This window comes from Triticum urartu, chromosome 7A (assembly GCF_056163025.1).
Source record: "Triticum urartu cultivar PI428250 chromosome 7A, HENAU_Tu73, whole genome shotgun sequence".
Classification (NCBI taxonomy): domain Eukaryota; kingdom Viridiplantae; phylum Streptophyta; class Magnoliopsida; order Poales; family Poaceae; genus Triticum; species Triticum urartu.
This window is the reverse complement of record NC_141879.1, coordinates 122498399-122786756: the sequence shown is the minus strand read 5'-3', so window position 1 is coordinate 122786756 and position 288358 is coordinate 122498399. Positions and strand designations below refer to the sequence as shown.

General features: G+C 46.0%; 2 protein-coding genes and 1 pseudogene across 2 annotated transcripts; all 3 read right to left on the bottom strand.

Moving 5' to 3' along the window:
- Positions 1-46320: 46320 nt before the first annotated feature.
- LOC125522248 (NADPH-dependent aldehyde reductase-like protein, chloroplastic) lies at positions 46321-50256 on the bottom strand. Its single transcript, XM_087536140.1, has one exon. It carries the CDS (start codon positions 47340-47342, stop codon positions 46515-46517), a length of 828 nt encoding a protein of 275 aa, XP_087392266.1. The 5' UTR covers positions 47343-50256; the 3' UTR covers positions 46321-46514.
- A 1127-nt stretch (positions 50257-51383) lies between these two features.
- LOC125521897 (putrescine hydroxycinnamoyltransferase 1-like) lies at positions 51384-53118 on the bottom strand. Its single transcript, XM_048686958.2, has one exon. It carries the CDS (start codon positions 52962-52964, stop codon positions 51672-51674), a length of 1293 nt encoding a protein of 430 aa, XP_048542915.1. The 5' UTR covers positions 52965-53118; the 3' UTR covers positions 51384-51671.
- A 50167-nt stretch (positions 53119-103285) lies between these two features.
- LOC147958443 (uncharacterized) lies at positions 103286-248774 on the bottom strand (annotated as a pseudogene).
- Between the last annotated feature and the right edge of the window lie 39584 nt (positions 248775-288358).

Sequence of the window (288358 nt, the reverse complement as noted above, 5' to 3'; positions counted from 1 at the left end):
CCCTGCCTCGTGGGCACCTCGTGTGCTCTCCGGACTCCGTTTTCTTGCACGATGCTTCTTTCGGTCGATAAAAATTCACTATATAATCTCTTGAAGGTTTTGACCACCGTACCACGCAATTATCATCTATTTTTGTTTTGAGTTGTTTCTGCCGCAGATTTAGAGCAAGATGCCCCCTCAAGACTCCGACGAAGAGAGCTATGTATCACATCTCATTGCTGACCCAAAGACCTATGGGGACCTATCTCCTTGTGGTCGAACTACGGATGATGAGGAGGATCCTCACTTGAGGATGATCAATGATTCAAGTTCGGAGGAGGAAGATGTTCCTCTACCTCAACCTGGGGATATGCACGTGAAGTTCAAGAAGTCTAGTCTCCCCAAGAGGGCTAAACTGTCTAACAACCAATTTCCTTCTCGTTTTCGGCAGAAAAGCAAAGGAGATTTATGTGACAAGATCTTGAAGCTGGAATCAGAGGTCGATGATTTAAAGGAGGAGATTGCTCTTCTCAATTACAACATGAAAAAGCTGAAGGCACAATTGTCATCATCATCACCATCTCCTCCACCTCCGAAGAAAGAGGGATAAACGCACGGGCATGGGAACCCCCCTTGGCAACTACCAAGTTTGGGGGAGTGCCCCGGTATCATATCATCATCACACCTTTTTATCTTTACCGTTTTTCTTAGTTCGATCCTTTTGATAATATATTGATCTAGTAGAATAAAATTTTAGTATGATCTAGTTTTGAGTTTTGCTTTATGATCCTTCTTTGTAATCGAGTCCGTGAGCTATATATAATAAAGATTAGTGTTGAATCAAGGGCTTTGCCATCTTGCTATGATCTTGAGGGAATAAAAATAAAAGAGAAGACAAAGAACAAAAAGAAATAAAGAGATCATATGGATCTTATGTAGAGTAATGACTTCACATATAAAGAGTATGATGAATAAAAGATGTTGAGAGATGACAAACATAGTTTTGGTCACTGTTGCAATTAATAGGAAGTAATACAGAAAGAGAGGTTTTCACATATACATATACTATCTTGGACATCTTTTATGATTGTGAGCACTCATTAAAATATGACATGCTAAAGAGTTGATGTTGGGCAAGGAAGACAACGTAATGGGTTATGTTTTCTTACATCCTAAGTAAATTATATTGTCATGGATCATACAACATGTTGAGCTTGCCTTTCCCTCTCATGCTAGCCAAATTCTTCGCACCAAGTAGAGATACTACCTGTGCTTCCAAATATCCTTAAACCCAGTTTTGCCATGAGAGTCCACCATATCTACGTATGGATTGAGTAACATCCTTCAAGTAAGTTGTCATTGTTGCAAGCAATAAAATTGCTCTCTAAATATGTATGATTTATTAGTGCGGAGAAAATAAGCTTTATACGATCTTGTGATGTGGAAGAAATAAAAGCGACGGACTGCATAATAAAGGTCCATATCACAAGTGGCGATATAAAGTTACGTTCTTTTGCATTAAGATTTCGTGCATCCAACCATAAAAGCACATGACAACCTCTGCTTCCCTCTGCGAAGGGCCTATCTTTTATTCTTGTCATATACTTCATACAAGAGTCATGGTGATCTTCACCTTTCCTTTTTTACATTTTATCCTTTGGCAAGCACAATGTGTTGGAAAGATCCTGATATATATAGCTAATTGGATGTGATTTTTCATGAGCTATTATTGTTCACATTACCAGTGAGGTAAAAGGTTGGGAGGCAAAACTATAAGCCCCTATCTTTCTCTGTGTCCGATTAAAACTTCATACCCATAAGTATTGCGTGAGTGTTAGCAATTGTGAAATACTAAATGATAGTTGAGTATGTGGACTTGCAGAAAAGCTCTTATATTGACTCTTTCTGATGTTATGATAAATTGCAATTGCTTCAATGACTGAGATTATACTTTGTTAGTTTTCAATGAAGTTTCTGATTCATACTTGAAATTGTGAATGAATTGTTACTTTTGTTGGGGATCATAGCAGAAATTTAAAATTTTCTACGCATCACCAAGATCAATCTATGGAGTAACCTAGCAACGAGGGGAAGGAGAGTGCATCTACATACCCTTGTAGATCGCTAAGCAGAAGCGTTCAAGTGAACGGGGTTGATGGAGTCGTACTCATCGTGATCCAAATCACCGATGATCCTAGCGCCGAACGGACGGCACCTCCGCGTTCAACACACGTATGGTTGGGAGACGTCTCCTCCTTCTTGATCCAGCAAGGTGAGAGGAGAAGTTGAGGGAAAACTCCGACAGCACGACGGCGTGGTGGTGATGGAGCTCGTGGTTCTCCGGCAGGGCTTCGCCAAGCACTACGGAGGAGGATGAGGTGTTAGAGGAGGAAGAGGGCTGCGCCAGGGGAAGGGTGTGGCTGCCCTCTCTCTCCCTCATTATATATAGGGGGGAGGGAGGAGGGGGAGGCGCCCTAGGGTTCCCTAGGGGAGGGGCGGCGGCCACAGGGGAAACCCTAGATGGGTTTGGGCGCCCCCACCCCCTAGGAAACTTGCCCCCCAAGCCGGGAGGGGCGGCTGCCCTAGGGGTGGCGCCCCCACCTCTCCTGGTTACGTGAGATGGGGTGGGAATGGCGCTCAGCCCCTTAGTGGACTGATGTGCCCTCTCCCCTTGGCCCATAAGGCCCCCAACGCTTGTTGGGGCCTCCGAAACCCCTTTCGGACACGCTGGTCATCACCTGGTACCCCTGGAACAATTCTGGACTCCAATACCCTTCGTCCAATATATCGATCTTCACCTCCGGACCATTCCGGAGCTCCTCGTCATGTCAGGGATCTCATCCGGGACTCCGAACAACCTTCGGTAACCACATACTATTTCCCATAACAACTCTAGCGTCACCGAACCTTAAGTGTGTAGACCCTACGGGTTCGGGAACCATGCAGACATGACCGAGACAACTCTCTGGCCAATAACCAATAGCGGGATTTGGATACCCATGTTGGCTCCCACATGTTCCACGATGATCTCATCAGATGAACCACGATGTCGAGGATTCAATCAATCCCGTATACAATTCCCTTTGTCCAGCGGTATTGTACTTGCCCGAGATTCGATCGTCGGTATCCGATACCTTGTTCAATCTCGTTACCGGCAAGTCTCTTTACTCGTTCCGTAACACATCATCCCATGATCAACTCCTTGGTCACATTGTGCACATTATGATGATGTCCTACCGAGTGGCCCCAGAGATACCTCTCTGTTTACACGGAGTGACAAATCCCAGTCTCGATTCGTGCCAACCCAACAGACACTTTCGGAGATACCTGTAGTGTACCTTTATAGCCACCCAGTTACGTTGTGACGTTTGGCACACCCAAAGCACTCCTACGGTATCCGGGAGCTGCACAATCTCATGGTCTAAGGAAATGATACTTGACATTAGAAAAGCTTTAGCAAACGAACTACATGATCTTGTGCTAGGCTTAGGATTGGGTCTTGTCCATCACATCATTCTCCTAATGATGTGATCCCGTTATCAACGACATACAATGTCCATGGTCAGGAAACCATAACCATCTATTGATCAACGAGCTAGTCAACTAGAGGCTTACTAGGGACATGGTGTTGTCTATTTATCCACACATGTATCTGAGTTTCCTATCAATACAATTCTAGCATGGATAATAAACGATTATCATGAACAATGAAATATAATAATAATAACTAATTTATTATTGCCTCTAGGGCATATTTCCAACAGTCTCCCACTTGCACTAGAGTCAATAATCTAGTTCACATCGCCATGTGATTAACACTCACAGGTCACATCACCATGTGACCAACATCCAAAGAGTTTACTAGACTCAATAATCTAGTTCACATCACTATGTGGTTAACACTCAATGAGTTCTGGGTTTGATCATGTTATGCTTGTGAGAGAGGTTGTAGTCAACGGGTCTTGCCATATTCAGATCCCTATGTATTTCGCAAAACTTTATGTCATATCGTAGATGCTGCTACCACGTTCCACTTGGAGCTATTCCAAATTGTTGCTCCATTATACGTATCTGGTATCTCTACTCAGAGCTATCCGGATAGGTGTTAAGCTTGCATCGACGTAACTCTTTACGTCGAACTCTTTATCACCTCCATAACCGAGAAACATTTCCTTATTCCTCTGAGGACAATTTTGACCGCTATCTGGTGATCCAGTCCTAGATCACCTTTGTACCCTCTTGCCAGACATGTGGCAAGGCACACATCAGGTGCGGTACTCAGCATGGCATACCGTATAGAGCCTATGACAAGAGCATAGGGGACGACCTTCGTCCTTCCTCTTTCTTCTACCGTGGTCAAGCTTTGAGTCTTACTCAACTTCACACCTTACAACTCAGGTAAGAACCCCTTCTTTGACTGATCTATTTTGAACTCCTTCAAAAACATGTCAGGGTGTGCATTCTTTGAAAGTATCATCAGGCGTCTTGATCTATTTCTATAGATCTTGATGCCCAATATGTAAGCAGCTTTATACAGGTCTTCCTTTGAAAAACACTCTTCAAACAACCGTTTATGCTGTCCAGAAATTCTACATTATTTCGGATCTACAATATGTCATCCACATATACTTATCAGAAATGTTGTAGTGCTCCCACTCACTTTCTTGTAAATACAAGTTTCTAACAAACATTGTATAAACCTAAAAGCTTTGATCACTCCATCAAAATATATATTCCGATTCCGAGATGCTTGCTCTAGTCCATAGAAGGATTGCTGGAGCCAGCATACTTTTTAGCATCCTTAGGATCGTCAAAACCTTTTATTGTATCACATACAACTTTTCTTACGAAAACTGGTCAGAAAACTTGTTTTGACATCCATCTGTAAGATTTCATAATCGAAAAATACAGCTAATGCTAACATGATTCCGACAGACTTTAAGCATCGCTACGGGCGAGAAATTCTCATCGTAGTCAACCCCTTGAACTTGTGAAAAGACTCTTTCCCACAAGTCGAGCTTCATAGACGGTAACATTACCGCCCACATCCGTCTTCTTCTTAAAGATCCATTTATATCAATGGCTTTGCCGATCAACGGGCAAGTCCACCAAAGTCCATACTTTGTTCTGATATATGGATCCTATCTCGGATTTCATGGCTTCTAACCATTTGTCGGAATACAGGCCCACCATTGCTTCTCCATAGCTCGTAGGTTCATTGTTGTCTAACAACATGATATCTAAGACAGGATTACCGTACCACTCAGGAGAAGTATATATCCTTGTCGACCTACGAGGTTCGATAGCAACTTGATCCGAAGCTTCATGATCACTATCATTAACTTCCTATTCAACAGACGTAGGCGCCACAGAAAACATCTTTCTGTGTTGCATCATTCTCTGGTTGAAGTAAAGGTTCGACAACCTCATCAAGTTCTATCTTCCTCCCACTCAATTCTTTCGAGAGAAACTCCTTCTCGAGAAAGGACCCGTTCTTAGCAACAAACAATTTGCCCTCGGATCTGAGATAGAAGGTATACCCAACTGTCACCTTTGGGTATTCTATGAAGATGTGTTTGTCCGCTTTTGGGTTCGAGCTTATCCGGCTGAAGCCTTAAGCATCGCAGCCCCAAACATTAAGAAACGACAACTTTGGTTTCTTGCCAAACCAATGTTCACACGACGTCGTTTCAACGGACTTAGATGGTGCCCTATCTAAAGTGAATGCAGCTGTCTCTAACGCATAACGTCAAAATGAAAACGGTAGATTGGTAACAGACATCATAGATCGCACCATATCTCATAGGGTTCGATTACAATGTCCGGACACACCATTACCTTGTGGTGTTCCAGGTGTCTTCAACTGTGAAACAATTCCACAATGTCTTAAGTGATTGCCAAACTCATAACTCAGAAAATCCCATTTTGATCAGATCGTAGGAACATGATCTTATTGTTATGATGATTCTTAACTTCACTCTAAAAACGCTTGAACTTTTCAAACGTTTCAGACTTGTGCTTCATTAAGTAGATATACCTATATCTACCCAAATCGTCAGTGAAGATGAGAAAATAGAGATATCCACCGCACGCTTCAATTCTCATTGGATCACACGCATCAGCATGCATGATTTCCAACAAGTCACTTGCCCGTTTCATTGTACCTGAAAACGGGGTCTTACTCATCCTGCCCATGAGGCATGGCTCGCATGTGTCAAGCGATTCAAAATCAAGTGACTCCAAACATCCATCGACATGGAGTTTCTTCATGCATCTTACGCCAATATGACCTAAGCGGCAGTGCCACAAGAAAGTGGTACTATCATTATTAACTCTACATCCTTTGGCGTGAACATGTGTATCACCACGACCGAGATTCATTGAACCATTCACATAGGGTGCATGACCATGAAAGGTATCATTCATGTAAACAGAATAACCATTATTCTCTAACTTAAATGAATGACCGTATTGCAATGAACATGATCAAATCATATTCATGCTCAACATAGACACCTGATAACATTTATCTAGGTTCAATACTAATCCCGAAGGCAGATGGAGCGTGCGATGGTGATCTCATCAACTTTGGAAACACTTCCAACACACATCGTCACCTCGTCCTCAGCCAGTCTCCGTTTAGTCGTAGCTTTTGCTTCAAGTCACCAATAATAGTAACTGAACCGGTATCCAATACCCAGGTGCTACCAGGAGTACTAGTGAGGTACACATTAACAACACGTATAAATTTTGTTGAAGTTGCCAGCCTTCTTATCTACCATGCATTTGGGGTAATTCCGCTACCAGTGACCGTTCCCTTTACAATAGAAGCACTTAGTCTCGGGTTTAGGCTCAACCTTGGGTTCCTTCACTGGAGCGGCAACTGGTTTGCCATCCATGAAGTTTCCCTTCTAGCCCTTGCCCTTCTTGAAACCAGTGGTCTTGTTAAACCATCAACACTTGATGCTCCTTCTTGATTTCTACCTTTTGTGGTCTTAAGCACCGCGAACAGCTCTGGGATCAACTCCATCCCTTGCATGTCATACTTCATCACGAAGATCTAGTAGCTTAGTGATAGTGGCTAGAGAACTCTATCAATCACTATCTTATCTGGAAGTTTAACTCCCACTTTATTTAAGTGATTGTAGCACCCAGACATTCTGAGCACATGCTCACTAGCTGAGCTATTCTCCTCCATCTTGTTGGCAAAAGAACTTGTCAGAGGTCTCACACCTCTCAACACGGGCATGAGCCTGAAATCCCAATTTCAGCTCTTGGAACATCTCATATGTTCTATGGCATTCAAAACGTCATTGGAATCCCGATTCTAAGCCGTAAAGTATGGTGCACTAAACTATCAAGTAGTCATCAGGATGTGTCTGTCAGGTGTTCACAACATCCACACACGACGTTGTAGGGGTTTGCACATCGAGCGGTGCATCAAAGACGTAAGCCTTCTGTGTAGCAGTGAGGACACTCCTCGGACTACGTACCTAGTCCGCATCATTGCTTACAATATCTTTCAACTTAATCTTTCTCTAGGAACGTATTGAAACAGGGATCTACAACGTGAGCTATTTATCTACAACATATTTGCAAAGACAATTTAGACTATGTTCATGATAATTGAGTTCATCTAATCAAATTATTTAATGAACTCCCACTCAGATAGACATCCCTCTAGTCATCTAAGTGAAACATGATCCGAGTTAACTAGGCCGTGTCTGATCATCACGTGAGATGGACTAGCCAACATCGGTGAACATCTTCATGTTGATCGTATCTTCTATACGACTCATGCTCGACCTTTCGGTCTTCCGTGTTCCGAGGCCATGTCTGTACATGCTAGGCTCGTCAAGTCAACCTAAGTGTATTGCGTGTGTAAATCTGGCTTACACCCGTTGTATTCGAACGTTAGAATCTATCACACCCGATCATCACGTCGTGCTTCGAAACAACGAACCTTCGCAACGGTGCACAGTTAGGGGGAACACTTTTCTTGAAATTTTAGTGAGGGATCATCTTATTTAAGCTACCGTTGTTCTAAGAAAATAAGATGTAAAACATGATAAACATCACATGCAATCAAATAGTGACATGATATGGCCAATATCATTTTGCTCCTTTTGATCTCCATCTTCGGGCCTCCATGATCATCGATGTCACCGGCATGACACCATGATCTCCAAACCATGATCTCCATCATCGTGTCTTCTTGAAGTTGTCTCGTCATCTGTTACTTCTACTACTATGGCTAACGCTTTAGCAATAAAGTAAACTAATTACATGACGTTTATGTTGACACGCAGGTCATAAATAAATTAAGACAACTCCTATGGCTCCTGCCGGTTGTCATACTCATCGACATGCAAGTCGTGATTCCTATTACAAGAACATGATCAATCTCATACATCACATATATCATTCATCACATCCTTTTGGCCATATCACATCACAAGGCATATGCTGCAAAAACAAGTTAGACGTCCTCTAATTGTTGTTGCAAGTTTTTATGTGGCTTCTATAGGTTTCTAGCAAGAACGTTTCTTACCTACGCGAAAACCACAACGTGATATGCCAATTTCTATTTACCCTTCATAAGGACCCTTTTCATTGAATCCGATCCGACTAAAGTGGGAGAGACAGACACCCGCTAGCCACCTTATGCAACTAGTGCATGTCAGTCGGTGGAACCAGTCTCACGTAAGCGTACGTGTAAGGTCGGTCCGGGCCGCTTCATCCCACGATGCCGCCGAATCAAGATAAGACTAGTAACGGCCAGTAAATTGACAATATCGATGCCCACAACTGCTTTGTGTTCTACTCGTGCATAGAAACTACGCATAGACCTAGCTCTGATTCCACTGTTGGGGATCGTAGCAGAAATTTAAAATTTTCTACGCATCACCAAGATCAATCTATGGAGTAACCTAGCAACGAGGGGAAGGAGAGTGCATCTACATACCCTTGTAGATCGCTAAGCGGAAGCGTTCAAGTGAACGGGGTTGATGGAGTCGTACTCGTCGTGATCCAAATCATCGATGATCCTAGCGCCGAACGGACGGCACCTCCATGTTCAACACACGTACGGTTGGGAGAAGTCTCCTCCTTCTTGATCCAGCAAGGTGAGAGGAGAAGTTGAGGGAAAACTCCGACAGCACGACGGCGTGGTGGTGATGGAGCTCATGGTTCTCCGGCAGGGCTTCGCCAAGCACTATGGAGGAGGATGAGGTGTTGGAGGAGGAAGAGGGCTGCGCCAGGGGAAGGGTGCGGCTGCCCTCTCTCTCCCTCACTATATATAGGGGGAGGGAGGAGCGGAGTCGCCCTAGGGTTCCCTAGGGGAGGGCGGCGGCCACAGGGGAAACCCTAGATGGGTTTGGGCGCCCCCACCCCCTAGGAAACTTGCCCCCCAAGCCGGGAGGGGCGGCTGCCCTAGGGGTGGCGCCCCCACCTCTCCTGGTTACGTGAGATGGGGTGGGAGGGGCGCTCTGCCCCTTCATGGGCTGATGTGCCCTCTCCCGTTGGCCCATAAGGCCTCCCAACGCTTGTCGGGGCCTCCAAAACCCCTTTCGGACACGCTGGTCATCACCTGGTACCCCTGGAACAATTCCGGACTCCAATACCCTTCGTCCAATATACAGATCTTCACCTCCGAACCATTCCGGAGCTCCTTGTCATGTCCGGGATCTCATCCGGGACTCCGAACAACCTTCGGTAACCACATACTATTTCCCATAACAACTCTAGCGTCACCAAACCTTAAGTGTGTAGACCCTACGGGTTCGGGAACCATGCAGACATGACCGAGACAACTCTCCGGCCAATAACCAACAGCGGGATCTGGATACCCATGTTGGCTCCCACATGTTCCACGATGATCTCATCGGATGAACCACGATGTCGAGGATTCAATCAATCTCGTATACAATTCGCTTTGTCCAGCAGTATTGTACTTGCCCGAGATTCGATCGTCGGTATCCGATACCTTGTTCAATCTTGTTACCGGCAAGTCTCTTTACTCGTTCCGTAACACATCATCCCGTGATCAACTCGTTGGTCACATTGTGCACATTATGATGATGTCCTACCGAGTGGGCCTAGAGATACCTCTCCGTTTACACGGAGTGACAAATCTTAGTCTCGATTCGTGCCAACCCAACAGGCACTTTTGGAGATACCTGTAGTGTACCTTTATAGCCACCCAGTTACGTTGTGACGTTTGGCACACCCAAAGCACTCCTACGGTATCCGGGAGTTGCACAATCTCATGGTCTAAGGAAATGATACATGACATTAGAAAAGCTTTAGCAAACGAACTACACGATCTTGTGCTAGGCTTAGGATTGGGTCTTGTCCATCACATCATTCTCCTAATGATGTGATCCCGTTATCAACGACATCCAATGTCCATGGTCAGGAAACCGTAACCATCTATTGATCAACGAGCTAGTCCACTAGAGGCTTACTAGGGACATGGTGTTGTCTATTTATCCACACATGTATCTGAGTTTCCTATCAATACAATTCTAGCATGGATAATAAACGATTATCATGAACAATGAAATATAATAATAATAACTAATTTATTATTGCCTCTAGGGCATATTTCCAACAACTTTAGCATAAGAAATCATATGACAATATATATATATATGTGTGTGTGTGTGTTGCTGATATAAGAATGATCATGTCCGTATTTTATTTTATCGACACCTCTATCTCTAAACATGTGGTCATATTTTTCGATATAGGCTTCCGCTTGAGGACAAGCGAGGTCTAAGCTTGGGGGAGTTGATACGTCCATTTTGCATCATGCTTTTATATCGATATTTATTGAATTATGGACTGTTATTTCACTTTATGTCACAATACTTATGGCTATTCTCTCTTATTTTACAAAGTTTACATGAAGAGGGAGAATGCCGGCAGCTGGAATTCTGGGCTAGAAAAGGAGAAAATATTAGAGATCTATTCTGCACAACTCCAAAAGTCCTAAAACTTCACGGGAGCATGTTTCAGAATATATAAAAAATATTGGGGGAAGGAAGCACCAGAGGGGGCCACCCACCATCCACGAGGGTGGGGGCGCGCCCTACCCCCCCTGGGCGCGCCCCCTGCCTCGTGGACCCCTGGCAGGCCTCCGGTGCCCATCTTCTGCTATATGAGGTCTTATGTCCGAGAAAAAATCATAAGAAAGCTTACGGGACGAAACTCCGCCGCCACGAGGCGGAACCTTGGCGGAACCAATCTAGGGCTCCGGCGGAGTTGTTCTGTCGGGGAAACTTCCCTCCGGGAGGGGGGAATCATCACCACCGTCATCATCATCGATCCTCTCATCGGGAGGGGGTCAATCGCCATCAACATCTTCACCAGCAGCATCTCATCTCAAACCCTAGTTCATCTCTTGTATCGAATCTTTGTCCCAAAACCTCATATCGGTACCTGTGGGTTGCTAATAGTGTTGATTACTCCTTGTAGTTGATGCTAGTTGGTTTATTCGGTGGAAGATCATATGTTCAGATCTTTTATGCATATTAATGCCCCTCTGATTATGAACATGAATATGATTTGTGAATAGTTACATTTGTTCCTGAGGACACGGGAGAAGTCTTGCTATAAGTAGTCATGTGAATTTAGTATTCGTTAGATATTTTGATGAGATGTATGTTGTCTCTCCTCTAGTGGTGGCATGTGAACGTCGACTACATGACACTTTACCATTATTTGGGCCTAGAGGAAGGCATTGGGAAGAAATAAGTATATGATGGGTTGCTAGAGTGACAAAAGCTTAAACCCTAGTTTATGTGTTGCTTCGTAAGGGGCTGATTTGGATCCATATGTTTCATGCTATGGTTAGGTTTACCTTAATACTTCTTTTATAGTTGTGGATGCTTGCAAGAGGGGTTAATCATAAGTGGGATGCTTGTCCAAGGAAGGGCAGTACCCAAGCACCGGTCCACCCACATATCAAATTATCAAAGTACCAAACGCGAATCATATGAGCGTGATGAAAACTAGCTTGACGATAATTCCCATGTGTCCTCGGGAGCGCCTTCCTTTATATAAGAATTTGACCAGGCTTGTCCTTTGCTACAAAAAGGATTGAGCCATCTTGCCGCACCTTATTTACTTTTATTACTTGTTACCCGTTACAAATTACCTTATCATAAAACTATCTGTTACCGATAATTTCAGTGCTTGCAGAGAATACCTAACTGAAAACTGCTTATCATTTCCTTCTGCTCCTCGTTGGGTTCGACACTCTTACTTATCGAAATGACTACGATAGATCCCCTATACTTGTGGGTCATCAACCATCCTGGAAGACCTTAGGGATGATAACTCGGTGTGCTCCATTGATACCATTACTACTACCCAACAGCTCCCGAGTTGTGGACATGTGAATGCAGCTCCAAGATGTAGTCCTTGACAGCAAAACTCTCGATTGCATCGTGTGAACTGTGTCGTTTTAAGCCTCCTACTCAGTTTCATCTGCATACGGTCTCCAGTTTGACAGTGCCATGGTCCCTTTCTTGGATAATAAAATTTGGAGCACCAAGGTTGGGCGCAAGTGTAAGATTTTCATGTGGCTTCTCCTCCATCGAAAAGCTCTTATGTAAGACAGCCTTGGCATCCATAGGTGGGCACATGACAAGTTTTGTGAGCTTTGCCTAACCAGGTACAAATCTAATGTGCACCTCTTGCACTCGAATGCATATTGTCCCGTGGGGTTTGGGTATTGTCTCAAATTGGCTTTCTATCACCCGTGGGATTTGGGTATTGTCTCAAATTGTTGTAACAACAATATTCCTAGCCATTATCTATGTGTTGTGGAATGTTTGGGAATAGCATAATAGGTGCACCTTCAACAACACTTCTCTGGTATTGCATACTTTGTCATGGTGTGGACATTAGCCAACTCCAATTGGCCTTTACTCTGGAGATGTAATAACTTTAGTTCCAGTCTCTTGGTTTCTATTTTCATCTTGTAAATAACTCTTGTACTCTTTTTGGTTCTCTACCTTAATGCAATGGGCAATGCTCCTGCCTTTCATGTAAAAAATAGGTAACATCAACAAATAGTTATGATCTTATGTGTGAAAAGTACATCACCAACATGCATAGTGGTAACCTGACAATGCGCGCCATACACTACACGCCCGGCGGGCCGTGGTTCGAGCGGTACAAGGACTGCGAGTTCGCCGACCTCTGGGTCCAGGAGCGCGACGCGTACGAGTCCGACGAGAAAGAAGATCACGAAGTGGAAGGCACAAGAGTGCCATCATTGTCTGCGCTTGCGGTGGACGCATGATGCACCACGACCACGTGTTCTGTTCGTCTTTGTTGTTTTCCGTTGTCAAGTTAGTTCCTACTATGAGCGTGACGACTATCATGTAAAAATAAGGCCCTGGAAGGCGTTCCTTGAGGGCCAAAGTGTAGTATCGAATAGGGAGTATAATATATCCTATGTTGAAGTTTTTCCCAGAAAATGAAATTAATAAGGACTATGAACACTTAAAATAAACTCGACAAGCTGACTTTAAATTAACAAAGCCATCAACCAACAAGAATTACAACATAGCCACTTACAATAAAAAGAAAGAAAAATAAACGGCTAAAAATGTAGAGTGATTGCACAGCTTAAAACCAAATTAGAAGAAACAAACAAAACAAAAGCTACGAAAACCGGCCTGAGACCCCAAGGCTGGAATGCCATGAATAGCAGCCGCCACCAGCGGGAATGTGAAGATCAAGGAAGGGGTCGCCAACACTGGAAGAACGCATCCTCTCTCACTCCATACAAGCCAAAACTAGGTCACCCGTGCGATCCATCATTGCCTCCGAAGAGGGCCACTACCCTCTCGCCTTGGCTCGAAGGACGCCGCAACGCTGGCAGACAAAATGCTCCCACTACAGCTCTCATGAACAACGCCTAACTAGCTGCCCAGGAATAAACCAAAAAGAAATCATCATAACATAGCCTTCCACGACCACACCGACATCCGCGGCTCACCACACAACAAGATGCAAGCTAAAGAATCACACTACACAACGAAACGAGCGAAGATGAGCCAACGTCACCATAGTGATCCCCACACAACGCCTCTAGGAAGGGGAGCGACGACGGCACGCCGCGGCTGTCCACAAGGCGAACTGGGTTTTCACCCGAAGCTACAGATGCAAGTCGGTTTGGGATGGGAGCTTGGCGATGCCTTAGAGGAGGGATCTCGTGTGAGTCTAGGGTGGACTTGCAACTGGAGACAAAAAATGATTTGACTTAGTTGCAAGTTAATAGTGAACTTGTAATTGGGGCAAAAAAAATGGTTCTTCCCGGTTGCCGGGTGAGGGTGGAGTTGCAATTGGGGCAAAATTAAAAAGGGCCGCACAGAAAAAGGCATCGACTATAATGGAAGACAAAAGGAAAAATGGAGAGAGAGTGGAGGAATGGGGAGAGGCAAAGCAGCCGCATAATGAGGGTGATAAAAAATGGTAGCGCAAAGAGCACCCTATCTCTTCTGCTTCTACAAAGCAGGCCAATAACAAGCGACAAAGAAAGCTCATGAAAATGGCTAGGAGAAAACAAAACCAAGGACAAAATAAAAATGGGCCTAACAAAAACCGGCTGACAACTAGACATCACAACGACACATGATGCACGCGACAAAAAAGCTCATGAAAATGGCTAGGAGAAAACAAAACCAAGGACAAAATAGAAAATGGGCCTAACAAAACTGTCTGACAACTAGACATCCCAACGACGCATGACGCACGCGACAAAAACGAAGCGAGTTCAAGTTTGCATCAGGATTACAACAAATAGACTGGACGAACAACTTAATTAGATGAGACATTGTTAAAATCTTATCTAGATGAGATTTGGCAAATCCAATTTGATTTTTTAAAATATTTTTTAAATGTTCCTGAATTAAAAATCAAAAATTCAAAAAGTGTTCACAAATTTAAAAATTATTAATTTTAATAAGTGTTCGCACAATTCAAAAAATATTTCACGTACTACAAATATCATGAATTGTAAAATGAGTAAAATGAAAGGAGAAGAACAACATAAAAAGCAAAAAAAATACAAAATTCTCCCTGAAAAGAGAAAAGAAAATGGGAGTCTAAAACACGACGTGACCACGGGCACACAAACATAAAAACAAGTGGACGCACCATCACACAACAATACGTACATGGTCAGCTAAGAAAAATCAACAAGTCAAAAAAAAGCGTGGCAACGGTCCAGTCCAGGTAAAAAAGATGAAAATAAAAATAAAGCAAGCCCACTCCTCCATCATAAAAAGAAAACATGAAAACTCACAAAAATTGAAAACTCAAAACTGAAACAAACCAAGTTACATGTCATTGTTATTCTTTCTTAGATTTTTTTTGTAGATGAACTAGGGATTTTATTCAAGGTTCAAAACAGCCGGAATACAAGTAATGTCAGGGGGATCCCTCGCCACAAATGGCGACCTACCGGAAGCAACGAAGCTGCCTTTGCCAAAGCATGCCCTGCATAATTCGCTTCCCTATTTTCAAAACGAAAAGTTACTATTCTTTCTTAGATATGACGGTTACTAGTCCCATTCTCTCATATTTATGCATTTTGGGGGCATTTGTCCAAGCCCACTTAATCAGGTGAATGCGAAAGAGAAAGAAGCAAACTAAGAAGAACACGTCGTGTGAAGCCCAGATGAAACAAAAGAAAGGCCCATATCCATGCAGCAGACACGAGAATATAATAGGCCCAGCACGGTGCGAAAATAACTCGACTAGGGGGAGATGAGCGACGTTCAACTCAAAAAATAAAGGAGATCGACGACGTGGGACACAGCGACAACAACGATCAACAGTTTTCACAAAATGTTTTCAGTGTCTTGATCATGTGGTGGATAACTTAGATGTTACATAACTAACTCTCATCTAGAAGTGAGCTAGCAAACCCCCAAAACCTAACACATCTAGTACTAGCTCTTAGGCTGAACTAGATTGCCAAAATTAACCGATTGCGCTACCCCCTCCGCGCTTACACTTAGAAATGGTGAGAAATAGAAGACCATGCTTTTGTTATTTTATCAAACTCAACTAACACACCCTTTTACAATTTCAACTCGATTGACATTACTTTCTTTGACTTTTAAATGGGGATGTTTTTGTGTCGTTGTCTTGTTGAAGTCATTGCTCGAACATGTTCGGACCGGTTAATCAGGGTGAAAACCTAGATTCTGATCTTGTGCGGTTGAATCCAGTGACGAAATCGTTTGAGTGCCGCTCCCTTATGAATGCGTTGCTCCTGAAGAATCCCGTCACTCCTGTAGCGTCATGAGATGGTTCGCGCAGATATGACCACTGTCGTAATTTATCAATTGTGGATTTGATGTCCTTTTTCTTTTATTCTCGTCTATGCATAGTTTTGGTCTTATATGACTTTGCTATTTGTTAGCGTGTATTTTGCTTGGTTCCATTGCATCGAAGGTGTGTGTTTTGTGTGTGTGTGTTGATGTTGAATTGTTGATTGTGTGCATCCTCACTATGCAGCGGTCGGAGGTGTGTTTATTGTGTTTATATAAAAGATTGTATTCTGCTATTTAAGAAAATGCTTGTTCATTGAACATATAAAGGTCGCTAGAGTACCCGCCGTTTTAGAGGCATTGCAGGCGCTAGCGCTCGTGGACCGCTCAATTTTTTTCACCGTACGATAATTCTTACGCTGGCACCTGGTCAACCGTTCGTTGTTTTGCACGTTAGCTGCAGTTAGATGAGTCAATGGTGGGTGGACCTTGGTAGGCGTGGGGCCAGGTAATTTGGTGCTGCTTCTACATTAATGCGTAAGAGAGAGTTTTACAGCGACCACATCTAGCGATAGGAACGTGGGCTGTGTACCCGGGGTGGGTAAAACCTAGCCGCCACTCATATCCCTCCCCCGATCCCCCTGCCCTTCCTTGGCGCCGCCAGCTCCGCCCACTTCTTTGCGCGGCGGCGGCGGCTGAACCTCTCCGGCCCTACCATTCTCCATCGGCCGGGGGCCGGGGCCATTGGGTGGGATGTCGCTGTTCCCCACCACCGGCTGGGAGCGTTGACGGTGGCGACAAGTAGGAGCTTGCCGGCGCATTGAGGAGGTCGACGCATCGCTTCTGCCTCTTTGCCACTGGCCCACTACCACGACGCCTCCTCGCCGACCACGCATCTGCCACCGGTGGAGACTGGAGAGTGCCCTCCGGTTGAAGGTTTGCCGCCCCAGCAGAGCCGTGCACTGTCGCTGTCGCCGCCACCACAGTCCTTGTCTTTCTTGCAGCCTTCTCTCATGCCACCTCTCTTGTGACCCCTGGCGTCGTGGATTCCTTGATTATATGTTGTTGTCTGCTCGTTGTTTTTGTTTGGCATAAGAGAAAAAAAATCGACGCATCTTACATACCGTTGTTGGATTTAAATGGGCAACTGTCCATCCAAATTTGTTTGGTTGATCAGATATTTGTCCATTTGGTTGTGTAAATGTAATCACATGTTCATAACTTTTGCAATCATCAGCGAAGATTTGGGTGGCTGGGATTGATTGCCGTAGGGAAAACTAAGCAAGAACAAGGAGCTCAAGATTTTTCTACTACTTTGCTAATAGCTCTGTGAGGTAATTCAGCTACCTATATGTTTGTTTGTTTCCTGTGGTAGCAAGGTTATTATTTTAATTTACAGAATATAAACATGATGTATAATTTAAGCGCCTAATAGTAGATGTTGCTAGCATGAACATAATGTGTACTGTACTAATCCTGACGAACAGGTTCAGCAACCGCCATTCCAGGGGCATTCGCGGCGCGCATGCGATCTGGCCGCATGATCTGCCTTGCTGTCCTGATTTTACAGTACTGTCAAAAATCCCGCGGTTAGTTTCTTTGGACATTGATCTTTCATGCTACAACAGATGACGTGTGGGTTTCCTTTCCTCACGGGCCCGTTTTGCAGTTACATTGAGAAGAAACCTCAGGGTCCCGTATGCTCTGTGCGCGGTGGATTCGGGTAAAAACCTAGCTGCCAATCCCCTCTCATCCTCGATCCCAGACCCAATGCCTCATCTCTCCTCTCTTGCCGCCGCCACCATGTCCATTCTCCTCCTTCTCCTCTGCCCAGGGCTGCCTCTCCCCCTTTTCCTCGACCAGATCCTGCCGGATCCTCCCGCGTGCCGGCTTATCCTCGAAGAGAAGGGTCATATCTGCAGGGGAAGAGGGGTGGGGCAGCAAAGTTGAGGAGTAGCATCGCAGCTGGGTCTTCATAGTTTGGGTGGAGGAGCAGGGGAGGTGGGTGATGGGGGGAAGGTATCTTTTGATTGCATTTTAGAAGCAAAATAATAATAGTTTTGCAATCTCCCAAATACTTTGTCCATGAGAATCAATGATATTTATTTACCTTATTGTTTCACAGGATTGATTTTATGGGAGAGATAAAGAATAAAGATATGCATCATGTAGTGCTTACTGTTGGGAACGTAGTAATTTCAAAAAAAATCCTACGCACACGCAAGATCATGGTGATGCATAGCAACGAGAGGGGAGAGTGTTGTCTACGTACCCTCGTAGACCGGAAGCGGAAGCGTTAGCACAACGCGGTTGATGTAGTCGTACGTCTTCACGGCCCGACCGATCAAGCACCGAAACTATGACACCTCCGAGTTCTAGCACACGTTCAGCTCGATGACGATCCCCGGACTCCGATCCAGCAAAGTGTCGGGGATGAGTTCCGTCAGCACGACGGCGTGGTGACGATCTTGATGTTCTACCGTCGCAGGGCTTCGCCTAAGCACCGCTACAATATTATCGAGGATTATGGTGGAGGGGGGCACCGCACACGACTAAGAGATCAATGATCAATTGTTGTGTCTCTGGGGTGCCCCCTGTTGGGGAACGTAGTAATTTCAAAAAAATTCCTACGCACACGCAAGATCATGGTGATGCATAGCAACGAGAGGGGAGAGTGTGATCTACGTACCCTTGTAGATCGACAACGGAAGCGTTAGCAGAACGTGGTTGATGTAGTCGTACGTCTTCACGGCCCGACCGATCAAGCACCGAAACTACGGCACCTCCGAGTTCTAGCACACGTTCAGCTCGATGACGATCCCCGGACTCCGATCCAACAAAGTGTCGGGGAAGAGTTCCATCAGCACGACGGCGTGGTGACGATCTTGATGTACTATCGTCGCAGGGCTTCGCCTAAGCACCGCTACAATATTATTGAGGACTATGGTGGAAGGGGGCACCACACACGGCTAAGAATATGATCACGTGGATCAACTTGTGTGTCTATGGGGTTCCCCTGCCCCCGTATATAAAGGATCAAGGGGGGGTGCGGCCGACCAGGAGAGGGCGCGCCAGGAGGAGTCCTACTCCCTCTGGGAGTAGGATTCCCCCCCTTTCCTAGTTCGAATAGGATTCGGGAGGGGGAAAAGAGGAGAGAGAGAAGGAAGGGGGGCGCCGGCCCCCTCTCCTTGTCCTATTCGGACTAGGGGGGAGGGGCGCGCGGCCCAGCCCTGGCCACCTCTCCTCTCTTCCACTAAAGCCCACTAAGGCCCATATACCTCCCGGGGGGTTCTCGTAACCTCCCGGTACTCCGGTAAAATCCCGATTTCACCCGGAACACTTCTGATATCCAAATATAGGCTTCCAATATATCAATCTTTATGTCTCGACCATTTCGAGACTCCTCGTCATGTCCGTGATCACATCCGGGACTCCGAACAAACTTCGGTACATCAAAATGCATAAACTCATAAAATAACTGTCATCAAAACCTTAAGCGTGCGGACCCTACGGGTTCGAGAACAATGTAGACATGACCGAGACACGTCTCCGGTCAATAACCAATAGCGGAACCTGGATGCTCATATTGGCTCCTACATATTCTACGAAGATCTTTTATCGGTCAGACCGCATAACAACATATGTTGTTCCCTTTGTCATCGGTATGTTACTTGCCCGAGATTCGATCGTCGGTATCTCAATACCTAGTTCAATCTCGTTACCGGCAAGTCTCTTTACTCGTTCCGTAATACATCATCTCACAACTAACTCATTAGTTGCAATGCTTGCAAGGCTTATGTGATGTGCATTACCGAGAGGGCCCAGAGATACCTCTCCGACAATCGGAGTGACAAATCCTAATCTCAAAATACGCCAACCCAACATGTACCTTTGGAGACACCTGTAGAGCTCCTTTATAATCACCCAGTTACGTTGTGATGTTTGGTAGCACACAAAGTGGTCCTCCGGTAAACAGGAGTTGCATAATCTCATAGTCATAGGAACATGTATAAGTCATGAAGAAAGCAATAGCAACATACTAAACGATCAGGTGCTAAGCTAATGGAATGGGTCATGTCAATCAGATCATTCACCTAATGATGTGATCCTGTTAATCAAATAAAAACTCTTTTTCCATGGTTAGGAAACATAACCATCTTTGATTTACGAGCTAGTCAAGTAGAGGCATACTAGTGACACTCTATTTGTCTATGTATTCACACATGTATTATGTTTCCGGTTAATACAATTCTAGCATGAATAATAAACATTTATCATGATATAAGGAAATAAATAATAACTTTATTATTGCCTCTAGGGCATATTTCCTTCAGTCTCCCACTTGCACTAGAGTCAATAATCTAGATTACACAGTAATGATTCTAACACCCATGGAGTTTTGGTGCTGATCATGTTTTGCTCGTGGAAGAGGCTTAGTCAACGGGTCTGCTACATTCAGATCCGTATGTATCTTGCAAATCTCTATGTCTCCCACCTGGACTAGATCCCGGATGGAATTGAAGCGTCTCTTGATGTGCTTGGTTCTCTTGTGAAATCTGGATTCCTTTGCCAAGGCAATTGCACCAGTATTGTCACAAAAGATTTTCATTGGAACCGATGCACTAGGTATGACACCTAGATCGGATATGAACTCCTTCATCCAGACTCCTTCATTTGCTGCTTCCGAAGTAGCTATGTATTCCGCTTCACACGTAGATCCCGCCACGATGCTTTGTTTAAAACTGCACCAACTGACAGCTCCACCGTTTAATGTAAACACGTATCCGGTTTGCGATTTAGAATCGTCCGGATCAGTGTCAAAGCTCGCATCAACGTAACCATTTACGATTAGCTCTTTGTCACCTCCATAAACGAGAAACATATCCTTAGTCCTTTTCAGGTATTTCAGGATGTTCTTGACCGTTGTCCAGTCATCCACTCCTGGATTACTTTGGTACCTCCCTGCTAGACTTATAGCAAGGCACACATCAGGTCTGGTACACAGCATTGCATACATGATAGAGCCTATGGCTGAAGCATAGGGAACATCTTTCATTTTCTCTCTATCTTCTACAGTGGTCGGGCATTGAGTCTGACTGAACTTCACACCTTGTAACACAGGCAAGAACCCTTTCTTTGCTTGATCCATTTTGAACTTCTCCAAAACTTTGTCAAGGTATGTGCTTTGTGAAAGTCCAATTAAGCGTCTTGATCTATCTCTATAGATCTTAATGCCTAATATGTAAGCAGCTTCACCGAGGTCTTTCATTGAAAAACTCTTATTCAAGTATCCCTTTATGCTATCCAGAAATTCTATATCATTTCCAATTAGTAATATGTCATCCACATATAATATCAGAAATGCTACAGAGCTCCCACTCACTTTCTTGTAAATACAGGCTTCTCCAAAAGTCTGTATAAAACCAAATGCTTTGATCACACTATCAAAGCGTTTATTCCAACTCCGAGAGGCTTGCACCAGTCCATAAATGGATCGCTGGAGCTTGCACACTTTGTTAGCTCCCTTTGGATCGACAAAACCTTCTGGTTGCATCATATACAACTCTTCTTCCAGAAATCCATTCAGGAATGCAGTTTTGACATCCATCTGCCAAATTTCATAATCATAAAATGCGGCAATTGCTAACATGATTCGGACAGACTTAAGCATCGCTACGGGTGAGAAGGTCTCATCGTAGTCAATACCTTGAACTTGCCGAAAACCTTTTGCGACAAGTCGAGCTTTGTAGACAGTAATATTACCGTCAGCGTCAGTCTTCTTCTTGAAGATCCATTTATTCTCAATTGCTTGCCGATCATTGGGCAAGTCAACCAAAGTCCATACTTTGTTCTCATACATGGATCCCATCTCAGATTTCATGGCTTCAAGCCATTTTGCGGAATCTGGGCTCACCATCGCTTCTTCATAGTTCGTAGGTTCATCATGATCTAATAGCATGACTTCCAGAACAGGATTACCGTACCACTCTGGCGCGGATCTCATTCTGGTTGATCTACGAGGTTCAGTAGTATCTTGTTCTGAAGTTTCATGATCATTATCATTAGCTTCCTCACTAATTGGTGTAGGTGTCACAGAAACAGGATTCTGTGATGTATTACTTTCCAATAAGGGAGTAGGTACAATTACCTCATCAAGTTCTACTTTCCTTCCACTCACTTCTTTCGAGAGAAACTCCTTCTCTAGAAAGTTTCCGAATTTAGCAACAGAAGTCTTGCCTTCGGATCTGTGATAGAAGGTGTATCCAATAGTTTCCTTTGGATATCCTATGAAGACACATTTTTCTGATTTGGGTTCGAGCTTATCAGGTTGAAGTTTTTACACATAAGCATCGCAGCCCCAAACTTTCAGAAACGACAACTTTGGTTTCTTGCCAAACCACAGTTCATAAGGCATCGTCTCAACGGATTTTGATGGTGCCCTATTTAACGTGAATGCGGCCGTATCTAGAGCATATCCCCAAAACGATAGCGGTAAATCAGTAAGAGACATCATAGATCGCACCATATCTAGTAAAGTACAATTACGACGTTCGGACACACCATTACGCTGTGGTGTTCCGGGTGGCGTGAGTTGCGAAACTATTCCACATTGTTTCAAATGTACACCAAACTCATAACTCAAATATTCTCCTCCACGATCAGATCGTAGGAATTTTATTTTCTTGTTACGATGATTTTCAACTTCACTCTGAAATTCTTTGAACTTTTCAAATGTCTCAGACTTGTGTTTCATTAAGTAGATATACCCATATCTGCTTAAGTTATCTGTGAAGGTGAGAAAATAACGATATCCGCCATGAGCCTCAACATTGATCGGACCACATACATCTGTGTGTATGATTTCCAACAAATCTGTTGCTCTCTCCATGGTACCGGAGAACGGTGTTTTTGTCATCTTACCCATAAGGCACGGTTCGCAAGTACCAAGTGATTCATAATCAAGTGGTTCCAAAAGCCCATCAGTATGGAGTTTCTTCATGCGCTTTATACCGATATGACCTAAACGGCAGTGCCACAAATAAGTTGCACTATCATTATCAACTCTGCATCTTTTGGTTTCAACACTATGAATATGTGTGTCACTACTATCGAGATTTCATAAGAATAGACCACTCTTGCATGACCATAAAAGATATTACTCATGTAAATAGAACAACCATTATTCTCTGATTTAAATGAATAACCGTCTCGCATCAAACAAGATCCAGATATAATGTTCATGCTTAACGCTGGCACCAAATAACAATTATTTAGGTCTAATATTAATCTCGAAGGTAGCTGTAGAGGTAGCGTGCCGACTGCGATCACATCGATTTTGGAACCATTTCCCACGCGCATCATCACCTCGTCCTTAGCCAATCTTCGCTTAATCCGTAGTCCCTGTTTCGAGTTGCAAATATTAGCAACAGAACCAGTATCAAATACCCAGGTGCTACTGCGAGCATTAGTAAGGTACACATCAATAACATGTATATCACATATACCTTTGTTCACCTTGCCATCCTTCTTATCCGCCAAATACTTGAGGCAGTTCCGCTTCCAGTGACTAGTCTGCTTGCAGTAGAAGCACTCAGTTTCAGGCTTAGGTCCAGGTTTGGGTTTCTTCTCTTAAGCAGCAACTTGCTTTTTGTTCTTTTTGAAGTTCCCCTTCTTCTTCCCTTTGCCCTTTTTCTTGAAACTAGTGGTCTTGTTGACCATCAACACTTGATGCTCCTTCTTGATTTCTACCTCCGTAGCTTTCAGCATTGCGAAGAGCTCGGGAATAGTCTTATTCATCCCTTTCATATTATAGTTCATCATGAAGTTCTTGTAGCTTGGTGGCAGTGATTGGAGAATTCTGTCAATGACGCAATCATCTGGAAGATTAACTCCCAATTGAATCAAGTGATTATTATACCCAGACATTTTGAGTATATGCTCACTGACAGAACTGTTCTCCTCCATCTTGCAGCTATAGAACTTATTAGAGACTTCATATCTCTCAATCCGGGCATTTTCTTGAAATATTAACTTCAACTCCTGGAACATCTCATATGCTCCATGACGTTCAAAACGTCCTTGAAGTCCCGATTCTAAGCCGTAAAGCATGGCACACTGAACTATCGAGTAGTCATCAGCTTTGCTCTGCCAGACGTTCATAACATCTGATGTTGCTCCAGCAGCAGGCCTGGCACCCAGCGGTGCTTCCAGGACGTAATTCTTCTGTGCAGCAATGAGGATAATCCTCAAGTTACGGACCCAGTCCGTGTAATTGCTACCATCATCTTTCAACTTAGCTTTCTCAAGGAACACATTAAAATTCAACGGAACAACAGCACGGGCCATCTATCTACAATCAAACATAAATAAGCAAGATACTATCAGGTACTAAGTTTATGATAAATTTAGGTTCAATTAATCATATTACTTAAAGAACTCCCACTTAGATAGACATCCCTCTAATCCTCTAAGTGATTACGTGATCCAAATCAACTAAACCATGTTCGATCATCACGTGAGATGGAGTAGTTTCATTGGTGAACATCACTATGTTGATCATATCTACTATATGATTCACGCTCGACCTTTCGGTCTCCGTGTTCCGAGGCCATATCTGTATATGCTTGGCTCATCAAGTATAATCTGTTTTGCACCCGTTGTATTTGAACGTAGAGCCTATCACACCCGATCATCACGTGGTGTCTCAGCACGAAGAACTTTCGCAACGGTGCATACTCAGGGAGAACACTTATACTTTGATAATTTAGTGAGGGATCATCTTATAATGCTACCGTCAATCAAAGCAAGATAAGATGCATAAAAGATAAACATCACATGCAATCAATATAAGTGATATGATATGGCCATCATCATCTTGTGCTTGTGATCTCCATCTTCGAAGCACCGTCGTGATCACCATCGTCACCGGCGCGACACCTTGATCTCCATCGTAGCATCGTTGTCGTCTCGCCAATCTTATGCTTCCACGACTATCGCTACCGCTTAGTGATAAAGTAAAGCATTACAGCACGATTGCATTGCATACAATAAAGCGACAACCATATGGCTCCTGCCGGTTGCCGATAACTCGGTTACAAAACATGATCATCTCATACAATAAAATTTAGCATCATGTCTTGACCATATCACATCACAACATGCCCTGCAAAAACAAGTTAGACGTCCTCTACTTTGTTGTTGCAAGTTTTACGTGGCTGCTACGGGCTTAAGCAAGAACCAATCTTACCTACGCATCAAAACCACAACGATAGTTTGTCAAGTTGGTGCTGTTTTAACCTTCGCAAGGACCGGGCATAGCCACACTCGGTTCAACTAAAGTTGGAGAAACTGTCACCCGCTAGCCACCTTTGTGCAAAGCACGTCGGGAGAACCGGTCTCGCGTAAGCGTACGCGTAATGTCGGTCCGGGCCGCTTCGTCCAACAATACCGCCGAACCAAAGTATGACATGCTAGTAAGCAGTATGACTTATATCGCCCACAACTCACTAGTGATCTACTCGTGCATATAACATCAACATAGAAAACCTAGGCTCGGATACCACTGTTGGGGAATGTAGTGATTTCAAAAAAATTCCTACGCACACGCAAGATCATGGTGATGAATAGCAACGAGAGGGGAGAGTGTGATCTACATACCCTTGTAGATCGACAATGGAAGCGTTAGCACAACGTGGTTGATGTAGTCGTGCGTCTTCACGGCCCGACCGATCAAGCACCGAAACTACGGCACCTCCGAGTTCTAGCACACGTTCAGCTCGATGACGATCCCCGGACTCCGATCCAGCAAAGTGTCGGGGAAGAGTTCCGTCAGCACGACGGCGTGGTGACGATCTTGATGTACTATCGTCGCAGGGCTTCGCCTAAGCACCGCTACAATATTATCGAGGACTATGGTGGAAGGGGGCACCGCACACAGCTAAGAATATGATCACGTGGATCAGCTTGTGTGTCTATGGGGTTCCCCTGCCCCCGTATATAAAGGATCAAGGGGGGGTGCGGCCGGCCAGGAGAGGGAGCGCCAGGAGGAGTTCTACTCCCTCCGGGAGTAGGATCCCCCCCTTTCCAAGTTGGAATAGGATTCGGGAGGGGGAAAAGAGGAGAGAGAGAAGGAAGTGGGCACCGGCCCCCTCTCCTTGTCCTATTCGGACTAGGGGGGAGGGGCGTGCGGCCCAGCCCTGGCCACCTCTCCTCTCTTCCACTAAAGCCCACTAAGGCCCATTTACCTCCCGGGGGGTTCCGGTAACCTCCCGGTACTCCGGTAAAATCCCGATTTCACCCGGAACACTTCCGATATCCAAATATAGGCTTCCAATATATCAATCTTTATGTCTCGACCATTTCGAGACTCCTCGTCATGTCCGTGATCACATCCGAGACTCCGAACAAACTTCGGTACATCAAAATGCATAAACTTATAAAATAACTATCATCAAAACCTTAAGCGTGCGGACCCTACGGGTTCGAGAACAATGTAGACATGACCGAGACACGTCTCCGGTCAATAACCAATAGCGGAACCTGGATGCTCATATTGGCTCCTACATATTCTATGAAGATCTTTTATCGGTCAGACCGCATAACAACATACATTGTTCCCTTTGTCATCGGTATGTTACCTTCCCGAGATTCGATCGTAGGTATCTCAATACCTAGTTCAATCTCGTTACCGGCAAGTCTCTTTACTCGTTCCGTAATACATCATCTCACAACTAACTCATTAGTTGCAATGCTTGCGAGGCTTATGTGATGTGCATTACCGAGAGGGCCCAGAGATACCTCTCCGACAATCGGAGTGACAAATCCTAATCTTGAAATACGCCAACCCAACATGTACCTTTGGAGACACCTGTAGAGCTCCTTTATAATCACCCAGTTACGTTGTGACGTTTGGTAGCACACAAAGTGTTCCTCCGGTAAACGGGAGTTGCATAATCTCATAGTCATAGGAACATGTATAAGTCATGAAGAAAGCAATAGCAACATACTAAACGATCGGGTGCTAAGCTAATGGAATGGGTCATGTCAATCAGATCATTCACCTAATGATGTGATCCTGTTAATCAAATAACAACTCTTTGTCCATGGTTAGGAAACATAACCATCTTTGATTAACGAGCTAGTCAAGTAGAGGCATACTAGTGACACTCTGTTTGTCTATGTATTCACACATGTATTATGTTTCTGGTTAATACAATTCTAGCATGAATAATAAACATTTATCATGATATAAGGAAATAAATAATAACTTTATTATTGCCTCTAGGGCATATTTCCTTCACCCCCCTGCCCCCGTATATAAAGGAGTGGAGGAGGGGGCCGGCCAAGGAGGGTGGCGCGCCCAAGGGGGGGAGTCCAACTCCCACCGGGAGTAGGACTCCCCTTTTTCCTATTAGGAGTAGGAGAGGGAAGGAAGAGGAAGGAGGGAGGAAGGAAAGGGGGCCGGCCCCCTCCCAATTCGGATTGGGCTTGGGGGGGCTCCCTTGCTCCTTTCCCCTCCTTTCCACTAAGGCCCAATAAGGCCCATATACCTCCCGGGGGGTTCCGATAACCTCCCGGTGATCCGGTATTGTCCCAATCTTACCCGGAACCTTTCCGGTGTCCAAATATAGTCGTCCAATATATCGATGTTTATGTCTCGACCATTTCGAAACTCCTTGTCAAGTCCGTGATCACATCCGGGACTCCGAACAACCTTCGGTACATCAAAATATATAAACTCATAATGAAACTGTCATCGTAACGTTAAGCGTGCGGACCCTACGGGTTCGAGAACAATGTAGACATGATCGAGACACGTCTCCGGTCAATAACCAATAGCGAAACCTGGATCCTCATATTGGCTCCTACATATTCTACGAAGATTGTCGGTGTCAAAACCGGCGGATCTCGGGTAGGGGGTCCCGAACTGTGCGTCTAGGCCGGATGGTAACAGGAGATGAGGGACACAATGTTTTACCCAGGTTCGGGCCCTCTTGATGGAGTTAAAACCCTACGTCCTGCTTGATTAATATTGATTATATGGGTAGTACAAGAGTAGATCTACCACGAGATCAAGGAGGCTAAACCCTAGAAGCTAGCCTATGGTATGATTGTTGTATGATGAAGTTATTCTACGGACTAAAACCCTCCGGTTTATATAGACACCGGAGAGGGTTAGGGTTACACAAAGTTGGTTACAATGGTAGGAGATCTTGAATATCCACATCGCCAAGCTTGCCTTCCACGCCAAGGAAAGTCCCATCCGGACACAGGACGGAGTCTTCAATCTTGTATCTTCATAGTCCTGGAGTCCGGCTGAAGGTATAGTCCGGCTACCCGAACACCCCCTAATCCAGGACTCCCTCAGTAGCCCCTGAACCAGGCTTCAATGACGATGAGTCTAGCGCGCAGATCATCTTCGGCATTGCAAGGCGGGTTCCTCCTCCAAATTCTTCATAAAAGTTTGTAAACACTAAGAGTAGTGTCCGACTCTGCAAAATAAGCTTCCACGTATTGCCATAGAGAGAATAATATTAACACAAATCTAATCTGCTGACGTATTCCGCAGCGTGACATCACACTACGTTCAAGCCTTTATTCAAATCGTTTTCACTTCTACACCTCAGCGTGTTTTGCGAGGCGGTTTCCTTGGCACGTCTTGTCAAAGCAGAGATTGTGTCCCCTTTATTTACGGGATTCTCATCAATACGGACGTGGGTAACCCAATCGTGCCCTTTAGCATGTTTTCTCGATTAAAGGCGAGTCCCAAACAGTTACGGGGAGGGCTCCTGGTATTCAACCTCTTATAAAGAGACCAAGGCCTTACTCCTTTTCTCCAATCTCAAAACAAGTTCGCCTGTCACCTCGAGTTCCAACACCCTAGGCTCCAGATTCCAGGCACTTCGGACCATTGACAATGTCCGGTTCTGACCTTCAAGGTCGATGGATGCCCTCCTCCGTCACGGAGGAGGACGTGCTAAGGTTGAGAGAGGCTAAGTTTTTGACCGCCGAAATTTCGCATAGGTTGCCTGCTCAAAGGCAGGCTATTCCCAGTCCCCAGCCTGGTGAGAGCGTAGTGTTCATGTCTCACTTCCTTCGGGGTTTAGGCTTCCCGATGGATCCCTTCGTGAGGGGGCTGATGTTCTATTATGGGCTGGAATTTCATGACCTAGCTCCGGAGTCCATCCTCCACGTTTCCTCATTCATCGTTGTGTGCGAAGCGTTCCTCCGTGTTACTCCTCACTTTGGATTATGGCTCAAGACTTTTGGAGTGGAGCCGAAGATGATCGAGGGACGGCACGCAGAGTGCGGAGGTGCTGTCATAAGTAAGAATGCCGATGCTCCATGGCCCGAGGGCTCCTTTCAAGAGGAGCTCGGCTTGTGGCAACGAGAGTGGTTCTATATCACCGCTCCTAGGAGCGCCAAGTGAGTGGCGCCTCCTGCCTTTCGCTCGGGTCCCCCACCACGGCTAGCGTCATGGGTCAACAAAGGATTAGATTGGGGGTTATCCAAAGACGTGCCCCTGTTGCAGGGCCGCATTAGGGATCTCTTAGAAGGAGACCTCAACCTGGTCAAGGTGACGCAGGTCATGCTGATTCGCCGAACATTGCCCGGCAAACATCGCTCCCTTCGTCTGTGGGAGTTTAATCTGGAGGGACCACGAGCTCTCCAGCATTTTATGGGCGCAACGCCCGTGGAGATGTATAAAATGTTCTTCGGATCACAAGCAATGTGTCCGGATTTGACCGAGGACGCAGGTTTAAGCTGCAATCGCCTGGATACTCAAGTAAGTAACCTTGTGCCCGGACTCGCTATCCGTAAAATTGTCATAGACTCGCCCCTAAAAGAGTTGTCCTTTTAAACAGGAGTGGGTAGCGAAGGCGAAGCTGATCAGGTGTCCAGCTCCCCTTCCTGAGACCAGGCCGGATCCCGTGCTAGTTAGGATGTTGAAGATCGTGCCTTTGGAGGGAAGTGAGGGGGAGGACAAGGAAACTATGGCCTCCTCGAAGGAGGCCGCTCCGAAGGGAGGAACCGACAATTCCTCTCCTAGGGGGAAGAAGAGGGCCGCCTCTGACGAGCCGGAGACCATGGCCTCAAAGCGGGGGAAGAAGTTCTCGTCAGAGGGTCCGGCGCCGGGGAGATCCTCGGCCGAACTACGCCCCCAAAGGGATCAGCCCTCCAGCGAGCCGTAAGTAGAGAAAGATTTTCCTTTAGAGGGATGAGAGAAATCCTCACTTTTTATCTGAGAAGATTAACCGAAATTTTACCTTGTAGCTCGAACCTCAGCCCTTCTCAGCAGAGCTTGTCTTCGGGGGATCTTCTTCCGGAGATGATGGAGAGTGGAACGCCTCCCCCTGCCGTACCGCCTAGTGAGGCGGGCGACCCTGAGGTGTCGTCGCGGAGGGTTTCTCCGAATCCGGCAGGGGTGGAAGGTATCCATGTGGCCCCCCAAGGTTCTCCGCGTCCTGCCTTCGATGGAGGTCGTAGGACGAGTCCGGCACCGTCTGGTGCGCGGTCGGAGGAGCTGATGATTCTGCTGGGGCGAGCTTCTATCTCAGAGGAGCACGGTGCATTGATGGGTACAGTGATTGGAAGGATTTCGTCCGCGGAAAGCGGATTGCACGAGGCCGTCAGAAGTTTGCTGACGGGTTTTGAGGTACGTTTGATAATGTACTTCTTTGTCAGTTGCGCATAAACAAGATGTGCCATGTGTAGATAGTAGCCCCTGAGACTCCGTGCGTTGTCAAAATTGACGGCGCGCAGAGGATCATAATCCCAGGTCTAATTTTCGCCTTTGTATATAGGTGGCGAAGTGTCCGGAATCGAGCCGAACTGATGATTTTGCCGAACTAAAGCGGCAACTTGACGTGGCAGATGCCGACATCGCGCTCGTCAACGAGCGACTTGATGATGCTCAAGGTATGCAATTCCTCGGGCGGCATCTGGTAAGAGGAGCTTTTATGCCAGTATCTTACAATGTGTGTGCTTGACGCAGATGGTGCGGCCGCCGTGGAGAGTCTCCGAGCGGAACTTGCCCGATCTAAGGAACAAACCAGGACAAGTGATGCGGCTGCCGAGAAGGCACTTGAAGAGCTGAGAGCCGAACAGGCTGCTCACTGCCGAAGCAAGAAGGAGATGGCCGAGATGGCCGTGAAGTTAAAAAGCGCTGCTGACCGTTGCAAGTCTCTTGAGAAAGAAGACCGGGCGAGACAAACGGACTTAGAGAAGGTCGTTGTTGATGCCAAGGACGCTCGCTCTGCGATGAGAGCTGCGAAGGAGGAGCTGCGTCAGGCCGGACAGATTGCGGCTGGAAAGCCCTTTATGCTGCGGAGGAAGTTTGGCGATCCGAAGTTTGCTCCGTTGGACCGGATGTGGAGTGCGAAGGACACCTATCTGGATTTGGCAGCGAGTGCTGCTGATGCGACCGAACACTTTCGAGATCAAGAAGATCACGAGGTGGAAAGGCTTTTCTGGTCGCAGTTCCACAATCTAGAGCGTCCACTGGCAGTGGACAATCGTCTTGATCAATGGGCCGAACTGAATAGATTGTCCGGACTCGCCATGAAGTACGTCATGGGTCATCTGTGGCCGGGGAGATCGGAGCCGAAGAGTTATTTCGGCTTGGTGCAGCAATTCCTTGGCGCGGTGCCACGTATCGATGCGATGAAGAGGTCAGCATGCATAGAGGGCGCACGTATGGCTCTTGCCCGTGTCAAGACATACTGGGCAGAGATGGAGACCACCGTTGTTGCATCCCGAGATTCGGACCAAAGCCGAGTACCCTCCGAGCACTATTTTCAGGAAGTCCTTGAAGGCGCTCGTGTAATAGAGACGCAGTGCTTGAAGGATGCTATGTTCTGATAGCATATGTAATTATGAAGCAATATTTTGATGAATTGCAGTAGCCTTTTATACTTGTGCCTGCAAGTATGTGGAACACCTCCTGTGTGGCCATTTTAAGATATACATAGAAAATCTGAAAGATGGCAGTCGTTGGCTTCAGCCCCCACGCACATAGTGCGGGGGTGCTCATAGAAGGCACATTTTCACACTTAATCCAACGTCTTGGTCCTACAAAGGAGGTGATAGCGCAGCGAGCTAGGCAACCGGACTATAATGCTTTAACACTTTCACTTAGCCATAGGAGCTTGACAATGGGACTATTTAGGTAGCCCCCGGTGGCGACTGCGCTCGCCCGAATTCGGGGCGCATATGTGCCTGGCCGGGAAACGGCCCTTCGTTAATGCGGGGGAATCCTATAGATTCCAGAGAGTCATCGAGTGGTTGACCAGTCTCACGCCATATCATGACAGTCGGTTTTCAGCTTTCTCTACTGAGGTGCTCGCCTGGCCGAACCAGGGCACAATCGCAGTTGTTCTCCTGGTGCCGCCTTAGCCGATGGAGCGGAACGTAAGGCGGCCGAACACAGGAGCCGGGCAACCCAACATTTGACCAAAATCATGACTCGGAGCTGATGCATATAAGGCCAAACTCGCGACGCCGAACACTCCCTAACGTATTCGGTCTTTATGAGAGCGGGCTAAGTGACGCTCTAAGGTATAAGCCCCTAGTGTCCAGGTACGCAAGAATTCTGACGTAGCCACATGCCAAGACGCCAGCCTCCTCCTTGGTCATAGAACCAGGGGATGTGTATCAACAAGAGACAGTAAAAAAGGTTTACGCAGGGTCTTAATCTGAAAAGAATCCTTGGAACGGGTCCCTACTGCACGTCTGTGCCTGTGTCTCCGTTGTGCCGTATCCTGGACGGGCGCAGCACGACGTTCATCTGTAAAAAAGAGAGCAACTAAGTTGAAAAAGGGGCGTGCCGAACAAAAGTTATATGAAATAAACAAAGTGTAAAGTAAAATATGGAAAATTGAGCTTTATTGTCTCTTATTTTATACGTGTGAAGCCCCTAGTATAGGGGTATATGGCCACTAAGCCTTTATCAACGATACTTTTGTGCCGGACTCGTCTATCCGTGTCCGTGGTCTTAATGACCTGTTCCGATGTTCTGGCTGGTGAAGCCATTGTATTGTGGGGCTGTTAAAGCGGCCGCACAATCCTCCACTTGGGGGAGGCGCCCTTACTGCTTCCCCGTTAAGGAGATGATGCCGCGTGGACCAGGCATCTTAAGCGTAAGAGATGCATAATGCGGTATTGCGTTAAAGCGGGCGAAAGCTTCGCGTCCCAGCAGTGCTTGATAGCGACTTGAGAATGGGACGATGTGGAAAGTCAGCTTTTCGCGACGGAAGTTATCGTCAGAGCCGAAAATAACCTCGAGCCGGAGAAAACCCATGCAATGGGTGTCCGGACCTGGCGTTACTCCTTGAAAGGAGGTTTTGTTGTGGCGAATTCTTTTTGGGTCGATCCCCATGTGGCAGATTGAGTCCCGATATATCAGGTTGAGTCCGCTGCCACCGTCCATAAGGACATTTGAAAACTGGAGTCCGCCAATTATTGGATCGAGTACCAGGGCAGTCCAGCCTAGGTTCCTGATACTTCTAGAATAATCCAGATGATCGAAGATGATTGGTTTTGACAACCAGTGGCGGGATTCCTTTGGGATAGACCATGGGGCGCGTACCTTTATGGGCGCCGCACATTTTTTTATGTGGAGTAAGTTTACTTTTTTTACTTTTTGTGGAAAATTCTTTTGTTTCCCGGTACTCTGCTTTTGGGGTTCGTCCTCGTCTTCGCTTGGTGTACCAAGCCCCTTGTGTTCGGCGTTGAGTCTGCCGGATTGTTTGAAAACCCAAAAATCTCTGTGGGTATGGTTAGCAGGATTTCCGGGAATACTGTGTATTTGACATATCCTATCTAGGATTTTGTTTAGGTTGGATAGGTCGTCCCTGTTATCTTGGAGGGGCGGCTTTTTCTGATTCTGTCGTGAGCTTTTGAATCCGGCGTTAACTGCCGTGCTCTTCGGACTTTTTTCCTTAGTCCGGCGATGGTCCTTATTGCGTCACGGTTTTCCGTTTCCATCCCTAGTTTCGGATGTACTTGGGTCGCTAGTGCTGCATCTTGCCAACCAGCTATCTTCTCCTGCGCAAAAGCGGGTCATGATGCTTGTTAGTGCGGCCATTGTTCTTGGCTTTTCTTGGCCGAGGTGTCTGGCGAGCCATTCGTCTCGGACATTATGCCTGAAAGCTGCTAAGGCTTCAACGTCCGGACAGTCGACTATATGATTCTTTTTAGTAAGAAATCTATTCCACAATTGCCGAGCTGACTCTCCGGGCTATTGAGTTATGTGACTAAGATCGTCTGCGTCCGAAGGGTGGACATAGGTCCCTTGAAAATTTGCTCGGAAAGCATCCTCGAGCTCTTCCCAACTTCCGATTGTGTTTTCAGGAAGGCTTTTAAGCCATTGCCGGGCTGGCCCTTTAAGCTTGAGGGGTAAGTATTTTATGGCGTGGAGGTCATCTCCTCGAGCCATGTGTATGTGGAGGATATAATCCTCGATCCAGACTCCAAGGTCTGTTGTTCCATCATATGCATCTATGTTTACGGGTTTGAATCCCGCTGGAAATTCATAATCCAGGACCTCATCGGTGAAACATAGGGGGTGTGCGGCACCCCTGTATTTGGGTGTGCCGTATTCTGATAATGGCTTTATTGCATTGCTTACGAGAGCTTGCTTTCTTGGCCCGTAAATGGACCTGGCTGGGCCATGATGCGAATCCTTAAGTGGGTCGCATACCGGCTTAAGTGCGGCGTTGCTTGCCGCTTTAAGCTGGCCCTGGGGTCGTCTATCCGACCGTGTGGCTTCTTACTTTTTGAATGCGAGGGCTCTAAGGCCTCCTCGTCGAATTCAGGCAGTAGTTTTCTCCTCGGATAGATTTTAGTGCAGCGACTGCCGCCGTATTTGTCTGCGGTATTGATTACTTTACTCCATCTGATCCTGAGTGCATCTTCCGCAGTCTTTAGCTTCCACTTTTGCTTTTTCAGGCTGCGTGCGGTTGCAACGAGCCGTTTGTGGAGGTTCTTCTGCTTCGTGGGCTTGTCCGGCGTAGGGTCGTCCGGAATGCCATTTTCGCCGGGGGAGGAATGTTCGGTTTCTCTATCCGGGTTGTCTTGTTGGGACGGTTTCTCTAAGGCATGCTCGTCGTCTACCGGCTCATCCTGCTCTATGGCTGGGTCTTTATCGAGGCGGGGCTTAGGTCGACGTTTACACCGACGCTTTGATTGTTTTTCGAGAGGTCGATCCCCCTCCCCGTTTTCCTCGTTGTTGCTTCCTTTAGGGGTATCCACCATGTACACATCGTGAGATGAGGTGGTTGTCCAATGCCCTATAGGCGTTGGTTCTTGGTTGTCTCCTGCATCGTCGTCCATACCGTCGATGTCTTCGGAGTCAAAGTCGAGCATGTCGGTTAAGTCATCGACAGTGGCTACGAAGTGGGTGGTGGGTGGGTTTTGAATTTCTTCATCGTCCGTATCCCAACCTTGCTGACCGTAGTCTGGCCAGGGCTCTCCTGATAAAGAGAGATTTTAGAGAATTCAGGATGTCGCCGAAGGGCGAGTGCTGAAAGATGTCCGCGGCGGTGTACTCCATTATCGGCGCCCAATCAGATTCGATCGGCGGGGGCGCGGGGGGCACGGAGTTCGGGGAGGAATCCGGCTCTTCGGAGTCACGGGCCATGCGGAGTGCGGGGCTGGAGTTCGGCTCGATCGCCTTTGAGATTGCAGCCCCTTAGGCAGCGTCTAACCGCTGATCCTCGATCGGCGCAGTAGGCTCCGAATCAATGGTCGGAACCGGTGCGTGTGCGGCCTCCCAAGCGCTGCTCGGCGGCAGAGCTATATCATGCCCATCGAGACAGTGCGGCACGCTTGGCTATGGCTTGAATCCGTCGAAGATCAAGTCCCCGCGGATGTCAGCCGTGTAGTTTAGGCTTCTAAACCTGACCTGATGGCCAGGAGCGTAGCTTTCGATCTGCTCAAGGTGGCCAAGCGAGTTGGCCCACGGTGCGAAGCCGCCGAAGACGAAGATCTGTCCGAGGAGAAAAGTCTCACCCTGGACTGCATCGTTGTTGATGATCGAAGGAGCCATCGGGCCTAAAAGCGACGACACAGAGGAACTCTCAATGAAAGCACCAATGTCGGTGTCAAAACCAGCGGATCTCGGGTAGGGGGTCCCGAACTGCGCGTCTAGACCGGATGGTAACAGGAGACGAGGGACACAATGTTTTATCCAGGTTCGGGCCCTCTTGATGGAGGTAAAACCCTACGTCCTGCTTGATTAATATTGATGATATGGGTAGTACAAGAGTAGATCTACCACGAGATCAAGGAGGCTAAACCCTAGAAGCTAGCCTATGGTATGATTGTAGTATGATGAAGTTGTTCTACGGACTAAAACCCTCCGGTTTATATAGACACCGGAGAGGGTTAGGGTTACACAAAGTCGGTTACAATAGTAGGAGATCTTGAATATCCACATCGCCAAGCTTGCCTTCCACGCCAAGGAAAGTCCCATCCGGACACGGGATGGAGTCTTCAATCTTGTATCTTCATAGTCCTGGAGTCCGGCTGAAGGTATAGTCCGGCTACCCGAACACCCCCTAATCCAGGACTCCCTCAAAGATCTTTATCGGTCAGACCGCATAACAACATACGTTGTTCCCTTTGTCATCGGTATGTTATTTGCCTGAGATTCGATTGTCGGTATCTCAATACCTAGTTCAATCTCGCTACCGGCAAGTCTCTTTACTCGTTCAGTAATACATCATCTCGCAACTAAATCATTAGTTGCAATGCTTGCAAGGCTTAGGTGATGTGCATTACTGAGAGGGCCCAGAGATACCTCTCCGACAATCGGAGTGACAAATCCTAATCTCGAAATACGCCAACCCAACAAGTACCTTCGGAGACACCTGTAGAGCACCTTCATAATCACCCAGTTACGTTGTGACGTTTGGTAGCACACAAAGTGTTCCTTCGGTAAACAGGAGTTGCATAATCTCATAGTCATAGGAACATGTATAAGTCATGAAGAAAGCAATAGCAACAAACTAAACGATCAAGTGCTAAGCTAACGGAATGGGTCAAGTCAATCACATCACTCTCCTAATGATGTGATCCCGTTAATCAAATGACAACTCATGTCTATGGTTAGGAAACATAACCATCTTTGATCAACGAGCTAGTCAAGTAGAGGCATACTAGTGACACTCTGTTTGTCTATGTATTCACACATGTATTATGTTTCCGGTTAATACAATTCTAGCATGAATAATGAACATTTATCATGATATAAGGAAATAAATAATAACTTTATTATTGCCTCTAGGGCATATTTCCTTCAGTCTCCCACTTGCACTAGAGTCAATAATCTAGTTCACATCACCATGTGATTTAATACCAATAGTTCACATCACCATGTGATTTACACGCATAGTTCATATCGACATGTGACCAACACCCAAAGGGTTTACTAGAGTCAATAATCTAGTTCACATCGCTATGTGATTAACACCCAAAGAGTACTAAGGTGTGATCATGTTTTGCTTGTGAGAGAAGTTTAGTCAACGGGTCTGGCACATTCAGATCCATAAGTATTATGCAAATTTCTATGTCAACAATGCTCTGCAAGGAGCTACTCTAGCAAATTGCTCTCACTTTCAATATGTATCCAGATTGAGATTTAGGGTCATCTGGATCAGTGTCAAAATTTGCATCGACGTAACCCTTTACGACGAACCTTTTTGTCACCTCCATAATCGAGAAACATATCCTTATTCCACTAAGGATAACTTTGACCAATGTCCAGTGATCTACTCCTAGATCACTATTGTACTCCCTTGCCAAACTCAAGGCAGGGTATACAATAGGTCTGGTACACAGCATGGCATACTTTATAGAACCTATGGCTGAGGCATAGGGAATGACTTTCATTCTCTGTCTATCTTCTGCCGTGGTCGGGTTTTGAGTCTTACTCAACTTCACACCTTGTAACACACGCAAGAACTCCTTTTTGACTGTTCCATTTTGAACTACTTCAAAATCTTGTCAAGGTATGTACTCATTGAAAAACTTATCAAGTGTCTTGCTCTATCTCGATAGATCTTGATGCTCAATATGTAAGCAGCTTCACCGAGGTCTTTCTTTAAAAAAAACTCCTTTCAAACACTCCTTTATGCTTTGCAGAATAATTCTACATTATCTCCGATCAACAATATGTTATTCACATATACTTATCAGAAATGATGTAGTGCTCCCACTCACTTTCTTGTAAATACAGGCTTCACTGCAAGTATGTATAAAACTATATGCTTTGATCAACTTATCAAAGCGTATATTCCAACTCTGAGATGCTTGCACCAGTCCAAAGATGGATCGCTGGAGCTTGCATATTTTGTTAGCACCTTTAGGATTGACAAAACTTTCTTGTTGCATCATATACAACTCTTCTTTAATAAATCTATTAAGGAATGCAGTTTTATTTATCCACTTGCCAGATTTCATAAAATGCGGCAATTGCTAACATGATTCGGACAGACTTAAGCATAGATACGAGTGAGAAACTCTCATCGTAGTCAACACCTTGAACTTGTCGAAAACCTTTTTGTGACAATTCTAGATTTTATAGATAGTGACACTACTATCAGCGCCCGTCTTCCTCTTGAAGATCCATTTAATATCAATGGCTCGCCGATCAATGGGCAAGTCAATCAAAGTCCATACTTTGTTCTCATACATGGATCTCATCTCAGATTTCATGGCCTCAAGCCATTTCGCGGAATCTGGGCTCATCATCGCTTCCTCATAGTTCATAGGCTCGTCATGGTCAAGTAACATGACCCCCAGAACAGGATTACCGTACCACTCTAGTGTGGATCTCACTCTGGTTTACCTATGAGGTTCGGTAGTAACTTGATCTGAAGTTACATGATCATCATCATTAGCTTCCTCACTAATTGGTGTAGTAATCACAGGAACAGATTTTTGTGATGAACTACTTTCCAATAAGGGAGTAGGTACAGTTACCTCATCAAGTTCTACTTTCCTCCCACTCACTTCTTTCGAGAGAAACTCCTTCTCTAGAAAGGATCCATTCTCAGCAATGAATAACTTGCCTCCGGATCTGTGATAGAAGGTGTACACAACAGTTTCTTTTGGGTATCCTATGAAGATTTACTTCTCCGATTTGGGTTCGAGCTTATCATGTTGAAACTTTTTCACATAAGCATTGCAGTCCCAAACTTTAAGAAACGACAGCTTGGGTTTCTCGCCAAACCATAGTTCATACGGTGTCATCTCCACGGATTTAGATGGTGCCCTATTTAACGTGAATGTAGCTGTCTCTAATGCATAACCCCAAAACGATAGTGGTAGATCGGTAAGAGACATCATAGATCGTACTATATCTAATAAAGTACGGTTATGACGTTCGGACACACCATTACACTGTGGTGTTCCAGGTGGCGTGAGTAGTGAAACTATTTCACATTGTTTTAACTGAAGGCCAAACTCGTAACTCAAATATTTTACTTCTGCGATCATATCGTAGAAACTTTTATTTTTGTTACGATGATTCTCCACTTCACTCTGAAATTCTTTGAACTTTTCAAATGTTTCAGACTTTTGTTTCATCAAGTAGATATACTCATATCTGCTCAAATCATCTGTGAAGATCAGAAAATAATGATACCTGCCGCGAGCCTCAATATTCATTGGACCACATACATCAGTATGTATGATTTCCAACAAATCTTTTGCTCACTCCATTGTTCCGGAGAACAGAGTCTTAGTCATCTTGCCCATGAGGCATGGTTCGCAAGCATCAACTGATTCATAATCAAGTGATTCCAAAAGCCCATCAGCATGGATTTTCTTCATGCGCTTTACACCAATATGACCTAGACGGCAGTGTCATAAATAAGTTGCACTATCATTATTAACTTTGCATCTTTTGGTTTCAATATTATGAATATGTGTATCACTACGATCGAGATCCAACGAACCATTTTCATTGGGTGTGTGACCATATATGTAAACAGAATAACAATTTATTCTCTTACTTAAATGAATAACCGTATTGCAATAAACATGATTAAATCATATTCATGCTCAATGCAAACACCAAATAACACTTATTTAGGTTTAACACTAATCCCGAAAGTATAGGGAGTGTGAGATGATGATCATATCAATCTTGGAACCACTTCCAACACACATCGTCACTTCACCCTTAACTAGTCTCTGTTCATTCTACAACTCCCATTTCGAGTTACTGCTCTTAGCAACTGAACCAGTATCAAATACCGAGGGGTTGCTACGAACACTAGTAAAATACATATCAATAATATGTATATCAAATATATCTTTGTTCACTTTGCCATCCTTCTTATCCGCCAAATACTTGGGGCAGTTCTGCTTCCAGTGACCAGTCCCTTTGCAGTAGAAGCACTTAGTCTCAGGCTTAGGATCAGACTTGGGCTTCTTCACTTGAGCTGCAACTTGCTTGTCATTCTTCTTGAAGTTCCCCTTCTTCCCTTTGCCCTTTTCTTGAAACTAGTGGCCTTGTCTACCATCAACACTTGATATTTTTCTTGATTTCTACCTTCGTCGATTTCAGCATTACGAAGAGCTTGGGAATCGTTTCCGTTATCCCTTGCATATCATAGTTCATCACGAAGTTCTACTAACTTGGTGATGGTGACTAGAGAATTCTGTCAATCACTATTTTATCTGGAAGATTAACTCCCACTTGATTTAAGAGATTGCAGTACCCAGACAATCTGAGCACATGCTCACTGCTTGAGCTATTCTCCTCCATCTTTTAGCTATAGAACTTGTTGGAGACTTCATATCTCTCAACTCGGCTATTTACTTGAAATATTAACTTCAACTCCTGGAACATCTCATATGGTCCATGATGTTCAAAACGTCTTTGAAATCCTGATACTAAGCTGTTAAGCATGGTGCACTAAACTATCAAGTAGTCATCATATTGAGCTAGCCAAACATTCATAATGTCTGCATCTGCTCTTGCAATAGGTCAGTCACCTAGCGATGCATCAAGGACATAATTCTTCTGTGCAGCAATGAGGATAAACCTCAGATCACGGATCCAATCCGCATCATTGCTACTAACATTTTTCAACTTAGTTTTCTCTAGGAACATATAAAAATTAAACGGGGAGCAACATCGCGAGCTATTGATCTACAACATAGATATGCTAATACTACCAGGACTAAGTTCATGATAAATTAAAGTTCAATTAATCATATTAATTAAGAACTCCCACTTAGATAGACATCTCTCTAATCATCTAAGTGATCACGTGGTCCAAATCAACTAAACCATAACCGATCATCACGTGAAATGGAGTAGCTTTCAATGGTGAACATCATTATCTTGATCATATCTACTATATGATTCACGCTCGACCTTTCGGTCTCAGTGTTCCGAGGCCATATCTGCATATGCTAGGCTCGTCAAGTTTAACCTGAGTATTCTGCGTGTGCAAAACTGGCTTGCACCCGTTGTAGATGGACGTAGAGCTTATCACATCCGATCATCACGTGGTGTCTGGGCACGACGAACTTTGGCAACGGTGCATACTCAGGGAGAACACTTATACCTTGAAATTTTAGTAAGGGGTCATCTTATAAAGCTACCGTCGAACTAAGAAAAATAAGATGCATAAAAGATAAAAATCATATGCAATCATAATATGTGACATGATATGGCCATGATCATCTTGCGCCTTTGATCTCCATCTCCAAAGTATTGTCATGATCTCCATCGTCACCAGCATGACACCATGATCTCCATCATATTGATCTATATCAATGTGTCGTAACATGGTCGTCTCGCCAACTATTGCTCTTGCAACTATTGCTATCGCATAGCGATAAATTAAAGCAATTATTTGGCGCTTGCATCTTATGCAATAAAGAGACAACCATAAGGCTTCTGCCAGTTGTCGATAACTTCAACAGAACATGATCATCTTATACAACAACTTATATCTCATCATGTCTTGACCATATCACATCACAACATGCCCTGCAAAAACAAGTTAGACGTCCTCTACTTTGTTGTTGCAAGTTTTATGTGGCTCCTACGGGCTTAGCAAGAACCGTTCTTACCTACGCATCAAAACCACAATGATAGTTTGTCAAGTTGGTGCTGTTTTAACCTTCGCAAGGACCGGGCGTAGCCACACTCGGTTCAACTAAAGTTGGAGAAACTGACACCCGCCAGCCACCTGTGTGCAAAGCACATCGGTAGAACCAGTCTCGCGTAAGCGTACGCGTAATGTCGGTCCGGGCCGCTTCATCCAACAATACCGCCGAACCGAAGTGTGACATGCTGGTAAGCAGTATGACTTATATCGCCCACAACTCACTTGTGTTCTACTCGTGCACAACATCAACACATAAAACCTAGGCTCGGATGCCACTATTGGGGAACGTAGTAATTTCAAAAAATTTCCTACGCACACGCAAGATCATGGTGATGCATACCAACGAGAGGGGAGAGTGTTGTCTACGTACCCTCGTAGACCGGAAGCGGAAGCGTTAGCACAACGCGGTTGATGTAGTCGTACGTCTTCACGGCCCGACCGATCAAGCACCGAAACTACGGCACCTCCGAGTTCTAGCACACGTTCAGCTCGATGACGATCCCCGGACTCTGATCCAGCAAAGTGTCGGGGATGAGTTCCGTCAGCACGACGGCGTGGTGACGATCTTGATGTTCTACCATCGCAGGGCTTCGCCTAAGCACCGCTACAATATTATCAAGGATTATGGTGGAGGGGGGCACCGCACATGGCTAAGAGATCAATGATCAATTGTTGTGTCTCTGGGGTGCCCCCTGCCCCCGTATATAAAGGAGTGGAGGAGGGGGCCGGCCAAGGAGGGTGGCGCTCCCAAGGGGGGGAGTCCAACTCCCACCGAGAGTAGGACTCCCCTTTTTCCTATTAGGAGTAGGAGAGGGAAGGAAGAGGAAGGAGGGAGGGAGGAAAGGGGGGGCCGGCCCCCCTCCCAATTCGGATTGGGCTTGGGGGGGCGCCCCCTCCCTTGCTCCTTTCCCCTCGTTTCCACTAAGGCCCAATAAGGCCCATATACCTCCCGGGGGGTTCCGATAACCTCCCGGTGATCCGGTATTGTCCCAATCTTACCCGGAACCTTTCCGGTGTCCAAATATAGTCGTCCAATATATCGATCTTTATGTCTCGACCATTTCGAAACTCCTCGTCAAGTCCGTGATCACATCCGGGACTCTGAACAACTTCGGTACATCAAAATATATAAACTCATAATGAAATTGTCATCGTAACGTTAAGCATGCGGACCCTACGGGTTCGAGAACAATGTAGACATGACCGAGACACGTCTCCGGTCAATAACCAATAGCGGAACCTGGATGCTCATATTGGCTCCTACATATTCTACGAAGATCTTTATCGGTCAGACCGCATAACAACATACGTTGTTCCCTTTGTCATCAGTATGTTACTTGCCCGAGATTCGATTGTCGGTATCTCAATACCTAGTTCAATCTCGTTACCGGCAAGTCTCTTTACTCGTTCCGTAATACATCATCTCGCAACTAACTCATTAGTTGCAATGCTTGCAAGGCTTAGGTGATGTGCATTACTGAGAGGGCCCAGAGATACCTCTCCGACAATCGGAGTGACAAATCCTAATCTCGAAATACGCCAACCCAACAAGTACCTTCGGAGACACCTGTAGAGCACCTTTATAATCACCCAGTTACGTTGTGACGTTTGGTAGCACACAAAGTGTTCCTCCGGTAAACGGGAGTTGCATAATCTCATAGTCATAGGAACATGTATAAGTCATGAAGAAAGCAATAGCAACAAACTAAACGATCAAGTGCTAAGCTAACGGAATGGGTCAAGTCAATCACATCACTCTCCTAATGATGTGATCCCGTTAATCAAATGACAACTCATGTCTATGGTTAGGAAACATAACCATCTTTGATCAACGAGCTAGTCAAGTAGAGGCATACTAGTGACACTCTTGTTTGTCTATGTATTCACGCATGTATTATGTTTCCGGTTAATACAATTCTAGCATGAATAATAAACATTTATCATGATATAAGGAAATAAGGAAATAAATAATAACTTTATTATTGCCTCTAGGGCATATTTCCTTCACTTACGCCAAAAATGTCAGGAAGATTTTACTTCATCTTTGGGAGCCTATTGAAACAAAAGGTAACTAACTGCACTAGCAAATAGTAATCTGAAAAGATATCTACATGTTCTCATGGCAAGTCAACATACGCTGCCCTGCTATCCTTTTTAATAATCGAAAAAATGAGTCAGAATGCATGCAGGCGTATTTCGGAGAGCCCATGTCTGATTAGGTTTGCTTCTTGTGTGTTGGATTGGTTTACTTGTTTGCATAGGGAGGGAGAAGGAGTTAAGAGATAAAGAGAAGGCCCAGCACCTCTATTTGCATGTCAAATCTGAAGTGGAGAGCTGTATCAAGTATCTGAAGAGGAGAGAGGAGGATCCCTACAGGAGTACACTGTCCAGTCTTCTATATCAGGCAGCTCATGGTTCTGATGCAGAAATACCCACATTTGAACCCTGAATCTGAGATGATCACTTTTGTCATTAGCTAGGATCCAAACCAATTGTTTATATTGTTCATGTTAATCTTTTATATACATAGTTTTTTAAATTTACCTCAAATTAATTGCAGTTCATTCCAATTAGAAGGGTTGATAAATATTTAAAACTAAGTTCAGAACTGTAAACTTCTATGTGAAGTACATTAGTGGATTTACTAAGCTAGGCAGGGGCTCTCATTCCACTAAATGTTCGTTTGTTAATTTCTACCAGTATATTTGTGCTAAAGGTCAATCAAAGAAACTAAGCACACATTTTCTGTCAACTTTCAGTATGTGAGGATTGATTTTTGAAGGCATGTTATATTCAGACCTAACTTAAATCTTTTGATTACATCTTTACATTCACTATTTTTAGTGAATGCGTGTTGTTGAAACTTTTCAAAAAAATAATCTGATTTTTCTAATTAATGTGAAATGTAGCCCAACTAATATTTGAGAGGTAAATTAATATTTGGTCGTAGAAATTGATATGTACTGCTATTTTTTCTTACTATGTGTTCATGCCTTCCAGTCCAAATAGACAACTTCATAACAATTGTTCTTGCTCTTTAGATCTAAATATGTAGTTTCCTTTACAAATACGATGGAAGTTAAATTGCAAAGATTGCATGAACAAAGACATGTGGTGCTCATCGACGGCGACGAAAACATGGTCACCAGCTTCAGCAAAATCGAATCCCAAGCAGGACAAACTTCACATCCATCCGTACTCTGCTGCCCGTCAATTGTTTAATGCTACACTTCTACTAACACCTTAGTCAAAATTCAGTTTGGCCTGTCAAGCACGTCTCTGGACATGCCCGGCATGGACGACTACCTGCAGCAGGACTCTGTCGCTTGCGCAGTCTGCGCCAAGCTTGGCTGCGCCACTCACCGGCGAAGCATCGCTGAGAGGGTTAGTTAGTTTCCTGCAGCATTTTTGGCGTTTGTCTTTGTTCCACATGTTTGTACTGATTTTTTTTTTTGCTTATGCTATTTAGGAAAGAATAACAAGGATTAGCAAGAGGCTAAGGAGGCTGCAAGACCTTGTGCCCAGCATGGACAAACTAACTAAATCAGTTGAACTGATGCACGCTGTCAATTTTGTCACCACATAGAGATGAAAATTTCACCATGAATCACAGAAGCTCATACTCTCTAAAGTACTAAAACTGACGACTATGTCAAGCCTGATGTATTTTGTGCATGTTTGCAAAGCAAGACTGTGACACTCGAAGAACTATGTCAAGCCACTGTCAATACAATCTTCTTATTTAAATCCCTGAACAGATGGACTCTTATGCGTAAATATCGCCGTTGGCCCAGCGGGCATTGACTCTATTTGATGTTCATCGCTGCGTAGCTTACTCAAGTAAGCTAAATGACCAAAGCTTTCTATATGATGGACCTCTGCCTATGTAGCTTGCCTCATAAAAGCAATGTAAATATGCTATCATGAACTGATCTCATACCTTTCCTAATATTCTTAAAATGCTTGGTTTGATCTCGCCCTTTGTGCCATTGGCGCAACGAGTCATCTAGTTCATGTAAATCGACGTGACAACGTGGAGATCGACCGAGTGGACCTTCTCGTTTGTAATAGAGTTACACGCACATCAGATATGAGCAAACGGCAGAAACTACACGTACCCACCATTGACCCGAATCACCTGGCCGTTAATCCACCCGGCGGCGTCACTACAGAGAAAGCCGACCACCGGCGCCACGTCCGCTGGCTCGCCGATGCGCTTCATGGGGCACTCGCTGGCGACGGCCCTCACGCGCTCCTCGGACTTCCCGGCGAAGAACATGGGCGTGGCCACCGGCCCCGGCGCCACGCTGTTGGCCGTGATGCCAGTTCCGGCGAGCTCCTTGGCCAGCACCTTGGTCATGGCCTCCACGGCGGCCTTCGTCGCCACGTACGCGCCATACCCTGGCCGGAGCGACCCCACGTTCGACGACGAAAAGGTGACTATCCGCCCGCCGCCGCCTCTGACGAGCCGCCGGGCCGCCAGCCGGCAGCACAGGAACGTGCCGCCCGCGTTCACTCCGAAGGCGCGGTCCCACTGCTCCGGCTCGGTGTCCGCGATGGCCGGGTACGCGGCGTCCTGGAACCCGGCGGCCGCCACCACGATGTGGAGGTCGCGCCCGAACGCCGCCTGCGCCTCGTCGAACAGACGCTCCACCTGCACGGGGTCCGACACGTCGGCGCACACCGCGACCGCGCGTGGTCCGGAGCTGCCTGCGGCCGCGTTGAGGGATGCGACCAGCTGGTCCGCGGGTGCCGAGTCGCCGATGTAGCCGACGACGACGCGAGCGCCGAGGGATGCGAGGTGCGCGGTGACAGCGGCGCCAATGCCGCCAGCGCCACCGGTCACGATGGACACGCGGTCGTTGAGCGGCGGCTGGTGGCCGCCCGCAGCTGCCAGGAGGGAGGCGACATCTGCGTGCTGCGGTGGACTGTTCATTGCACTACGGCATGCGAAGCTGCTGCTGCGCCATCTCTCCGATTATAAACTCATGTGTGGGTAAGCGTGGCAGGTGCAAGTGGAACAAATTTGAATTAATGTTTTTTTCTTGCGGAATTTTTTTAATTAATGTTGTCGAGAGAAAATACTAGGTGACTTACTGTATACGTGTTGTCGGCAGTAATTAATCCACTCGTATGGTCGCAGGTAATACACGCACAAATTACAATCCTATCAAACAACCTATTCAGCTTATTTTAACCCAATACAAATGCAGACGTTTATACATACGCGCATACACTTTTCCATATTAACACACATCATACCTCTATGAACACCATTAAAAGGCTGAGCCGGCATGTTATCTTGAGATTGACAAAGTCATCACAGACACTAACATAATTGACAGGAAGTCTCGTCCCTGAACGAACATCGCGAAAAATGGATTGTTTCACCACAATGAACCTAATTATCTGAATTAGGTTCGGTTCACAGTTCACAAATTCCACCACAAAGAACCGAACCTACCAACAGTTATATGAGCAGTTAGCTAAGCATATTTTACCCAACATCAATGACGGCATAATCTCTATCGGGGCTGTTTAAGGCACATCTAGGTGTGTCCTAATTATTGCACATCTAAATGACCAAATCAAATTAGAAAGAAAAAAAAAGACAAAAGAAAAATGTTACACGAATCTCCGTCTAAAATGAATAATATATGACTTAGATGTGTAATATTTATAGCACATCTAGATATACTTTAGCAAATCGTATCTCTATAAAGCACACGCTCCCACCTAACCTGGCATTCCTCTTTGTCTCTTTACACTTCATCTTACTTGTATACCTCGATCTTTGTGAATGTTTTTGGATGTGCGTATCATAGTTATGCAGAAACTGAATATGTAATGTTTTGCTCCCTTAAAACAACACTATAAGTCAATAAAAGCGTTTTTTTATCATGGAAAATCAAACAAGAACCTACGATTGAAAAGACAAACACAAAGGTTGTAATTCTCCAAAACTCACATGTGGTCAAGGATGCACCTAATTGGCATGTCATATTTGTATCTTTGTTTATGTTCTATCCTTTGAGACTTTTGTGTCTTCCTTCATGCAAGTGAAGTGCGCCGCTGGTTAATTCGTTGTTTGCGCCGTTTGTAAGGCCGGTTGTAATGAGGAGTATCATATACTACTATCATGTATATGATAGTAGTCTATGATACTACATCCCTAATGCATAGTATCATATGTTGGTACCATAAAGGACTATATTTATTGTCATGCATGACACAAAATAGCGCATCATTTAATATGATACAGTATCATGATATGATATTCAAGCCTCTCTTTCTTCATTTAATTTTATGCCACCTCATCAAAATTGCTTAGTTGGCATGCATAATACTACCTATTATACTCCCATTACGGGCAGCCTAATTGACCTCCCCCGGAATGGCGCGCCCTGATTATTGCTGAATATAAGGAGTCAGATGGATACAAACACAACTATACTAACAACCCATAATAACTTTGAGTAAAATATGTTTCGTGTCAGATACTTCCTCCGTCACAGTTTAGAAAGCACAGTTAAATTTGCATGCGTTTCCACAATAGACAAGGTTTAGGGTGCATTGTATTTATTTCTAGTAGCTAATTAGTACTCCGATATACTATTTCTATATGCATGCGTAGTGTGAATGCTATTTTTTAGCATATCCCACAACCAATAGATAACAACCTAGATCTCAGAGAATTTTCAAGGCGTCTTCTAAACTGTGATGGAGGGGTACAAAACAGGTGTGTTTTTTTAACCTACTACGTACGTCAGCAATGACATACACGTAGTTGTTTATCAAGCATCACTGGTCTCTAGACTGTTTTGCGTTGGCATTATCCTGTGACGCGTCTGCTGCATATGCGATAGGCTGCTCGGACGCTACACGTAGCACGTAGGAGTACGTAGTGACACCACCGCTGACGAATACGACGGAAACGAGTAAGCGGCACGCAGCACGATCCGGCTGATCACTAGCCTCTCTGTGTCTATCCATCGAATGTTGTGACGAGCGTCTAGTACTGTGTTTCTCCAAAAGTATACTAGTACTATTTTTTGAAAATACACAGGAGCTCCTTGCGCCACAACCCCCTATAAGAATATTAAACTTAGAAAATATAAATAAAAAACTAAAATTTGAGGATATCAAACCTGGGTTCTCAAATCTACTCCCGTGTGAAGTTTTGTGAAAGAAAAATACCAGAATAAGTATCCATGGCAACGAAAATATTGTCCCAACAAAAATCCATCCAAACAGTTTTTTCTTCATAGAAATTTTTTATCTTTTTTGCCACGATTACGTTTCCTAATATATTCTCACGAATTTCACATTAGAGTAGATCAAGAACCCATGTTTGATATCCCAAAAATTCATCCTAGTGCTACAAATCCACTTTCCAGTTTTTATAGGCTAAAATAAACCTTTTTTAACAAGGCTAAAATAAACTAAGTACCATTGATCACAATACGACGTGCAAACCAGTTATTATTCTTTTAGACACGAAGCACGGCAGGAAATTTGCTGTAGTGCATAGGCCCTGTTTGGTTCGGCTATGGATTTCTTAAAGCAGTCGTGAAAAATCTGCTGTGAAAAAACAGCTGTGGAAAATCTGATGTGAAAAAAATGTAAGTCATTTGGCAAAGGGCTGCCCTAGGCGTCAGCCGGCTGATTTCCCGCATGGATCAGCCGGTTCGACTGCCGTTGATTAGCCGCATCGCACGTCTAAAATTGATGGGCAGTTCCTTTCACTACGTGGGTGGAGCCAACAACTATTTGCCCTTTCTAATCACTGGTGCCTTGCGAGCCGTAGGATCCGTCATCCTCTATTATTGCAACACAGGTTATGTTGTAGAAAATTTCTACAACACGGGTCATATTACGGAAATTTTTGCAACATAGGTCAGGTTGCATATTTTTTTTTGCAACAGAGACAGTTGCAAAATATATATTTTTTGCAATATAAGCTTTGTTACAGTTGTTCCGGTAACAGAGGCCTTGTTTCAAAAAAGAAATTGCAATGGATCCGATGAATTGAGCGACTGAGCGTCACCCTTTTATCATTGTAACATAGGTCATGTTGCGGAAATTTCTGCAACACGATTCATGTTGCAAATTTTTTTGCAAGATTTCTTTTTTGCAACAGAAGTCTTGTTGCAATTTAGTTTTTGCGCAACAGAGGTCTTGTTTCATTATTTTTACAACAAAGGTCTTGTTGCAATTTAATTTTTTTGCAATTAAAGTCTCGCTTTAAATTTATTTTTTCTGAAACAGAAGCCTTGTTGCAGTGCAGTTTTTACCGCAACAGAGACCTTGTTGCGGAAACTCATCGTAGTGGACATTGAGCAGCGAGCAGCCAGCAGTGGCCACGTTGACCGAAAGAAAGAAAAAAGACCGCTCCCTTGGGACATGTGTTGTACGGATGAGTTGGCGAATGCTCGCGTGCGATCCCCCGGTAGAAGCCAAGCGTTTTCCTAAAAAAAAGCTGAACTATAGAAGCACGTTGCAACACTAACCTATCGATTTTGCTGAAGCCACATCTGTAAAGACACACAAGATACGCCGTTGAAAAAAGCAGCTATTCTGTGTCGTACATGGCAGCAGTGCATGAAGTAATGTGTGCGGCAGTAAAAATCAAACACACATGGATAAACATCAGCTAATATCCCACGAGGACCACGCACGTGCAAGGGATGGACGTGGAGACTAGGACCACGCACGTGCAAGGGATGGACGTGGAGACTATGTATCGCGGGAGAAAACGGATCAGGAATCCAACGGCACAACGGACGGCGGACGCGCGCTAAAAATCAGCCGGGTGAAACTAATCGTTTCCCTTTGGTAAACCAGCTGATACAATTTTTTTAGATTTTGGCCCACGGTGAAATCAGATTTTGAAAAGCACGTCCTGAGCTGCTTCTGCTTTTGTTTCAAATTTTAACAGTAGATTTGTAAAATTGAATTCTACTGGATTCGCCCTTTAATTCAGACATCGGAATCCATCGAGAAAAGTTGAACCAAACAGGGCCATAAGCTCGTGATGCACGTACGTGTAGTGACACAACTTCTCATGAACACCATGCATGCAAGCCACAAGTAGCACACCGAGACTTGTAGCCTATCTATCAATCCCACCTAAAATGACGACGCCATACAGATACATCTAGCTAGCTGACCTGCAGATCGACGGTCCGTTCTGGCACGACGTGAAACAGTGAGAGAACGGGTTTTTAGTTTTTACGTGCGAAAAATCTGCAGGAGAACGGACGGACTAGTAGTGCATGAGCTCCTCGTAGAACACCTCCCTGAACCTGGCCAGGCTCTCGGGCTCCATGGCCACCACGACGTCGAGCCGGCCGTCGTCGTCGGGGCCAGGCACGAGGTACACGAGGCCGCCGAACTGGAGGCAGGCCCTGCCCATGAACGCCGGCCGCCCCCAGCCGAAGTCCGCGCCGTAGATCGGCAGCCCCTGCCAGCTTATCACCCACAGGTCGCTCTCCGGCATGACCCACTCCCCCTTGCGCAGCCCCGACGCGTCCGCCGCCTGCAGCTCCAGGTGGTCCAGCAGCGACCGCACGTACTCGTCGTCCAGCCGGGCGGTCGCGCCGGTGACCTTCTCCGCGACGGCGTCCAGCGGCCCGGAGGCGACGTCGCCGACCTTGGTCGCCGCCGACGCGCGGAAGATGGCGTTGCCGAAGTAGCCACATGGGAGCGGCGGGTGGACGCGGGTGCGCGCGTCCGCCGTCATGTACAGCTGGGTGTCCTCCGTCGCCGCGAGCCCGCGCGCCTTGCACGCGCACCGCCACACGTGGGCCACCACGACCTTGAACGTGGAGAGCCTCTTTCCCTGACCGGCGCCGTCCTTGAGCGCGTCGATCTGGTTCTTGGACATGGGGAGGATGGCGGAGCCGAACGGGGCTCGGGGCTTCGACTCGCCGCCGCCGCGCCGGGAGTACTCGGCGTGGTCGAAGAGCACGGAGGGAGGGGAGCGCGCGCGGAGGAGCGTGCGGTCGAGGCAGGGGCTCGCGCCGGGCACGCCAACGTCGCCCCTCGTGATGGCAGCCCACGCGTTCACGAAATCGAGCGCCGCGAGGCCGTCCGCCGCCGTGTGGTGGATGGCCACGCCCAGGCACACCCCGCCGCACTTGAAGAATGTCACCTGAAACATAGCCAAGATGCCGGCGAGGCCGCTGGCATCGGCCGAGGGGACAAGCGTCCGCCGCAGCTCCTCGGACGGGGCGAAGTCGCCGAGGACGTCGAGCGTGGAGTCCACCCGCGCAGTGACGAAGAGGACCCCTTCACCGCTGCAGCTGATCTCCGGGCGGCCGGCGTCATCCTGCGCGAGCCGGCCGGCAAGTGGATAGAATGGGACGAGCGCCCTGGACAGCGTGGCTTTGAGGACGTCCGGCGAGAAAGAGGCATGGCCGGAGCTTGGCCGGTAGATGTAGACGGTGGGCGTGTGGCCCCTGGCCACCAGCAGGTCGAGGTTGGAAAGCCACACCGCTTGTTTCGGCGTCGCCTCGCTGGGCGTCACCATGCAAGACTCGAGGATCTCCACTGCCATTTTCTCTCTGAGTGAGGACTGAGGACTCAGCTGCTAGAGCCGGAGATGTCGCTAAATGTTAGGGTGTGTTTGGTTTCAGTAATGTACTCGAATGTCATAGGTTGGACCCGTTCCTGGGCCTGGTTCTTGTGTTTGGTACATACACAGAACGGTGACCAACTTGTTCCCACAGACCGAATATTCGGCCCAGATGCGGAACAAGGTGAGACCTCGAAATCGAGCGGACCGCGCGGAACCGTCTCCCTCCTCGTCTCACTCTCGCCCGGCAAACCTTCTCCCTCACGGCCGTCTCTCCTCTCTCATCTCTCCCTCAGGTCGGCGACTCTCCTATCTCGTCTCTCCCTCAGGCCGGCGACTCTCCTCTCTCGTCTCTCCCTCACGCCGGCGACTTTGGGCCGTCAACCCCCTCGTCCCTGCTGGCGGCGGCGGCGCCACACCACAGATCTGGCCGAGGGTTGGTGCGTCGAAGCGGCGGTCGCGTCGGAGCAGCAGGCAAGCAGAGGATTGGCGCCGTATTCATCTCTGCATGCCTCGTCGTCGTTTCCTACAGCAGGCACATCCTTCCTTGCTGGAGGGTTGCCACGGGCAAGTGCAGCGACGATGCGGTCTCCCTGTTGGAATTGGCAGGAGCCACTCCCAATTCTTCCTCTAATCTGATGCGGTCTTCCTCTAAAATTCTGAATTTAGTGATTAGAGTTAACTAGTTATTCTTTTGACTGTAGGTATGCTCACATGCAAAAGAGATAATTGTATATTTACCAGACTAAGCAGTGTATGTTTCATCTGCAAATCATTGTAAATGCTCAAGAAAATTTGGATTGCAATGAACTTTTGAGATATGGGCTACTCTATTATATCTGTGAGTGAATGTATAAATTATTTGTCCTACAAATACAATTGAAATGCCATATAATTTGTTATTGCAAATATAAAACTATAATGTCACCGCTTCGTTCCATCTCGCCAACCAAACACAGAACTGTCACCGTTCCATTCCACCTATCTTCCTCAACTAAACACAAGAACGGAACCGACCCATTCCAATGAAATGGAACCATTCCATTCCATTCCACTTCGTTCCTCAACCAAACACACCCTTAGTGCTTGATTCTCTGCTGAGCTGCGAGTTCATTTCAAGCATGGGAAGATACCAAATTCATGTTTAAAAGTTAGGTGTGGAATATGCGCTGAATTCTTTTCCCATTGATCACCTTTTTTCTACCAAATAGCAACATTTTTTATAAGGGAATCTCCAACACCGACTCTCGAACTGTCCATCCGGACCACGCGGTCCAAACGTGTTTTGTCATCCAACACGGGCCTGCATCGGTCCGTCGATTGATCCAGACGCATGTTTCCTACAAACCGGAGACAAACTGGGGGCTTTTTGCGGGCATCTGGACCGCTGTCACGCCCGCGTTTGACTAACTTGGGCGACTCAGAAACCCTCTTCCTTGCGCATATTCCTGCCCAAACACAACTGCCCGCATTCATGCTGCTCTAGAGCGGCCCGTCCGCATTGACGCCCGCCTAGAACGGACGTGACCTCTCGCTGGCACTGGCATTGAAGCGCTCGCCGGCCGAGGGCGCCACCCGCGCCACGTCTCCGGTGTCCGTGCCTGTTCAATGCGGGAGAGACGTTTACTGGACAGGATGAGATGGATATTTACCACGCCCGTTCAATGCCCATCCATTCGTCTGCCGCCATTAAACAGGCTCGTGGCCGAGGAACCAACTCTGGCGCCCGCGCATTGACACACCCAGACGATTGGCCTGAACGGAATCCGCTATTTAAAGGCAGACACACCAAGCTCACAATGCACCACAACACATCCACTACACATCTTTCTCCCATGCACCACATCCGCCATGACCGCGAGCGGAACGCTTTGTGGGAGAGCCTCTCGACCCAGCAGAAGCACGAGGTGGCCGCCCTTGCTGCCGGCTGGTAGATTTGTCGTACCAGGCGGATCCGGCCTACTCACCCGAGGTCTTCAACAATGACCCCATGATGGAGGCTGGCTCCAACCATGACTCCACATTAGAGCCCACGCCGGTGCATGCAGGCTTGACAATGAAGCAGGCGCATGCGCACTTCAACTACGCCATGCCCGAGGAGCAGCCGGCGCGCGCCGGTACATGCCGGCTTGATGATGGAACAGGCACATGCACACTTCAACTACTCCATGCCCGAGGAGCAATTGGCGCTCGCGCCTATGTCGGATTTTCGGTAGACGCAGGAGGAACAACGCTACAACATGTTCCTCCTCGAGTAGCACCAAGTTGGTGGAGGGGCAGATCAACAGCGAGCATGCGAGCAAGAAGGCCGTGGCGGCCATGGTCGCTATGAACCCCAACTTTGTAGCGAAGCAGCAGGCTCTCTACGAGGCCACCCACGTTCACTAGTGCAGAACCGGGCAATAGCACCGGTTCATAAGGCCCTTTAGTGCCGGTTCGGTAACCGGCACTAAAGTGTGGGCACTAAAGCCCCCCTTCCCCCTTTAGTACCGGTTCAGCACGAACCGGTGCTAAAGGGCAACCACGTGGCACGAGCCAGCTCCGGGGGCAGGGAGCCCTTTAGTACCGGTTGGTGACACCAACCGGTATTAAAAGGTTGGGGGTTTTTGGGTTTATGATTTCTTTTTCATTTAATTTTGTGTTTTCCATTTAATTCTTTTTCGTTTGCTGGTATTTTACGATACTACATATTGTACACATTATGCATATATATAAATAGAATTTCTAGTAAAACCGATCATATATATATATATACAATTAGCTAGCTATATACAATTCCTCCTAATTGGTGCCTTCGGAGCCAGTGGCATTAGCCTAATTGGTGCCTTCGAAGCACGATAACAATTGGAAGTGGTTCATGGGGGCGGTAGCGGGTAAAAGTATTCTCTTTTGGGATCTATGACCTGGTCGAGCAAAAATCCCGCTATTTCCTCTTAAATTGCTTCTATGCGGTCCTCTGGTAGGAGCTTCCCGCACCTCTTTGAACTGTTAAGAAGGAGATCAATATGCATGTGTATTAGTTGTGTGACCAGATATCGATAATGGTGTAAAAATTGTGAATAGTGTTCTGACAAACGTACCCACTCCTGTCTTTGAGATCTGCTCCTTTCGGACGCCATCATGCGAATGTTCTCGCTGCACACAAATTATTCCTCGGCGCCTGCTTCATGGCCTTTATGAGAATGGAATTTGATCAGATAATAATTAATCAAGCATGATAATTAAAGAGATGGCAGCTAGCTAGTACTACTTAATTACTTACCATGGGTCGATACCATTTCAGATTTTGTTTCCATGGGCCTAGAGTGGCCCTGATGAACTTTGCCCAAGCCCTGCCCGCCGATAAAAAAATGAATAAATGGGTTATTAAATAGTTGTTATCAGGAAATGACGAACTAATTAAATAGGCCGAGATATAGTTAATAATGATTGAAATTACCTGTTGACTATCCCCTTCACGATGGTGTAGTCAGTTGGTTTCTTAAGTAGTGAGTCTAGTACTTCAACTGTTCCTTCATCAACTTTAATGATTAACAAGATCCATTGAAATCTGCATGCACACACGTTTGCATGTCTTAATTAAGCGGGCATATGTAAGCAAAAACATGTAGCTAGCTAGTAGGCAAAAACAGAATTTGTAGTACAAGACAGTGTGACTCACTCGAAGTTGTAAGGAAGTAGTATATCTTCATTGTATTTGAGGCGCTTGAAGAACTCCAGCATGCTTTCCTCTACACTTTTTTCGTAATATGGATCTAATTTCCATGTGTATTCATTAATGGTATTTGGGTCAACGAACCCAATGCCATAGCGTCCACCTTTTTTCATTTCATAAATCTTCATCCTGCATAATACCACAGAAAAGAATATAGTGGGGATAATTACAGGTAATGATTGATCAAAATGATCACTACAGCTAGTTTGAGACTTAAATTACAGAAAGAAATCACTTACAGACAATAGCAACTGACGATAGATTTGTCGAGTGCGTCTTGATTGTATAACTGAAATAGTTCTGAATTCTCAACGGACACAACTTTCTCATGGTAGTAATGATCCTTCTTGACATTCACCATGAGGGACTCTCGATTGAAAAACTTGGTAATGTCCATGTACCATTGATGCAATTCATACATTCTCGTTGGGAGCTTATTGACCTCGTCTGGCTCGACCAAAGGTTGGCCCCGGAGATATTTCTGTTTTATTTCCTCCTCTCTAGTCGGAGACATGGGCTCGATATCCAGGAGTTGTCCAACAGTGATCATGAGGCTTTTAGCCTGCTCAATATGCTCCTCGGTTATTACCACATCGTCCAGCCCGAGAACATTAATGGTTTGCCCACAATAATATTAGGCGCGCGTACTCTCATGTGTTGTTGGCACAACAAGCGGGGCGACTGATTGCGCCGCCTGTTCTCCCAGCTGGGGAACGGTTTTACCGCATGTTTTGCCAGCTGATTTGCTCGAGCTCGAGCTCGCCTCTTTCTGTAGACATGCTCGATTTAACTTCCTGAGGTGGCGCTCATAGTCTGTGTCAACAGGCTTGGGAGCTGGTGCTCTAGCCATACGAATGAAGTGGTCAATCTTTTCCTCAGGCACTTTCTCCCTTGGCGGCAGTGGCGGTTTTGGTGCAAAATGGGCTTCCACCTCGGCCTTCGATATGGCTGCGTTTTCCTCCTCGGACTTGTCGTAAGGCCTCTGCGGAAGAGGCGCGAGGCTGCTTGGACCATATTGAAATCGCTTGCCTCCGCCTGTACCTCCAGTACTACCTCGACTTGTACCGCTACGCACCATAGCTGAGGCGTCTCTCTTCCATGATTGCTGAGGCGGCGAAGACGGCTGACGTGGCTGAGTTGGAGGAGGAGGAGTGGCCTGAAGCTGTGCCGGACTTGGAGGAGGAGTGGCATGATGCTTTGCCGGACTTGGAGGAGGAGGAGTGGCCTAAAGCTGTGCCGGACTTGAAGGAGGAGTGCACTGACGCGTTGGTGGACTTGGAGGAGCGGGAGTCTGCTGACTCGGTGGCGGACTTCGACGAGGAGTCGGATGACGCGGTGTCGGTGGCCTTCGAAAGATGATGCAATCCTTTCTCCATAGGATGATACGATGGTTGGCCTCTCCCAGTGTGTGCTCCTCGTCACCTCCAGGAATGTCAAGCTCTAGCCCCAAATATTGGTCCACCACCTCATCAACCAAGACACGAGCATAGCCCGCTGGAATCGGGTTGCAATGGAAGGTTGCCTCGGGGGGATTTGTAAAAGCAAGGCCGTCCGCCACCTTCATGGATATGTTCTTCATTTTGAAGTGTAGCTCGCAGTTAGTGTTCTCCATGATGTCATCCACTGGGTAGCTATCCAGCAATGCGTCGCCCAGGGCAGAACCCACGCTGCTTCTCAGCATGGATGGGACGGTGCTATCCAATGCTGGATCATCCGCTAGCAGCTGCAGCTGCTGAGACCCCCTTTGCTGGCTAAGTGAGTTGATCTGCTCCTGCTGCCGCTGGAATTTGACTGACAAGTCCGCGTGCACTGGTTCTAGGCCTTGAAGGCATTCATAGTCCAGCTTCCTCTGCTCCTCCTCCATCTTCCTCTTCTTCTCCTCCGCAAGCTTCTTTCTCGCACGGGTTCTGTAGTCGGCGTTCCAGTCCGAAAACCCCTCATACCACGGAATAGCGCCCATGCCTCGTGTTCTTCCCGGGTGTTCAGGATTTCCCAGGGCACGTGTAAGCTCGTCGTTCTCTTTGTTGGGCTGGAACACCCCCGATCGAGCCTCTTCTATTGCAACAAGTAGCTTATCTTCGGCTCCGTCCAGACATGCCTTCTTCGAAACTTTGCCTGTCTTCGGGTCCAACTGCCCCCATGCGCATAGAACCAAGTCCTGCACCTGGGGGGCCAGCTCAATGTTTCTGGAGTGACACCTGCATCATCCATCTCTTTCTTAGACGTATCCCACTTAGGCATTCCCACCGCATAGCCACCTGGCCCCAGCTTATGGAACTTATCCTTTTTTGCGGCATTGGCCTTGTTTATTCTCGACGGTTTCTTAGATAATTCTGAATCCTTGAATTTCATGAAATCGTCCCAATGAGCACTTTGCTTCTCTAGTGTTACCTCGAATACTAGAGCCTTCCTTCCTCCCTTGACGTACTTGGCCCATTCACGATTCTTGTGGTTGTTGAATGTAACCGCCATCTTCCTGAGAGCATCGTCCTTGACTTTCTCCACATCTGCATCTGTGAAATGATCTGGTAGGGTGAAATGTTCCATGAGCGTTTCCCAAAGCAGAAGTTTTTGTCTGTCGTCGACAAAAGTAACTCCTGGATGTGGCTTTGCTGGCTCTCTCCATTCTTGAAGGGAGATCGGGAGTTGGTCCTTCACAAGAACTCTGCACTGACGAATGAACTTGTCCGCAATCTTCTTAGGCGCTAATGGTTCGCCATTAGGTTTGATGGCCTCGATATTGTACTTTACGCCCTCCTTCAACTTTTTGTTCGGGCCTCGTTTCCTGTTGCTTGATGATTTTCTCGATCCGGATGGCTGAAAGAAGAAAGATCGATTCATTAATATATCTTCAAGTCATTTAAAACATGTGATGATCACCAGATGCATGCTTATATAAATATATATACCTCACCGGTCTTTGTTGTTTCAAGATCAACATTTTCTTCGTCATGTTCATAGTTCATGACTTCATCAATTCGGTCGTCGCAATCGAATATCATATCACCCTCCCCGGTGTTGTTTAGATATTCGGAGCCGTCATAATCTTCTTCATTCTGATCATCATCTGGCCCGCAAGGATTGCGTATGATATTGAACAGGGCCTCTTCTCCCTCTCTGCCGGTATTGTCCGCCATAGGTTTTATTTAACTAATCCAAAATAAATATATTCAAATTACAATGCATGGATGCAATCAATTAATAAGGAAAAACTGAATCAATCATAGTACATAATAAGCATCATCGAATATAATCTCAAATACATCGTCTCGAATAATAGATATAATCTCAAATACATTGTCTCGAATAATATATATAATCTCGAATAAATCATCTCGAATATTATATATCGAATACATCACTAGCTAGCTAGCTAATAAAGATCGAATACTAGAGAGTAATCTAGGCGGTGGACAACCAAAGTGAAGGAACCATTACTGGATCATAGCTCGGGTGATCTCCCCAAAAAACCTGCCAGGTATTGGAGAACCTGACGTCCATAGCAGCCATGTAGCGATGGACGTGCTCGTCCTCCTCCCTGACACGACGACGTACCACCTCCGGCGGGGCCGGCTCCCTCCGCACCAAAAGTGTCCCACGCGAACGCCATCAAAGGAGATGAGGGTTGACGACGGGACCCGGGGCCGGGTTCCTCAGCAAGCGCCGTGCCCCTGAAGGTAGCACCTCCCAGTGCCAGCCGGCAGAGCCCAGTCCCGGACATGGGTCCTCTGAAGCAGGACGTCGTCGCGAACGGGTCGACGGCGAGGATGCGGGCCGGGCATCGTCGACAACAAATACTATATGCCGCAAAAGTAAAGTAACATTTTTTAAATGATGGATTGTGATTTCATATATGCAAATTCTAAATTTTATAACTAAAACTAACATTTCTAATATTTCTATAACTAAAACTAACATTTCTAATATCTCTATAACTAAAAAACATTTCTATATAACTAACATTTTTATATAACTAACATTTCTAGTATAACTAACATTTCTATATAACTAACATTTCTATATAACTAACATTTCTAATATTTCTATATAATTAACATTTCTATATAACTAACATTTCTAATATTTCTATAACTAAAAAACATTTCTATATAACTAACATTTCTAATAATTCTATAACTAAAAAAATAGAAAGATTGCTAACATTTCTATAACAATGTGTGTGTGTGTGTGTGGTACATGGCGGCCGGGGCAGGAGCTCACCGGCGAGGCGCGACGACGGGGGGCGGCGACAGGGACGGAGATGGAGACGGCGACGGGGCGGCGACAACGGGGACGGGGACGGGCCGGGCGGGGACGACGGGAGGACGGGGCGGGGCGCGGAGCGGCGACGGGGACGGGGACGGCGACGGCGACGGACGGCGACGGGGGTGGCGACGAGGGGCGGCGGCGAGGGGCAGAGGAGAAAGAAGCAGAGGGAGAGATGAGAAACTGATAATTTTTTGAAGTATTTTCTTATATAGAACAACCTTTAGTACCGGTTGGAGCCACCAACCGGTACTAAAGGTCTGTTTTGGCCAGGCCAAGCGGCGGGAACGGCACCCCTTTAGTACCGGGTGGTGGCTCCAACCGGTACTAAAGACCCCCCTTTAGTACCGGTTTGAGCCACCACCCGGTACTAAAGGGGGTGCGCTAGCGCAGGTGCGGTGCGAAATGTTTAGTCCCACCTCGCTAGCCGAGGGGCGTCCGCACTGGTTTATAAGCCCCAGTGCGGTAGCTCCTCTCCAAAGTAGGCCTACTGGGCCTAAATGTTCTATGCTGCCCTGTGGGCCTACTGGGCCTTTGCGGGCCTGCATCCTGGCCCAACAACAGGTTGGTTTTCTAGTCGTATGCACGCCGCTGTGGCGCAGTGGGTCGGCTTATTTTTTTGCTTTATTTATTTTTGTTTTATTTATTTTTGAGTTGTTTTTTTGCTGTATTTAGAGTTTCTTTGTGAATATTTTTGCTTTAGGTACAAAAAATTACAAACTTTCTGTTAGTACCGATAGTTTACAAATTTGAATAGTTTAAATTTTGAATTATTTGAAATTTGTGTGAATCACTAGTTTGTGAATAACTTAACTTTGAAAATAGATTTTTCAGTGATTCTTTTTTCTTATGTTTAATATTAGTGTGTTTTATCATTATATTCGATTTGGTAATGCTTAGGTTATTTAAAAAATGAAATGCCTTTGTAACGGATGAGTTTTCGTCCGAAACCCTGATACTTTGAAAGAGATTATCCATTTTGTACACAAAGTGCATCCAGTTTTTGCGGTAACCCTCTCTACTTTTTTGCACATGCTATGTGGGTGAAATTACGATACCATGCCAACTTTCAACCTTTTCTGAGTTCATTTGAAATGCTTTTCAATTTCAGGGTCATTTAGGTGAAAAAATCAGTAAATGCATGAAAGAATTTGCTTGCACATAAAATTTCTTCGCGTTTCAAATGCCAAAACACATAACTAGCTACCCTAACTATTACAGAGATTCCCTCCTGGGTGTGAAACACAGAAGAAAGTGATGATAGTGAAGCCGATCACATCCTAGATCTTTGGGTGTGAAACTTTTTCTTCGCGTGTGTCCCTTTGCGCCGTAACCATGGAAAATCTTCACCATTTAACTGGATGCTCGGGTCAATATTCACTGTGAATGGAGCAATTTCATCAAACTTTTCATAAATATCCTGACATGTCTGTCTTGTCATCCACTCCCACGATGTTTCTCTTCCTAGAAAGAACTATGTGCCGCTTTGGCTCATCGTACGATGCATTCGCTTCCTTATCTTTTCTTTTTCTCAGCTTGGTAGACATGTCCTTCACATAGAAAACATGTGCCACATCATTGGCTAGGACGAATGGTTCGTCTACATACGCAAGATTGTTGAGATCCACTGTTGTCATTCCGTACTGCGGGTCTTCCGTTACCCCGCCTCGTGTCATATTGACCCATTTGCACCAAAACAAAGGGACCTTCAAACCATGTCTATAGTCAAGTTCCCATATGTCCTGTATATAACCATAATATGTTTCCTTTCCCGTCTTGGTTTCTGCATCAAAGCGGACACCACTGTTTTGGTTGGTGCTCTTCTTATCTTGGGTGATCGTGTAAAATGTATTACCATTTATCTCGTACCCTTTGAAAGTCATTATATTCGAAGATGGTAACTGGGACAGCAAGTACAGGTCATCTTCAATAGAGGCGTCATGCATGGTACGTCTCTGCAACCAGCTGGCGAAACTCCTGGTTTGTTCACGTGTAATCCAGTCATCAGACCGCTCCGGGTGTTTGGAGCGTAGCAAATTCTTGTGTTCATCCATATACGGAGCCACCAAGGCGGAATTCTGTAGAACTGTGTAGTGTGCTTCAGTGAGAGAATGTCCGTCCATACATATTATTTGTTCCCCTCCTAGCATGCCTTTTCCATCCAGTCTACCCTTATGCCGCGACCCAGGAACACCAATCGGCTTAACGTCAGGAATAAAGTCAATATAAAACTCAATTACCTCCTCATTTTCATGGCCCTTGGAGATGCTTCCTTCTGGCCTAGCACGGTTATGAACATATTTCTTTAAGACTCCCATGAACCTCTCAAAGGGGAACATATTGTGTAGAAATACAGGACCCAAAACGTTAATCTCTTCGCATAGGTGAACTAGGACGTACGTCATGATGTTGAAGAAGGATGGTGGGAACACCAACTCGAAACTGACAAGACATTGCACCAAATCATTCTCTAACCTTGGTATGATTTCTGGATCGATTACCTTCTGAGAGATTGCATTGAGGAATGCACATAGCTTCAGAATGGCTAATCAAACGTTTTCCGATAGAAGCCCCCTCAATGCAACCGGAAGCAGTTGCGTCATAATCACGTGGCAGTCATGAGACTTTAGGTTCTGGAACTTTTTCTCTGCCATGTTTATTATTCCCTTAATATTCGACGAGAAGCCAGATGGTACCTTAATACTGAGCAGGCATTCAAAGAAGATTTCCTTCTCTTCTTTGGTAAGAGCGTAGCTTGCATGACCCTGATGTATGCCGTCTTTTCCGTGCATACGTTGCTGGTCCTCCCGTGCCTCAGGTGTATCTTTTGTCTTCCCATACATGCCCAAGAAGCCAAGCAGGGTCACACAAAGATTCTTCGTCACGTGCATCACGTCGATTGCGGAGCGGACCTCTAGGTCTTTCCAATAGGGCAGGTCCCAAAATATAGATTTCTTCTTCCACATGGGTGCGCATCCGTCAGCGTCATTCGGAACAGGTTGTCCACCAGGACCCTTTCCAAAGACCACATTCAAATCCTTGACCATATCATGTACATCAGCACCAGTACGGTGGCGAGGCTTCGTCCGGTGATCCGCCTCACCTTTGAAATGCTTGCCTTTCTTACGAGATGCCTGCTCGGAAGAAATCGACGATGTCCCAGGTACACATTCTTCTTACAATTAGCCAAATATATACTGTCGGTATCGTCCAAACAGTGCGTGCATGCGCGGTATCCCTTGTTTGTCTGTCCTGAAAGGTTACTGAGAGCAGGCCAATCATTGATGGTCACGAACAACAACGCCTTTAGGTCAAATTCTTCCCCCATGTGCTCATCCCACACACATACACATGTTCCATTCCACAATTGTAAGAGTTCTTCAACTAATGGCCTTAGGTACACATCAATGTCATTGCCGGGTTGCTTAGGGCCTTGGATGAGCACTGGCATCATAATGAACTTCCGCTTCATGCACAACCAAGGAGGAGGGTTATACAAACATAGTCATAGGCCAGGTGCTATGGTTGCTGCTCTGCTCCCCAAAAGGATTAATGCCATCTGTGCTTGGACCAAACCATACGTTCCTTGCGTCATCTGCAAACTCCTTCCCATACTTTCTTTCGATTTTCCTCCATTGCGACCCGTCAGCGGGTACTCTCAACTTACCGTCTTTCTTACGGTCTTCTCTGTGCCATCGCATCGCCTTGGCATGCTCTTTGTTTTGGAACAAATGTTTCAACCGTGGTATTATAGGAGCATACCACATCACCTTGGCAGGAATCTTCTTCCTGGGGCGCTCGCCCTCGACATCACCAGGGTCATCGCGGCCGATCTTATAGCGCAATGCACCGCATACCGGGCAAGCATTCAAATCCTCGTACTCTCCGCTGTAGAGGATGCAATCATTAGGGCATGCATGTATCTTCTGCACCTCTAACCCTTGAGGGCAGACAGCCTTCTTTGCTTCGTACGTACTCTCGGGCAATTCGTTGTCCTTTGGAAGCATATTCTTTATCATTACCAGCAACTTTCCAAATCCCTTGTCAGATACACCATTCTCTGCCTTCCATTGTAGCAATTCCAGTGTGGTGCCCAGCTTTTTCTTGTCACCTACGCAATTTGGGTACAACATTTTTTTGTGATCCTCTAACATGCGCTGCAACTTCTTCTTCTCCAAATCACTTGCGCAGTTTCTCTTTGCATCGGCAATGGCCCGACCTAGATCATCAACGGGCTCATCCGATGCCTCTTCTTCAGCTTCTTCCCGCATTGCCGGCTCAGCTTCTTCCCGCATTACCAGCTCAGCTTCTTCCCTCATTGTTGTATCATCGTATTCAGGGAACCCATGGCCAGGATAGCTGTCGTCGTCCTCTTCTTCTTCATTGTCTTCCATCATAACCCCTCTTTCTCCATGCTTGGTCCAAACATTATAGTGGGGCATGAAACCGGACTCAAACAGGTGGACGTGAATGGTTCTTGACGTAGAGTAATTGTGACCATTCTTACAGCCAGCACATGGACAAGGCATAAAACCATCCGCCCGCTTGTTTGCCTCAGCCGCAAGCAGAAAAGTACGCACGCCATTAATGAACTCGGGAGAGCATCGGCCATCGTACATCCATTGCCGGCTCATCTTCAATACACAGCACCGAAAACACCAAATTAATACAATACATAAAGTTCATACATAAAGATCATACAACACTTAAATGCAACAAACAAATAACTCTCTAGCTAAAGAATTTAAATGCAACAACAAATGCAATCAAGATCACAACTAAGGTAACAATTGATCCAACAGCATAATGATACCAATCCTCACTATGAATGGCATATTTTCTAATCTTTCTAATCTTCAAGCGCATTTTCTCCATCTTAATCTTGTGATCATCGATGACATCGGCAACATGCAACTCCAATTCCATCTTCTCCCCTCAATTCTTTTCAATTTTTCCTTCAAATTCTAGTTTTCTCTTTCAACTAAATTTAACCTCTCGACAATAGGGTCGGTTGGAATTTCCGGTTCAACTACCTCCTACATACAAATATCTATGTCAACTTGATGGGCATAATTTGTCATAAACACAAAATGCAATGAATAGTTTTAAAAGAGAATATACCACATCCGAATCATAACCCGGATGAGGGTCGACGGGGACGGATATCAAAACCATGGCACTATGTATAACAAACAACGTATGGGTAAGATTATTATATGAGTAACTATATATCCAAATCACACAAACATCAATTTTTTATATAAAACTTTATGAACAAGAGGCTCACCACAAGGTGGTGCCGGCGACGGGACGTTGCGGGCGATCGACGGTGGTTACGACAGAGATTTAGAAGGCACTAAGTAAACCACACCTACATATGCAAACTAAGTATTATTTTTGACCTCAAATTGCATATAAATCAAATACTAGCATATATATATAATTCCTCCCAAATTACTAAACTCAAAAATCAATCACTATATAAAGCATTGCACGAGCTAATCTAGCAATGAGAGATGAAAGGACAAAGTTGCTAACCTTTGTGATCATTTGAATGGATGGGGGCCTTCAAATCTTGACAAAATTTGGGAAAAATGTGTGATGAGCTTGAGAGGAAGAGGGAAAAGAACAGAGAGGAGAGGGGAAAGGGGAAGAACAGAGCGAGCTCGGGTGGACGAAGGGTCTATGTAGGATGACCTTTAGTACCGGTTCGTGATACGACCCGGTACTAAAGGTGTTGGAGGGGCCCCGGACTGACAACACCCTACCACCACTCACTTTAGTACCGGTTCGTGGCACGAACCGGTACTAATGATGTCCGCCCGCCTAGCCGTTGGAACCGGCACTAATGGACACATTAGTGCCGGCTCAAATTCAAACTGGCACTAATGCACTACACATTTGACCCTTTTTCTACTAGTGGTTCAAGCCTCCACTCGCAACGTACATGCCGTGCAGCTGGACATGGAGGCGACCTTGGTTGCAGAGGCAATATGTGGACGAGAATACCGCCAGCTGCATGTCCTACGCGCCACTAGACATTGTTTGGCCGCGCTGGTGGGACGACGAGCATGCCGGCTCCTTCGCCTCCATCGTGGACCTCATGTCCAACCATGACAAACAAGTCGTAGACTGCGATGAGGATGAGTAGGGCATGGGAGTCAGCGAGGGATCGAATCCCTAATGGGCCGGTCCGTCTCTCATGTTCTACTCTTCCTCGCCGGCGCCTGCACCTTCACTTCAGGGGTCTTATCGCCACCGCTCACAGAGACGGTAGATGGAGGAGGCAGTCGCCGGAAGGGAACAACAACAATTTGGATGACAGACGCCACCGTAGTCCAGGTTTAGGCCCACTCCCATCTTTTTTCTAATGAAAACTGGTCGAAATGTAATGAATTTCGTCCGGTTTGTATGAAAATCATCCAGTTTGCATGTAATTTATTCGGTTTGTTCAAACTCGGCTTGAAATGTATGCGGACCGGCTCTTGCATCTGGGTCCGCGAACTGGCCCCCTGTCGGTGTCAAAGCCGACGGATCTCGGGTAGGGGTCCTGAACTGTGCGTCTAGGATCGATGTTAACATGAGACGGGGGACAGGATGTTTACCCAGGTTCGGGCCCTCTCTATGGAGATAATACCCTACTTCCTGCTTGATTGATCTTAATGAATATGAGTATTACAAGAGTTGATCTACCACGAGATCGTAATGGCTAAGCCCTAGAAGTCTAGCCTATGTGGGTATGGTAATGAGTATATGTATCTAGCCTTTCTGGACTATCCCCTTCGGTTGATATAGACACCGAAGGGATCTAGGGTTTACATGGAGTTGGTTACATAAAAAGGATTCTTCGGTCGCCAAGCTTGCCTTCCACGCCAAGTAGAGTCCACTCCAGACACGGTGTAGTCTTCAACCTTCATGTCTTCGCAACCCATCAATCCGGCCCATGGATAACAGGCTGGACGCCCAAGGACCCCTTAGTCCAGGACTCCCTCAGTAGCCCCTGAACCTGGCTTTCAATGACGAGGAGTCCAGCGCGCTGATTGTCTTCGGCATTGTGAGGAGGGTTCCCCTTTCTCCAAACTCCAAGATAGTCTTCGGATGCAATGATCGTATCCTGACCTGTTAGGCACACCATACACAACCGCAGAGAGAATATAATATTTGCACAAATCTAATCTGTCGACAACTTTTTTCCAACACGACATCGCGTCTGTCTGGTTATAATTTCAAACCGTTTTTCTTCTGCCATTCCACGCTTTGAGATGTGGTTGCTATTGGCACGTCTTGTCGAAATAGAGATCGTGTCCCCTTATTGCGGGATTCTCGTCAATGCGGGCATGGGTAACTCAACCGTGCCGTTTATACAGCCCTAGGGAACAGGTGAATCCTAAGGCGAGTGAGGAGGCGTTTAATATTAACTGCCTTTATAAGGGGATAATGATTCCCTCTTCCTCTCCTCACGCTCTCTCTCTGTGTCTCCGCCTTTCCAATCTCAGGATCCAGCGCCCAAGTTCTCATCTCCTTTCCACTCAAGCAACCATGTCCGGATCTGGTGGTCAGGGCAAGTGGATGGTATCCTCCGTCAAGGAGGAGGACATTACTAAGCTCCGGGAGGCCGGATATTTGGCGAAGGAGATCGCCCATCGTCTGCCAGCCGAGGGACAAGTCGTCCCCACGCCGGAGCCCACAGAGAGGGTAGTATTCATCCCCCATTTCTTCCGCGGGCTAGGGTTTCCACTCCACCCTTTTGTCCGTGGGCTGATGTACTATTACGGGATAGATTTCCATGATCTGTCCCCCGAATTCCTTCCTCAACATCTTGGCATTTATCGTCGTGTGCGAGGCCTTCCTCCGCATCCATCCCCACTTTGGGCTATGGCTCGAAGTCTTCAACGTGAAGCCGAAGGTGGTGGATGGCCAGCACACGGAGTGCGGAGGGGCCATGGTGAGCAAGCTATCCAACGTCTCCTGGCCCAAAGGCACCTTTGTGGAGACAGTAAAGGAATGGAAGAAGCAGTGGTTCTACATCACAGAACCTCGCGGCACCACTTGGGCCACAGCTGCCGAATTCCGCTCCAGTGCTCCCATGCGACTCACCTCCTGGGTCGAGAAGAGTCCGGACTGGTGTTCACTTGACGAGCTGATAGCGCTGCAGACGTGTGTTCAAAGCATGGTGACCAAGGACGTCAAGCTCGTTGACGTTATCCAGGTGATGCTAGTCCGCCAGATTCTTCCGTGCCAGCGCCAAAGCCGCCCTTTATGGGAGTTAAATTCGAAGAAGCATCAGACCCTGAAAAGGCTCTTCGAGACTTCTCACGAAGGGGCCTGGAAGTTGCTCTTCAAGGGCAACGAGAAGCCACCGGCCACAGACTCAGACCGTGGTCACCATTGTAAACACTCCGCCAGCGAGGTATGTTACTTTTGACGTATTTCCAACTTAAATGTTTCGAGGATGATGTTTGAGATCTTAGTATTGCTCCCTCAGGACTGGGGGGAGAGGGCGAAGCGGATCCGGTGTCCGGCTCCGTTGCCCGAAGAACCAGTCATCCCGCGCCTGGTGAAGATGCTGGTGCTGGCGCCATATACGGTGCCGGAGAAGAAGGCCAAGGGGGCCAAGAGTGGCCCCCGTTGCAAGGGCACCTCAGACGCGACGTCTGAAGATGACGAGTCCCATTCCTCTGTCCCTGAGGACAATGACGAGGAAGAGGAGGAGGAGGAAAACAACTCTCCTCCCGAGGAGAAGAAGAAGAAGAGGGTGGCTGTCGGTGTCAAAACCGGCAGATCTCGGGTAGGGGATCCCGAACTGTGCATCTAGGCCGGATGGTAACAGGAGGCAGGGGACACAATGTTTTACCCAGGTTCGGGCCCTCTTGATGGAGGTAAAACCCTACGTCCTGCTTGATTAATATTGATGATATGGGTAGTACAAGAGTAGATCTACCACGAGATCAGAGAGGCTAAACCTTAGAAGCTAGCCTATGGTATGATTGTATGTTGTGGTTGTTGTTGTCCTACGGACTAAAACCCTCCGGTTTATATAGACACTGGAGAGGGTTAGGGTTACACAAGGTCAGTTACAAAGGAGGAGATATCCATATCCGTATTGCCTAGCTTGCCTTCCATGCCAAGTAGAGTCCTGTCCGGACACGAGACGAAGTCTTCAATCTTGTATCTTCATAGTCCACCTGTCCGGAGACCCTCTAATCCCGGACTCCCTCAGTAGCCCCTGAACCAGGCTTCAATGACGACGAGTCCGACGCGTAGTATTGTCTTCGGCATTGCAAGGCGGGTTCCTTCTCCGAATACATCACAGAAGAATTTGAATACGAGGATAGTGTCCGACCCTGCAACATAAGTTCCACATACCACCGTAGAGAGAATAATATTTTCGCAAATCTAATTTGCTGACTTGTCTTGACAGTATGACGTTATGTCATGGTCCGGTGATTATTCGAACCGTTTCCTTTAACTAGCCCCACACATAACGCGAGGCAGTTTTTCGACACGTCTTTGTCAAAGCAGAGATCGTGTCCCCTTATTACTGGATTCTCATCAATACGGGCATGGGCAACCCAACCGCGCCATCGATTACGGCACTTGGGGGATAAGCAAGTTTTACCAGGCAAGTGGGGACGCTTAGTTTCGTCTGCCCATATAAAGGGATAAGGATTCACCTTTCTATCCACGCCTTCTTCCTCCTTTGCTCATCCGTTTTCGCACACTCGAGCTCTAGCGCCCAAGTCCGCACTTCGCACCTCAACCTTCTCCAACCATGTCCGGAGCGGGAGGCAGGTGGATGGTCTCCTCCGTCACGGATGGAGACATCAAGAAGTTGAGGAGAGCCGGATACCTGCCCGACGACATTGCGCACCGGCTCCCAGATGAGGGGCAGCTCATCCCCACCCCCAGGCCCCATGAGAGGGTAGTGTTCCTCACCCATTTCCTCCACGGATTGGGATTCCCTCTCCACCCATTCGTCCCGGGGCTCATGTTCTATTACGGCCTGGATTTCCACGATCTGGCCCCGAACTTCATCCTCAACATCTCGGCGTTTATCGTTGTGTGCGAGGCCTTCCTCCGCATCAAGCCCCACTTCGGCTTATGGTTGAAGACCTTCAATGTCAAGACGAAGGTTGTGGGCGGCCGCCAGGCGGAGTGCGGAGGCGCCATGGTGGGCAAGATGCCCAACGTAACATGGCTCGAGGGCTCCTTTGTGGAAACCATAAAGGGGTGGCAATCGGGGTGGTTCCACATCACTGAGCCGCGCGACCCTGCATGGGCAGCGGCCCTCGAGTTCTGATCTGGCATCCCGATGCGGCTCACCTCCTGGAAAGAGAAGGGCCTGTCTTGGGGTAGTTCGGGAGAGCTGACCGGACTCCAAACATGTATTCAAAACATGGTGAACAAGAAGCTCAAACTTGTCAACGTGGTCCAGGTCATGCTCCACCGCCGGATCCTCCCGTGCCAACAATGGGAGTTCAACTTGTGGGAGTTCGACCCGACACAACACCGAACTCTGAACAGGCTCTTCGACACAACTCACGAAGATGCCTGGAGGGTGCTGTTTAAAAGCGCCGAGGTCCCCCCTCCCATTACTGAGGATCGCGGATTCAACGCAAAGCGCCAAGCCAGTGCGGTAAGCTGCTTTACCTTTCACAGGATACTTATTTTTTATAGATTGACTCCATGCGGGATCTAAACTCCCATACCTTTGACAGGACTGGCAGGAGACGGCCGGACAGATCGACTATCCGGCTCCTTTGCCCGAAGGCCCAGCAGACGCTCTTCTGGCGAAGATGCTGACTCCGGCTCCTTATATGGTGCCGGAGAAGACCAAGAAGGCCAAGGGAACCCGAAAGAGTTCCCGACGCCAGGCGTCGTCGGACTCACCGTCTGATGACTCTGCGGTGCACTCCTCCCCTGAAGACGAGGAAGAAGAAGAAGATGCTCCCCCTCCGGCTGGGGGAGATAAGAAAAGGAAGGCCGCCCCAACTAGGGGGCCGAAGGGTCCAAGAAGGGAAGGACTCTCCTTCTGGACAGTTCCACCACCGCCGACGAAGGCGAAGACGAGTGGTTGCCCAGGGCCAAGCCCCTGGGGAGATCGTAAGTATTCGGATACCAGAGTAACTCATAGCATTCCTTTGTCGCACTGCTTTCCCTAACGCTGAACATAATTATGCAGGACGCCACGAGCCAGTATCGATGTATCATCGGACGGCTCCTTGGGCTCGTCGGACATGGATAGCGATCTAGTCCCGACCGCCACCTCCCCTCATCCTGCTGACGACTTCGAGGTGCTGTCTCAAGAGGCACCGGATCGAGGGGAGACCGTCCCGGAGGCGCCTCAAGGTGACCTTCCGGACTCCGGGAGCCGAGGGGACATGGCCCCTAAGAGCTTCGAGTTCGTCCCTCAGCCAAACACTGCGCCGGAACCTCTAGTGGTTCCGGGCTCGGGTAGGTGGCCTCCTTCTAAGAGGAGCAAGACGCCTGTGCCGGTGACCTCTGTCCATCGAGAGGCGCCGAACAATCTGCTGGAAGCGCTTCGCAGCGCTTCTATCGACGAGGAGCACCGTACTATTATGAGTGCAGTGGTCCAGAAGGTTCAGTCCGCCAAGAGCGGGTTGACTGAAGCTTGTGCCAGCCTTCTAACAGGCTTTGAGGTAAGTGTTTTAAAATGTAGTAGAAATATTACCGCATAGACAGTAGCCCCTGATGCTTTGTTCGGTGTTCACAAAGAAAAGCCAAACAGAGGATCAAATAATATTGCAGGAGTCTAATATAAGTATGTCAATATGCATATGCAGGCTTCGCTGTTGGCGTCCACCGCACTGACTGCGGAGGTCGCCGTACTGAAGCAGGACCTCGAGGAGTCCAGGAAAGAGCTCGGCCTTGCCAAGAGGCAGCTCGAGGAGAACAAGGGTAAGTAATACCCTGTCTATAGATATGTATATATAAAAGAAGACGCGATTGCAAAATGACAGGATCATCGTATATTTGCTAGGGGCCACGACCAAGGTGGCGACCCTGAAGCAAGCGCTAACCAAGGCCGAAGATAAAGCGGCCAAGGAGCGCATCGAGCGAGAGAAGCACGAGGCTCGGGTGGGCGAGGTGCAGCAAGAGCTCCAGGCCCTCGTGGCGAAGCATGAGGCGTTGAAGCTTGACTCAAAGACGCGGGAGTTTGAGCTTGCCGCAGCCCTCGAGAGTGCAAAAAGTGCCAAGGCCGAAGCCCAAAAGGCCCTCCAGGAGATCGACGCAATGAAGAAGATAGCGGCGGGTAAGGCTTTCTATATGCAAAGCAAGCATGTAAAACTAAATTACCGATTACTTACCTGAATCCGAAGCTCTCCAGGAGCATTCACAGATTTGCCCCACAGCGTGTCCGATGCCGCACAATTTTACCAGGCCGAGGATGGAAGCTCAACAGAGAAGTTGTTCTGGTCTCAGTATGCCGAGGCCGAACACCCGGTGCCAATGAGCGACCAGCTGAAGCAGATGGTCGAGCTACATAAGGCGCCCGATCAGGCCATGAAGGGCTTTATAGTCCGGCTGTGGCCTGGAGACGCCCTTCCGAACAACTTCTTTGGCTTGGTGAGGCGGCTTGTGGATGCCTGCCCACGGCTGGAGGTCGTCAAGCGACCTATCTGCATTGAAGATGCACCCCGGGCTTTCGCCCGTGTGAAATTGCAGTGGGTCAAGCTAGACGCCGTGAAGCTGATCAAGGAGGGGCCGCCGGAGGGCAAGGAGCACCGCCACCCCGAGATGTACTACGAGGGTGTTCTGCCAGGTGCCCGTCTCATAGCGGACGAGTGTTCAAAAGATGTAATATTTGAGTGAGACTTGCTCGTTTTATCCTGTATTTATGAAAACTTGTTTCATATGCGCTATGCAACGCTTGTTTGAATTTAAAATATTACCTTATGTTTGGCTATTTATCCAATCCGAGAGATGGCTAGTCCTCGGCTTCTGCCCCCATGCCACGAGTGCTGGGGTGTTCGGGATAAACCTGAGCACTCTTGTTCCCATGTTTGGGTCCTTTGAGGGAGGTGCTCAGCACAGCGAACAAGGCAACCGGACTAATAATGCTTTATCACTCTCACTTAGTCATAGAATTCTATAATTTTAAATTTCGGCGAAGCCCCTGGTATTCGGAAGGCCGAATTTGGGGAGCGATACACGCCTTTAAGCCGGACAGGGCCGGCCCCTCGCTCTAAGCGGCATAAGTCTTTAGGAACTCGAAAACCTCGCCGAACAGCGACCAGTCTCTCGCCTTATCATGACAGTCAGTTTTAGCTTTCTCTACTGAGGTGCTGAACCCAGCAGAACTAGGGCACAATCGCAGTAGTTCTCCTAGCGGTACCTTAGCCGATAGAGTGGAGCGTAAGGTACCAAAACATAGGAGCCGGGCAAACCCAACATTTGACCAAAGACATGATTCGGAGCTGATGCATATAATGCTATAAGTTCGGGGTGCCGCACTTGTGGAAGTGTTCGGACTTTTCACACCGTATTGTGGGGTACGTAAGCCCCTGGTGTATTGGCCGTACCAAAGTGTACGGTTGCAAGGCGTCATTAATGAACACACACACACACACACACATATATATATATATAACAAGAATGCAATAATAGTCGTAATGTCATGCATTGTTTATTCAAAAAATTGCGTTAAAGCAGAGTGATACAGATAGTGGCGATAAGCAAAGAGTAGGACTATGTCCCTTCCAAGGGCAAGCTGAGGAATGATATTAAATCGAATATTTCGCTCGTTACTGTAATCCACCTGGGAATTCCGTGGTATGACATGGCTGTCTGCCTCCTTGGTTGCTGCATCATGTGTTCGACAATAGTGCTGCCGGACAGTGTTTCCAGAGATTAAGGTCCTGAGAAAAAAAAGGAGAAATATAACCAAACGGGAAGCCCCTAGTGCGGTTTAAGCCGCATCTTGGGGCGTGCCGCAGTTGTTCCCCCCTCCCCACCTGTGCCCATGGTATTTTTAATGCGTAATTATGTACGCGTGGCACGAGTTTTGCCATTGGGATGGGATTGGGGTGGCCGCCGTATTGCTACGCGAGCTCAGATCGCGCCAGGCGGTCTATTTGCCGATTGCTCCGAGCACGCTTGAAGGTGTCCGGGCTTTGAAGCACCGAACTGGTTGATTGCCTTGAGAGGCTGCTTTGCGCTTCTGCTGCGAGGGCCGCGGTGTGCTCCTCTGTTCGGAGAGAGCGCTCTGTGTTTCCATTGACTGTAATAACTCCGCGAGGTTCTGGCATCTTGAGCTTGAGGTATGCATAATGCGGTACCGCATTGAATCTAGCAAATGCATTTCGCCCGAGCAGCGCGTGATAACCACTGCGGAATGGGACTATATCGAAGATTAACTCTTCGCTTCAGAAGTTATCCGGGGATCCGAAGACCACTTCCAGTGTAATTGAGCCTGTGCAATGGGCCTCTACACCTGGAATGACGCCTTTAAAGGTCGTTTTTGTGGGTTTGATCCTTGAGGGGTCTATACCCATTTTTCACAGTGTGTCCTGATAAAGCAGGTTCAGGCTGCTGCTGCCATCCATAAGGACTCGAGTGAGGTGAAATCCGTCAATGATTGGGTCTAGGACCAGTGCAGCGAATCCGCCATGACGGATACTAGTGGGGTGGTCCCTGCGATCGAAGGTGATCGGACAGGAGGACCAAGGGTTGAACTTTGGGGCGACTGGCTCCAACGTATATACGTCCCTGAGCGCACGCTTCCTCCCTCTCTCTTAGGGATGTGGGTTGTGTATATCATGTTCACCGTCCGCACTTGCGGGGGAAACCTCTTCTGTCCTCCGATGTGTGGCTGCCGGGGCTCCTCATCATCTCTATGCGGCCCCTTGTCCTTGTTTTCGGCAATTAACTTGCCGGCCTGCTTGAACACCCAACAATCCCTGTTGGTGTGATTGGCTGGCTTGTCTGGGGTGGCGTGTATTTGACACGAGCGATCAAGTATACGGTCCAAGCTGGACGGACCCGGCGTACTTTGTTTGAATGGCTTTTTCCGCTGACCGGGTTTAGAGCCTTTGAATCCGGCATTGACTGCCATATCCTCGGTATTTTTGCTGTTAATGCGGCGCTTATGTTTGTTGCGACGTGACCTGCTATTGCCGTCCTTGGTATCCGAGGTACCATGGTTCTTTGATATGTTATTACTGCGAGCCAGCCAGCTGTCTTCTCCCGCACAAAAGCGGGTCATGAGCGTCGTGAGAGCTGCCATAGATTTCGGCTTTTCCTGACTAAGGTGCCGAGCTAGCCACTCATCTTGGATGTTGTGTTTGAAAGCTGCTAAGGCCTCTGCATCCGAACAGTTGACGATTTGATTTTTCTTTGTAAAGAACCGAGTCCAGAATTGCCTGTCTGACTCTTCTGGCTGTTGAATTATGTGGCTCAAGTCATCGGCGTCTAGTGGTTGCACATAAGTGCCCTGAAAGTTGTCGAGGAATGCGGCTTCCAGATCTTCCCAACAGCTAATGGAGTCCGCTGGCAAGCTGTTAAGCCAATGCCGCGCTGGTTCTTTGAGCTTTAGTGGGAGGTATTTGATGGCGTGTAAGTCATCACCGCGGGCCATGTGGATGTGGAGGAGGTAATCCTCAATCCATACTGCGGGATCTGTTGTGCCGTCGTATGATTCAATATTTACAGGTTTGAAACCTTCTGGGATTTGATGATCCATTACTTCGTCTATGAAGCATAAGGGGTGTGCGGCGCCTCTGTATTGGGCTATATCGCGATGCAGCTCGAATGGGTCTTGCCCGCTGTGTTCGGCCCAGCCGGATTTGCTTTTACTGTATCCGGCGTGACGTTTATTGTCTCGCAGAGTGGTGCGCCCTCATGATCCGTAGATCGATCTTGCATGCTTTGCTTTGTCCTCCAATATGTCTCGCAGGTCTGGCGCATCTCGCCATGCCTTTTTATTTGAATGGCGTCGGGGTGGAGGCTGAGTTTTTGGCTGGAATGCCTCTCTATCGCGGCCACGAGGTGGCCGATTAGCCGTATCATACGCTTCTTCCTCCAGTCGGGGTAGTAACCTGCACTTTGGGTAATTCTTGGAGGGGCGCTCGAGTTTATATTCCTCTGCCGCAAGGACTTCAGTCCATCTGTCAGCTAGCAGATCTTGATCAGCTTGAAGTTGCTGCTGCTTTTTCTTCAGGCTATTTGCCGTGGCCATAAGCCGGCGCTTGAAGTGCTCTTGTTCAACGGGATCCTCTGGTATGGCGAATTCATCGTCGCCGAGGCTTGCCTCGTCTTCGGAGGGGGGCATGTAATTGTCATCCTCCTCCTCTCCGTCTGCTGCTCTCTCAGGAGGGCTGGCTCCTCCATCCTCCTGCTCTAAATCTTGCTGGAGTGGATTGTTGTTGTCTTTGGCACTATCCAGAGTGTTATTATCTCCTGTGTCGGTATCACCACTTTTGCTTTGGCGGGACTTAGAGCGGCGCCGCTGACGTCGGCGCTTGGGTTGCTTCTTGGAGGGGTCGTCCTCCGCTATCTCGTCGCCATTGCCTTCTTTGGGTGTATCCACCATGTATATGTCATATGAAGAGGTGGCTTTCAAGTGCCCTATAGGCGCTGGTTCATGTTCGTCTCCTACATCGTCGTCCATACTGTCGATGTCTTCGGAGTCGAAGTCGAGCTTGTCGGTTAAATCATCGACAGTGGCGACGAAGTGGGTGGTGGGTGGGCATCGAATTTCTTCGTCGTCCGCGTCCCAATCCTGTTGGCCATAGTCTGGTCAGGGCTCTCCTGACAAAGAGAGAGACCTTAGTGAATTCAGAACGTCGCCGAAGGGCGAGTGCTGAAAGATATCCGCGGCGGTGAATTCCATGATCGGTGCCTAATCGGATTCGATTGGCAGGGGCGCGGACGGTTGGGAGTCCGGAAAAGAGTCCGGCACCTTGGAGTCACGGGCTTCGCAGAGGATTAGGCGGGTGTTCGGCTCGATCGCCGTTGAGACTGCAGCCCCTGAGGCGGTGTCCAGCCACCCGTCCTCGATTGGCGCAGTTGGCTCCGAGCTAAGGGCCAGAGCTGATGCGGGCGCGGCCTCTGGGGTACTGTTCGGCGGCAGAGCTAGGTCATACCCATCGTAACAGTGCGGCGCGCCCGGCTGCGGCTCGAATCCGTCGAAGATCAAGTCTCCGCGGATGTCGGCCATGTAGTTCAAACTTCCAAATCTGACCTGATGGCCAGGGGCGTAGCTTTCAATCTGCTCCAGATGGCCAAGTGAATTAGCCCGCAGTGCAAAGCCACCGAACAAGAAGATCTGTCCGGGGAGAAAGGTCTCACCCTGGACCGCATCATTGTTGATGATCGGAGGAGCCATCGGGCCTAAAGGTGACGACACAGAGGAACTCTCAATGAAATCACCAATGTCGGTGTCAAAACCGGCGGATCTCGGGTAGGGGTTCCCTAACTGTGCGTCTAGGCCGGATGATAACAGGAGGCAGGGGACACAATGTTTTACCCAGGTTCGGGCCCTCTTGATGGAGGTAAAACCCTACGTCCTGCTTGATTAATATTGATGATATGGGTAGTACAAGAGTAGATCTACCACGAGATCAGAGAGGCTAAACCCTAGAAGCTAGCGTATGGTATGATTGTATGCTGTGGTTGTTGTTGTCCTACGGACTAAAACCCTCCGGTTTATATAGACACCAAAGAGGGTTAGTGAGGGAGTCCTGGATTAGGGGGTGTCCGGATGGCCGTACTATACCTTCAGCCGGACTCCTGGACTATGAAGATACAAGATTGAAGACTTCGTCCCGTGTCCGGAAGGGACTTTCCTTGGCGTGGAGGGCAAGCTTGGCAATACGGATATGTAGATCTCCTACCATTGTAACCGACTTTGTGTAACCGTAACCCTCTGCGGTGTCTATATAAGCCGGAAGGTTTTTGTCCATAGGACAACATACAGAACAACAATCATACCATAGGCTAGCTTCTAGGGTTTAGCCTCTCTGATCTCGTGGTAGATCTACTCTTGTACTACCCATATCATCAATATTAATCAAGCAGGACGTAGGGTTTTACCTCCATCAAGAGGGCCCGAACCTGGGTAAAACTTCGTGTCCCTTGACTCCTGTTACCATCCGGCCTAGACGCACAGTTCGGGACCCCCTACCCGAGATCCGCCGGTTTTGACACCGACATTGGTGCTTTCATTGAGAGTTCCTCTGTGTCGTCGTCGTCAGGCTTGATGGCTCCTACGATCATCAATAGCGATGCAGTCCAGGGTGAGACCTTCCTCCCCGGACAGATCTTCGTCTTCGGTGGCTTCGCACTGCGGGCCAATTCACTTGTCCATCTGGAGCAGATCGAAAGCTACGCCCCTGGCCGTCAGGTCAGATTTGGAAGTTTAAACTACACGGCTAACATCCGCGGTGACTTGATCTTCGACGGATTTGAACCACTGCCGAGCGCGCCGCACTGTCACGACGAGCATGATCTAGATCTGCCGCTGGACAGTGCCCTGGAGGCCGCACCCGCATCGGCTTTGACCCTTATTCGGAGCCAACTGCGCCGATCGAGGATGGGCGGTTGGACGCCGCCTCGGGGGCTGCGATCCCAACGGCGATCGAGCCAAACACCAGCCCCGCACCCCGCGAGACTCGTGACTCCAAGGAGCCGGACTCCTCTCCGGACTCTGAACCCTCCGCGCCCCTACCGATCGAATCCGATTGGGCGCCGATCATGGAGTTTACTGCCGCGGACATCTTTCAGCACTCGCCTTTCGGCGATATTCTGAAAACACTGAAGTCTCTCTCTTTATCAGGAGAGCCCTGGCCGGACTACGGTCAGCAAGGTTGGGATACGGACAATGAAGAAATTCAAAGCCCACCCACCACCCACTTTGTAGCCACTGTCGATGATTTAACCGACATGCTCGACTTCGACTCCGAAGACATCGACGGTATGGACGCCGATGAAGGAGACGATGAAGAACCAGCGCCTATTGGGCCCTGGAAAGCCACCTCGTCATATGACATATACATGGTGGACACCCCAAAAGAAGGAGATGGCGATGGAACAACGGAGGATGACCCCTCCAAGAAACAGCCTAAGCGCCAGCGTCAGCAGCGCCACTCAGAATCCTGCCAAAACAAATACGGTGACTCCAGCACGGGAGATAATAATACTCCAGAAAGTGCCGAAGAAAACCCCCTCCAGCAAGATTTAGCACAGGAGGATGGAGAAACCAGCCCTCATGAGAGAGCGGCAGACAGAGAGGTCGAGGACGATAATCATATGCCTCCCTCCGAAGACAAGGCAAGCCTCGACGACGACGAATTCGTCGTGCCAGAAGATCCCGTCGAGCAAGAGCATTTTCAACGCAGGCTTATGGGCACGGCAAGAAGCCTCAAGAAAAAACAGCAACAACTTAGAGCTGATCAAAATTTGCTAGTCGACAAATGGACTGAAGTCCTTGCGGCCGAAGAGCATAAACTCGAACGCCCCTCCAAGAGCTACCCAAAGCGCAGGTTGCTACCCCGATTAGAGGAGGAAGCACTTAAACCTACATCACCAGCACTCGATACAGCCGATCGGCCACCTCGTGGCCATGACAGAGAGGCCTCTCAGCCCTCCACTCAAGCCGCACCCCGTACCAAGGCACGGGAAAATGCGCCTGACCTGCGAGATATGTTGGAGGACAAGGCAAGGCAAACAAGATCGATCTATGGATCGCGTGGGCACCCCATGACTCGATACGGTAACCGTCACGCCGGACACAAATCCGGTAGGGCCGAACACAGTAGACAAAGCTCATTGGAGGTACGTCGTGATATAGCCGAGTACAGAGGCGCCGCACACCCACTATGCTTCACAGACGAAGTAATGGATCATCAAATCCCCGAGGGTTTCAAACCCGTAAACATCGAATCATATGATGGCACAACAGATCCTGCGGTATGGATCGAGGATTATCTCCTTCATATCCACATGGCCCGCGGCGATGATTTCCACGCCATCAAATAGCTCCCACTCAATCTTAAAGGACCAGCTTGGCATTGGCTTAACAACTTGCCAACAGGATCAATTAGTTGTTGGGAGGACCTGGAAGTCGCATTCCTCGACAATTTCCAGGGCACTTATGTGTGACCCCCAGATGCCGATGACCTAAGTCACGTAATTCAGCAGCCAGAGGAATCGGCCAGGCAATTATGGACATGGTTCCTAACAAAGAAAAATCAAATAGTCGACTGTCCGAACGCTGAGGCCCTAGCAGCCTTCAAGCACAATATCCGTGATGAATGGCTTGCCCGGCACCTTGGACAGGAAAAGCCGAAATCTATGGCAGCACTCACGACACTCATGACCCGCTTTTGCGCGGGAGAAGATAGCTGGCTTGCTCGTAGTTACAACATGACCAAGAACCCTGGTAATTCGGATACCAGGGACAGTAGTGGCAGGTCGTGTCGCAACAAGCAAAAGCGCCACATTAACGGCGACAATGCTGAGGATACGGCAGTTAATGCCGGATTCAGAGGCTATAAATCCGGTCAGCGGAAAAAGCCATTCAAAAGAAATCCTAGGGGCCTGTCCAATTTGGACCGAATACTCGACCGCTTGTGCCAGATACATGGCACCCCTGAAAAGCCGGCCAATCACACCAACAGGGATTGTTGGGTGTTCAAGCAGGCAGGCAAGCTAAATGCCAAAAATACCGACAAGGGGCTGCATAGCGATGACGACGAAGAGCCCCGGCCGCCGAACAACAGTGCACAGAAGGGTTTTCCCCCACAAGTGCGGACGGTGAACATGATATACGCAACCCACATCCCCAAGAGGGAGCGGAAGCGCGCGTTAAGGGACGTATACGCGATACCGCCAGTCGCCCCAAAGTTCAACCCATGGTCCCCTGCCCGATCACCTTTGATCGAAGGGACCATCCCACTAGCACCCGTCATGGCGGATTCGCCGCATTGGTTCTAGACCCAATTATTGACGGATTTCATCTCACTAGAGTCCTTATGGACGGCGGCAGTAGCCTGAACCTGCTTTACCAGGATACAATGTGGAAAATGGGCATAGATCCCTCGAGGATTAAGCCCACCAAAACTATCTTTAAAGGCGTAATACCAGGTGTAGAGGCCAACTGTACAGGCTCAGTCACACTTGAAGTGGTCTTCGGATCTCCGGATAATTTCCGAAGCGAGGAGTTAATCTTCGACATAGTCCCATTCCGCAGTGGCTATCACGCACTGCTCGGACGAACCGCATTCGCCAAGTTCAATGCGGTACCGCACTATGCATACCTTAAGCTCAAGATGCCAGGCCCTCGAGGAGTAATTACAGTCAATGGAAACACCAAACGCTCCCTCCGAACGGAGGAGCACACGACGGCCCATGCAGCGGAAGTACAAAGCAGCCTCTCCAGGCAGTTCTCCAGTCCGGCCATTAAACGTCCAGACACCGTCAAGCGTGCCCGGAGTAACCTACAACAAGACTGCCTGGCACGTTCCGAGCAGGCATAGCAATGCGGCCCCAACCCCAGCCCTCGCAAAAATGCGACACCAGTACTTCGCGTACATAACTACGCTCTAGAAATACCATGGGTACAGGGGGAGGGGCACCATCACGGCACGCCCGAAACACGGCTTAAACCGCACCAGGGGCTGCCGATTTTTTAATTTTCTCTTACTTTCAGGACTCCACTCTTCGGAAGGCCTGTTCGGTAGTTCAATTGCCGCACAAATGATGCAAGAAACAGGGAAGCAGACAAGCCATGCCGCATTACGGAACTCCCAGGTGGTCTCTATCACGAGCGGTATACCTGTTTCGCATACCATTCCGCAGCCCGCCCCTGGAACGGACATGTTAAAATAGTCCAACCTTTTGCTTATCGCATTATTTGTATCGTTTTGCTTTGATCGCAGCCCTTTTTATAAACAATGCATAGCTTCTGTCTATTTTTGCATTACTCCTTTTTTTACAAATATATGTTCCTTAACGACATGTTGCACTCGTACACTTTGGTACGGCCAAAATACGCCAGGGGCTTTAGTCCCCCTCAATATGGTGTGAGTAGTCCGAACACTTTAACAAGTGCGGCACCCCGAACTTATAGCATTATATGCATCGGCTCCGAATCATCTCTTGGGTCAATAGTTGGGTTTGCCCGGCTCCTATGTTTTGGTGCCTTAGGTTCTGCTATATCGGCTAAGGTAGCACTAGGAGAACTACTGCGATTGTGCCCCAGTTGAGATGGGTCGAGCACCTCAGTAGAGAAAGCTAAAACTGACTGTCATGATGAAGCGAGAGCTGGTCGCTGTTCGAGAGGTTTTTCGAGTCCTTAAAGACTTATGCCGCTTAGAGCGAGGAGTCGGCTCTATCCGGCCAAGGCGTGGATAGAGCCCCGGACTCGGTCTTCCGAATACCAGGGGCTTCACCGAAATTTAAAATTATAGAATTGAAAGTGCAACTATCCCTAGGTGGTTTTGGTAATTCATAACAACATATAGCTCATTGAGCTAATGCTATTCCAAGATGATTATTTCAGGAAAGCTCAATGATTGGCATGGCATGGATGTGAAAGTGGAACCCTCAAAATGCTAAGGACAAAGGATTGGCTCAATCTCAAAAGCTCAAGACTCTTCATTTTATATTTTAGTGATCCAAGATCACATTGAGTCTTTAGGAAAAGCCAATACTATCAAGGAGGGAGGAGGTGTTGCTTAATGAGCCTCTTGCTTCATGTGCTTAGTGATATGCTCCAAAACCCTCAACTACTTTCCCATATCCACATATGACCTAAACCCTAAGCCAAACTCGGTCCTACCGATTCTTCCTATCCGGCGCCACCGAGTTTCACTTGTCATTAGCCACTGCCAAACCCTAGCAATTCGGTCCTACCGATAGGGATCTCGGTCTCACCGAGATGGGGTTGCAAACTCTCTGTTTCCCTTTCGTAACTTTTCAGTCTCACCAAAAGAGCGAGTCGGTCCCACCGAGATTGCAATGTAAACTCAGTGTTTCCCCTTTGTAACTTCTCGGTCTCACCGAGTTCCACTCGGTCTCACTGAAAGAGCAAATCGGTCCCACCGAGTTTGCCTGACCAACTCTCTGGTTAGCTAATTACCAAATTCGGTCCTACCGAGTTTGTGTAATCGGTCTCACCGAGATTACGTTATTCCCAAACCCTAACCATATCGGTCCTACCGAGTTGCATATCAGTCCCACCGAAAATCTCTAACGGTCACTAGGTTTACATTTTCGGTCCGACCGAGTTTATTGATTCGGTCCCACCGAGATTGGAAAACTGTGTAACGGTTGGATTTTGTGTGGAGGCTATATATACCCCTCCACCTTCTTCTCATTCGAGGAGAGAGCCATCAGAACACACACACCATTCCAACTCATATGTTCTAAGAGAGAACCACCTAATCATGTGTTGAGACCAAGACATTCCATTCCTACCATATGAATCTTGATCTCTAGCCTTCCCAAGTTGCTTTCCACTCAAATCTTCTTTCCACCAAATCCAAATCCTATGAGAGAGAGTTGAGTGTTGGGGAGACTATCATTTGAAGCACAAGAGCAAGGAGTTCATTACCTACACACTATTTGTTACTTCTTGGAGAGTGGTGTCTCCTAGATTGGCTAGGTGTCACTTGGGAGCCTCCGACAAGATTGTGGAATTAAACCAAGGAGTTTGTAAGGGCAAGGAGATCGCCTACTTCGTGAAGATCTACCGCTAGTGAGGCAAGTCCTGTGTGGGCGATGGCCATGGTGGGATAGACAAGGTTGCTTCTTCGTGGACCCTTTATGGGTGGTTGCTTCTTCGTGGACCTTTCGTGGGTGGAGCCCTGTGTGGACTCGCGCAACCGTTACCCTTGGGTGGAGCCCCGTGTGGACTCGCGCAACCGTTAGCCTTCGTGGGTCGAAGTCTCCATCAACGTGGATGTAGGATAGCACCACCTATTCGAACCACGGGAAAAACATCCGTGTCTCCAATTGCGTTTGAATTCTCCAAACCCTTCCCTTTACATTCTTGCAAGTTGCATGCTTTACTTTCCGCTGCCTATATACTCTTTGCATGCTTGCTTGAATTATGTGATGGTTGCTTGACTTGTCCTAAATTAGCTAAAATCTGCCAAGAACTAAAATTGGGAAAAGGTTAAGTTTTTATTTGGTCAAGTAGTCTAATCACCCCCCCTCTAGACATACTTTCGATCCTACAAGTGGTATCAGAGCTTTGGTCTCCATTTGCTTTGATCTCCATAGCTTTTGGTGGTCATAGCCTTGGTTTCACAACCTAGGAGAGTATGGCGTCTAGCGAGGGAAATTATCACCGTAGAGGTCCTTACTTTGATGGTACTAATTTTGCTAGTTGGAAGCATAAAATGAAAATGCATATTCTTGGACATAACCCCGCCGTTTGGGCTATTGTGTGTGTTGGTTTGCAAGGTGGCTTCTTTGATGGGAGAGAACCGAACCGTGAAGCTACCGCGGATGAGTTGAAGATGTTGCAATACAATACTCAATATGAAGGTGTTGCCGGTCTAGCACTTGTGTCAACCAACTCCTACGACATATTTGACTCACCAAATGAAGGAATTGGAAGATGCTTCATGGCCAAAGGTCCTAAGGTAACACACCCCGAGTATGTTGATTTCAATAGTGATGAAGATGACTTGTTAGGTGATGATTTGCTTGGTGACAACTCTAGTGATGAATACTATGATGAAATATCAATTAAACATGCTAATCAAGATAAAACGAATGACAACGATAAGGAGAAGATTGAGGCCCTAACTAAAGAACTAAACACTCTTAAGTTAGCTCATGAAACCATCTTCGAAGATCATCGAGAACTTTTAAGAGCTCATGAGAAATTACGCTTTGAAAAGCTCAATCTTGAGCAAGAGCATGAGTTCTTAAAGGCAATCAATGATGATCTCCTCAAGAAAAGTTCTTCTTACATTGCCAAGCGTTTACTCTTATCCACTTACATGCCTCAAGTCAAGTCTAGTAACAAGAAAGATTCTTCCTCTAGTAGTAACAATGATCATGCTAAATCCAATATTGTTACTTCTAGTAGCTCTCTTGATTCCACTAATGATTCTCTTAGCCAAGTTACACTTGAGCAAGAAAATAGTTTATTGAAGGGAATTATAGAGAAAGGAGTGTACAAAAGCCTTGCCGGGAGTAAGCAATTCGAGGAAATTGTGCACAAGCAAGGAATGCACCGGAAGAATCAAGGTGTTGGTTTTGAACGAAAGTTCAATGCCAATGGAGTTGAGTGGGAAGAAGATCAATACCCCAAGACAAAGTTTGTCCCTCAACAAGAGAAGTATACTTCTTTCAAGGGGACACAAGCTCAAGGTGATCTTCCACCACAAGACTACAAGCAAAAAGGCAAGGACAAGCTTCAAGAGGAAATTGATGCATTTGAAGAAGCTCCAAAGACCTTAGTCAAGTGGATTCCCAAGACTACTTCAAGTTCCACTTCATCAAGTACGACTACAACTCCAAGTATTCCCATCAAGATGGTGTGGATCCAAAAGAAGAAGAACTAGAGAGTTCTTGAGGGTGACTCAGCCAACGTACTTCACTCTTATCATTGTTGGCAAGAACAAGTGCAATCAACTTCCACATCTTGCACTAGTTCAAGGAGTCACAAACCCTCTTGTTGGTAAGACAAGGGACAAGGTAACCTAAAAGTTTTCATGGACATCATCTTTGTGTGCATCACTCTATGTCTATGGATATCCTTGCTTGTTCCTTGTGGGACTAACCCATGTAGGTATTGAAAGTGCAATTCACTCAAATGGATAGCTCCAAGAGATCTACATCAACATTGAGCATCCACATCTCCAATATCTACATGAAGTCATCATCGACAAAACCCAAGGTTAGTTCATCCCTCTTAGGGGGGGATATCACATCTAGGGGGAGCTTTACTCTAAGACTTGAGCTAAAGCAACTCTAAAGATGTGAACAAATCAATGCTTTATGTAAAAGTGGTAACCCCACTTGAGCTTAAACGATGAGTATGACCTATGATCAAGTGTTCTCACTTGACTCCTAAGTCAATATACTCATATATAGATGACCTAGTCATCGCAAATTGCTTGATAGATGCTAGAATTGGTTGTGCATGCCTTGTCACATATTTCATTTGCCATCTTATTGTGTGAGCATGCTGGTTGCATATTTTACTCATTCGAGGACATCCACTTGTTGTTTTGATTGTTTGGTTTTATCTTCTTTTGCCAAGTGGATGGACAAGAATGCCTAAGAACCTCCTCTAGCTATCTATGCTGTTCTCGTCTCAAACTCTATTCATGCTACATCACAAAATTTTGATCAAGTCAGATTCGAACCACTCTATGTGAGGAGCGCTAGGAGTCCCCGATTCGTCATAGACTTAAACTTCCAAAACCTCTTTATGATTCTCGGTCTGACCGATACTCCACTTTCGGTCCTACCGAGATCATTAAGTTGATCTAGGTTTTCGATCTCGGTGCAACCGATTTGAACATTTCGGTCACACCGAGTTTCAGTAACTGCTTGCAGTTATGAATCTCGGTGCCACCGAGTTGTTCCACTCGGTCACACCGACAGGGTCGGGCTATATATAGTCAAGGGCAAAATTTTGGAAATTTCTCCGAACCCCTCGCCCGCGCGATAGCCTGCTCTGCCCTCGTGGTCTCCGGATCGTCTTCTCGCCGCCAGCAGCCTCCAGTCGCTGGTCTCCGTCGCCGTCAATGGGAATTCTGCCCCGCCGTTGTCGCCGTAGCAAGTCCCCGCCGAACTAGGGTATGGACTTGATCTTTGTGCTATTCCCCAATCTGATTCCTAGCACATTGTGATCATATTGATTCTAGCCATGATTGAAACACTCCTATCCAGTCAAAACGCTCATAGATTAGGTTTGATTCGAAAATTCTAGGTTTAGGTTTCCGCCGAAACTATCTCGGACCCACCGAGTTGAAAAACTCGGTCCCACCGATTTGGCTTATGCCATTGCACAAGTGAGACTCGGTCTGACCGAGAATTACTTATCGGTGTGAGCGATTTTTGAACTCAGTGAAACCCTAGCAGTCTCGGTGCCACCGAACTGTGACTCGATCCTACCGAGTTCACTAGTTTAGGTTCCAAAACTGCTTCGGTGTCACCGAGTTTGAAAATCGGTAGATCCGAGATGATTTCAGTGGGAAACTAAAACTAAGTTTTTGGATCATTCTTTTGCAAAAATCTCTGCATTTTGTGATGCTCATCTTTTCTACCTCATCTATAATCTATTCACAGGGTCAGTAGTCAGTTTGCAGCATGTCTCATCAAAGTGATAGCCAAAATATGTCAGAGCAGCAAGTGGTGATGAGTGAGGGCACTAGTCCCTCCAGTTCATCTGATGAAGGCAGCAGGAGCACTCCTAGCAACTTGCCAAAGGCTACCACGAGACAGAGGAAGAAGAGGTAGCTGCACCAGCGCCCAAGGCACCCAAGCTAATGGGAGATGCCATAAAATCAGGGGGAGCTGCTTCCAAGCCAAAGCCAGCTCCAAAGCCAAAGCCTAAGAGAAATACAAGGAGCATTCCTGCAGCTGAGAAGAACAAGGCCCCAGTGCCTGAGACTGTTGCTGAAGAAGAGGAAGAGAATGTCCTGAGAAAGCTAAAGCCCAAGATCCCAGACCACAACGATGCTCATCCTGTGGCTGAGGACATGAAGCTCAGGAGAGATTCAGGGCTGAGGAAATGGAGAGAAGCAGACCCATATGCTTCAAGGAGAAGGACAGCAGTGGACTACAGATTTCACACCAAGGAGCAGCAAGATTTTTATGAGAATGTTTTGCTAGATAAGAAGCCAATCGTCTGTGACATGAGATGGGTTGACTGGACCTACATGAGGGAGAAGGAGGAACACTACCCAGGAGTATATGACAGCTTTAATGCTTGTGGAGTAGCTGACTTTGTTGGGCAGAAGCTCACAAAGTGGAACGAGGAACTGATCATGCAATTCTACTCCACGGCACACTTTTATCCAGATGGGAGGATCACATGGATGTCTGAGGGTACAAGGTACCAATCCACAGTTGCTGAGTGGGCACAGATCATTAATGCCCCAGAGGAGCAAAATGATGACTTGGATATCTATGCCAAGAAGAAGATGGACCATAACTCCATGTCCAATATGTACAAGGAAATTCCCAATGAAGCTCTTGACACCTTCAAATTTGGGTATGTGCATTACCTTCTGTCAGGACTGCCTACGATCAATTGGATACTAAGGCACACCTTACTGCCCAAGTCTGGAGATCACAAGATGATCAGAGGCCATGCTATCAACTTGCTACATGTGTTTGATGTGCCTCAGAAGTTCAAGGTGATGAGCCTCATAGTGGAAACAATCAAGAGGACTGCAGCAGATCAGAAGAGGAGCCGCGGATATGCCCCTCAAATTCAGGAGCTCATCAACTCCAAGATGGGAACGGGCATATATCTATTGGACAAGGAACACCTGCCCATCCGTCTAGATTTCGAGGACAATCAAGTTGTCATGACTGAGAACGAGCCATCATCTGCCCAAGCATTTGCAAAGAAGGATAAGGCGAGGAAGGAGAAAGCTGCCAAGATGCCTACTCAAGAGGAGGCATCTGAGTATTTCTTGAAGACCAAACAAGAGCAGCTTGGTTACTTGATTGCATCCACACTGAGGATTGAGCAAAGTCTGGCCACCCTCACTCAGAATCAGCAGAGCCTAGAGAGAATCATGGAACAAAAGTTCTATGACTTGGATGTCAAAGTAACGGAAGTTCAGTCTGCAGTGGAGCAGCTCCAGGAGGACATGCAGGAGAGGAGAGGCAGGACTACCACTCATGCCTTTTCCAGAGTGCCACGAGGCCCGAGGTCATCTGCCGTGCCAGTTGCTGACACCAGAGCCACCACTTCAGCACCAGCTACAGCCTCAGCTCCAGCATCTACTTCAGCTCCAACTCCAGCGTCTACTTCAGCATCTACCGAAGCCTTCGTCCTTGGAGTGATCCGGACTCCACCACCACCAGAAGATCAAGCCTGAGCGTCGCTTTAGCACTATGCATTTTCTAGGAACTTTTTGGTAACTTGTTGCCAAAGGGGGAGAAGATGTATAGATCATAGGCTTCGAGAGAGAGAGAGTGTTGTTTTTCTCTCTTTCTTTATTTGGTGGTTTTTCAAACTTGTTTGCTTTTGAGTGCTTGATATACTACGTCATTATTTGTGAGACATTGATGATCATGTGTTTGATCATAAGCTACACTTAATGCTTGCTTATTGCTATTATCCTATGTATCTTGTGTGATCATTCACTTTTCTTGGTGATGAGTGCATGTATTTCATTCTTATCATTTTGAGCACTCTACCAAGATGTATGTGACATGGAAGAGTAACCCATGACTCTAACTCTTTGTGCATTTGCAGTCCAAAGCAAATTTTAAATATGCACAAATTTAGGGGGAGCTCTTACTTATCACATACTTCTCAAAGCGACGATATATTTCATGCTTATTATCATTTGTTGAAGCTTTGATCTATATGTTGTCATCAATTACCAAAAAGGGGGAGATTGAAAGTGCAACTATCCCTAGGTGGTTTTGGTAATTCATAACAACATATAGCTCATTGAGCTAATGCTATTCCAAGATGATTATTTCAGGAAAGCTCAATGATTGGCATGGCATGGATGTGAAAGTGGAACCCTCAAAATGCTAAGGACAAAGGATTGGCTCAAGCTCAAAAGCTCAAGACTCTTCATTTTATATTTTAGTGATCCAAGATCACATTGAGTCTTTAGGAAAAGCCAATACTATCAAGGAGGGATGAGGTGTTGCTTAATGAGCCTCTTGCTTCATGTGCTTAGTGATATGCTCCAAAACCCTCAACTACTTTCCCATATCCACATATGACCTAAACCCTAAGCCAAACTCGGTCCTATCGATTCTTCCTATCCGGCGCCACCGAGTTTCACTTGTCATTAGCCACTGCCAAACCCTAGCAATTCGGTCCTACCGATAGGGATCTCGGTCTCACTGAGATGGGGTTGCAAACTCTCTGTTTCCCTTTCGCAACTTTTCGGTCTCACCGAAAGAGCGAATCGGTCCCACCGAGATTGCAATGTAAAATCAGTGTTTCCCCTTTGTAACTTTTCGGTCTCACCGAGTTCCACTCGGTCTCACCGAAAGAGCAAATCGGTCCCACCGAGTTTGCCTGACCAACTCTCTGGTTAGCTAATTACCAAATTCGGTCCCACCGAGTTTGTGTAATCGGTCTCACCGAGATTACGTTATGCCCAAACCCTAACCATATCGGTCCTACCGAGTTGCATATCAGTCCCACCGAAAATCTCTAACGGTCACTAGGTTTACATTTTCGGTCCGACCGAGTTTATTGATTCGGTCCCACTGAGATTGGAAAACTGTGTAACGGTTGGATTTTGTGTGGAGGCTATATATACCCCTCCACCTTCTTCTCATTCGAGGAGAGAGCCATCAGAACACACACACCATTCCAACTCATATGTTCTGAGAGAGAACCACCTACTCATGTGTTGAGACCAAGACATTCCATTCCTACCATATGAATCTTGATCTCTAGCCTTCCCAAGTTGCTTTCCACTCAAATATTCTTTCCACCAAATCCAAATCCTATGAGAGAGAGTTGAGTGTTGGGGAGACTATCATTTGAAGCACAAGAGCAAGGAGTTCATTACCTACACACCATTTGTTACTTCTTGGAGAGTGGTGTCTCCTAGATTGGCTAGGTGTCACTTGGGAGCCTCCGACAAGATTGTGGAGTTGAACCAAGGAGTTTGTAAGGGCAAGCAGATCGCCTACTTCATGAAGATCTACCGCTAGTGAGGCAAGTCCTTTGTGGGCGATGGCCATGGTGGGATAGACAAGGTTGCTTCTTCGTGGACCCTTTGTGGGTGGTTGCTTCTTCGTGGACCCTTCGTGCGTGGAGCCCTGTGTGGACTCGCGCAACCGTTACCCTTGGGTGGAGCCCTGTGTGGACTCGCGCAACCGTTACCCTTCGTGGGTTGAAGTCTCCATCAACGTGGATGTAGGATAGCACCACCTATCCGAACCACGGGAAAAACATCCGTGTCTCCAATTGCGTTTGAATTCTCCAAACCCTTCCCTTTACATTCTTGCAAGTTGCATGCTTTACTTTCCGCTGCCTATATACTCTTTGCATGCTTGCTTGAATTATGTGATGGTTGCTTGACTTGTCCTAAATTAGCTAAAATCTGCCAAGAACTAAAATTAGGAAAAGGTTAAGTTTTTATTTGGTCAAGTAGTCTAATCACCCCCCCTCTAGACATACTTTCGATCCTACAATAATTCTATGGCTAAGTGAGAGTGTTCAAGCATTATAGTCCGATTGCCTTGTTCGTTGTGCTGAGCGCCTCTCTTGAAGGACCCAAACATGGGAAAAAGAGCGCTCAGGTTTATCCCCGAACACCCCAGCACTAGCGGCACGGGGGCAGAAGCCGACGACTCGCCATCTCTCAGAATTGATAAACAACCACACAGAAGGTAATATTTTAAATTCCAACAGCATTGTTTAGCGCATATGAAAAAGTTTTCAGCGCATAGGACAAAACGAGCGAGTTTTACTCAAAAATTACATCCCTGGAACACTCATCCGCCATAAGGCAGGCACCCTTCAGAACATCCTTATAATAATTCTCGGGCTTGCGATGCTCCTTCCCCGGCGGTGGCCCATCCTTCACAAGCTTCTCAGCATCCAGCTTGCCCCAGTGCACCTTAGCATGGGCAAGGGCCCTACGGGCACCTTCAATGCAGACGGAGTGCTTGATGACTTCGAGCCTTGGACAGGCCCCCACCAGCCGCCGCACCAGCCCGAAATAGCTCCCAGGCAGAGCCTCTCCAGGCCACAGTCGAACTATGAGGCTCTTCATGGCCTGTTCGGCCGCCTTGTGGAGCTCGACCAGTTGCTTCAGCTGGTCGCTCAGGGGCACGGGGTGTCCGGCCTCAGCATACTGAGACCAGAACACCTTCTCTGTCGATTTGCCCTCCTCGGCTCGATAGAATGCGGCGGCATCGAACACGCTACGGGGAAGATCTGCGAACGCTCCTGGAGAGCTCCGGATTCGGGTAAGTAACAAGTAACTTACGTTTATGTGTTTGCTTTGCATAAAGAATGCCTTACCCGCCGCTATATTTTTCACCTCATCCAACTCCTGGAGGGTCTTCTGGGATTCGGCCTTGGCAGACTTGGCATTTTCAATAGCCACCGCGAGCTCGGACGCCCGCGTCTTTGAGTCAAGCTCCAAACTCTCATGTTTTTCCATGAGAGCCTGGAGCTCTTGCCGCACCTTGCCAACCTCGGCCTCATACTTCTCCCGCTCGGTGCGCTCCCTGGCCGCCCTCTTCTCAGCCTCGACCAGCGCTTGCTTAAGGGTCGCCACCTTAGACGTGGCCCCTACAATAGCCACGATACTCCTATCATTTTTTGCAATTGCACTTTTTATATATATACTTAAACAAGGTATTTCTTACCTTCATTGTCCTCAAGCTGCTTCTTGGCACGCCCGAGCTCTTGCTCGGACCGCTCGAGGTTCTACTTTAGCGTGTCCACTTCCGCAGTCAGTGCGGCGGACGCCAGTAGAGAAGCCTGCATACGCATATTGACTCCTTTTTGTTAGACTCCTGTGAATTTTATTTGATCCTCTATTCGGCTTTTCTTCCCGAACGCCAAATAGAGCATCAGGGGCTACTGTCTATGTGGTAATATTATTTTCACATTCTTTACTTACCTCAAAGCCTGTTAAAAGGCTAGTACAAGCTTCAGTCAGTCCGCTCTTGGCGGACTGAACCTTCTGGACCACCACACTCATAATGGTGCAGTGCTCCTCGTCGATGGAGGCGCCTTTGAGCACCTCCAACAGATTGTCTGGCGCCTCCGGTTGGACGGGGGTCACTGGCATGGTGGGCTTGCTCCTCTTGGAAGGAGGTCGCCCGCCGGACTCTGGAACCTTTGAAGGTTCCGGAGCGGTGTCCGGCCTAGGGCCGGACTTGGAGCCCTGGGGGGTTTCATCCCCTTTACTCCTGGAGTCCGGGAGGTCGCCTTGCGGCGCCTCCAGGACCACCTCCTCCCGTCTTGGAACCTGTTGGGACATCACTTCGGTGTCGTCCATAGGGCGGGGGGAGGAAGCCGTCGGAAGCGAATTCACATCCGACGGTCCAGTGAACCGCTCGATGACTCGTCGAGCCGGTCTTTGGGTGGGCTGCATAAACATATTCGACGTAAGGGAAAGCTGTGCAGTAAAGGAATACTATGCATTACTCTGGTATCCGGATACTTACGATTTAGCCAGGGGCTTGGCCCTGAGCGGCCACTCCTCTCCGCCGTCGTCGGCGTTGGTGGAGTAGTCCGGAGGAAGGGTTTTCCCCTTCTTGGACCCTTCAGCCTCCCCAGTTGGGGTGGCCTTCCTTTTCTTCCCTTCCCCCACTGGAGGGGGAGGGGTCTCTTCTTCCTCCTCCTCGTCTTCATGGGAGGATTGCGTCTTGGAGTCGTCGGATGAGGGATCCGACACCTCTAGGCGCCGGGCACTCTTCCGAGTCCCCTTGGCCTTCTTCTTGGCCTTCTTCTCTGGCACCACATGGGGTGCCGGAACCAGCAGCTTCGCCAAACGAGCGTCCGCTGGGCCTTCGGGCAAGGGAGCCAGACAGTTGATCTGTCCGGACGTCTCCTGCCAATCTTGTCAAACGTAAGGGAGCTTAGATCCCGCATGGAGTGAAACTATGAAAAACTGATACCCTGCAAAAGGTAAAAAAAGCTTACCGCATGAGCGTGACGCTAAGTACTGAATCCGCGATCCTCGGTAGCGGATGCGGGGGCCTCGGTGCCCTTGAAAAGCACCTTCCAGGCATCTTCGTACGTCGTGTCGAAGAGCCTGCTCAGAGTTCGGTGCCACGCCGGGTCGAACTCCCACAGGTTGAAAGCCCGTTGTTGACACGGGAGGATCCGGCGGATGAGCATAACCTGGACTACGTTGACAAGTTTGAGCTTCTTCTCCACCAGGGTTTGGACGCATGTTTGGAGTCCGGTCAGCTCTCCTTTTTTACCCCATGACAGGCCCGTCTCCTTCCAGGAGGTGAGCTGCGTAGGGGATCCGGATCGGAACTTGGGGGCTGCGACCCATTCAGGGTCGCGCGGCTCGGTGATGTAAAACCACCCCGATTGCCACCCCTTTAGGGTCTCCACAAAGGAGCCCTCGAGCCATAAGACGTTGGGCATCTTGCCCACCATGGCGCCTCCGCACTCTGCCTGGTTGCCGCGCACCACCTTCGGCTTGACATTGAAAGTCTTGAGCCATAGGCCGAAATGGGGGCGGATGCGGAGGAAAGCCTCGCACACGACGATAAACGCCAAGATGTTGAGGACAAAGTTCGGGGCCAGATCGTGGAAATCCAGGCCATAGTAGAACATGAGCCCCCGGACAAATGGGTGGAGAGGGAAGCCCAGTCCGCGGAGGAAATGGGGGAGGAACACCACCCTCTCATGGGGCCTAGGGGTGGGGATGAGCTGCCCCACTTTAGGAAGCCGGTGCGCAATGTTGCTAGACAAGTATCCGGCCTTCCTCAGTTTTTTGATGTGTCACTCCGTGACAGAGGAGACCATCCACTTGCCTCCCGCTCCGGACATGGCTGGAGAAGGTTGAGGTGGGGAGTGCGGACTTGGGCGCTGGAGCTCGAGTGCGCGAGAATGGATAGGCAAAGGAGGAAGAAGGCGTAGGTGAAAAGGTGGATCCTTCTCCCCTTATATGGGTGGACGCAACTACGTGTCCCCACTAGCCTGGTAAAACTCGCTTATCTCCAAGCGCCGTAATCAATGGCGCGGTTGGGTTACCCACGCCCGTATTGATGAGAATCCCGGAATAAGGGGACACGATCTCTGCTTCGACAAGACGTGCCAAGGAAACCGCCTCGCATGACGCGCTGAGGTGGGGTAATAAAACGATTTGAACAAAGGCTTGGTCGTGGTGCATCACACTACGGAATACGTCAGCAGATTAGATTTGTGAAAATATTATTCTCTCTATGGCAGTATGTGGAAACTTATTTTGCGGAGCCGGACACTATCTTTGTGTTCAAAATCTTCTATGAAGTACTTGGAGGAGGAACCCGCCTTGCAATGCCGAAGACAAAGTGCACGCCGGACTCGTCGTCATTGAAGCCTGGTTCAGGGGCTACTGAGGGAGTCCTAGATTAGGGGGTGTCCCGATGGCCGGACTATACCTTCAGCCGGACTCCTGGACTATGAAGATACAAGATTGAAGACTTCGTCCCGTGTCCGGAAGGGACTTTCCTTGGCGTGGAGGGCAAGCTTGGCGATACGGATATGTAGATCTCCTACCATTGTAACCGACTTTGTGTAACCCTAACCCTCTCCGGTATCTATATAAACCGGAGGGTTTTAGTCCGTAGGACAGCATACAGAACAACAATCATACCATAGGCTAGCTTCTAGGGTTTAGCCTCTCTGATCTCGTGGTAGATCTACTCTTGTACTACCCATATCATCAATATTAATCAAGCAGGACGTAGGGTTTTACCTCCATCAAGAGGGCCCGAACCTGGGTAAAACTTTGTGTCCCTTGCCTCCTGTTACCATCCGGCCTAGACGCACAGTTTGGGACCCCCTACCCGAGATCCGCCGGTTTTGACACCGACAGTTAGGGTTACACAAGGTCAGTTACAAAGGAGGAGATATCCATACCCGTATTGCCTAGCTTGCCTCACCAAGTAGAGTCCTGTCCGGACACGAGACGAAGTCTTCAATCTTGTATCTTCATAGTCCGGCTGTCCGGAGACCCCCTAATCCTGGACTCCCTCAATGGCCTTGGCACATCTGGAGGCGAAAGCGCCCAAAAAGGGGAAGGGCGCCCCAGCGGCCAACACCGCGTGGGACGTTGATAGTAGTCCAGAACATTGCCCCCGTACTAGGCCCCAGGCCGCATCGTAAGTGACATGGCTTATTTATGCGCACATCCAGCCGTTTCTTTTTATTATTCTAACATGGTTAATCCACACTATTGCAGTCCGGCCCGTGACCGTATCCAGCGATCCTCATCTGGAGGTTCGTTGGCTCCATCGGAGATGGCAAGCATGTCGCCACCACCTGCTTACTCCCCTGGGGCCAGGGATGACACCGAAGTGTTATCCCGGAGGACCACTCCGAAGGGAGGAGCCCAGGACGTTGTCCGGGAGGTGCCACAAGGCGGGACCTCCACTGCCGGACACATGGGGGAGCCAATCCCCATGGAGACTGGCAAAGAGGGCCTTATCCAGTTCGGCCCTCAGCCGAATACGATTTTGGAGACCCATATGGCTCTGGAGTCGGGCGAGCAGCCCCCTTTGAAGGAGGGGGGTGCGTCGCCTCCACCAGTGGCTCCTGTCCATCCAGGAGTGCCAGATGACCTGATGGGGGCGCTACGAAGCTCCTCCGTCATGGACGAGCACCGTATCCTTATGGGTGCGGTGATCGAGAACGTTCAGTCCGCCAAGAGCGGACTGAATGAAGCCTGTAGCAGCCTATTAACAGGTTTCGAGGTAAGAAAGGGAAAAACCCTTGTATAGTCTGTAGCCCCTGAGACGCTATCTGGTGTTCGGCAAGGAGAACCAGATAGGGGATCAATCCTTAATTATAAGAGGCTGACTGAATATGTATCGATAAGCAGGCGTCCCTGTTGGCTGCGACCTTGCATACTGCCGAGGTCTCCGAGCTGAAGCGGAGGCTGGAGCGGACTGAGAACGAGCTCGGCGAGGTTAAGGTTCAGCTCCAGGAGAAGCAACGTGAGGAACGACTTGCTATATGTTCGGGAAAGGATAAGCGTTGTATATTGACAGCGGTTTTGTGATATGTGCAGAAGCCATGACCGAGGTCGAGGCCTTGAGGAAGGCCCTGGGCGAGGCCGAGGAGCAGGCTGTCCAGCAGCAAGCCGCCCGTAAGAAGCTAAAGGCCCGGGTTAAAGAAGTCCACCATGAGCTCCAGGATGCGGTGAAAAAATGTGAGGCCTTGGAGCATGATGCGTCGGTTCGAGGGACCGAAATCGCCAAGGCTCATCAGAGCGTGGAGACCGCACGGAATGAGGCCCAGGCCGCCCTCCAGGAGATCCAGGAGGCCAAGAAGATCACGGCGGTAAGGCATTTAAGATGCAAAGCAAGTATGCGGAGAAGTAGTACCTTTTACTAACCTGGGTTCGGAGTTCCCCAGGGGCTTTTGCGGATTTGCCACGCAGTGTATCAGACGCCGCGGAGTTCTATGGTGCCGAAGGAGGGGTTTCTTCGGAGAGGCTTTTCTGGTCGCAGTATGCGGCACCAGAGCATCTCGTGTCCTTCACCGATCAGCTGAAACAGCTGGTGGAGCTGCATTGGGTGGCCGAACTAGCCATTAAGGATTTGATAATCCGGCTGTGGCCAGCCGAAGCTATGCCTAGCAGCTACTTCGGACTCGTGAGGCGGATGGTGAACGCCTGTCCTTGGCTGGACGTTATCAAGCGCTCCGTCTATATTGAAGGTGCTCGTATGGCCTTCACTCGCTGCAAGATGTGGTGGGCAAAGATGAACGCTGTTGAAGTCGCCAGCGGGCTGCCAAAGGGCAAGGAGCACCGCACACCCGAGTGATATTTCGAGGATGTTGTAGAAGGGTCTCGACTTGTAGCGGCGCAATGTTAATAGGACATTGTATTTGAATAAATGTATTCATCACTACTAGAAAAAGGCCTTTTAGTGGCGCACCTATTTTGGCCATTAATGACGCACTATAGGTGTGCCACTATCACCACGCCACTAATAACAAATACTAATGGCGCACCTATGGTGCGCCATTAGTATACCAGATAATAGTGGCGCACCTGGCAGTGCGCCATTACTATGCCTCCTAGGGGGCCATATTTACCTTCACGTATGGCCCCAAGTGCGCCATTACTATGCCCCATAATGCGCCACTGGTATTTAGCCCTGGTGCGCCACTAATGCTCAACAAGGTGCGCCACTACTATGAATATTAGGATTTTTTTTGCTTTTCTGATATTTGCACAGGTTACAAAATACATTACATCACAACATATAAACAGTAGATTTATCGAATACAATAGAAGATTAGTCTCTGAATACAAATTCATCATATTAGTCTCTGAATTCAAAATACCGAACAAAGTTAGAACACTACAAGTCTTGAGACCACAAGTAGCGAGTTTGTCTTCACATTACAAATCGATATCTAAACTACCATCACATAGAAGAGAGTTGCGTTCACGATGAGCATCATCGCGATGAAACTGGTCTTCATCCGGTTCCTCCTCCACTCCCTCCTCTCTCCCGCTAGATAGCGCGCGTATCTAGCTTCCGCCTCCGCCCTAGTGGTGTACCCTTTGTAACTATTACCGCTGAAACGGTGAACCTGTCTCCGACACTCCTTCCAGTCATCTTAGACTCCGGGAACCTTACACTTGTACACGACATACGACGGCATCTCTATGCACTAGACAACAAAACGTTAGTAGCAATTCACAGACAATACATAAGCAATATATAAGTATGCAACAAAAGGATCGGAAAAGAAAAGCAACACATTAATAGCGCGATTCATGGTCCTACTAATAAATAGCATCTATTACATATAAGTTGAATGACTGTCCAAACTAAAGAGACATACAAGTTCATTAAAGTTTAATTGCAACATGAGCTAATCGATATTTCAGAACTACATAGCATCATTACTTTCGACTCGACTTAGGGACCGGAGCGTGGATGAAGCCCCCGTCTTTCGTGATGGTCATGAAATCGCGATCGTTGTCAGCCTGCATTTGTAGCGTTGTTTCTATTTCACTGTTGGACAGTTGATATTTGAGGTAGAACTGCCCCGAGGTATGAAGGACATCTTGATGGATGATTTCTGCAAACTCCGACTGGATGCGAAAGAATTCTTGTCTGATGTCCGCGTCCTGGATTGCCGACAAGCTTGCGGCCCAATCTTTGAGATTAGTTGGTAGCAGAAGGTGATTATGGTCCCGTACGATCGCCCGCATGTGATGGAGGGCGTAGTAGGCATCCTTCTAACCGCCAGGCGGCTGCTTGACACAGGGGAATGTCGTTACGTGGGTGAACACGTGCTTGCCGTACCTACAAATTGGCCTCCTGAAGGTGCCTCCAGATTTGGCGTAGCCGAGGAGAGCATCATCAAGAACTTTCTTGATATTTGTGTAGTCTTTCTTCGATTGACGGTCCGAGTCGAAATATGTGGCCATGGAATATTTCGGGCTTAAGAGGATGAGTGTGCAATGTGTGCCACTGCACAAAACACGGAATGTTAGAAAAAAAGAACGATCGATATCTAAGAAATCATATGTTACGGGGCGGTGAGGGGATGACTTACTCGGGAAAGTAAGGCACGAGGAAGTTATCCTTATCTGGGTTTGCCAGAATGACGCCTGCGAGGTATGAACTCGCGACTTGCTGGTCCCTAGCGCTGCCCAAGATCTTGGCACGCATGTAGAAGGGGTCGACTATCACGATGTCCGGTGTCTTGTCTCTAATGATCCGCATTTCCAGACTGAGCGAAAATAGCCGAATGAAGGTGTAGTGCAGCGGATGAAGGTTAAACATAGCGAAGATTTTATCAAACCGCAGGACGATCATACCCCCGATGGTGCTATCGACAAAGCCCATGCCCTCTGGCACCTTGGCCATGAAAACCGGGTATGCCACTTCATTCTCGGAGAGACACCGCTTCTCCATAGAAAGAACACTGTCATGCAGACTCCACATAGCACCGGTTGCAGCATTGAGCAGATTAGTCGGTACCATCGGCCTGCCCACCACATGCACCATCCTCGAGATATCCTTAGGTGAAGGTGGCCCGTCCTTAGCATGGATCGTACTCGGTGCCGGCTGGCTCGCACCCTTGTTATTCTTTCTTTTCCCTCCCTTCTGCTTCTTCTGCTGTAATGCGATCAAGTTCTGCTCAGAGACCACCTTCTTGAGTGTGTTGGGGCTGATAATATTTCACACCTCGTCTATCTAAGGCTCGGTGAAGGCGGCAGCTGGAGGCGTCTCCTGAGAACTGAACGCCAGACGACGCCTGTTGCAATTGGGTTTCTCCATGGTACCAACTAGATCACGATCATCTTTTGTAGGGTTGGGTTCTTGAGAAGGAGGCCCCAAGAATTCATCATCGTACCCATGTTCGTTGAAGTACTTATTGACGTTGGTAAATGTACCGTCGTCGTCGTCCGGATCCTGTGCCATATGCATGTCCGGATCAGCTGACGGCGGTAGCATTGCGGCGGTCTTGCCATGGCTTGGCGCTGGCACGACTGGCGGTGTTGTCTATGGGGTGGTGTCCCCCGCCCCCAAACCAATCTGGCTCTTCGGCCAAAGCATGGACCAGCTTATGCAGGCGCTGAGGGTCATCACATCATCTTCATCGACCCCAGAGGGCCGATATGGAGGTAACAGGTCATCGCAGCCCCGCAGCACCCGAACCAGTTGAACCCTATACACGGTGGGTGGCATCGGATTACCATGGAACAAGCGGTTGACCGGTTGAATGATTCTGGCATTGTCGACATCGATCAACTCGCCGTCCACGAAGTGCAGGAGAGTGCATGGAACGTCGGCGGTGCCCTGCGAAAACATGTAGGGCATCAGGGATGCCCAGTCAAATGCAAGGAGATGAAGTCATCGACCGAGAGGCTTTGTTACCGTGATGGCGTCGAGCTCGGCTAATGTCGATGCACCGCCAACGGTAGGTGTGCAAGTGACGGTGGGGCCGCTTGCTGCCGAGGTGCCGGCCGGCGTATTCTTCCCACACCCGGGTGCATTAAGCTCCAATGCCGGCGCCGATGCCGGAGACACCAATGTCGCCTCCGCCAGAGACATCAATGGCGCCTGCGCGTTGTGCGACTTGCTGCCCGTGAAGCTGGGAATCGGGGCCGCCCGCAATCCACCCCCGCGGCCCGTCAAGCAAGGTAGGCATAATGGTGGTGATCATCGCTCCCACTTGATCTCTCACTTGCTCTTCGACTATCTCTGGAATCCGCGCCACTTGTGCCTTGAGTTCTTGAACCTTGCGCTCCTAGCTTTTCGAGCTGGTCTCTCTCTCCTTTTGCTCAGCAGTATTGTATTCTGGCCATTTCGTGGACAAGCCTTTGCCGGCCACACGACCAGCTGACGATTGCTTAATGAACTTATGCTTGTGTTTCATTACGTTCAACGCCCTATTTAAAGTGTTGTCCCAAGGGGAGCTCTGAGACGACCCCGCGCTACTGCTTTCAGTTTCCCGCAGAAGGAACGTGAACCATTTAGAAATTTGGCTTCATTAATTAGAATGCAACCATATGGAGCTAATTACGCGGGGGTGTATTCCTTACCAGAACAAGCTCAAGCGCCTTGGTCTTCGGATCCGTGGTAAGCTCCTTTGTTACCGGGTCCACCTTGTACCGGGCCCTGACATAGTTCCTAGTCTGCTTGTCATGGTATTTATCGAAGAGGGGCGGTAGGCCTTGCTCGGCACGCTCTGCGTCCTCCTTTTCCCATATAGGTTCCTCCACTCTGTAACCGCTGGGACCGAGTTTGTGGACCCCTAAGTTCAAGTCCCGCATATCTTTCCCCCATTGACTTGATTCCGCAGATGCGTTGCTCTCGCACTTGATCTTGAACTCTAGGTAGTCGGCTTCGCTGATCGAAGGATTTGTATCCTTGATCTTCTCATAACTATCACCTCTTAGAATCCTTCTCTTCACCGCGACTCTCCAAGTAGCTAGGCCCGTGCTCATCTTCGTGAGGGCATCACTGTTCACTTTATTCCCAGAGAGACGTGTGTTTGCGAAGTCACCGGGGAACATGTATTGTTCGTGCAACTTCATGAAGAGGAGGTTGCGCAAATTCCCTCGGTCATGATGCCTTAGGTTCTCGGTGTTGATCGAGACGGTGCTCCGGAGAATGCACCCGAGTTGTCCCGCGTACCCACTGACTAATTCTTTGGGCGCCGTTGGATTCCCACTGGAGGACACTTTAGTAAATTCCTCCTTGACGGTGCCGAGCATGTTCGGGCGCCGGTCCTTCCGTTGCCTCTTCGGTTGGCTGCCATCTGTGTGTGCGCTGCCATCATCGGTGGTGGCATCCTCGGCGGCACCATCAGTGGTGTCATCCCCGACGCCACTAGGGGTTGTGTAGTCGGGATCGGTGTCTTCCGCGGCTTCCTCATAGCGGTGAGGTTCTTCCTCCATCTCCTGGGACAGCTCCCAGAATGCCTTGCCCGAACCGCCGGCCTCATCATTGTTGGCCATGTTCACTCTAAATAGGAAAAAAGGTTGGTCAAAAAGTTGGTTATTGTCAAGGAACAAGATCTCTAAGTTGACCAAATAACCTAATTCTCGAGGAATGTCGCCAAAAAGTTGGTTATTGTCAAGGAACAATTGAGAGATGTTTGTGATATTGCCTAGGTTTTTTGGGATGGAACTTGTTAGTGTGTTGTTGCTAAGGTCCAAGTCCACGTTCTCAAGGTAACCTAGTTCTTAAGGGATGTGTCCAGAAAGTTGGTTGCTGCAAAGATACAAGGCTGTGAGTTTGGTCAAATTTCCTATGCTGTTTGGGATGGAACCTGTTAGTGTGTTGTAGCAAACAAACAACTTCTCTAAGTTCTCAAGATAACCTAGTTCTCGAGGGATGTGTCTAGAAAGTTGGTTGCTCTCAAGATCCAAGGTTGTGAGTTTGGTCAAATTTCCTAGGCAGTTTGGGATGGAACCTGTTAGTGTGTTGTAGCAAAGCCACAACTCCTCTAAGTTCTCAAGATAACCTAGTTGTCGAGGGATGTGTCCACAAAGTTGGTTGATGTTAAGATACATGCTGATTAATTTTTGTTTCGGTTGAGAATCGGGCAACTTCTAGGTCAAGAAAATTGGGCATGACCTTTGCTAATTTTCTTGACCTAGGAGTGCCCCATTCTCAACCGAAACGGAAATTAATCAACATTTTAGGAGAAAGGGGTAACGAAGTGATGGGGCAAATGTGCCAGGCACCACAATGTGATCACAGAAACAAAGCAGCACCACAATGTGCCTCTGTATATATGTGTGTGCTGTCTAGATGCCAGCCACAGGTCAATGGCCATGCCACTACACTGCTCCATGTCACTTATGCTACTGCCAAGCATGGCATGACCATCTTTGATTCTTTTTCTGATGGAGCTTCGTGCCACTAGAAGCATGGAATAACTGAGTAATCCAAATGAGGAAACAGAAAACAGCTGGCTGCAACAACATAGCAAGCCTTCACTTACACAAGAATTCATTTCAGGCATCATTTATTATCTGAAACAGATCATGCTAAAGATACATAATACATCATTTCAGGCATCATTTAATATCAGTACTACTAACTGGCAATACTTAAACAAGTTAAGCTACTCAACAGTACTGGCTACTTACTTAAGCTAGAAGCTATAAGTTAAACACATTATAACTTCAGTGTAACTCAGGACAAGTTAAACTTAAGCTAGAAACTACAAGTTGAACAAACACCAGGAAGTTTTTATAATATTATCAGAAAAATATCTTCAGTGTAACTTAGGACAAGAAAAATCTCCACCAGAATAGGACTAGCATTTAAGAGTAATTTCCTCCAGTCAAACAAAGTTCAAACAAAAACTGACAACACTCTTTTGATTAAGAGCCAAGTCACAACACTCTTTGAAGTTCAAACAAAAACTGACAACACTTCTTTGATCTGTCTCCTCCAAGAAAGAGCCAAGTCAGTCTCACCCAACTAGGGAAACATGAGTTAGACCACTAGCAATTGGGCATACACAACTGGGGCTAGGTTTGTGCTCTAGCTAGGCAGTAAAATAGAGCATATACATGCATTACCTGCCTCTGCTGCAAGTGGGGATGTGAGCAAAATTATCACAATTAGATCACTAGCAAGACTCACAGTTAGGGATTTCACAAAGAAACTCTGTAAAGTGCCAGAGCCTAACATCTTGCATCACAGAGCAAAGCATTAACCGGGCCAACTCCACAAGTCACTAACCAGGCGCACAAATTGACTAATGTCTCCTGATCTTAGATACTAATATATATATAAGAGTTCAGATGGTTAAACCAGGCAAGTTCACTTCACAGCCCACAGTACCTAAAAGTAGAGCAACCTACAGAATACATAGAGGAGACATCTCAGCATCGGCCACATCACATTCAGGCTAACTCAGGTGAAAGCTTCTGCAATTCCAGCTTCACTAGAGACCCACCTTTCGGCCTACAGGACCCCGGAAGGAACTAGAGCTAGTTCTACTAACTGAACTCAAGTCCGGCACCACCGCTGCCTCTGTCCATCGCCGATTTGCTGGAGAAACAGAGTGTTTGCGAGAAGGAAGAGGGGAGAGGAGGAGAAGCTCATCGGGGAGGCGCAAGGAGGCCTTGCAACAACTTAGTAGCAGGAGATGTGGCCAGGGTTGAGGAAGACGGCAGCGACCCGAGGAAGAAGAGGTGGAGGGGGGTGGAGGGATCGAGCGCCGCCGCTCCCTGCTTCCGCGGCTCGCCGGCCCGGTGTTGAAGCAGATTCCGCCCGCCGCCTTGCCTGTCACCTCGCATGGTGGAGCTCGAGCGAAGAAGGCACGGTGGAGCGCCGCGGGTTTCTAGGCTTTCGAGGGCTGGGAAGGCAAGGGAGGGGGTGGGTGGGTGCGGCGAAGACGAGGGAGGGGTAGGTGGGTGCGGCAAAGGCGAGGGAGGGTGGATTTGGAGCGGACGCATCCCACAAGCGAGGGCGGCGGCGCAGTGGGTCGAGGCTGAGAGAGATGTGAGATTGGGGATCGGGGATTGGGGATTTTAGTGGGGGAGGGTTAGCAATGGCGCACCATCTAGGGGTGCGCCAAAAACACCGCGATAGCAATGACGCACCTTCTCCTGGTGCGCCATTACTAATTTTTTTTGGATTTTTAGTTGCATGCAATGTTTTTTTAGAAAATGACCGCGATACCAATGGCGCACCTCCTAGGGGTGCACCATAAGTACCTTGATAGCAATGGCGCACCTTCTCCTGGTGCGCCATTAGTAACATTTTTTTTGGATTTTTAGTTGCATTCATTTGTGAATTGGTAAAACATTTATGAATATGAAAAAATACCATCAAATTTGAAAAAATATTCAGGAATTCAAAAAGTGCCCATGAAATTTAAAAATATTCATGAGTTCAAAAAATATTAACAAATTCAATACTTTTTGTGAGTTAGAAATTCAATACCAGAATAAACCTAAATAAAAATTGGTATAACAATGCCGCACCTCCTAGGGGTGCGCCATAAGTACCTTGATAGCAATGGCGCACCTTCTCCTGGTGCCCCATTAGTAACTATTTTTGTATTTTTACTTGCATTCATTTGTGAATTGGTAAAATATTCGTGAATTCAAAAAGTGCCCATGAAATTTAAAAATATTCATGAGTTCAAAAAATATTAACAAATTCAATACTTTTTGTGAGTTAGAAATTCAATACTAGAATAAACATAAATAAAAATTGGTATACCAGAATAAACATAAATATATATTCATGAAGACTAGAACAGAAGAAATGTCATTTCCATATGTCGAAATACAATCGAGAAATGAAGACTACAATTTAAATACAATTGATCTTAGCTAGCTATCTTTTCACAATCTTCTTGCCCTTCTTTTTCGCAAATGGAGTTCTTCTCTTGAACGGACGTCCTTTAGGTAGGGTGGTCATGCTTCTTCTTGTGGTGTATGGTACTTCATTGTCATTGTCATGTTCCATCTTCGGGTCACCGTACTTGTCGAAGTCTTGCTCATTGGCGACTCCATCTATTCCGATGATCTTCCTTTTGCCTCTCCTCACGACAACATGACTGGGCTTTGACGGGTCGGTAATGAAGAAGCATTGGTCCACTTGGGAAGCCAGTACCCATGGCTCATTTTTCGCGGTGATGTTTGCACCCGCGGTCTTGGATTTGGCTTCGGGTATAACCATGGTGGTGAAATACCGGTCTTCTTTTAGGACGCTCTTGGCCCATCTGACACGGAACATCGGGACCTTCTCTCCAGCGTAGCTCAGCTCCCAGATCTCCTCGATCCTTCCATAGTATTTGTCCTTGTCATTACCGGTGTAGGATTCATTGTTACCCCGGAGTTCTGATAACCATCGCTCTTCATGTCCTTGTCCTCGGTGTAGAATGTGTAGCCGTTGATATTGTACGACTCATAGGTCATCAGGTTGTGCTCGGCGCCCTGTGACAAGGTGAATATGAGTTTTTCTTCCGTGGAAGAATCCTCATGTAAAGGGTATGACAAAAGCTTCTCCTTGAACCAACGTGTGAAACATGAGTTGTGCTCTTTGATTATATCTCCGTCCTTCCTCTGTTGGTCTCGGTCATTGTATGTCTTCTCAATAAAGGTTTTGTGCTCTACCACCCAAGGATCGACCACGTCTATGTGTTGTAATGCGACTAGGTTTGCTCTTTCAAAGTCGGTGAGTCGACCCTCGAAGTCGACATGCATTTTGCGGCGACCCTTGCGGTGACCTGCTACCTCTTGAGCACTGCGTTGTTTTTCCCCGAAGAGGAAGGGATGATGCAGCAAAGTAGAGTAAGTATTTCACTTAGTTTTTGAGAACCAAGGTATCAATCCAGTAGGAGGCTACGCGCGAGTCCCTCGTAGCTGCACAAAACAAATAAATCCTCGCAACCAACGCAAATAGGGGTTGTCAATCCCTATATGGCCACTTACGAGAGTGAGATCTGATAGACATGGTAAAGACAATATTTTTGGTATTTTTGTGATAAAGATGCAAAGTAAAATAAAGGCAAAGTAAAAAGCAAAGGAAATAACTAATTAGTAGGAGATTAATATGATAAATATAGACCTGGGGGCCATAGGTTTCACTAGTGGCTTCTCTCAAGAGCATAGGTATTCTATGGTGGGTGAACAAATTATTGTTGAGCAATTGACAGAATTGAGCATAGTTATGAGAATATCTAGGTATGATCATGTATATAGGCATCACGTCCGAGACAAGTAGATCGACTCCTGCCTGCATCTACTACTATTACTCCACTCATCGACCGCTATCCAGCATGCATCTAGAGTATTAAGTTAAAAATAGAGTAACGCGTTAAGCAAGATGACATGATGTAGAGGGATAGACTCATGCAATATGATGAAAACCCCATCTTGTTATCCTCGATGGCAACAATACAATACGTGCCTTGCTGCCCCTACTGTCACTGGGAAAGGACACCGCAATATTGAACCCAAAGCTAAGCACTTCTCCCATTGCAAGAAAGATCAATCTAGTAGGCTAAACAAAACTGATAATTCGAAGACACTTGCAAAGAAAACCAATCATACATAAAATAACTCAGAGAAGATTCAAATATTGTTCATAGATAGACTTGATCATAAACCCACAATTCATTGGTCTCAACAAACACATTGCAAAAAGAAGATTACATCGAATAGTTCTCCACAAGAGAGGGGGAGAACATTGTATTGAGATCCAAAAAGAGAGAAGAAGCCATCTAGCTAATAACTATGGACCCGTAGGTCCGAGGTAAACTACGCACACTTCATCGGAGAGGCTATGGTGTTGATGTAGAAGCCCTCCATGATCGATGCCCCCTCCGGCGGAGCTCCGGAACAGGCCCCAAGATGGGATCTCGTGGATACAGAAAGTTGCGGCGGTGGAATTAGGTTTTTGGCTCCGTATCTGATCATTTGGGGGTACGTAGGTATATATAGGAGGAAGGAGTACGTCGGTGGAGCAACAGGGGCCCACGAGGGTGGAGGGCGCGCCTGGTGGGGGTGGGCGCGCCCCCTCCCTCGTGGCCTCCTCTTTTGTGTCTTGACGTAGGGTCCAAGTCTCCCGTGTCTTGTTCATTGAGAAAATCACGTTCCTGAAGGTTTCATCCCGTTTGGACTCCATTTGATATTCCTTTTCTTCGAAACCCTAAAACAGGCAAAAATCGACAATTTTGGGCTGGGCCTCTGGTTAATAGGTTAGTCCCGAATATAATATAAAAGTGGATAATAAAGCCCAATAATGTCTAAAACAGTAGATAATATAGCATGGAGCAATAAAAAATTATAGATACGTTGGAGACGTATCAAGCATCCCCAAGCTTAATTCCTGCTTGTCCTCGAGTAGGTAAATGATAAAAATAGAATTTTTGATGCGGAGTGCTACTTGGCATAATTTTAATGTAATTCTTCTTAATTGTGGTATGAATATTCAGATCCTAAAGATACAAGACAAAAGTTTAATATTGACATAAAAATAATAATACTTCAAGCATACTAACAAAGCAATTATGTCTTCTCAAAATAGCATGGCAAAAGAAAGTTATCCCTACAAAATCATATAGTCTGGCTATGCTCCATCTTCACCACACAAAATATTTAAATCATGCACAACCCCGATGACAAGACAAGCAATTGTTTCATACTTTTGACATTCTCAAAACTTTTTCAATTTTCACGCAATACATGAGCGTGAGCCATGTACATAGCACTATAGGTGGAACAGAACGGTGGTTGTGGAGAAGACAAAAAGAGGGAAGATAGTCTCACATCAACTAGGCGTATCAACGGGCTATGGAGATGCCCATCAGTAGATATCGATGTGAGTGAGTAGGGATTGCCATGCAACGGATGCACTAGAGCTATAAGTATATGAAAGCTCAAAAAGAAACTAAGTGGGTGTGCATCCTACTTGCTTGCTCATGAAGACCTAGGGTAATTTGAGGAAGCCCATCATTGGAATATACAAGCCAAGTTCTATAATGAAAAATTCCCACTAGTATATGAAAGTGATAACATGAGAGACTCGCTACTATGAATATCATGGTGCTACTTTGAAGCACAAGTGTGGTAAAAGGATAGTAGCATTGTCCCTTCTCTCTTTTTCTCTCATGTTTTTATTATATTTTTTATTTGGGATTTTTTTTCTTTTTATGGCCTTTTTTCTCTTTTTTTAATTTTTTAATTTTTTTCGTCCGGAGTCTCATCCCGACTTGTGGGGGAATCATAGTCTCCATCATCCTTTCCTTACTCGGACAATGCTCTAATAATGATGATCATCACACTTTTATTTTTCTTACAACTCAACAATTACAACTCGATACTTAGAACAAAATTTGACTCTATATGAATGACTCCGACGGTGTACTGGGATATGCAATGACTCATGAGTGACATGTATGAAAGAATTATGAATGGTGGCTTTGCCACAAATACGATGTCGACGACATGATCATGCTAAGAAATGTGACAATGATGGAGTGTGTCATAATAAACGGAACGATGGAAAGTTGCATGGCAATATATCTTGGAATGGCTATGGAAATGCCATAATAGGTAGGTATGGTGGCTGTTTTGAGGAAGGTATATGGTGGGTGTATGATACTGGCGAAAGGTGCGCGGTATTAGAGAGGCTAGCAAAGGTGGAAGGGTGAGAGAAGTGCGTATAATCCATGGACTCAACATTAGTCATAAAGAGCTCATAGACTTATTGCAAAAATCTACAAGTTACCAAAGCAAAGTATTACGCGCATGCTCCTAGGGGGATAGATTGGTAGGAAAGGGCCATCGCTCGTCCCCGACCTCCACTCATAAGGAAGACAATCAAAAAATAAATCATGCTCCGACTTCATCACATAACGGTTCACCATACGTGCATGCTACGAGAATCACAAAATTTAACACAAGTATTCTTAAAATTCACAACTACTCTACTAGCACAACTTTAATATCACCATCTTCATATCTCAAAACAATTATCAAGCATAGAAGTTCTCATAGTATTCAACCCACTCATAAGAAAGTTTTATTATTAATCTTGTATACCAAGCATATTAGGATTTTAAGCAAATTACCATGCTATTTAAGACTCTCAAAATAATCTAAGTGAAGCATGAGAGATCAACAATTTCTATAAAACAAATCCACCACCGTGCTCTAAAAGATATAAGTGAAGTACTACAGCAAAACTATATAACTCAAAAGATATAAGCGAAGCACATAGATTATTCTAACAAATTCCAAATTATGTATGGCTCTCTCAAAATGTGTGTACAGCAAGGATGATTGTGGTAAACTAAAAAATAAAGACTCAAATCATACAAGACGCTCCAAGAAAAACACATATCGTGGCGAATAAAAATATAGCTCCAAGTAAAGTTACCGATAGAAGTAGACGAAAGAGGGGATGCCTTCCGGGGCATCCCCAAGCTTTGGCTTTTAGGTGTCCTTAGATTATATTGGGGGTGCCTTGGGAATCCCCAATATTAGGCTATTGCCACACCTTGTTCCATAATCCATCAAATCTTTACCCAAAACTTGAAAACTTCACAACACAAAACTCAAAGTAGAAAATCTCATGAGCTCCGTTAGCGAAAGAAAATAAAAGACCACTTCAAGGTACTGTAATGAACTCATTATTTATTTATATTGGTGTTATACCTAATGTATTACAACTTATATATGGTTTATAAACTATTTTACTAGCCATAGATTCATCAAAATAAGAAAACAAGACACGAAAAACAGAATCTGTCAAAAACAGAACAGTCTGTAGTAATCTGTAGCTAGCGCAAGATCTGGAAACCCAAAAATTCTAAAATAAATTGCTGGACGTGGGGAATTTATCTATTAGTCATCTTCAAAAATAATTAACTAAATAGCACTTTCCAAATAAAAATGGCAGCAGTTCTCGTGAGCGCTAAAGTTTCTGTTTTTACAGCAAGTGTAACAAGACTTTCCCCAAGTCTTCCCAACGGTTCTACTTGGCATGAACACTAATTAAACACAAAAAACACAACAAAAACAGAGGCTATATAAATTATTTATTACTAAACAGGAGCAAAAATCAAGGAATAAAAAAAAAATTGGGTTGCCTCCCAACAAGCGCTATCGTTTAACGCCCCTAACTAGGCATAACAAGCAAGGATAGATCTAGGTATTGCCATCTTTGGTAGGCAATCCATAAGTGGCTCACATAATAGATTCATAAGGTAATTTAATTTTATTTTTAGGAAAGTGTTCCATGCCTTTCCTTAATAGAAATTGGAATCTAATATTTCCTTCCTTCATATCAATAATTGCACCAATCGTTCTAAGGAAAGGTCTACCAAGAATAATAGGACATGAAGAATTACAATCTATTTCAAGAACAATAAAATATATGGGAACATAATTCCTATTTGCAACAATAAGAACATAATTAATTCTTCCCATAGGTTTCTTAATAGTGGAATCGGCAAGGTGCAAGTTTAAAGAGCAATCATCAAAATCACGGAAACCTAACAAATCACACTAGCACCCAAATCACATAAAGCACATAATTCATGATCTTTAATTTTAATTTTAATAGTTGGTTCCCACCCATCATAAAGCTTTCTAGGGATAGAAACTTCCAATTCAAGTTTTTCTTCGTAAGATTGCATCAAGGCATCAACGATATGTTTAGTAAACGCTTTATTTTGACTATAAGCATGAGGAGAATTTAGCATGGATTGTAACAAGGAAATACAATCAATCAAAGAGCAATTTTCATAGTTAAATTCCTTGAAATCCATAATAGTGGTTTTAGCAACATCTAGGGTTTTAATTTCTTCAATCCCACTTTTATCAATTTTAGCATCAAGATCAACAAATTCTGAATTCTTGGAACGCCTTCTAGGTAAAGGGTGATCATATTAAGTCCCATCATTATCAAGATTCATATTGCAAAACAAATATTTAATAGGGGACACATCAATAACTTTTAGATCTTCATCATTATTTTCATAGGAACTAGAAGAACACGCTCTTATAAAGGCATCTTTCTTAGCACGCATCCTAGCAGTTCTTTCTTTGCACTCACCAATGGAAATTCTCATGGATTTGAGAGACTCATTGACATCATGCTTAGGTGGAATAGATCTAAGTTTCAAAGAATCAACATCAAGAGTAATTCTATCAACGTACCTAGCCAAATCATCAATCTTAAGCAATTTTTCTTCAATCAAAGCATTGAAATTCTTTTGCGAAGTAATAAATTCTTTAATATTAGATTCAAAATCAGAGGGAATATTATTATAATTTCCATAAGAATTGTTGTAGGAATTACCATAATTATTAGAGGGATTACTAGGATAAGGCCTAGGATTGAAATTTCCTCTATACGCGTTGTTACCAAAATTGTTCCTACCAACAAAATTCACATCCATAGATTCATTATTATTCTCAATCAAAGTAGACAAGGGCATATCATTAGGATCAGAAGAAACACTCTTATTAGCAAATAATTTCATAAGTTCATCCATCTTTCCACTCAAAACATTAATTTCTTCTATCGCATTCACCTTTTTATTAGTAGATCTTTCAGTATGCCATCGAGAATAATTAACCACAATATTATTTAGGAGTTTAGTAGCTTCTCCTAAAGTGATTTCCATAAAAGTGCCTCCCGTGCCCGAATCTAAAAGATTTCTAGAAGCAAAATTCAATCCGGCATAAAAGTTTTGTATAATCATCCACAAATTTAAACCATGAGTAGGGAAATTACGTATCATTAGTTTCATTCTCTCCCAAGCTTGTGCAACATGTTCATGATCAAGTTGCTTAAAATTCATAATATCGTTTCTAAGAGAGATGATCTTAGCGGGAGGAAAATACTTAGAGATAAAAGCATCTTTGCACTTATTCCATGAATCGATACTATTTTTAGGCAAAGACAAAAACCAAGATTTAGCACGATATCTAAGCGAAAAAGGAAATAGCTTCAATTGAACAATATCATTATCCACATCTTTCTTCTTTTACATTTCACACAAATCTATGAAGCTATTTAGATGGGTAGCGGCATCTTCACTAGGAAGGCCGGAAAACGGATCTTTCATGACAAGATTCAGCAAAGTAGTATTAATTTCACAAGATTCAGCATCCCTAAGAGGAGCAATTGGAGTGCTAATAAAATCATTGTTGTTGGTATTGGTGAAGTCACACAATTTAGTATTATCTTGATCCATCGTAACAAGCAAGCAACTAACACACAAGCAAACAAAAAGCAAACGGGCAAAAAGAGGCAAATAGAGAAAGAGGGGGAGGATAGAGAGAGAGGGTGAATAAAATGGCAAGGGTGAAGTGGGGGAGAGGAAAAAGAGAGGCAAATGGCAAATAATGTAATGCGGGAGATAAGGGTATGTGATGGGTACTTGGTATGTTGACTTTTGCGTAGACCTCCCCGGCAATGGCGCCAGAAATCCTTCATGCTACCTCTTGAGCACTGCGTTGGTTTTCCCCAAAGAGGAAGGGATGATGCAGCAAAGTAGCGTAAGTATTTCCCTCAGTTTTGAGGACCAAGGTATCAATCTAGTAGGAGGCTACACGCGAGTCCCTCGTACCTGCACAAAACAAATAAATCCTCGCAACCAACACAAATAGGGGTTGTCAATCCCTATATGGCCACTTACGAGAGTGAGATCTGATAGATATGATAAAGATAATATTTTTGGTATTTTTGTGATAAAGATGCAAAGTAAAATAAAGGCAAAGTAAAAAAGCAAAGGAAATAACTAAGTAGTAGGAGATTAATATGATAAAGATAGACCCGGGGGCCATAGGTTTCACTAGTGGCTTCTCTCGAGAGCATAAGTATTCTACGGTGGGTGAACAAATTATTGTTGAGCAATTGACAGAATTGAGCATAGTTATGAGAATATCTAGGTATGATCATGTATATAGGCATCACGTCCAAGACAAGTAGACTGACTCCTGCCTACATCTACTACTATTACTCCACTCATCGACCGCTATCCAGCATACATCTAGAGTATTAAGTTAAAAACAGAGTAACGCCTTAAGCAAGATGACATGATGTAGAGGGATAGACTCATGCAATATGATGAAAACCCCATCTTGTTATCCTCGATGGCAACAATACAATGCATGCCTTGCTGCCCCTACTGTCACTGGGAAAGGACACCGCAAGATTGAACCCAAAGCTAAGCACTTCTCCCATTGCAAGAAAGATCAATCTAGTAGGCCAAACCAAACTGATAATTCAAAGACACTTGCAAAGATAACCAATGATACATATAAGAATTCAGAGAAGATTCAAATATTGTTCAAAAATAGACTTGATCATAAACCCACAATTCATCGGTCTCAACAAACACACCGCAAAAAGAAGATTACATCGAATAGTTCTCCATAAGAGAGGGGGAGAACATTGTATTGAGATTCAAAAAGAGAGAAGAAGCCATCTAGCTAATAACTATGGACCCGTAGGTCTGAGTAAACTACTCACACTTCATCGGAGAGGCTATGGTGTTGATGTAGAAGCCCTCCGTGATCGATGCCCCCTCCGGCGGAGCTCCGTAACAGGCCCCAAGATGGGATCTCGTGGATACAGAAAGTTGCGGTGGTGGAATTAGGTTTTTGGCTCCGTATCTGATCATTTGGGGGTACGTAGGTATATATAGGAGGAAGGAGTACGTCGGTGGAGCAACAAGGGGCCCACGAGGGTGGAGGGCGCGCCTATTAGGGTGGGCGCGCCCCCTACCTCGTGGCCTCCTCTTTTGTGTCTTGACGTAGGGTCCAAGTCTCCCGTGTCTTGTTCGTTGAGAAAATCACGTTCCCGAAGGTTTCATTCCGTTTGGACTCCATTTGATATTCCTTTTCTTCGAAACCCTAAAACAAGCAAAAAACAACAATTCTAGGTTGGGCCTCCGGTTAATAGGCTAGTCCCAAAAATAATATAAAAGTGGATAATAAAGCCCAATAATGTCCAAAACAGTAGATAATATAGCATGGAGCAATCAAAAATTATAGATATGTTGCAGACGTATCATGACCCCATCCAGCGAGCCTGCCGAGGTGCCTGTTGACGGGCAGACCAACGGGGTTCTCGATGCCTAGATAATTCGTGCAGTAGGAGATGCACTCTTCGGTCAGAAAGCCCCTGGCTATGCTTCCCTCTGGACGTGACATGTTGCGAATGTATCCTTTGATGACACCATTCATCCTTTCGAACGGCATCATGCTGTGCAGGAATGTCAGCCCGAGTTGGATGATATCCTCCACGATATGGACCAGCAGATGTGCCATAACATCGAAGAATGCGGGCAGGAAGTACATCTCAAGCTTGCATAGTATCACTAAGATCTCTTCCTGTAGCCTTCTGAGTTGCCTCACACTAACCGACTTCTGAGAGATGACGTCAAAAAAGTTGCATAGGCCAAATAGCTTTTCACGGACGTGCGCGTCCATGATCCCACGGATTGCAACTAGAAGTATCTGCGTCATCAGCACGTGACATTCGTGAGACTTCATCCCGCTGAACTTCTGCTTCGCTGAATCTAGGTATCTGCTTATCTTCCCCGCATAACCGTAAGGAAGTTTTACTCCTATGAGGCAGGTGAAAAACTGCTCGATCTCCTCCTGACATAGAGTGAAGCACGCAGGAGGGCAGTCATTTCCGATCTTCTTGGCCTTTTTGCCTTTACGGCGACTTTCCATGTCCTTCACCTCATCATCATCATAATCATCATCATTAGCGTGAAGCTCCTCCCTGATGCCCATTGATTTCAAGTCCGCTGTCGGTGTCAAAACCGGCGGATCTCGGGTAGGGGGTCCCGAACTATGCGTCTAAGGCGGATGGTAACAGGAGGCAGGGGACACGATGTTTACCCAGGTTCGGGCCCTCTTGATGGAGGTAATACCCTACGTCCAGCTTGATTGTTCTTGATGATATGAGTATTACAAGAGTTGATCTACCACGAGATCAAAGAGGCTATACCCTAGAAGCTAGCCTATGGTACGATTGTATGTTGTCTTACGGATTAAAACCCTCCGGTTTATATAGACACCGGAGGGGGCTAGGGTTACACAAGGTCGGTTACAAAGGAGGAGATATACATATCCATATTTCCTAGCTTGCCTTCCACACCAAGTAGAGTCCCATCCGGACACGGGACGAAGTCTTCAATCTCGTATCTTCATAGTCCAACAGTCCGGCCAAAGGATATAGTCCAGCTGTCCGGAGACCCCCTAATCCAGGACTCCCTCATCTGCCCTTGCTTGTAGCCCATCTTTGGTCCTCTCTGGCATGTTGACTAGGGTACCAAGAAGACTCTCGCACACGTTCTTCGTGATATGCATGACATCAAGGCTGTGAGGCACATGGAGGGTCTTCCAGTATGGCAAGTCCCAGAAAACAGACCTCGTCGGGACTTAGAGCTGTTATCGCTGTTTTTGCTATGGCGGGACTTAGAGCGGCGCCGCTGACGTCGGCGCTTGGGTTGCTTGGAGGGTGCATCCTCCGCTGTCTCTTCGCCATTGCCCTCTCTGGGTGCATCCACCATGTATACGTCATGTGATGAAGTAGCAGTATAGCGCCCTGTGGGCAGTGGTTCCGGTTCGTCTCCTGCATCGTCGTCCATACCATCGATGTTTTCGGGGTCGAAGTCGAGCATGTCGGTTAAGTCGTCGACAGTGGCTACTAAGTGGGTGGTGGGTGGGCAGCGAATTTCTTCGTCGTACGTATCCCATTCTAGCCGGACATAGTTTGGCCAAGGTTCTCCTGACAGGGAGAGAGACTTTAATGAATTTAGAACATCTCCGAAAGGTGAGTACTGAAAGATATCCGCGAAGGTGAACTCCATGATCGGTGCCCATTCGGATTCGACGGGCACGGATGTGAGTGGCTCGGAGTCCGTGGCCAGGGATAAATCCAGTGGTTCGGTGACGCGGCTCTTGAAAGGGGTGAAGTCAGTATCTGGCTCTATCGCCGCTGAGAGTGCGGCCTCCATGGCGGGGTCTATCCCTCCGCTCTCGGATGGCGCGATTTCCTTCGGATTAACGGCCAGAGTAGCTGCGGATGCGATCTCCCGAACACTGTCCGACTGCAGAGTTACGTCTTCCTCGTCGTGACTGTGCGGCGCATCTAGCATGGGCTCGAATCCGCTGAAGATCAAGTCTCTGCAGATGTCGGCCGTGTAGTTCAAGTTTCCAAATCTGACTTGAAGGCCAGGGGTGTAGCTTTCGATCTGCTGCGGATGGCCAAGTGAATTGGCCCGCAGTGCGAAGCCACCAAATACGAAGATCTGTCCTGGGAGGAAAGCCTCACCCTGGACCGCATCGCTAGCGATGATCGAAGGAACCATCAAGCCTTATGGTGACGACACAGTGGAACTCTCAATGAAAGCACCAATGTCGGTGTCAAAACCGGCGGATCTCGGGTAGGGGGTCCCGAACTGTGCGTCTAAGGCGGATGGTAACATGAGGCAGGGGACACGATGTTTACCCAGGTTCGGGCCCTCTTGATGGAGGTAATACCCTACGTCCTGCTTGATTGTTCTTGATGATATGAGTATTACAAGAGTTGATCTAACACGAGATCAAAGAGGCTAAACCCTAGAAGCTAGCCTATGGTATGATTGTATGTTGTCCTACGGACTAAAACCCTCCTGTTGGACTATGAAGATGTGAGATTGAAGACATCGTCTCGTGTCCGGATGGGACTCTACTTGGCGTGGAAGGCAAGCTAGGCGGCCAAAGGATATAGTCCAGATGTCCGGAGACCCCCTAATCCAGGACTCCCTCAGTAGCCCCTGAACTAGGCTTCAATGACGATGAGTCCGGCGCGCAGTGTTGTCTTCGGCATTGCAAGGCGGTTTCCTCCTATGAATACACCACGGAAGAGTTTGAATACGAGGATAGTGTCCGACCCTGGAAAATAAGTTCCACATACCACCGTAGAGAGAATAATATTTCCACAAATCTAATCTGCTGGCATGTTTTGATAGCATGACATCACGCCTCGGCCCGGTTATTATTCGAACCGTTTTTCTTAACCAGCTCCGCACATAACGCGAGGCGGTTCCCTTGACACGTCTTGTCAAAGCAGAGATCATGTTCCCCTTATCACGGGATTCTCATCAATACAAACGTGGGTAACCCAACCGTGCCTGTTGGTATGACTCCTAGATCTTAGGTAAGTCTCAAACGGCCACGAGGAGGACGCCTGATATTCACCCTCTTTATAAAGGGGACAAGGCCTTTTCTTTTTTGCCTCCTGCGCTCAATCGAATCCTTCCCCCGCCTCGAGTTCCAACACCCCAAGCTCAGGTCAGGTGCTTTGGACCTTCAACTATGTCTGGATCCAACCTTCAAGGTCGGTGGATGCCTTCCTCCGTCACAGAGGAGGACATCAAGAATTTGAGAGAGGCCAGATATCTGATCACCGAAATTTCGCATAGGCTGCCAGCCCGAGGGCAGGTCGTCCCTACTCCCAAACCCAACAAGAGCGTTGTGTTCATCTCCCACTTCCTCTGAGGACTAGGCCTCGCTCTGGATCCCTTTGTTAGGGGTCTTATGTTCTATTCCGGGCTGGATTTTCACGATCTGGCCCCGGATTCCCTTCTTCACATATCGTCATTTATTATCGTATGTAAGGCCTTCCTCCGCATTACCCCTCACTTCGTCCTGTGGCTCAAGACCTTGGATGTGAAGCCGAAGATGATCGAGGGGCAGCATGCAGCGTGCAGAGGTGCTTTAATAAGCAAAATCGCTGATGCTCCATGGCCAAAGGGTTCCTTCCCAGAGGTGTCCGGATTGTAGCAGTGGGAGTGGTTTTATGTCACAGCTCCCCGAAGTGCCAAGTGGGTTGCTGCCCCCGCCTTTCGATCGGGCCCCCCACCACAACTGATGTCATGGATTAGCAGGGGGCTGAGCTAGGGTCCAACCAAGGACGTGCCAATACTGCAAATCTGTATCCGAGATCTCTTTGAGAGAGATTTTAGTCTGGTTATGGTAATGCAAGTTATGCTAGTTCGTCGAGTCCAGCCTTGAAATGCCGGCCCCTCCGCATGTGGGAATACAACCCGGAAGGACCGCGTGCTATTCAACATTTCCTCTGCATGACACACGAAGAGATGTACAGATCATTCTTCAGACCCCAAATAGAGTGTCTGGACACCACCGAGGACGTGGGCCTGAGCTGCAACCACCCCGCTGCCCAAGTAAGTACTCCCATGCTGAACCTGCTGTCCTTTTATTTATCATGGCATCATTCTAAAGAGCCGCCTTTTGACCAGGACTCGATAACAAAGGCGATGATAATTAGGTGTTCGGCCCCCTTCCTGAGGGCTTGGACAATCCGGTACTGGACAAGATGCTCGAGCCGGCGCCTTATCCAGTGTCCTCAAAGGAAGATGATGGGGGGAATAAAGAGGGCGAAAGCAGGCCTCACTCGCTACTTATTACAGCCGGGGGAATGAGCACCTCCGTGAGGGAGGACGATCAAAGGGAAGAATCTGACATTCTCTCTCCCCGGGGAAGGAAGAGGACTACCTCTGAAGATCCGGAAACCAAGGTTTCCAAATGGAAGAAGAAATCTTCATCAGAGGGTCCTGCCTCGGAGGGTATTCTTGCCGCACTATGTCCGCGCGGGGATCAGCCCTCTACTGAGCTGTAAGTAATCGAAAAGTACTTAATAGTGAAAACATCCTACCTTACTTCCAAAGACAATAACCGATGCTTATAAATTATAGTCCGGATCGCAGCCCTTCTCGACCGAGTTCATCTTCGGGAGATCTTCTTCCGGAGATGATGGAGAGCGAAACGCCTCCCCCAGACACCCTGGCTCAAGAAGCGGGCGACCTTGAAGTGTCGTCGCGAAGGGTATCTCTGGATCCACTAGGGCCAGAGGATAACCCTTTGGCTGCCTGGAATCACCAGTATTCGGCTCCTAAGGAGAGCAACAACAAGGGTCCATACAGTGTGCGGTTCGACGCGCTGAAGGATCTTCTGGGGCAAGCTGCCATCTCGGAAGCGCATCATACGCTAATGGGTACCGTAATTGAAAGGATTTCATCCGCTGAAAGCGGTTTGCATGAAGCCTTTATGAGTCTGCTGAAAGGCTTCGAGGTACATGAAATAATGTATGTTTTTAACAGTACCTCATACGTTAGATATGCCCTATGCAGATGGTAGCCCCTAAGACTCTCGTTGTCATAAAAAACAGCGGCAAACAGAGGATCATAGTCCCAGGTAATAACCAGAACGCCTTTAGGTGCAGGTGGCTGAAGCTCCGGTTGCTAGCCGGAAAAATGGGTTTGCCGAGCTAAAGCGGCAACTTGATGCGGCAGATGCCGACCTCATGCTTGTCAACAAGCGGCTTGACGAGGCACATGGTGAGTGATTTTTTTGGTGATCGTCACATAATAAGAGTAGCATGATGCCAGTATCTTTAATATGTTGTGACTGCAGATGGAGCTGCCACCGTGGAGACCCTTCGGGCGGAGCTTGCCCGAGCCAAGGAGCAAGCAAGGAGTAGCAATGCGGCCTCTCTAAAGGCGGCCGAAGAGTTAAGGGTCGAACAGGCCGCGCATTGCGAGAGCAAGGAAAAAATAGCCAAGATGGTTGTAGAGTTAAAAGATGCCGCTGACCGTTACCAGCTTCTTCAAGAAGAAAACCGGGCGAAGGCGACGGACCTGGAGGAGGCCCGGGTGGCTGCCAAGGAAGCCCGCTCCAAAATTAGAGCGACGAAGGAGGAGCTGAATCAAGCTGCAGATATCGTGTCTGGGAAGCCCTTCTTGTTGCGGACTAAGTTCGGAGATCCGAAGTATGCTCCTCTGGACCAGCTATGGAGTTCTGCGGCGCATATATGGATTTGGCTGCAAGTGCCGCTGATGCGGCCGAGTACTTCAAGCATCAGAAAGGTCCCGAAGTGGAAAAGCTGTTCTGGTCATAGTTTCTCGCTCTGGTTCGTTCGCTGCTGTTGAATGAGCGATTGGCTGAGTGGGCTGAGCTTCATAGGTTGTCCGGACTTGCCATGAGGTCCATTGTGGATCACCTGTGGCCGGGAGTGCCAAGGCCGAATAGCTACTTTAGCTTAGTGCAACAATTCCTTGGTGCTGTGCCACGCATCGATGCTGTAAAGAGATCGGCATGCATAGAAGGTGCGCGGATGGCCCTTGCCCGTGTCAAGACATACTGGGCGGAGATGGAGGCCACCACTATTGCGACACAGGGTTCGACCGTAGGCCGAGTGGCTGCCGAGCACTACTTTGAAGAAGTTCTTGAAGGCGCTCGTTCGATAGAGGCTCAGTGCTCAAAGAATATTATTTTCCAGTGACATGTATTCCCATTGTACAAACAATGTTTTACTGAATTATCAAGGCCGTATTTATACTTTTGCCCGAAAGTACTATGATGCCTCCTGTGTGGCCGTTTATGTATACATGTGTATAACCTGAAAGTTTGCAGTCGTCGGCTTCCGTCCCCATGCATATAATGCGGGGGTGTTCGCAAAAGATGCATATCCACACTTGATCCAACGTCTTGGTCTGTTAAGGAGGTGATAGCGCAGCGAACAAGGCAATCGGACTATATTGCTTTAACACTTTCACTTAGCCATAGGAGTTTGATAGTGGGGCTACTATATAGCCCCTGGTACTTCTGCGCTCGTCCGAATACGGGTCGCGTATGTACATGACCAGGAAACGGCCCTTCGTTAATGCAGAGGAATCCCGAAGATTCCGACGAGTCATCGACTGGTTGACCAGTCTCTCGCTATATCATGACAGTCAGTTTTCGAATTTCTCTACTGAGGTGCTCACCCGGATGAACCAGGGCACAATCGCAGTAGTTCTCCCAGTGCTACCTTAGCCGATATAACGGAACGTAAGGTACCAAAACGTGGGAGCCGGGCAAACCCAACATTTGACCAAAGACATGATTCGGAGCTGATGCATATAGGGCCAAACTCGCGACGCCGAACACTCCCTAAGGTGTTCAGTCTTTATAATATATACCGGGCTAAACAATGCCCTTAATAAGAAACCCCATGTGTCCAGGTACGTGCAAAATTCTGGTGTGGCCACATGCCAATAACGCCAACATCCTTCTCAGTTGTGTGGAGTATCCGGAGGATGTGAGCAACAAGAGACGGTAAAAAAGGTTTACGCAGGGTCTTAATCTAAAAAGATACCTTTGGGCGGGTCCCTGCTGCACGTCTGCGCCTATGTCTCCGTTGTGCCGTGTCCTGGATGGGTGTAGCACGTTTTTCATCTGCAAAAGGAAAGAACTTAGGTGAAAGTTGCCTTGCCAAAAAGAAGAATTGGTTATTGTCAATGAACTATCAAAATTCAAGAGAAGCCTAGTTGAGCCCGGCTGGCCCCGATTACATGCGGGAAGCCCCTGGTATCGTTTTATGAGGGTTCAAAAACCAATCTCATGTATATATGATGGAACGCCGGATTCATCTAACCGTGTCCGTGGTCTTGACGACCTGCCATTTTTTCTAGTTGGTGAGGCCGTCTAGTTCGCGGTTGTTAGAGCCGCCGCGTCCTCTTCCGTACGTAAAAAACGTTCGGTATTTCTGGTAACTGTGATGATGCCATGTGGACCGGGCATCTTGAGCTTGAGAAAAGCATAATGCGGTATTGCGTTAAAACAAGCGAAAGCCGCCCTTCCAAGTAGTGCTTGATAATCACTTCGGAATGGAGCGATGTGAAAAGTTAACGTTTTGCTTCGGAAGTTATTGGGAGAACCGAATACCACCTCTAGTAGTAGAGAGCCCGTACAGAGGGCCTCTTGGCCTGGTATTACTCCCTTGAAGGTAGTATTACTGTGGCTTATTTGTGTCGAGTCTATCCCCATTTTGCAGACTGTGTCCTGATATATCAGATTTAGATCACTGCCACCGTCCAAGAGGACCCGTGTGAAATGTTACGCATTTATTATTGGGTCTAACACCAAGGCCGTCAGTCCTTCGTGCTGGATATTTGTAACATGATCCCTACAATCAAAAGTGATCGGGCAGGCCAACCAGGGGTTGAACCTAGGGGTGATGGGCTCTATGGCGCGTGTGCATTGGAGTGCATGATTGCTTCTCCTCTTGGTCACATGGATCACGTTTACTGTTTTAACCTCTGGTGGGACCTTTTTCTGTCCTCCGGCGTTTTGCTGGCGAGGTTCATCCTCGTCTTCGCTTGGTGTCTCTTCCCCTTTGTGGTCGGCGTTTAGCTTACTGGCCTGCTTGAAGACCCAACATTCTCGGTGGGTGTGATTTGCAGGTTTGTCTGGGGTGCCGTGAATCTGACAGAGTTTGTCAAGAATTTTGTTTAGGCCAGATTGTCCTTCTGTGCTGCCTTTGAAAGGCTTTTTCCGCTGACCTGGTCGGGAGCCCCTGAATCCGGTGTTTACCGCCGTGTTACCTAGGCTACCTTCTTTATTTCGACGCTTGTTTTTGTTGCGTTTTGGTTTACCATTGCCATCCCTGACTTTGGATGTGCTTGGGTCGCTGGTGCTGCTACGAGCCAACCAGCTATCCTTGCCCGCGCAAAAGCGGGTCATGAGGCTTGTTAGGGCTGCCATTGTTCTCGGTTTTTCTTGACCGAGGTGTCTGGCTAGCCATTTGTCTCGGACGCTGTGTTTAAAAGCTGCTAAGGCTTCGGCGTCCGGACAGTCGACGATTTGGTTCTTCTTGGTGAGGAACCTATTCCAAAGCTTTCGGCCGGACTCTCTGGACTGTTGGATTATATGACTTAAATCATCTGCATCCGGAGGTCGGACATAAGTCCCTTGAAAATTGGCCCGAAAAGCATCCTCGAGCTCCTCCCAACTTCCAATTGAGTTTTCAGGGAGGCTTTTCAGCCAGTGCTGAGCTGGACCTTAGAGCTTTAGGGGTAAGTATTTAATGGCATGGAGATTGTCTCCATGAGCCATACGAATATGGAGGATGAAGTCCTCTATCCAGACTCCAGCATCTGTGGTTCCATCGTACGCCTCTATGTTCACTGGTTTGAATCCCTCCGGGAATTCGTGATCCAGCACCTCATCAATGAAACATAAGGGGTGTGCGGCACTCCTGTATTGGGATGCGCCATGGTGTTCGAACGATTGTAGTATTCAGTGTTGGTTGTGTACCATAGCGCGCTTCCTAGATCCATAGATAGATCTAATCGCGCCGGATTTTTGACGCAAGTTCTCACGCAGATCGTGTGTTGACTTATGCGCGACTTTGTTAGCCGCTCTATCGCGTTCACAGGGTGGTGGATCCGGCCGGTTGGCCGTATCACTTTTCGGCTGTATGGGCTCTAAGGCCTCATCGTCGAATTCCGGTAATAGCTTGCGCTTTGGATATCTATTTTTATGGTAACTTCCACCATACTTTGTTACTTTGTTCTACTTGCTGTTGAGCGTATCTTGTGCGACCTTGAGCCTTAGCTTCTGTTTCTTCAGGCTCCTCGTTGTGGCAATAAGCCTTCTGTGGAGGTTCTCTTGCTCCAAGTGTGTTTTCGGGATGATGCGTGCATCTTCGTCCGGACTATTTTCTTCCCTAGACGGGATTGATGAGGCTTACCTTTGGCATCATCGTGTTCGGACGTTGGATCCGTACTATGTTTGCAGTTTGCATCTTGATCGTGTTCTGCCACCAGGGTGGTGCAGTTGTCGTTTCTTCCGGAGTCGCGTGGACTATTATTTCCTCTTGTGCTGTTATTGCTGTTTTTGCTATGGCGGGACTTAGAGCGGCGCCGCGGACGTCGACGCTTGGGTTGCTTGGAGGGTGCATCCTCCGCTGTCTCTTTGCCATTGCCCTCTCTGGGTGCATCCACCATGTATACGTCATGCGATAAAGCAGCGGTCCAACGCCCTGTGGGCGGTGGTTCCGATTCGTCTCCTGCATTGTCGTCCATACCATCGATGTCTTCGAGGTCGAAGTCGAGCATGTCGGTTAAGTCCTCGACAGTGGCTACTAAGTGGGTGGTGGGTGGGCAGCGAATTTCTTCATCGTCCGCATCCCATTCTAGCCGGACATAGTTCGGCCAAGGTTCTCCTAATAGGGAGAGAGACTTTAATGAATTTAGCACATCTCCGAAAGGTGAGTGCTGAAAGATATCCGCGGAGGTGAACTCCATGATCGGCGCCCATTCGGATTCGACGGGCACAGATGTGAGTGGCTCGGAGTCCGTTGCCGGGGATAAATCCAGTGGTTCGGCGACGCGACTCTCGAAAGGGGTGAAGTCGGTATCTGGCTCTATCGCCGCTGAGAGTGCGGCCTCCATGGCGGGGTCTATCCCTCCGCTCTTGGATGGCGCGATTTGCTCCAAATTAACGGCCGGAGTAGCTGCGGATGCGATCTCCCGAACACTGTCCGACAGCAGAGTTACGTCTTGCTCGTCGTGACTGTGCGGCGCGTCTGGCATCGGCTCAAATCCGTCGAAGATCAAGTCTCCGTGGATGTCGGCCATGTAGTTCAAGTTTCCAAATTTGACCTGAAGGCCAGGGGCGTAGCTTTCGATCTGCTCCAGATGGCCAAGCGAATTGGCCCGCAGTGCGAATCCGCCGAATACGAAGATCTGTCTAGGGAGGAAAGCCTCACCCTGGACCGCATCGCTAGCGATGGTCGAAGGAGCCATCAAGCCTTATGGTGACGACACAGTGAAACTCTCAATGAAAGCACCAATGTCGGTGTCAAAACCAGCGGATCTTGGGTAGGGGGTCCTGAACTATGCGTCTAAGGCGGATGGTAACAGGAGGCAAGGGACAGGATGTTTACCCAGGTTCGGGCCCTCTTGATGGAGGTAATACTCTACGTCATGCTTGATTGTTCTTGATGATATGAGTATTACAAGAGTTGATCTACCACGAGATCAAAGAGGCTAAACCCTAGAAGCTAGCCTTTGGTATGCTTGTATGTTGTCCTACAGACTAAAACCCTCCGGTTTATATAGACACCGGAGGGGGCTAGGGTTACACAAGCTTGGTTACAAAGGATGATATATACATATCCGTATTGCCTAGCTTGCCTTCCACGCCAAGTAGAGTCCCATCCAGACACGGGACGAAGTCTTCAATCTCGTATCTTCATAGTCCAACAGTCCGGCCAAAGGATATAGTCCGGCTGTCCGGAGACCCCCTAATGCAGGACTCCCTCATCTGCCCTTGCTTTTAGCCCATCTTTGGTCTTCTCTCGCATGTTGAGTAGGGTACCAAGTAGACTCTCGCACATGTTCTTCGTGATATGCATGACATCAAGGCTGTGAGGCACATGGAGGATCTTCCAGTACGGCAAGTCCCAGAAAACAGACCTCGTCGGCACTTAGAGCTGTTATCGATGCTTTTGCTATGGCGGGACTTAGAGCGGCGCCGCTGACGTCGGCGCTTGGGTTGCTTGGAGGGTGCATCCCCACTGTCTCTTCGCCATTGCCCTCTCGGGGTGCATCCACCTTGTATACGTCATGTGATGAAGTAGCGGTCCAGCGCCCTGTGGGTGGTGGTTCCGGTTCGTCTCCTGCATCAACGTCCATACCATCGATGTCTTCGGGGTCGAAGTCGAGCATGTCGGTTAAGTCGTCGACAGTGGCTACTAAGTGGGTGGTGGGTGGGCAGCGAATTTCTTCGTTATCCGCATCCCATTCTAGCCGGACATAGTTCGGCCAAGGTTCTCCTGACAGCGAGAGAGACTTTAATGAATTTAGCACATCTCCGAAAGGTGAGTGCTGAAAGATATCCGCGGAGGTGAACTCCATGATCGGCGCCCATTCGGATTCGACGGGCACGGATGTGAGCGGCTCGGAGTCCGTGGCCGGGGATAAATCCAGTGGTTCGGCGACACGGCTCTCGAGAGGGGTGAAGTCAGTATCTGGCTCTATCGCCGCTGAGAGTGCGGCCTCCATGGCAGGGTCTATCCCTCCGCTCTCGGATGGCGCGATTTGCTCCAGATTAACGGCCGGAGTAGCTGCGAATGTGATCTCCCGAACACTGTCCGATAGCAGAGTTACGTCTTGCTCGTCGCGACTGTGCGACGCGTCCGACATGGGCTCGAATCCGTCGAAGATCAAGTCTCCGCCGATGTCGGCCGTGTAGTTCAAGTTTCCAAATCTGACATGAAGGCCATGGGCGTAGCTTTCGATCTGCTCCAGATGAACAAGCGAATTGGCCCGCAGTGCGAAGCCGCCGAATACGAAGATCTGTCCGGGGAGGAAAGCCTCACCCTGGACCACATCGCTAGCGATGATCGAAGGAGCCATCAAGCCTTATGGTGACTACAAAGTGGAACTCTGAATGAAAGCACCAATGTCGGTGTCAAAACCGACGGATCTTGGGTAGGGGGTCCCGAACTGTGCGTCTAAAGCGGATGGTAACAGGAGGCAGGGGACACGATGTTTACCCAGGTTTGGGCCCTCTTGATGGAGGTAATACCCTACGTCCTGCTTGATTGTTCTTGATGATATGAGTATTACAAGAGTTGATCTACCGCGAGATCAAAGAGGCTAAACCCTAGAAGCTAGCCTATGGTATGATTGTATGTTGTCCTACGGACTAAAACCCTCCGGTTTATATAGACACCGGAGGGGGCTAGGGTTACACAAGGTCGGTTACAAAGGAGGAGATATACATATCCGTATTTCCTAGCTTGCCTTCCACGCCAAGTAGAGTCCCATCCGGGCACAGGACGAAGTCTTCAATCTCGTATCTTCATAGTCCAACAGTCCGGCTGTCCGGAGACCCCCTAATCCAGGACTCCCTCATCTGCCCTTGCTTTCAGCCTATCTTTTGTCCTCTCTGGCATGTTGAGTATGGTACCAAGCAGACTCTCGCACACGTTCTTCGTCATATGCATGACATCAAGGCTGTGAGGCACATGGAGGATCTTCCAGTATGGCAAGTCCCAGAAAACAGACCTCGTTTTCCATACCTTCAGCAACGGCTCTGGTGCCTTTCGCTTCTTTCCCGGCTCTGGCGCCTTTCGCTTCTTTCCCGGCAGTGGGCAATCTTTGCAATTTTTCAACAGCTCGTCTATTTCCTCGCCGCTCCTCGTACGCGGGCATCTTCGGGGTTCGGTTTCACCATCGAACAGATCCTTGCGTTTTCTCCATGAGTCATCATCGCGAAGACACCTTCGATGTCCCATGAACATGGTTTTTGAAGACCCGGGATCTCTATCTAGCTGGCGATACGTTGTATCATCCATGCACCTGACGCATGCACAAAATCCGTGGACCACCTGCCCCACGACATATCTGTAACCGAGATAGTCGTGCACCATCGTGAGCAGTGCGGCTCTCATAGGGAAATATTCTTTCTTTGCGGCGTCCCACGTATTGGCTGGCGTTTTCCACATCGTGTCTAGCTCCTCTTTCAGCAGCCCCAGATATAGATTGATGTCGTTCCCTGGTTGTTTCGGCCCTTCAATTAGCATACTCATGTGAATGTACTTCCTCTTCATGCACAACCAGGGGGCAAGGTTGTCCATCCACACAAACACAGGCCAGGTGCTATGTGTGCTTCTCTGGCTGCCAAACAGATTGACTCCATCGGTGCTCGCGCCCAGCATGATGTTCCTTGGATCGTCCCCAAATTCTGGGTGTTCGAAGTTCAATGCTTGCCACTGGCTCGCATCCTTAGGGTGACTCAGCATCTTGCCTTTTTTATTTATCTCCGGATCATTTCCGTCATCTTCTCGCTTCTTATCCTCCCTATCCGCGTGCCAATGCAGGAGCTTTGCTAGCTTAGGGTGCGCGAAATACCGCTGCAGACAAGGAGTGATCGGAAAGTACCACACCACTTTTTGAGGAGATTTCTTCCTCTTCTTGTATCGTGTGATGCCGCACACCGGACATATGGTAGACTCCGCATGCTCGTCACGATAAATGATGTAATTGTTCATGCACACATGGTATTTCACGTGCGGTAAATCCAGAGGACACACGATTTTCTTCGCCTCCTCGAAACTGGTCGGGCACTTGTTCCCCTTGGGAAGACGTTCGTGCCAGAATGACATGTTCTCGTCGAAGCATGCGTCGGTCATTTTGTGTTTTACCTTCATCTCCAGAGCCATGGGCGTTACTTTCAGGCAGGTATCCTCGGTCCTACATCCTTCATACAATTTAGTAACCGCGTCTATCTCCAGTTGATCCAGCTTGGCTTTCTCTCGGGCAGCAGCTCTTGCGTTATCCGTCTGCTTGGGAAGCAGCTCTTGAATATGAGGGTCCTGCACCCATCCCATTGATGGTCCATCGTCGTCTGCTCCGGCATCTTCATCTTCATGATCATGCCCTTCGTCTTGATCTTCTTCATCATCATGTCCGGCATCTTCTGCATGATGAATGTGTACTACATCTACTTCGTGATCATGTCCTGGAGATTCTTCGTCTTCTCGCCCTCCCTCGCTGCGATTGTCTTGCTGCCCTTCCTCATTTCTTGCCCGGCCCCCATGGACGACTTCATAATCATATTCATCACCTTGCCACCGATAGCCATCCATGAAACCACGCAAGAGCAGGTGGTCCCGCACCTGTACAGAATCTGGGTCCTTAAGGCTCTTCAACTTGCATCTTCGACACGGACATCTTATCTTCGTCTCGGTTCTTTTGAAGCATCTCGGCCTTCGCGGAGCTCAAAAACCTATTCACGATGCCTTCGGTCATCGTGCGGACCATGGTCGTCTGCGGGGTATAGCAAAACGATATTTTAGAACCAAAAAAAATTGGCATGACTTTGCCTAAAAATAGGACCAAAAAGAATGCATAGTGCCAAATTCTCGCCGAAACAGAAATGAATCAAGATTCCGGCAAAATATTGGCAACTATCGCATTTCAAATACCGGTACCTGCAAACACAAACATATGCAACACCACAAACATACGTAGATCTAGACCATAAAAAGTGTGTACGTTATTGGAGGGTGAAAAAAGTAGATCTAGAACGTAAAGAAAGCTTTCCCCTTACTTACCTATAAAAAAATGAAAACTAACCACTTAATTTGGGTGAATCTATGGTGCAAATGAATTGAGGAGGACGAGGCAGCCGAGACCAAGCTTGGTAGAGGTGGAGAGAATGAAGTGGGGAAAGTGAGTGTGGTAGGTGGCTGTCCAAAATATCTAGCTAATCCCAGGTTACCAATGGCGAAACACCTAAGAATTCGCCATTAGTAACCAGGGTTACTAATGGCGCACCTGGTGTGTGATGCGCCATTACTAGTTAAACTAGTAATGGCACACTATCCACTGGTGCGGCACTGCTAAATTTTTTTTTATCTTTTATTTCAAAACTAGTAATGGAGCACCCCACACCAGGTGCGCCATTAGTAATGTGGACATTAATGGCGTACCTGTATCTGGTGCACCACTACTATATAGCAGTGGCGCACCACATACATGGTGCGCCATTAATGCCCATATTAGCTATATCTGTTTTTCTAGTAGTGCATGTTGCCTTTGTCTTGTATTATGGGAACAAAGCCAGTTTTTGTAAAGTAATTTTATTATGCTTTGAATTGTTTCCTCCTGTATGGCTGTGTTGTGTGTAATCTGAGGGTTGGCCAGTCGTCGGCTTCTGTCCTCACATAGATAGTACGGAGGTGTTCGGGATGGAATCTAAACAATCTTGATCCAATTACATGGTCCTTGAAGGAGTTGTGTAGCGCAATGAACAAGGCAATCAGACTTTATGGCTTTAACACCCTCACTTAGCCATAGGAGTTTTATAATAAAGCATGGGCGCAGCCCCTAGTTTAACCCAGAGTAGTGTCAACATCTGATCGGGAAGTGCCGATCTCTCGCGTAACGCAGAAAAAATCTCCAATGATTTGTAACCCTTGAGTAGCTGACCGACTCTCGCCACATCATGACAGTCAGTTTTCGGCTTTCTCTACTGAGGTGCTCGTCTGGTCAAAGCCAGGGCACAATCGCAGTAGTTCTCCCTTTACTACCCTAGCCGATGGAGCGGAACGTAGGGTAGCAAGCATAGGAGCCGGGCAACCCAACTATTGACCAAAGACCTGATTCGGAGCCAATGCATATAATGCTAAATTCGGGGTGCTGAACTTATATATAAGAAGTGTTCAGACTATGCTGCCGTATTGTGGGGTGACAGGTAGCCCCCGGCGAATATGAAACGTAAAATAGTGTCGATGCATCAAATAGGCAGATCGAAATAAAACGAAGTAAGAAGCGAAAACCACAGAAACTGGGCCACGGACCATTTTTATTATAACTGGATGGATACGTCAAGGCGTATCTTGTACAGATGGTGCGAGAAGTATCCGACCATTTAACATGCCGGAATCAATAGGGCGCAGCGTGCAGGTCCTGAGAAATAAGTGTGAATACCGTCAAGAAGAACTTATAAAGGTTACCCTACACACCTGTGTTGCTTGCCTCTGTTGTATTTCAGTCCTTCTAAAGGATTTGACATGAGGACCACGGAAAAAGGTGCCTCAAACAAGAAAAATTAGTAAAAGTATGTGTGTCCGGGATCGGTCTAGCCGAATTGTAGACCTCGGCACTACAAAAAAAAGAAACATCCGTGACATTTTGGGCCAAACGTAATTTTTTTCTGTCATACATATGACACTTCTATGACGATAATTGTGACAAAACCTGGTATCATCATAGATGTGGTGGGCTCCTACTTCTATGACAAAAAATCATAATAGAAAATGGGCTTTTCGTCCTGGGTAGGCCGAAGACGCAGCTGCATGACGTTCTTTGGGCCGTCCATGATGGGAAAAACCATGGTAGAAGCGAGGGCGAGGAAAATTTCGGGGAGTTCCCGGTTACGGTGGGAGGTAGGGGGCCGAGCAATGCGCGTTTCTCTCGTACACGTACACGTGTGTGTGCGAGGCGTTGGCTCTAACTAAACCCAAGCGAGGCATTGGGCTCTAACTGAACCCGAGCGATTGCACTGCAGGCTACGCGTTACTAAACCCGAGCGATCGATTGATGGCTGTTAACTAAACCCGATCGAGCGATTCCTTCGCTACTACTGCTAACTGAAGCCGATCGATGCTGCCTCTGGATGAACAGTGAGCGTTGCGGGGGGGGGGGGGGGGTGGATGAACAGTTCCCAGTGGGGGTGGATAAACAGGACCCCGTGGTGTTGCCTCTGGATGAACAGGACCCCGATCGATCGAGCCGGTTGGGGCTGGATGAACATGACCCTGTGGAGGGCTGGATGAACAGGACCACCCCGTGGAGGGCTGGATGAACAGTAGATGGTGGAGGGCAGGATGAACAGTAGCCCGTGGAGGGGTGGTTGAACAGGAGTCCGTGCAGAGGGCTGGTTGAACAGTAGCCGGTGGAGTAGCGCGCGGTGGAGGCTGGATGAACAGGATCCCGTGGATGAACAATCGCAGGTGGAGGCTGGAGGAGGTCGACGGTGGATGAACAGTAGCTCGTGGAGTCCCGTTTTGCAGTACGCCACACCCCTCCCGATGAACAGGACCCCCGTTTCGACCGTAGCGCTCCAACACAAGTCTGTTTCCTCTGTTTTGCGGTACGCCACACCCCTCCCGATGAACAGGACACCCGTTTCGACCGTAGGAGGTCCGTTCATTCCGTTTTGCGGTACGCCAGACCCCTCCCAATGAACAGGATCCCGTTTCAAACGTGGCCGGTCGAATACAAGGCTGTTTCCTCCGTTCTGCGATACGCCAGGCCTCGTTTCCATCGCGTGTTCCGTCCAAGCCCTCCCCATGAACACGACGCATTCCGTTGCCTCCCCATGAACACGACGACGATGTTGTTTCTCCGTTCCGACCTAGCCCTGTACGCGAGTAGGTGTTCGAGACCCCGCCCGTATGTACACATATGTGGCCATATATTCTTTCTTGCACCCTGGCCGCTGTACGTACGTGTACATGCTACGTGCGCGCCTCTACTACGACACGTGCGCGCCTCTACATCGACCAGTATATATGTACATACATGTTCGCAACCAGAATGACAACGCTACGTATGCTTCGACCAGGTGGGTCCCGACTGTCAGGCACTTCCTTGCGTGCGAAGATGTAGCTGGTCGGTCCCAGCAGTCAGGGGCAAACGTTTTTTTCACGAAATACGGTGGCCCATCCGGTGGGTCCCCGCTGTCAGGTGGAGGAATAATTATTTTGCGCGTAATAAGGAGGCACTTCCTTGCTGCGGCCGTGGACCCAGCTGTCAGTGTCTCCACGACAGTACTCTTCCGATGGAAGTCGGTCATTGACCACATTGACCACGCCGCGCCGTGAGCACCATGGCGGTGGACGACGGCGAGGCCTAGGAAGGGGACGACGCGGAGCTGGGGAAGACGCGGCAGTGGAAGCCCGCACGGAGAGGAGTACGAGGGTTCACTGGTTCGGCTGCGGTGTGAGGCTGCCGTCGCCGTAGGGCCTAGCCAGCGGTGGGAATAGTAGGGGCCGATGAGGCCTTCGCGGCAGCACAGCCGGCCACGGGAGGCAAGAGCATGCGGCACGACTGGCGCTGCGTTGGGCGGCTGGAGCAAGAAGTCCAGAGGTTGAAGAAGCACTACGGCCGTTGAGTGGACATCATACGGTCACTGGAGCTAGAATCGTTCATATTGACTAAGTTGACAAAGCCCTTTGTCCCCGTCAACTTAGTTGGCCCATAAGTCAGCCTCCCACCAAGGTGGGTCCCAGCTAGCCGGGGGAGTATTCATTTTTTGTGCGTAATAAGGAGGCACTTCCGGTGGGTCCGAGCTGACAGCGGGGGGAACGTTTTTTTCGCGAAATACGGTGGCCCGTCCGATGGGTCCCAGCAGTCAGGGAGAAACGATTTTTTTGCAAAATACTGGTGGCCCATCCGGTGGGTCCCTGCTGTCAGGTGGAGGAATAAATATTTTCCGCGTAATAAGGAGGCACTTCCTTGCGGCTGCCGTGTACCCAGCTGTCAGCCTCTCCACGTACAGTACTCTTTCGATGGAAGTCGGTCGTTGACCATATTGACCATGCCGCCCCGAGAGCACCACGGCGGTGGACGACGGTGAGGCATAGGAAGGGGACGACGCGGAGCCGGGGAAGACGTGGCAGTGGATGCCCACGGGGAGAGGAGTACGAGCATTCACCGTTCAGCTGCGGTGTGAGGCTGTCGTCACCACAGAATAACAGGGGGTGTGGGTGAGTAGAGGGATGCCCTGGCCAGCGGTGGGAGTAGTAGGGGGCGCTGAGGACTGCGCGGCAGCACAGCCGGCCACGGGAGGCGGGAATAGGCGGTCCCGCTGGCGCTGCTTTGGCGGCTAGAGCAAGAAGATCAGAGTTTGAAGAAACACAACGGCCATTGGATTGACATCCAATGGTTACGTCTGCTAGAATTGTTTGTTGACGTATGTAATAACTAAAAAAATCTTGCATACGCGTCAACTAAACAGGCCCACAAGTCAGACCACTCCCTCTTTTTTTAATAATTTATATATAGCTCATGGCAACTTCTTATGCAATTTATTGCAGTCGTTTTTTGGTTGGCCAGGGCCAATTTCGCATATTTCTGTGGGTTCCAAACTATTTTTAGTACCAAAATGTCCAGCCAGATTTAATGTACTTTGAAGATATATTTAAATTAGGTTAATGCCCAGTGAAATAGGAATCTGAAAATGTAATAAAATTCAGAAATTATAAAGTAATTGCCAATTTGTCATTTGTCATTTGTTTTTATATTTACAACCCATTTCATATTACTTTCAATATTTGCAGGCGTCTTGAAAGAGTTGCAGCCCATCAGGGCGCAGAAAAATAAGTAGGCCTGGATTGGGTATTCTTCAGAAAAAATAAACTGGGCTCATTTTCACAAAGAAAAAATAGCTGGGCTGCTCACATGGTGAACATAAAATATAAGCCTGGGCTAGACGGGCCAGAGCCCAGTTCAAACCCTGCTCCATCTCAACAATACCAAACAAAAAAAATACTGGTCGAGTAGCTACGTCCCAGGTGTCAGCCAATCTTTTTTTGTTCTCTTTTCTATTGACTATATACGCTCACAATGTCATGGGTCCTAGATGTCAGGAAAACACTAGGAGGAAGCATTTTATTTTTCCATACGCTGACGTGGTGGGCCCCTACTGTCATCCTCTCCACGTACTTCTGCCCATTCCTGTTGTTTGTTGACCATGTTGACAACGCGAGAGGGCGGTGCCGCGGCGAGCGCACCAAAGCGCGCGGAGGACGTCGGCGTTAACGATTTAGGAGACGGTGGGGCGGTGATGCGTGTGGTGAGGCGCAGCCAGCCGTGGGAGGTGGAAGCAGGCAGCCCCACCGGCGCTGGTTTGGTTTTGGTGGCTGGAGGAAGACAGGACTGAAGAAACATGACAGACTATAAAAGCAGTAGGAGTACTTAACAACCTTAACTGAAATCAGTAGGGGCACTTAACACCCAAAGCTGAAAGCGGTATGAGTACTTATACAGGTTCAACCGTACAAAGCACGCCTCGAACAGTGCTACTTTGCCTATAGTTAACCAAGTGTGAGGCCCCCAAGGCCCAGGCGCCACCCCGCGCATCCACAACCTTCTGAAAGCGGCTTCATCTCGCAACGTGGTCAATAAACAGGATATTCGCTTTAGAGCCATGGAAAAGCATGAACATAATCTTCTGTCCTATTCTCCAAGATGGATGGGCCTTCATTATTTGAGACCACCCATGAATAAGTATATTTTCACCTCCAAGGGGAATTGAGTAGGTCGACATAAACATCATGTTGTGACCAAGCGCAAGTCTGACCCGACCATGGTCAGGCATCTGTATAGGAACAATAGAACTCGGCAGTTCCTGTTTCAAGAAGATCGCAGCTGTAAAACTGTGTATAAGCAATAGTTTATGAACAACATATATAACAGAAAACAGCTCGTACCATAAGTTTCTCAACACAGTTGGACCTGTTCAACGAGTGTAGCAGTGGCACACATATCCCACGTGGCCTTCCACCATTGAAACGCCCCACAAGGACCTCAAGACGATCAATAAAGTGTAGTAACTTGTGGATGTCGATCCAGTCAACTTCAGTGCCATTAGTAACAGCCGAGTTATTACAGAGTAACAAACGAACAGACTGCTTAACTCTGAAAAAACCTACACGTGCCACCAATTATAAGAAAATATTAGTTAGAAGTAGCATCTTCGTGAGAGATTCGTTGCTACTTCTAAAGTTAAATTGTGATTAGTTAGACAGAATAGGTGGATTAAGAAGTAATCGAGGCAACAAGCAAGAACCAGATACAAAACTAACATGGATGAACAATTGGAACGATGTCGGGGTGGAAGATCGCAGTGAAGATGAGACCAGGTTCTGCTATTTCCATCAACATTCGTGCGCCAACTTTCAGTCCGTAACACTTTAGAAAGTTTATCCAAGTTCGGCCATAAAAAAGCAGCGATCTTCTTGGTTCATGAACCCAACTTGGAACTTATATCCATGGCTTGTCTTCACTGTGACCATTAAACTAGTGTATTCAGTTATGGCAAGGCCGAGCATCTTGAGTACATGTGTTCTAGCAGATGAAATAATACACTGAAGGAAAAATAATATGAGAACACATCATGTTCAAAAAAAACCCCACCCTCCTGGATAGAAAAGAGGATTCTAGGAACATACTGTGCGCATTTCAAAATGTTGTGTTAGGATGAGAAGGAACAAGTGTGGCATCTCGTCGAGGGCGCAGAAACCTGTAGGGTACTCGCACTTCGGGCACTGCAAACGAAACACACTAGATTCAGTAGGAAGAAAAATGCATCAACGGCGGCAGCTGCCATCCTAGGATTACCTGCAACCAAGGGACTTCGGTTTCTCGGGGATGGATGAAGAATTCGTACCTGGTTCTCCATGAGAAAACCCTATGCAATCGCCGAGAGGGGGTTTTCTCTGAACAAGCAAACGAGGGAGAAGGGGATTCAGGCCCAGTGAAATATTGCCGCTTCGTCCGTCTAGCTTACTGCTAAAGCTGGAAAGGAGGGGGGTTGTGATTTGACGGCTCATTGGGCATTACCGCGGCGCTACGACCGGGGTGTGTCTACCGTGAAGTTGTGCACTCTAATTTGTGCATATGGCAGGTGGACCCCGTTGCCGGTTGCCCCACATATCAGCGAAAGGAAGTAGAAAGACAGGAGTAACTAGTTACACATCAATATATTTTTTGACAGAGAGATACTCCCTCTGTAAGGAAATATACAAATCTTTTATATCACAGGCTCACCTTGCCGAGAAATATACTCCCTCTGCAACGCACGGGCATTATGGGGGTTCAGCTGAGAATATAATACTCAGATTTTTTTGAGGGATAAAAGCTGCTTTATTGAAGATTAACAGTCATAGGTATACAAATAATTTCGGGGGTTCCTGTGAGACAAAGATGGCGTCCACAGGGCAAAGAAGTAGCAGCTTTTGCGAGCACATGCGCTTCAACATTACACTCGCGTTTTTCATGTATGATCTCCATGGTTTGGAACATATTCTTCTTCATCTTGATCTCGTCCATAATAACTTTGCAGGGGCCCAAGTATGCCTCTCCGATATGCTTGACTGTTCTTGAACAATCGGTGCTAATCTGAACTTGTTGCAGGTTTAAGTCAAGAGCCAGAGATAGCCCCTCGCAACATGCCATTGCCTCTAGGATCTCTGGATCAGTAACACTTTCGCACACCAGTGCCAATGCTCCAAGGAAGAAGCCTGTATGATCCCGGCTCACAACTGCCAGGGCTTCCCTTTCACCATTGCGAGATAATGCAGCATCAACATTCATCTTCGCCCAACCCACAGTAGGAGGAGGACGCCACTTCTGCACTGAGCTAGTGCTTCTCGAAACCAGGTTCTGGACTTTGGGCCGCAGGCCGACCTTGCATGTTTGGGGGCCCATGTGTTCTACCTCAGCGCTTTTCATATTGCAAGTGATTGGTATAGCGCTGGTTTTAGATACTGTCGCAAGGTGAATACACAAAATTTAATAAAGCACGGCAGCTATTGGAATGAAATCGAACGACAGTTCCTAACCAGCAATCAGAGTTGCAATTCTATCAACAATATACCATGTGATAAATAATACTATCATACTACTTATACACACAGGACAATTGTTTCACCATGCCGGATTATTACATCAAAATCTCTCAGAGGATAGATCAGTTAGGCAGTTGCGTGCTGCTACTGAAGAATTTCAAACTTGATTTGGACAAGCTCTCCTTGCCGAGAAAGTTCGATTTTGACATCATCCCCTACCCCAAGATATGATTTAGATTTGAACCTTGACCATCCTTTAGCATCAATCATCATGCGACCATCCTTTGTACTTACGATATATTGAGCAGATTCATTCACACCAAGGCTGCGCATGGTAAGAGAAACTTGGCCGCGGTCGCCCGACTTGTTGAACGACTCCCTCGTTGCTCTAGAATTCTCTGTTTGCAAACAAGAAGACATACCCAAACAGTTAGATCAACACAATGAATCATGTGAAACAACATGGAAAGAAAAAAGAGTGAAGCACTTGGGCGGCCAATGCTTACCAAGAAGGTGGACATGTTGGTTTTTGTAAGGACTTTGGTATATGAAGTGCGAACTGCAGCCCAGTCTGTTGCCGGTGCAACTGCACGGGCCGGAGTAGATGCAAGTGCAAGTGTTGGTGCAGGTGCCGAAGCCACTGTAAGGGCATATTTATCCCTAAGGTGTTTTGGTGATTGATGACAACGCATTTGTGGACTAATCGTGTTCCTTGAGTATCCGAGACATTTCATCGCTAGGCACAAGACGGTTGGGTGCCCCTCGAAGACTGTTGAATACAGCATCTTCTATATGTTTCTTTTTGGTGGATTTGAGTCATAGGAAAGCCGTACTATTAAGAGGGGGTCCGTGTCGGAAAGGTTTGGGTGGAATCATCACGTACACGTCTCCTTCTTGTCCCCTCCTTTCCCTTGCAGCTTCCTCCGCTTTCTCGCCTCCCTGGTTCTGGCTGCTGAGATTGGGTCGCGGTAGTACTGCTCCCAGGAGAGCGGTAGTACCGTCGGCACCAGCGGTAGTACCGTGCGGTGGCGTGGTAGTATCGCAGGTGCCCACGGTAGTACCGCTCCCCTGGAGCTGCACTACCGCTGCCCACCAGGCTAGTACCGCTCCTTCGCAGTAGTAGGGGCGGATGTAATTTTTTACATCCGCACCTACCGCGGTAGTACCATTTTCGCTCCGCGATAGTACCGCGCTATGTTGTCAGGCAGTAGTACCTCCCCTCGGCAGTACTACTTTGTCGGGTTTTTGCTTCTTCCGTTTCTTTGCGGAAGTAGGCACGGATGTTTCCTCCCCCCTGGCTAGGGGATTTCTGCCTTGCGGTAGTACCGCATGGTGGTGCGGTAGTACCGCGCTCGCGGAAGTACCGCCCTCAGCTCCTGCGCGTTGGATCTGACCTTGCTGTCGCTGGGTTTGCGGCAGTACCGCGGGCGTGTATGGTAGTACCGCATGACAGTGCGGTAGTACCGTTTGGAAGCAAGCGGTAGTACTGCGCGGCCCTGTGGTAGTACCGCTGGCCTGGAGCGGTAGTACCACTGGCCGCGGGCTGGTAGGTGGGTAACGGTTGGATCTTTGTCCTACACTATATAAGGGGTCCCCTTCTTCCCCATTGACTTATCTCTTCCAACCCTAAGCTCCATTGTTGCTCTAGGCTCCATTTTCGCCCGATCTCACTCCCTAGCCAATCAAACTTGTTGATTTGTTCGGGAGTGGTTGAGAAGACCTCGATCCACACTTCCACCAAGAGAAATTTGATTCCCCCCACCACTCCCTTGCGGATCTTGTTACTCTTGGGTGTTTGAGCATCCTAGACGGTTGAGGTCGTCGCGAAGCCATAGTCCATTGTGGTGAAGCTTCGTGGCGTCGTTGGGAGCCTCCAATTGAGTTGTGGAGATTGCCCCAACCTTGTTTGTAAAGGTTCGGTCGCCGCCTCCAAGGGCACCAATAGTGGAATCACGGCATCTCACATTGTGTGAGGGCGTGAGGAGAATACGGTGGCCCTAGTGGCTTCTTGGGGAGCATTGTGCCTCCACACCGCTCCAACGGAGACGTACTTCCTCTCAAAGGGAAGGAACTTCGGCAACACATCCTCGTCTCCACCATCTCCACTCTTTGTTATCTCGTGCCTTTACTTGTGCAAGCTTATTTGTATCATATCACTTTCTTGCTTGTGTTCCTATCCTTGTTGCATCATATAGGTTGCTCACCTAGTTGCATATCTAGACAACCTACTTTGATGCAAAGTTGAAATTGTTAAAGAAAAGCTAAAAATTGTTAGTTGCCTATTCACCCCCCCTCTAGTCAACCATATCGATCCTTTCAATTGGTATCAGAGCCAGGTTTCTTTATTAAGGAATTTACCATCCGAAGAGTATGGTTGATATCGTAGACGGTGTGGAGGAACACTCCGGTGCGAATCCGACCTCGTCTACGGGCGATGGGGGAACCTCGGTCTTTCGTGAGGAGTTCAATGTGGACTTTGAGACATTGAAAACCTCCATGACGACCGAGGTTGAAAGCATGTTTACTAAATTCCTTGAGGGGCTTAAACTATCCACCGCACCGTTGAAAGTGGGTGACCCCACCGACTAGGTGACGGATGCCATCTCCGATAAGGGGGAAGCTAGTAGTGAAAAGGCTCCTTCTTCTAGTGGTAAAAATGGCACCGACATCTTTGCTCATGTGGAACCACCACTTGTTTATGGTGGACCGGTTCCTTCCACTCATTTGAATCATGCCAGTCCTCCCCCTAAGATTGTGAAAAATGAGGACTTTGATTCTTGGGTTTACCATAAACGTCATTTAAATCATGTGAACACTAACCTTTGGAGAATCATTGAAGAAGGTTTCTATCCGCATGATCCAAGCAACTTCACTCCTCGAGAAGCCGCAGATAATCAATTCAATGAGAATGCTCTCTTCATCATTCAACATGCAATCCCACCCGAAGACCTACCTCATCTTCAGCCCTTCGCCTTGTCCAAAGACGCATGGCATTGTGTTGTCTCTCTCTACCGGGGAAGCGCAAGCATTCAACGCTCCAACTATGAAGTGGTGCAAGATGAGGCCGATGAGTTTGCAATGAAAGAAGATGAAGAACCTCGTGAGCTTTATCGGAGAGTAACCAAACTCGCGGTCTCACTACGAGATCACGGGAGCAAGGACACGGATGACAATTGGATCAAGCGCAAATTCCTCAAGGAAATGATGCCCTACCACAAGGCCATGTCCTCCATCATTCGTCAAAGACCGGACTTCCACACTTTTACCTCAAGCGAAGTGTTGGATGAGTTTGTGGCCATGAACATTTTGGACAAGACCACCGACAATGCGGTGCTTTGTTCTCAAAGGGCAAAGAAGCCCAACCTTGCATTGAAGGCCAAGCTCACTATTGAAGAAGAAGAGGAAGAAGAAGAGAGCAACCCCGAAGACACAATGTATGCGTATCATGAACACATGGCACTTGCTTCAAGGCAATTTTGGAGCAAGAAAAACTCGAGGCCAAACTTTAGCAAAAACAACTCGAGTGGCACGAAGAGCAAGCAATGTGTAAGGACTTGCTACAATTGCGGCAACGTGAGTCATTTTGTCGCGGAGTGCCCGTATGAGAAGAGGGAAGACAATGGTGGCAAGCTCATCCGAAAGGACAAGGCCAAGTCGTTCCCCAACAAGAGCAACTTCACCAAGAAGACTCCTCCCAAGGCATTGGTGGTACAAGAAGAGTACAATGAGGATGATGACGATGATCAAGGTGATGAGTCGGTTGCCATGGCCTCCGTTGCCATTGCGATGACTCCACAGGTGTCTCTCTTCGACTCACCAAATGAGAGCATCACCGCCAAGTGCCTCATGGCTAAAGCCACCAACAAGGTAACCCCCAACATCAAAACTACCATCATTAATCATCCTTCTTCGACGGATAGCATTAATGAAATTGAGGGAGCTAATGTGGAGGCAAATGAGTTTGAGGCCTTTATGGGCAAACTTAAGGGAAAATCCAAGAAGCACTTTGTTGCTCTCTTGGAACAACTTGGTGAAGCCAATGACATGATCGAGGCTCACGAAGACACCATCACTAAGATGGAAGGGCATAGTCATGACTACGCCGATGAGATTTCGGATCTTTCCAATGCTCTTGAGGAAGAGCGTGGTCTTCGTTTGGCTCTTGAGGAGTCACACAACGTTGATCATGCTAAGTTAAAGAAAGATTATGATCATGTCCTCATTGTTTCTCATGTGCTAAACTCTGAGAAGGCCGAACTTGAGGTTGATCTTGCTAGACTAAAAGAGGAGTTTGATCTACTTGACAAGGCTCACAAGGTCTTGAAGGGTGCTCATTCTAGCCTCAAAGAGTCTCACGATCAACTTCAAGTAAAGCTAACCAAGGAAAAAGCCACTTTTCCTCGTATGATGTTAATTGATAATGCAAATGCTACTAACCCGTGTTGTGAGCATGTGCATCTCGTTGAGGAGAACGCTAAGCTAAAGGGGCAACTTGAGAGAGGTCTTGCGACTTGCATACAAGGCAAGAAGAACCTCAACGACCTCTTGATCAACCAAAAGGGAGTTGTGGCCAAGGAAGGTGTTGGGTACGTGCCCGACTCCAAGAACAAGAAGAAGAATGACAAGATCAAACAACCTCCTCCTCTCATGCAAACCTTTGTGAAGGAGGGAGAGAGTGCCTCCAAGGAGAAGAAGAAGAACAATGCGAAGGGTCGTGTTGTCAAAAAGGGCAATGTCACTCCTCGCATCAAAGCCGGCGACTTTAATCCTTCTTATGTGTTATGCCGTGCTAGTGATGGGCATGTCTATGCCAAATTCGTTGGTTCTCCTCATGAATACATTGAATGGTCTATTTGGGTTCCAAAGACCCTTGTTACTAACATCAAAGGACTCATTACAAAATGGGTACCTAAAACCAAGCATTAATCTCTTGTAGGTGTTTGCTTCCGGTGGGGGATCATGGTTGCTCGATAGCGGAGCTACAAATCATATGACCGGAAGCAAGGACTTGGTGGTGGACGTGCACAAGATTCCATCTATGCCCACCAATGTCGAGTGGGGTGACGCCTCATCCTCTAAGGTATTGGGACTTGGCAAGGTGGTCATCTCTCATGATCTCACGATCGAGAAGGTCATGCGTGTTGAGTCCCTTGCATACAATTTACTTTCCGTTCGTCAACTTGCAATCATGGGCTTTGCCACTTTCTTTGATATCGATACCGTGGCCCTCTTGTGGAGCAAGACTCTTAAAGTAGCCTTTGTTGGGCATGTAGAGAACGGTCTATATGTGATTAACTTTTTGGAGCGACCCACTAAGACCGCGACATGCCTAATGGCTAAAGTTGATGTTGGATGGCTTTGGCATCACCGTCTAGCCCATGTCAATATGAGATATTTTCAAAGTCTCCTTAAGGGGGACCATGTCCGTGGACTAACGAATGTTAGTTTTGCTAAAGATCGTGCTTGCAGTTCTTGTATCGAAGGAAAGCTACATCAGAAGGCTCACCCTCCCACGGCTATCATTTACTCAAAGAGGCCTTTGGAGCTCCTTCACATGGATCTCTTTGGGCCTCCATCCTTCAATAGTCTTGGGGGTAGGAAGTATTGCTTGGTGATTGTGGATGACTACTCAAGATACACTTGGGTGTATTTCTTCAAGAGGAAGAGCGAGACCCAACAAACCATCATTGACTTTGCAAATGAAGCACAACGTCAACACAATGCAAAGATCTTGACAATAAGAAGTGACAACGGCACCGAGTTCAAGAACTACACCTTCGATGAGTTTCTTAGTGATGAGGGGATCAAGCATCAATATTCCGCACCTTACACCCCTCAACAAAACGGTGTTGCGGAGAGGAAGAACCGGAAGTTGATGGATGCGGCAAGGACCATGATGGCGGAGTTCAAGTCTCCGTAGAACTTTTGGGCCGAAGCCATCAACACCGTGTGTCATGCATCCAATCGGCTCTACCTCCGCAAGGCCTTGAACAAGACTCCATATGAGATACTCACCGGTAACAAGCCCAACCTCAAGTACTTTCGGGTGTTCGGGTGTGAGTGTTTCATTCTCAAGAAAGGTGTTCGGGTGTCTAAATTTGAGGCTAGAGGTTATGAGGGCATATTTGTTGGTTATGCTACAAACTCTCATGCTTACCGTGTCCTCAATAAATCCACGGGACTTATTGAGGAGACATGTAACGTGGAGTTTGTTGAGAATAACGGCTCCCAAGTGGAGCAAAGTGGCACTTGTGATGTAGGTGATGAAATTCCTCCTCAAGCCATAAGAAGAATGGGTGTTGGCTTTATCCTACCCATTGAGGAACCCCTTGTGGCCGAAGGAGAAGGACAAAGCTCCACTCAAGTGGAGCCATCACCAACCCAAGGCCCACACGCTTCCAGAGAACAACATGAAGGCCCTCATCCTCAAGAACATGACCAAGGGCAAGATCATGCTCAAGACGGTGTTGACACATCAAGTGATGCCCAAGGTCAAGTTCTCTCCTCCGAGCAAGTTCAAGAACAAGAACAAGCTCAAGACGAAGCTCAAGATGATCGAGTGACCACTCCTCGTCTCACCCCCGAGGAGGAATTGGAGCGTCGTGCCACCAAGGTTGCTTCCAAGCTCTCCACCAAGGATCATCTCAAGACGAATGTGCTTGGAAGCTTATGAAAGGGGGTAAGCACTCGTAGACAATTAGCAAACTATTGTGAGCATCACGCGTTTGTCTCTTGTGTCGAACCCCACAAGGTCTATGAGGCGCTGGAAGATCCGGATTAGCTCAATGCCATGCATGAAGAACTCAACAACTTCGAGCGCAACAAACTGTGGAGATTGGTGCCAAGACCGACGGGGAACCACAATGTCATTGGAACCAAGTGCATATTTAAGAACACTCAAGATGCCCATGGGATTATCATTCGCAACAAGGCTCGTTTGGTAGCACAAGGCTACTCCCAAGTCGAGGGTATCGACTACGGTGAAACCTTTGCTCCCGTTGCTCGTCTTGAATCTATTCGCATGTTGATTGCTTATGCTTCTCATCATAACTTTAAGTTACAACAAATGGATGTGAAGAGTGCTTTTCTTAATGGTCCCATTAATGAATTGGTTTATGTCAAGCAACCCCTCGGGTTCGAGGATCCCTACTTTCCCGATCATGTGTATTAACTCGGTAAGGCACTCTATGGCCTTAAACAAGCCCCACGTGCGTGGTATGACCACCTTACCGAGTTGTTACAAGACTGTGGTTTTGAAGTTGGGCTAATCGACCCCACTCTTTTTACTAAGATGGTCAAAGGGGAGTTGTTTGCGTGCCAATTATATGTTGATGATATCATCTATGGTTCCCCTAACAAAGCTTTCAATGAGGAATTTGCCGCTCTCATGACCTCAAAGTTCGAGATGTCTTCCGTGGGAGAGTTGAAGTTCTTTCTAGGGTTCGAAGTGAAGCAAAGAAGAGAAGGAACCTTCATCAACCAAGCCAAATATACTCAATACATGCTCAGATTCAAGCTAAGTGATGTCAAGACGGCTTCCACTCCAATGCCCACCAAGTGCCAACTTGACATAGATCCCAATGGTAAAGCGGTGGATCAAAAGGTATATCGCTCCGTGATAGGCTCCTTGCTTTACCTTTGTGCATGTAGACCGGATATCATGTTGAGTGTGGGAATTTGTGCACGGTTTCAAGCCGCACCTAAGGAAAGTCACTATGTGGCGGTCAAACAAATCTTTCGATATTTGGCTCATACCCCAAACTTTGGCTTATGGTACCCAAGAGGAGCAAAGTTCAAGCTTGTAGGGTATTCGGATTCCGATTGGGCGGGAGACAAAATGGATAGGAAGTCCACTTCCGGAGGGTGCCAATTCCTTGGTTGCTCTTTGGTAAGTTGGTCTTCCAAAAAGCAAAGTTGTGTGTCTCTCTCGTCCACCGAAGCGGAGTATGTGGTGGCCGGTAGTTGTTGTGCACAACTCTTATGGATGAGGCAAACTTTAAAGGATTACGGTGTCATTTGTGACAAAGTGTCTCTTTGGTGTGACAATGAAAGTGCCATCAGGATCTCTCTCAACCCGGTGCAACACTTCAAGACGAAGCATATCGAGATCCGGTATCACTTCATCCGGGATCACATTAGGCGAGGAGAGATCGAGCTCAACTATGTCAACACTCATGATAACCTTGCAGATATTTTCACGAAGCCCTTGGATGAAGCAAGATTTCGCGAGTTAAGGCATGAGCTAAATATCATTGATTCGAGCAATGTTGCTTGAACCCTTGCACACCCCACCATACTCAACGTGTTGTCTTGTTTAGATGTAGGCATGGACATAGGGGGAGTATTGTTCTCTCAATGTACTATCCCTCCCCCCATTATGCATAAATTGATCAAGTCTTTCACATTAGCCATGTTTGATGGTACTTGTGCTTCAAAGACGAGTTTTGGTCATGGACCCAAGGATAATTCTTCGCGGTGCCATACCAATTGACTCAAACATAGGTGGCTACGGCCACCGCCCTCTCTTTGGAGAGGTGGTGTCTCGTGGTTGTTTCGTTTTGTCGTTTGCCTTTCTGCCTTTGTGTGTAGCGTGGTCTTGTGGTGTCGTGTTGCCTCGGAGTGTTCGTGCAAAGACCCTGTTTTTCGTGTGCTTCAAACGTGCATCTTCTTGAGCCCACGGTACTACCGCACCGTCGAGGAAGCGTGGGGGTTATGACTCGGGAAGGGGAGTTCCCACTCCCCATACCCATTCACTTGTCTCTCTCTCCCCACGTCTCTCTCTCTCTTGCTCAAGAACGGCGCCGGAGGCCCTCGCCGGATCTCTGTCTCCGGCCACTCTCCTCGGATTCCGACTGGTGGGATCGTTCCCCACCACTTCCTCTTGCTATGGACCAATGTTTTCCCCAAATCCCTCTTTTTCTTGGTTGTTCTCTCGCTTCTAGGTTTTTGGGGAGATGCTTGTTGTTCTTGAGATTTTAGGCCAAATCTATGCAAGAGTAGGATGTAGGAGAGTCGTGTTGCGTAGGAATCATACTTGATATGTTGTCTTGTGGTAGATTTGTCCAACCGTAGTACCGCCGCGGTTTCACGGGCTTTTCTCAGATTTGAACTTGTTCGGATCTGACGCGGTGCGGTACTACCGTGTCTCATGTGCGGTACTACCGCCCATCCGGTGCGGTACTACCACGCTAGCTCATGCGGTACTACCGCTCATCAGACGCGGTACTACCGCGCTAGCTGAGGCACTAAGCTCGTACTACCGCTCCTAGACCCGGTACTACCGTGACCTTACACGGTACTACCGCGACTAAGAGCGGTACTACTATCTTAGTTCCGCAGCACTTGGCAGTACTACCGTAGGGGTCAAATCTCTCTCTAGGCAATTCTCTTGTGTGCTTTCTTCATGTTTCTTTTGCTTTGTTGTGGTCTTTGCATTGATCGGTCTTATTTGTTGTGGGTGTTTTGCGTTTTGTGTCTCAGGTGGTGGCTCTCGCCGTTCCAATCCCAGTCGTGACACTGGCTCCAAGCGTCTGCGCAACCCCCAAGATGAAGCCCCAGAGGGCTCCAATGCCCCCAACCGCAATGTCAAGACCACTGCCAGCAAGCAAAAGGAACCTGCTAATGGCATGGACGAGATTTCAGTCACTGAGTATGTCGAACGCCGGAGGATCAATCCCTATGTGAATCCTCGGGCTATCCTCAGAGGCACCGAGTTGTTCTGGACCAAGCAATAGGCTCTCATCTATCTGGATGTGATCAAGAACAAGCAGAATACCTTCGTGGATGTCAAGTGGATTGACATGAATCACATGCGGAAGGACAAGTTTCGTGACTATTTTGGAGAGGCTCTGGACTTGGTGGAGCAGTTTGCTAGTGAGCCGGTGATCTCGTTTCACCTTGACTATGACCCTGAGCTGATTTGTCAGTTCTTTGCCTCAGTGTACTTTCATCCCGGGGATGAGCGGAGGATGACCTAGATGACCAACGGCCGTCAGCTGTCTGCTACATGGAAGGAGTTCATGGATCTGCTTCACATTCCTGATGACGGGCTTCACACCCCCGTTGGTGTTCGCCCCCACGCCAACTCTGAGTCGGCCAACAAGAACCTGCTTCAGCCTTTCCTTGTTGAGAAGGTGCTCCCCAATGGCAAGTCAACTTGGGTGTTGAACTCCTTTCTGGATATCATGCATCGCATCTTCCGCAACACTCTGTTCCCACGCATTGGCGACAAGGACAAGGTCCATGCCTATCTAGTGGACATGTTGCTCCTGTGTGTAGAGGCACGTTCATCTCAGACTCAGCCACTTGATGTCTCACACATCATGTGGTGTGAGCTTCGGTTTGTAGTGTTCACTCGCAAGGTACCTATTTATGGACCGTACCTGTTTCTGCTGCTCTCCACCACTTGGGAGAAGATGTACCCTGGTGATGAGTTCCTTGCTCCAGACTGGATTCGCCATGAGTCCATCAGCCTCCGCGTCAAGCCCAACTGGGCCAACACCACTACCCGTGCTGAGGCCTCTTCTGCTAGGAGGGCTGTTGCTGAGGGGGAGGCTGCAGCTGAGAATATTGCTGAGGACCGTGCTGCTAGGTCCACCACACCTTCCTCTGAGCCGTCGTGGGCCAAGAAATTAAAGGACAAGATGAAGACTCTCTTCTGCATGCAGGCAAAGGGACAGTACAGGGCTCACGTGGCAGACAAGGAGAGTCGCCGCTGTGACAAGAAGGTTATGAGGCTCTTTGGAGAGGATGTGTCTGGCGGGTCTGAGGACGTCATCACGCCTGAGGCTGCCTGGATGTCGAAGTAGGGATACAAGTGGACCAGTTCAGAGGAAGACATCGAGGAGACCGTCCCCGCCGCTGAGTCTGACGAGGAGCAGTGGGACGACTTCTGTGCCTGAGCCACCCCATGTGTGTAGGTGTCCTCTCTGCCTTTTTGGCATCTCGATGCCAAAGGGGGAGAGAGTGTAGGGATTTGCCGTTGTGTCGTGCTTGCCGTGTTTGTTTGATTTGTCGTTTGGACCTCGTTTGCCTCGTTTGCTTTTATTTGGTTTGTGCCTATCCTACATATGGTGTAAGACATATGCACTCCATCTATCATAGTTAACTTATGTTTGTGCTATCTTGTCTAGTGTTAGCCTTCCTATTACTAGATATGCCTTGTCTCTATAATATAGGGGGAGCTTTGATCCTAGTATGTGTGCCGTGCAGTCCAAAGCACTCATCTAGGTGGCATAGATCTAGGGGGAGCCCGTCCATATTCTAGAGAGGAGGGGTTTGCAGTTGCTTAATATTATTTCCCTTGTGCAAATCCCATATTGTCATCAATCCACCAAAAAGGGGGAGATTGTAAGGCATATTTATCCCTAAGGTGTTTTGGTGATGTATGACAGCGCGTTTGCGGACTAATCGTGTGCCTTGAGTATCCCAGACATTTCATCGCTCGGCACAAGACGGTTGGGTGCCCCTCGAAGACTCTTGAAGACGGCGTCTTTTCTATGTTTCTTTTTGGTGGATTTGAATCATAGGAAAGCCGTACTATTAAGAGGGGGTCCGCGTCGGAAAGTTTTGGGTGGAATCATCACGTACACGTCTCCTTCTTGTCCCCTCCTTTCCCTTGGAGCTTCCTCCGCTTTCTCGCCTCCCTGGTTCTGGCTGCTGAGATTGGGTCGCGGTAGTACTGCTCCCAGGAGAGCAGTAGTACCATAGGCACCAGCGGTTGTACCGTGCGGTGGCGCGGTAGTACCGCAGGTGCCCACGGTAGTACCGCTCCCCTGGAGCTGCACTACCGCGGCCCACCAGGCTAGTACCGCTCCTTCGCGATAGTAGGGGCGGATGTAATTTTTTACATCCGCACCTACCGCGGTAGTACCTTTTTCGCTTCGCGGTAGTACCGTGCTATGTTGTCAGGCAGTAGTACCGCCCCTCGGCAGTACTACTGTGTCGAGTTTTTGCTTCTTCTGTTTCTTTGCGGAAGTAGGCACGGATGTTTCCTCCCCCCTGGCTAGGGGATTTCTGCCTTGCGGTAGTACCGCATGGTGGCGCGGTAGTACCACACTCGTGGAAGTACCGCCCTCAGCTCCTGCGCATCGGATCTGACCTTGCTGTCGCTAGGGTTGCGGCAGTACCGCGGGCCTGTATGGTAGTACCGCATGACAGTGCGGTAGTACCACTTGGAAGCAAGCGGTAGTACCACGCGGCCCTGCGATAGTACCGCTGGCCTGGAGCGGCAGTACCGCTGGCCCTGGGCTGGTAGGTGGGTAACGGTTGGATCTTTGTCCTACACTATACAAGGGGTCCCCTTCTTCCCCATTGACTTATCTCTTCCAACCGTAAGCTCCATTATTGCTCTAAGCTCCATTTTCGCCCGATCTCACTCCCTAGCCAATCAAACTTGTTGATTTGTTCGGGAGTGGTTGAGAAGGCCTCGATCCACACTTCCACCAAGAGAAATTTGGTTCCCCCCACTAATCCCTTGCGGATCTTGTTACTCTTGGGTGTTTGAGCATCCTAGACGGTTGAGGTCACCGCGAAGCCATAGTCCATTGTGGTGAAGCTTCGTGGCGTCGTTTGGAGCCTCCAATTGAGTTGTGGAGATTTCCCCAACCTTGTTTGTAAAGGTTCGGTCGCCGCCTCCAAGGGCACCAATAGTGGAATCACGGCATCTCGCATTGTGTGAGGGCGTGAGGAGAATACGGTGGCCCTAGTGGCTTCTTGGGGAGCATTGTGCCTCCACACCGCTCCAACGGAGACAAACCTCCTCTCAAAGGGAAGGAACTTAGGCAACACATCCTCGTCTCCACCGTCTCCACTCTTGGTTATCTCGTGCCTTTACTTGTGCAAGCTTATTTGTATCATATCACTTGCTTGCTTGTGTTCCTATCCTTGTTGCATCATATAGGTTGCTCACCTAGTTGCATATCTAGACAACCTACTTTGATGCAAAGTTTAAATTGTTAAAGAAAAGCTAAAAATTGTTAGTTGCCTATTCACCCCCCTCTAGTCAACCATATCGATCCTTTCAGCCGCTGCTACTGCCAGAGATGGTGCTCCTTGTAGAGCTGGTGCCGGTGTCGGAGCAGTTGATGGGGTCGATGCCTGATCCTCTGGTAGATCAGACTGATCCGCTGACGCGGTCGGTGCCCAATCCTCAGCTGGATCAGACTGAGCTGCTGCCGCTGTCAGTGCTAGAGCAACTGTCGGTGCTTGATCTGTGAGAGACAGTGGTAATCATGTCTAGTCTACTATGATCAGCTTTCTAACTTGACTAGGATCGGTGACCGTGATCCAGCTTTTTTCTTCATTTCTTTTAAACGAGAGAAGGACAAATTGTGGCGTTTTTGTTAAACCAAACTGAAGTTCATCATAGTGATTCAGCTTGTACTCAGACAACAGACTGATCCAATTTTTTCCAGTAATATAAGTGATGGACAGTGCCTTTGTTACTGACACGACATAAGAAGTGAAACCTGCAAAATAGCCATCATAGAGCAAACCAAACGGTTTATTCTGCGATGAATGTCACATGGCAAAACCTGCATCGTAAAATTGCAGGAAAAGAAAGAAAACATGACATTAAATCAATAAGATTTACTTGATGTGACACGAGTGAATCCTTACCAGGAAATCACTATGTTGAAGTACTAAACAGAAGATTGATCGTCCAACTACGCGTGGCATGCAGGGGCCCCGCCTACTCCCACAAGTAGGACAGTCCAAAGGTCGTGACAAATCGTATGGACCGAACATCCATGGGGTTGGAAATCCTGGTGGGTGCGATAAACCCTGCAATGCATACATATATTGGAGTGTAACCCTAATTGATAGACCGTCCTCACAAAAAATATGATATGGATACTTCAAAATATACAGACTGAATTGAGTGGACATACATTAACATAGACCGTTCTCAGGACTGACCACACACCAAAAGCGGCAGCACTAATAAACAATACAGGGTTCACAAACACAAATCAAGTACTGAACAATAGTACTTATTACAGACAAGTAAAGTTGCACTAACTAAACTCTGCAGACTATTTTTTGCCACTGACCTACGGGATGAACCCCGCATAATTGACTAGGCCATGGACTTTGTGTGAGATGTCTACATGCACCATCACCATCTTGTCAACCATGGAGAACCTAACAGAGTGGTCTTTCCACTCATAAACATGATGATGAAGACAGGCCGCATCAGATTTGTTGGGAATCTTTACAAGAACCACACCCTTCGTTATTGAAGGCACAACCAGGAAATTGTTGTGGTCAAGTACAGCTTCGAGAACACGCCTGACAACAATTCTATAGGAAAACACTAGTTCAGGACATGTGGCGACGAGGACACAACAGCTGGATAGTTCAACAGTAGAACTCATCATCAGGTCTTCCAGTTCACACGACATGACTTTGAGAACTTCATCTCCACCGCAGACCTGGTTCTAATTCAAACAGAAACCATATTTTATTACTACCTCCGTTCAGAAATATAAGATAATTTTTTATATTATACTCCATATATGACTACATACACGCACAGAAATGAGTGAACAAAGACACTAGAACATGTCTTCAAAGGCATGAGAGTAGAGGGATTACATGCAATATCCATAACACAAGTTACTAAGGACCCTCTTAAAAGGTAGCATTAATGTTCATAAAGTACTCCCTCCGTCCCAAAATTCTTGTCTTAGATTTGTCTAGATACGGATGTATCAAGTCACATTTTAGTATTAGATACATCTGTATCTAGACAAATCTAAGACAAGAAATTTGGGACAGAGGGAGTAGTTGAAAGTAATCTATAAGAAATCAATGTCAACCTCTCGCATGTTTTGGTCAAAAGAGGAATTTAGAACCGTCATTTGGCACACAAAAATCACATGCAAGATCACCCAGAAAGTTGTACTACTAGTACTAGTACTGCGTGTTAGATGAAAAAAGACGATCAAGATCGAGAAAAAGATCGTCAAGAAGAGATATTACCTGGACTTGCTTAATGAGGGATCCCGGAGAGGGGGGGCTTGGACACGGCGATGGCTTTGAGCTTGTCTGCGGTAGTCTCGGCGGGGTGCTTGCGCTTCTTCGTACCATGAGCCTCGACGGTTTTGGCCGGAGCCATAGACATCACTTCGGCCGATGCTCCAGCGTCCATCAAGAAACTGTCAAATAGAAATAAAAGAAAAGAAACCATAATCACAAACCCAAAAGAAGAAAATAGAGGGAGTTATAGGATCAGTCTCGGGGTTGCAAGACCGGGCCTTGGCCAGAATCAACACCATTAATGCGCTCACCTTTCCTTCTTTGGGAGACAAGAACAATGGCAGAAGTAGGTCGGGGTTTTCTTGAAGAAATGAGGAACAAGATGAGGCAGAAGCGAGGGTTGGGTAGAGAGGAAGCTGAGAGAGAAGAGTGAAATGATGGTTGCTTCGTCCGTCCAACTTACTGCTGGAAAGGAGGGGGTTTTGTGATTTGACGGCTCATTGGGCATTACTGCGACGCTTCGATCGGGGTAGTCTACCGTCACTCTACTACAGAGTAATTTAGTGCATGGCTGGTGGACCCCGATGCTGGCTGTCCCACACGTCGGCGAAACTGAGTAATTTAGTGCATGGCTGGAGGAGGATCCGCACGGTAGAGCATGTCCACTGTTTTTCAGAAGAAAAAAAATGATTACAGCAAGCGTTTCCACTCTTATGACGGAGGAGTGCGAAACATGGCAGCCACTTGAACGTACACAGTGCTCCTACTACTAGGCATGTGCAGTGGTTCATACGTCAGTACTACACAATCTTGTTGCTAGTGTAGTAGGATATAACGATAACAAATGATGTTGTGCGCATGTCAACTACTCCTATATGTAACATAGTATCGCTTTTTCGACTGTCCGGTCGAGAATGGACGGTGAGAGCAATGTTAACAGAACTAGGTCCACAGTGCACGGAGAGTACGGTGCTACTGTACTCCACGAAACATGAACCATATGAAGCACGAATAGTGTTAGGCAGGGTGTATGAAGGGTGCACGGGATGGGAGCAAAAGTTCCCTTCTCGACCCACTTTTGGGTGTTTGGTAGAGTGCATGAAGGGTGCATGAGTCCACACTAGTAGGTTGACAAAAATACATGAAGAGGAAACAACTATATTGAGATGAGAATGCAACCAAACACACCCACACGCTTTGTGCTATAGTGACTGATCTGCACCGTCTGAGTTTGATCCAACGGTCATGTTGCGCCGAGACATGGACATGCCCATGCAGAGGGCGCCTAAACACCACCGAAGTCCCTCTGCTTCTCGAGGCACACGACGTTGGTGATGCAGGGTGCAACCGCCCGTAGAGCCCGCTCCCGGTCGATGGGAGCCAGCTCGTCAAAGACGGCGTCCAATGGCACGAATGGATTCCGGTGACGGAGCCCTGAAAGGATTCGCCCGGCAACGGCGATGGCAGCCCGCAACCCCTCCTTGTCCAGCTCATCCCCCACCATCGCGCGGAGACGGCTCAGCTCCTCAGAGATATAGGTGAAGAAGGAGACCAGGTTAGGAAGCCGCAGCTCGTTGAAGTCGACTGGGTGGTCGAACGGGTTTAGCCCGACGACCGGCATCGTCGCGCTGGCACGACGGTAGGCATCGAGCAGCCGCAACACCTGCGTGGCAACTTGGTTCACCAAGTGGCTGAGGCGATCCAGGACCTCGTCACGATCGGCCCGCTCGCGCTCCAGCCAGCTCCCCTGATGGCCTATCGTATCTCCCGCTTTCTGCAGCAACGCCGCCGATGCCTCGAGCATCTTTGTGGTGGACGCCTGCCGCTTTTGAAGCTCCGTGAACTCCCGCACATAACGGAGGAGCATGGCACTCCTCTCCTCCTTGAGCTCACGGAGCTCCACGTCCTTGGCCCTGAGCTCCGTATCCTTGGCATGGAGCTCCTGTGTCAGGAGCCTCACCTCGGACTTCGTGATCTGCTGCGCCGCCATGGCACTAGGTAGAAGCAATGGGGAGAGGAAGCAAAGGGGGCGAAACGGCTGAAAGGCAATGCAATCTACGAGAAGGCGGAGGGAGCGGGGAATCTTTTGGTTTTCACCAAGGTAAAACACCAGTCGACGACTTCTCACATCAGGGAGCAGTGGGTACAGGCGGAGTCATCGTGACTAATTGCTGTCGCGCCTGCTCCCGTTAATCAAAAAATTAAAAATCCTGTCGCGCCTGCTCCTGTCAATCCAAAAATTAAAAATCCTGTCGCACCCAAACACCAGAGCAACGCCGCGGTGGATATTTAAATTTACCTGCCGACAAGTAGATAAAAAGAGAGTGAAAAAACAAATGTGGCAGCGGCCTAGCTAATCGGTCGAACTAGCCCAACTAGCTAGCCACCGTGCTTCACTTATGTACTCGGCAGGAAAGGTGCTCTTTCGTGATTTGATGACTCGTTTACTTGCTTCGGCACTATGACCGAGGAGGACCTAGAAAACGCGTGGTAGGGCGTCCCACGTCAGGAATAATATATGCGTGCACCACCCTGGAGGACCCCAAAACCGCGCGGTAGGGTGTGCCATGTCTCGGCACGGAGGAAAAATGTGCGTGTAAAAATATACTGTATCAGACTTAGTACCTATGGTTCGACCTCGGGACCCAGCCAGTCGGTTGAAAACACCCCACTAGCCACACAGCTTCATCATGCAAACGTGGCACGGAGGATAGATGTGGTTAGCTCCGTCTCGACCAGCCACAACATCTCTTGTTCTAGGCGATTCTTCTATTTTCCAAGTTTTTTTAGTTGTAATAACAGCACGGCAAGGTAGCGCCGCTCTTTGTGTGTGCCCGTGCAAAGGTTAGACGATGGAGAGAAGAGAGATTGAGATCGTAGACCTAGGACCCACCAGTAAGTGAGATAACGGTCATGCACGTGTTGATGAGGCACTCCCTCTACTCTACTCAACGCAAGTACTATATAAAATCAAGTTATGGGATAAAGCCAACAACCATTCGTTTTTTCAGGCTATCAACATACGCTTTGTAGTCCAAGTTGCCAGTTCGAATCTCGTCTTTCAGATTTGTTAGTTTTAGGTCCAAATTTGATTAACGACAAGTGGGACCCCCGTGTGTTGTTCCGATATTTCAGTGTAGGATGGTTTTTTTGAACAAACACTTTGCACGGTTAGACAAGTAACGGCACGAGTTACACATTTTTTGCAAATTTACGAACAAAAATGACAGCGGCATAGAATATCACATGCACCCCGCAACTTAGATACTATGGTGATATGAGTTTTTACACCGTTGGAAGTGAGAACCAATGGCTTGGGAGTAGTCTTTGTAATTATGCGCAATTTCCAAACTCTCCAAAGGTTTTTTTGCAAATAAAACATTCAGGCCTCGTGTGTGTCGCTGCATCTTCGATCTAACGGCTCCCCGGTGCTCATATTAGGTGCTCCCCGTAGCTTAATTACCCGCTACGGTGATTGGAGTAGTTGTGGGCCGAATGCTACGAAAATATAATCTAAACCGACCATAATAAATGCCTACACAAATTAATCCAAGGTTGGAGTGCCCCTCGCAATGTAAATAGCTCCGGCTTTGCAAGGTATGGAGAGGTAGTAGCTTCAACACGTGGAAGATACGGTGTGAGAAAGCGAGGTCAATCGAGAGACATATAGATAGAGAGACAAAGTGAGTGTGGTCCGACATTCATTGAACAAATATATATGCTCTGGAGAGATATTGTCCGATTGAGCTTTTTGGCAAGGGTGAGGGCTGTAAGATAGAACTTGAGAGATGATCCAGTCACAGACGTGTAGATATATTTTGTGTGTGGGAGGAAGCAAGGTCAACCGATCACATAGGGTCGCCGTGCGATCGAAAGAGTGAGATGGGCTGGAGAGAGTGACCTAGATGGATGATGTGCGTGAGAGAGTATACAATGTGAATAGGTCGAATTGGGCTCAAACATGGTGATATATCGTTTTTGTCCGAGAAAGAGCGAGGTCAATTGAGACATACGGAGAGAGAGAGAGAGAGAGAGAGTGAGAGATTGAGTGAGTGTGGCCCACCATGAGGTCGAAAGAGTGGTGGCGGCTTGGATGGACTGGCCTAGATAGACAATCTGTGTGACAGAGTATAGAGTGTGTCGATCGAGGCCCGAACAGGGAGATATATCATTTGTGTGTGAAAGAAAACGAGGTTAAACGAGACTCAGATAAAGAGAGCGAGATTGAGCGAGTGTGGCCCGCCGTGCGGAAGAAAGAGTGAGACAGTCTCGAGGGAGTGACCTAGATATACAACGTGCGTGCGTGTGCATGCACGAGAGGTTGGGGGGCTCGATAGGCATTGCATGTATTAAGCGCGAGAGGGTGAGAGGGAGAGGGAGGAGAGAGAGAGAGCTCGGCATGGGGTGCAATGGCGGGTGTGTGAGGTAAATACATTTGGTAACAGAGTGGAAAAAGGGGTTGTGTAGTTGAGAGACCTAGAGATCGAAACATGGAGAGAAAGAATGAATGTGTGTTGGAAACCGATAGCTTCCTAAGGTGGTTATGAGAGGAAGATTGACCGATACAGGAAGTATGTAGCGTTTGTGCGGAGGGGGGGGGCTAAAAGGAACATTTGAATGTACATAGTATGAGACTTAATATCGTTGTTTCAATTCGGTGTACATTGTAATATTTGAACCAAGGACCAGGCATACGGGTAATTATTTCGAATTCGTGCCATACTAAGTTTCGAAAAGTTGACATTGACTCAGTTTGTTGTGCTATTTTGTAGGTCATATGTTTGAATCCATCCAAAAGTTTTCTCACTACCATGGTGTTCATCATATAGATATGATTTGTATTAAAAAGGTAGCATGGATACAGTGAAATGCGAAATCCATGTTAGAATTGGAGATCGCTACGTGACACACACTCTAATTAAAATAACTAACTACGTGACACACACTCTAATTCAAATAACTAATTATGTGACACACACTCTAATCCACGTTAGCATGGGTACCGTTTCAATTTTTTCAAGTAACTCCTCACTAATTAATTTATAGTACTCCCTTTGTTCACTTTTATAAGACCTTGAAGACATTTCAGACAATGTGCAAAACAGTTAATTTTAAGTTGTCTGAAACGACTTACAAAAGTGAACGGATGGAGTATCTCGTTTTGAATGACTAATTATTGCAAGGAAAACACGGGCATGGTAATACATACAGATTTGTTTGCAAATGAAAGAAGATTCGTTTGCATTCTCAAATGTAGGCGCACCAGGCAAACCAGGGTCGTGTTGGGGTGGACGCTGCTTCGGTGCCTTAAAGGCAACTGCCTTTGGGTCACTGACATGTGGGCCAGCCACCTGTTTGGCCAATATGTCATGGACACAAAGGCAGGTGCCTTAAGGCACCGAAGCATAGTCCTGTCGGGGTGGTCGCGTGTGTCGGACGGACGCGTAGCACCCAGCCACCCACTCCCCTCCCCCCCCCCAAAAAAAAGGATAGCGACAATATAAGTTCGCGCTTCCACGTTTCAGATTGAAATATCTGGCGGCCCCAATTCCAGCCCTGCAAAATCTCTCTTCTCCACCGTCCCCTTCCGCGCCAAGATTGCTCAAATCCCTAATTCGCCGCCAACCCTCGAATCGCCCCTCGTCTCGTCTCTTTCCCCACCGTTCCCCACCTCTGTGCCAGACGACGACGACGAAGACGACGGTCGCGCTTCACCACCGCACCAGAGCTACCTCATCTACGCCCTCGTCGACCGCACTGGGTGGTCCACTAACACCGTCGGCCGCCGCAACCGACGTGCCTCACAGACACCGAGTTCCACCGCATCAGGTGCGCTTCACCGACGCCGTCTCCCAGCTCACCGGGGCTACTTCACCGAGCACATCGTCGCACCTCCGCCCCCCGAGGCCGTTGGGGCTTCACCAACGGTCTCGTCCACCGCATCGTAGCGCTCCACTGCCACTCAAGATCTGCATCTATGTGCGGCCAGCCAACGCCAGCGCATCACCCTCAGCAGCTCTGAAGTGACCCGCACTATAGCTAGGCGAGCATGCCCAAACGCCGGCCCGAACTAGGTATCCACACATCACTCCCTTGTGCACTGTTCCGACGATGTTTGGATATCCTTTCACTCCTCTCTTAGCTTACACGCCTATGCAACTCTGACCTTAACTCTTATTTCTTCTGGAGATATCATCTGAAACAAGCAAATCCATATTTTAGGGAAGCATGACGGCGCTACGGGATCTGGTACACATCCTGCACACCCGTATAACCTTGTAAGTATCTGTCCTCCGGTACAGCATCAAGGTCGATTCCTCTTATTTGATCAACCATTCGCCGTGTCAAAAATGCAGAGGGGGATGCAAGGAGGACAAGGCATGCACATCCAAGCAAGTGGTAACATGGACTTGTACATGGAACATCCCAAGCGCAAGCAGAGCTGCAGTGAGCCTGTACAATGAGCTAGCGTAAGTCCCTGCATTTCATTTAATTCATACTGGCATTCGTGTATGATTTGTGTGAAGTGGCTGATCCACGAATTCAAGTTACCAGGGGCGAACATTTAACTTAAAAAATACGAAGGCACTTGCACTCCGGAAATCAACATAACTTGAGAAATGTGAAGCTGCATGCACTTTGAAAACCAGCTAATGATCCAAAGTAGTTCAGACTATAAACACTAAATGATGCAAGCACCCAAAATCACAAAATGCAACATGGTGTAGAAGGACTACAAACATGGTCTGTACCTGCTTGAATTATTCATTCTCTGGCTGAAAATATCGAAGTGTAATTGCACGTATAACCAGTGTGCAAACTACATATCAATATATCTATCCTGCACAAGTATGCCAATAGTTTCAAACAGCAGATTAGAAAAGTATTTATGCTCTGTTGTCATGATACGGGGACTTTCTGGTAGATGGCCTCCACGTTTCCTCAAGCTATGAAAATGCACTATAATTTGCTTGTCATCAATGCATGCAAATCTCTGTCTCTCTCAACATAGTAGATCATCATTAGACACTAAATCCTTCAATGAGCTTGAAAAATGCTTGCAATAGATCCCTCATTAGACACTATATGTTCATCACCAGGAGCATGTAAAATGTTTGCGTCAAATCCTTCATTAGCAGTCTGTTCATTAGACACTTTAGGCTCAAGAACAACATGAGCTTGTATGTTTGCACCGGAAACTTGATTAGATACATCAGATTCAGTCAGTTCAGTATTGATTGGGGGAGTTACAAAATAAGTAGAAATTGGTTTCATTTTCTCATAGATTCCCTACATACAAGCAGTTTTACAACACCGTCAGGTTTAACTATTGGCCAGAAATTGAAGAGTTGAATTAGATATAATCAGGGATGTGATGTACCTGCTCATTGCGCATGCTACTCTTGCAAGCTGCGACTGTCCATTTGCGCAAGCTCGATGCCATGCCCGTGCTGCCGCCGCTGCCTCCCATGCAGGCTACACCCAGGGTTGGTCTTCATATTCTTGTCCTTCCGTTCGCTTGAAGCCCGGTGACCGCCCTCCAATGAGGGCGCGAGGAAGTGTTGTGTCGGTCTGTCCAGCGGCGGCTAGGTTACGACCGAACCAGACTGGAGGCTGGAGCAAATGAATTGGGATTTTTCCTGGTGTCGATCGATATGGGAGGCGCTCGTTTGGGCCGCGAGCCTGCTATAGGGCCTGCCTTGCACTTATGTTATTGGCCCATCCAAATTGAAACATTTTTCTTCATTGTTTACATTGCCTGCTCATGCGTTGGGACGAACAAAACTAGCATGGGCCAACCTGGACGACTCAAACTAGGTGCACACTTTCCAGCCACCTAAGGCGGCCGCCCATACCAGCCCCTATGGTGGCATCGCCCCTTTTTGCGTGTATAATTGGATAGTGAAAAATATTCCAGTGGCGCTTTTGATTTACCCACAGAATGGTTGAATTGCTTGATTCTATGAACTGAGTTTGCCAATAATGCAAAGGATGCCAGTCTTTTCGTCCTATTGTAGATTGCTTAGATCTCGATATGCCAAAAGTAATCGCATGAAATATACAGTAAAAGCCAGTGTGATGTGTTTGGCAAAAACTAGTCTGACTACACGTCCTCATATAACATATCAAGGACGCACCATCTTACCAGATTAACCATTCGACTTACCCATGCAGTGTGGGAAGAAAGAAGTATTGGGACTGCGTATCCAAGCAATTGATGCCATGGACTCCTTCGTACAACCTTGTAAGCGAAAAAGAAGTTGCAGTGTGCCTATACAAAGAACTAGCGTAAGTTCAGTTACGTGCTTCTCGGAATTTCAGTTAGCCACTTATTGCAAAATTGTTCAATTACGTTGCTTGGCTTAATTTAGTTTGCTACTGATTACATAATGGCACAGCCTGTTAATCATATTGTAGACTGTGCCTATCTATGTGTTTGATACTTACTGTTAAGAATTACCTGTGTGCCTTAACTTAAATATCTACTTGTTTGTTTAACTGCTTTGCTGCTGCAACAGTGGGTTACAATGATGTTAATAACTACTTTTTAGCATCCAACTGAAACTCTTTAATTCCTTGTTTGTTTAACTGGTTTGCTGTTATAACTCCCAGTTGAGATGTCTTGCTAACTTCAACTTTTCTGAATCCAATCGGAACTTTAATGGCAAAACAGGTTAGCCCAAGATCAAAGAGCGAGGTCCCCATGGACGTTGCATCATCCCACAGCAGTGGCACCGGCCCAATCGTGCATTATGAATTGCCAACTGCTGATGCTCTAGAGGCTAAACTAGTGGTAGAAAGAGATTCTGCTTCTGCACTTAGAGATGAAGTTGACATGTTGAGGAAGCAAACAACACAATCACAAGCAGTACTCAAGACAACCATTAAATATTTGGTGGATTTCAAAACGAAGCAAGCTGAGACTGACCAGATTGTTAAGGTCCTGAAGGAAAAAAGGAAATTAAATTCCTACTTGGTAAATCATAGGTGAAATGTTATTTCCATAGTTGAATAACCTTTGTGTTGTCTGTTCATGTAATCAATCAAACCATTTGTTTTAGAGATCATGTAATAATTTTTTTTTTGTTTGTAATTTTATTTGAGCACAAGTCTGTATTAATTGATAAGACTCGGAGACATTTCATTTGGATTGTTGTGCCAGACCTACAAATATGCCAATCGGGCTGAATGTGCATTCAGCAATAGTAGTATAGATGGATCATAAGTGGCACGCATCAGAAAGGGCCAAGATGTTGGCTAAAAAAAGGATGCTGTTGTAGCCAAAAAAAGTATAGCGGCCTGGCTTATGTATGTTAGTTGATATTATTGATCCATATACTCTATAAGTGTTTATATGCCTGTAAGTTCCGTACATTCTTGGTTGATTGACTCGGTATATGAATCTTGATACATCGCTTGTGTACATATCTAAATGGGAGTACACATTATGCTGCGTGTGACATTTGAGTTGGAAATGAAGTGTTCCAAATATTCGAATTCACCTTAAACTGGATTCTAGTTTCTGAATTTGAGTATCGGCATTTGTAAACCATATTCATATATGACAGTGGAATTTATCTTTGTCATCCTTTTGAAGATATATAAAAACACATAGAATGATTTATAAAGATTCTTATAGGAATACAAAATGGATTCGAATTTAGTTGTCAGGGTAAACGTGGATGCTTATTGTCCCAAAATTCAAAAGAAACAGCAAAATGTCCACTCCCACATCGGCTGCCCGAAGCCAAGTGTTTGGGAGATGGAAATTATTGTCTACCCATTACACGAACAATCCATCGGCCCGATTTCCACTGCTCTAAATAGGGGTAGGTTAGTAACTTCAATTAGACGTGACACGACCGCCTCTGAGCCCATTCCGACACGGTGGGCGTCAAACATGGGCGGCAAAACTCATTTGATTCAAGCTCGTCCGAAAGACCTCTGTTTCTCCCTCCATTCCCCATTCATACACGGTGGGCGGCAAAACACCCTCTCCTCTTCTGAAATAGATGTAGGCTAATATTTTAAATAGGGGCAGATGTGTAACTTCCATCAGACGTGACACAACCGCCCTACCTGTCAGCCCCATTCATACACCATGGGCGCCAACCGTGGGCGGCAAACCACCCTCTCCTCGCCCGAAATAGTTACCCGCAAATATTTGGGAGATGTGAGATTACCGTCCTATCCCCAACCGACGAGACGTCCAAATTTGAAACGGGGGATAAGTTCGTAACTTTCCCATATTTCAGACAGGCGCGTCCCAAAAACATGGTTCCCCGTACCTCTCCCTCCATTTTCCCACTCATACACCGTCCGCGCTAGAACACCCCATTCCCACACCAGCCTCCGTCCGCCACCCCATACATCGCCGCCGTCCTCCACCACATCCATCGCCACGTCCTCCACCATGCCGGAGCGCCTACCAAGACTGCATTGTCCACTGCTAGAGATGGACGTTTCTCATCCACGGCGACAGACCAATAGCTTTGCACCGCGTCCTCTCGCTTCATCGGCGCCGCCCTCCTCTTTGCCGGGGCCGCTCACACGACCTTCTCTTCCACCGCAATGGGACTTATCCCCCGATGCACCTGTCTACCATCGTAGATCTGCTTCAATGCCACCGACAGCCATCGCACCCCCGATGCCTACATGGCGCCGCAAGAGAGGTGGTACTTCATATCTCCTCAACTTTTTGATCTCAACCAGAAAATAGATCTTAACTTGTTTACTCTACTTTCTTTTCAGCTCTTAGAATTTAGTTCTTAGTTCGAAGCAAACAATGGATGCTAAATATCATTTCTCTGGTTTGCGGCTTCAAATCTGCCATGGCACAGCCATAATACGGTTTAATTGATCATGCTTAGGGTTTAATTGATCATGTTGGTTCCGTGGTGGTTTCTTTAATAGAAATCAAAGGGGAAACCCTCTTTTGCTAAAAATATATGCTTAGAGTTTCCCCCTTTTATGATCACTATACGATCAGAATACATGCTTCGTGTCATAATAACACTGCTCCACCCATCAAGCTAAACAAGCTTAGTTGTTCAAATACGAATCTGATATTATTAAAACAGAGTTATTTAATTGTTCAGCTAAATGTTCCTAAATTAGTTTCGAAAATGCATGTTCGCCCCTCGGGTGTGTATCACTGTGTGTGGTCTGGTCAGCACGGTTGGGGAGGTGAACTTTGCATATGCAGGGGTTTATAGGGAGACACTCTCCGAGTTGAAACCGCAATGCAATCCATAGATAATCTGACTACTTTTTATTTTTTCATGAATCTCAGATTCTGAACAGCATCATAATGATTATGAGCTTGCGCGCATGAAAAGAATAAAGCATAACAATGCCATGGCTGTCAAACTTGGCATTAAGGGACTGAAATCAAGTCTGGATGCAATGCAATGCAAACACTCTCCACCTACAGATTCATGCTTAGAATATGATCCTAACAGTGATTCTGAGTTAGAGGGAGACCTAAGTTAATGTAGCTCCCTAGTGGAGGAGTCAGAGGAAGATGCCCTATCTTATTCACCCATCAAGGTACTTGCTCTAACTTTCCAAGGTTACATTGCTCGCACATATCTTGCAACTGATGCTTTGTATTGCTTCTACTTTGTTGAACTGCCATTAGCTTAGTTTACACATCATGTATGTGAATATGCCCTGCCTATCCATTTTCAGTACATATTCCATCTGTCATCATATCATATTTATCCATTCAAATGTTGTTCTTGTGTATCAGATGTTCAAAAGGAAGAGGGCGATTGCTGATCATGGAGGAGCACAAGCAAAGTATTTGGAAAAGGCAGTGGCACCTAACAAATCAAATAGCCCATTAGGTGTAGTTGCAATATCACCTGACCCGCAAAATACCCCAACTCTAGCAGACTCTAGCCCTACTACACTGGTCATTTCTGATGCCCCAACTCAGCAGACCCCAACTGCAGCAAACAGTATGATTATGCTAGTTGACATAGCACCAGCTGTACGACGCAAAACCCCCATTCCAGCAAAGAGTACACCAAATCCAGTTGCCAAATCCCTTTTCGAACCAGAGAGAGCCCCAATTGCAGCAAATAGGGCCCCAATTCCATTTCTTCCCAGTTTAGAAGACGGAGCTTATGTTGTTGTTAGGAACTTTGTGCGCATCTTTCCTTCATGAAAAGATTATACCGCAGACACAGAAAAATTTCCAGTCTTCCTCCGCAACTTACGCGTAAGTAATGTACTAATGTTATTCATGGTCATTACTGCATATGTTTCTGCTGACAGAAGACACAAGATTTCATTCTTTTAAATAGGCGAGGCGCAAACTGGATTGTGATGACGAGCAAGGGTTGGTTGCGCTTTTCAAGCACTCGTTGATGAAGTATCGTTCCTACCTGAGGCAAGCGCACTTTGATGGCAAGCCTCTGAACGAAATTTCTGTAAAGTCTCCGGTGCTACATTTATCCGACGATGACTAGAATAATCTTGTTACACATTGGTCTCGGCTACAGCGTAAGGTACTGTCTATGATATCACATCACAATTTAAACTACATTTATGCATTTGCCTTAATGTCTCACTTGTACAAAAACTGTTAGCGGAAGAACATTCATTCTCAAGGGACCACAGAATCTCGCAACTATACTGCACATTGCATTGCTTTTGTGAGTACCTCCTGCCCTGTATGACCATACTTACTTTCATAGCTGTTTGATTCTGTAGCATCACAGCACATGTTAGCCTCGTAATCGTCCATTTGGTGGACATTATAAGATCTGTATGGACTCTTACATAAATTTAGAATCAACCCAATGCTTTTGAAGAGGTTTAGCTCTGCAGTCCTCTTGTAAGGACTGAACGTGGTATATCAATATACTTACATTAACAGCTACTCCCTCTGTCCCATAATATAAGAACATTTTGTACAGTACACCAGTGTTCAAAGCACTCTTGTATTATGGGAAGAGGGATTGGTTCATTTTGTAGCATTCTGCATCTTATCTCCCTCGCCCACCATTTACTAAAAAAGATCAGATCTATATTTAATCTTACCAACAAGTAGAATACACAGACAATGCCAGTGCAGAAATGTAGCCCATTGCTCTTGTCAGTACATTTTGTCCTGTAGCGCTTGTACTTCCAGGGATTGGTAGTTGATTATGTAGCATCAATCTGCATCTTATCTTCATTATCCTCTATCCCTTCCAGTATTATCATATCTATAATTACTCTCTACAAAATGTAGAGTACAGGCAATGCTTATGAAGAAGATTCTGTGCTGAAATTCTTGAGTTATCCTTCCCTTGCCATGGAGAAGGGCATTATAAAGCCGGTGTTAACTGTTAATGTAAGTCAGTCCTTCTAAAGCCTTTATCCTCAACTACTATTTAATTTGCTCATACTCCCTATCGTTTACTGCTGTTTAGTTTGCTGTTTCTACCAAAATGCAAGTTCGTAAGAACCGTAAGTTCTAAGTTTTACTTGTAAAACCAAATTCCTTATTCATACCATGCACATTACTTAATACTCCCTATATGTATGCTTGTTTTTGTGGATCTATAATCCAGTGTGTGGTGAAGCAGCCCACGTTTGCACCTTGTCATCTCCTGTTTTATCTTACTGATGTGGCTGATGATATGAACAACATGCCATGCACATTATCCAAAATAGATACAATGATTTTCTTTGCCCTTCATCTATGTTTGTTATGTTGACATGGTAATCCAGTAGTGTGGTGAAGCTCCTGGCATTATGAACAATGCCAAATTATGCTATTGATATTTTGAACATACTCTTTATTTTCTAATTTGAAATTGGATAGAATTGACAGAACAATTATCATATTTGTTTATACACGTGCAAAACCTGTCATCTTTGTGCTTTGTTTCAGGGTGATATGCCTGATGGCATGCACAAGTCTGCTGAAGGCTGTGAGACAAACCCAACATATATTGCAGCAAAGAAGGCAAAACATCTTGAAGATAGTGAGACAACCCCAAAGTCTTGTCTTGGTGCGGTGTTCAAGTTACTTGAGACTAACAGTCAGACAAGCTCACAGAATTCGTTGTCTGAATCAGTTCGACTTCTTCAGTCCCAAGTTCTAGCAGAAATGCATTCTGCAACTCAACTTCGACTTGAAGTCCTATCTCTAAGAAAGATTGCGGAGAACACCAATGAGAACCTCATCGCTAAACAGCTACACCTGGAAGCTATGACCGACATGCTAGGCCGGTCTCACAGCCTTGCTCAGCAGCTTGCGCAACAGTTCCCCCGCAAGGCTAACCTTTCTTGAACTATCTTGGAAGTGGTCTCAGTTCAGTATTATTTTGTTACGCTGCAATGGTGCCCAGTTTTTGTAATCTGCTTCTTCATTGCGCTTTATGATCACTGGTGGCGAACTTTGATGCCCAGTGGATGTAATATACCTTAAATCCTTTATTGTGTAGTGTAGGTTTATTCTTAGTTACTATGCCGTAATTTCTTTATCGTATGGAGTAGGTTTGTTCTTAATTCCTACTAGTTACGAAGCAACCCGAAATGAACCCCGGCCCATGATTGTGCGAATCAAATCATGGGCTTTTAACAAGCCAAAATTGTCTGGGTCCTTGTTTGGCCCAATCAGATATCGGCTGCGAGCAGGCCGGATGCAAATCGGGCCGTAGTTAGTCCCAACTATCTGACGGGCTTTTAATAGGTCGAAACTAATATAGGGCCGAAATGTTAAACGGGCCCTTAATAGGCCAAAACTAATATCAGGCCGAATTACCAAGTGGGCCTTTAGCAAGTGGGCCCAAAAGCATAGTGTCCAGTTGACGGGCCGAATCTGATATGGGCCATAATTGAGCCCAATGCCTCTTAAAGGGACGGACCTGATCTGGGCCATAATTTGGCCCAGAACGTGGTAGGCTTTTAACGGGTCGGATCTCATATGGGCCACTATTAGGCCCGGAGCGTGGCAAGCCATTAATGGACCGGATCAAATACGGGCCGGCATTTGGCCCAAAACATGGTAGCCAGTTAATGGGCCGGCCTACTAGGGTCCTCAAAATCTTGTGGGCCTACAGCTGGGCCGGCCCATTAATGTCGGCGAAATCTCGTGGGCCTTTAGCTAGGCCGGCCCATTATGACCCGCAAGAATCTTGTGGGCCTTTACCTGGGCCGGCCCATTATGGCACACAAAAATCGTGTGGGCCTTTACCTGGGCCGGCCCATTATGGCCCACAAAATCTTATGGGCCTTCAGCTGGGCCAGCCCATTATGGTCCGCAAAATCTCGTGGGCCTTTAGCTGGGCCGGCCCATTATGGTCTGCAAAATCTTGTGGGCCTTTAGTTGGGCCGGCCCATTTAAACTTGTTGGGTCGTGCCACATGTCGATGTATCATAGGCGCCTTCTGTCCAGTGAGTGGATGACATCTGTCCCGACGATGAGCCGTCACATGTTTCCTCTAGCCAATGATGATTTTACACGTGGAAAATCCCCATTGGTCGGGGCTGTTAATGGGTTATCGGATCCAAAACCCGACCCGATAGCTTAACGGTGTTCCGTTACGGTGGATGCCACGTGTCGGTCACCCTTGACGAAAGCACTTCTGTGACGCGCGATTTATCGTCATGGAAGTGGACACTTCCGTGATGATAATTTTGGTAATGTCATGGAACACTTCTACGACAGCACAGGTATGACTATCTTGATTCTGTCATAAATTTGTCATGGATGTACATGCATGACAAAAAAAGTGACCTACTATGACAAACACGTATCATCATGGAAGTGTATTTCTTTTGTAGTGCGAGTTATCTCGTGCCTCCGTCGATGTCCATGGAATTTTGAGTGTGTAATTGTGTACGCGTGGTATGAATGCCACTACCTCATTGGGGCTGGGACGGATGCCGAATTGCTAGTCGAGCTCTTGACGAGCCGCGTTGTCCTATTGCAGTGTAGTCCGAACCCTCTTGATGGTGTCCAGGGCTCGGCAGCTAGATTATAATGCTGCTTGAGAAGGCCGCTCTGTATTTCTGCTGCTAGGGCGGCGGTTTGCTCCTCTGTTCAGAGGGAGCGTTCCGTATTGCCATTGACTATTATGACGCCGCGTGGACCGGGCATCTTGAGCTTGAGATAAGCATAGTGTGGCATAGCGTTAAATCTAGCAAACGCGGTTTGTCTGAGCAGTGCGTGGTAGCCACTGCGGAAGGGGACGATATCGAAGATTAACTCTTTGCTTTAGAAGTTGTCCGGAGAACCGAAGACTACCTCCAGCATGATTGAGCCCGTACAGCGGGCCTCTACACCTGGTATGACTCCTTTAAAGGTAGTATTTGTTGGTTTGATTCGTGAGGGATTAACGCCTATCTTCCATACTGTATCCTGGTACAGCAGGTTGAGGCTGCTTCCACCATCCATCAGGACTCGTGTTAGGTGGAATCCGTCGATGATTGGGTCAAGGACCAGTGCGGGTGAACCGCCGTGGCGGATACTAGTCGGATGATCTCGTCGATCGAAGGTGATCGGAAATGACGACCATGGATTGAACTTTGGGGCGACTGGCTCTACTTCGTAGATGTCCCTGAGTGCTCGTTTGCACTCCTTTCTGGGGATGTGCGTGGCGTATATCATGTTCACCGTTTTGACTTGGGGGGGAGGGGGATTTCTTCTGTCCCCCGGTGTTTGGCTGCCGGGACTCTTCATCCTCGTCCTCACTTTGTGATCCCTTTTCTTTGTTTTTGGCATTTAACTTGCCGGCCTTCTTGAAGACCCAACATTCCCTGTTGGTATGATTGGCTTGCTTATCCGGGGTGCCGTGAATTTGGCACGGACGGTCGAGTATGCGGTCCAGGCTGGAAGGTCCTTTGTTGTTTCTTTTGTAGGGTTTCTTCCGTTGGCCGGACTTGGAGCCACTGAATCCGGCATTGACTGTGGTGTCCTCGGTGTTGTTGCCATTGCGTCTGCGTTTGTGTCTATTGCGCCAGAGCTTGCCGTTGCTGTTCTTGGCCTCGGTGGGGCCTGCCTCGTTGGCTGTGTTTTTGCTATGAGCCAGCTAGCTATCCTCGCCTGCACAAAAGCGGGTCATGAGTGCCGTAAGGGCTGCCATTGACTTCGGCTTTTCTTGTCCCAGGTGGCGTGCTAGCCATTCATCACGGATGCTGTGTTTGAAGGCTAGTAGGGCATTGGCATCCGGACAGTCAACTATCTGGTTCTTTTTGGTTAGGAACATAGTCAAGAATTTTCTGGATGATTCTCTGGGTTGTTGAACTATGTGGATTAGGTCAGCGGCATCTGGTGGCCGGACATAAGTTCCTTGGAAGTTGTCGAGGAAAGCCTCTTCCAAGTCCTCCCAGCTGCCGATGGAGTTCTCAGGCAGGCTATTTAACCAGTGCCGAGCTGGTCCTTTGAGCTTTAATGGGAGGTATTTGATGGCGTGGAGGTTGTCTCCTCGGGCCATGCGGATGTGCAGAATGAAATCCTTGATCCATACTGCAGGATCGGTTATGCCATCGTATGATTCGATATTGATGGGCTTGAACCCCTCAGGGAATTCATGATCCAGTACTTCATCTGTGAAGCAGAGTGGCTGTGCAGCGCCTCTGTATCGGGCCGCATCGTGGCGGAGCTCTGATGGAGTCCGTCTGCGGCGTTCGGCTCGAGCGTGGTGAGGTTTGTCACGTCCGAATAGGTAGCCGTCGTCGTGCTTCAAGGCACGTCCTCACGATCCGTAGATCGATCTTGTGTGTCCTGCTCTACTGTCCAGAGTCTGTCGGAGGTCGTACATATGACTCCGGACTCTTCTGTCCCTATTTTGGCGGGGTGGTGGGGCGGTCTGCTGTTCGGCCCGAGTTGCCGCTTTATCCCGACCGCGGGGTGGCCGTTCAGCCACCCTGTCCCGACCACGTGGTGGTCGGTCCGCACTACGCAAGGGAGATATGTGCTCCGGTGCCTCCTCATCGAATTGAGGTAGCAGTCTACATTTCGGGTAGCTCTTGGCTAGGCGGTTGAGGTCGTATTCCTCGGCTGTCAGGACATCAGTACATCTGTCGACGAGCAGGTCTTGTTCATCTTGAAGCTACTGTTGTTTCTTTTTCAGGCTCCTTGCCATGGCTATGAGCTGAAGCTTAAAGTGCTCCTGCTCGAGAGGATCCTCAGGCACGATGAAGTCTTTATTGCCAAGGCTTGTCTCCTCCATGGAGGGTGGACGGTAACTATCATATTCCGAGTCATCTTCTATGGCCTGTTCGTTAGGGTTATCTTGCCTGTTGTCGTGTTCCTGTTCGGATGTAGCCTCGACAGGGTTTTCATTCTTTTCGGCGTCGCCCGGAGTACTATTTTCTCCAGTGCCAGTGTTGCCGTCCTTTGAGTGGCGAGGCTTCGGGCAGCGTTTGGGCCGCCGGCGCTTGGACTGTGTCTCGGAGGTTTTATTCGCATCTGGCTCTTCTTTGTCGTCGCCAGATCCTTTAGGTGTATCAACCATGTACACGTCATACGAAGAGGTAGCCGTCCAATGTCCAGTGAATGGCGGGTCTTGGCCTTGCTCCTTGTCGGCATCGTCGTCCATACCGTCGATGTCTTCGGAGCCATAGTCAAGCATGTCGGTTAAGTCATCGACGGTGGCTATGAAGTGGACGGCGGGTGGGAAGCAAGATTCCTCATCATCCGTATCTAGCTCGAACCGGACATAGTTCGGCTGTGAGTCCTTCTCCAAGGACAACTTCTTTAAAGATTTTAGCACGTCACCCAAACGCGAGTGCTGAAAAACGTCAGCGGCGCTGAACTCGAAGATCGATCACCGATATAGCTCGGTGTCCGCGGGCATACACAGTCCGGAACTTATAGCCAGAGACGAGTCCGAAGTTTCGTTAAAGCGAATATTGCAGGGCGTCGAGTCCATGTGCGGCTCCAACGCCGCGGACTCTGCGGCCTCGGATGGCTCGATCTGCTTCGGCTCTAAGGTCGTTGCAGCCGTAGGAACCATCTCCTGGGTGTGATCCGATGACAGATTTAAGTCACGTTCATCGGGATGAGGGGGAGCGATCCCCGTGATTTCAAATCCCTCGAAGATCAAGCCTTTATGGATATCCATGACATAGTTCAAGCTTCCGAATCTGACCTGATGACCAGGGGCGTAGCTGTCGATCTTCTCCAGATGGCCAAGCGAGTTGGCCCGCAGTATGAAGCCGCCGAATATGAAGATCTGTCCGAGGAGGAAGGTTCCTCTTTGGACAGCGTCATTATTGACGATTGAAGGGGGCATCGAACCTTTTGTCGATGGCATAGTGGAACTCTCAATGAAAGCACCAATGTCGGTGTCAAAACCGGCGGATCTCGGGTAGGGGGTCCCAAACTGTGCATCTAGGATCGATGGTAACAGGAGGCGGGGGACACGATGTTTACCCAGATTCGGGCCCACTCTATGGAGGTAATACCCTACTTCCTGCTTGATTGATCTTGATGAATATGAGTATTACAAGAGTTGATCTACCATGAGATCCTAATGGCTAAACCCTAGAAGTCTAGCCTATGTGGGTATGGTAATGAGTATATGTATTTGGCCTTTCCGGACTATCCCCTTCGGTTTATATAGACACCGAGGGGATCTAGGGTTTACATGGAGTCGGTTACATAAAAAGGAATCTTCGGTCGCCAAGCTTGCCTTCCACGCCAAGTAGAGTCCACTCCAGACACGGTGCAATCTTCGGCCTTCATGTCTTCGCAGCCCATCAGTCCGGCCCATGGATAACAGGCCGGACGCCCAAGGACCCCTTAGTCCAGGACTCCCTCACCCCCCCTGTCTGCAAACGGATTCGGTGCCCATTTTGCGGGTCAAATTGGAGATGCCCTAAAAAACTATACCTAAGAGCATTTTAGATCCGATTAATATCACAAAAAACAATTCTTCTGATTGTACCTCATCCGCCGAAGATTTAGGCGTGGCAACCTTAGGCTGGGAACCAAATAGGCCTTGCAATAGCCACTCACCCTAAGACGGAATCTAGAAATCGGTAAAGAAGCATCAGTTGGCGCATCATCCCACGCAATACAGACTTGCAATCCATTGCCACCATTCATAGGGTATGTACAAACTACTGCGGTTAAATTTCCCTAAAGCCAATCATTTCAGTAAGTCATACAATGTTGTTTTTTCAGTGTTATTCCTGGTACGTTTAAGAAAATAAGTGTCTGTTTTTTATATATCTTTAGCTAAACTTTGCACAAACAAAGAACTGTCATAAGTGCTTTAACAAATTCCCTTTCCTTTTGTGAAGGATCTATTGTAAACGAACAAGAGAGTCGAACAAATGAATCGATAAGATACTTTTCCATTAATGATTTAACACTTATATAAGGGGGTAATGGACGCATCCAAAGGACGTGATGGTTCGGAAGGCGGTTCCTAGAGGCGGCGCTCCAGGAATGATATGTCGGTTCCACATCGTGGGGATATCCACGTGCGGTTACAAGTAGAGACTGAATTAACTAATTACATTAATTAATTAAATTCTAACACTCCCCCTAATCTTTACTTGTCCTTGAGTGTGTTCATCATCTTGAGAAGAACACATCTAGCATGGAAAATATTAGCCACCCCTCACCGCTCCGCGAGCGAAACAAACACACAAAAGAGAAGTTTATTTTGAAAAATTAGAGATGGCACATGCAAATTTTCTTAGAACGGCAAAAGAATACCGCATATAGGTAGATATAGTGGACTCATGTGGCAAAACTGGTTTAAAGGATTTTGGATGCACAAGTAGAGGTCATACTTAGTGCAAAATGAAGGCTAGCAAAAGATTGGGAAAGCGACCAACCAAGAAACGAATAATCTCATAAGCAAGCATTAAGCATAATTAATACCGAATAATGCACCACAAGTAGGATATAATTTTCATTGCATGGCTATTGACTTTCGTACTTGCATAGGGAATCACAAACCTTAACAACAATATTCTTACTAGAGCACAATTACTCATCAACATAACTCACATATCACATCATCATATCTCTAAACTATTACTAAGAATCAAGTTTATTTTGTGCAATGATCTTCATGACATTTTGTTTTACTTTATCCTTCTTGGATATCTATCACTTTTGGACTAAATTTCATATGTTGCTTTTCATAAGCTCAACCAAATATAAGTGAAGATCATGAGAATAACAAATTTTCTTTCTCTCAAAATAATTTAAGTGAAGCAAGAGAGAATTTCTTCAGAATTTTTCTATCTCTCAAATAAATCTAAGTGAAGCAAGAGAGCATTTCTTCAAAAATACTAAGCACACCATGGTGAAAAAGATATAAGTGAAGCACTATAGAAAGTCCTAGCTCATAAAAGATTTAAGTGAAGCATAGAGAGCAATTCTAACAAGTCATGACATAATTTTGGATCTCTCAAATAGGTGTGTCCAGAAAAGATTGATAACTTAAAACACAAAATAAAAGAAGAAAAGACACATATCATACAAGATGCTCCAAGCAAAACACATATCATGTGACGAATAAAAATATAGTCTCGAGTAAAATACCGATAGTTGTTGGAAGAAAGCGGGGATGCCACTCGGGGGCATCCCCAAGCTTAGTTGGTTGCTCATCCTTGGATAATAGCTTGGGATGCCAGGGCGTCCCCAAGCTTAGGATCTTTACATCCTTCCTTCATCCATTGTAAGATAACCCAAAACTTGAAAACTTCAAGAACACAAAACTCAACAAAGCCTTCGTGAGATCCGTTAGTATAAAAATAATAAACCACTACTATAAGTGTTGTATAAAACCAATTCATATTTTGTTTTTATATTATATCTACTGTATTCCAATTTTTCTATGACAAAAACTCATCAAAGAAAACCATAGAGCCATCAAAATAAGCATACAACACAAAGAAAACAGAATCTGTCAAAACAGAACAGTCTGTAGCAATCTGACTATTTAGAATACTTATGTAACTCAAAAAACTCTTAAAAATTAGGAAGACCTGAGAAATTTGTATATTGATCTACTGCAAGTGGAATGGGTATTTTATCGCTCTCTGGTAAAAGATGAAAATTAATTTCGTGAGCACAAACTTTCTGGGTTTTTTCAGCAAGATCAAACAACTATTGCCCAAGAAGATCCTAAATGCTTTACTTGGCACAAACACTAATTAAAACACAAAAATCACAATCATAACAGTAGCATAATTGTGTAAACACACAAGAACAGGAAGAAAAAAGCAAAAATAAATTTTATTCATTGTGTTGCCTCCCAACAAGCATTATAGTTTTACGCCCTTAGCTAGGCATATAGCAAGGATCTAAGATTTGTCATCCTTGTTCCTCTTAATTTTCCCAGGGGCACTCTTATCAGGAGGTTTTGTAAACACAACATAAAACATATTATCCATAGAAACTTTAGCATTCCTTAGTTGATTTTCATCATAACCCCTTTGATTTCCCGCTACAATCCAAAAAACTTGTTGGATTATATCTAGAACGGGGACCTCCTTTTTAAGAATCTCATCAAACATCTTATTATCCCCAAGAAAATTCCTTACTGCATAGTCACTATTGTAAACAATTTCATCTATCACAGGTTTTCCATGATTCATACCATAAAAATCAAAGATTTCCCTAGCTTCCCGAATTATGTAGTCAAACTCGTTCATAAGAACGAGAGTGGCCAACTTTTTGGCTCTAGGATTCTTTATTTCGGGAAGCTCAAAAAACAATCTTTGCAAAGTAGGATGAGTGCGGATAAATTTGCTTTGAAGTTTCAGAACTAGTGCTGAAATAGGATCCGCATAAGATCTAGTATTTTTAAGTATATGAGCATCATCAAGACTCAAATTTCCAACACAATTGAAGAATTCTTGGATACGTTCTTTTCTCATAATGTTCCCTTGCCCCAAGATAAAAGTTTTAGCGTCCAGATTGCATGTACGTCCCATCTTAGGAGTCAGGCCATCATCTGTTGGTGTCATACCGAAATCACTCATGATTGCAAGCAGAGAATAGATCTGACAAGAAAACGACGAACGGAAAAGGAGAGGCGAATAAAATGACAAATTTTTGTGAAGTGGGAGAGAGGAAAATGAGAGGCAAATGGCAAATAATCTAAATTGCAAGGAGATGAGATTTGTGATAAGGAACCTGGTTATGATGAAGATCCTCCCCGACAACGGCGCCAGAAATTCTCCTTGATGGCAGCTGGAACTAAGTCGGTATTTCCCCGGAGAGGGTGGGATGATGTAGCACAGCGACGGTAGAGTATTTCCCTTAGTTATGAAACCAAGGTATCGAACCAGTAGGAGAACCAAGCAACACAACGTAAACAGCCCCTGCACACAAATAACAACACCTCGCAACCCAACGAGTTAAAGGGGTTGTCTATCCCTTTCGGGTAACGAAGCTAGAAATTGGTGTGTGATGGGAAAAAGTTGTGATAGATTGAAATAATAGAACGCAAATAAAATAAAGTGCAGCAAAGTATTTTTGGGTTTTTGTTTTAATAGATCTGAAAATAAAAGCAAGGAAAAGTAGATCGCAAAGGCAAATATATGAGAAATAAGACACGGGGGCCGTAGGTTTCACTAGTGGCTTATCTCGAGAAAGATAGCAAATGGTGGGTAAACAAATTACTGTTGGGCAATTTATAGAACATCAAATAATTATGACGATATCCAGGCAATGATCATTACATAGGCATCACGTCCAAGATTGGTAGACCGACTCCTGCCTGCATCTACTACTATTACTCCACACATCGACCGCTATCCAGCATGCATCTAGTGTATCAAGTTCATGGAAAAACGGAGTAATGCAATAAGAACGATGACATGATGTAGACAAGATCCGTTTATCTATATGGCGGTAGATATAGATCTTGTCTTTTTATCCTTAGTAGCAACGATACATACGTGTTGGTTCCCTTTCTGTCACTAGGATCAAGCACCGTAAGATCGAACCCACTACCGGGCACCTCTTCCCATTGCAAGATCAATAGATCGAGTTGGCCAGACAAAACCCAAATATCGGATAAGAAATATGAGGCTATAAGAGATCATGTATAAAAGAGATCAAAGAAACCCAAATACTTTCATGGATATAAAAACATAGATCTGATCATAAACTCGAAGTTCATCGATCCCAACAAACACACCGCAAAAGAGTTACATCATATGGATCTCCAAGAGACCATTGTATTGAGGATCAAGAGAGAGGGAGAGGGAGAGAGAGAGAGAGATGAAGCCATCTAGCTACTAACTACGGACCCGAAGGTCTACAAAGAACTACTCACGCATCATCAGAGTGGCACCAATGGAAGTGGTGAACCCCTCCATGATGTTGTCTAGATTGGATCTGGTGTTTCTGGACTCTGCGGCGGCTGGATGAATATTTCGTCGACTCCCCCGGTTTTGGGAATATTTGGGTATTTATAGAGCAAAGAGGCGGTCCCGGGGGCACCCGAGGTGGGCACAACCCACCTGCGTGCGCCAGGGCCTCCTGGCACGCCCTGGTGGGTTGTGCCCGCTTGGGGCAACCCCCAGGTGCAACCAGGGCCCATTTGCTTCCTTTTGGACCATAAAAAATCATCGTAAAGTTTCCTGCCATTTGGACTCCGTTTGATATTGATTTCCTGCGATGTAAAAACATGGAAAAATAGGAACTGGCAGTGGACACTATGTAAATAGGTTAGTACCAAAAAATGATATAAAATGACTATAAAATGATTATAAAACATCCAAGATTGATAATAAAACAGCATGGAATAATCAAAAATTATAGATACGTTGGAGACGTATCAGGAGTTTCTCTCGAAAGAAGTGAGCGGGAGGAAAGTAGAACTTGATGAGGTAATTGTACCTTCTCCCGAATTGGAAAGTAGTTCATCACAGAAATCAGTTCCAGTGATTCCTTCACCAATTAATGAGGAAACTAATGATGATGATCGTGAAACTTCTGATCAAGTTACTACCAAACCTCGTAGGTCAACCAGAGTAAGATCCGCACTAGAGTGGTATGGTAGTCCTAATCTGGAGGTCATGTTACTTGACCATGACGAACCTACAAACTATGAGGAAACGATGATGAGCCCATATTCCACGAAATGGCTTGAGGCCATGAAATCTGAGATGGGATCCATGTATGAGAACAAAATGTGGACTTTGGTTGACTTGCGCAATGATCAGCAAGCAATAGAGAATAAATGGATCTTTAAGAAGAAGACTAACGCTGACGGTAATGTTATTGTCTACAAAGCTCAACTTGTTGCAAAAGTTTTTCGACAAATTCAAGGAGTTGACTACGATGAGACCTTCTCACCCATAGCGATGCTTAAGTCTGTCCGAATCATGTTAGCAAAAGGTGCTAATTGTCATCCTTTCTCGAGTCTGTCATCGAATCATGTTAGCAATTGCCGCATTTTATGATTATGAAATTTGGCAAATGGATGTCAAAACTCATTCCTTAATGGATATCTTAAAGAAGAGTTGTATATGATGCAACGAGAAGGTTTTGTTGATCCAAAAGGTGCTAACAAAGTGTGCAAGCTCCAGCGATCCATTTATGAACTGGTGCAGGCCTCTCGGAGTTGGAATATACGCTTTGATAGTGTGATCAAAGCATATGGTTTTATACAGACTTTTAGAGAAGCCTGTATTTACAAGAAAGTGAGTGGGAGCTCTGTAGCATTTCCGGTATTATATGTGGATGACATATTGTTGATCGGAAATGATACTGAATTTCTGAATAGCCTAAAAGGATACTTGAATAAGACTTTTAAATTAAAGACCTCGGTGAAGCTGCTTATATATTAGGCATCTAGATCTATAGAGATAGAGCAAGACGCTTAATTGGACTTTCACAAAGCACATACCTTGATAAAGTTTTGAAGAAGTTCAAAATGGATCAGTCAAAGAAAGGGTTCTTGCCTATGTTACAAGGTGTGAAGTTGTGTCAGACTCAATGCCCAACCACTGCAGAAGATAGAGAGAAAATGAAAGTCATTCCCTATGCCTCAGCCATAGGTTCTATCATGTATGCAATGATGTGTACCAGACCCGATATGTGCCTTGCTATTAGTTTAGCAGGGAGGTACCAAAGTAATCCAGGAGTGGATCACTAGACAACGGTTAAGAACATCCTGAAATACCAAAAAAGGACTAAGGATATGTTTCTCGTTTATGGAGGTGACAAAGAGCTCGTCATAAACGGTTACGTCGATGCAATATTAGACCCTGATTCGGATGACTCTAAGTCACAAACCGGATACGTATTTATATTGAATGGTGGAGCTGTCAGTCAGTGCAGTTCCAAGAAGAGCGCCGTGGCGGGATCTACATGTGAAGCGGAGTACATAGCTGCTTCGAAAGCGGCAAATGAAGGAGTCTGGATGAAGGAGTTCATATCCGATCTAGGTGTCATACCTAGTGCAACGGGTCCAATGAAAATCTTTTGTGACAATACTGGTGCAATTGCCTTGGCAAAGGAATCTAGATTTCATAAGAGAACCAAGAACATCAAGAGACGCTTCAATTCCATCCGCGATCAAGTCAAGGAGGGGGACATAGAGATTTGCAAGATACACACGGATCTGAATGTTGCAGACCCGTTGACTAAACCTCTCTCATGAGCAAAACATGATCAGCACCAAGACTCCATGGCTGTTAGAATCATTACTGTGTAATCTAGATTATTGACTCTAGTGCAAGTGGAGACTGAAGGAAATATGCCCTAGAGGCAATAATAAAGTGATTATTTATATTTCCTTATATCATGATAAATGTTTATTATTCATGCTAGAATTGTATTCACTGGAAACTTAATGCATGTGTGAATACATAGACAAACAAGATGTCCCTAGTATGCCTCTACTTGACTAGCTCGTTAATCAAAGATGGTTATGTTTTCTAACCATAGACATGTGTTGTCATATGATGAACATGATCACATCATTAGAGAATGATGTGATGGACAAGACCCATCCGTTAGCTTAGCACTATGATCGTTTAGTTTTATTGCTATTGCTTTCTTCATGACTTATACATGTTCCTCTGACTATGAGATTATGCAACCCCTGAATACCGGAGGAACACGTTGTGTGCTATCAAACGTCATAGCGTAACTGGGTGATTATAAAGATGCTCTACAGGTGTCTCTGATGGTGTTTGTTGAGTTGGCATAGATCGAGATTAGGATTTGTCACTCCGTGTATCGGAGTGGTATCTCTGGGTCCTCTCAGCAATGCACATCACTATGAGCCGTGCAAGCAATGTGTCTAATGATTTAGCCACAGGATGATGCCTTACGGAATGAGTAAAGAGACTTTCCGGTAATGAGATTGAACTAGGTATGATGATGACGACGATCGAATGTCACGCAAGTAACATACCAATGACAAAGGGAACAACGTATGTTGTTATGCGGTTTGACCGATAAAGATATTCATAGAATATGTAGGAGCCAATATGAGCATACAAGTTCCGCTATTGGTTATTGACCGGAGATGTGTCTCGGTCATGTCTACATAGTTCTCAAACCCGTAGGGTCTGCACGCTTAACGTTCGATGACGATTTGTATTATGAGTTATGTGATTTGATGAACCGAAGTTTGTTTCAGAGTCCCGTATGAGATCATGGACATAACGAGGAGTCTCAAAATGGTCGAGACATAAAGATTGATATATTGGAAGGTTATGTTTGGACACCGGAATGGTTTATGAAAGGTTCGGGCATTTTCCGGAGTACCGGGGCACTACTAGGGAAAAGCCTAGCAGCAGCGCGGGTTCTGTTGGGATCTACGGTAGGGTGTGTCGACTGCAAATTAAAATTTTCCTATGCGCAGAACAACCAAGAACATGCTACGGGAGATAGATCACAGTTTGTTACCACTAGACGCGCAGTGCCGTGCAGCGGAAGAAGAGTTGGGGCAGCACGTCCGCGTGGATCGTATCCTCCTCGTCCGATCTCCCTCGAACAGCCGGTCGTCAGATCCCACGTACAAGTTCGCTGGAGTGGCGCAAGTGCACCGCCTCTAACGGTATCCGCGTGTGCAGGAGGAACGTCGTGTGGCGGACTTCTAGGTCCGATCACACAACCGGCGGCGAGTGGAGGTGTCTATTCGCAACACATGCAAACCCTAGTGACAGCGCCGAAGCGATCAATCATCACGTGAGTGTGCAGCACCTCCACTTTATATAGGCGTCCGTCACGGGCTCAACACTTGGGCCTCACACGGACCCTAAAGCCCATAAGTCTACTCGGCCACAATCCAAATACGGCTCGGATCACATCCGACCAGTGTCCTCGGATCCGACCTCGTAGGTTTCTTCGCTTAAGCACGCGACCCCTTAGGTTCAAACCATCTTGGTTGCAGTTCGGATCCTCCGAACTGCACAGTTGGTAGTGGCCTCTAGCAAGGCATGCCGAACACCAAATAGACTATGAAGCTAGTTAGGCGAACCTGTACATCATACTTCCATTCCTTTTGCCACACGATATATGTTGTCAGGCTCAAGGCGAGTCTGTCATCCTTGTGCTAGCCCGACCTCTTTCTCATTCCAGTGATGCCGACCATTGATAATGCCCAAGGACTATCTTTATTCATAAACATATCGGAAATATCATCATACATGATTGCCTCTAGGGCATATCTCCAACAGTCTCCCGCTTGCGCTAGAGTCAATCAAATAGACATCGAATGCCCATAGCTCTAATATGCCCCTCATGCTTGGGTTGTGGAAGCGACTTAGTCAACAGATCTGCAACATTTGAATCCGTGTGAATTTTGCATAACTCTACATCACCAATCTTTACGATCTTTCGTATCAGGTGATATTTCCGATCTATGTGTCTGAGCTTGTGGTGATTTGCTACCTCTTGAGCACTTGGGTTGGTTTTCCCTTGAAGAGGAAAGGGTGGTGCAGCAAAGTAGCGTAAGTATTTCCCTCATTTTTTGAGAACCAAGGTATCAATCCAGTAGGAGGCTACGCGCGAGTCCCACGCACCTACACAAAACAAATAAATCCTCGCAACCAACGCGATAGGGGTTGTCAATCCCTACACGGTCACTTACGAGAGTGAGATCTGATAGATATGATAAGATAATATTTTTTGGTATTTTTAATGTAAAGATGCAAAGTAAAATAAAAGCAATCAAAATAACTAAGTATTGGAAGATTAATATGATGAAGATAGACCCGGGGGCCATAGGTTTCACTAGTGGCTTCTCTTAAGAGCATAAGTATTTTACGGTGGGTGAACAAATTACTGTTGAGCAATTGACAGAATTGAGCATAGTTATGAGAATATCTAGGTATGATCATGTATATAGGCATCACATCCGAGACAAGTAGACCGACTCCTGCCTGCATCTACTACCATTACTCCACACATCGACCGCTATCCAGCATGCATCTAGAGTATTAAGTTCAAGAGAAGAGAGTAACGCTTTAAGCGAGATGACATTATGTAGAGGGATAAATTCATGCAATATGATAAAAAAACCATCTTGTTATCCTCGATGGCAACAATACAATACGTGCCTTGCTGCCCCTACTGTCATTGGGAAAGGACACCGCAAGATTGAACACAAAGCTAAGCACTTCTCCCATTGCAAGAAAGACCAATCTAGTAGGCGAAACCAAACTGATAATTCGAAGAGACTTGCAAAGATAACCAATCATACATAAAAGAATTCAGAGAAGATTCAAATATTGTTCATAGATAAACTTGATCATAAACCCACAATTCATCGGTCTCAACAAACACACTGCAAAAGAAGATTACATCGAATAGATCTCCACAAGAGAGGGGGAGAACTTTGTATTGAGATCCAAAAAAAAGTGACAAAGCCGTCTAGCTAATAACTATGGACCCGTAGGTCTGAGGTAAACTACTCACACTTCATCGGAGAGGCTATGGTGTTGATGTAGAAGCCCTCCGTGATCGATGCCCCCACCGACGGAGCTCCGGAACAGGCCCCAAGATGGGATCTCGTGGATACAGAAAGTTACGGCGGTGGAATTAGGGTTTTGGCTCCGTATATGATCATTTGGGGTACGTAGGTATATATAGGAGGAAGAAGTACGTCGTTGGAGCAACAGGGGGCCCACGAGGGTGGAGGGCGCGCCTGGGGGGGTAGGCGCCCCCCTACCTGTTGGTTGCATGATGTAGGGTCCAAGTCTCTTGGGTCTTGTTCATTCCAAAAATCACGTTCCCGAAGGTTTCATTCCGTTTGGACTCCGTTTGATATTCCTTTTCTTCGAAACTCTAAAATAGGCAAAAAAAAACAGCAATTCTGGGCAGGGCCTCCAGTTAGTAGGTTAGTCCCAAAAATAATATAAAAGTGTATAATAAAGCCCTATAATGTCCAAAACAGTAGATAATATAGCATGGAGCAATCAAAAATTATAGATTCGTTGGAGACGTATCAAGCATCCCCAAGCTTAATTCCTGCTCGTCCTCGAGTAGGTAAATGATAAAAACAGAATTTTTGATGTCGAATGCTACTTGGCATATTTTCAATTTAATTCTTCTTAATTGTGGTATGAATATTCAGATCCGAAAGATTCAAGACAAAAGTTCAATATTGACATAAAAATAATAATACTTCAAGCATACTAACTAAGCAATTGTGTCTCTTCAAAATAACATGGCCAAAGAAAGTTATCCCTACAAAATCATATAGTCTGGCTATGCTCTATCTTCACCACACAAAGTATTTAAATCATGCACAACCCCGATGACAAGCCAAGCAATTGTTTCATACTTTTGACATTCTCAAACTTTTTCAATCTTCACGCAATACATGAGCGTGAGCCATGGACATAGCACTTTAGGTGGAATAGAATGGTGGTTGTGGAGGAGACAAAAAGGAGAAGATAGTATCACATCGACTAGGCATATCAACGGGCTATGGAGATGCCCATCCATAGATATCAATGTGAGTGAGTAGGGATTGCCATGCAACGGATGCACTAGAGCTATAAATGTATGAAAGCTCAAAAAGAGAAACTAAGTGGGTGTGCATCCAACTTGCTTGCTCATAAAGACCTAGGGCATTTTGAGGAAGCCCATCATTGGAATATGCAATCCAATTTCTATAATGAAAAATTCCCACTAGTATATGAAAGTGATAACAAAGGAGACTCTCTATCATGAAGATCATGGTGCTACTTTGAAGCACAAGTGTGGTAAAAGGATAGTAGCATTGTCCCTTCTCCCTTTTTCTCTCATTTTGTTTTGTGTGGGCCTTCTCTTTTTTTATGGCCTCCTTTTTTCATCCGGTTTCTCATCCCGACTTGTGGGGGAATCATAGTCTCCATCATCCTTTCCTCACTTGGGACAATGCTCTAATAATGATGACCATCACACTTTTATTTTCTTACAACTCAAGAATTACAACTCGATACTTAGAACAAGATATGACTCTATATGAATGCCTCCGGCAGTGTACCGGGATATGCAATGACTCATGAGTGACATGTATGAAAGAATTATGAACGGTGGCTTTGCCACAAATACAATGTCAACTACATGATCATGCGAAGCAATATGACAATGATGGAGTGTGTCATAGTAAATGGAACGGTGGAAACTTGCATGGCAATATTTCTTGGAATGGCTATGGAAATGCCATGATAGGTAGGTATGGTGGCTGTTTTGAGGAAGGTATATGGTGGGTGTATGATACCGGCGAAAGGTGCGCGGTATTAGAGAGGCTAGCAATGGTGGAAGGGTGAGAGTGCGTATGATCCATGGACTCAACATTAGTCATAAAGAACTCATATACTTACTGCAAAAATCTACAAGTTATCGAAGCAAAGTATTACGTGCATGCTCCTAGGGGGATAGATTGGTAGGAAAAAACCATCGCTCGTCCCCGACCGCCACTCATAAGGAAGAAAATCAATAAATAAATCATGCTCCTACTTCATCACATAACGGTTCACCATACGTGCATGCTACGGGAATCACAAACTTTAACACAAGTATTTCTCAAATTCACAACTACTCAACTAGCATGACTCTAATATCACCATCTCCATATCTCAAAACAATTATCAACTATGAAACTTCTCATAGTATTCAACACACTCGTAAGAGAATTTTATTATTAATCTTGTATACCTAGCATATTAGGATTATTTAAGCAAATTACCATGCTATTTAAGACTCTAAAAATAATCTAAGTGAAGCATGAGAGATCAATAGTTTCTATAAAACAAATCCACCACTGTGCTCTAAAAGATATAAGTGAAGTACTAGAGCAAAACTATATAACTCAAAAGATATAAGTGAAGCACATAGAGTATTCTAATAATTTCAGAATCATGTGTGTCTCTCTAAAAAGGTGTGTACAGAAAAGATGATTGTGTAAACTAAAAATCCAAGACTCAAATCATGCAAGACGCTCCAAGCAAAACACATATCATGTGGTGAATAAAAATATAGCTCCAAGTAAACTTACCGATAGAAGTAGACGAAAGAGGGGATGCCTTCCGGGGCGTCCCCAAGCTTTGTCTTTTAGGTGTCCTTAGATTATCTTCGGAGTGCCATGGGCATCCCCAAGCTTAGGATCTTGCCACTCCTTGTTCCATAACCCATCAAATCTTTACCCACAACTTGAAAACTTCACAACACAAAACTTAAAGTAGAAAATCTCGTGAGCTCCGTTAACGAAAGAAAACAAAAGACCACTTCAAGGTACTGTAATGAACTCATTCTTTATTTATATTGGTGTTAAAACTACTGTATGACAACTTCTCTATGGTTTATAAACTATTTTACTAGCCATAGATTCATCAAAATAAGCAAACAACACACGAAAAACAGAATCTGTCAAAAACAGAACAGTCTGTAGTAATCTGTAGCTAGCGCAAGATCTGGAACCCCAAAAATTCTAAAATAAATTGCTGGACGTGAGGAATTTATCTATTAATCATCTTCAAAAATAATTAACTAAATAACACTTTCCAAATAAAAAAGGCAGCAGTTCTCGTGAGCGCTAAAGTTTCTGTTTTTTACAGCGGGATTAACAAGACTTTCCCCAAGTCTTCCCAACGGTTCTAGTTGGCACAAACACTAATTAAACATAAAAACACAACCAAAACAGAGGCTAGATAAATTATTTATAACTAAACAGGAGAAAAAGGAAGGAATAAAAATATAATTCGGTTGCCTCCCAACAAGCGCTATCGTTTAACGCCCCTAGCTAGGCATAAAAAGCAAGGATAGATCTAGGTATTGCCATCTTTGGTAGGCAATCCATAAGTGGCTCTCATAATAGATTCATAAGATAATTTAATTTTCTTTCTAGGAAAGTGTTCCATGCCTTTCCTTAACGGAAATTGGAATCTAATATTTCCTTCCTTCATATCAATAATTGCACCAATCGTTCTAAGGAAAGGTCTACCAAGAATAATAGGACATGAAGGATTGCAATCTATGTCAAGAACGATAAAATCTACGGGCACATAATTCCTATTTGCAACAATAAGAACAACATTAATTCTTTCCATAGGTCTCTTAATAGTGGAATCCGCAAGGTGCAAGTTTAGAGAGCACTCATCAAAATCACGGAAACCTAACAAATCACACAAAGTCTTTGGGATCGTGGAAACACTAGCACCCAAATCACACAAAGCATAGCATTCATGATCTTTAATTTTAATTTTAATAGTTGGTTCCCACTCATCATAAAGTTTTCTAGGGATAGAAACTTCCAACTCAAGTTTTTCTTCATAAGATTGCATCAAAGCATCAACGATATGTTTGGTAAAAGCTTTATTTTGGCTATAAGCATGAGGAGAATTTAGCACGGATTGTAACAAGGAAATACAATCTATCAAAGAGAAGCTATTATAATTAAATTCCTTGAAATCCAAAATAGTAGGTTCATTAACATCTAGAGTTTTGATCTCTTCAATCCCATTTTTATCAAATTTAGCATCAAGATCTAAAAACTCTGAATTTTGGGAACACCTTCTAGGTAAAGGTGGATCATATTCAGTCCCATCATTATCAAGATTCATATTGCAAAACAAAGATTTAATAGGGGACACATCAATAACTTTTAGATCTTCATCTTTATTATCATGGTAACTAGAAGAACACGCTTTTATAAAGGAATCTTTCTTAGCACGCATCCTAGCGGTTCTTTCTTTGCACCCATCAATGGAAATTCTCATGGCTTTGAGAGACTCATTGATATCATGCTTAGGTGGAATAGATCTAAGTTTCAAAGAATCAACATCAAGAGAAATTCTATCAACGTTCCTAGCCAACTCATCAATATTAAGCAATTTTTTTTCAATCAAAGCATTGAAATTATTTTGTGAAGTAATAAATTCTTTAATATTAGATTAAAAATCAGAGGGCATATTATTATATTTTCCATAAGAATTGTTGTAGGAATTACCATAATTATTAGAGGAATTACTAGGATAAGGCCTAGGATTAAAATTTCCTCTATACGCTTTGTTACCAAAATTGTGAAGGAAATATGCCCTAGAGGCAATAATAAAGTTATTACTTATTTCCTTATATCATGATAAATGTTTATTATTCATGCTATAATTGTATTAACCGGAAACATAATACATGTGTGAATACATAGACAAACAGAGTGTCACTAGTATGCCTCTACTTGACTAGCTCGTTAATCAAAGATGGTTATGTTTCCTAACCATGGACAAAGAGTTGTTATTTGATTAACGGGATCACATCATTAGGTGAATGATCTGATTGACATGACCCATTCCATTAGCTCAGCACCCAATCGTTTAGTATGTTGCTATTGCTTTCTTCATGACTTATACATGTTCCTATGACTATGAGATTATGCAACTCCCGTTTGCCGGAGGAACACTTTGTGTGCTACCAAACGTCACAACGTAAATGGGTGCTTATAAAGGTGCTCTACAGGTGTCTCCAAAGGTACATGTTGGGTTGGCGTATTTCGAGATTAGGATTTGTCACTCCGATTGTCGGAGAGGTATCTCTGGGCCCTCTCGGTAATACACATCACATAAGCCTTGCAAGCATTGCAACTAATGAGTTACTTGCAAGATGATGTATTACAGAACGAGTAAAGAGACTTGCCGGTAACGAGATTGAACTAGGTATTGAGATACCGACGATCGAATCTCGGGCAAGTAACATACCGATGACAAAGGGAACAACGTATGTTGTTATGCGGTCTGACCGATAAAGATCTTCGTAGAATATGTAGGAGCCAATATGAGCATCCAGGTTCCGCTATTGGTTATTGACCGGAGACGTGTCTCGGTCATGTCTACATTGTTCTCGAACCCGTAGGGTCCGCATGCTTAAGGTTTCGATGACAGTTATATTATGAGTTTATGAGTTTTGATGTACCGAAGTTAGTTCGGAGTCCCGGATGAGATCCGGGACATGACGAGGAGTCTCGAAATGGTAAAGACGTAAAGATCGATATATTGGACGACTATATTCGAACATCGGAAAGGTTCCAAGTGATTCGGGTATTTTCGGAGTACCGGAGAGTTACGGGAATTCGCCAGGGAGTATATGGGCCTTATTGGGCCATACGGGAATAGAGGAGAGAGGCCAAAAGGAAGGAGTCCTGCGCCCCCCCCCCCTCTGGTCCGAATTGGACAAGGGGCGCAGCCCCCTTTTCCTTTTTCCTCTCCCCCTCTTTCCCCTTCTCCTACTCCAACGAGGAAGGAAGGAGTCCTACTCCTAGTGGGAGTAGGACTCCCCTTGGCGCGCCCCCTTCTAGGCCGGCCGCCCCCTCCCCCTTGCTCCTTTATATACGGGGGCAGGGGGGCACCTCTAGACACACAAGTTGATCTTCGTGATCGTTCCTTAGCCGTGTGCGGTGCCCCCCTCCACCATATTCCACCTCGGTCATATTGTAGCGGTGCTTAGGCGAAGCCCTGCGACGGTAGAACATCAAAATCGTCACCATGCCGTCATGCTGACGAAACTCCTCCCCGACGCTTTGCTGGATCGGAGCCCGGGGATCGTCATCGAGCTGAACGTGTGCCAAGAACTCGGAGGTGCCGGAGTAACGGTGCTTGGATCGGTCGGATCGTGAAGACGTAAGACTACATAAACCACGTTGTCACAACACTTCCGCTGTCGGTCTACAAGGGTACGTAGATCACACTCTCCCCTCTCGTTGCTATGCATCACCATGATCTTGCGTGTGCGTAGGAATTTTTTTGAAATTACTACGTTCCCCAACAGTGGCATCCGAGCCTAGGTTTTATGTGTTGATGTTATATGCACGAGTAGAACACAAGTGAGTTGTGGGCGATATAAGTCATACTGCTTACCAACATGTCATACTTTGGTTCGGCGGTATTGTTGGACGAAGCGGCCCGGACCGACTTTACGTGTACGCTTACGCGAGACCGGTTCTCCCGACGTGCTTTGCACAAAGGTGGATAGCGGGTGACAGTTTCTCCAACTTTAGTTGAACCAAGTGTGGCTACGCCCGGTCCTTGCGAAGGTTAAAACAGCACCAACTTGACAAACTATCGTTGTGGTTTTGATGCGTAGGTAAGATTGGTTCTTGCTTAAGCCCGTAGCAGCCATGTAAAACTTGCAACAACAAAGTAGAGGACGTCTAACTTGTTTTTGCAGGGCATGTTGTGATGTGATATGGTCAAGACATGATGCTAAATTTTATTGTATGAGATGATCATGTTTTGTAACCGAGTTATCGGCAACTGGCAGGAGCCATATGGTTGTCGCTTTATTGTATGCAATGCAATCGCGCTGTAATGCTTTACTTTATCACTAAGCGGTAGCAATAGTCGTGGAAGCATAAGATTGGCGAGACGACAACGATGCTACGATGGAGATCAAGGTGTCGCGCCGGTGACGATGGTGATCACGACGGTGCTTCGAAGATGGAGATCACAAGCACAAGATGATGATGGCCATATCATATCAATTGTATTGATTGCATGTGATGTTTATCTTTTATGCATCTTATCTTGCTTAGATTGACGGTAGCATTATAAGATGATCTCTCACTAATTATCAAGAAGTGTTCTCCCTGAGTATGCACCGTTGCGAAAGTTCTTCGTGCTGAGACACCATGTGATGATTGGGTGTGATAGGCTCTACGTTCAAATACAACGGGTGCAAAATAGTTGCACACGCGGAATACTCAGGTTATACTTGACGAGCCAAGCATATACAGATATGGCCTCGGAACACGGAGACCGAAAGGTCGAGCGTGAATCATATAGTAGATATGTTCAACATAGTGATGTTCACCAATGAAACTACTCCATCTCACGTCATGATCGGACATGGTTTAGTTGATTTGGATCACGTAATCACTTAGTGGATTAGAGGGATGTCTATCTAAGTGGGAGTTCTTAAGTAATATGATTAATTGAACTTAAATTTATCATGAACTTAGTCCTGGTAGTATTTTGCAAATTATGTTGTAGATCAATAGCTCGCGTTGTTGCTTCCCTGTGTTTATTTTGATATGTTCCTAGAGAAAATTGTGTTGAAAGATGTTAGTAGCAATGATGCGGATTGGATCCGTGATCTGAGGTTTATCCTCATTGCTGCACAGAAGAATTATGTCCTTGATGCACCGCTAGGTGACGGACCTATTGCAGGAGTAGATGCAGACGTTATGAACGTTTGGCTAGCTCAATATGATGGCTACTTGATAGTTTAGTGCACCATGCTTAATGGCTTAGAATCGGGACTTCAAAGACGTTTTGAACGTCATGGAGCATATGAGATGTTCCAGGAGTTGAAGTTAATATTTCAAGAAAATACCCGAGTTGAGAGATATGAAGTCTCCAACAAGTTCTATAGCTAAAAGATGGAGGAGAATCGCTCAACTAGTGAGCTTGTGCCCAGATTGTCTGAGTACTGCAATCGCTTGAATCAAGTGGGAGTTAATCTTCCAGATAAGATAGTGATTGACAGAATTCTCTAGTCACCATCACCAAGTTAGTAGAACTTCGTGATGAACTATGATATGCAAGGGATAACGGAAACGATTCCCAAGCTCTTCGTAATGCGGAAATTGACGAAGGTAGAAATCAAGAAAAAACATCAAGTGTTGATGGTAGACAAGACCACTAGTTTCAAGAAAAGGGCAGAGGGACGAAGGGGAACTTCAAGAAGAACAGCAAGCAAGTTGCTGCTCAAGTGAAGAAGCCCAAGTCTGGTCCTAAGCCTGAGACTAAGTGTTTCTACTGCAAAGGGACTAGTCACTGGAAGCGGAACTACCCCAAGTGATTGGCAGATAAGAAGGATGGCAAAGTGAACATAAGTATATTTGATATACATGTTATTGATGTGTACTTTACTAGTGTTTATAGCAACCCCTCAGTATTTGATACTAGTTCAGTTGCTAAGATTAGTAACTCGAAACGGGAGTTGCAGAATAAACAGAGACTAGTTAAGGGTGAAGTGACGATGTGTGTTGGAAGTGGTTCCAAGATTGATATGATCATCATCGCACACTCTCTATACTTTCGGGATTAGTGTTGAACCTGAATAAGTGTTATTTGGTGTTTGCGTTAAGCATGAATATGATTTGATCATGTTTATTGTAATACGGTTATTCATTTAAGTAAGTGAATAAATTGTTGTTCTGTTTACATGAATAAAACCTTATATGGTTACACACCCAATGAAAATAGTTCATTGGATCTCAATCGTAGTGATACACATAATCATAATATTGAAACCAAAAGATGCAAAGTTAATAATGATAGTGCAACTTATTTGTAGCACTGTCGTTTAGGTCATATTGGTGTAAAGCGCATGAAGAAACTCCATGCTGATGGGATTTTGGAATCACTTGATTATGAATCACTTGATGCTTGCGAACCATGCCTCATGGGCAAGATGACTAAGACTCCATTCTCCGGAGCGAGCAACTGACTTATTGGAAATAATACATACTGATGTGCGGTCCGATGAGTGTTAAGGCTCACGGCAAGTATCGTTATTTTCTGAACTTCACAGATGATTTGAGCAGATATGGGTATATCTACTTGATAAAACATAAGTCTGAAACATTTGAAAAGTTCAAAGAATTTCAGAGTGAAGTGGAAAATCATCGTGACAAGAAAATAAAGTTTCTACGATCTGATCGCGGAGACAAATATTTGAGTTACGAGTTTGGTCTTCAATTAAAACAATGTGGAATAGTTTCACAAACTCATGCCACATGGAACACCACAGCATAATGGTGTGTCCGAACGTCATAACCGTACTTTATTGGATATAGTGCAATCTATGATGTCTCTTACTGATCTACCACTATCGTTTTGGGGTTATGCATTAGAGACAGATGCATTCACGTTAAATGGGCACCATCTAAATCTGTTGATACGACACCGTATGAACTATGGTTTGGCAAGAAACCAAAGTTGTCGTTTCTTAAAGTTTGGGGTTGCAATGCTTATGTGAAAAAAGTTTCATCCTGATAAGCTCAAACCCAAATCGGAAAAGTGTGTCTTCATAGGATACCCAAAAAGTTATTGTTGGGTACACCTTCTATCACAGATCCAAAGGCAAGACATTCGTTGCTAAGAATGGATCCTTTCTAGAGAAGGAGGTTCTCTCGAAAGAAGTAAGTGGGAGGAAAGTAGAACTTGATAAGGTAATTTTACCTTCTCCCTTATTGGAAAGTAGTTCATCACAGAAATCTGTTCCTGTGACTACTACACCAATTAGTGAGGAAGCTAATGATGATGATCATGTAACTTCAGATCAAGTTACTACCGAATCTCGTAGGTAAACCAGAGTGAGATCCGCACCAGAGTGGTATGGTAATCCTGTTCTGGAGGTCATGCTACTTGACCATGACGAACCTATGAACTATGAAGAAGCGATGGTGAGCCCAGATTCCGCAAAATGGCTTGAGGCCATGAAATCTGAGATGGGATCCATGTATGAGAACAAAGTATGGACTTTGGTTGACTTTCCCGATGATCGGCAAGCAATTGAGAATAAATGGATCTTCAAGAGGAAGACGGATGCTGATAGTAGTGTTACTATCTACAAAGCTAGAATTGTTGCAAAAGGTTTTTGACAAGTTCAAGGTGTTGACTACGATGAGAGTTTCTCACTCGTATCTATGCTTAAGTCTGTCCGAATCATGTTAGCAATTGCCGCATTTTATGAAATCTGGCAAATGGATAAACAAAACTGCATTCCTTAATAGATTTATTAAAGAAGAGGTGTATATGATACAACCAGAAGGTTTTGTCAATCCTAAAGGTGCTAACAAAATATGCAAGCTCCAGCGATTGATCTATGGACTCGTGCAAGCATCTCGGAGTTGGAATATATGCTTTGATAAGTTGATCAAAGCATATAGTTTTATACAGACTTGCGATGAAGCCTGTATTTACAAGAAAGTGAGTGGGAGCACTACAACATTTCTGATAAGTATATGTGAATGACATATTATTGATCGGAAATAATGTAGAATTATTCTGCAAAGCATAAAGGAGTGTTTGAAAGGAATTTTCCAAAGAAAGACCTCGGTGAAGCTGTTGACATATTGAACATCAAGATCTATAGAGATAGATCAAGACGCTTGATAAGTTTTTTTCAATGAGTACATACGTTGACAAGATTTTGAAGTAGATCAAAATAGAACAGTCAAAGGAAGAGTTCTTGTCTGTGTTACAAGGTGTGAAATTGAGTAAGACTCAAAACCCGACCACGACAGAAGATAGAAAGAGAATGAAAGTCATTCCCTATGCCTCAGCCATAGGTTCTATAAAGTATGCCATGCTATGTACCAGATCTATTGTATACCCTACACTGATTTTGGCAAGGTAGTACAATAGTGATCTAGGAGTAGATCACTGGACGGCGGTCAAAATTATACTTAGTGGAATAAGGATATGTTTCTCGATTATGGAGGTGACAAAAAGGTTCGTCGTAAAGGGTTACCTCGATGCAAGTTTTGACACCAATCCAGATGACTCTAAGTCTCAATCTGGATACATATTGAAAGTGGGAGCAATTAGCTAGAGTAGCTCTGTGCAGAGCATTGTTGACTAAACTTGCAAAATACATACGGATCTGAATGTGGCAGACCCGTTGACTAAACTTCTCTCACAAGCAAAACATGATCACACCTTAGTACTCTTTGGGTGTTAATCGCATAACGATGTGAACTAGATTACTGAATCTAGTAACCCTTTGGGTGTTGGTCACATGAAGATGTGAACTAATCACATAAAGATGTGAACTATTAGTGTTAAATCACATGGTGATGTGAACTAGATTATTGACTCTAGTGCAAGTAGGAGACTGAAGGAAATATGCCCTAGAGGCAATAATAAAGTTATTATTTATTTCCTTATATCATGATAAATGTTTATTATTCATGCTATAATTGTATTAACCGGAAACATAATACATGTGTGGATACATAGACAAACAGAGTGTCACTAGTATGCCTCTACTTGACTAGCTCGTTAATCAAAGATGGTTATGTTTCCTAACCATTGACAAAGATTTGTTATTTGATTAATGGGATCACATCATTAGGTGAATGATCTGATTGACATGACCCATTCCATTAGCTTAGCACCCGATCGTTTAGTATGTTGCTATTGCTTTCTTCATGACTTATACATGTTCCTATGACTATGAGATTATGCAATTCCCGTTTGCCGGAGGAACACTTTGTGTGCTACCAAACGTCACAACATAACTGGGTGATTATAAAGGTGCTCTACAGGTGTCTCCAAAGGTACATGTTGGGTTGGCGTATTTCGAGAATAGGATTTGTCACTCCGATTGTCGGAGAGGTATCTCTGGGCCCTCTCGGTAATGCACATCACTTAATCCTTGCAAGAATTGCAACTAATGAATTAGTTGCGGGTTGATGTATTACGGAACGAGTAAAGAGACTTGCCGGTAATGATATTGAACTAGGTATTGAGATACCGACGATCGAATCTCGGGCAAGTAACATACCGATGACAAAGGGAACAACTTATGTTGTTATGCGGTCTGATCGATAAAGATCTTCGTAGAATATGTAGGAGCCAATATGAGCATCCAGGTTCCGCTATTGGTTATTGACCGGAGAAATGTCTCGGTCATGTCTACATTGTTCTCGAACCGTATGGTCCGCACGCTTAAGGTTTCAATGACAGTTATATTATGAGTTTATGAGTTTTGATGTACCAAAAGAGTTCGGAGTCCCGGATGAGATCGGGGACATGACGAGGAGTCTCGAAATGGTCGAGACCTAAAGATCGATATATTGGATGACTATATTCGGACATCGGAAAGGTTCCGAGTGATTCGGGTATTTTTCGGAGTACCGGAGAGTTACGGGAATTCGCCGGGGAGTATATGGGCCTTATTGGGCCATACGGGAATAGAGTAGAGAGGCCAAAAGGAAGGAGGCCTGCGCCCCCCCCCCTCTGGTCCGAATTGGACAAGGGGCGCAGCCCCCTTTTCCTTTTTCCTCTCCCCCTCTTTCCCCTTCTCCTACTCCAACAAGGAAGGAAGGAGTCCTACTCCCAGTGGGAGTAGGACTCCCCTTGGCGCGCCCCCTTCTAGGCCGGCCGCCCCCTCCCCCTTGCTCCTTTATATACGGGGGCAGGGGGGCACCTCTAGACACACAAGTTGATCTTCGTGATCGTTCCTTAGCCGTGTGCGGTGCCCCCCTCCACCATATTCCACCTCGGTCATATTGTAGCGGTGCTTAGGCGAAGCCCTGCGACGGTAGAACATCAAAATCGTCACCACGCCGTCATGCTGACGGAACTCCTCCCCGACGCTTTGCTGGATCGGAGCACGGGGATCGTCATCGAGCTGAACGTGTGCCAAGAACTCGGAGGTGTCGGAGTAACGGTGCTTGGATCGGTCGGATCATGAAGACATAAGACTACATCAACCGCGTTGTCACAACGCTTCCGCTGTCTGTCTACAAGGGTACGTAGATCACACTCTCCCCTCTCGTTGCTATGCATCACCATGATCTTGCGTGTGCGTAGGAATTTTTTTGAAATTACTACGTTCCCCAAAAAATTGTTCCTACCAACAAAATTCACATCCATAGATTCATTATTATTCTAAATCAAAGTAGACAAAGGCATATCATTAGGATCATAAGAAACACTTTTATTAGCAAATAATTTCATAAGTTCATCCATCTTTCCACTCAAAACATTAATTTCTTCTATCGCATGCACTTTCTTATTAGTAGATCTTTCAGTGTGCCATTTAGGATAATTAACCATAATATTATCTAGGAGTTTAGTAGCTTCTCCTAAACTTATTTCCATAAAAGTGCCTCCCGCGGCCGAATCTACAAGATTTCTAGAAGCAAAATTCAATCCGGCATAAAAATTTTGTATAATCATCCACAAATTCAAACCATGAGTAGGGCAATTACGTATCATTAATTTCATCCCCTCCCAAGCTTGTGCAACATGTTCATGATCAAGTTGCTAAAAATACATAATATCGTTTCTAAGAGAGATGATCTTGGCGGGAGGAAAATACTTAGAGATAAAAGCATCTTTGCACTTATTCCACGAATCAATACTATTTTTAGGCAAAGATGAAAACCAAGGTTTAGCACGATCTCTAAGCGAAAAAAGGAAATAGCTTCAATTTAACAATATCATTGTCCACATCTTTCTTCTTTTGCATATCACACAAATCAACGAAGCTATTTAGATGGGTAGCGGCATGTTCACTAGGAAGGCCGGAAAACGGATCTTTCATGAAAAGATTTAGCAAGGCAGCATTAATTTCACAAGATTCAGCATCGGTAAGAGGAGCAATCGGAGTGCTAATAAAATCATTGTTGTTAGTATTGGTAAATTGACACAATTTAGTGTTATCTTGAGCCATCATGACAAGCAAGCAATCCAACACACAAGCAAACAAGAAACGGGCAAAAAGAGGCAAATAGAGAAAGAGAGGGAGGATAGAGAGAGAGGGCGAATAAAACGGCAAGGGTGAAGTGGGGGAGAGGAAAACGAGAGGCAAATGGCAAATAATGTAATGCGGGAGATAAGGGTTTGTGATGGGTACTTGGTATCTTGACTTTTGCGTAGATCTCCCTGGCAACGGCGCCAGAAATCCGTCTTGCTACCTCTTGAGCACTTGCATTGGTTTTCCCTTGAAGAGAAAAGGGTGGTGCAGCAAAGTAGCGTAAGTATTTCCCTCAGTTTTTGAGAACCAATGTATCAATCCAGGAGGCTACGCGCGAGTCCCTCGCACCTACACAAAACAAATAAATCCTCGCAACCAACGCGATAAGGGGTTGTCAATCCCAACACGGTCACTTACGAGAGTGAGATCTGATAGATATGATAAGATAATATTTTTTGGTATTTCTATGATAAAGATGCAAAATAAAATAAAAGCAATGAAAATAACTAAGTATTGGAAGATTAATATGATGAAGATAGACCCGGGGGCCATAGGTTTCACTAGTGGCTTCTCTCAATAACATAAGTATTTTACGGTGGGTGAACAAATTACTGTTAAGCAATTGACAGAATAGAGCATAGTTATGAGAATATCTAGGTATGATCATGTATATAGGAATCACGTCCGAGACAAGTAGACCGACTCCTGCCTGCATCTACTACTATTACTCCACACATCGACCGCTATCCAGCATGCATGTAGAGTATTAAGTTCAAGAGAACAGAGTAACGCTTTAAGCAAGATGACATGATGTAGAGGGATAAATTCATGCAATATGGTAAAAACCCCATCTTGTTATCCTCGATGGCAACAATACAATGCGTTCCTTGCTGCCCCTACTGTCACTGGGAAAGGACACCTTAAGATTGAACTCAAAGCTAAGCACTTCTCCAATTGCAAGAAAGATCAATCTAGTAGGCCAAACCAAACTGATAATTCGAAGAAACTTGCAAAGATAACCATGTTGGGGAACGTAGTAATTTTAAAAAAATTCTTACGCACACGCAAGATCATGGTGATTCATAGCAACGAGAGGGGAGAGTGTTGTCCACGTACCCTCGTAGACCGAAAGCAGAAGCGTTAGCACAATGCGGTTGATGTAGTTGTACGTCTTCACGATCCAACTGATCAAGTACCAAACGTATGGCACCTCCGAGTTCAGCACACGTTCAGCCCGATGACGTCCCTCGAACTCTGATCCAGCCGAGTGTTGAGGGAGAGTTTCGTCCGCACGACGGCGTGGTGATGATGTTGATGTTCTACTGACGCAGGGCTTCGCCTAAGCACCGCTACAGTATTATCGAGGTGGACTATGGAGGAGGGCGGCACCGCACACGGCTAAAAGATCAACTTGATCAATTGTTGTGACTATGGGGTGCCCCCCTGCCCCCGTATATAAAGGAGCAAGGGGGGTGCGGCCGGCCAAGGAGAGGGCGCGCCAGGAGGAGTCCTACTCCCATCGGGAGTAGGACTCCCCCCCTTTCCTAGTTGGAATAGGATTCGGGAGAAGGAAAGAGAGAGGGGAAGAAGGAAAGAGGGGGGCGGCCCCCTTTCCCTAAACCAATTCGGTTTGGGCCTTGGGGGCGCGCCCCACACTCCCCTTGCTGCCCTCTATTTCCACCAAGGCCCATGTAGGCCCATTAAACCCCCGGGGGGTTCCGGTAACCTCCCGGTACTCCGGTAACATCCCAATTTCACCCGAAACACTTCCGACATCCAAACATAGGCTTCCAATATATCAATCTTCATGTCTTGACCATTTCGAGACTCCTCGTCATGTTCTTGATCACATTCGGGACTCCGAACAACCTTCGGTACATCAAAACATATAAACTCATAATATAACTATCATCGTAACGTTAAGCGTGCGGACCCTACGGGTTCGAGAACTATGTAGACGTGACCAAGACACGTCTCCGGTCAATAAACAATAGCGGAACCTGGATGCTCATATTGGCTCCCACATATTCTACGAAGATCTTTATCGGTCAAACCGCATAACAACATACGGTGTTCCCTTTGTCATCGGTATGTTACTTGCCCGAGATTCGATCGTCGGTATCTCAATACCTAGTTCAATATCATTACCGGCAAGTCTCTTTACTCGTTCCGTAATACATCATCCCGCAACTAATTCATTAGTTGCAATGCTTGCAAGGATTAAGTGATGTGCATTACCGAGAGGGCCCAGAGATACCTCTCCGACAATCGGAGTGACAAATCCTAATCTCGAAATACGCCAACCCAACAAGTACCTTTGGAGACACCTATAGAGCACATTTATAATCACCCAGTTATGTTGTGACGTTTGTTAGCACACAAAGTGTTCCTCCGGTAAACGGGAGTTGCATAATCTCATAGTCATAGGAACATGTATAAGTCATGAACAAAGCAATAGCAACAAACTAAACGATCAAGTGTTAAGCTAACGGAATGGGTCAAGTCAATCACATCATTCTCCTAATGATGTGATCTCATTAATCAAATGACAACTCTTTGTCTATGGTTAGCAAACTTAACCATCTCTAATCAATGAGCTAGTCAAGTAGAGGCATAGTAGTGACATACTGTTTTTCTATGTATTCACACATGTATTATGTTTCCTGTTAATACAATTCTAGCATTTATAATAAACATTTATCATGATATAAGGAAATAAATAATAACTTTATTATTGCCTCTAGGGCATATTTCCTTCAGTCTCCCACTTGCACTAGAGTCAATAATCTAGTTCACATCGCCATGTGATTTAATACCAATAGTTCACATCACCATGTGATTAACACCCATAGTTCACATCGACATGTGACCAACACCCAAAGGGTTTACTAGAGTCAATAATCTAGTTCACATCGCTATGTGATTAACAACCAAAGAGTACTAAGGTGTGATCATGTTTTGCTTGTGAGAGAAGTTTAGTCAATGGGTCTGCCACATTCAGATCCATAAGTATTTTGCAAATTTCTATGTCAACAATGCTCTGCACGGAGCTACTCTAGCTAATTGCTCCCACTTTCAATATGTATCCAAATTGAGATTTAGAGTCATCTGGATCAGGGTCAAAATTTGCATCGACGTAACCCTTTACGACGAACCTTTTGGTCACCTCCATAATCAAGAAACATATCCTTATTCCACTAAGGATAATTTTGACTGATGTCCAGTGATCTACTCCTAGATCACTATTGTACTCCCTTGCCAAAAACAGTGTAGGGTATACAATAGATCTGGTACACAACATGGCATATTTTATAGAACCTATGGCCAAGGCATAGGGAATGACTTTCATTCTCTTTCTATCTTCTGCCATGGTCGGGCTTTGAGTCTTACTTAGTTTCACACCTTGTAACACAGGCAAGAACTCTTTCTTTGACTGTTCCATTTTGAACTACTTCAAAATCTTGTCAAGGTATGTACTCATTGAAAAACTTATCAAGTGTCTTGATCTATCTCTATAGATCTTGATGCTCAATATGTAAGCAGCTTCACCGAGGTCTTTCTTTGAAAAACTCCTTTCAAACACTCCTTTATGCTTTGCAGAATAATTCTACATTATCTCCGATAAACAATATGGCATTCACATATACTTATCAGAAATGTTGTAGTGCTCCCACTCACTTTCTTGTAAATACAGGCTTTACCGCAAGTCTGTATAAAACTATATGCTTTGATCAACTTATCAAAGCATATATTCCGACTCCAAGATGCTTGCACCTGTCCATAGATGGATCGCTGGAGCTTGCATATTTTGTTAGCACCTTTAGGATTGACAAAACCTTTTGGTTGCATCATATACAACTCTTCTTTAATAAATCCATTAAGGAATGTAGTTTCGACATCCATTTGCCAGATTTCATAAAATGTGGCAATTTGCTAACATGATTCGGACAGACTTAAGCATCACTACAAGTGAGAAAATCTCATCGTAGTCAACACCTTGAACTTTGTCAAAAACCTTTTTCTGACAAGTCTAGCTTTGTAGATAGTAACACTACTATCAGCGTCCGTCTTCCTCTTGAAGATCCATTTATTTTCTATGGCTTGCCGATCACCGGGCAAGTCAACCAAAGTCCACACTTTGTTCTCATACATGGATCCCATCTCAGATTTCATGGCCTCAAGCCATTTTGCGGAATCTGGGCTCATCATCGCCTCCTCATAGTTCGTAGGTTCGTCATGGTCAAGTAACATGACCTCCAGAACTGGATTACCATACCACTCTAGTGCGGATTTCATTCTGGTTGACCTACCAGGTTCGGTAGTAACTTGATCTGAAGTTACATGATCATCATCATTAGCTTCCTCACTAATTGGTGTAGGAGTCACAGGAATAGATTTATGTGATGAACTACTTTCCAATAAGGGAGCAGGTACAGTTACCTCATCAAGTTCTACTTTCCTCCCACTCACTTCTTTCGAGAGAAACTCCTTCTCTGGAAAGGATCCATTCTTAGCAACGAATATCTTGCCTTCGGATCTGTGCTAGAAGGTGTACCCAATAGTAACTTTTGGGTATCCTATGAAGACGCACTTTTTTTATTTGGGTTTGAGCTTATCAAGATGATACTTTTCACATAAGCATCGCAACCCCAAACTTTAAGAAACGACAACTTTGGTTTCTTGCCAAACCACAGTTCATACGGTGTCGTCTCAACGGATTTAGATGGTGCCCTTTTTAACGTGAATGCAGCTGTCTCTAATGCACAACCCCAAAATTATAGTGGTAAATCGGTAAGAAACATCATAGATTGCACTATATCCAATAAAGTACGGTTATGACGTTCGGACACACCATTACACTATGGTGTTCCAGGTGGCGTGAGTAGTGAAGTTATTTCACATTGTTTTAACTGAAGGCCAAACTCATAACTCAAATATTTCACCTCTGCGATCATATCGTAGAAACTTTTATTTTCTTGTTACGATGATTCTCCACTTCACTCTGAAATTCTTTGAACTTTTCAAATGTTTCAGACTTGTGTTTCATCAAGTAGATATACCCATATCTGCTCAAATCATCTGTGAAGGTCAGAAAATAATGATACTTGCCGTGCGCCTTAACACTCATCGGACCGCATACATCAGTATGTATTATTTCCAATAAGTCAGTTGCTCGCTCCATTGTTCCGGAGAACGGAGTCTTAGTTATCTTGCCCATGAGGCATGGTTTGCAAGCATCAAGTGATTCATAATCAAGTGATTCCAAAAGTCCATCAGTATGGAGTTTCTTCATGCGCTTTACACCAATATGACCTGAACGACAGTGCCACAATTAAGTTGCACTATCATTATTAACTTTGAATCTCTTGGCTTCAATATTATGAAAATGTGTATCACCACGATCGAGATCCAACAAACCATTTTCATTGGGTGTATGACTATAGAAGGTTTTATTCATGTAAACAGAACAACAATTATTCTCTAACTTACATGAATAACCGTACTGTAATAAACATGATCCAATCATATTAATGCTCAACGCAAACACTAAATAACATTTATTTTAGGTTAAACACTAATCCCGAAAGTATAGGGAGTGTGCGATGATGATCATATCAATCTTGGAACCACTTCCAATACACATCGTCACTTCACCCTTAACTAGTCTTTGTTCATTCCGCAACTCCCGTTTTGAGTTACTACTCTTAGCAACTGAACCAGTATCAAATACCGAGGGGTTGCTATAAACACTAGTAAAGTACACATCAATAACATGTATATCAAATATAGCTTTGTTCACTTTGCCATCCTTCTTATCCACCAAATACTTGGGGCAGTTCTGCTTCCAGTGACCAGTCCCTTTGAAGTAGAAGCACTTAGTCTCAGGCTTAGGTCCAGACTTGGGCTTCTTCACTTGAGCAGCAACTTGCTTGCCGTTCTTCTTGAAGTTCCCTTTCTTTCCCTTTGCCCTTTTCTTGAAACTAGTGGTCTTGTTAATCATCAACACTTGATGCTCTTTCTTGATTTCTATCTTCATCGATTTCATCATCATGAAAAGCTCGGGAATCATTTATGCCATACCTTGCATACTATAGTTCATCACGAAGTTCTACTAACTTGGTGATGGTGACTAGAGAATTCTGTCAATCACTATTTTATCTGGAAGCTTAACTCCCACTTGATTCAAGCGATTGTAGTACCCAGACAATCTGAGCACGTGCTCACTGCTTGAGCTATTCTCCTCCATCTTTTAGCTATAGAACTTGTTGGAGACTTCATATCTCTCAACTCGGGTATTTACTTGAAATATTAATTTCAACTCCTGGAACATCTCATATGGTCCATGACGTTCAAAACATCTTTGAAATCCTGATTCTAAGATGTTAAGCATGGTGCACTAAACTATCAAGTAGTCATCATATTGAGCTAGCCAAACGTTCATAATGTCTGCATCTGCTCCTGCAATAGGTCAGTCACCTAGCGGTGCATCAAGGACATAATTCTTTTGTGCAGCAATGAGGATAAACCTCAGATCACGGACCCAGTCCGCATCATTGCTACTATCATTTTTCAACTTAGTTTTCTCTAGGAACACATATAAAACATAGGGAAGAAATAATGCGAGCTATTAATCTACAACATAGATATGCCAATACTACCAGGACTAAGTTCATGATAAATTAAAGTTCAATTAATCATATTACTTAAGAACTCCCACTTAGATAGACATCCCTCTAATTATCTAAGTGATCACGTGATCCATATCAACTAAACCATAACCGATCATCACGTGAAATGGAGTAGTTTTCAATGGTGAACATCATTATGTTGATCATATCTACTATATGATTCACGCTCGACCTTTCGGTCTACAGTGTTACGAGGCCATATTTGCATATGCTAGGCTCGTCAAGTTTAACCTGAGTATTCTGCGTGTGCAAAACTGGCTTGCACCCGTTGTAGATGGACGTAGAGCTTATCTCACCCGATCATCACGTGGTGTCTGGGCACGACGAACTTTGGCAACGGTGCATACTCAGGGAGAACACTTTTATCTTGAAATTTAGTGAGAGATCGTCTTATAATGCTACCGTCAATCAAAGAAAGATAAGATGCATAAAAGATAAACATCACATGCAATCAATATAAGTGATATGATATGGCCATCATCATCTTGTGCTTGTGATCTCCATCTCCGAAGCACCGTCATGATCACCATCGTCACCGGCGCGACACCTTGACCTCCATCATAGCATCCTTGTCGTCTCGCCAATCTTATGCTTCTACGACTATCGCTACCGCTTAGTGATAAAGTAAAGCATTACAGGGCGATTGCATTGCATACAATAAAGCGACAATCATATGGCTCCTGCCAGTTGCCGATAACTCGGTTACAAAACAAGATCATCTCATACAATAAAATTTAGCATCATGTATTGACCATATCACATCACAACATGCCCTGCAAAAGCAAGTTAGACGTCCTCTACTTTGTTGTTACAAGTTTTACGTGGCTGCTATGGGCTTAGCAAGAACCGTTCTTACCTACATATCAAAACCACAACGATAGTTTGTCAAGTTGGTGTTGTTTTAACCTTCGCAAGGACCGGGCGTAGCCACACTCGGTTCAACTAAAGTTGGAGAAACTGACACCCGCCAGCCACCTGTGTGAAAAGCACGTCGGTAGAACCAGTCTCGCATAAGCGTACGCGTAATGTTGGTCCGGGCCGCTTCATCCAACAATACCGCCGAACCAAAGTATGACATGATGGTAAGCAGTATGACTTATATTGCCCACAACTCACTTGTGTTCTACTCATGCATATGACATCTACGCATAAAACCAGGCTTGGATGCCATTGTTGGGGAACGTAGTAATTTCAAAAAATTTCTTACGCACACGCAAGATCATGGTGATGCATAGCAACGAGAGCGGAGAGTGTTGTCCACGTACCCTCGTAGACCGAAAGCAGAAGCGTTAGCACAACGCGATTGATGTAGTCTTACGTCTTCACGATCCAACCGATCAAGTACCGAACGTACGGCACCTCCGAGTTTAGCACACGTTCAGCCCGATGATGTCCCTCGAACTCCGATCCAGCCGAGTGTTGAGGGAGAGTTTCGTCAGCACGACAGTGTGATGACGATGTTGATGTTCTACCGACGCAGGGCTTCGCCTAAGCACCGCTACAGTATTATCGAGGTGGACTATGGTGGAGGGGGGCACCGTAGACGGCTAAAAGATCAACTTGATCAATTGTTGTGACTATGGGGTGCCCCCTTCCCCCGTATATAAAGGAGCAAGGGGGGTGCGACCGGCCAGGGAGAGGGCGCACCAGGAGGAGTCCTACTCCCACCGGGAGTAGGACTCCCATCCTTCCCTAGTTGGAATAGGATTCAGGAGAAGGAAAGAGAGAGGGGAAGAAGGAAAGAGGGGGCCGGCCCCCCTTGCCCTAAACCAATTCGGTTTGGGCCTTGGGGGGCGTGCCCCACACTCCCCTTGCTGCCCTCTATTTCCACTAAGGCCCATGTAGGCCCATTAAACCCCTGGGGGGTTCTGGTAACCTCCCGGCACTCCGGTAAAATCCTGATTTCACCCGGAACACTTCCGACATCCAAACATAGGCTTCCAATATATCGATCTTCATGTCTCGACCATTACGAGACTCATTGTCATGTCCTCGATCACATTCGGGACTCCGAACAACCTTCGGTACATCAGAACATATAAACTCATAATATAACTGCCATCGTAACGTTAAGTGTGCGGACCCTACGGGTTCGAGAACTATGTAGACATGACCGAGAGACGTCTCCAGTCAATAACCAATAGCGGAACCTGGATGCTCATATTGGCTCCCACATATTCTACAAAGATCTTTGTCGGTCAAACCACATAACAACATACGTTGTTCCCTTTGTCATCGGTATGTTACTTGCCCGAGATTCGATCGTCGGTATCTCAATACCTAGTTCAATCTCGTTACCGGGAAGTCTCTTTACTTATTCCGTAATACATCATCCCGCAACGAAGTCATTAGTTGGAATGCTTGCAAGGCTTAAGTGATGTGCATTACCGAGAGGGCCCAGAGATACCTCTCCGACAATCGGAGTGACAAATCCTAATCTCGAAATACACCAACCCAACCTGTAGAGCACATTTATAATCACCCAGTTACGTTGTGACGTTTGGTAGCACACAAAGTATTCCTCCGGTAAATGGGAGTTGCATAATCTCATAGTCATAGGAACATGTATAAGTCATGAAGAAAGCAATAGCAACAAACTAAACGATCAAGTGCTAAGCTAACGGAATGGGTCAAGTCAATCACAACATTCTCCTAATGATGTGATCTCATTAATCAAATGACAACTCTTTGTCTATGGTTAGGAAACTTAACCATCTCTGATCAATGAGCTAGTCAAGTAGAGGCATACTAGTGGCATACTGTTTGTCTATGTATTCACACATGTATTATGTTTCCGGTTAATACAATTCTAGCATGAATAATAAACATTTATCATGATATAAGGAAATAAATAATAACTTTATTATTGCCTCTAGGGAATATTTCCTTCAAACCAATCATACATAAAAGAATTCGGAGAAGATTCAAATATTATTCATAAATAAACTTGATCATAAACCCACAATTCATCGGTTTCAACAAACACACTGCAAAAGAAGATTACATCCAATAGATCTCCACAAGAGAGGGGGAGAACTTTGTATTGAGATCCATAAAAATAGAAGAAGCCATCTAGTTAATAACTATGGACCCGTAGGTCTAAGGTAAACTACTCACACTTCATCAGAGAGGCTATGGTGTTGATGTAGAAGCCCTCCGTGATCGATGCCCCCTCCGGCGGAGCTCCGGAACAGGCCCCAAGATGGGATCTCGTGGATATAGAAAGTTACGGCGGTGGAATTAGGGTTTTGGCTCCGTATCTGATCGTTTGGGGGTACGTAGGTATATATAGGAGAAGAACTACGTCGGTGGAGCAACAGGGGGCCCACGAGGGTGGAGGGCGCGCTTGGGGGGGTAGGCACGCCCCCCTACCTCATGGCCTCCCTGTTGGTTGCTTGACGTGGGTCCAAGTCTCCTGGGTCTTGTTCATTCCAAAAATCATGTTCCCAAAGGTTTCATTCCGTTTGGACTCCGTTTGATATTCCTTTTCTTCGAAACCCTAAAATAGGCAAAAAAAACAGCAATTCTGGGTTGGGCCTCTGGTTAGTAGGTTAGTCCCAAAAATAATATAGAAGTGTATAATAAAGCCCAATAATGTCCAAAATAGTAGATAATATAGCATGGAGCAATCAAAAATTATAGATATGTTGGAGACGTATCATGATTCCTTGGCTCCTTGGCTTGTGCGATGGCACCAGAATTATCACAATAAAGGTCCAAAGGTTTTATCGAGGCTGGGAAAATACCAAGATCATCTAGAAAGTTCCAGATCCAAACACCTTCCTTTGCAGCTGCACAAGACGCAATGTATTCGGCTTCTGTTGTAGAATTGGACACCGTATCTTGCTTGGAACTCATCCAGCTCACTGCTCCTCTGTTCATGACGTACACGAATCCGGACTGTGATCGACAATCATCTCTGACGGTTTGGAAACTAGCATCGGCCTAACCCCTTACGACGAGCTCTTCCTCACCTCCATAAACTAGGAACATCTCTTTAGTCCTTTTCAGGTACTTCAAAATAGTCTTTACCGCTGCCCAGTGACTCTCACCTGGGTTGGCCTGGTATCTACTTGTTAGGCTTATTGCGAAAGCAACATCGGGCCGCGTACATATCATGGCATACATGATGGATCCGATTGCCGAGGCATACTGAATCCTACTCATGTGAGAGTGGCAAGAACCCTTTCTTTGCCTCACTCATGTTGAACCGCTTCAACACTTTATCTATGTACGTGCTCTGGCTTAGGCCGAGCAGCCTCCTTGATCTATCTCTATAGATCTCAATGCCTAAAATGTACATTGCCTCACCAAGGTCCTTCATCGAAAACTTGCCATTCAATGACTCCTTGATCGAGTTCAGCATCGAAATATCATTTCCGATCAGTAGTATGTCATCTACATACAAGATCAAAAACACTATTGAGCTCCCACTTAACTTCTTGTATAAACAAGAGCCCTCTTCGCTTTTGATGAAGACGAAACCAGTGACGACCTCATCAAAATGAATGTTCCAGCTCCGAGATGCTTGCCTCAACCCATAAATGGATCTCTTGAGCTTGCATACCTTACTAGTGCCAGTCGGATCGACAAAACCCTCGGGCTGTATCATATACATGTCCTCGGTTAAATTTCCATGAAGGAAAGCTGTCTTGACATCCATCTGCCATATCTCGTAGTCGAAATATGAAGCTATAGCTAGTACGATCCTCACCGACTTCAGCATCACTACCAGCGAGTAAGTCTCGTCGTAGTCAATTCCTTGAACTTGTCCATAACCCTTAGCGACAAGGCAAGCTTTGTGGATCTGAACATTTCCATCCACATCTGTTTTCTTCTTAAAGACCCATTTGCAACCAATGGCTATTACGCCAGGCGACGGATCAACCAAGTCCCAGACTTGATTCTCATCCATGGACTTCAAATCGGAATTCATGGCCTCCAGCCATGCCTCGGAATCTAGGCTTACCATCGCTTCCGCATACGTTGCCGGCTCGTCACTTTCTAGCAACAATACATCACACACTCTGCGCAATCTTTCTGTCCTCCGTGGTTCCGGTGCCGCTTCCACTACGGGTTCCCTGACTGACTCCGGTATGATCTTATCACCAGCCGAGCCATCCCCGAGTGGTCCTCGAATTTCTTCGAGTCGGACCGTCCTCCCACTGGCCTGCCGACTGAGAAACTCTTTCTCAAGGAAAACCCCGTTCCGAGAAACAAACACTTTGTATTCTTCCCGGTTGTAGAAGCTATATCCCAAGGTTTCCCTCGAATATCCCATGAATATGCATTTATCTGACTTGGGTGTAAGCTTGTCTGACATAAGTTTCTTGACAAATGCTTCACAACCCCAAATCTTTAGAAAAGACAAACTGGGACTCTTCCTGGTCCACATCTCATGTGGTGTATTGTCTACAGATTTTGATGGTACCCTGTTAAGTGTGAAAGCTGCAGTTTCTAGAGCGTATCCCCAGAATGACAAGGGTAAATCCGATTTGCTCATCATAGATAGAACCATGTCCAACAAGGTATGATTCATTCGTTTTGACACACCATTTCTCTGTGGCGTACCTGGAGGTGTGAGCTGAGGTACTATACCTCTGCTTTTCAGATGATCATCAAACACCTGGCTCATGTACTCACCTCCACGATCAAATCGTAGAAGTTTTATAGTCTTGTCGAGCTGATTCTCAACCTCGTTTTGAAACTCTTTGAACTTTTCAAAAGTTCCCGACTTGTGCCTCATCAAATAGATATATCCATATCTACTCAAGTCGTCGGTAAAAGTCACGAAGTACTGATAGCCACCTTTGGCAGTTGTGCTCATTGGTCCACACACATCACTGTGTATCAGTTCCAATAGCTCGGATGCCCTCTCACAACTCTTTGCGAAAGGCGACTTAGTCATCTTGCTGAGCAAGCATGATTCGCATGTCTCGAAAGACCCAAAGTCGGTCGAAGTTAGGAGTCCATCATCACGGAGCTTCTTCATGCATTTTAGACTAATGTGTCCAAGCTGGCAATGCCAGAAGTATGTCGGATTTATCTCATTAGGCTTATGCCTCTTGACATTCACATTATAGACCGGTTCCTGTTCTAGATTCAATATAAATAACCCATCAACAATGGGTGCATAGCCGTGGAACATACCATTCAAATAAATTGAACAACCATTGTCCTTTAAATTGAATTCATAACCCTAACACATCAAGCATGAGGCAGAAATAATGTTCCGACTAAGTGTAGGAATGTAATAACAATTATTCAATTCCAAAATAAATCTAGAAGGAAACTGGAGCTGCATCGTGCCGACCTCCAACGTAGCAACTCTTGCTTTGTTGCCGACCCTGATGTCAATCTCCCCTTGTGCCACACGCCTAGTTCTTACCAGCCCCTGCATCGAGTTGCAAATGTGAACAACCGATCCGGTATCAAATACCCAAGAGCTGCTAGGTAGGTCAGCAAGGTAAATGTCTATAACATATGCAACAAGTGTACCTTTGCATGAAGCAGCATTCCCGGCCTTCTTGCCATGCTCTGCAAGCCACTTGCTACAGTTCCTCTTCCAGTGACCAGTTTCCTTGCAATGATAGCAAATGGTCTTTGAGTCCGGTCCAGACTTCGGCACAACGACGGAGGTTACTATCTCCGTGCCCTTTGCCTTAGCCTTTTTCTTGGACCAACTCTTCTTGAACTTAGCCAATTTCTGCACCATCAACACTTGATGCGTTCCTTTCTTAATATCCTGCTCTGCCACTTTGAGCATCCCATGCAATTCAGTGAGCTTCTTATCCATTCCATGCATATGATAGTTCGAGATGAACGTCCCATAGCTGGGCGGAAGAGAACCCAGAACTGCATCAGTAGCCAGCTCATCGAAGAGCGGGAAGCCCAACCGATCCAAAGCTTGCACATATCCAATCATCTTGATCACATGTGGGCTTAGTGCATCACCTTCGTTCAGCTTACAATCCATCAAGGATCGCCAGACGTTGAACCTTTCGGTCCTAGCCTGCACCTGAAACATGCTCTTGAGACTCTCGATCATATCGAAAGCCCCAACGTCTTTGAAATGCTGCTGCAAATCGGGCTCCATACAAGCCAGCATGAGGCAGCTGATCTCGTTTGATTCATCAACGAGTTTCTGGTAGGCATTCTTAGTTGTGGTACTAGCATTATCGGCAGTTTCCTCTGGAAGCGGATCCTCTAGAACATATTCCTTTTTATCATGCTTGAGAACAATTCTCAAATTTCTATACTAGGTAGTAAAGTTTGTTCCATTCAGTTTATCCTTTTCCAGAATTGATTTCAATGTAAAGTTGGGTTGAGCAGGTGGTGCCATTGATCTACAATAGAAAATATGCAATCACTAAGCAATGTGTTTATGTAGAGTAATTCTAGACTTAAACAGAAATACACCCACTGAAGTCAACATCCCTCCGGAAACTCTCAGTGATTTAGGATCCAACTAGCACATGCGACTAGTGAGCTTTAGCATCACTGCTAGACAACATGTTTATCCGGTAAGCAACTCCTTGCTAATCGTATCTCTATACGACTCCTGTCGGTCGTGTAGGTATCTCATACCCCGGCTCCCGACCTGTTTTGCCACAAGGCCCAAAACCGTTTTGATAGCCTTGTCAAGTTAACCTAATGCAGTGCATGTCCGTGTCCAACACAACCCTTCAGTTCAAGGAAAACTATCAGCACCCCGATTTTATGAGCCCACTACTAGACGTACTTGACGTGTGAAGGTGCAACATCTGGAATGGCAATTTACTTGATATTCATGAGGGATCTTTCTACCATTGTAACATGCATAGAAACAAAGAAGCATAACAATCACAAGTAAAACATATATTGTGAAATAGTATGGCTCCTTCATGGATGTTCTTCCAGGTTGGCTCCAACTCTGATGACCATCTAGAAACTCCATCTTGTTTGTCACGCCGGGCTGCCAAGCCGCCAACCTGATCTCTATTATCCAACTACTACAACTAGTAATGAATTTTACATAGAGTCATAAGTAGGCACACAGGTCGTTATACAATATAATGACAACACTTTGGCTCCTGCCGGCTGACAAACATGACACGCAGGCCATGCATAATTTACACACATGCATCACATACACATGAGCCATACTATTCACATCAAACCCTGCAAAATAAAGTTATGCATAGAATTGCATTCTACTGGTTTTGAGTGATCGTGTACGAAATACAAGGCGCTACGCACACGTTTTGAAAATCACAGATCACATCTGAACTCCGATCACGCCGAAGTCTCTGATCTAACCGATCTCATTGATCATCGCGAGCCCGATTCGGATTTACATCTCACTGTTAACCCCGATGGCGGATACCGGCCTGTAGGGGTAGGTTGTGTCATGACCTCATCGACTCCGATCATCAGAAAACATAGCCACATTGATTCCCATGTGCAGTTAATCTCATCAACCGTGCACACAGGCGTTCTCATCAACGACAACAGATCTCATCTATCGCCTCCACATATCTAATATGCATACGATCTGAATCCAAATCCTATAGCAGAGGCTCTGATACCACTCTTAGGATCTACGGTAGTGTGCGTCGCCTGCAAATTAAAATTTTCCTACGCGCAGAACAACCAAGAACATGCTATGGGAGATAGATCACAGTTCGTTACCACTAGACGCGCAGTGCCGTGCAGCGGAAGAAGAGTTGGGGAAGCGCATCCGCGTGGATCGTCTCCTCCTCGTCCGATCTCCCTCGAACAACAGGTCGTCAGATCCCGCGTACAAGTTTGCCGGAGCGGCGCAAGTGCACCGCCTCTAATGGTATCCACGCGTGCAGGAGGAACGTCGTGCGGCAGACTGCTAGGTCCGATCACACAACCGGTGGCGAGTGGAGGTGTCTATTCGCAACACATGCAAACCCTAGTGACAACACCGAAGCGATCAATCATCCCATGAGTGTGAGGCACCTCCACTTTATATAGGCGTCCGTCGTGGGCTCAACACTTGGGCCTCGCACGGACCCTAAAGCCCATAAGTCTACTCGGCCACAATCCGAATGCAGCTCGGATCACATCCGACCAGTGTCCTCGGATCCGACCTCGTAGATTCCTTCCCTTAAGCGTGCGACCCCTTAGGTTCAAGCTGTCTTGGTTGCAGTTCGGATCCTCCAAACTGCACAGTTGATAGCGGCCTCTAGCAAGGCATGCCGAACACCAAACAGACTATGAAGCTGGTTAGGCGAACCTGTACATCATACTTCCATTCCTTTTGCCACACGATATATGTTGTCAGGCTCAAGGCGAGTCTGTCATCCTTGTTCTAGCCCGACCTCTTTCTTGTTCCAGTGATGCCGACCACAAAGTGGATTATCTCATAATCCTTGTCGCATGGCCATGCTTTTCCTGGTCGGATCACACGAGGGGCCCAGAGTATATCTCTCCTGATCGGAGGGGCAAATCCCATCTTGCTCGACCACGTCTCGCAGCATGGGTCTGGACAAACCCGAAACCTACCTTTATAACTACCCAGTTACAGAGTAGCATTTGGTCGGCCCAAAGTAAGTCTATCACCATCCCGAGTACATGTGTCAGCTCAGGTCTTAGGACATAGAACATATGTTGTACTAGAGACTCACAGATGACATATTGCTGCGTCTCATAGTTGGGTCTGTCCGACTTGGACCTTATCTCAACTCGGATCCGACTATGTGGAATCCGACCAGATCCTTCCAAGTCCATATTATCCAGTTAGCATCCAATGCTCCATGGCTAGTGAGACCAAGTCATCGGCTGTGTCATATGCTAGTCTAGTTGGCTGCGCGTCCACACAGCCCTTTCGACTAGGGACCTTTTAGGACATTCATCATACAATGCATAGTCCCACAAACAAGTCACGTACTTGCTGATACACACCATTGATAATTCCCAAGGACTATCTTTATTCATAAACACATACGAAATATCATCATACATGATTTCCTCTAGGGTATATCTCCAACAGGTTCTAGGTATATCAGTAGCGCGGGGTCTGGCGCTACTAATAAGGCGCTACAGCTAACCCATAGCAGTAGCACGTGCACACCCGCGCTACTGCTATACAAGTGTAGCAGCAGCGCTCTTCGTGGAAGCTCGCTACTGCTAATAGCTCTAGCGCGCTTTACCCAAACGCGCTACTACTACCGTGGCGCTGCTGCTAACTTTTCTCCACTCGCTACTGCTAATTTTAGTAGTTTTTGTTTTTCTGCATATTTGTTTTGTATTTGAACAGGCTTTATACAAGAATCTTTAGTAGATACAAATGTCATCATGATAAACATACAAATGGCTGCGAGACCACAAATGTAATCATAGCATATACATACAAATAGTCTCATCGTAATCATCATCCAATACAAAGTGGTATCTCGTCATCATCTCGAAAATACCAATACATGTAAGTCTCGAATACTTGCAACTACAACGTCATCCATCTAAACAATGGTATATGCGAGAAGAGCTATCACTATGAGTGAGAGCGGAACTATGCAGTACATGAGGTGGCGGTTACGAGTCCTCTCTCGTGCTAGCGTGAACCTCAAGTAACTAGCTTCTCCTTCTTGTCTGCTTTTGAAGCCTTTATGGCTGGCGCCCGAGGCCCCATTCACTTGCGCCTGACACTCAGGCCACTCGTTGTACACCCCCGGAACCTTCCCTTTGTACACGACATAGCACCTCCATCTCGCCATCAAGACACTAGGTACCTGTTAGAGATGCATGTTCATCAAGAGGATGTACAATCATATGCAACAAAATATATTAGAGCAACACGAAAAAGAAAGGGTTAATTAGCAACTAGATGCAACATACAGTACACAAACTAATTAACTAGAGGTACGCAGGTGAAAGTGCAACTATCCCTAGGTGGTTTTGGTAATTCATAACAACATATAGCTCATTGAGCTAATGCTATTCCAAGATGATTATTTCAGGAAAGCTCAATGATTGGCATGGCATGGATGTGAAAGTGGAACCCTCAAAATGGTAAGGACAAAGGATTGGCTCAAGCTCAAAAGCTCAAGACTCTTCATTTTATATTTTAGTGATCCAAGATCACATTGAGTCTTTAGGAAAAGCCAATACTATCAAGGAGGGATGAGGTGTTGCTTAATGAGCCTCTTGCTTCATGTGCTTAGTGATATGCTCCAAAACCCTCAACTACTTTCCCATATCCACATATGACCTAAACCCTAAGCCAAACTCGGTCCTACCGATTCTTCCTATCCGGCGCCACCGAGTTTCACTTGTCATTAGCCACTGCCAAACCCTAGCAATTCGGTCCTACCGATAGGGATCTCGGTCTCACCGAGATGGGATTGCAAACTCTCTGTTTCCCTTTCGTAACTTTTCGGTCTCACCGAAAGAGCGAATCGGTCCCACCGAGATTGCAATGTAAACTCAGTGTTTCCCCTTTGTAACTTTTCGGTCTCACCGAGTTCCACTCGGTCTCACCGAAAGAGCAAATCGGTCCCACCGAGTTTGCCTGACCAACTCTCTGGTTAGCTAATTACCAAATTCGATCTCACCGAGTTTGTGTAATCGGTCTCACCGAGATTACGTTATGCCCAAACCCTAACCATATCGGTCCTACCGAGTTGCATGTCAGTCCCACCGAAAATCTCTAACGGTCACTAGGTTTACATTTTCGGTCCGACCGAGTTTATTGATTCGGTCCCACCGAGATTGGAAAACTGTGTAACGGTTGGATTTTGTCTGGAGGCTATATATATACCCCTCCACCTTCTTCTCATTCGAAGAGAGAGCCATCAGAACACACACACCATTCCAACTCATATGTTCTGAGAGAGAACCACCTACTCATGTGTTGAGACCAAGACATTCCATTCCTACCATATGAATCTTGATCTCTAGCCTTCCCAAGTTGCTTTCCACTCAAATCTTCTTTCCACCAAATCCAAATCCTATGAGAGAGAGTTGAGTGTTGGGAAGACTATCATTTGAAGCACAAGAGCAAGGAGTTCATTACCTACACACCATTTGTTACTTCATGGAGAGTGGTGTCTCCTAGATTGGCTAGGTGTCACTTGGGAGCCTCCGACAAGATTGTGGAGTTGAACCAAGGAGTTTGTAAGGGCAAGGAGATCGCCTACTTCGCGAAGATCTACCGCTAGTGAGGCAAGTCCTGTGTGGGCGATGGCCATGGTGGGATAGACAAGGTTGCTTCTTCGTGGACCCTTTGTGGGTGGTTGCTTCTTCGTGGACCCTTCGTGGGTGGAGCCCTGTGTGGACTCGCGCAACCGTTACCCTTTGGTGGAGCCCTGTGTGGACTCGCGCAACCGTTACCCTTCGTGGGTTGAAGTCTCCATCAACGTGGATGTAGGATAGCACCACCTATCCGAACCACGAGAAAAACATCTGTGTCTCCAATTGCATTTGAATTCTCCAAACCCTTCCCTTTACATTCTTGCAAGTTGCATGCTTTACTTTCCACTGCCTATATACTCTTTGCATGCTTGCTTGAATTATGTGATGATTGCTTGACTTGTCCTAAATTAGCTAAAATCTGCCAAGAACTAAAATTGGGAAAAGGTTAAGTTTTTATTTGGTCAAGTAGTCTAATCACCCCCCTCTAGACATACTTTCGATCCTACAAGTGGTATCAGAGCTTTGGTCTCCATTTGCTTTGATCTCCATAGCTTTTGGTGGTCATAGCCTTGGTTTCACAACCTAGGAGAGTATGGCGTCTAGCGAGGGAAATTATCACCGTAGAGGTCCTTACTTTGATGGTACTAATTTTGCTAGTTGGAAGCATAAAATGAAAATGCATATTCTTGGACATAACCCCGCCGTTTGGGCTATTGTGTGTGTTGGTTTGCAAGCTGACTTCTTTGATGCGAGAGAACCGAACCGTGAAGCTACCGCGGATGAGTTGAAGATGTTGCAATACAATGCTCAAGCTTGTGATATTCTCTTCAACGGATTGTGCCCCGAAGAATTCAACAAAATCAGCCGCCTTGAGAATGCAAAGGAAATTTGGGACACTTTGATTGAGATGCACGAAGGTACCGACTCCGTCAAGGAATCCAAGTTGGATGTGCTTCAAAGCCAACTTGACAAGTTCAAGATGAAGGATGGTGAAGGTGTCACTGAAATGTACTCTAGTCTTGCTCTCATCACAAATGAGATTGCCGGCTTAGGAAGTGAAGAGATGACCGATAAATTCATCATCAAGAAGATTCTAAGAGCCTTGGATGGAAAATATGATACCGTGTGCACATTGATCCAAATTATGCCCAATTACAAAGATCTCAAGCCAACGGAGGTGATTGGAAGAATTGTTGCTCATGAGATGTCACTTAAGGATAAAGAGGAACTTCACAACAAATCAAGTGGTGCCTATAAAGCCTCATGTGAAGCCCCTACATCATCAAGTGAGAAACAAGACTTCAATGAAGAATTGAGCTTAATGGTGAAGAACTTCAACAAGTTCTACAAGAGTAGAAGCAAAGATAGAAGCTCCAAGTCAAGGTCCTACAATGACAAAAGATCTTCTAGTCGAGAGTGAAACTGCTACAATTGTGGAAGACCCGGACACTATTCCAATGAGTGTACGGCTCCCTACAAGAGAAGAGAAGATTCTCCAAAAAGAAGAAGCAAAGGATCACCACCAAGAGAGAGAAGGAGTAGAGATGATCGCTATGAACGAAGATACTCACGGAGAAGCAAGGATTCGGAAAGGAAGGAAAAATCATCAAGGAGCTACACAAGACGAAGACATCAAGCTCATGTTGGTGAATGGGTATCTGTAACATCCCAAATTTTCAATTTGGAATGTTATGCATTAGATCATCATGCATATCATATTTTCTTGCATTTTGGTCGATCCTAGAAATTTGATGCAACTCAAGGACCTTCGGAGAGAGTTGGAGATTTCGTTATTTTCATATTTGAGAGTTTTCTCAAATTTGAAAAGAGGATCATTTGATTTATTTATTTCATCTTCAATTATTTTTCCGATATTAAAAAAATATAAGAGAGGGAATAATATGACTTTCCCAAATTTAGGAAAAATGAAGATTTAATGAATAAGTCAAATTTTGGTTTTGCCGGAGTTTATTTGCATTTCATTTGGATAGGGAAAAATGCGCATTTTCGAAAATTGCATTTTAGGCCCGGAGAAAAGTTCATTTTGTTCGACTCATTTTTAGGAGTCGGGGAAAATTTACTTTAGATTTTTTTGAGTTCGTTTAGATTTTCTTTTCTGTGTTTTTCTGCGTGCGAAACCGATTAAAAAAAATCTTGCAGCGCCCTGGGCCAAGGCCCAGCCAGCAGCCGGCCGGCCAGGCCATCGCCCGCGCCGCGCGCACCAGGCGCCAGGAGGCCGCCGCCGCTGCCCCTTTTGGAGTCCTAGTAGGACTTTAGTCCTACTCCGTTTCCTCTTTTTCTTTCCTATTCCTACTCTATTTCTTGTCCCCTACCCCAAGAAACCCCCTCCCCTCACCAATATAAATACCCCTCTACCCCCCCTCTCCTCACATCAAAAAACCCAAGCCTCTCTCCTCCTAAGCCGCAGCAAGCAGCAGCGCGTAGCCCCAAGCCGCCGCCGCCCTTAGCTGCCGCCGCCCTTAGCCGCCGCCGCCGCCTAGTAGCCGCCGCCGCCCGGAGCCCGCCTCCCGAGGTAGCCACGCCTTTCTTTTTCTTCCCCGGTCCGGTTTTTCCTAAAAGAACCATTCTGTTTTCTCTTCCGTTTCTTTTCCGGTTTTTGTTTCGGTTTTCTTCCGAAACCCTAGATCGATTTTCTGGGGTTTTTTTCGGTTTCTTTTCCGAAAACCCTAGATCGGTTTTCGTTCTTCTATTGGACCGTTCGTCCCAACGAACGTGATCACCGATTGTTCCCGGTTAACGACGTCCGTTAGTTTAACCGTTCTTCGTTTTCTTTTTCGTCGGATTTATTCCGCGATCGTGATCTCAGATCCGATCTTCGTTCTAGTCTTTCTTCTCGCTCGCTTATCGGAATCAGGTGATTCAAACGCCTGGAGTTTCGTTTCGAAACCGCCGTTCCGTCTAATCAACTTAAACAAGTTTTTGCCCCAGTAAATTTGACCTAGTTTCAACTTGCTAGAACTGAGTTGTTTTGTTCCGCCGTTTGTTTTCCGTTTCTTTGTTCGGTTCGTTCTTTCTTTGCAACCGGAGTTCTTAAGTTGAACTTTCTGGTTCGTTCTCTTGTTCGAGTTTTACCTGTGCATTACATGAGTACTTATTGTGTGCTTGTTGTTTGTCTGCGATAGATCACCCGGATTGCGCCGCTTGTTACTTCGAAACCCTAGGTCTCGCGGATCATCAGCAAGGCAAGTAACACTTTGATCATACATTTTCTACAACCCATGTTTTATTGCATTAGATCAATCCTCACACATTGCATGATTAGGATCTAATTAAATTGTGGGAAGGGAAGTAGATGAGGTAGTACCTATTACCTGTTTATTATGAAACCTTTGGGAGTTACTTCTACGTTTGCTTTTATGCCATGCTATGCTAGTAGACGTGGATTGGGTGAGTGATATCCATGACAGATGTGAGTATTGTTAATTAATGGTTTATCTAAGGTGGCAACTTAAATACACATCTGGGTGGATTGAGGCACCTGATGTCTATCAGGACTTGCCTGTTTTTATTTTGGACCGCCACCCAGGCTCAAAGGGATCATAAGATCTTTCATGCTAGAAACTTCCGTGTGCAGCCACAAGCCATTATGGGCTCTGGCATAGTTGACTAAGTTGTGCAAACTCTTACAGTGGTAGACTAGCAGATGTAGGGGATGTAGGTGTACCGGTCTACCCGATCGTAAGGTGCTAGCGCTTCTGAAAGACTATGTCTCGGTCATCCGTCTTCTCAAACACCCTGTAGTGCGAGAAACCAAACGGAGGCGATCGAGTCTTGTGGGGAAAAGTGCGCAAACCTCTGCAGAGTGTACAAACTAATCATGATTAGCCGTGTCCCCGGTCATGGACATCTTGAGTATCTAGTACTTGAATATCATGTGAATCTCAACATGTTACTTCTAATTAATGTTGTTGGGTTTTAATTGTTCACTTAATTGGGATCGGAATGCTGTCAACCATTCTCGATGTTTCACAACCACCATGATAGTTAAATAAATTTATTCCTTTGCAGTAGGGAAAAACTGGCTTTACGCAAAAACTGTAACCATAGAGCTTTCCACCAGCCATATATGCATATAGTATAGCTGTTTCATTCCATTACTCTCTATGTGTTACATTGCCAGCATATTCCATGTGCTGACCCGTTTTCGGGCTGCAACTTTCATGTTGCAGACTTTTCAGACGACGAGTAAGGTGCTTTTAGGTCATGGTTCTATACTCAGTGATGCCGTTGGAGTTGATGGACCCATTTATCTTCCGAGTCTTCCGCTGTTATCATTATTAGATGGCCTTAAGCCATATTTATTGTAATAAGTTCTCTTTGAGACAACGATGTAATAAGTGTGTGATTGCCACTCTGCTATAAATCCTTCGATGTACTATGTGGTGTCAGCATTACTGATCCAGGGATGACACCTGAGCACAGAGCGCTTGATCCATTCGGGTCGGGTCGCCACAGAGAATGGTATCAGAGCACACGCTGACTGTAGGACACGACCACTAAGTTAAAGCCATAGAACACCATTCTCTTCTCACTTTCTAACTTCTCATCTTTTCTACTCTTTTAGGATGACGCACGCGAAGATTAAGTACGCTCAACCGGATGAAGGCACACCATTTGGATTTCACCTGAAGGAAGTCACCAAGTACCTGAACATTGGATTACCAAGCTTCACGGGAACCTTCAACGCCACTCTGCCTGAAGAGGAGCGCTGGAAGATTCAAGCTCATGTTCTGGGAAGAACATTCGCGCCAATCACGAAGCCTATAGATAGTGTTTTCAATGCACCAACCTGGAGTCTGGGAAAGAGCATGGCAGCTCATATCACCATAGGACGCATTGGAGAAGTTTACCAAGAAGACCTCAAGGACACTATCTACCAGATTTGCGGACGCCGAGATGAACAATGGGAGTTAGTCATCACCAAGAAGGATAGATCCATTGCATCTTTCATCCAGGAGTTAAACCAGCACATTCGACGCCACGAGAACCAGATGTGCAATGATATGATAGAGTTGAAGAATGCAAAGGCAAGGGTCATCGAGCTAGAAGGAGAACTGAAGTCTACACATGGATGAGATCGTAGCTCTAGCAAGGCACAATGGCGATCTTAAGCAGGAGATTGAAGAACTCAAGAGGAAGTTAGCATCCATGGAGGAAGACGAGTACATCGCATGTCCGGACAACTACATCATCATCGACGACACCGATTCGGATCCAAGTGAACCCGACTTTGAAGACGAAGCTGGAGCAGGTATCATGGAGTCTTCCACCGGTTCAAATTTCTAGATGACCACCAAATAGTAGTAGTATTCCCCCATGTAAACATTATAGTCAAGTACTTTTGCGATAGCTTTAGATCGTTTGTAAGCCCTTGTTTGATTGAATGAAGTGATTTTGTGTGCATTTGCCTCATGTGCATATGGGTAGTGTTTTCCCTTTAGACCCCCTCTATTCTTAATTCTCGTCTTTTCTAAACCCTCAGATGCCTCCGAGACATGACAATGGATTTCCACCGGAGCTCACTCAGTTGATCCAGCAACAGAATCAATTGATGCAGATGTTAGTCCAGAACCAGCAGAACAACAACAACAACCCACCACCACCACCTGTTGACCACTTAGCCCGTTTCCTTAGGCTGAATCCGCCGGTGTTTTCTAGTAGCACCGAGCCGATAGTAGAAGACGATTGGCTCCGCAAGATAGGAAGGGAGTTGACCACTGCAGGATGCACGGATGGAGAGAAAGTGAAGTTTGCCGCACATCAGCTTGACGGACCCGCGGCAGCATGGTGGGAGAATTTCACAGCCACTTACCCAGTTGACACTGTCACATGGGATCAGTTTCAGCAAGCTTTCCGCACTGCCCATGTTTCAGCAGGAGCTATGGCCATAAAGAAGCGTGAGTTTCGCAACTTACGCCAAGGAGGAAGGACAGTTGGCCAGTACGTTGACGACTTCAGCAAGTTAGCACGTTATGCCCCAGATGACGTTGCTACGGATGCAGCTAAGCAGGAGAAGTTTCTGGAAGGATTGAATGATGAGCTAAGCATGCAGTTGATGGTAGCAAGTTTCAACAACTACCAAGAGTTGGTAGATCGTGCCATCATGATTGAAGGGAAGCAACAGCAGATTGAGAACCGCAAGAGGAAATATGGATAGGGGGTATAACTCTGGAGCCCAACAGAAGCCCCGTTTTGCCCCTAAACCGGGATTTCAGTTTTAGCACACCCATGGAGGAGGTAGCTCGCACAACCATAATGGCCACAAGAATGGTAATGGGAATGGAGGAAGCAACGGCCAGAACCGGACCACCCCATCCACCCCAGCCAAGAAGGACCTGAGCCACGTCACTTGCTATAAGTGTTCGAAGCCAGGGCATTATGCAAATGAATGTCCTGAAGGCCAGAATGGAAATGGCAATGGAAGCTCTGGGAAGAAGCCGAACCCTTTCAATAGGGGATAGGTGAACCACGTTAATGTGCAGGAGGTTGAAGATCAGCCCGATGCAGTAATAGGTAAGTTTTTGGTTAAGTCATTTACTGCACTCGTTCTTTTTGATACTGGTGCATCGCATTCATACATATCAAGGGGATTTGTGGAAAAGTATAGCCTGCCCACTAGGATTCTTAAAACACCTATGCTAGTAAGCTCACCAGGAGCAGAGTACATAGCCAGACAAGGATGCTTTCAAGTGCCATTAAGTATAGGAAGGCATGTTTTCCCAACGGATTTAATTATTCTGGAATCCCAAGGTCTGGATGTGATTCTTGGTATGGATTGGCTGTCGATGTATGGAGGAAACATCGATTGCGCCAGTAAGACAATTTTGCTTACCACACCAGAAGGAAGAAGGATCAAGTATGTATCCCGGCATGTGCCAAACAGGACACAAGTAAATTCCTTATCAGGAGTTGTGCAGGAGGAAGTACCAGTGGTAAAGGATTTTCCTGATGTATTTCCTGAGGAATTGCCAGGCATGCCACCGGATAGAGACATTGAGTTTTTGATTGAGTTATTGCCAGGCACTGGGCCAATATCAAAGAGACCATATAGGATGCCAGCAAAAGGATTTGGTGGAAATTAAGAACCAGATTAAGGAGTTATTGGATAAAGGTTACATTCGCCCAAGTTCTTCGCCTTGGGGATCACCCGTACTTCTAGTGGAAAAGAAGGATGGATCATTAAGGATGGTTGTAGATTATCGGGGATTGAATGAAGTAACCATCAAGAATAAGTACCCACTACCAATGATCAACGATCTGTTTGATCGGTTGCAAGGAGTTAAAGTGTTTTCCAAGATCGATTTGCGATCAGGGTACCATCAATTGAAGATTCGAGAGCAGGACATACCTAAGACCGCATTCACCACAAGATATGGACTGTATGAGTATACCGTTATGTCATTTGGATTGACTAACGCACCTGCCTATTTTATGAACCTGATGAACAAAGTGTTTATGGAGTTTTTGGATAAGTTCGTCGTAGTGTTCATTGATGACATCCTGGTTTATTCAAAGAATGAAGAGGAGCATAAGGAACATTTGCGTTTGGTTTTGGACAAACTAAGGGAACATCAGTTATACGCCAAATTCAGCAAATGTGAGTTTTGGTTGAAGGAAGTTGGATTCCTCGGACACGTTATATCCGGAGAAGGTATAGCAGTTACCCCACAAAAGGTTGAGACCGTAACCGAATGGGAAGCACCAACAACAGTTGGAGAGATCCGGAGTTTTCTTGGACTCGCAGGATACTACCGGAGATTCATTGAGAACTTTTCAAAGATTGCAAAGCCTATGACGGAGTTGTTGAAGAAGGATACTAAGTTCAAATGGACTGAGGAGTGTGAGGCTAGTTTCCAGGAGTTGAAGAAACGCTTGGTTACCTCACCAGTATTGATTTTGCCAGATCAGACCAAGGATTATGAGGTGTATTGCGACGCTTCACGTCGAGGACTTGGAGCAGTGCTTATGCAGGAAGGAAGAGTTGTTTTGTATGCTTCACGACAACTGAAGCCTCATGAGTTGAATTATGCCACGCATGATTTGGAGTTAGCAGCTATAGTGCATGCACTAAAAACGTGGAGACATTTCCTCATTGGAAATCATTGTGAGGTGTACACGGATCACAAGAGTTTGAAGTACATATTTACGCAGAAGGAGTTGAACCTCAGACAAAGGAGATGGTTGGAGCTCATCCCGGAAAAGCTAATGTAGTAGCTGACGCATTGAGCCGCAAGAGCCATGTCAATACTCTAATGACGGGGAAAATACCCAAGGAGTTAGCAGAAAACCTTCGTGAGCTATGTTTGGAAATAGTTTCGAGAGGCTATGTGGTAGCATTAGAGATTCAGTCAACATTGATGGATAAGATCAGAGAAGCTCAGAAATCTGACAAGGAGATTGCTGCTATAAAAGAGAAATTGAGCGAAGGAAAAGCAAAGGGATTTCGTGAGGATGAGCACGATACCTTATGGTTTGAGGACCGTGTTTATGTGCCCAATGACCCGGAGATCAGGAAGTTGATTTTGCAAGAGGCACATGATTCACCGTACTCGATTCACCCAGGGAATACCAAGATGTATTTGGATTTAAAGGAAACATTCTGGTGGACCGGAATGAAGAAGGATATTGCAGCATATGTAGCAATTTGTGACGTATGTCAGAGAGTAAAGGCAGAGCATCAAAAGCCAGCAGGATTGTTACAACCTTTGTTGATCCCGAATGGTAGTGGGATAAGATAGGCATGGATTTTATCATAGGACTACCCAGGACAAAAGCAGGCTATGATTCGATATGGGTAGTAGTTGATCGTTTGACGAAGGTAGCACATTTCATTCCAGTTAAGACCACTTACACCAGTGCTAAGTTGGCAAAGATATACATGACTAGGATCATTTGTTTGCATGGAGTTCCAAGGAGTATCGTATCAGATAGAGGAACCCAATTTACCTCAAAGTTTTGGGATCAGTTGCATGAAACTTTAGGAACCATACTAGAGTTCAGCACAGCTTTTCATCCGCAGACAGATGGACAGACCGAGAGAGTCAATCAGATTTTGGAAGATATGCTGAGAGCTTGTGCACTAGATTATGGATCTAGTTGGGACGATAACTTGCCGTATGCGGAGTTTTCTTATAACAACAGTTACCAAACCAGTTTGAAGATGGCACCTTTCGAAGCTTTATATGGAAGGAGGTGCAGGACACCGTTGTCATGGGACGAAGTTGGAGACCGTCAGTTCTTTGGACCAGATTTGATTAAGGAGTCTGAATGGAAGGTTAAGTTGATTCGCGATAGGCTCAAGGTAGCCCAGTCCAGGCAGAAGAGCTATGCAGATTCTAAATGCAAGGAGACAGTCTACGAAACCGGAGACAGAGTTTATCTTTGAGTATCCCCACTTCGAGGAGTTAAGCGCTTTGGAGTTAAGGGAAAGTTAGCACCGCGTTTCATTGGACCATACAAGATCTTGCAACGTATGGGAGAAGTCGCTTATAAGTTGGAATTACCAGAGGGACTGTCAGGAGTTCATGACGTATTCCATGTTTCTCAGCTGAAGAAATGTCATGCCGAGATGGCGGAGGTACCGATAAGAGATACCGTGCCACTCGAAGCAATTCAGTTGAAGGACGACTTAACATATGAGGAGAAGCCAGTTAAGATTCTCGATTATGCCAGCAGGGTTACTCACAGCAAGGTTATCAAGTTTTGCAAAGTTCAGTGGAACCACCACTCAGAGGATGAAGCCACCTGGGAAAGAGAAGAAGATTTGCTCAAGGACCACCCTCACCTATTTTCTAGCCAACCCGAATCTCGAGGGCGAGATTCATCTTAAGGGGGGTAGGTTTGTAACATCCCAAATTTTCAATTTGGAATGTTATGCATTAGATCATCATGCATATCATATTTTCTTGCATTTTGGTCGATCCTAGAAATTTCACGCAACTCAAGGACCTTCGGAGAGAGTTGGCGATTTCGTTATTTTCATATTTGAGAGTTTTCTCAAATTTGAAAAGAGGGTCATTTGATTTATTTATTTCATCTTCAATTATTTTTCCGATATTAAAAAAATATAAGAGAGGGAATAATATGACTTTCCCAAATTTAGGAAAAATGAAGATTTAATGAATAAGTCAAATTTTGCTTTAGCCGGAGTTTATTTGCATTTCATTTGGATAGGGAAAAATGCGCATTTTTGAAAATTGCATTTTAGGCCCGGAGAAAAGTTCATTTTGTTCGACTCATTTTTAGGAGTCGGGGAAATTTTACTATAGATTTTTGAGTTCGTTTAGATTTTCTTTTCTGTGTTTTTCTGCGCGCGAAACCAATTAAAAAATCTTGCAGCGCCCTGGGCCAAGGCCCAGCCAGCAGCTGGCCGGCCAGGCCATCGCCCGCGCCGCGCGCGCCAGGCGCCAGGAGGCCGCCGCCGCCGCCCCTTTTGGAGTCCTAGTAGGACTTTAGTCCTACTCCGTTTCCTCTTTTTCTTTCCTATTCCTACTCTATTTCTTGTCCCCTACCCCAAGAAACCCCCTCCCCTCACCAATATAAATACCCCTCTACCCCCCCCCCCCTCCCCTCACATCAAACAACCCAAGCCTCTCTCCTCCTAAGCCGTAGCAAGCAGGAGCGCGCAGCCCCAAGCCGCCGCCGCCCTTAGCCGCCGCCGCCCTTAGCCGCCGCCGCCTAGCCGCCGCCGCCTAGTAGCCGCCGCCGCCCGGAGCCTGCCTCCCGAGGTAGCCGCGCCTTTCTTTTTCTTCCCCGGTCCGGTTTTTCCTAAAAGAACCATTCCGTTTTCTCTTCCGTTTCTTTTCCGGTTTTTGTTTCGGTTTTCTTCCGAAACCCTAGATCGGTTTTTCAGTTTTTTTTCGGTTTCTTTTCCGAAAACCCTAGATCGGTTTTCGTTCTTCTATCGGACCGTTCGTCCCAACGAACGTGATCACCGATTTTTCCCGGTTAACGACGTCCGTTCGTTTAACCGTTCTTCGTTTTCTTTTTCGTCGGATTTATTCCGCGATCGTGATCTCAGATCCGATCTTCGTTCTAGTCTTTCTTCTCGCTCATTTATCGGAATCAGGTGATTCAAACGCCTGGAGTTTCGTTTCGAAACCGCCGTTCCGTCTAATCAACTTAAACAAGTTTTTGCCCCGGTAAAATTTGACCTAGTTTCAACTTGCTAAAACCGAGTTGTTTTCTTCCGCCGTTTGTTTTCCGTTTCTTTGTTCGGTTCGTTCTTTCTTTGCAACCGGAGTTCTTAAGTTGAAGTTTCTGGTTCGTTCTCTTGTTCGAGTTTTACCTGTGCATTACATGAGTACTTATTGTGTGCTTGTTGTTTGTCTGCGATAGATCACCCGGATTGCGCCGCTTGTTACTTCGAAACCCTAGGTCTCGCGGATCATCAGCAAGGCAAGTAACACTTTGATCATACCTTTTCTACAACCCATGTTTTATTGCATTAGATCAATCCTCACACATTGCATGATTAGGATCTAATTAAATTGTGGGAAGGGAAGTAGATGAGGTAGTACCTATTACCTGTTTATTATGAAACCTTTGGGAGTTACTTCTACGTTTGCTTTTATGCCATGCTATGCTAGTAGACGTGGATTGGGTGAGTGATATCCATGACAGATGTGAGTATTGTTAATTAATGGTTTATCTAAGGTGGCAACTTAAATACACATCTGGGTGGATTGAGGCACCTGATGTCTATCAGGACTTGCCTGTTTTTATTTTGGACCGCCACCCAGGCTCAAAGGGATCATAAGATCTTTCATGCTAGAAACTTCCGTGTGCAGCCACAAGCCATTATGGGCTCTGGCATAGTTGACTAAGTTGTGCAAACTCTTACAGTGGTAGACTAGCAGATGTAGGGGATGTAGGTGTACCGGTCTACCCGATCGTAAGGTGCTAGCGCTTCTGAAAGACTATGTCTCGGTCATCCGTCTTCTCAAACACCCTGTAGTGCGAGAAACCAAACGGAGGCGATCGAGTCTTGTGGGGAAAAGTGCGCAAACCTCTGCAGAGTGTACAAACTAATCATGATTATCCGTGTCCCCGGTCATGGACATCTTGAGTATCTAGTACTTGAATATCATGTGAATCTCAACATGTTACTTCTAATTAATGTTGTTGGGTTTTAATTGTTCACTTAATTGGGATCGGAATGCTGTCAACCATTCTTGATGTTTCACAACCACCATGATAGTTAAATAAATTTATTCCTTTGCAGTAGGGAAAAACTGGCTTTACGCAAAAACTGTAACCATAGAGCTTTCCACCAGCCATATATGCATATAGTATAGCTGTTTCATTCCATTACTCTCTATGTGTTACATTGCCAGCATATTCCATGTGCTGACCCGTTTTCGGGCTGCAACTTTCATGTTGCAGACTTTTCAGACGACGAGTAAGGTGCTTTTAGGTCGTGGTTCTATACTCAGTGATGCCGTTGGAGTTGATGGACCCATTTATCTTCCGAGTCTTCCGCTGTTATCATTATTAGATGGCCTTAAGCCATATTTATTGTAATAAGTTCTCTTTGAGACAACAATGTAATAAGTGTGTGATTGCCACTCTGCTATAAATCCTTCGATGTACTGTGTGGTGTCAGCATTACTGATCCAGGGATGACACCTGAGCACAGAGCACTTGATCCATTCGGGTCGGGTCGCCACAGTATCCGGCTCCGACTCCGACAGCCACTCCGAGAGAAGTTATTACTCCGGCTCCGAAGATACTCAAGATGAAGGTGTTGCCGGTCTAGCACTTGTGTCAACCAACTCCTACGACATATTTGACTCACCAAATGAAGGAATTGGAAGATGCTTCATGGACAAAGGTCCTAAGGTAACACACCCCGAGTATGTTGATTTCAATAGTGATGAAGATGACTTGTTAGGTGATGATTTGCTTGGTGACAACTCTAGTGATGAATATTATGATGAAAGACCAATTAATCATGCTAATCAAGATAAAACGAATGACAATGATAAGGAGAAAATTGAGGCCCTAACTAAAGAACTAAACACTCTTAAGTTAGCTCATGAAACCATCTTCGAAGATCATCAAGAACTTTTAAGAGCTCATGAGAAATTACGCTTTGAAAAGCTCAATCTTGAGCAAGAGCATGAGTTCTTAAAGGCAATCAATGATGATCTCCGTAAGAAAAGTTCTTCTTACATTGCCAAGCGTTTACTCTTATCCACTTACATGCCTCAAGTCAAGTCTAGTAACAAGAACAAGAAAGATTCTTCCTCTAGTAGTAACAATGATCATGCTAAATCCAATATTGTTGCTTCTAGTAGTTCTCTTGATTCCACTAATGATTCTCTTAGCCAAGTTACACTTGAGCAAGAAAATAGCTTATTGAAGGGAATTATAGAGAAAGGAGTGTACAAAAGCCTTGCCGGGAGTAAGCAATTCGAGGAAATTGTGCGCAAGCAAGGAATGCACCGAAAGAATCAAGGTGTTGGTTTTGAACGAAAGTTCAATGCCAATGGAGTTGAGTGGGAAGAAGATCAATACCCCAAGACAAAGTTTGTCCCTCAACAAGAGAAGTATACTTCTTTCAAGGGGACACAAGCTCAAGATGATCTTCCACCACAAGACTACAAGCAAAAAGGCAAGGACAAGCTTCAAGAGGAAATTGATGCATTTGAAGAAGCTCCAAAGACCTTAGTCAAGTGGATTCCCAAGACTACTTCAAGTTCCACGTCATCAAGTACGACTACAACTCCAAGGATTCCCATCAAGATGATGTGGATCCAAAAGAAGAACTAGAGAGTTCTTGAGGGTGACTCCGCCAGCGTACTTCACTCTTATCATTTTGGCAAGAACAAGTGCAATCAACTTCCACATCTTGCACTAGTTCAAGGAGTCACAAACCCTCTTGTTGGTAAGACAAGGGACAAGGTAACCTAAAAGTTTTCATGGACATCATCTTTGTGTGCATCACTCTATGTCTATGGATATCCTTGCTTGTTCCTTGTGGGACTAACCCATGTAGGTATTGAAAGTGCAATTCACTCAAATGGATAGCTCCAAGAGATCTACATCAACATTGAGCATCCACATCTCCAATATCTACATGAAGTCATCATCGCCAAAACCCAAGGTTAGTTCATCCCTCTTAGGGGGGGATATCACATCTAGGGTGAGCTTTACTCTAAGACTTGAGCTAAAGCAACTCTAAAGATGTGAACAAGTCAATGCTTTATGTAAAAGTGGTAACCCCACTTGAGCTTAAACGATGAGTATGACCTATGATCAAGTGTTCTCACTTGACTCCTAAGTCAATATACTCATATATAGATGACCTAGTCATCGCAAATTGCTTGATAGATGCTAGAATTGGTTGTGCATGCCTTGTCACATATTTCATTTGCCATCTTATTGTGTGAGCATGCTGGTTGCATATTTTACTCATTCGAGGACATCCACTTGTTGTTTTGATTGTTTGGTTTTATCTTCTTTTGCCAAGTGGATGGACAAGAATGCCTAAGAACCTCCTCTAGCTATCTATGATTTTCTCGTCTCAAACTCTATTCATGCTGCATCACAAAATTTGATCAAGTCAGATTCGAACCACTCTGTGTGAGGAGCGCTCGGAGTCCCCGATTCTTCATAGACTTAAACTTCCAAAACCTCTTTATGATTCTCGGTCTGACCGATACTCCACCTTCGGTCCTACCGAGATCATTAAGTTGATCTAGGTTTTCGATCTCGGTGCAACCGATTTGAACATTTCGGTCACACCGAGTTTCAGTAACTGCTTGCAGTTATGAATCTCAGTGCCACCGAGTTATTCCACTCGGTCACACCGACAGGGTCGGGCTATATATAGTCACGGGCAAAATTTTGGAAATTTCTCCGAACCCCTTCGCCCGCACGATAGCCTGCTCTGCCCTCGTGGTCTCCGGATCGTCTTCTCGCCGCCAGCAGCCTCCAGTCGCTGGTCTCCGTCGCCGTCAACGGGAATTCTGCCCCGCCGTTGTCGCCGTAGCAAGTCCGCGCCGAACTAGGGTATGGACTTGATCTTTGTGCTATTCCCCAATCTGATTCCTAGCACATTGTGATCATATTGATTCTAGCCACGATTGAAACACTCCTATCCAGTCAAAACGCTCATAGATTAGGTTTGATTCGAAAATTCTAGGTTTAGGTTTCCGCCGAAACTATCTCGGACCCACCGAGTTGGCTTATGCCATTGCACAAGTGAGACTCGGTCTGACCGAGAATTACTTATCGGTGTGACCGATTTTTGAACTCAGTAAAACCCTAGCAGTCTCGGTGCCACCGAACTATGACTCGGTCCTACCGAGTTCACTAGTTTAGGTTCCAAAACTGCTTCGGTGTCACCGAGTTTGAAAATCGGTAGATCCGAGATGATTTCAGTGGGAAACTAAAACTAAGTTTTTGGATCATTCTTTTGCAAAAATCTCTGCATTTTGTGATGCTCATCCACTCTATCTCTTCTATAATCTATTCACAGGGTCAGCAGTCAGTTTACAGCATGTCTGATCAAAGTGATAGCCAAAATATGTCAGAGCAGCAAGTGGTGATGAGTGAGGGCACTACTCCCTCAAGTTCTTCTGATGAAGGTAGTAGGAGCACTCCTAGCAATTTCCAAAGGCTGCCATGAGACAAAGGAAGAAGAGGACTTCAGATTCCGAAGATGAGGACTATGTGGCAGAGGAAGAGGCCACTTCCAAGAGAATTGAGCTAGCTCAAGGCACTAAGCCAGGCCTGAAAATCAAAAGGCCAGCAGGCAGGCAGCCAATGTCAAAGGCCAGAATGTCAACTGAGAAGCCCATAGAGCCAGTTGCAGCTGAGGGCAAGAAAAGAAAGGAAAGGGTGAAGAAGACTGTGGCTAGAGTGCTTGGCAAAGCTTCCATCATGGAAGAGGAAGAAGAAGAAGAAGAAGAAGAAGAAGAGGCAGTTGCACCAGCGCCCAAGGCACCCAAGCTAATGGGAGATGCCATAAAATTAGGGGGAGCTGCTTCCAAGGCCAAGTCAGCTCCAAAGCCAAAGCCTAAGAGAAATACAAGGAGCATTCATGCAGCTGAAAAGAAAAAGGCCCCAGTGCCTGAGACTATTGCTGAAGAAGAGGAAGAGAATGTCCTGAGAAAGCTAAAGCCCAAGATCCCAGACCACAATGATGCTCATCCTGTGGTTGAGGATATGAAGCTCAGGAGAGATTCAGGGCTGAGGAAATGGAGAGAAGCAGACCCGTATGCTTCAAGGAGAAGGACTGCCGTGGACTACAGGTTTCACACCAAGGAGTAGCAGGATTTTTATGAGACTGTTTTGCTAGATAAGAAGCCAATCGTCTGTGACATGAGATGGGTTGACTGGACCTACATGAGGGAGAAGGAGGAACACTACCCAGGAGTATATGACAGCTTTAATGCTTGTGGAGTAGCTGACTTTGTTGGGCAGAAGCTCACAAAGTGGAACGAGGAACTGATCATGCAATTCTACTCCACGGCACACTTTTATCCAGATGGGAGCATCACATGGATGTCTGAGGGTACAAGGTACCAATCCACAGTTGCTGAGTGGGCACAGATCATTAATGCCCCAGAGGAGCAAGATGATGACTTGGATATCTATGCCAAGAAGAAGATGTACCATAACTCCATGTCCAATATGTACAAGGAAATTCCCAATGAAGCTCTTGACACCTTCAAATTTGGATATGTGCATTACCTTCTGTCAGGACTGCCTACGATCAATTGGATACTAAGGCACACCTTACTGCCCAAGTCTGGAGATCACAAGATGATCAGAGGCCATGCTATCAACTTGCTACATGTGTTTGATGTGCCTCAGAAGTTCAAGGTGATGAGCCTCATAGTGGAAACAATCAAGAGGACTGCAGCAGATCAGAAGAGGAGCTGCGGATATGCCCCTCAAATTCAGGAGCTCATCAACTCCAAGATGGGCACGGGCATATATCTATTGGACAAGGAACACCTGCCCATCCGTCCAAATTTCGAGGACAATCAAGTTGTCATGACTGAGAACGAGCCATCATCTGCCCAAGCATTTGCAAAGAAGGAGAAGGCGAGGAAGGAGAAAGCTGCCAAGATGCCTACTCAAGAGGAGGCATCTGAGTATTTCTTGAAGACCAAACAAGAGCAGCTTGGTTACTTGATTGCATCCACGCTGAGGATTGAGAAAAGTCTGGCCACCCTCACTCAGAATCAGCAGAGCCTAGAGAGAATCATGGAACAGAAGTTCTATGACTTGGATGTCAAAGTAACGGAAGTTCAGTCTGCAGTGGAGCAGCTCCAGGAGGACATGCAGGAGAGGAGAGGCAGGACTACCACTCATGCCTTTTCCAGAGTGCCACGAGGCCCGAGGTCATCTGCCGTGCCAGTTGCTGACACCAGAGCCACCACTTCAGCACCAGCTACAGCCTCAGCTCCAGCGTCTACTTCAGCTCCAACTCCAGCGTCTACTTCAGCATCTACCGAAGCCTTCGTCCTTGGAGTGATCCGGACTCCACCACCACCAGAAGATCAAGCCTAAGCGTTGATTTAGCACTATGCATTTTCTAGGAACTTTTTGGTAACTTGTTGCCAAAGGGGGAGAAGATGTATAGATCATAGGCTTCGAGAGAGAGAGTGTTGTTTTTCTCTCTTGCTTTATTTGGTGGTTTTTCAAACTTGTTTGCTTTTGAGTGCTTGAGATACTACGTCATTATTTGTGAGACATTGATGATCATGTGTTTGATCATAAGCTACACTTAATGCTTGCTTATTGCTATTATCCTATCTATCTTGTGTGATCATTCACTTTTCTTGGTGATGAGTGCATGTATTTCATTCTTATCATTTTGAGCGCTCCACCAAGATGTATGTGACATGGAGGAGTAACCCATGACTCTAACTCTTTGTGCATTTGCAGTCCAAAGCAAATTTTAAATATGCACAAATTTAGGGGGAGCTCTTACTTATCACATACTTCTCAAAGCGACGATATATTTCATGCTTATTATCATTTGTCGAAGCTTTGATCTATATGTTGTCATCAATTACCAAAAAGGGGGAGATTGAAAGTGCAACTATCCCTAGGTGGTTTTGGTAATTCATAACAACATATAGCTCATTGAGCTAATGCTATTCCAAGATGATTATTTCAGGAAAGCTCAATGATTGGCATGGCATGGATGTGAAAGTGGAACCCTCAAAATGGTAAGGACAAAGGATTGGCTCAAGCTCAAAAGCTCAAGACTCTTCATTTTATATTTTAGTGATCCAAGATCACATTGAGTCTTTAGGAAAAGCCAATACTATCAAGGAGGGATGAGGTGTTGCTTAATGAGCCTCTTGCTTCATGTGCTTAGTGATATGCTCCAAAACCCTCAACTACTTTCCCATATCCACATATGACCTAAACCCTAAGCCAAACTCGGTCCTACCGATTCTTCCTATCCGGCGCCACCGAGTTTCACTTGTCATTAGCCACTGCCAAACCCTAGCAATTCGGTCCTACCGATAGGGATCTCGGTCTCACCGAGATGGGATTGCAAACTCTCTGTTTCCCTTTCATAACTTTTCGGTCTCACCGAAAGAGCGAATCGGTCCCACCGAGATTGCAATGTAAACTCAGTGTTTCCCCTTTGTAACTTTTCGGTCTCACAGAGTTCCACTCGGTCTCACCGAAAGAGCAAATCGGTCCCACCGAGTTTGCCTGACCAACTCTCTGGTTAGCTAATTACCAAATTCGATCTCACCGAGTTTGTGTAATCGGTCTCACCGAGATTACGTTATGCCCAAACCCTAACCATATCGGTCCTACCGAGTTGCATGTCAGTCCCACCGAAAATCTCTAACGGTCACTAGGTTTACATTTTCGGTCCGACCGAGTTTATTGATTCGGTCCCACCGAGATTGGAAAACTGTGTAACGGTTGGATTTTGTGTGGAGGCTATATATACCCCTCCACCTTCTTCTCATTCGAAGAGAGAGCCATCAGAACACACACACCATTCCAACTCATATGTTCTGAGAGAGAACCACCTACTCATGTGTTGAGACCAAGACATTCCATTCCTACCATATGAATCTTGATCTCTAGCCTTCCCAAGTTGCTTTCCACTCAAATCTTCTTTCCACCAAATCCAAATCCTATGAGAGAGAGTTGAGTGTTGGGGAGACTATCATTTGAAGCACAAGAGCAAGGAGTTCATTACCTACACACCATTTGTTACTTCTTGGAGAGTGGTGTCTCCTAGATTGGCTAGGTGTCACTTGGGAGCCTCCGACAAGATTGTGGAGTTGAACCAAGGAGTTTGTAAGGGCAAGGAGATCGCCTACTTCGTGAAGATCTACCGCTAGTGAGGCAAGTCCTGTGTGGGCGATGGCCATGGTGGGATAGACAAGGTTGCTTCTTCATGGAACCTTTGTGGGTGGTTGCTTCTTCGTGGACCCTTCGTGGGTGGAGCCCTGTGTGGACTCGCGCAACCGTTACCCTTGGGTGGAGCCCTGTGTGGACTCGCGCAACCGTTACCCTTCGTGGGTTGAAGTCTCCATCAACGTGGATGTAGGATAGCACCACCTATCCGAACCACGGGAAAAACATCCGTGTCTCCAATTGCGTTTGAATTCTCCAAACCCTTCCCTTTACATTCTTGCAAGTTGCATGCTTTACTTTCCGCTGCCTATATACTCTTTGCATGCTTGCTTGAATTATGTGATGATTGCTTGACTTGTCCTAAATTAGCTAAAATCTGCCAAGAACTAAAATTGGGAAAAGGTTAAGTTTTTATTTGGTCAAGTAGTCTAATCACCCCCCTCTAGACATACTTTCGATCCTACAGCAGGTCATCGTACCCAAACAAACAAAGTAGCGTTACGCAAGTTCGGCAGGGACCGTGGACATCACAAAGTTTCATCGCTACAGAAAGTATACAAGTTCAAGCGACACATATCATCATCATCGGCATCGTAAATCACTAGAAATTCCATCCTACCATATCATCAAGGATGGACCCTAACTTCTTGAATAGCGTGAGGTCTTGACGTTGCATGCCTATGCGAGTTCGGACGTCAGCTCGCGATATAGGGTCGTGGTGGAACATCCACTACAGGAATCCAGTACTTTGTCGTCTGCCATGGCGGACGGCAAAGGCAGGGACGGCTGACGGCAAAGCACTTTGCCGTCCGCCGCGGACAGCAAACAGTGACGGCAAAGATAGGGTCGGCAAACAGGTCCTTTGCCGTCGGCTTTTTATGGCGGACGGCAAAGAGCCCTTTGCCTAGAGCGGCTGACGGCAAAGAGGGGGGACGGCAAAATGTTGCACGTCCGCCAGCGTCACTCCGTTAGGCGGCTAACGGCGGCCTTTGCCGTCCGCCAGCGGACGGCAAATTTGAGCGCCTCTTTGCCGTCCGCCAGACGACATCAGCTATACGTCAGCGCCCGCTCTTTTTTGCCGTCCGCTCGGCGGACGGCAAAGGCAAAGTATTTGCCATCAGCTTGGCTTTGCCCTCCGCCACGGTAGGCAAATTGGCCAAATGGTCCATCCCCAGGAAGCACAGGTGGGCGCCACGTGCCCCCTTTGCCGTCTGCCACCGACGGCAAAGGGGTCTTTGCCGTCTGCCGCGGACAGCGAAGAGCCTGCACTGCCTCTTTTTTGTTCTGTTTTTCTTATATCCAACAATTATCACAACAAATATTTCACAGCACATATATATCGATCACATAAATATCCAGCACATATATATCCAACATAATAAATATCCAGCACATATATATCCAGCACATATATATCCATCCATACATACATAGTAGGTTGCACATAGTTCCATCGATCCATACATATTACAATATGCAAAGTTTCATCATAGCAAGCGAGCAAAATACAAGAAGTGCATCAAAGGAAAAAACAGGAAAAAGCAAGCAATCCATCATAGGAAGCTGGCTTTCGTGAAGTGAATGAAACCTGCAAAATGACAAATAAGAAAGTTAGAAAAAGAAGACTAGAAGAAGAATTAGACTAGAAGAAAAAGAATAGAAAAAGAAGACTAGAAGAAGAAGTATATGCCATATATTAGCTAACTTAGGTGAAATGCCACGTTTATGAGCTAACCTAGGTGAAATGGGTAGTTTATGAGCTAACCTAGGTGAAATAGGTTGTTTATGAGCTAACCTAGGTGAAATGGGTCATTTATGAGCTAACCTAGGTCAAATGGGTCGTTTATGAGCTAACCTAGGTGAAATTGATCATTTTGGAGCTAACTTAGTTGAAATGGGTCTTTTATGAGCTAACTAAGGTGAAATGACACATTTTTTTAGCTAAGTAAGGTAAAATGGATCGTTTTTGAGCTAACTTAGGTGAAATGGGTCGTTTATGAGCTAACCTAGGTGAAATTGATCATTTTGGAGCTAACTTAGTTGAAATGGGTCTTTTATGAGCTAACTAAGGTGAAATGCCACGTTTTTTTAGCTAACTAAGGTAAAATGGATCGTTTTTTAGCCAACCTAGGTGAAATGGGTCGTTTATGAGCTAACCTAGGTCAAATTGATCATTTTGGAGCTAACTTAGTTGAAATGGGTCTTTTATGAGCTAACTAAGGTGAAATGCCACGTTTTTTAGCTAAGTAAGGTAAAATTGATCGTTTTTGAGCTAACTTAGGTGAAATGGGTCGTTTATGAGCTAACCTAGGTGAAATTGATCATTTTGGAGCTAACTTAGTTGAAATGGGTCTTTTATGAGCTAACTAAGGTGAAATGCCACGTTTTTGAGCTAACTAAGGTAAAATGGATCGTTTTTGAGCTAACTTAGGTGAAATGGGTCGTTTATGAGCTAACCTAGGTGAAATTGATCATTTTGGAGCTAACTTAGTTGAAATGGGTCTTTTATGAGCTAACTAAGGTGAAATGCCACGTTTTTGAGCTAACTAAGGTAAAATGGATCGTTTTTGAGCTAACTTAGGTGAAATGGGTCGTTTATGAGCTAACCTAGGTGAAATTGATCATTTTGGAGCTAACTTAGTTGAAATGGGTCTTTTATGAGCTAACTAAGGTGAAATGCCACGTTTTTGAGCTAACTAAGGTAAAATGGATCGTTTTTTAGCTAACTTAGGTGAAATGGGTCATTTGGAGCTAACCTAGGTGAAATGGGTCATTTTGGAGCTAACCTAGGTGAAATGGGTCATTTTAAAGCTAACGTAGGTAAAATGGATCATTTAGGAGCTAATCTACGTAAAATGGGTCATTTTAGAGCTAACTTGGATAAATTGGATCACTTGTAAGCTAATTAAGGTAAAATAAGTCATTTTAGAGCTAACTTAGGTAGAATGGATGGTTTATGAGGTCAGTAAGCTTATTAAGTCATTTTGGAGGAAAAGAAGCTAACTCTAGGTCATTATGGTAAGCATATTGAAGGAAATAAAGCAAAGTCTAGGTCTTTATGCATTTGTTAAGCAAAACACTAGAGAAACTTACCGTGATCACGGAGATGTAGGAGCGGGCTGGCTCGCGCCGGTAGCTGGAGAAGGAGCGGGCTGGCTCGCACCGGTAGCTGGAGAAGGATCGTGCGATGCGTTTTTGGAGTTAAGCTGCACCAAAGATCATTTCCAATGTCTTGTTAGCATTATGACACTCAAATGTTAAGACTAGCAAGTAATGTCCATTCAAATTAAACTCACTGTGCTCCCAGGAGCAATCACTGGCATCGGCGGAGCGGTCTGACCGGACTTCTCGCACACAGACTACACATTTGGTTTTCACAACAGAGTCATACTAGTTAGTAATGAGACTCAAATGTTAAGACTAGCAAGTAATCTGCAGAAGAAACTTACCACAAGGAGCTCATACATGGCCCTTGCCTGCATGTCATTCCGTGCCCTCTCCTCCTCCAACATCTTTCGTCCTCTCCTCCAACTCCCGCTGCCTCTCCGCCGCCTCCGCCAGAAGTTTCTCCGTTCTATCTCTCTCACTCTGTATAGCAGCCTGCAACACCACTCACATGACCATTTGTAATCATTGATGGAAGCGCACACAATGTAGTGGAGAAAGATAGCTGAGTACGTATAACTAACCTTGAAGGCGAGTTCGACTGGCCGTTGACGAGGCCTTATCTCAGGAGCGGAGCTCGACTGGTGCGCCTTGATCTCCGGGAGAGTGCTAGGACAACGGATAAGTCCATCTCCCATGGCTATGGAGCCATGGGACCTCCCATCACCAGATATCATCAGCAGCTCTGTATCAATGGGACCCTGGCTCGGGTTAAAGTCCTCCCCTTTCCTCGCCTTCCCCTGATCTCTATATTGCACGAGCTTCTCGTGGGCGGAGATGTTGGTGAAGTTCTTTGGATCATCGAGGTCAGACGCAGAGAATGCCTTGACTTTCTTGTAAGGGCCAGTGTGGGCCATGGCATACAGGTCGTACACCTCTGGCACCTTATCCACCTTATTGTAGCGTGCCTGAAAGAGAGAAACAAAGTGAATTAGTAATTAAAGGGCTAAAGCTAGCATGATGAATGAATTGCATGAATCATGAAGCAAACCACATACCCAGTTCCGCCCGTACTGAAATAAGTTGGAGCTGCCTTGGTGGTGTGGCACACCTTCCATTTGGGCACGTTTGTCCTTGGCCTCTTTGTGGGTGGCCAGCCATTCTTTTGAGCACCACTCATTGACCAACACCTCCCAACAATCCATACGATCCGCACACCATCTCGGAGGGGACTAAGTTAGCAAATAGAAACTTGAGCGCTACGGCTATGAATTACTAAATGAAGGAAGTAAGTACAAGGCCTTAAGAATTACCTTCATGTACTTCTCCTTACTCAAGAACTTATCGTGGCACTCCTGCTTGGGCTTCTTGATACCACGCCCGGCATAGTAGTCTCGAACAGCCTGCACCCGAACCTCATGATGTAAGTTCTGAAGTAGGCGCTTGCACTCCTTGTGGATAACATGATCCGCCTCCTCCTCGTATCCCTCCTCACACCTGTAGAATGTCTGTAATCAAATGAGACAATATTGATTAGTACAATTAATAACTAGCTAGTTGAAGATTTTTAATTGTGTAAAGGAGCAATTACCCAAAACTTTCTGATCACGACGTCTGCCCTCGTCTTGCACAAGACACCGTCGATAATCTCACCCGGCGGGGCCGGGGCAGCCAAGTAGTGCTCCCAAGTCAATCCAACCTCTAGAAGCCGACCCTCACCAGGCAACGTGACAAACCCCAGGAAGTTTTGCCGAATTAGAACTCCAAGGACGGAGTTGGGCCGGCGGACACTTTCATGGTGGTCCCAACCCCTGCAGCATGACAAGGCCAACACATCAGTTATTTGAAGAAACGTGAATGCAGAAGGTACAAAAAGATTAAATGCACTTACCTCTCCCCATCAGGGAAAATCAACCACCTCTGCTCGCGGGTCGCCGGCACGGACGGGAGCCGTGTAGCACCACGCTGGTAGACATTGCCCCCCTCCTCCCCCTCCTCGTCAGTCGGCTCCCCGCCATCATCGGCATGGCCACTCGGCTCCCCGCCATCATCAGCGTGGCCACTCGGCTACTCAGGCCAGGTACCCCATCCAGACGTGTGCTCCTCCGGGGTCTCGTGGGTCGAAGGCCCATCGACCCGAGGCTCGTGGGCCGAAGACCCGTGGACCGGAGGCTCATGGACCGGAGTCCGTGCAGCCTCCTCCTCAGACGAGTCCACCCTAGCAGTCACGTGCTCGGGTGAAACAACTGGTGGCGGCGGCGAGGAAGGCGCCGTAAGAGTCACCCTACCTCCTCTCCCGCGACCACGTGCTCCACCTCCTCTCTTCTTTTTACCTCGTCCCCTGCTGGGCATCGCGGTCGACGAAGAAGGGCCCGGCGGTGTCGCCATACTGTCCAGCAACGCTCGGCGGAGAGGTGCGTGGGGAATGGAAGACCTCGCACCACGCGTCGACGAAGAAGGGGCCTCGGCGCGCTCCCGACCAGCCCCCACCATCTTTCAACACCTGCCATGACAAAGAATAAACGAAATTAGTACAACATAAAAAAAGTACCGACATGAATAATAATATGTATATCACTTAAGTGTATCATCATCAAGTACAACATAAAAAAATTGAATACCTGACACTACTAATAATCTCGATCAGTATCATCAATAAATGCATAATCATCATCATCACTATAATCAATGATGGGCTCATAGGGTTCATTGGCATCAACATGTGCAAGGCCACCTTGACGTAATCGGTCAAGCATTGACAGGTCATCCGCAGTAGTAACCTCTTCTTGTTCCGGCTCTTCTTGTTCCTCCTCTGGGGTGATGTTGGATTCATTGTCGCTGTCTACTTCAATGTTTTGGGGTGAAGTATAGCGGTTCTTGAAACGATTTTTGGAAAGACGTGTCTCTTGGAAGAATTCTCCTTCATATGTGTCTGGGTTAATGTGAGGTTCATAATCCTCTTCCTTTGGGGGAGAAAGTCTAGCACGTGGCGGCACTTCATAAACGACATCCCAACCTTTCAGATTTGGATTAGTTTGACAAGCCCACGATAGATAGAATACTTGGGTCGCCTGTTGAGCCGTAATATAGACATCAGGAACATCTAAATGGGTGCTTTGGTTGATTTCAACTAGCCCTATATGTTCATGAGTCCTTCTAGTCTCCTTCGGCTGAAACCAATAACATTTGAAGACTACGACATTCGGTGGGTTTTCACCATAGAACAGAAGTTCATAAATTGCTTCAACTCTCCCAGAATACTCGGTACCTCTTTCGCCGATAGAAGATACACAACAATTTGTAGACTTTCGGTCGGCCATAGATAGCTCTTTGCCATAGGTACGAAAGCGATACCCGTTGATGTCGTACTTGTCAAATGAACGGACCTTATAGTCAAAACCATTAGCGACTTGTCTCAATTCGGCGTCCATAGACTCTGAATTAGCCTACAAGTTTAATATGAAAGGATTGTTGCATTATGCACAAATTAGCGAATGAAATGAAATTGTCTAATAGAAATTACTGTTTGTTTCAACCAAGAGATGAAACCGGGATAGCCGCCTCCTTGCTTTGCGAGAAGCTCATACTCTTCGAGGGGATCCTTTTGGATCTCCGCTCCATACGAGAATATGGCGACGTATCGACTGTATGACATATCCAGGAATAAGAGAAGTTCAAAGGAAATAGAAGTTGCGAAACAATGTACCGAGAACTTACTCGATGTACGGCCGCACTTCTATCAGGTTGTTGAAGATATACAATGAAATGGTCTGCCATTCTTCGTTATCCAAAGATACTGGATGTGAAACACTAGCTGGTGCGAGATTCCCTTTGAATAGGCTGAGGTTGGATCCACCCTTTTTAGGCTCGTCAGCATTGTACCGAGGCTTCGGATTATGCAAATGACGATTTTTGGCTTCGTAGTGCGCTGTTACGAAGTTTGCCACCTCCTCTGTGATGAATGCCTCAGCCATCGATGCTTCAATTCTACGTTTATTTTTACATTTTTCTCGAAGCGTCTTCTACATCCTCTCAGTTGGGTAGCACCAACAATTTTGCACGGGCCCCCCCAATCTTGCCTCGGTCAGGAGATGCAAAATCAAATGCTGCATTGGATTAAAGAAGCCCGGTGGAAAGATCTTCTCTAACTTGCAGATCAACTCCGGCGCCAACTCTTCCATTTCTTCTAGCACGCCAGGCGATAGTTCTTTCGCACAAAGAATATGGAAGAAATAGCTGAGTTCTGCCAGTACTAGCCATTCATCCTCAGTGATGAAGCCACACAACATCACCGGCATTACCCGCTCAATCCATATGTGCCAATCATGACTCTTGAGACCAAATATCTTCAGTTTATCAAGATTCGCTCCCCTCTTTAGATTCGCTACATACCCATCGGGGAACATCTACTGCTGTTGCACCCACAAGAGAATTTCCCTCATAGCTGGCCTTCCAAGATTGAACCATGCCTTTGGCTTCGTCCAGTTCTGCTTTCCTTTCCGTTCTTTCATGTTTTGTAACGGCCTATCACATAGCGCCTCCAGATCGACTCTAGCCTTAGTATTATCCTTTGACTTCCCATCTATGTTGAACAATGTACCAAAAAGTGCCTCGGCGATATTCTTCTCAGTGTGCATCACGTTGATGTTGTGTGGGCAAAGGAGGTCTTTGAAGTAAGGCAGATCCCATAAGCATGTTTTGCGAGTCGACGCGTGCTTAGTATTATACCCCTTGAAGTACCCTGGACGTTGTGGATCTGGCTCGAGAGCGTTTAACTGATCCAGGGTCTGTTGGCCTGTCAATGCAGGTGGTGCAGAGTTTTTGACAACTCTACCCCTGATGAAGTTCTTCTTGCCTTTCCTGAACTTATGGCGAGGATCCAGGAACTGTCTATGCATGTCGAAGCAAGAAAACTTGCGACCGGCCTGAAGCCAACGAAACTCAAGAGCTCCCTTGCATGTGGGGCACGGGAACCTTCCATGCACACACTAGCCAACGAATAGCGCATACGCCGGCAAGTCATGCGTCGAGTACATGTACCAGACACGCATTATGAAGTTCCGTTTGCTAAAGGCGTCGTATGTCTTGAACCCATTATCCCAGGCTTCTTGCAATTCGTCCTTAAGCGGCTGCATGTACACATTCATATTTTTCCCCGGATAGTTGGGTCCTGGAATTATCAACGTCAGGAAAATGTTCTTTCTTTGCATAATCTGTCCAGGGGGAGATTGAGTGGGAAGACAAATACGGGCCAACAACTGTATTGGGCTGCCGTCATACCAAACACACTGAACCCATCCGTGCTGATGCCGACTCGAGGATGCCTCGGATCTGCCGCTTTGTCAGCATGTAATTCATCAAACTTTTTCCACGCAACACCATCTGATGTGTGTACCATCATCAGATTCCCATCTGCATCTAGTTCGGTTATTTTGCCTGTTTTGTGCGTCATCTGTCTGGCCGTCTCTTCGATCATGAAAAGACGTTGAAGTCTTGGTACGATTGGCATATATCGAAGAACACTAACGGGGATTTTGGTCTGTGTCTTCTCACCCATACCGTTGTCTACCACAATATACCTGGAAGACTTGCAAATGGGACAATAGTTCAAGTCCGCATAGTCAAGCCTAAATAAGGCACATCCTTTCTCACAGGCATGTATCTTCTCATAGGGCATCTTCAGTGCACGGAGGATTTTGTCCGACTGGTACAGGTTTGCAGGCATTACATGGCCTTTGGGTAGAAAGCGTCCAAATACTGTCATAATTGCGTCATAGCATTCTCTGCCCAAGTTGAATTGAGCCTTCAGAGCCATTACTTGTGAGATGGCATCCAACTGACAAAGCTCAGTGTGCTCGTGGAGCGGACGTTTTGAAGACTCCAACATTTTATTGAAGGCCTTTGCAGATTCCTCCATCTCCTCGTCTGAATCCCGAGCATCATCATAGTCTTGCACCATGTTTTCCATCCCGGTACCATGCTCGTCGGTGCGATGACGATCCACCTCAGCTCGGTCACGTTGGGCAGACTCACCATGAAATGTCCACACCGTATAATCGGGCGTAAAACCACTCTTCTGCAGGTGTTTGCCCATTTCAGCCTCTGTCTTCTTTTCCCAATTGCCGCACCGGAAACAGGGGCACCAGGTTTTCTTTTGGCCATTTGCAAATGCGGCTTGCACAAACCCCTTGGTTTTTGTGAACCATTCAGCGCTCCATTTGTTCTGACCAGTGTGACCGGTATACATCCACGCACGGTCACTCATCTTGACTTTTAGAGCTACTGGACACACAACAATTATATATGTAATTCACCATGTATATATTCATCAGTTGATCTACTTTGTCAATTTTATTACGTCCATGCAACCTACACTCTAATAGGTAATGATAGGTCCTAATCCCACCCATGTATGTGTAGATTGGGTTCATTTTCCCATGCTATGCCCCGGATCCGACGCAAAATTTCGGCAGCACCTCCCCGCTGTTCTCCTGATACACGTCTCTGCAATAAACAGAGAGGATGTGTACCTGGAGAACAACAGGGGAGGCACTGACGAAATTTATGCGTCGGATCCGGAGCAAAGCATATGGGAAAACGAACCCAATCTACACATACTCGGGCTGTCCATGGATAGCGTTGGACAATTCGAAAGAATCAAGGTTATAAATATGCAAATGCATGCATATTTATAACTATGATGCTTTCGAACGGGAGACACATATTGGTTACGCATACTGATGATTCAAGACACATATATATCTAGCTATCAAGTTTCATCGGAATAGATCAAATAATTAATGGGGGAGGAGGACTTGTCATTTGTGCTCACCCACGAACGAAGGGGTAGAGCTCGTCAAACGCACGGCGAGGTCGTCGAACACCAAACCTCGCAGCGATGAAACAACTGCACATTTAAAACTACACGATCAACACAATTATATATGATGTTTTTCATAACAAAATCGAAAAATATATGACCTAACTAATAATTCACAAATATATGACCCCGTCGGCCTCTGGAAGGCCAAAGACACCTTTTCGGGAGGTGTCGGGGGTCGGGGTGTCCTGTCGGGGTCGGGGTGCCGTGTCGGGGTCGGGGTGCTGTTTCGGGGTCGGGGGGTCGGGGTGTCGTGTCGATGTCGGGGTAGTGCCGTGTCGGTGTCGGGGTGTTGTTTCGGGGTCGGGGTGTGGTGTCGGGGTCAGGGTGTCGGGTCAGGCTCGGGGTCGGGGTGTCAGGGTCGGGGTGTCGGGTCAGGCTCGGGGTCGGGGTGTCGGGGTCGGGGTCGGGGTCGGGGTGTCGGGGTCGGGATCTGGGGGTCTCGGGGTCGGGGTGTCGGGGTCGGGGTCTCGGGGTCGGGGTGTCGTGTCGGGGTGCTGGGTCGGGGTCTGGGTACCGTGTCGGGTCGGGGTGTCGTGTCAATGTCGGGGTAGTGCCGTGTCGGTGTCGGGGTGTTGTTTCGGGGTCGGGGTGTGGTGTCGGGGTCAGGGTGTCGGGTCAGGCTCGGGGTCGTGGTGTCGGGTCAGGCTCGGGGGGTCGGGGTGTCGGGGTCGGGGTCGGGGTGTCGGGGTGTCGGGGCCGGGGTGTCGGGTCAGGCTCGGGGTCGGGGTGTCAGGGTCGGGGTCGGGGTCGGGGTCGGGGTGTCGGGGTCTCGGGGTCGGGGTCGGGGTGTCGGGGTCGGGTCTCGGGGTCTCGGGGTCGGGGTCTCGGGGTCGGGGTCTCGGGGTCGGGGTGTCGTGTCGGGGTGCCGGGTCGGGGTCTGGGTACCGTGTCGGGTCGGGTTTTTTTCCTTTTTTTTCCTTTTCTTCTTCTTCCTCTTCTTCCTTTTCTTCCTTTTTTCCTTCTTCTTCTTCTTCTTCTTCCTCCTTTCCTTTTTCCTCTTCTTCTTCTCCTCCTCTCCTCTTTTTTCTTCTTCTTCTTCCTCTTCTTCTTTTTTCTTCTCCTCCTCCTCTTCTTCTTCTTCTCCTCTCCTCTTTTTCTCTTCTTCTTTCCTAAAACTAAACTAAACCTAAACCTAAAACTAAAAAAACAGAAAAAGGAAAAAACTAAATCTAAACCTAAAACTAAACTAAAACTAAACCTATAAACCTAAAACTAATCCTAAAACTAAAACTAAATCTAAACTAAACATAAACCTAAAACTAAAAAAACAGAAAAAAGGAAAAAAAAAAAGGAGGCATGAGAGCTCACCTGGGTGGAGGAGGGGGCCGGGCGGCCTGGGGCGGCGGCAGTGGCGACGGGGCCGGGGCGCCGGGGCGTGCCCAGACGGCAGGGCGGCGGGGGCGACGGGGGCGCCGGGGCGGCGGCGGGGTGGTGGGGCGACGGGGCGGGGGGCGCTGGGGCGGCGGCGGGGTGGTGGGGCGACGGGGCCGCGGCGAGGGGAGAGAAAGAGAGAGAGGGGCGGGGTGGGGCAGCCGTTAACGTTAGTGGGCCCCTCCCTCTTTGTCGTCCGCCCCCCTTTGCCGTCCGCCTTTTTGCTCTTTGCCGTCCGCTAGCGGACGGCAAAGAGGGGGGCCGTTAGGTTTTTTTGCAGCTCGTCAGTGGGGCCCCCTCCCTCTTTGCCGTCCGCTAGCCGACGGCAAGGAACTGGCTAATGGCAAATTATGTCTTTGCCATCAGCCAGTTCTATGCCGTCTGCTTTTTGGTAGCTGATGGCAAATAGCTTCTTTGCCGTCTGCTAGCTGACGGCAAAGAGCTGGCATATGGCAAAGTAGCTGATTCCAGTAGTGATCCCCTTCTCATCGACGACTTCTTTCATGATGATCGTCGCAATGTCCCTTTGGATGCGAAAGAAGTCATCTCTAAGTTTATAATCCGCTTCTCCAAGATATTTTAGCCACTTGTGGATATGTTCATCATTTCTGCTTGTCATGTCAAGCTTTTGGTGATCCGTGTTGAACTCAATCATGAGATGGAGGATGTACAATCCATCCTTCTTGCTTGGTTTTGGGACATGGATGCAGCAGAAGTTAGTTTTATGCGCGAAACCCATCTTCTTGTTCCTTTGTTTCCTGATCTGCATGTGGCCACCTCTAATGCTGAAGCCTTGGAGAGCATAATCTAGAATATTCATTATGTGGGTGTAGTCCTTCTTGTCGTAGTCTCTGGAAGGGTCGAAATACACGGCATGGGAGACTCGCGGGTAAAGAACGATAAGGAAGGCGCGCCCGTTGCTACGGGGAAAAGACACCTCAAATTATTCTCCATATGAGCGAGAAGGAATGATTGAAATGTACGAAAGGGTTGTCCGGAACTAACTTACTTTGGATGATAAGGCAGGAGGACAATTTCCTGGTCCTTATTCTATACCATGAAGTTTTGGAGGTAGTCCCTAGCAGTTTCACGCTCAAAGTCGCCGAGACTTAAGAAAGAGTCGTGCATGTAGTACGGATCCGCCACATAGATTTGCAAGACTTCTTCTCTCTTCATCACGGAGCTCATATGTGGCGCAAAAAGGCGGACAATTGTAAAATCGATCCGCCTTGTCAGAAACATCTCAAAGATATGGTCAAACCGTAGGAAGAACACCTCCACGGGCCGTGTGTCGACGTAGCACTTCCCCTCAGGCACACGAGCCGCGTATGTTGGATATCCTAGATCCTTCGAGGCTAGTAGGCTTTTCTCAGTCGACAGCACATGGTCGTGCAGTCTCCTGAGATCCCCTGATAGTGCCTCCAGCGGTTTTGACGGTAGCATCAGTGTCGCCATCGGTCTCGGTACCTTCCCCGCCGGTCTCGGCACCGTCATCGGTGCTGGCGCCGTCGGTGTCGATGTCAGCGTCAGTACCACCATTGAGGCCGACCTGCAAACTTTGACTTTGCATTTTCTTTGCAGTCAAATAGTCGAGGTACTCCTGTTCACCCTCATAATCCATCTCGTCTGCATTTTGGTCAGAAGGCCCAGTTTCTTCATTGTTCGACATGTTTCCTATGATTAAGTCTCCTCGTTTAATTCTAAAACTATGAAAAAAATGATAAATGACATAAAAAAGAAATCTATGTTTGTCGTAATGTCATTTCCGAGCACTCGATATGCCTACTATCTAGCACAAATCATGCCAAAATTCACTGAAAATTTCGGCATGACCTTTGCTAAAAAAATGGACTTATCGAGCGCCTGAAATTCACCGGAACGGAAATGAATCAACATTCCGGCGTAACATAGGCCACTCGGATCATTTACCCTGCACATAATTGATAACCCATAAGTATAGGGATCGCAACAGTTTTCGAGGGTAGAGTATTCAACCCAAATTTATTGATTCGACACAAGGGGAGCCAAAGAATATTCTCAAGTATTAGCAGCTGAGTTGTCAATTCAACCACACCTGGAAACTTAATATCTGCAGCAAGTGTTTAGTAGCAAAGTAATATGATAGTAGTGGTAACGGTAGCAAAAGGTAACAGTAGCAGAAGTAATATTTTTGGTATTTTGTAGTGATGGTAACAATAGCAACGGAAAAGTAAATAAGTGAAGAACAATATATGGACAACTCGTAGGCAATGGATCAGTGATGGAGAATTATGCCGGATGTGGTTCATCATGTAACAGTCATAACCGAGGGTGACACAGAACTACTCCATTTCATCAATGTAATGTAGGCATGTATTTTGAATATAGTCATACGTGCTTATGGAAAAGAACTTGCATGACATCTTTTGTCCTACCCTCCCATGGCAGCGGGGTCCTAGCGGGAACTAAGGGATATTAAGGCCTCCTTTTAATAGAGTACCGGACCAAAGCATTAACACATGGTGAATACATGAACTCCTCAAACTATGGTCATCACCGGGAGTGGTCCCGATTATTGTCACTTCGGGGTTGTCGGATCATAACACATAGTAGGTGACTATAGACTTGCAAGATAGGATCAAGAACTCACATATATTGATGAGAACATAATAGGTTCAGATCTGAAATCATGGCACTCGGGCCCTAGTGACAAGCATTAAGCATAGCAAAGTCATAGCAACATCAATCTCAGAACATAGTGGATACTAGGGATCAAACCCTAACAAAACTAACTCGATTACATGATAAATCTCATCCAACCCATCATCGTCCAGCAAGCCTACGATGGAATTACTCATGCACGGCGGTGAGCATCATGAAATTGGTGATCGAGGATGGTTGATGATGACGACGACGACGGATTCCCCTCTCCGGAGCCTCGAACGGATTCCAGATCAGCCCTCCCGACAGAGTTTAGGGCTTGGCAGCGGCTCCGTATCGTGAAATGTGATGAATCCTTCTCCTTTATTTTTTTTCTCCCCGAACAAGAATATATGGAGTTGGAGTTGAGGTCGGTGGAGCTCCAGGGGGGCCATGAGGCAGGGGGCACGCCCAGGGGGCAGGCGCCCCCCCCCCCCCACCCTCATGGCTAGGGTGTGGGCCCCCTGGCCTTGATTCTTTGCCATTATTTTTTATTATTTCCAAAAATAATATCCGTAGAGTTTCAGGTCATTCCGAGAACTTTTGTTTCTGCACATAAATAACACCATGGCAATTCCGCTGAAAACAACGTTAGTATGGGTTAGTTCCATTCAAATCATGCAAGTTAGAGTCCAAAATAAGGGCAAAAGTGTTTGGAAAAGTAGATACGACGCAGACGTATCAACTCCCCCAAGCTTAAACCTTTGCTTGTCCCCAAGCAATTCAGTTGACAAACTGAAAGTGATAAAAAAAACTTTTACAAACTCTATTTGCTCTTGTTGTTGTAAATATGTAAAGCCAGGATTCAAGTTTTCAGCAAGGATTATGAACTAACCACATTCACAATAACACTTAGGTCTCATGTTTACTCATATCAATGGCATAATCAACTAGCGAGCAATAATAATAAATATCGGATGACAACACTTTCTCAAAACAATCATGATATGACATAACAAGATGGTTTCTCGCTAGCCATTTCTGAGACCGCAAAACATAAATGCAGAGCACCTTTAAAGATCAAGGACTGACTAGACATTGTAATTCATGGTAAAAGAGATCCAGTCAAGTCATACTCAATGTAAACTAACAGTAATGAATGCAAATGACAGCGATGCTCTCCAACTGGTGCTTTTTAATAAGAGGATGATGACTCAACATAAAAGTAAATAGATAGGCCCTTCGCAAAGGGAAGCAGGGATTTGTAGAGGTGCCAGAGCTTGATTTTGAAATAGAGGTGAATAATATTTTGAGCGGCATACTTTCATTGTCAACATAACAACCAAGAGATGGCGATATCTTCCATGCTACACAAATTATAGGCGGTTCCCAAATAGAATGGTAAAGTTTATACTCCCCCTCCACCAACAAGAATCAATCCATGGCTTGCTCAAAACAACGAGTGCCTCCAACTAACAACAGTCCCGGGGGAGTTTTGTTTGCAATTATTTTGATTTGATTTGCATAAAGCATGTGACTGGGCATCCCGGTGACCAGCCATTTTCTCGTGAATGAGAAGCAGAGTCCACTCCTCTTGAGAATAACCCACCTAACATGGAAGATACGGATAGCCCTAGTTGATACATGAGCTATTCGAGCATACAAAACAGAATGTTTATTTGAAGGTTTAGAGTTTGGCACATACAAATTTACTTGGAACGGCAGGTAGATACCGTATATAGGTAGGTATGGTGGACTCATATGGAATAACTTTGGGGTTTATGGGATTGGATGCACAAGCAGTATTCCCGCTTAGTACAGGTGAAGGCTAGAAAAAGACTGGGAAGTGACCAGCTGGAGAGTGACAACAGTCATGAACATGCATTAAAATTAATCAACACCGAATGCAAGCATGAGTAGGATATAATGCACCATGAACATAAATATCGTAGAGGCTATGTTGATTTTGTTTCAACTACATGCGTGAACATGTGCCAAGTCAAGCCACTCGAATTGTTCAAAAGAGGATACCACCCTATCATACCACATCACAACCATTTTAATAGCATGTTGGCACGCAAGGTAAACCATTATAAGCTCCTAGCTAATTAAGCATGGCATAAGCAACTATAATCTCTAATTGTCATTGCAAACATGTTTATTCATAATAGGCTGAATCAGGAACGATGAACTAATCATATTTACAAAAACAAGAGAGGTCGAGTTCATACCAGCTTCTCCCATCTCAATCAGTCCATCATATATCGTCATAATTGCATTTCACTTGCATGACCGAATGATGTGAATAATAATAATAGTGCATGTGCATTGGACTAAGCTAGAATCTGCAGGCATTCAATAAACAGGAGAAGACAAGGCAATATGGGCTCTTTTGTCAGATCAACAATAATGCATATAAGAGCCACTTTAACAAATTAATCATCGTCTTCTCCTATCGACCCCCAAAGAAAAGAAAAGAAATAAAACTATTTGCACGGGAAAGCTCCCAACAAGCAAAAGAAGAACATGAAATCTTTTTGGGTTTTCTTTTTAATTACTACTACAAGCATGGAAATTAAAACTAGCTAAGAGCTACAACTAATTTTTTTGTTTTTCTTTAAGGTTTATTAAACACACAAGAAGAAAGCATAAAAAGAGAAAATAAACTAGCATGGATGATACAATGAAAAAGTATGAGCACCGACAACTAGCAATGAGTGTGTGAACATGAATGTAATGTTGGTGAGAAATACGTACTCCCCCAAGCTTAGGCTTTTGGCCTAAGTTGGTCTATTGCCACGGATGACCTGGCGGATATCGAAAGTCGTAGTTGGGGTCGTACTGAGATGCAACAGTCATTGCATCGTGGGCTGCAGCTTGGAGGCGAGCTATATCAGCCCTCCTCTTATACTCTTCCGCCTCCTCTCTGGTAATAAAATATCTCCCTTTTGCATGAAAGTCAAAGAAAGTAGAAGCAGGGAGAGCGACGTGATAGGTGCGTCGTCTGTCAAAGATTAGTTGGTACTAGAGGAACTGATCGTTCCTCTCAACAAAATGATGATGAACCATAGCCTCATAATCCAAATAAGCAGGAGGCAACTCAATATCATCCTCACGTATGGTTATACCAAGAAAATTAGCTATACAGGTTGCATAAATTCCACCGAAGAAATCTCCATTAAATCTATTATGATGCAACCTACGTGCAACAATGGCTCCCAAATTATAATGTTTATCTCCTAACACAACACTCCCAAGGATACTGAGGTCAGGGACACACATATGACATGCTTCATCTTTACCATTTATGCACCTACCTGTGAAGAGAGCAAAATAATGTATAGCGGGAAAATGAATGCTCCCTATGGTAGCTTGTGTTATATCTCTAGATTTCCCCACAGTTATACTAGCAAGAAAATCTCTAAACTCAGATTTGCGAGGCTCGCTAGTGCTGCCCCATTGTGGAAGTTTGCAAGCAGTATTAAAATCCTTTAAGTCCATAGTATAAGAATTTTCATAAAGATCAAACAGGACAATTTGAGAATTGCGTGATGATGAAAATTCAAACCTCCTCACAAAGGAATCAATAAGATAGTGGTATTGGCGGCACTTGTCTGCCTCGAAGCTCTCAAGATCGGCATTATGCACATACGCGTTAAATTCTTCCTTGATTCCTGCTTGATCCATAAAGTCCTCTGACAGCCATTCACAAGCCCTCACCTAAGCCTCCCTCGGTGGTTCATCATCGGCATCGCGTATTCACTACAAGAAATATGTCAACTTGCGACCATCACTATTGGTCATTGAAAGGTCATTGTTTTTCATTTGCGACCTTTTTGTGACCAAAAATAGAAGGTCAAAAGCTGGCGGTCGTAAAGTGAAATTAACGACCTTCTTCGGGATAAGGTCGTAGACGTTTATGACCCAAACAAAAGGTCGTTGAACCCATGACCTTTTGTTTTGGTCACTGGCTGTCTGCCCAGGCCACGTCGGATCCGACGTGGCAATCTAACGTGGCAAAGTTGCGACCAATTAAAAAGGTCGTTGATAAGATTCAGCCCGGTCCAGTTCGGTGTTTTACATGGGCCGAGCCCAACAATTCATACTTTTTACTATATATTTTTCGGGGAGCGCTAGGGTTCGCAAGGGACGAGGGAGGAGTGTGGGCTGTGGCCTGTGGGTTGTTGGGCTAGGTGGGGTGAGAAGGTGAGGAGGGAGCGCTGCCGTTGGATTCGGGTGGATTGGATGGTGCTCGATCCATGATCCGCGTGACATGCCTGTGAACCAATCAAAACAGAGTACATGTGTGTGACGTCCATGACCATCTAAGTAGGTCATAATCGGCTAAAAATAAAGTGCAGATCTCTTTGGCTAAGAGAACCGACTCTTTTGGCGCCGTCTTTCAGCGGTTCTCCTCCGTTGGTGACTTCTTGTTCGTCGGCGGTGAGGAGGGTCATCGGATCCCGCGTGTGTGGATCGTTTTAGCTTTAGGTTTTAGGTCGTAGTAGCTTAGGTTTTTGGATCATTCGACGTCTCGACTTTGGGGGTGGGGGTGGGGGCGGTGGCGGCAATACTGAATAAAGAAGCTCTAGATTTTCATCCGGCAAGGCCGCCAGCAAGGACCTCGGCACGTAGAAGAGCAGGGCATTGAGGAGGTAGTCGCGAGCGAGGAGTTCGTCGTCGTCACCTTCCAGGTGACCGAAGACCCGTAGTCATACCCGCGTTTTGACAACATTTTAAAAGAAATTCAAAAAACAAAAAAACTTCCGCATTCTGGCATTATATCTGACCTAGTTTAGAGGAAAAATAATAAACTTTTTAAATACATTAAATGTCTTAAAAAGTGTTCTTAGAAACGAGCTATCATGTGTGGAGATCAATGGCTTTCAAGCCAAATGATCAATCTTATGGCCACATTCATAGCATAGTTTGTTCAAATGGTCTCATATTGTGCACAAGGGTGCATATTGGAATGGCAAACAATTTTCCAAAAGTATCTATTTAATCAGAGAAACATCAAAAGTTTTCCAGGACTCAACCACTAGCTAGGAACGGTCAAGCCCGCCGTTTTGACCGCATTTTGAAATAGGTATAAAAATTCAAAAAAAATCAAAAAATTGGAAAACATTCGCATTGTGCTATTATATGTGACCAAGTTTCTAAGAAAAATAATAAACTTGTAATACAGAAATTAGTTTTAAAAAGTGTTCTCAGAAATGAGGTATCATGCGTGAAGATTCATGGCTATCAAGCCAAATGATTAATCTTATGGCCACATTCATGGCATAGTTTTTTCAAATGATCTCATATTGTGCACAAGGGTGCATCTTGGGATTCCAAACAATGTTGCCTAAGGGAGTTTTCATTTTCTTTGCACGGAAAATTCATTTTCCATTTTTTGAGTGCACGAAATGAGTTTTTTTGTGAAGGACCTACCATATATTTGTTGCAAAATTGGACCAAAACATTTTTTTAAAAAAATAGGACATATTTAACTCACAATTGACCAAATTGATGTGTGTCAAAATTTTTGATCCACCTCTTGTGAAAAAGACAAATTTCTGCCAATTCAGCACGAAGCGGGTCAAACTTGAACTCCAGTTGCCTTATAGTTTGCTCTTTATTTTTCCCAAAAATCATTTCTTGGTACATATGTATCTATTTAATCATAGAAACATCAAAAGTTTTCCAAGATTCAACCACTAGCTAGGAACGGTCAAGCCATTCATTTTGACCGCATTTTGAAACTGGCATAAAAAATTCAAAAAAATCAAAAAATTGGAAAACCTTCGCATTGTGTCATTATATGTGACAAAGTTTCTAGGAAAATAATAAACTTGTAATACGGAAATTAGTTTCAAAAAGTGTTCTCAGAAATGAGGTATCATGCATGAAGATTCATGGCTTTCAAGCCAAATGATCAATCTTATGGCCACATTCATGGCATAGTTTGTTCAAATGATCTCATATTGTGCACAAGGGTGCATCTTGGAATGGAAAACAATGTTTCCTAAGGGAGTTTTCATTTTCTTTGCACGGAAAATTCATTTTCCATTTTTTGAGTGCCCGAAATGAGTTTTTTGTGTGAAGGACCTACCATATATTTGTTGCAAAATTGGACCAAAACATTTTTCTAAAACAATAGGACATATTTAACTCACAATTGACCAAACGGTTGGGTGTCAAAAGTTTTGATCCACCTCTTGTGAAAAAGACAAATTTCTGCCGATTCAGCAGGAAGCGGGTCAAATTTGAACTGCAACTACCTCATAGTTTGCTCTTTATTTTTCCGAAAAATCATTTCTTGGTACATAAGTATCTATTTAATCATAGAAACATCAAAAGTTTTCCAAGATTCAACCACTAGATAGGAATGGTCAAGCCCGCCGTTTTGACCGCATTTTGAAACGGGCATAAAAAATTCAAAAAATTGGAAAACCTTCGCATTGTGTCATTATATGTGACCAAGTTTCTAGGAAAAATAATAAACTTGTAATACAGAAATTAGTTTTAAGAAGTGTTGTCAGAAATGAGGTATCATGCGTGAAGATTCATGGCTTTCAAGCCAAATGATCAATCTTATGGCCACATTCATGGCATAGTTTGTTCAAATGATCTCACATTGTGCACAAGGGTGCATCTTGGAATTCCAAATAATGTTTCCTAAGGGAGTTTTCATTTTCTTGGCATGGAAAAATCATTTTCCATTTTTTGAGTGCCCTAAATGAGTTTTTTTGTGAAGGACCTACCATATATTTGTTGCAAAAGTGGAACTAATCAATTTTGTAAAATACTAGGCCATATTTAATGCATAATTGACAAAATGGTTGGGTTTCAAAAGTTTTGATCCACCTCTGGTGAAAAAGACAAATTTCCGCCGATTCAGGAGGAAGCGAGTCAAATTTGAACTGCAACTACCTTATTGTTTGCTCTTTATTTTTCACAAAAATCATTTCTAGTTACATAAGTATATATTTAATCATAAATACATGGTTTGGTGGTGATACGTCGAGTTTTGGATGGTGGCCCCGGGCCCCAACTCCAAAGCGCGTAAACTCGCATGCCCACCGCGTGACCTTGGCGTTGATGTGCGTTCTGGGAGGCCTAGGCATGTCTAGTGGGTTGGGAACTCCCCAGGTAGGTGCTAGGAAGAAAATTACAACAGAAGAATCTCATGAGGAGACCAACCTATGCTCAAAGATGAATTAGCAGCCAAGTGTTTGATTAGCGGTACGGGAAATGCACATGGCCAATGGGCGTGAGTTTTGGCTGAGGATGATCATCTACTAAGAGGAATGTCTTCACAAATTTTCAGCTCAAAAGGAGGATCCTAGGTGGTACTTGCTTTGCAAAGTACCACACTGGACAAAAATATGAATGTTGAAGCTGGGCACAAAATAATGAATGGATTGAGCTGAAATTTGGTGTAGGATGGTTATTTGGGCATAGGAAAGCACTGTAGAAAATTTATACCATTTGGACATGCCAAAGTGGTACTTCCTTCACAATGCTCTTCTCTGGACAAAAACTTGGGAAAATTAGCGAGGGAAATTGGATGAATGGAATGAGCTCAAATTTGGTGTAGGTAAGTAACATAGGTATGATCATGCGCTTGTAAAGTTTCAGATCATTTGGGTATGCCTAGCTAGTACTTACTTCACAAAGCTTATCTCGAGGTAGAAATTTCCTGAGAAATATTTACCAGGAAAATGGAGCTGAATATTATCATGTGGAAATGATTTTGGTATGGGAGAGTGCCCAAAAAGTTTGAGGGTAATAGGAGGGGTCTAGATAACACTTGCTTTGCAACATGCCAATCTGGCCATAAAATATAAATTGAACCTGAGCTCACATAGATGATTTGAATGAACTGCAATTTGGAGGAGGGTGATAATTTGGGCATATTAAGGAACTGTATAAACTGCATGTCATTTGGATATATAAAAAGGTACTTCCTTCACAATGCTTCTAGGTGGACAAAAACTTTGGAAATTTGCCGAGGAAGATTTGCTAGGAAAATGGAGCTAAATTTTGTCATGAGGCAATGATTTGGATAGGAAAAGGTGCCCAAAAATTTCGAGGGCAATCAAGAATATATAGATAGCACTTCCTTCATAAAGTGTTGTTGTGAACATAATAGGAAAATGAATATTGTTGAATTATTTTTGAACTAGGCAAGGAAGGATTTTTACATATTTGACGAAGATATGACCCAATGAATTTATGAGGTTTTTTGGGAATTTTGGGAATGACAGAAATATAGGTTGCTTCACAACCTAGGGAAAAAATTGACACATGGACATGACACATAGGCAAAACTGATGAGGTGGCGCCAAGTCATACCAATCCACCACAATTTACAAGGTTATGACCATCTATATTGGTCATGATCAGCTAGAAATAAGGCAGCGGGCTAGTGCTGTCTGCTTTATGACCATTTCGTGTAAGGAAATTATGACCTTTCTGACCAAAATGGTCGATATAGTTTAGGGTTTGGAGCCTCTCGATCAGCTTTTGACCAATTGGTCTCAAATGGTCATAGATCTATGGCCAATTCTTCCAGGGTCACTGACAGAAGGTCACTAGTTGACATATTTCTTGTAGTGATTGCGAGCCTGGGTCCTTGCTTCCTTGAAGGACCACCTTGGTACATTTTCCTAAACATATTTCTTCCTCTGAAAAAATTCTGAAATTTTAGTAACTTCAAAGTAAAAGTGAACCAAACTCAAAAAAATTGATAGCAACTACTCCTACAAGTGCCTAGAGGCAATATCATGCATCAAAACTACTTTTGACCATATAAATTTGACATGCAAGCTCAAGAACAGGATCACCTAAGCAGCAAAAATAGGCAATGAATAAAGCACTAGAGAAAAAACTAATTGGACCGATGGAGGAGTCACAAACCAAGGAACAATCCCCCAAAGTAGTTTTGTGAGAGGTGCTTTGAGCAAGGAGATCGAAAATCGCAGCAAAATGAGCTAGAACTCGTGCTTGAGCTGGATGGTGATTTTTTGGGAGGAAGAGGAAGTGTGTTTGTACAGGAATAAGTGGAGGGGAGCCACGTGGGCCCACGATGTAGGGGGCGCACCCAGGGGGTGGGCACGCCCTGGACCCTCGTGGCCAGGTGCTTGCTCCCCCTACTATGTTCTCAGTGCCAGATATTCTCAAATATTCCAGAAAAAATCATATTAAATTGGCAGGGCATTTGGAGAACTTTTATTTTCGGGGTATTTTTATATTGCACAGATAATTCAGAAAACTGACAGAAAATACTATTTTTACTTTATTTCAATTAAATAACAAAAAGTAAAAGGAGGGTACAGAAGGTTGTGCTTTCTAACTTCATCCATCTCATGCTCATCAAAATGAATCCACTAACAAGGTTGATCAAGTCTTGTTAACAAACTCATTTCGAGTAACATGAAACCGGAGAAATTTCGAATGACACTATGTTACCTCAATGAGGATATGCACATCCCCAATAATAAGAATATCATATTTCTTCTTGACAGTAGGTACAGGAAATTCAAAACCTCCAAAAATAATCGATGGAATTTTTCCAATAGAATTGATACTGTGGACTTGAGGTTGTTTCCTCGGAAAGTGTACCGTATGCTCATTACCATTAACGTGAAAAGTGACATTGCCTTTGGTGCAATCAATAACAGCCCCTGCGGTATTCAAAAAGGGTCTTCCAAGAATAATAGACATACTATCGTCCTCGGGAATATCAAGAATAACAAAGTCCGTTAAAATAGTAACGTTTGCAACCACAACAGGCACATCCTCACAAATACCGACAGGTATAGCAGTTGATTTATCAGCCATTTGCAAAGATATTTCCGTAGGTGTTAACTTATTCAAATCAAGTCTACAATATAAAGAGAGAGGCATAACACTAACACCGGCTCCAAGATCACATAAAGCAGTTTTAACATAGTTTCTTTTAATGGAGCATGGTATAGTTGGTACTCCTGGATCTCCTAGTTTCTTAGGTATTCCACGCTTAAAAGTATAATTAGAAAGCATGGTGGAAATTTCAGCTTCTGGTATCTTTCTTTTATTAGTAACAATATCTTTCATGTACTTAGCATAAGGATTCAGTTTAAGCATATCAGTCAAACGCATACGCAAAAAGATAGGTCTAATCATTTCAGCAAAGCGCTCAAAATCCTCATCATCATTTTTCTTGGATGGCTTAGGAGCAAAAGGCATGGGTTTCTGAACCCAGTGCTCTCTTTCCTTACCGTGTTTCCGAGCAACAAAGTCTCTCTTATCATAATGTTGATTCTTTGATTGTGGGTTATCAAGATTAACAGCAGGTTCAGCTTCTACCTCATTATCATTGCTAGGTTGAGCATCAACATGAACATTATCATTAACATTATCACTAGTTTCATGTTCACTACCAGATTGTGTTTCAGCATCAGAAATAGAGATATCATTGGGATTCTCAGGTGTGTCGATAACAGGTTCACTAGAAGCATGCAAAGTCCTATCATTTTTCTTTTTCTTCCTCTTAGAAGGACTAGGTGCATCAATATCATTTCTCTGAGAATCTTGCTCAGTTCTCTTAGGATGGCCCTCAGGATACAAAGGTTCCTGGGTCATTTTACCACCTCTAGTCATAACTCTAACAGCATTATCATTATTCTTACTATTTAATTAATTGAGCAAATCATTCTGAGCTTTAAGTACTTGTTCTACTTGAGTGGTAACCATAGAAGCATGTTTACTAATGAGTTTAAGTTCACCTTTAACTCTAGACATATAATCACCCAAGTGTTCAATCATATAAGCATTTTGTTTCAATTGTCTACCAAAATAAGCATTGAAGTCTTCTTGCTTAACCATAAAGTTATCAAACTCATCCAAACATTGGCTAGCAAACTTAGTAGGAGAGATTTTAGCTTTATCATATCTATAGAGAGAATTTACCTTTACTACCTGTGTCGGGTTATTAAGACCATGTGTTTCTTCAATAGGTGATGGACTAAAACCATATATTTCTTCAACAGGCGGTAAATTAAGACCATGTATTTCTTCAATAGGAGGTAAATTATTAACATCTTCAGCTTTAATACCCTTTTCTTTCATGGATTTCTTTGCCTCTTGCATATCTTCAGGACTGAGAAATAGAACACCCCTTTTCTTCGGAGTGTGTTTAGGAATAGGCTCAGGAGGTGTCCAATTATTTTTATCAGATGCGGGGTTCCGGCAAACCCTTAAGGTTCGAACACTGGGGTGCGTGCGAAGTCTTTTCCTCCCACCGATCTACACCCTAGCTCGCTAAGATCTCACGGACGAACTCGACGAACACGCAACACAGAAAGACACAAGATTTATACTGGTTCGGGCCACCATTGTGGTGTAAGACCCTACTCCGGTGTGGTTGTGGTGGATTGCCTCTCGGGCTGATGATGAACAATACAATGGGAAGAACAGCCTCCTGAGGTTGAGGTGTTCTTGTGTTCGGCCAACTTGTGTGGCTGGGGATGATCTAAGATGTTGTCTCTGCCTATGGTGGTGGCTAATCCTACTTATAGAGGCCCTGGTCCTCTTCCCAAATCTTGAGCGGGAAGGAAGCCAACAATGGCGGGAAAATTTGAAGGGGGGGCAGCTAGTACAAGCTATCCTGACAAAAGTGGTCTTCGCCTGCCAAAGGCTCTGGTGGTGATGTCGTCTTGGGCTCCACGATGACCTCCGTCTTGTCGTCCTTCTGGTCTTGGCCTTGTTGCACCAGAATGGCAACCTTTGCCTGATGCCTCGGTACTCCTTGCCTGTGCTGGTTTCCTTAGCACCAAAGAGGAAACAAGGACGCTACGCACGCTGGCGCCCGCCTGGCGCCAGCCTGGTGTCAATCGTCATGGATCACGTCACGAGAGCCTCGTGAGGTTTGCCTCGCCTTGATATCTCCGCTCCTCGTGAGCCTGCCTGACTAGGCCGCTCCAGAGGAGGTCTTGTGTTGTCCGCCTCGCGAGGGTCTTGGATGCATTGTTGATGAAAATGGGCCACACGGCCTGCTGGCTTAGCCACGCAGCGGGCCGCAGGCAGGCAAGTCTGGGGACCCCCATTCCCAGAACGTCGATAGTAGCCCCCGGGCCCAAGGTGCGCTTGGGCTTGGCTTCGCGGCGAAGCCAAGGGTCAAGCACGGAGCATCGCAGGCCCCAAAAGCCTGCAGCCTCGGTTGACGCGTGGTGGATAATTGGACGTGGGCGTCTCCGCTTCCCCCACGCTGCCTCGGCAACTGCTCGACCTGACAAAAGGCTGGCGCAAGCAGCACTTACCTTAATTGCTTCTTCCTCGCCTTGCTCCAGATCCCCTTCCTTGCTCTCCGCCACCACTATCTCCAGATCCGCTCCAATCTCATCCCGTAGCTGCGATCCATGGCGCCGCGCAAGGCCAAGGCTTCCTCAGCGCCGGCTTGGTACGAGCCCGCCCTTGAGGCGCCCACTGTCACGGAGAAGAGCCTCGCCTCCGTGCGCCTGCTGACGGCGGGCGAGAGCAATGAGTGGGGGAAGACCGAGCTCCGGCTTGCCTCCGACGCGCCGGAGCCCAAGGAAAGCACCTTCTTCCCCTTCTTCTCGAGCAGCATCGTCGTCGGGTTGGTTCCTCCCTTCTTCGATTTCTTTTACGAAGTCCTCGACCACTACGGGTTGTAGGTGTTGCATCTCCATCCCAACTCTGTCTTCCTCCTTTCCGTCTTCGCCTACTACTGTGAGGCGTACCTGGGCGTGATGCCGTCTGTGGCGCTCCTGCACCATTTCTTCTTCCTCCATGTCAGCGAGGGTAACATCTCTGGATGCTCTAACTTCATTGCATCCGACAAGGCCAACTTGATCTCGAGCACCGGGAAGAGGGCCGACAACATTCGATCCAAATGGGTCATGATGGATGCCAAGTGCGCCGATCCGCGTCTAGCGTTGCCCACAGCGGCGCCCTCTTTCCACGTGGGATGGCCCAGGGCAGAGATTGCTGATGCGCGGGCCTCGCCAGTGTTGAGGCAAATGGTGACCGACCTGAAACTGGGCAACGCGAGGGCGGCAAAGGTGACGGGGGTCATGCTTCTGAGGGAGTTCTTGACCCTATGAGTAGCTCCACTCGAGGTGCGTGCACACCCCTGTGGGAGCTTGAAGAAGAGGGGAACATGACCCGCCTGAGGCCAGGGGCCCTACCTGACGATGAATTGGCCGCTGTCCTACGCCTCATAGTTGGGGACAACCAGGAGTACCCACCAAGCGCCTTCGTCCCCCTGTTCCAGCGCAAGGTTCGAGAGGAATTCTTCGCCTCCAGGCCGACCTTTGATGCATGTCGGTTGGTGCCACCGGTGCTCCTGGGAGCCCGCGCGGCATCAAGACCGGTGGAGGTGCCTTCTGGCGAGCCCCGCGGGGAGGGGGAAGAGGAGGTGGACCCGGAGAAGACTCTGGAAGAGGTGGGGGAGACTTCCCCTCTGAGCAAGGCCGAGATCCTCCGCGCCCTTCCTGACGATGCCGAGGCTGATGCCCGCCAAAGGTTGAGGGAGCAACCCCCCATCCCAATGAGGAGTAGGTCGTCGTTGGTGCCTCGCGATGCCGCCTCCGCCCCGATGCTGTCAGGCTTCAGGCTTCCTGAGCGGAAGTATGTCGCGGTGGATCAGTAAGTGTCTCAAGCTTCGCCTTGTCCCTATTTGCACTCTTCATTTCCTGATGCTGGCCCTTGGTTGGTCAGGCCGACGTCTTCTGCGAAGAAGATGAAGGAGGATGCGGCGTCTGTGCCTCCTTCCTCAGGGAAAGGTGGGAACAGCGCCCGCATCTCCCCAGCCCGGTCGTCCTCACGGGGCCAAGAGGAGCATCGGCACGTGGAACCAGCCCCCATGGCCCTTCTAGCTCCGGAAGTGCCGGCGCCTGGCGCGGCTGACGAGGTCCCAGGTGCTCCGGAGGTCACGGTCTCCCAGGTCCTGGTGATGATGTCGCCTCCTCCCACTGCTGCACCTCCACTTCCAGGTTCTTCTGCTCCTGCTGCTACTATGGAACGTGCTCTCTCGGAGATGACCCAGCTGCGGGCGGATCTCCTGGGCACAGACCCACGCCTTGTGGCCGGGCGCCTGGAGCTGGCTTTAGGCTGGCTCCATTCCGACTCGGCGGTTCGCGCGGCGCTGGGCCAGGCCGCTGTGGCTTCTAAGAAGGAGAAGCAGAGCGCCTCCAATGCCGCAGCCGGTCGTGAGATGGCGCTGAAAGACGCCGAGGTCGCCCACGACCGCTGCCAGGTGCTGGAGGACGAATTGCAGGGCCTACGCGCCAAGCTCGCCGAAGAAGTACATTGCCACCAAGCGAAGGAGGGGTAACTGAAGGCCTAGGAGGACGCCGTCAAGAACCATGATGCCGAGCTGGCGGAGTTGGGGCGGACACAGGCCGCCGAGCGCAACCGGTTGGAAGAGCTGGAGCGGGAGGCGAAGGCGAGGGAGGCTGAGCTCGACGCCAAGGCGCGAGTCCTGACCGAAGACCATGCGGCCTTTGCTGATCTCGAGAAGAGGCCTCGCAAGGCGCTGAAGACGCTTTACGAGCACGGCCTAGAGAGGTTGCTGGCCACCGACGAGGACGGCCCCGCCCAGCTACTTCCTCTCTTGGTGCATGCGCTCGAGGAAGTCGTTGATGGCGTTGGTCCTATGGCGGAGGCGGAGGCTCGCGTCCTGTCTTCAGCCGCATTGACTCGCGTCTTCAGCCACCTGCACCTTCGTGACCCCGACGCTTGCCTTGACGAGCTGCTGGAGCCTGTGGCTGAAGACCAATACGAGGCTGCCGCCGCAGCTGTGCATGGTCAGGTGGAGGCCTTGTTGGAGAAGTTCCACTGCTTTGTCTCTACTCCTCTGTCCGGCAATGTCGCTGATCCTGCAGCTTGTGGTGAAGGCGAAGACAACATTGCTCACGAAGTGGCGCCTTCCGCGGGTGATGGCGGCGTCTAGGGGTGACCTACGGCTACTCTCCTATTTTGTTCCTACAACATGCATTAGGCCTCGGGGAGGTGTTTAGACTTTTCATTTGGTATCGTGAGGACAACGTGTGAGGACAATATGTTTGTAATATTTGCTTCGAGATTTTGATATTTCTTTCCTATTTGCTTTGTGTTCGGCGTCGGTAGAGCCCGGCCCCGCGCATACCTCAACCGCCATTGGGCCGACCGTAAACCAGGACGGACCAAGGAGTGAGGGGCTACGTGACTAGTTAGGCTCCTGAGTCGCGATGCTTAGGAGTCCCCCTTGACGCGCAAACAGCTTATAGGGAGAGTTTGCGAGGATAGACTGATGTTCTACGTCGGCAGAGCCCGGCCCCGTGCATACCTCAACCACCATTGGGCCGACCGGAGACCAGGACGGACCAAGGAGTGAGGGGCTACATGACCAGTTAGGCTCTTGAGTCGCGATGCTCAGGAGTCCCCCTTAACACGCAAACAATTTCCATACCTGCCCTCGCCGAGGCCTCGGGAGGGGCGCGCGATGCCCAGGTCCGGGAGACCTGGTTGGGTGGCGTGCGCTTGGGTGTGGCCCGAGCGCAGCCCCCGTGCATAGCCCCCTCGCGCGGCTCTCCCGAAGGGAGGCGTTGCGGTGAGGCCGGACGCTGAGCACTGGGCTCCCTGAGGTTGGTACAACCGTGGGGCCGCCCTCAGTTGTTTATTACCAGCGCGGAGCATAGTGCTTTCTCTTGTGCACGGGCATAGCCGCTCCTCGGTAGTGTCGACAGCCAGCGCGGAGCATGGTGCTTCCACTTGTGCGTGGGATGGGGCCCCCCTCCGGGAGGAGCCCCCGGGGCGTGTACAGCCCCGCCCTGGCACGTGGCTTGCACGGCAGGGCTGCGAGGTGTGTCTGGGCACTCGTGAGCTAGTGCGGGACTCACGAGGCCCTACCTCAAGGCGGGTAGCGCCTGGTCTTGAGTCTTGGTGACTGTGTGTTCCTGCAAGGCGGTTAGGTGCAAGCACTCTACGTCCTCAAGTCCCGGCCCTCGAGCGAGCTCAGCTGCCGCTGGTATGCCAGGTCGCAATGCCGTGGTCAAGGCCAGGGGTGAGGGCTGGAGAGCCAGTAAGAGCTCCTGAGTCGCGATGCTCAAGAGCCCCCCTTTTAACGCGCAAGCGAATTGCACGGGGTGAATGTATCCGTGGCGGGTGGCAATCGAGCAGGCGATAACCGTAGGCAGGTTAAGCAGGGAAGGCAAATTAGCTTGGGTAAATGTAGGAAGATACATGCCACTGGGTCTAGCCCGAGTGGCTTGGGGATGATGCAGCCCGAGGGGCGCCCCCAGCAAGGTAAGCTAAAGATGTAAGCAAATGGGATACATGCCGTAGGGACGGACCCACATGGCCTGGGAATAATGCAGCCCAAGGGGCGCTCCCAGCTTAACGAGCTTGGAAGATGTCACCTGGTTCTGTAGATGAAGCAGAGTTGGTGTAGCTAAAGGCGTGCGTCGAAGAAAGGACTCCTCATGAGCCATCGGAGCCCTGAGCCTCGGGAGGCTCTAGGGGCTTAGGAGGCTTTCCGAAGACCGTCTCCATTTCCTCCAGGACGGCGCGCTACCTGGCCTCTTGGGCCGCCAGGTCACGCCGCATGGCGCGCTGATAGGCTGATGCCACGCTCGGCAAGCCGAGGGGCATGCGGACGTAGCTGTGCGGCGGGCCCTCGCAACGGCCCACACGCGAAGGCCAGAACTGCTCCTGAGACGCGGCCCTGTTGAGCCCTGGGACGTCGATGCAGACATGCAGGTCAGCACCCTCGCCTGGGGGGTGAGCCGCGCCCTATGAGCGGTTGTCGCCGCGCATGGCTCTTGTGTCTTGCAGTTCCTGTGTGGTCTTGGTGATGAACTCCTGAGCGGTGGGCACCCCTTGCCCTGCGTTCTGCTGAGGAAAATGTGTCGCGTGGCACGCCTCCAAGTGGCACCCAAGCGCCTCCCTCGTGAGGTTGGCAAGGCCTGAGTGTTGGGTTTCGTAGTAATTTCAAAAAATTTCTTACGCACACGCAAGATCATGGTGATGCATAGCAACGAGAGGGGGAGAGTGTGATCTACGTACCCTTGTAGATCGACAACAAAAGCGTTAACTTGGTTGATGTAGTCGTACGTCTCCACGGATCGACCGATCAAGTACCGAAACTACGGCACCTCCGAGTTCTAGCACACGTTCAACTCGATGACGATCCCCGGACTCTGATCCAGCAAAGTGTCGGGGAAGAGTTCCGTCAGCATGACGGCGTGGTGACGATCTTGATGTACTACCGTCGCAGGGCTTCGCCTAAGCACTGCTACAATATTATCGAGGACTATGGTGGAAGGGGGCACCATACACGGCTAAGAATATGATCACGTGGATCAACTTGTGTCTCTAGGGGTGCCCCGTGCCTCCATATATAAAGGCTCAAAGGGGGGGCTGGCCGGCCAAGAGGTGGCGCGCCAGGAGGAGTCCTACTCCTTCCAGGAGTAGGACTCCCCCCCTTTCCTAGTTGGAATAGGATTCGCGGAGGGGGGAAAAGAGGAGAGAGAGGAGGAAGGGGGGTCGGCCCCCTCTCCTTGTCCTATGCGGACCAAAGGGGGGAGGGGCGTGCGGCCCATCTCTGGCCACCTCTCCTCTCTTCCACTAAGGCCCATATACCTCCCGGGGGGTTCCGGTAACCTCCCGGTACTCCGGTAAAATCCCGATTTCACCTGGAACACTTCCGATATCCAAACATAGGCTTCCAATATATCAATCTTTATGTCTTGACCATTTCAAGACTCCTCGTCATGTCCGTGATCACATCCGGGACTCTGAACAACCTTTGGTACATCAAAATGCATAAACTCATAATATAATTGTCATCGTAACCTTAAGCGTGCGGACCCTACGGGTTCGAGAACAATGTAGACATGACCGAGACACGTCTCCGGTCAATAACCAATAGCGGAACCTGGATGCTCATATTGGATCCTACATATTCTACGAAGATCTTTTATCGGTCAGACCGCATAACAACATATGTTGTTCCCTTTGTCATCGGTATGTTACTTGCCCGAGATTCGATCGTCGGTATCCAATACCTAGTTCAATCTCGTTACCGGCAAGTCTCTTTACTCGTTCCGTAATACATCATCCCGCAACTAACTCATTAGTTGCAATGCGTGCAAGGCTTAAGTGATGTGCATTACCGAGAGGGCCCAGAGATACCTCTCCAACAATCGGAGTGACAAATCCTAATCTCGAAATACGCCAACCCAACATGTACCTTTGGAGACACCTGTAGAGCTCCTTTATAATCACCCAGTTACGTTGTGACGTTTGGTAGCACACAAAGTGTTCCTCCGGCAAACGGGAGTTGCATAATCTCATAGTCATAGGAACATGTATAAGTCATGAAGAAAGCAATAGCAACATACTAAACGATCGGGTGCTAAGCTAATGGAATGGGTCATGTCAATCAGATCATTCAACTAATGATGTGATCCCGTTAATCAAATGACAACTCTTTGTCCATGGTTAGGAAACATAACCATCTTTGATTAACGAGCTAGTCAAGTAGAGGCATACTAGTGACACTCTGTTTATCTATGTATTCACACATGTATTATGTTTCCGGTTAATACAATTCTAGCATGAATAATAAACTTTTATCATGATATAAGGAAATAAATAATAACTTTATTATTGCCTCTAGGGCATATTTCCTTCAGTCTCCCACTTGCACTAGAGTCAATAATCTAGATCACATCACCATGTGATTAACATCGATAGTTCACATCATCATGTGATTAACACCCATAGTTCACATCGCCATGTGACCAACACCCAAAGGGTTTACTAGATTCAGTAATCTAGTTCACATCGCTATGTGATTAACACCCAAAGAGTACTAAGGTGTGATCATGTTTTGCTTGTGAGAGAATTTTAGTCAACGGGTCTGCCATATTCAGATCCATATGTATTTTGCAAATTCCTATGTCAACAATGCTCTGCACGGAGCTACTCTAGCTAATTGCTCCCACCTTCAATATGTATCCAGATTGAGACTTAAAGTTATCTAGATCAGTGTCAAAACTTGCATCGATGTAACTCTTTACGACAAACCTTTTGTCACCTCCATAACCAAGAAATATTTCCTTATTCCACTAAGGATAATTTTGACCAATGTTGAGTGATCTACTCTTAGATCACTATTGTACTCCCTTGCTTAACACAGTGTAGGTATACAATAGATCTGGTACACATCATGGCATACTTTATTGAACCTATGGCTGAGGCATAGGGAATGACTTTCATTCTCTTTCTATCTTCTACCGTGGTCGGGCTTTGAGTCTTACTCAATTTCATACCTTGTAACACAGCCAAGAACTCTTTCTTTGACTGTTCCATTTTTGAACTACTTCAAAATATTGTCAAGGTATGTACTCATTGAAAAAACTTATCAAGCGTCTTGATCTATCTCTATAGATTTTGATGCTTAATATGTAAGCAGCTTCACCGAGGTCTTTCTTTGAAAAACTTCTTTAAAAACACTCCTTTATGCTTTGCAGAATAATTCTACATTATTTCCGATCAACAATATGGCATTCACATATACTTATCAGAAATGTTGTAGTGCTCCCACTCACTTTCTTGTAAATACAGGCTTCACCGCAAGTCTGTATAAAACTATATGCTTTGATCATACTATCAAAGCGTTTATTCCAACTCCGAGAGGCTTGCACCAGTCCATAAATGGATCGCTGGAGCTTGCACACTTTGTTAGCTCCTTTTGGATCGACAAAACCTTCCGGCTGCATCATATACAACTCTTCTTCCAGAAATCCATTCGGGAATGCAGTTTTGACATCCATTTGCTGGATTTCATAAAATGCGGCAATTGCTAACATGATTCGGACAGACTTAAGCATAGATACGAGTGAGAAACTCTCATCATAGTCAACACCTTGAACTTGTCGAAAACCTTTTTGCGACAATTCTAGCTTTGTAGATAGTAACACTACTATCAGCGTCTGTCTTCCTCTTGAAGATCCATTTAATCTCAATGGCTCGCCGATCATTGGGCAAGTCAATCAAAGTCCATACTTTGTTCTCATACATGGATCTCATCTCAGATTTCATGGCCTCAAGCCATTTCACGGAATCTAGGCTCATCATCGCTTCCTCATAGTTCGCAAGTTTGTCATGGTCTAGTAACATGACTTCCAGAACAGGATTACTGTACCACTTTGGTGCGGATCTCACTCTGGTTTACCTATGAGATTCGGTATTAACTTGATCTGAAGTTACATGATCATCATCATTAGTCTTCCTCACTAATTGGTGTAGTAGTCACAGGAACAGATTTCTTGTGATGAACTACTTTTCAATAAGGGAGAAGGTACAATTACCTTATCAAGTTCTACTTTCCTCCCACTCACTTCTTTCAAGAGAAACTCCTTCTCTAGAAAGGATCCATTCTTAGCAACGAATGTCTTGCCTTTGGATCTGTGATAGAAGGTGTACCCAATAGTCTTCTTTGGGTATCCTATGAAGACATATTTCTCCGATTTGGGTTTGAGCTTATCAGGATGAAACTTTTTCATATAAGCATCACAATCCCAAACTTTAAGAAACGACAACTTTGGTTTCTTGTCAAACCACAGTTCAGATTGTGTCGTCTCAACGGACTTAGATGGTGCCCTTTTAAATGTGAATGCAGCTGTCTTTAATGCATAACCCCAAAACAATAGTGGTAGATCGGTAAGAGACATCATAGATCGCACCATATCTAATAAAGTACGGTTATGATGTTCGGACACACCATTATGCTGTGGTGTTCCAGGTGGCGTGAGTAGTGAAACTATTTCACATTGTTTTAACTGAAGGCCAGACTCGTAACTCAAATATTTTACCTCTGCGATCACATCGTAGAAACTTTTATTTTCTTGTTACGATGATTCTCCACTTCACTCTGAAATTCTTTGAACTTTTCAAATATTTCAGACTTGTGTTTCATTAAGTAGATATACCCATATCTGCTCAAATCATCTGTGAAGGTCAGAAAATAATGATACCCGCCACGAGCCTTAACACTCATCGGATCTCATACATTAGTATGCATTATTTCCAATAAGTCAGTTGCTCGCTCCATAGTTCCGGAGAATGGAGTTTTAGTCATCTTGCCCATGAGGCATGGTTCGCAAGCATCAACTGATTCATAATCAAGTGATTCCAAAAACCCATTAGCATGGAGTTTCTTCATGCGCTTTACACCAATATGACCTAAACGGCAGTGCCACAAATAAGTTGCACTACCATTATTAACTTTGCATCTTTTGGTTTCAATATTATGATTATGTCTATCACTACGATCGAGATCCAACGAACTATTTTCATTGGGTGTGTAACCATGATCAAATCATATTCATGCTCAACGCAAACACCAAATAACACTTATTCAGGTTCAACACTAATCCCGAAAGTATAGGGAGTGTGCGATGATGATCATATCAATCTTGGAACCACTTCCAACACACATCGTCACTTCACCCTTAACTAGTCTCTGTTTATTCTGTAACTCCCATTTCGAGTTACTAATCTTTAGCAACTGAACTGGTATCAAATACTGAGGGGTTGCTATAAACACTAGTAAAGTACACATCAATAACATGTATATCAAATATACTTATGTTCACTTTGCCATCCTTCTTATCTGCCAATCACTTGGGGTAGTTCCGCTTCTAGTGACCAGTCCCTTTGCAGTAGAAACACTTAGTCTCAGGCTTAGGACCATACTTGGGCTTCTTCACTTGAGCAGCAACTTGCTTGTTGTTCTTCTTGAAGTTCCCCTTCTTCCCTCTGCCCTTTTCTTGAAACTAGTGCTCTTGTCTACCATCAACACTTGATGTTTTTCTCGATTTCTACCTTCGTTAATTTCCGCATTACAAAGAGCTTGGGAATCGTTTCCGTTATCCCTTGCATATCATAGTTCATCACGAAGTTCTACTAACTTGGTAGTGGTGACTAGAGAATTCTGTCAATCACTATCTTATCTGGAAGATTAACTCCCACTTGATTCAAGCGATTGTAGTACTCAGACAATCTGAGCACATGCTCACTAGTTGAGCGATTCTCCTCCATCTTTTAGCTATAGAACTTGTTGGAGACTTCATATCTCTCAACTTGGGTATTTGCTTGAAATATTAACTTCAACTCCTGGAACATCTCATATGCTCCATGACGTTCAAAATGTCTTTGAAGTCTCGATTCTAAGCCATTAAGCATGGAGCACTAAACTATCAAGTAGTCATCATATTGAGCTAGCCAAACGTTCATAACGTCTGCATCTGCTCCTGCAATAGGTCCGTCACCTAGCGGTGCATCAAGGACATAATTCTTCTGTGCAGCAATGAGGATAAACCTCAGATCACGGATCCAATCCGCATCATTGCTACTAACATCTTTCAACACAATTTTCTCTAGGAACATATCAAAATAAACACAGGGAAGCAACAACGCTAGCTATTGATCTATAACATAATTTTCAAAATACTACTAGGACTAAGTTCATGATAAATTTAAGTTCAATTTAATCATATTACTTAAGAACTCCCACTTAGATAGACATCCCTCTAATCCTCTAAGTGATTACGTGATCCAAATCAACTAAACCATGTCCGATCATCACGTGAGATGGAGTAGTTTCATTGGTGAACATCGCTATGTTGATCATATCTACTATATGATTCACGCTCGACCTTTCGGTCTCCGTGTTCCGAGGCCATATCTGTATATGCTTGGCTCGTCAAGCATAACCTGAGTATTCCGCGTGTGCAACTGTTTTGCACCCGTTGTATTTGAACGTAGAGCCTATCACACCCGATCATCACGTGGTGTCTCAGCACGAAGAACTTTCGCAACGGTGCATACTCAGGGAGAACACTTCTTGATAATTAGTGAGAGATCATATTATAATGCTACCGTCAATCTAAGCAAGATAAGATGCATAAAAGATAAACATCACATGCAATCAATACAAGTGATATGATATGGCCATCATCATCTTGTGCTTGTGATCTCCATCTTCGAAGCACCGTCGTGATCACCATCGTCACCGGCGCGACACCTTGATCTCCAACGTAGCATCGTTGTCATCTCGCCAATCTTATGCTTCCACGACTATTGCTACCGCTTAGTGATAAAGTAAAGCATTACAGCGCGATTGCATTGCATACAATAAAGCGACAACCATATGGCTCCTGCCAGTTGCCGATAACTCGGTTACAAAACATGATCATCTCATACAATAAAATTTAGCATCATGTCTTGACCATATCACATCACAACATGCCCTGCAAAAACAAGTTAGACGTCCTCTACTTTGTTGTTGCAAGTTTTACGTGGCTGCTACGGGCTTAAGCAAGAACCAATCTTACCTACGCATCAAAACCACAACGGTAGTTTGTCAAGTTGGTGCTGTTTTAACCTTCGCAAGGACCGGGCGTAGCCACACTCGGTTCAACTAAAGTTGGAGAAACTGTCACCCGCTAGCCACCTTTGTGCAAAGCACGTCGGGAGAACCGGTCTCGCGTAAGCGTACGCGTAATGTCGGTCCGGGCCACTTCGTCCAACAATACCGCCGAACCAAAGTATGACATGCTGGTAAGCAGTATGACTTATATCGCCCACAACTCACTTGTGTTCTACTCGTGCATATAACATCAACACATAAACCCTAGGCTCGGATGCCACTGTTGGGTTTCATAGTAATTTCAAAAAAATTCTTACGCACACGCAAGATCATGGTGATGCATAGCAACGAGAGGGGGAGAGTGTGATCTACGTACCCTTGTAGATCGACAACGGAAGCGTTAACTTGGTTGATGTAGTCGTACGTCTCCACGGATCGACCGATCAAGTACCGAAACTACGGCACCTCCGAGTTCTAGCACACGTTCAGCTCGATGACGATCCCCGGACTCCGATCCAGCAAAGTGTCGGGGAAGAGTTCCGTCAGCACGACGGCGTGGTGACGATCTTGATGTACTACCGTCGCAGGGCTTCGCCTAAGCACTGCTACAATATTATCGAGGACTATGGTGGAAGGGGGCACCGTACACGGCTAAGAATATGATCACGTGGATCAACTTGTGTCTCTAGGGGTGCCCCGTGCCTCCGTATATAAAGGCTCAAAGGGGGGGCTGGCTGGCCAAGAGGTGGCGCGCCAGGAGGAGTCCTACTCCTTCCAGGAGTAGGACTCCCCCCTTTCCTAGTTGGAATAGGATTCGCGGAGGGGGGAAAAGAGGAGAGAGAGGAGGAAGGGGGGCCGGCCCCCTCTCCTTGTCCTATTCGGACCAAAGGGGGGAGGGGCGCGCGGCCCATCTCTGGCCACCTCTCCTCTCTTCCACTAAGGCCCATATACCTCCCGGGGGGTTCCGGTAACCTCCCGGTACTCCGGTAAAATCCCGATTTCACCCGGAACACTTCCGATATCCAAACATAGGCTTCCAATGTATCAATCTTTATGTCTTGACCATTTCGAGACTCCTCGTCATGTCCGTGATCACATCCAGGACTCCGAACAACCTTCGGTACATCAAAATGCATAAACTCATAATATAACTGTCATCGTAACCTTAAGCGTGCGGACCCTACGGGTTCGAGAACAATGTAGACATGACCGAGACACGTCTCCGGTCAATAACCAATAGCGGAACCTGGATGCTCATATTGGCTCCTACATATTCTACGAAGATCTTTTATCGGTCAGACCGCATAACAACATATGTTGTTCCCTTTGTCATCGGTATGCTACTTGCCCGAGATTCGATCGTCGGTATCCAATACCTAGTTCAATCTCGTTACCGGCAAGTCTCTTTACTTGTTCCGTAATGCATCATCCCGCAACTAACTCATTAGTTGCAATGCTTGCAAGGCTTAAGTGATGTGCATTACCGAGAGGGCCCAGAGATACCTCTCCGACAATCGGAGTGACAAATCCTAATCTCGAAATACGCCAACCCAACATGTACCTTTGGAGACACCTGTAGAGCTCCTTTATAATCACCCAGTTACGTTGTGACGTTTGGTAGCACACAAAGTGTTCCTCCGGCAAATGGGAGTTGCATAATCTCATAGTCATAGGAACATGTATAAGTCATGAAGAAAGCAATAGCAACATACTAAACGATCGGGTGCTAAGCTAATGGAATGGGTCATGTCAATCAGATCATTCAACTAATGATGTGATCACGTTAATCAAATGACAACTCTTTGTCCATGGTTAGGAAACATAACCATCTTTGATTAACGAGCTAGTCAAGTAGAGGCATACTAGTGACACTCTGTTTGTCTATGTATTCACACATGTATTATGTTTCCGGTTAATACAATTCTAGCATGAATAATAAACTTTTATCATGATATAAGGAAATAAATAATAACTTTATTATTGCATCTAGGGCATATTTCCTTCACTGAGGCCCTCCAGAAGAGAGCCCCCGAGCCCTGCCTGAGGAGGGCGCTGGGCACGCCTTCCTATGCGATGGAGGGAGGCACCCTTGGGATGGACGCTGATCCTGACGAGGCTCCTGCCGCGATGCCATCCTCCTGAGGTCCTGCGCGGTGCAGCTGCTTCTTTTTGGGGATGGCCTCCAGAGGGCCCTCACTTCTGTTGTCGGGGTCGGCGATTGCTGCAGCTTGGAAGGCGCGCTCGAGGGAGCACACCGCATCCCTTTCTTCACATGGGACCGTTTTGACCCTACCACTTCCAGCATCTTGAGGACGTTGTAGCTATGGTGGGTGACTGCCATAAACTTTGCCAGGGCCGGATACCCGAGGGTGGCGTTGTACGGCAGGTGGATGTGCGTGACGTCGAAGTCGATGAGCTCGGTGTGGTAGTTGTCGCGTGTGTCAAAGGTGACAGGCAGGCGGACCTGCCCTATCGGTGTGGTGGAGCCGTCGGTCACTCCTGAAAAAGGTTTGGTAGGCTGGAGCTGCTCATATGGCACTTGGAGGTTGTCAAAGGTGTCGATAGACAGGACGTTGAGCCCTGCACCACCGTCGATGAGGGTCTTGGTGACGGCCATGTTGCAGATGGTGGGAGTGCAGAGCATCGGGAGCATTCCAGAGCCGGCGGTGGAGTCGGGGTGGTCTTCTGAGCCGAAGGTAAGGTCGGCCTCTGGCGCAGCCCAGCCCGGCGGAGCCCCCGGGCGCTTGGAGGTGGCCCCGATCTGATGGAGGAACGGCTTGGCATGGCGGTTTGACGGCGGTGCTTGAGAGCCGCCCAGCAGGGTCATGACTGCGTGGTGCGCCGGCACAGCGTAGCGAGCAGTGAAGAGGACGCGGAGCTCCTCCCAAGATGCCACCGTGGATCCAGGGAGGTTGAGCAGCCAGGCGCGTGGCTCGCCCGCGAGGTCCATGGGAAGCCAGTTGTCCATGACCTTGTCATCAACCCCGGCTTCGAGGACGGCTTCCTCGTACGCCAGCAGGAAAGCTAACGGGTCCGCCACGCCGTCGTAGCGCGGCGGCATGTCCGGCCTGAACTTGGGCGGCCACTGCACCCGCCGCAGGGCGAGGGACAGGGCTCGGAGCCCCTTGGCCCCGTTGTCAACGCTGACCGTGGGAGTCTGCGGCAAGGTGCCAGCCATGTGGGCGAAGCGCGGTGGTGACGGAGCGCAGATCGACGGAGGGGAAGCTAAGGCGCACCCCTACCTGGCGCGCCAAATGTCGGATGTGGGGTTCCGGCAAACCCTTAAGGTTCGAACACTAGGGTGCGCGCAGAGTCTTTCCCTCCCACCGATCTATGCCCTAGCTCGCTAAGATCTCGCGGACGAACTCGACAAACACGCAACACAGAAAGACACAAGATTTATACTGGTTCGGGAGACCATTGTGGTGTAAGACCCTACTCCAGTGTGGTGGTGGTGGATTGCCTCTCGGGCTGATGATGAACAATACAATGGGAAGAACAGCCTCCTGAGGTTGAGGTGTTATTATGTTCAGCCAACTTGTGTGGCTGGGGATGATCTAAGATGTCGTCTCTGCCTATAGTAGTGGCTAGTCCTACTTATAGAGGCCCTGGTCCTCTTCCCAAATCTTGAGCGGGAAGGGAGCCAACAATGGTGGGCAAATTTGAAGGGGGGCAACTAGTACAAGCTATCCTGACAAAAGTGGTCTTCGCCTGCCAAAGGCTCTGGTGGTGACGCCGTTTTGGGCTCCACGATGAGCTCCGTCTTACCGTCCTTCTAGTCTTGGCCTTGTTGCACCAAAATGGCAACCTTTGCCTGATGCCTCGGTACTCCTTGCATGCACTGGTTTCCTTAGCACCAAAGAGGAAACAAGGACGATGCGTGCGCTGGCGCCCGCCTGGTGCCAGCCTGGTGTCGATCGTCATGCTCACGTCACGAGAGCCTCGTGAGGTTTGCCTCGCCTTGATATCTCCACTCCTCGTGAGCCTGCCTGACTAGGCCGCTCCAGAGGAGGTCTTGTGTCATCCGCCTTGCGAGGCTTGGCCCCTCGCAAGGGTCTTGGATGCCTTGTTGATGAAGATGGGCCGTACGGTCTGCTGGCTTAGCCACGCAGCTGGCCACAGGCAGGCAAGTCTGGGGACCCCCGTTCCCAGAATGCCGACAATTTTCATTTGTCAACATATTATTCAATAGAATTTCAACTTCATCCGGTGTTCTTTCCCTCAAAACAGAACCAGCACAACTATCCAGGAGGTCTCTGGAAGCATCGGTTAGTCCATTATAAAAGATATCAAGTATTTCATTTTTCTTAAGAGGATGATCAGGCAAAGCATTAAGTAATTGGAGAAGCCTCCCCCAAGCTTGTGGGAGACTCTCTTCTTCAATTTGCACAAAATTATATATATCCCTTATGGCAGCTTGTTTCTTATGAGCAGGGAAATGTTTAGCAGAGAAGTAAAAATCATATCCTGGGGACTACGCACACAACCAGGATCAAGAGAATTAAACCATATCTTAGCATCACCCTTTAATGAGAACAGAAATATTTTAAGGATATAAAAGTAGCAGGTTCTCTCATCATTAGTGAACAGGGTGGCTATATCATTTAATTTAGTAAGATGTGCCACAACAGTTTAAGATTCATAGCCATAAAAAGGATCAGATTCAACTAAAGTAATTATATCAGGATTAATAGAGAATTCATAATCCTTATCAGTAACAAAGATAGGTGAAGTAGCATAAGCAGGATCATATTTCATTCTAGCATTCAGAGTTTTTTGTTTAAGCTTAGCTAATAATTTCTTAAGATCACTTCTATCATTGCAAGCAAGAAAGTCTCTTTTAGTTTATTCATCCATAAAATAGCCCTCGGGCACAACAGGTAATTCATATTTATTAGGAGAGCCTTCATAATCACTTTCATCGGTATTATCAGTTTCAATAATTTCATTCTCTCTAGCCCTAGCGAGTTGTTCATCAAGAAATTCACTGAGTGGCACAGTAGTATCAGGCATAGAAGTAGTTTCATCATAAGTATCATGCATAGCAGAAGTGGCATCATCAATAGTATGCGACATATCAGAATTAATAGCTGAAGCAGGTTTAGGTGTCGCAAGCTTACTCAAAACAGAAGGTGAATCAAGTGCAGAGCTAGATGGCAGTTCCTTACCTCCCCTCGTAGTTGAGGGATAAATCTTGGTTCTTGGATCTTTCAAGTTCTTCATAATGATAAGCAGATATAAATCCCAAGTGACTCAAAGAATAGAGCTATGCTCCCCGGCAACGGCGCCAGAAAATAGTCTTGATAACCCACAAGTATAGGGGATCGCAACAGTTTTCGAGGGTAGAGTATTCAACCCAAATTTATTGATTCGACAGAAGGGGAGCCAAAGAATATTCTCAAGTATTAGCAGCTGAGTTGTCAATTCAACCACACCTGGAAACTTAATATCTGCAGCAAGGTATTTAGTAGCAAAGTAATATGATAGTAGTGGTAATGGTAGCAAAAGTAATGTTTTTGGTATTTTGTAGTGATTGTAACAATAGCAACGGAAAAGTAAATAAGCGAAGAGCAATATATGGAAAGCTCGTAGGCAATGGATCGGTGATAGAGAATTATGCCGGATGTGGATCATCATGTAACAGTCATAACCTAGGGTGACACAGAACTAGCTCCAGTTCATCAATGTAATGTAGGCATGTATTTCGAATATAGTCATACGTGCTTATGAAAAAGAACTTGCATGACATCTTTTGTCCTACCCTCCCGTGGCAGCGGGGTCCTAGTGGAAACTAAGGGATATTAAGGCCTCATTTTAATAGAGTACCAGAACAAAGCATTAACACATGGTTAATACATGAACTCCTCAAACTACGGTCATCACCGGGAGTGGTCCCGATTATTGTCAATTCGGGGTTGCCGGATCATAACACATAGTAGGTGACTATAGACTTGTAAGATAGGATCAAGAACTCACATATATTGATGAAAACATAATAGGTTCAGATCTGAAATTATGGCACTCGGGCCCTAGTGACAAGCATTAAGCATATCAAAGTCATAGCAACATCAATCTCAGAATATAGTGGATACTGGGGATCAAACCCTAACAAAACTAACTCGATTACATGATAAATCTCATCCAACCCATCACCGTCCAGCAAGCCTACAATGGAATTACTCACGCACGGCAGTGAGCATCATGAAATTGGTGATGGAGGATGGTTGATGATGATGACGGCGACGGATTCCCCTCTCCGGAGCCCCAAACGGACTCCAGATCAGCCCTCCCGACAGAGTTTAGGGCTTGGCGGCAGCTCCGTATCGTAAAACGCGATGAATCCTTCTACTTTATTTTTTTTCTCCCCGAACATGAATATATGGAGTTGGAGTTGAGGTCTGTGGAGCTCTAGGGGGCCCACGAGGCAGGGGGAGCGCCCAGGGGGCAGGCGTGCCCCCACCCTCGTGGCTAGGGTGTGGGCCCCTGGCCTTGATTCTTCGCCAGTATTTTTTATTATTTCCAACAATAATATCCATGGAGTTTCAGGTCATTCCGAGAACTTTTGTTTCTACACATAAATAACACCATGGCAATTCTGCTGAAAACAGTGTCAGTCCGGGTTAGTTCCTTTCAAATGATGCTAGTTAGAGTCCAAAACAAGGGCAAAAGTGTTTGGAAAAGTAGATACGACTGAGACGTATCAATAATCATCATGTCCAAATGACATGTCCAAAACATCACATGTCCACATATATAACCTAATTAACCATCTACCCTAACTAAAACCTAACTAAATTAACCAAAAAACCTAGCTACCAGAGAGAGGAGGAGAGGTGGGGGGCTTACAGAGGGTGCAGGCCCGACGACGGCTGAGGTTGGGAGGGGTCGGGGTCGAGTTTATGACATATTACCACAGACTGTTCTGTTTTTGACAGATTCTGTTTTTCGTGTGTTTTTTGCTTATTTTGATGAATCTATGGCTGTAATAGAGTTTATGAACCATAGAAAAGTTGTAATATAGTAAGTTCAACACCAATATAAATAAAGAATGAGTTCATTATAGTACCTTGAAGTGGTGGTTTGTTTTCTTTTACTAACGGAGCTCACGAAGATTTTCTTTTAAGTTTTGTGTTGTGAAGTTTTCAAGTTTTGGATAAGGATTTGATGGACTATGGAACAAGGAGTGGCAAGAGCCTAAGCTTGGGGATGCCCAAGGCACCCCAAGGTAAAATCCAAGTACACCAAAAATCCTAAGCTTGGGGATGCCCCAGAAGGCATCCCCTCTTTCGTCTTTGTCCATCGATAACTTTACTTGGAGCTATATTTTTATTCGCCACATGATATGTGTTTTTCTTGGAGCGTCTTGTATGATTTTAGTCTTTACATGGAGCTATATTTTTATTCGCCACATGATATGTGTTTTGCTTGGAGCGACTTATATGATTTTAGTCTTTTGGGGGAGACACACATGAACTAGAATTTATTAGAATACTCTATGTGCTTCACTTATATCTTTTGAGTTGGATAATTTTTGCTTTAGTGCTTCACTTATATCTTTTAGAGCACGGCGGTGGTTCTATTTTATAGAAATAATTGATCTCTCATGCTTCACTTATATCATTTTGAGAGTCCTGAGAACAGCATGGTAATTCACTTTGGTTATAAATTTTAAATGCTAAGAGAAGTTGGATGCTTGATAGATGGTTTTGAGATATAAAGGTGGTAATATTAGAGGTGTGCTAGTTCAGTAATTGTGAAATTGATGAATACTTGTGTTGAAGTTGGCAAGTCCCGTAGCATGCATGTATGGTGAACGTTATGTGACAAATTTGAAGCATGGGGTGTTCTTTGATTGCTTTCCTTATGAGTGGCGGTCGGGGACGAGCGATGGTCTTTTCCTACCAATCTATCCCCCTAGGAGCATGCACGTAGTGCTTGGTTTTGATGACTTGTAGATTTTTGCAATAAGTATGTGAGTTCTTTATGACTAATGTTGAGTCCATGGATTATACGCACTCTCGCCCTTCCATCATTGCTAGCCTCTTCGGTACCGTGCATTGCCCTTTCTCACCTTGAGAGTTGGTGCAAACTTCGCTAGTCCATCCAAACCCCGTGATATGATACGCTCTATCACACATAAGCCTCCTTATATCTCCCTCAAAACAGCCACCATACCTACCTATTAAGGCATTTCCATAGCCATTCCGAGATATATTGCCATGCAATTTTCCACCGTTCCATTTATTATGACACGCATCATCATTGTGATATTGCTTTGCATGATCATGTAGTTGACATCGTATTTGTGGAAAAGCCACCGTTCATAATTTTTTCATACATGTCACTCTTGATTCATCGCAATCCCGGTACACCGCCGGAGGCATTCACATAGAGTCATATTTTGTTCTAAGTATCGAGTTGTAATTCTTGAGTTGTAAGAAAATAAAAGTGTGATGATCATCATTAGAGCATTGTTCCATGTGAGGAAAGGATGATGGAGACTATGATTCCCCCACAAGTCGGGATGAGACTCCGGACGAAAAATAAAAAGAGAGAGAGAAAAGAGGCCAAAAGAAAAGAAAGAAAGAAAGAAAGAAAGAAGGCCCAAATAATAAATAAATAAATAAATAAATGAGAGAAAAAGAGAGAAGGGACAATGTTACTATACTTTTTCCACGCTTGTGCTTCAAAGTAGCACCATGATCTTCATGATAGAGAGTCTCTTATTTTGTCACTTTCATATACTAGTGGGAATTTTTCATTATAGAACTTGGCTTGTATATTCCAATGATGGGCTTCCTCAAATGCCCTAGGTCTTCGTGAGCAAGCAAGTTGGATGCGCACCCACTTAGTTTCTTTGATGAGCTTTCACATATTTATAGCTCTACTGCATCCATTGCATGGCAATCCCTACTCCTTGCATTGACATCAATCGGTGGGCATCTCCATAGCCCATTGATTAGCCGCATCAATATGAGACTTTCTCCCTTTTGTCTTCTCACATAACCTCAATCATCATATTCTATTCCAGCCATAGTGCTAATGTCCATGGCTCGCGCTCATATATTGCGTGAAAGTTGAAAGAGTTTGAAAAGGCTAAGTATGAAACAATTGCTTGGCTTGTCATCAGGGTTGTGCATGATGAGAGCATTTTGTGTGACGAAAATGAAGCATGGACAAACTATATGACTTTGTAGGGATAAGTTTTCTTTGCCTATGGTATTTTGATAAGACATAATTGCTTGATTAACATACTTGGAGTATTACTATTTTTATGTCAACAATAAAATTTTATCTTGAATCTTTCGGATCTGAACATTCATGCCACAATAGAGAAAATTACATTAAGAAATATGTTAGGAAGCATTCCACATCAAAAATTCTGTTTTTATCATTTACCTACTCGAGGACGAGCAGGAATTAAGCTTGGGGATGCTTGACACGTCTCCAACGTATCTATAATTTTTTATTGTTCCATGCTATTATATTATCTGTTTTGGATGATAATGGGCTTTAGTTTACACTTTTATATTATTTTTGGGACTAACCTATTAACCGGAGGCCCAGCCCAAATTGATGTTTTTTTGCCTATTTCAGTGTTTCTAGAAAAGGAATATCAAACGGAGTCAAAACGGAATGAAACCTTCGGGAACGTGATTTTTGGAACAAACGTGATCCAGAGGACTTGGAGTGGACATCAAGCAATCAACGAGGCGGCCACGAGACAGGGGCGCCTACCCCCCTGGGCGCGCCCTCCACCCTCGTGGGCCCCTCGTTGCTCCACCGACCTACTTCTTCCTCCTATATATGTTCACATACCCCGCAAACATCCAGGAACACCACGAAACCCTATTTCCACCGCCGCAACCTTCTGTACCCAAGATATCCCATCTTGGGGCCTTTTCTGGAGCTCCGCCGGAGGGGGCATTGATCACGGAGGGCCTCTACATCAACTCCATGGCCCCTCCGATGATGTGTGAGTATTTTACCTCAGACCTTCGGGTCCATAGCTAGTAGCTAGATGGCTTATTTCTCTTTGGATCTCAATACAAAGTTCTCCTTGATTCTCTTGGAGATCTATTCGATGTAACCTTCTTTTGTGGTGTGTTTGTCGAGATCCTATGAATTGTGGGTTTATGATCAAGTCTATCTATGAATAATATTTGAATCTTCTCTGAATTCTTTTATGTATGATTGGTTTATCTTTGCAAGTCTCTTCGAATTATCAGTTTGGTTTGGCCTACTAGATTGATATTTTTGCAATGGGAGAAGTTCTTAGCTTTGGGTTCAATCTTGCGGTGCTCGATCCCAGTGATAGAAAGGGAAACGACACGTATTGTATTGTTTCCATCGAGGATAAAAAGATGGGGTTTACATCATATTGCATGAGTTTATCTCTCTACATCATGTCATCTTGCTTAAGGCGTTACTCTGTTCTTATGAACTTAATACTCTAGATGCATGTTGGATAGCGGTCGATGTGTGGAGTAATAGTAGTAGATGCAGGAAGGAGTCGGTCTACATGTCTCGGACGTGATGCCTATATACATGATCATGCCTAGATATTCTCATAATTATTCGCTTTTCTATCAATTGCTCGACAGTAATTTGTTCACCCACCGTAATACTTATGCTATCTTGAGAGAAGCCACTAGTGAAACCTATGGACCCCGGGTCTATTTTCCATCATACAAGTTTCCATTCTATTTTATTTTGCAATCTTTACTTTCAATCTATATCATAAAAATACCAAAAATATTTATCTTATTATTATCATCTCTATTAGATCTCACTCTTGCAAGTGGCCATGAAGGGATTGACAACCACTTTATCGCGTTGGTTGCGAGGTTCTTATTTGTTTGTGTAGGTACGAGGTGACTTGCGCATGGTCTCCTACTGGATTGATACCTTGGTTCTCAAAAACTGAGGGAAATACTTACGCTGCTTTACTGCATCACCCTTTCCTCTTCAAGGGAAAACCAATGCAGTGCTCAAGAGATAGCAGTTACTAAATGCTTCCGCTTTCGGTCTACGAGGGTACGTGGACACACTCTCCCCGCTCGTTGTTATGCATCTCCTAGATAGATCTTGCGTGATCGTAGGTAAATTTTTTTTGAAATACTATGTTCCCCAACAGGGAGATGATGAAAATAGCAGGAAGATGCATTGGTTTTCTTGGTGGAAGCTTTGTTTCCCAAAGAATCTTGGAGGGTTTGGGTACTGAGAATTCCACTCTTTTAACCTTGCAATGTTGGCAAAGCAGGTTTGGAGACTTCGTGCAATCCCGATTCTTTGTGTGCTAGGATCCTAAAAACAAAATATTTTCCCAAGCAAAGTATACTTGAGGCAGGGCCTAAAAAAGGATCCTCATTTACATGGCAAAGCATTTTTGCCGGTATTCAAACTTTCAAAAGAGGTTATATATATTTGGAGGGTAGGAAACGGCGAGTCAATTGATATATGGAGAGACCCATGGATACCTACCAGTCTGGACAGAAGGGTTTTGTCCACGAGAGGTAATACCGTGATTACCAAAGTGTGGCTGAGCTGCTTGACCCTTATTCAGGACAATGGAATGAAGACCTTGTGCGGTCTGTCTTTCTCACATGTGGATGCAACCAGAATCCTGGAAATTCCTTTAAGTCTGAATAGCTTTGATGATTTTGTTGCATGGCATTATAACCGAAACGTGATGTTCTCGGTGAAATCGGCGTATCATGTGGAATGGAGACACCAGTTCGGGAATTCATACCAAACTATGGCGTCATCATCTAGAGGATTGAACCCAATTTGGAAGAAGGTCTAGGCACTTTCGGTTCCTGGTAAGGTCAAAACTTTTGTGTGGAAAGTGTTACATGGAGTCATTCCCGTTAAATCAACTCTGACAAATCGTCATATTTGGACGGGCCACCGGTGTCCAATTTGTCATGATCACCCAAAAGACCTGAAACACTTGCTATTTTTATGCGCACCGGCAAAAACGATGTGGTTCTAAAACTAGATCAAGCAGTATCAAATGCATGTATTGTAGACAGGTCAAGTTCAGCTGTCCTCGAGGAGTTGTTGGAATCCTCCACGAGTCATTACCCTGATTGATGATACGTCTCCGTCGTATCTACTTTTCCAAACACTTTTGTCCTTGTTTTGGACTCTAACTTGCATGATTTGAATGGAACTAACCCGAATTGACGCTGTTTTCAGCAGAATTGCCATGGTGTTATTTTTGTGCAGAAATAAAAGTTCTCGGAATGACCTGAAAATCAATGGAGATTATTTTTGGAATATATAAAAAATACTGGAAGAAGAATCCACATCAGGGGGCCCACACCCAGTCCACGAGGGTGGGGGCGCGCCTACCCCCCTAGGCGCGCCCCCTGCTACCTCTTGAGCATGCGTTGGTTTTCCCTTGAAGAGGAAAGGGTGATGCAGCAAAGCAGCATAAGTATTTCGCTCAGCTTTTGAGAACCAAGGTATCAATCCAGTAGGAGACCACGCGCAAGTCACCTCGTACCTACACAAACAAATAAGAACCTCGCAACCAATGCGATAAAAGGGGTTGTCAATCCCTTCACAACCACTTGCAAGAGTGAGATCTGATAGAGATAATAATAATAAGATAAATATTTTTGGTACTTTTAATGATATAGATTTGAAAGAAAAGACTGCAAAATAAACGGTGCCAGAAATAGCTAGTTGACGGAAGATTAATATGATGGAAGATAGACCCGGGGGCCATAGGTTTCACTAGTGGCTTCTCTCAAGATAGCATAAGTATTACGATGGGGAACAAATTATTGTCGAGCAATTGATAGAATTGAGCATAGTTATGAGAATATCTAGGTATGATCATGTATATAGGCATCACGTCCGTGACAAGTAGACTGACTCCTGCCTACATCTACTACTATTACTCCACACATCGACCGCTATCCAACATGCATCTAGAGTATTAAGTTCATAAGAACGGAGTCACGCTTTAAGCAAGATGGCATGATGTAGAGGGATAAACTCATGCAATATGATATAAACCCCATCTTTTTATCCTTGTTGGCAACAATACAATACGTGTCGTTTCCCCTACTGTCACTGGGATCGAGCACCGCAAGATTGAACCCAAAGCTAAGCACTTATCCCATTGCAGGAAAGATCAATCTAGTAGGCCAAACTAAACAAAATTCGAAGAGACTTGCAAAGATAACCAATCATACATAAAACAATTCAGAAAACATTCAAATATTGTTCATAGATAATCTTGATCATAAACCCACAATTCATCGGATCTCGACAAACACACTGCAAAAGAAGATTACATAGAATAGATCTCCAAGAGAATCGAGGAGAACTATGTATTGAGATCCAAAGAGAGAGAAGAAGCCATCTAGCTAATAACTATGGACCTGAAGTTCTGAGGTAAACTACTCACACATCATCGGAGGGGCTATGGTGTTGATGTAGAAGCCCTCCGTGATCAATGCCCCCTCCGGCGGAGCGCCGGAAAAGGCCCCAAGATGGGATCTCACGGATACAGAAGGTTGCGGCGGTGGAATTATGTTTTCGTGCTGCCCTCTGATGTTTTCAGGGTACATAGGTATATATAGGAGGAAGAAGTAGGTCGGTGGAGCCACGAGGGGCCCACGAGGGTGGAGTGCGCACCCAGAGGGTAGGCGTGCCACCCTGCCTCGTGATCTCCTCGTTGATTTCTTGACGTCCACTCCAAGTCCTCTGGATCACGTTTGTTCCAAAAATCACGCTCCCGAAGGTTTCATTCCGTTTGGACTCCGTTTGCTATTATTTTTCTGCGAAACACTGAAATAGGCAAATAAACAGCAATTTGGGCTGGGCCTCCGGTTAATAGGTTAGTCCCAAAAATAATATAAAAGTGTATAAATAAGCCCATTAAACATCCAAAACAGAATATATATAATAGCATGGAACAATAAAAAATTATAGATATGTTGGAGACGTATCAAGCATCCCCAAGCTTAATTCCTGCTCGTCCTCGAGTAGGTAAATGATAAAAACAGAATTTTTGATGTGGAATGCTTCCTAACATATTTCTCAATGTAATTTTCTTTATTGTGGCATGAATGTTCAGATCTGAAAGATTCAAGATAAAAGTTTAATATTGACATAAAAATAATAATACTTCAAGCATACTAACTAAGCAATCATGTCTTCTCAAAATAACATGGCCAAAGAAAGTTCATCCCTACAAAATCATATAGTTTGGTCATGCTCCATTTTTGTCACACAAGAATGCTCTCATCATGCACAACCCCGATGACAAGCCAAGCAATTGTATCATACTTTAGTAATCTCAAACTTTTTTCAACTTTCACGCAATACATGAGCGTGAGCCATGGATATAGCACTATGGGTGGAATAGAATATAATGAAGGAGGTTATGTGGAGAAGACAAAAAAGGAGAAAGTCTCACACTAACGCGGCTAATCAATGGGCTAGGGAGATGCCCACCAATTGATGTCAATGCAAGGAGTAGGGATTGCCATGCAACGGATGCACTAGAGCTATAAATGTATGAAAACTCAACAAAAGAAACTAAGTGGGTGTGCATCCAACTTGCTTGCTCACGAAGACCTAGGGCACTTGAGGAGGCTCATTGTTGGAATATACAAGCCAAGTTCTATAATGAAAAATTCCCACTAGTATATGAAAATGACAAAACAAGAGACTCTCTATCATAAAGATGATGGTGCTACTTTGAAGCACAAGTGTGGAAAAGGATAGTAGCATTGCCCCTTTTATTTTTATTTTTATTTTTTGGGACTTCCCTTTTTATTTGGCCTTTCTTTTTTTTGTTGGGACAATGCTCTATTAATGATGATCATCACACTTCAATTTATTTACAATTAAATGATTACAACTTGATACTAGAACAAGATATGACTCTATATGAATGCCTCCGGCGGTGTACCGGGATGTGCAATGACTCATGAGTGACATGTATGAAAGAATTATGAATGGTGGCTTTGCCACAAATACGATGTCAACTACATGATCATGCAAGGCAATATTGCAATGATGATGTGTGTCATAATAAACGGAACGGTGGAAAGTTGCATGGCAATATATCTCGGAATGGCTATGGAAATGCCATAATAGGTAGGTATGGTGGCTGTTTTGAGGAAGACATAAGGAGGTTTATGTGTGATAGA

Bases quoted from the DNA above. Each gene is read 5' to 3' on its own strand.
- LOC125521897 (XM_048686958.2), bottom strand. From the start codon at position 52,964: ATGGCAGTGGAGATCCTCGAGTCTTGCATGGTGACGCCCAGCGAGGCG.
- LOC125522248 (XM_087536140.1), bottom strand. From the start codon at position 47,342: ATGAACAGTCCACCGCAGCACGCAGATGTCGCCTCCCTCCTGGCAGCT.